Here is a 248,864-nt window from a genome sequence, read left to right as displayed (position 1 = left end):
CCGTCAGCCTATCCTTGTGTCACCACTGCCGTCAGCCTACCCTTGTGTCACCACTGCCATCAGCCTATCCTTGTCACCCCTGCCATCAGCCTATCCTTGTCACCCCTGCCATCAGCCTACCCTTGTGTCACCCCTGCCGTCAGCCTACCCTTGTGTCACCCCTGCCGTCAGCCTACCCTTGTGTCACGTAGAAGAAAGAAAAATCCAGCTTCCGGAAGCTGGATTTTTCATTTTTCTTTCTTCTACTGGACCCTTGCACTGCCAGAGTGTTATCCCTGCATGCCGGACTTTGCCCCAGTTGAGCTGGATCACTTGTTTTCCTACCCTTGTGTCACCCCTGCCGTCAGCCTACCCTTGTGTCACCCCTGCCGTCAGCCTACCCTTGTGTCACCCCTGCCGTCAGCCTATCCTTGTGTCACCCCTGCCGTCAGCCTACCCTTGTGTCACCCCTGCCGTCAGCCTATCCTTGTCACCCCTGCCACCAGCCTATCCTTGTCACCCCTGCCACCAGCCTATCCTTGTCACCCCTGCCACCACTCCGTCTCAAAACTGATGTCAGCCCACCCTTGTTACTTAGGTTGAAAAGAGACCTAGGTCCATGCAGTTCAACCTTCTTCCACCAATTCTACATTTTGTCACTAGGTCATTTATAAAAGACAATGTTATGAGTACTGAGGAAATCATCCAGCCCTTTTTTAAAATCTGTTATAGTATCTGCCATTACTACTGTAGCGGGCGGAGGAGGGGATGCTGCGCTCTCCCACTGCTCGGGTCCGGCTGCCGCTGCGGCCTCTGCTGCTCTGTGGCTCGAGCGATGGGCCGGATCCCGGGGACTCGAGCGGCGCTCCTCGCCCGTGAGTGAAAAGGGATTGGTTTTTAGGATTGTTTATTGTCCGTGACGGCACCCACGGTTGTGGTGATTGTGTGGACACCACCGCTGCTCTGTATGGGGATCCCGGGAGCGGTGACAGGGAGCAGCAAAGTTGTTGGTTCTCCCCTCTGTGGGTAGGGGGTGGTTGTCCCGGGGCCCAGTGATGAGTTGGGGGATGAGGGATGGCGGGCCGGTGCAGGGCTTGGTGGGGTGCAGGGACGTGGGGGCAGCGCTGTGCCTCACGGCACTGTGGTACTCACTCAGCCTGAGACGGGGACACAGTTCTCGGTAAAACACACGGCTGGAAAGGACGGCTGCTGTTGCTTTTCCCCAGTAGTTGACGGTGACGTTCCCTTGTCCTGCACCTAAGTCTATGTTGGTAGCGATGGGTTCCCACAGGTAACCCGCTCCGCGGCTTGGATATGGGCCGGAGGAGCCCCTCTTTGCCCGCAGGCGCTGGCCCTGAGAAACTGGTGCCTTGGCGGTGGCGGTGTCTCTCTCTAACGGTTGGACTGTTGCCTTCAATCGGGACTTGGTTGTTGGGAGACCCAGAGGTCCCCTTCACTGACGGATTTGGCAAATTCACGGCGACTCCTAGCCTTGCCGGGATCCGAAAGGCCCCTGCCAATGGTGCTGGCTTCACTTTGTGTACCGCTCCGGTACCGCCGGGCCACCACCCGTCCACGGTCCTTTCGGCAACCTCCGATCAGCCGCTCCTGCAGACGGTCACCGCCGTCTGCTAACCTTGCTGTTCTCATTCCGGGGCACACACCCGGACCAACTTCAGGCTTTCTCAACTGTCACTTTCTCTTCCACTTTTACTCCTTTCTCTTGCTCCTCTACCACTTCCTTCTTACTTCAAACTCTCCCTAGACTGAACTCCTAAACTGAACTGCCTGGTTTTCCCGCCTCCAGGGCTGTGTACTCCTCGGTGGGCGGAGCCAACCGCCTGGCCCACCCCCTGGTGTGAACACCAGCCCCTGGAGGAAGGCAACAAGGATTTTTGGTTTAGCTTTGGTGTACCTATCTGGGGTGTAGGGTGTGGTGGTGTCATGACCTGTGACCCCTGGCTTGCCCAGGGTGTCACATTCCCCCTTAGCAAAATGCAGACCGTCCGCGGGCTGCCCGTCCAACACCGGTTTTATTTTTCTGAAAAGATAAAAAGACACAAGACAAGTATAATAACTTCATCCCACAATGGGAGGCACTTTGCTTAAACGTTACGGTAACATTTTAAACGGTTGCGGCTGCCGCTCTCTCCCACCCAAGTAACCTGGCCCTGATGCTGCCTCTAAGAAACAGGCAGCACCCCTTGACCCCAGTCCTGAACCAAGTTACCCGAGCGGGATCTGTCCTTCCCCTCCAGAGGGTAGCCACCGGTTCCGGTGGTGGCTGGGCCCCAGCCTGCTCCACTGCGGGCCCTCCCTCCAACCTGCCTCTCCGGAGGCGGTAACGGTAGCTGCAACAAATATACTTTATTTACATGCCACTAATGTTTGTGGTTGCCCTGCAAGTTCTCGGGCCTGTTCATAGAGAGTTCCCTATGCAACTTTTTGAGCGGTCCCCACGGGGACAATGGTGCCGGCAACGGCCGGTTTCAAATCACGGTTGCAGACAATCAGGTTACTGTTCGGTAATCATTTACTTTCATTCTTTAAGAACTTTCAAACACACATACTTCGGTCCCAACGGGGACGGTGCAACGGTGCTCCGCTGCCATCACTCAGAGTCCTCGACATCACCCGAGGGAGGGGGCGCGGCGCTCACACGGGACTCTTGGCTGCCCCTTAACTTGGCATCCAGCGCGAACCACCCCCTCTCCCCACAGTGCCGGGTGTATTGAACTATGTCGCCCGGCATCAGGTTACGACCGGGGTGCTCCTCTGGCAGGTGAGCATTCACATCCCGCCGGGCTATAAACACTTCGGCCTCCAGGCCCGGTTCATAAATAAATCCATAGCCCCGGCGGACATCAAACCGCCTCACCTGCCCTTCATACAGCGGGCCCCGGACCCGGAAGGTAGCTTGTCTCAGGCTCTCCTTCTCCCGGATCGTACGGGCCACCATCTCCGCCTTCTTTCTTTCTCTTTCACCGATTTCCAGACCCAGCGGTACCGGCTCTCTGTCCCAGTACGGCGCTGCTGCGAGCTCCGGCGCACGGGTCGGGCCCCGCGAGACCTGTTGGACATTGCCCACTGCTGGTAATCTGGGCGACAGGTCCCGCGGTGACTTGGCCTTGGACGCCGCCTTGCAGCGGCAACCCGGCGCAACCTCAGCCGAGGTGTGGGGGATGGGCACAGGGGCTTTCCTCTGCTGGGCCTTCGGCACGGAGCGGGCTGTCGGCTCCGGCTCGGGGACTTTCTCGGGGGACGCCTCCGGTTCGGTTTTCGGGGCTCTCCATGGCAGCACCTCCGGTCGGCTCCGGGCTCCGGCTACAGGTCGGCCCGCCGGGGCGGGCATGCTGGGTATCGCTACCAGTTGCGGTGGTAGCGGGCCTAGTGGCGGGGTCACGGCTTCCGAGACGGGTGGCGAGGGAGGCAGCAGGGCGAGAGGGTTTAGACCGGGTCCCGCAGCCGCGATGACCGGCCCTTCAAGGGCATCGGGGCGTGGGTCACTCACCCTCCCTTCCTCAGCTTCCTCCTCGCGTCTCCGCACGGCCGCTATAACCTCCGCCATGTCGGTCTCCCACTCCTCCATGAGGAGTTGCATTTTGACCTGCAGCCTCTGGTAGAGCTGCGCGGTCCGGATTTCCACCCACGCCGCGGTTCCAGGCGCGGGGGCTACGGTGCTTCGGGTCGGCATCCACATGTTGCTGGCGGCTTCTCCCAGGAACAAGATGGCTGCAGAATCCTGGCGTCCCCGCTTTTATAGCCGCGGCTACATGCGACCAGTCGCCATTTCGTCCCCCTTAGCCTCTTTCCGGCCCCTCCTCTATCGGGGCGGGGTTTTGGCCTTCGCGCCTCCACTACTCGAGAAGATGCTCGAGTGGGAACTTTTCGCGCCAAAGATGGCGACTTCCGAAATTTTTCGGCCGGACACCTCCGGCGGTCACAAGGCGCACCTCTACCCAACGGCAGAGCGGTAAGATCCTGTTCGTGACGCCAAGTTGTCGCGGGCGGAGGAGGGGACGCCGCGCTCTCCCATTGCTTGGGTCCGGCTGCCGCTGCGGCCTCTGCTGCTCGGTGGCTCGAGCGATGGGCCGGATCCCGGGGACTCGAGCGGCGCTCCTCGCCCGTGAGTGAAAAGGGATTGGTTTTTAGGATTGTTTATTGTCCGTGACGCCACCCACGGTTGTGGTGATTGTGTGGACACCACCGCTGCTCTGTATGGGGATCCCGGGAGCGGTGACAGGGAGCAGCAAAGTTGTTGGTTCTCCCCTCCGTGGGTAGGGGGTGGTTGTCCCGGGGCCCAGTGATGAGTTGGGGGATGAGGGATGGCGGGCCGGTGCAGGGCTTGGTGGGGTGCAGGGACGTGGGGGCAGCGCTGTGCCTCACGGCACTGTGGTACTCACTCAGCCTGAGACGGGGACACAGTTCTCGGTAAAACACACGGCTGGAAAGACGGTTCCCACGGACGGCTGCTGTTGCTCTTCCCCGGTAGTTAACGGTGACTGTCTCTTTCCCTGCCCCTTGTGTGATGTTGGTAGCGATGGGTTCCCACCGGTTACCCGCTCCCCGACTTGGATATGGGCCGGAGGAGCCCCTTTTTGCCCGCAGGCGCTGGCCCTGAGAAACTGGTGCCTTGGCGGTGGCGGTGTCTCTCTCTAACGGTTGGACTGTTGCCTTCAATTGGGACTTAGTTGTTGGGAGACCCAGAGGTCCCCTTCACTGACGGATTTGGCAAATTCACGGCGACTCCTAGCCTTGCCGGGATCCGAAAGGCCCCTGCCAATGGTGCTGGCTTCACTTTGTATACCACTCCGGTACCGCCGGGCCACCACCCGTCCACAGTCCTTTCGGCAACCTCCGATCAGCCGCTCCTGCAGACGGTCACCGCCGTCTGCTAACCTTGCTGTCCTCAGTCCGGGGCACACACCCGGACCAACTTCAGGCTTTCTCAACTGTCACTTTCTCTTCCACTTTTACTCCTTTCTCTTGCTCCTCTACCACTTCCTTCTTACTTCAAACTCTCCCTAGACTGAACTCCTAAACTGAACTGCCTGGTTTTCCCGCCTCCAGGGCTGTGTACTCCTCGGTGGGCGGAGCCAACCACCTGGCCCACCCCCTGGTGTGAACACCAGCCCCTGGAGGAAGGCAACAAGGATTTTTGGTTTAGCTTTGGTGTACCTATCTGGGGTGTAGGGTGTGGTGGTGTCATGACCTGTGACCCCTGGCTTGCCCAGGGCGTCACACTACCTCTTGTGGTCGGCATTCCACAGTGTGACTGCTCTAACTGTAAAGAACCCTTTCCTATTTAGCTGCTGAAATCGCTTTTCTTCCACTCGCAGTGTATGCCCCCTGGTCCTTAGTATTGTCTTTGGGAGGAATAAGTCATGAGCCAGTCCTTTATATTGACCACACATGTATTTATACATATAAATGAGATCTCCTCTGAGACGTCTTTTTTCTAAGATAAACATATCTAACTTTTTCCAACCTCTTATCATATGGGAGGCCTCCATTCTATTGTGTGACTCAACCCTGCTGCCCCCCATCTCTCCCCTGCCTTCACACCAAATTAACTTTTGACATATTAACAGCTTATGAAAAATAAACATATACCGTATTTTTCGGATTATAAGACACACTATTCCTCCCAAAAATTTGGGAGGAAAATGGGGGGTGCGTCTAAAAATCCGACTATAGCTTTACCTGGGGGTCCTGTCTGTGCGGCGATCGGGCGGCCAGGTGCCTTTGGCTGCATACAGGCGGCCGCTTGCGGGTGGAAGCCGGGTACCTGTGGCTGCGTGCGGGCGGCAGTCGGGTTCCTATGCCTGCGTGCAGGAGGCAGCAGGCTGCCTGTGTGCGGGAGGCAGCCGGCACCGACAGGCACCTGGGTGCTGCCTTCACACAGGCACCCGGCTGCCTCCTGCAAGCACAGGTACCCGGCCACTTGCACGCAGGGTGGGCGGGCAGCCTACTGGCTGCCACTCTGTGCGTGTGGGGCGGGCGGCTGCGCAGCACGTCACCCAGTTTGTCCGCGGTCCAGGTTTCAAATGATGGCGCTGGGAGCGGGCGTGTGCGCAGATGGAGCTCTTGGATGAGAGCTCCATCTGCGCACGCGCCGCTCCGGGAGTCAGCGCGTGCGCAGATGGAGCCCTTGGATGAGAGTTCCATCTGCGCATTCGTCGCTCCAGGCGCCATCATTGGAACCGGGACCGCGGGCACTGGGAAACTCACTGCACCGGCCTACTGCACGACTCACCCGCTGCCGCCACCACGGACGCCACCACGCCTGCCACCACGGACGCCACCGCATCTGCCCCCACCGCACCTGCCACCACGGACACCACCGCACCTGCCACCACGGACGCCACCGCATCTGCCACTACGGACCCCGCTGCCACTGAGCCGCCGCGCCTGCCAGCACAACCACTGCCTCCTGTGACCCCGCTTCACCCCACTGCTGCCCCCCTCCGGTAAGAGAACACTGGAGTATAAAACGTAACCCATTTTTCTTTATTTAACCTTTTTTATGTCTAAATTTGGGGTGTGTCTTATAATCCGGTGCGTCTTAAAAGCGAAAAATACGGTATATATACAACCCCTGGCAAAAATGATGGACTCACCTGGCTCTGAGGATGTTCATTCAGTTGTTTACTTTTGTTTAAAAAAAGCAGCTCATAGACATGGCCCAAAACTAAGGTAATTTCAAATGGCAACTTTCTGGCTTTAAAAAAACACTAAGAAAAATCATGAAAACATAATGTGCAGCCAGTAACGGTTACTTTTCAAAACCAAACAGAGAAAAGTTATGGAATCACTCAATTCTGAGGAAAAAATTATGGAATCACTCAATTCTGAGGAAAAAATTATGGAATCATGAAAAACAAACAAAAGAACACTCCAATACATCACTGGTATTTTGCTGCACCACCTCTGGATATTCTCCTATACTGAGTTCCTGATATTCCCAAGTGTTCAAAAAGTTGTGCCCCAGGCATCCGCTGATTAGCATCCATGCATGGGAATAGTCCTGTACACAATGAATTCCATACCCTCCGGCTAGTGTGAATGGAGGTGTATACTGTCCAGCCAGTGGACCCCATACAGTGCTGGCCAGTTGTGAGCTGTAGGGAAGCACCCCCTGATTTAGGTGAGCCCTCCTGGGGTTGTGCTCTCACCTTGGTGTCTGCACTGTCGTTCTTTGTTGCAAACTCAAGTGTAGGAAGGTGCAGATGTCGAGCAATGGGGGCTCCGCACTCCTTCGCCCTAGAGAATCAGTGTTTGTAGACTGCTCCAGGCGGAGTGTGCAACACTTACTGTACTCTTCAGGGCAGCGTCCACCACCGTCGTAGATGTAGCAGAGAGAACACAGGACAATGGGGTTCTCTCGAGAGAAAACAACGTAGAACAGTTTAATTTTTCTGCCACCATCATGACAGACAGGGCCACACTTCCACGGTTCTGTTGCCACTTTCTACTGGGGTGCTTCGTCTCAGCCTATCCCACTATCTGGGACCTAGTCCATCAGCTGCCGGCCTATGCCTGCTCTTTCCCCCTTTTCTCTCTTCAACTATCCAGGTCATCTCCTTTGACTCTGATGGCTTCTAGTCACTTGATTTCCTTTGGCCTTCTGAGGTTCTCTGCCCCAACGGCCATCTAGTCCCTGGACTCTTCTAAGCCCGTACTGAGGTGAGCCATAGGCTCCAGACCCTTGGAGGATACCTCCGGGTTCCCTGACTATCCCAAGTTACAAGGCCATGTCCTCACTCCAGGAACCCTTCTTCAGAACTACTCTCTCCAGGCCTGTCTATCTAACCACCCATTGCCATCTGCCATTCATCCCAACTTTGCTCTCAGCTCCCCTATAACCAGGAAGTGTCCAAAGCCCGTTTTACACGCTGCAATATATCTTACAATGTGTCGGCGGGGTCACGTCGTAAGTGACGCACATCTGGCATTGTAAGGTACATTGCAGTGTGTGACAGGTACGTGCGATTGCGATTGAACGGTAAAACATTCATCGCATACACATCGTACCTTTCTCTAGAATTGCACGTCAGATTGTTCATCGTACCCAGGGTAGCACACATCGCAGTGTGTGACACCCCGGGAACGATGAACAGATCTTACCTGCGTCCTGCGGCTCACGGCCAGCAATGCGGAAGGAAGGAGGTGGGCGGTGATGTTTACGTCCTACTCAGCTCCGCCCCTCCGCATCTATTGGCCGGCTGCCGCGTGACGTCGATGTGACGCCGAACGTCCCTCCCACTCCAGGAAGTGGACGTTCGCCGCCCACATCGAGGTCGTATGGATGGGTAAGTATGTGTGACGGGGGTTAATCGTTTGTGCGGCACGTTCAACAAATTGCACATACGATGGAGGCGTTGCAAATCGCATACGCTATCGTATGTGTGGCGCCCCTGAGGCTTCTGTCGCCACAGATACATTGCACCTCAGCCAGAGGTGTGATGTCCCGTCCTGGGTAAGGAAAGGAGTAAACGCTGGTCCACAGGCAAATTTGCACTACACCCATTGTTAGGCACACACAGGGACCAGGGACAGTGGCAGCAACCCCCCCAGGCTGCATGCTGGGGGGCCGTAAGACCCATCCGTGCTCCCATAGGGTAGGGCTTAGCAACTGGGTAGGTGGGAGGAGCCAGCAGAGTGTAGAGCAGATGCAGGAAGGTCAAGTTTCAGTCTGCAGATTAGTGATGGGCAGTCCGGCTCTTTTTAGTGATCCGGTTCCTATGGCTCTGTGGCGCCCTGGACAAGCCAGGACGTCACAGGTACTGCAATAACACACCCCACACCCCGGTTAGGCACATCAGTCACACACAAATCCTTGTTGCCTCCCTCCAGGGGCTGATGTCCACACCAGGTGGGGTGGAGCCAGGCGGTTGGCCCCACCCACTGAGGAGTTCACAGTCCTGGAGGCAGGAAAAGGGAAGTCAGAACGGTGAGGGAAAGTGAAAATAGAGGAGTGAAGTGGTAGTGGAGCAGACTGACCGTGTCCGGGTACGTGGCCCGGGCACCAAAGAGCAAGGTTGGCAGACAGTGGTGACCATCTGCAGGCGAGGCCGATTGACGCACAACCGTAAGGACCGGGGACGGGCGGTGGCCCGCCGGTACCAGACCGGGGAGCGAAGAGAAGCCAGCACCATTCGGCAGGGCCTACGGACCCCGACCAGGCTTGGAGTCGCCGTTAAACAGGTCAAATCCGTCAGCGACGGGAACCTCCGGGGTTTCCCAGCAGCAAAGACCCGACTGAAGGCAACCGCTCAACCGTGAAGGGAAATACGGCTACCGCCACAGCTAGAGTTCCCAGGGCCAGAGCCTGTGGGCAAAAAGGGGCTCCTCTGGCAAATACACCGCTGGGGAGCGGGTTACCGGTGGGAAGCCATCGGAGCCGAAGACACATGCCAGGTGCAGGGAGAGACAGTCACCGCCAACCTACCGGGAGTGACCATCGCAGCCGGCTGCGGGACCCGTGCATCCAGCCGTTTGTTTTATCAGAGACTCCGTCTGCGTCATTGGCTGAGTGAGTACTACCGTGCCGCCTGGCACTGCACTGCCCTCCCGCGACCCTGCACCTCACCAAACCCCGCCATCCATCTTACAGTCACCATTACCGGGCCCCGGGACCCCCAAAACCCCCCTACCCACGGAGGGGAGAGAAACATCTCGGCTGCTCCCTACCATCGCTCCCGGAATCCCCGTCCAGAGCAGCGGTGGTGTCCCAACTTCACCACAACCGTGGATGGCGTCACGGACAAAATCCCCAAACCAAACCATCCCCTTTTCACTCACGGGCGAGGAGCGCCGCTCGAGTCCCCGGATCCGGCCCACCGCTCGAGCCACCGAGCAGCAGGAGCAGCACCGGACCCGAGCGTTAGCGAGCGCAGCGCCCTGCCGCCCGCGACAACTTGGCATCACGAACAGGATCGGACCCCTCTACTTACCAGTAGAAGTGCGCCTTGTGTCCTGCCGGAGGTGTCCGGCCAAAAATTTTCAGAATCCGCCATCTTGGGTGCGAAAAGTTCCCCGCTCGAGCGTCTTCCCAAGCAGTGGAGGCGCGAAAGCCGAGGCTCCACCCCTGAAGAGGAGGTGCCGGAAAGAAACCAAGGGGGGACGGATGGCGTCTGGCCACATGTAAGACACGGCTATAAAAGCAGGGACGCCAGGACTCTGTGGCCATCTTTGGTTCCTGGAAGAGGCCGCTGCAACGATGCACCGTCCGACCGGCAGCACCGTAGCCCCCGCGCCCGGCACCGCGGCGTGGGTGGAGGTCCGCCCAACTAAGTAGCCGTCTGCAGATCCGAGTGCAGCTCCTCTTGGAGGAGTGGGAGGCCGACATGGCGGATGTGGTGGCGGCCATACGGAGACGCGAGGTGGGAGGAAGTTTTGGAAGAGCGGGGTAAGCGACCCACGCCCCTGTATCCCTACCGGGTCGGTCGTCGCGGCTAAGGGGCCCGGTCTACACCCGCTCGCCCCTGCTGCCCTCCCCCGCTGCCCGTGTTGGCTGCTGCTGCCCCGCCACTAGGCCCGCTACCACCGCAACCGGTAGCGGCACCCTGCCTATCTGCCCAAGCGGACCGATCTGCAGCCGAAGCCTGTGGCCGCTTTGAACCGCTTCCATGGAAGTTGCCGAAGACCGAGCCCGTCAGCGGAGGTATATCGGAGGCACATGTGGTGACCGTGCCTGGTCCCGTACTGACCTCGGTAGCTCGTCCCGTGCAGGAGGAGGCGGAGGTCCAGCGGGAGAGGAACCCTGTACCCATCCCCCACGCCTCGGCTGAGGCTGCGCCGGGTCGCCACTGTGAGGCAGCACCCCAGGCCATGACACCGCGGGACCTTCCGCCCAGAATGCTGGTGGTGGACAGCGTGAAGGAGGTCTCGCGGGGCCCGACCCGCGCGCAGGGGCCCGCAGCAGCCCCATACTGGGACAGGGAACCGACCCCGCTGGGCCGAGAGATTGCGGAGGGAGAAGAGGAAAGTGGAGCTGGTAGCCCGCGCCATCCAGGAGAAAGAGAGCCTCCGCAGAGCCACCTTCCGAGTACGGGGGCCCGAGATATGAGGGGCAAGTGAGGAGATTTGATGTCCGTAGGGGATACGGAATTATCTTTGAGCCGGGCCTGGAGGCCGAAATTTTTGGAGCCCGTAGGGGACGTGAATGACCACCTGCCGGAGGACCACCCGGGCCGCAACCTGCTCCCCGGTGACCTCGTCACCTATACCCGACACTGCGGGGAGAGGGGTTGGTTTGCCCTGGACGCTAGGCTGAGAGGAGGACAGGGGCCTCAAGCGCCAGCCCAGCCCCCTCCCCCGTTCTGTGGGGTGGACCTGAAGTGAGGCAGCGGTTCCCCCCCCGCTGCAAGTTGTCCCGTTGGGACCACCAGTACCGTTAAGTAACCGAATGATAACATCTTCGGCCGATTTAATCTTATCTGATTTGCAACTGTGATTGAACCGGCCGTTGCCGGCAAGTTGTCCCTGAAGGGGACCCTTTGCACCGTTAGCATAAGGAACTACTTACGGACATGCCCGAGAACTTGCAGGGCAACCACAAACTTGTGGCATGTAAATAATTGTTGGCATACATCCGTTACCGCCTCCGGAGAGGCAGATTGGAGGAAGGGCCCGCAGTAGAGTAGGCTGGGGCCCGGCCACCACCTGGACTGGTGGCCATCCTCCGGGGGTCAGGGGCCCCCCATGGACGTGGGTCCCCTGAAAGGGACCGTACCCGCTCAGGCAGCTTGGTAATGGACTGGGGCAAGGGGTGCTGCCCACTTCCTAGGGGCAGCATCAGGGCCAGGTTGTTTGGGCGGGAGAGAGCGGAAGCCGTTGTACCGTTAATACAAATTTATTTTAGTAACGTTAAAGGAAGTGCCCTCCGTTAAGGGAAGAGTTATAACATGCTTATGTTGAATGTTTTATGTTTTCCCCTTTTTTACAGTTACAAAATAAAACCGGTGATGGACGGGCAGCCCGCGGACGGTCTGCGTTTAACCAAGGGGGAATGTGGTGCCCTGGACAAGCCAGGACGTCACAGGTACTGCAACAACACACCCCACACCCCGGTTAGGCACATCAGTCACACACAAATCCTTGTTGCCTCCCTCCAGGGGCTGCTGTCCACACCAGGTGGGGTGGAGCCAGGCGGTTGGCCCCACCCCACTGAGGAGTTCACAGTCCTGGAGGCAGGAAAAGGGGAAGTCAGAACGGTGAGGGAAAGTGAAAAGAGAGGAGTGAAGTGGTAGTGGAGCAGACTGACCGTGTCCGGGTACGTGGCCCGGGCACCAAAGAGCAAGGTTGGCAGACGGTGGTGACCGTTCTGCAGGCGAGGCGATTGACGCACAACCGTAAGAACCGGGGACGGGCGGTGGCCCGCCGGTACCAGACCGGGGAGCGAAGAGAAGCCAGCACCATTCGGCAGGGCCTACGGACCCCGACCAGGCTTGGAGTCGCCGTTAAACGGGTCAAATCCGTCAGCGGCGGGAACCTCCGGGGTTTCCCAGCAGCAAAGACCCGACTGAAGGCAACCGCTCAACCGTGAAGGGAAATACAGCTACCGCCACAGCTAGAGTTCCCAGGGCCAGAGCCTGCGGGCAAAAAGGGGCTCCTCTGGCAAATACACCGCTGGGGAGCGGGTTACCGGTGGGAAGCCATCGGAGCCGAAGATACATTACAGGTGCAGGGAGAGACAGTCACCGCCAACCTACCGGGAGTGACCATCGCAGCCGGCTGCGGGACACTTCCATCCAGCCGTTTGTTTTATCAGAGACTCCGTCTGCGTCATTGGCTGAGTGAGTACTACCGTGCCGCCTGGCACTGCACTGCCCTCCCGCGACCCTGCACCTCACCAAACCCCGCCATCCATCTTACAGTCACCCTCACCGGGCCCCGGGACCCCCAAAACCCCCCTACCCATGGAGGGGAGAGAAACATCTCGGCTGCTCCCTGTCATCGCTCCCGGGATCCCCGTCCAGAGCAGCGGTGGTGTCCCAACTTCACCACAACTGTGGGTGGCGTCACGGACAAAATCCCCAAACCAAACCATCCCCTTTTCACTCACGGGCAAGGAGTGCCACTCGAGTCCCCGGATCCGGCCCACCGCTCGAGCCACCGAGCAGCAGCAGCAGCCCCGGACCCGAGCATTAGCGAGCGCAGCGCCCTGCCGCCCGCGACAGCTCCGTTCACCAAAAAGAGCCGGATCTTTCAGCTCGTTCTCGGTTCCTTATTAAATATGTGTTCACCCCAGGTGAACACATTTAAGATTATAGAAACGCTGCCAAAGCCCCGCCCACCCGCGGCTAAGCCCCACCCACTTACAAGCGACCAATTAAATTGCTGAGTAGGCGGAGTTTGGCCACGGGTGGGCGGGGTTTTGACTGCGAAAAGAGCCGTTTAGTGATTTCAGTGGCTCACACTGGTGATCCGGCTCCTGTCGTTCACAGCAGGGAGCCGGATCTTTGTGTCAGATCGTTCGCGACCGACACATCACTACTGCAGACAGAGTTTGGAGTGGAAGAGAGTGAGAGGTCTGCGGGAGGCAGAGGAGGCAGATAGTCTGAAGGAGGAGAGGAGTGAAACAGCAGGAGAAATTGACGCTTCCTGGTGGAGATCCTGGGGCCCGGCTAGGTCCAGGTGACACCACAGCAGAAAACCACAGAATGGATTCCAGGGCCACTGCAGAGTTTTCAAGCTTGTGGCCTGGTCCACCAAGTCATCGGGTGGAGGGATCAAGCTGCACACGGGGAACGGTCCCTAAAAACTGGAGGAAAAGAAGTCATTTCCAAAGGTGAACACCGAGGCCCCAGGATGGTTGCAAGTGCCCAGGGCCACATCCCACTGCAGAACCCCTGGGAAGAGGGTACAGTTCCAGCTAGGCAAGCCCTCTTGTCCAGAACCTGTAGTGGAGGCCAAGCCAGGTTCATCCAGCAAAGGCAAGGTTCTGAAGACAGCTGAAGAGAGGGACACAATAGAAGGGTGCACCGGCTTTTATTTCCAGATCTACCCAGGATCGGCGGAGGTCCCTGACAGTGGGTTCCAGCAGTCTAAAGTCACCAGTGTGCTACTGTCGCGGGCGGCGGGGCGCTGTGCTCACCACGCTCGGGTCTGGCGCTGCTGCTGCTGCTGCTCGGTGGCTCGAGCGGTGGGCCGGATCCGGGGACTCGAGCGGCGCTCCTCGCCCGTGAGTGAAAGGGGTGTTTTGTTGGTGTTTGGGGTGTCGGTTTGTGACGCCACCCACGGTGTGTGGTGAGGTTGGGTCACCACCGCTGCTCTGTATGGGGATCCCGGGAGCGATGACAGGGAGCAGCTGGGATGTTTTCCTCCCCTCCGAGGGTAGGGGGTTTGTGGTAGTCCCGGGGCCCGGAGTGGTTGTCTGTTTGATGGATTGCGGGGCTTGACCAGTTGCAGGGTCGCGGGGCAGCGCAGTGCCAGATGGCACGGTAGTACTCACTCAGCCAGTAACGCACACGGAGTCTCTGGTAAAACAAACGGCTGGATGGACGAGTCCCACAGACGGCTGCGACGGTCACTCCCGGTAGGTTGGCGGTAACTGTCTCTCCCTGCACCGGTGTTATGTTCTCGGCCCCGATGGCTTCGCACCGGTAACCCGCTCCCCAGCGGTATGTTTGCTGGAGGAGCCCCTTTTGCCCGCTGGCCCTGGGAACTCTAGCTGTGGCGGTAGCTGTATTTCCCTTCACGGTTAAGCGGTTGCCTTCAGTAGGGTCTTTATTGCTGGGAAACCCCAGAGGTTCCCGCCGCTGACGGATTTGACCCGTTTAACGGCGACTCCAAGCCTGGTCGGGGTCCGTAGGCCCTGCCGAATGGTGCTGGCTTCTCTTCGCTCCCCGGTCTGGTACCGGCGGGCCACCGCCCGTCCCCGGTCCTTACGGTTGTGCATCAATTGGCCTCGCCTGCAGACGGTCACCACCGTCTGCCAACCTTGCTCTTTGGTGCCCGGGCCACATACCCGGACACGGTCAGTCTGCTCCACTACCACTTCACTCCTCTCTTTTCACTTTCCCTCACCGTTCTGACTTCCCTTTTCCTGCCTCCAGGACTGTGAACTCCTCAGTGGGTGGGGCCAACCGCCTGGCTCCACCCCACCTGGTGTGGACATCAGCCTCTAGAGCAGACCTGGGCAAGGGGCGGCCCGCGAGCCACATGCGGCCCGCGGGCTACTCTCTGTGACCGGCCCGCCCGTCTTCAGCTGGTGCAGTGGAGCCGGGCTGCAGCGTGCCGAGCAGGGAGAGATCCTGTGCTGGTCCGCACAGTCAGTGCAGGCAGCGGAACGCAGGAGTCTTTCCTCTGTTCCCTGCCGGCACTAATTGTCAGTGACACACGCGCGCGCTCTGACGTTGTCAGTACTGCGCTGCGTGTGTCATTTCAAAAGTTCCCACCTGGCAGAAGAAGCAGCAGCACAGCAGACGGAATAATTCATCTTGCAGGACCTGCGATGATGTCACGCCCATGTGACTGTGTGGGAGGAGACACAGGATGCCGGGCAGAAAGCAAAGATACTGAATCCTGAAGGAGATGTGGACATATGATGACTGGTAATGAGAAAAGAGGGGACATGAGCATGAGGGGGAGGGGGGCTGCAGGGTGAGTGCATATGAGGGAAGATGGAGTTGCAGGGTGAGTGGCATATGTGGGAAGATGGAGTTGCAGGGTGAGTGGCATATGAGGGAAGATGGAGTTGCAGGGTGAGTGGCATATGTGGGAAGATGGAGTTGCAGGGTGAGTGCATATGAGGGAAGATGGAGTTGCAGGGTGAGTGGCATATGTGGGAAGATGGAGTTGCAGGGTGAGTGGCATATGAGGGAAGATGGAGTTGCAGGGTGAGTGGCATATGAGGGAAGATGGAGTTGCAGGGTGAGTGCATATGAGGGAAGATGGAGTTGCAGGGTGAGTGGCATATGTGGGAAGATGGAGTTGCAGGGTGAGTGGCATATGTGGGAAGATGGAGTTGCAGGGTGAGTGGCATATGTGGGAAGATGGAGTTGCAGGGTGAGTGGCATATGAGGGAAGATGGAGTTGCAGGGTGAGTGGCATATGAGGGAAGATGGAGTTGCAGGGTGAATGGCATATGTGGGAAGATGGAGTTGCAGGGTGAGTGGCATATGAGGGAAGATGGAGTTGCAGGGTGAGTGGCATATGAGGGAAGATGGAGTTGCAGGGTGAGTGGCAAATGTGGGAAGATGGAGTTGCAGGGTGAGTTGCATATGAGGGAAGATGGAGTTGCAGGGTGAGTGGCATATGTGGGAAGATGGAGTTGCAGGGTGAGTGGCATATGTGGGAAGATGGAGTTGCAGGGTGAGTGGCATATGAGGGAAGATGGAGTTGCAGGGTGAATGGCATATGTGGAAAGATGGAGTTGCAGGGTGAGTGGCATATGAGGGAAGATGGAGTTGCAGGGTGAGTGGCATATGTGGGAAGATGAAGTTGCAGGGTGAGTGGCATATGTGGGAAGATGGAGTTGCAGGGTGAGTGGCATATGAGGGAAGATGGAGTTGCAGGGTGAGTGGCATATGAGGGAAGATGGAGTTGCAGGGTGAGTGGCATATGTGGGAAGATGGAGTTGCAGGGTGAGTGACATATGTGGGAAGATGGAGTTGCAGGGTGAGTGGCATATGAGGGAAGATGGAGTTGCAGGGTGAGTGGCATATGAGGGAAGATGGAGTTGCAGGGTGAGTGGCATATGTGGGAAGATGGAGTTGCAGGGTTAGTGGCATATGAGGGCTGCAGACTGACAGAAGGATGTGAAGGGGTGCAGAGTGTTTGAGAGGGGTAAGTTGGGGTACAGGCAGGGTGAGATATGTGGGCAGGGTGTGTGACATATGGGGGTGTAGTGTGTGTGATCTGGGGGGTGCAGGCTGTATGGGGAGCAGGGTGTGTGAGATATGGGGGTGCAGGTTGTATGGGGAGCAGGGTGTGTGAGATATGGGGGTGCAGGTTGTATGGGGAGCAGGGTGTGTGACATATGGGGGTGTAGTGTGTGTGATATGGGGGTGCAGGCTGTATGGGGAGCAGGGTGTGTGACATATGGGGGTGTAGTGTGTGTGTGTGTGATATGGGGGTGCAGGCTGTATGGGGTGTTGTGTGTGTGATATGGGGGTGCAGGTGATATGGGGGTGCAGGCTGTATGGGGAGCAGGGTGTGTGACATATGGGGGTGTAGTATATTACAGGTGTGCTATATGGAGGTGTATATAGTGGTGTAGTATATGGGGGTATAGTGATGTAGTATATTACAGGTGTACTATATGGAGGTGTAGTATTTTACAGGTGTACTATATGGAGGCGTAGTATATTACAGGTGTACTATATGGAGGTGTAGTATATTACAGGTGTGCTATATGGAGGTGTATATTACAGGTGTGCTCTATGGAGGTGTAGTATATTACAGGTGTGCTATATAGGGGTGTTGTGATGTAGTATATTACAGGTGTGCTATATGGAGGTGTAGTATATTACAGGTGTGCTATATGGAGGTGTAGTATATTACAGGTGTGCTATATAGGAGTGTAGTGATGTAGTATATTACAGGTGTACTATATGGAGGTGTAGTATATTACAGGTGTACTATATGGAGGTGTAGTATATTACAGGTGTACTATATGGGGGTGTACTATATTACAGGTGTAGTATATGGGGTGTAGTGATGTAGTATATTACAGGTGTGCTATATGGAGGTGTAGTATATTACAGGTGTGCTATATGGAGGTGTATATAGTGGTGTAGTATATGGGGGTATAGTGATGTAGTATATTACAGGTGTGCTATATGGAGGTGTAGTATATTACAGGTGTACTGTCAAGGGAGGAATTTTGGGTCAAGACTGCTAATGGAGTCTTCGTTTAGGATCCAGAGACGGTGCCCCATTAATGCTGTATACCAATGCCAATATATATCAATGTATATAAGACAAAGAACACAGACATGCTCTCTTTTCAGCCAGCATCACCAACTGACTTGGTTTTAATGAGATAGATCCAATTATACAGTAAGTAAGCATAAATAACCTTGAAACTAACGAAGGAGTGCATTCACTCCCCAATTTCTCACATCACTCCTGCCCTCCCGTACATTCCTTTTGTGTGAACATTACTGATAAGACTTTGTAGCTTCACATCCTGGCTTCATCATCTTTAGTTAACTCCTTCATGATTATACAACTTTGAATTATACTATAGGTCTGTGCAATTGCTACACAGACAGACAGATAATTTTGCATCTACATCTACATTTTGATTTAGTTATATACACAGATATTCTTATTACGTTTGAACAAACAAGCTATAGCTCAGTGCCACCTCCACAGTCCCCCCTTTTATAAAATATCTGTGAATATTATTCACCTTAAATTTAAAAATTTTCCCCATTTAGATATATTTTATTATTTGGGACTTATTTGTGACCTACTGCCCTTGGGACTTTAATTATATCTATATATGCGGGCTTTCTATGGGATTGTTGTTTAATTTAACACTACAGGCTTTAGCTCCCCCCTTAAATACTTATTTTTATTTATTAAACATAACTGTATGATTTATAGGGGCTATTAGAATTGGCGTTATTACTCTCATTAGGGCACATTATCCTGATTAGGAAAAATTGAATCTAAACCTTATTTAAAAATTAGCACATAATTAAAAAAACAAAAGGACATTTGGAAATTGTCCATGGTTCTTCTTTCTGGATATTAAACAAAAAGGAGGATGCTTAGTCAGTGCTAGTCCACTTAGGGCCACTTTGTGAACCTGGATAATCTACTCTTGATAAAAAAACAACAAAACATGATGAGGCTTCATGTGAACAGTTTGTGGCCCAGACTTGGAAAAACCTTCTGGAATAATGGGTTGAATAGCAGCCGCTTTCTGCTTCGGTTGTGTTGGGTCCATTGGTTTTTGAGATGTGACGTCAACTCGCGTGTCACTGCCAGTGCTCAGCAGACTAGGCTGGAGAGACATCAGCCTGATGGGATAGGCTCTTCCAAAACTTTTCCTGAAATGAGATTTTCCATATCTAGCATTTTGTATTAAGGAAAATTACTGAAATTAGTAGGAAACAAAAACATTTGTAATGGTTAGATTACATTAACCAAACCACATTTTTGGGTCTATGAAATGGCTGAATTAAGTATTTTCGACTACTCAATTCGTACCTTCAACAGTCCTCCCCTTGACTTATTTCTGCCATTTCCAAATACTAAGGGTACTGTGTTCCCTTAGGAAAAGAGGAAGAAAGATCTGTTGGGAAATCCTGCCTGACTGAACGTTGAGGCATGGGTGGAGAGGGGAATGGGATTTCTTCACCGGTTTGAGACCAAGGACCCCTAGGCGAGTCCTCACCCTTTGTAGTTGGACTTTCCCATGTCTCAAGGTTCTCTAAGTCCTCTCTTCTAACTGTTTCGGCAATGATGGTTTGGGACTGTACAGGTTTTTTGTAAAGGATAAATATAAGCAGGACGGTCAGTGCAGCTTCTGTGGATCGACCCTTCTGCAATGCGGGGCGTGAATTTATGTTGTCCTGCCGTTGAGCTTTATCGAAATTTCTGTGTCCTTTTAGGATTAATCAGTCTCCGGACCGAAAACCATATACTACTAACTCTGATTTAGGATCTGGAATTAGAAAATACACTTGTTTATTTCTCTAATTAGTCAATCAAATGAAAATTATACATGGTTTGCACTAAACCAAAGAAAAACATTTTACATTGGAACCTGTTTATTACTAAAGAGAAACACAACACACACTAAAGAGAAATATAACACGCATTGATTTACAACTTATCAGTTTGTTTGTTTGTTTACATACCACTTGCATTATGTGGATTTTCAGCAATGACGTCGTTTTCTGCACTGGAAAGCCTCTGACCAGACCTGGAAAGAAATCTACACAACACGCACAGACTTGCATACAACGTGCTCATGATAAACATCTATAATCAGTTTGCAGTCTCTAAGAATGGGTAGAGCAGGTGCAGGGTGTTTCTACGGACTCTTTACAGTTTTTCCTCATTGTTTTAAGAACGCGTTTCACAAGACCGGGTGAGTTTGCCTACCTTGGTACTGAACCCTGGCGTCACCAAAGCGCACACTGATATCCAACTTTCACAGATGTTAGTCCATGTTACTTGGGCCATCATTAAGAAGAGATCTCATGGCAGAGAAAGCTTACCGCCCTTCATCCACAGACCTTCCTCAGTCAGCCGGCTCCCTGCGTCTCGCACTCCACTCCTTATTGGTTCACTTTTTCCTGTAGGGATTTAAGAACACAAGGAGCGACAGAAGTCACTGACGTGACCGGTGTCACCGAGACATGGCCTTTATGCATGGTAAAGGACTCCTCAACTCTAGGCCCGTTCACTGCTTCTTGGTCAGCTTCACCTGTGCGGGAATCTCCTTCCGATTCCATCAGCTCAGATCTAGACTTTCTTTTCGGCGTACCTAGCTTATTTGACAACAGGAAAGATCTACATCCTACATACATTTTGACTATCTTACCTACCTCTGCTCCACCCATCTAGAGAGGCACTTACGTCACTTCCTCCTGTACCGATAGGAGGGGAGGGAGTGGCCTAAATTTAGACTACCTCATGTTGTATAAACTGTAGCATATCCAGTGCAGAATCGACCAACATCTGGTTTCATCTATAAAAACAAAAACTAAAAGAAATATAGATTAGATCATTCCTATAACAGACATATATTCTTATATTCATAATAATCCAATAAACATGACATAACTGTTGCAAAAGAAAGGCCAGCTTTAAAGCCTACTTTAAAGCCTATCCAATATATCTGCTGCTGGAAAAATGCAATAGATATCTACTTCCTCCCTTTTTATATACTACTGTGGCAAAATATATAGGTCTATAACAGTAAACAATATGATTAACTAATAAATAAATATAACTTATACTCTACTGGGAAATTTTGAAACCTTACAACAGGGTTCATAGATATTCTGTATCTACAAAAGAAAAGGAAAGTAATCAATATTGGCAGTCTGTATGCAAAAATAATAGAAAACAAAAACATAACCATAAAAACAAAAAAACCTAATTTGTATATTTTAAAAAATATACTTTTCCCTGCAAAATTAATTCAATTATTTAAATAGCAGCAGAATACTATTGATAATCTCCTATGAAATTTTGAACTTTAAGGATTAAACAAAATCCACTCCACCAGCCGGAAAAAGCACTTGTTAGTACATAAGACAGAAACTGCTTTGTAAAGCTGCTGAAACTACTTTTTTTTTTTTTTTTTACAACTTTTTTCTACTTCCTTTTTTTTTTTTTCCTCTGCTCTCTACAACTTGTGACTAGCAGCAGCTTACTGATAATACTCCCACACATCCCTGCGCTGACTTATGCCCCCCCTGTCTCCTTCAGGATGCGCGATGTTAGAACAGCTGGTGGGAAAAACAGATACAAGAAAAAAACCATGGGCAGAACTTTCACTATAGAAATATATAAAATATATTTCTGTACCGTGTCAGCCAGCAGAAACAAAAGTACTACAGCAACATATATTATAGAAACCTTAAGATTGATGGAGTGGAATGGAGAGCATCATTAGAGCGGGTAGCTTGGGACTGGAAATCACTGCAACAAAAACAAGCAGTCCGGGGCTCCCCCCTGTGTCATTAGGGAAGGTTGGGGCAGACTCGTGGGTGCAGCCGGACTGTGGGCAGTATCTTGGGAAATCTCCTGGGACTGATTTAAAGGGATACTGTGATACTCTGGAGAAAAAGCACACCAGGCTTCAGGTAGATCATTACTGGATCTACAGGGAACACCTTTATTGTAAATTTATGTGTTGCAGGTTTTGGTTACGGTTTTGAGGGTACCTGGCCAAACACTGAGATTTGGAGGTGTGACACTTTCTTTGATAGTGACTAAACTGACCACAACGCCAACAATTCTGTTGCTGGCTCTGCTGGTTTTGTTGATTGGGAGCTACGTATACGGGGTTTGGACTTTGTTGGGGCATGGGCTATGGCGGGGGCTGCACCGGCACATTTGTATATACCAATTGATCTTGAGCCCATCTTTTTAAAGCAACACAATACTGTTGTCCACTTTGGAAAATGGTGTCATCAGTGCCTGGGGGCATTGTGAGATGGGGCTCCATTAAGAGCCAAAAACTGTCTCCTGCTTTTACTTTGGTGAGATTAACAAGGTCCTTCCGGGCAGCTGAGTATAACTGATGGACCTGTAGCATCTTCCTATAAAATCGCATAGGGTTAATGCTGGGATCTGGCAGGCAGGGGATTAATGCCGCTGACTGGGTGGGGTTGAAAGGGACATATTTAAATGAGGGCTGTTCCTCGTCAGGTTCGGGGTAAGGCTCACTATGTGTCCTAAGGAAAAAAGGGGGATCCAAGGGGAGGGAATTGATAATTGGGGAGTGTGACGGCAGACTGGCCGGTATGGGGAGAGACGGCATTGCAGGTATGGGAGGGAAAAGGGGTATGGGTGTGGAAAGGGTTAAGGGATGCTGTCTAGTGACTGCAGCATCTGTGAATATCTCCGGGACGGGGGAATAGAATGGGGATCAGGTTGTGGGGCAGCAACAAAACAACCTATCGGAGGACCCTCAGATCTGTCCTCAGACTCGGGTAACATATAGAAAAACACAACATCTCCTCGCTCATCTTCATCTTCAATCTCAATATATCTTTCTGATAGCAATGCCTGCGATATTCTGCCAAACAATTCTGCATCATTCAACAATCTCCTGTCTTTTAACTTGCCCTTTTTTGCTTTCAATGCTGTTGCCCATAGTGACGGTTGTAACCGACCTCCTTTTGGTAATTCTAACATTTTAAAAATCTCCAAGGCACGACATACAGCTTTCTTCCCTTCTCTCTGCAACTAGCGCTAACACATTCTGTGAACCTTCAGGCCTCTCAGCTTTCGGTCTCCTCTGTCTGAACATTTTTGCTATGTTGGTGGTGTCTGAATTACACTAATATAACTATGCGGTGAACGTTAGAGTCCGGCCGGCACCTAAGGCTACACCTCTATACTAGCTGGCAACTCCTCAGCTATATAGTAATAAGGGTATCCCGTGATATGGAGGAGGGGTACAAAATGTATTCCCTCCGGACTTGATCAGCTGCACCAAAATTAATGTCCTAATCCCTATCTTCAGCCACGGGAACCCCCTAATAAGGGTATCTCGTGATATGGAGGAGGGGTACAAAAGGTATTCCCTCCGGACTTGGTCAACTGTATCAAAATTAATATCCTAATCCCTATCTTCAGCCACGGGAACCCCCCCGCGTCTTTAATTACAGACCGGGTCAGTCTAACTAGCTATATCCAGCCACCACCGTCTTTCCTGCCCTAACAACCGTCCTCTGGATCCCATGTGACACTCGATCCACACCTCAGGGCTGGGATCGTGCTCTGAGCTCCAGCGGGCACTACCCCTGAGTCACAATCAGGTACCTTTTAACACCGATATGGACACACAGCCCGTCACTCCCTCCTCTCCAAAACCAACCACAACGGTAGTGAATACACAGTATGTAACACTTACCCGTGGGGTCGGAGGTGATCAGCCTGTTTGGAGGAGAGGGAGATCTCAGTCCGCGACGTCCAAACCATCGGTATCTCCAGGTCGGTAATGCGTCCTTGAAGGAGCTCCACGTTGGGTGCGCCAAACTGTCAAGGGAGGAATTTTGGGTCAAGACTGCTAATGGAGTCTTCGTTTAGGATCCAGAGACGGTGCCCCATTAATGCTGTATACCAATGCCAATATATATCAATGTAGATAAGACAAAGAACACAGACATGCTCTCTTTTCAGCCAGCATCACCAACTGACTTGGTTTTAATGAGATAGATCCAATTATACAGTAAGTAAGCATAAATAACCTTGAAACTAACGAAGGAGTGCATTCACTCCCCAATTTCTCACATCACTCCTGCCCTCCCGTACATTCCTTTTGTGTGAACATTACTGATAAGACTTTGTAGCTTCACATCCTGGCTTCATCATCTTTAGTTAACTCCTTCATGATTATACAACTTTGAATTATACTATAGGTCTGTGCAATTGCTACACAGACAGACAGATAATTTTGCATCTACATCTACATTTTGATTTAGTTATATACACAGATATTCTTATTACGTTTGAACAAACAAGCTATAGCTCAGTGCCACCTCCACAGTACTATATGGAGGTGTAGTATATTACAGGTGTACTATATGGGGGTGTACTATATTACAGGTGTAGTATATGGGGTGTAGTGATGTACAGTTAGGTCCAGAAATATTTGGACAGTGACACAAGTTTTGTTATTTTAGCTGTTTACAAAAACATGTTCAGAAATACAATTATATATATAATATGGGCTGAAAGTGCACACTCCCAGCTGAAATATGAGAGTTTTCACATCCAAATCGGAGAAAGGGTTTAGGAATCATAGCTCTGTAATGCATAGCCTCCTCTTTTTCAAGGGACCAAAAGTAATTGGACAAGGGACTCTAAGGGCTGAAATTAACTCTGAAGGCGTCTCCCTCGTTAACCTGTAATCAATGAAGTAGTTAAAAGGTCTGGGGTTGATTACAGGTGTGTGGTTTTGCATTTGGAAGCTGTTGCTGTGACCAGACAACATGCGGTCTAAGGAACTCTCAATTGAGGTGAAGCAGAACATCCTGAGGCTGAAAAAAAAGAAAAAATCCATCAGAGAGATAGCAGACATGCTTGGAGTAGCAAAATCAACAGTCAGGTACATTCTGAGAAAAAAGGAATTGACTGGTGAGCTTGGGAACTCAAAAAGGCCTGGGCGTCCACGGATGACAACAGTGGTGGATGATCGCCGCATACTTTCTTTGGTGAAGAAGAACCCCTTCACAACATCAACTGAAGTCCAGAACACTCTCAGTGAAGTAGGTGTATCTGTCTCTAAGTCAACAGTAAAGAGAAGACTCCATGAAAGTAAATACAAAGGGTTCACATCTAGATGCAAACCATTCATCAATTCCAAAAATAGACAGGCCAGAGTTAAATTTGCTGAAAAACACCTCATGAAGCCAGCTCAGTTCTGGAAAAGTATTCTATGGACAGATGAGACAAAGATCAACCTGTACCAGAATGATGGGAAGAAAAAAGTTTGGAGAAGAAAGGGAACGGCACATGATCCAAGGCACACCACATCGTCTGTAAAACATGGTGGAGACAACGTGATGGCATGGGCATGCATGGCTTTCAATGGCACTGGGTCACTTGTGTTTATTGATGACATAACAGCAGAGAAGAGTAGCCGGATGAATTCTGAAGTGTACCAGGATATACTTTCAGCCCAGATTCAGCCAAATGCCGCAAAGTTGATCGGACGGCGCTTCATAGTACAGATGGACAATGACCTCAAGCATATAACCAAAGCTACCCAGGAGTTCATGAGTGCAAAAAAGTGGAACATTCTGCAATGGCCAAGTCAATCACCAGATCTTAACCCAATTGAGCATGCATTTCACTTGCTCAAATCCAGACTTAAGACGGAAAGACCCACAAACAAGCAAGACCTGAAGGCTGCGGCTGTAAAGGCCTGGCAAAGCATTAAGAAGGAGGAAACCCAGCGTTTGGTGATATCCATGGGTTCCAGACTTAAGGCAGTGATTGCCTCCAAAGGATTCGCAACAAAATATTGAAAATAAAAATATTTTGTTTGGGTTTGGTTTATTTGTCCAATTACTTTTGACCTCCTAAAATGTGGAGTGTTTGTAAAGAAATGTGTACAATTCCTACAATTTCTATCAGATATTTTTGTTCAAACCTTCAAATTAAACGTTACAATCTGCACTTGAGTTCTGTTGTAGAGATTTCATTTCAAATCCAATGTGGTGGCATGCAGAGCCCAAGTCGCGAAAATTGTGTCACTGTCCAAATATTTCTGGACCTAACTGTAGTATATTACAGGTGTGCTATATGGAGGTGTAGTATATTACAGGTGTGCTATATGGAGGTGTATATAGTGGTGTAGTATATGGGGGTATAGTGATGTAGTATATTACAGGTGTGCTATATGGAGGTGTATATTACAGGTGTGCTCTATGGAGGTGTATATAGTGGTGTAGTATATGGGGGTATAGTGATGTATATTACAGGTGTGCTATATGGAGGTGTATATTACAGGTGTGCTCTATGGAGGTGTAGTATATTACAGGTGTACTATATGGGGGTGTACTATATTACAGGTGTAGTATATGGGGTGTAGTTTATTACAGGTGTAGTATATAGGGGTGCAGTGACGTAGTTTATTACAGGTGTAGTATATGGAGGGGGTGTAGTAATGTAGTATATTGGGTAGAACTGAGGTAATTATATTAGTCCGGCCCTCTAAACCAATCCCAATTTCTCATGCGGCCCCATGGGAAAATTAATTGCCCACCCCTGCTCTAGAGGGAGGCAACAAGGATTTCGTGTGTGCGGCTGATGTGCCTAACCGGGGTGTGGGGTGTGTTGTTGCAGTACCTGTGACATTCTGGCTTGTCCAGGGCGCCACACTACAACCCAGGAACTGTGAGTAAACATCTTGAAATTGCACCCTTGGTGTTGCTTCTGTTATTTCGCTTGCATTGGACCATCTACAATGCCCTCATGGACTCTTACAAGCACCAACTGTTGCCCCGGGGCACCGCTCCACCTGTGGGGAGCAGGACCATCCAAGCTGCCATTCCACCAGCCCCGGAGGCCCCATACAGCAGCGGCGGCTCAATAGCCGCAAACCACAGGTGGCGTCACGAATACAAACTTTAATAATCACCACCCCCACTGGAGCCATATTAATTGACTCCCGCCAGGGTCACGGAGTCGGGCCCCGCCACCACTGACTACCCCCGGACTAGTCCGGCCCGACACAGGGTGTCCCATAGCTCTGGGGTGGGCGAGTCATATGCTAATTGCAACGTGTAAAGCAGGCTTAACACTACTTGCTATACCACATCAATACATTTGCAATACATTATATATCCAAACACTTTGCATTGGATTCTCGATCACTAGGTGCCGCCAGCCGCTACATGGTCCCGACTCTGCTACATCCAGAAACGTAATTTTCCAACAGCAGCACTTCTCATCACATTCCCTATGGGAGTCAACACATGTATAATACAGTCAGGAAAAAACGCTGTAGGAGTGGGGAGTAACACGACAGGACGTCTTTTTCAGGGGGGGCGAGCCCACTAAGATTTTCAAGAGGAAGACTCCTTTCTTTGGCGTTTTGTAATCCTGAAGCATCTCTTTAGCTTCCTTTGGGCCGTTTTCTGAGTGCTATTTCTTTTGACCACCAGCAGGTCTTTTGAGTATTTTTCCAGCGTTTCTTTTTACATTTTGTTACTGATGTTTTCTGGGGGGTCTTTAACACTTTTCAACAATGAAGAACTGTTAGCGTATTCTGAAGCACAAACACTGACAAAACACTCAAAAAAATTCCCAGGCGTCTTTTGTGCGTCTTCAGAGCAGAAGCCTGAAGAATGGACAGCTCACTGCTTTTAACCACTTGGCATCTTTGAAAACCTGGAACGGTTAAAAGACGTTCAGAAATCTGAGACTGTATGAACAGTCAGTTGTTTTTTGTAGAAATGCTCATGTTCATTCTTTTATAGCATTTAGTTATTGCTTTTTTAGGCAGGGATTGGAGTGGAACCGCCTGGAAAAAGTGTGTCGTACCCTTAGGCCCCGTACAGATGTCTGTGCTTGATGTAATTGGTTTATCCGTGCTGCTGTCAAGAAGCTGTTTGTTTCATACTATAAAGAATAAAGAAATGTAACATTTGTAAAGCCGGATTCCAAGATTTGTTGCAATGGAACAATTCACTTGTGCTGCAATGGGGCAGCGACACCTAGCAAACTTTGGTAGTGCAAAAGCTGTCACAGCCAAAATCATTAACAAATAAGGAATAACGTTTGGAACACCATTCTAAGTCTGAACTGGGTGCAAAAACCTAAAAAACATCACTATGGGGAGATAAGGTATGCACACCAGTGACTATGTAAGGGGAATACATGAAATAGCAGAAACTGCTGTGTGAATACTGACTTGAAAAATCCAATAGCTATATGTAAGAGTGAAAATGTGAAAAATGGAATCTGCATTACTGCCATGAACATATGAATCAAGAGAAATTTAGCTACTGAATTGATCAATGCAATAGAGCCCCAACACTACGCCAAAGTATTTCTCTACGTTGGGGTCCCTAGCTAGTGTGTGTCCTCTCATGCAGTTAAAAAACTTACCGTGTATGGGAAGCTGAGACCCAGGCTATTTATGCGTATGATATGGATTGGCAATAGGTGTGGTTGGGGAGGGTTCACAAACGAAAAACTACTAACAAATAAGGAATAACGTTTGGAACACCATTCTAAGTCTGAACTGGGTGCAAAAACCTAAAAAACATCACTATGGGGAGATAAGGTATGCACACCAGTGACTTTGTAAGGGGAATACATGAAATAGCAGAAACTGCTGTGTGAATACTGACTTGAAAAATCCAATAGCTATATGTAAGAGTGAAAATGTGAAAAATGGAATCTGCATTACTGCCATGAACATATGAATCAAGAGAAATTTAGCTACTGAATTGATCAATGCAATAGAGCCCCAACACTACGCCAAAGTATTTCTCTACGTTGGGGTCCCTAGCTTGTGTGTGTGTCCTCTCATGCAGTTAAAAAACTTACCGTGTATGGGAAGCTGAGACCCAGGCTATTTATGCGTATGATATGGATTGGCAATAGGTGTGGTTGGGGAGGGTTCACAAACGAAAAACTACTAACAAATAAGGAATAACATTTGGAACACCATTCTAAGTCTGAACTGGGTGCAAAAACCTAAAAAACATCACTATGGAGGGATAAGGTATGCACACCAGTTATTTAACTGCATGAGAGGACACACACAAGCTAGGGACCCCAACGTAGAGAAATACTTTGGCGTAGTGTTGGGGCTCTATTGCATTGATCAATTCAGTAGCTAAATTTCTCTTGATTCATATGTTCATGGCAGTAATGCAGATTCCATTTTTCACATTTTCACTCTTACATATAGCTATTGGATTTTTCAAGTCAGTATTCACACAGCAGTTTCTGCTATTTCATGTATTCCCCTTACATAGTCACTGGTGTGCATACCTTATCTCCCCACAGCCAAAATCATTGTCCAGGCCCAGCCTATCTGCTGTGTCAGTGAGTAAGGCAGGGGTCACCTCATGCTTCTGATGTTTGCTTAGGCTAAGTTCAAACTTCCGTTGTTTTGCTTCCGTCAGGTCCGTCGTTGCGACGCAACGATGGATCCATCGTTTTTGAGATGTCAACTGAGGCAACGGATGTGTTATTTCACAGGATTCCGTTCACAGGCATCCTTTGACAAAACTGATCCGTTGCGTCCGTTACATCCATTGTGCGTCCGTTTTTCGATGGATCCATCATGATCCATTTGTGTTTGGGACAGCCCAAAGGGAGTGCCAGACATGCTGGGCATTCTCAGTAGAGCATGACGGTATCCAGCACCATAGACATACATTATAGGTTGTGACAGATGGCGACAGACATCTGCAGGGGTCTTTTTTTTGCCGCTCCAAAATAACATTACATGCAGTGATGCTTCCGCCTGACGGTCAGTCAGTAAACGACTGATCCGTCATGCCGCGGATACAACGCAAGGCCATCAGTCACAATCCATCGCTAATAGAAGTCTATGGGGAAAAAAACGGATTCCTGCAAAATATTTTACAGGATACCGTAATTCCTCAAGGCGACAGATTGCGACGGAAGCAAAACAGAAATGTGAACATAGCAAGTACATTGGGAAAGCTAATATTCCAGCTACAGATACATTCAAGCTGAGTGTGTTCCTAGAGCTCCATTTGGCCAAACGTGTATACTAATGATAAGCAGTTCTTTTGAAATTTGAATTCTCTGAATTTTCTCCCAAAATATGTTTTGTGGCAAATAAATTCCTCAATGCTGGTCTTAGGGTGCTCCCTAGATGAGGCAGATACTCTAAGCCCAATGTCCGGGTGGGCACACGAGCGTCGGTGCAGCACATGCATGAAGCACTCAAGGCATATACAACAGAGAGACTGGACACTGCAGGCAGACAGTTGAGATACTGGAAACCTTAGGTTGGCAGGAGATAGCCTTGAGACCACAGACAGGTAGTTGTGATACTGGAAACCGCAGGCAGGTAGGTAGCTGTGGAACTAGAAGCTGCCGACAGCCAGGAGATGTCCTGCAGATCGCTGGCAGGTAGGTAGCTGAAGAACTGGAAGCTTCAGGCAAACAGGAGACATCTTGAAAACTGCAGACAGATAGCAGACAATACTCTACAGCAGGGGTCTCAAACTCGGCTAAGTGTATGTGCCGCACATAGAAAAAAAATATTTGGGGGGCCACATTCTTTGCATGGTCAAGTGACATTTTATTGATTCCATGTATTTTCTTCTATACACCTTTACTTTTTGTGAACAGTTTTTGCTTGTTTATTAAAACAAACCTGCACTTTTTTGTTACGTTTATGTGTAAAAAAGCATTTTTTTAATGGTAGAAACATTTTTTTTATCTTTTTCTTATGCCCAGTAGTAATGTACCCATCCTTGTGCCCAGTAGTAATGTACCCATCCTTGTGCCCAGTAGTAATGTACCCATCCTTGTGCCCATCCTTATACCTTGTAGTAATGTGCCCATCTTTGTGCCCAATAGTAATGTGCCCAGTAGCATTGTGCGCATCCTTGTAGCATTGTGCCCATTCTTGACCCCTGTAGTAATGTCCACCGTCCTTGTGCCCAGTAACATTGTGCCCATCCTTGTAGCATTGTGCCCATCCTTGTAGTATTGTGCCCATCCTTGTAGCATTGTATCCATCCTGCAGCATTGTGCCCATCCTTGTAGTATCATGCCCATCCTGCAGTGTTGTGCCCATCCTGCAGCGTTGTGCCCATCGTTGTAGCATTGTGCCCATCATGCAGCATTATGCCCATCCTTGTAGCATTGTGTACCATTCACAGGCAAGCAGGTGACTTCATACAGCGATGTTACCTGTTTGACATTGGTATCACTGGCATAACTAGAGTTCGATGGGCCCCAGTGCAAAATTAGGACCAGGGCCCCCCCTTCGGGTACAGGATGAATACGCTGACACTTGGCTCTTTCCCTCAGCACCCAGCTTTCCAATGCTCCGATATTCCTTGTTCCCTCAGTACCCAGCTTTCCATGTTCTGATATTCATCTTGTCCTCAGCACCCAGGTTTTCAATGCTCTGCTATACAACTTTCCCTCAGCAACCAGCTTGCCCTTGATATCACGGCATGGGAAAGCTGGGTGGTGAGGGAAAAATGTATAGCAAAACATGGGAAAGTTGAGAGCTAAGAGAAAGATGTATAGCAGAGCATGGGTGGGCGACCCAGTACTCAGCAAAAGCTGGGCGCTGAGGACCAGATAGATATCAGAATATATGAAATCTGGGTTTTGAGGGATATCAGAGCATGGGAAAGCTGGGTGCTGAGGGAAAAATGTATAGCAAAGCATTGGAAAGCTGGGTGCTGAGGGAAAGAGCCTCTTTCCCTCAACACCCAGCTTTCCCATCCCATGCTTATATCTTTGTCCCCCATCCTGGTATATAGCCTTATCCACATTATATTTGTGCTATAAATAACATTATAGATTTATTCATGTTGATTCTAAAAATGGTAGTTTTTTATTGGTACACAAGTTTTAGTATTTTTAAGAGGGTTTTTTTTCGCCCTTTTAGTATTAATTCTGCTTTTTTAGTATTTGAATTTTAAAAATGCCACACGTGTACACATTCACACTAATGCAGCCCATATACACTAGATTTCTCTTTATATACTGTATATGTGAGCATTTTGTACACACTGTATATACAAAGAAATAAGAAAGTTTGGATTTCTGACAGCAAACCATGAAGATGAAGAGACCCAGCCACCATCACAGCACAGCGGTGAGGCATATCATCAGTTACAGGGCAGTGGGGGAGGGGTCAGGAGTGTGCAGCTGTGGGGGAGGGGACAGGATAGTGCCGCTGTGGGGAAGGGGGACAGGAGAGTGCAGCTGTGGGGGAGGGGGGCAGGAGAGTGCAGCTGTGGGGGAGGTGGGCAGGAGAGTGCAGCTGTGGGGGAGGTGGGCAGGAGAGTGCAGCTGTGGAGGAGGTGGGCAGGAGAGGGCAGCTGTGGAGGAGGTGGGCAGGAGATTGCAGCTGTGGAGGAGGTGGGCAGAAGAGTGCAGCTCTGTGGGAGGGGGCAGGACAGTGTAGCTGTACGGGACGGGGCAGGACAGTGTAGCTGTACGGGACGGGGCAGGACAGTGTAGCTGTACGGGAGGGGGCAGGACAGTGTAGCTGTACGGGAGGGGGCAGGACAGTGTAGCTGTACGGGAGGGGGCAGGACAGTGTAGCTGTACGGGAGGGGGCAGGACAGTGTAGCTGTACGGGAGGGGGCAGAACAGTGTAGCTGTACGGGAGGGGGGCAGGAGAGGCTATTGGCCCGATTCACTCTCGGAATACGTGCGCTGTCTTACTCCTGATTTCTACTGTTCTACTTATTCCGGCTCTTTCTGTTGCTGCTCGTTTAGTGAACGTGTACACTACATCTCCTCCCTGGTCCCTCACGTTCTGCTCTGTCTTGATCTTTTCAGCCAGGAACATGCAGCACACATGAATCTACATCCCATATTTAGGACACACGGACTTGCCTCACAGCACGTCACTCTACAGCATAATATGTGGATCTTTCCACAAGCCGACTGACACATGAACAGGTATTTAATCATGGTTTTAGGGTCACTCCTTGTTATTAATTATCCACCATGCTTTTCACATTTTCTATGCTTCTCCCTTAGGCTTCTTTCACACATTCGTGCAAAAAAACCAAACAAACGTTTTGCACACTCAGTGGTGTAGGTGCGTATATGTGTGACGCCCCTGAACTATTCAGGTCATCACAGGGTACTGCACAAACTGCCCTCCCCGTGCAGTATCCAACCCCCCATGGTTCTGGGTCTCTATCCTAAAATACTGCCTCCACCAGCATTCACAAATCCTAGATACACTTTGCACCACACCTGTCAGGCACACCAGTGGGCTGCTTAAGCAGGAATAGGGCCGCGCACCTTGGGGTCAGACAGAAAGGTGGGAGGTGTCGAGTTGAGTCTAGTGGTAGCCCTCGAGCTAAGAGGATCTCTGAGGAAGCTGGGAGTTGTATCTCCCAGGGGAGAAGTAAACTAGGTCGCAGACGGTGGTCTGGACCTAGAGGAGTCAGACCCCCGGTCGCAGGGGATTGAGGCTAGATGCCTGGAACCCGTCAAGGAGGACGGTCAGCAACCTGGTCCTATCACCGGTCCAGGACCGAAGGCACGTTGGGGTACACGGACCCTAGGTCGGGGAGAAGCTTCAGGCGACCCGGCAATTAACCTGCGGAGGACAGGGCCTTTATGGACTGTTCCCACCCAGCTCAGAGATCGGGGGCACTAGCACAACGAGGGGGATAGGGCTTTCCTAGCAAGCGGCACACTGAAATCCCAATCGTGAGCTCCTGAGAGCAGGCTCCTTCACTTAGCCATAGTGGGGAGCAGAGCCCGGAAAGCTCCAAGCTACCGGGCCACAACGGACAATCTAAACTTTTGTTCCAGGAGGCAGGTTACGGACCACTGGCAGTGCTGCAGGTGACGGGACCCGGACAAGCTCCCCCCGAGAGGCAAAGGCAGTCAGAGACTTGGTTTACCCTGTTGTCAGCGTCTGCTTCATTGCTGAGTGAGTACCCGACTGACTCCTGCACTGCTCCCCCGCATCCCATACAGAGTCCCGGGGCCTACCCCTACCTGTGGAGGGTAAAGTCATCTAGCTGCCCCACTCCATCACCCCGGCTACTCCCAACGTCAGCTGCGGTACTCCCAATTACCGTACACCACGGGTGGCATCACGAACTATACCAAATCCCCTGTAAATACTCCCTTTTCCAATTGAGTGTGGCCCCTAGCCCCCGGGTCCGGAGACCCTTGAGCCACTAGTGATCAGTGATCCAAGCGGTTCGATCCGCTGCAGGGGCGGCACATATGTATCTGTGTATGTTACGTGTGCTGTTCATGTTTTATCTGTGTGTTATCCGTGTGACATCCGGACAGTACATGGACAGCATGAACTTGTATACTTAGTTATCACCGACACTGCCGTCACACTTGCTTCTGTGTCCTGTCAGTGCAGTGAATATTCATGAGCATAATGAGTGGCCCAGAAGCAAGTGTTACAGCAGCGCTGGAGACAGCAGCAGGTAAGTATAAAAATTATTATTTTTTTTTAAAAGTGACATGTTTTCTCCGGTCCTTGTTACACGGATTACATCAGTGTGCGGTCCGTGGGACACCCGTATTGCCGGCAAAATACAAACATGTCGCCGTGTGGAGCACACGGACACGCGTGTACTCCACACAGTCCAAATGAAAACACGGACATGTGAGCAAAGCCATTGAATTTAATGGGTCTACATGTGTCAGTGTCTCCAGTACGTTTGGAAACGGACTTTACACATACCGGAGACACTGATGTGTGATGGTGGCCTTATGTGCAGTTTTCATTCTACAGTCACCATCTAGCTTGTACTTTTTATCCATCTTTTATCTTTCATTTCAAGCTCCTTTTTTCTACTTACATTAATAGTCATCTTATAACGTATCCTTTTCTAAACTGTATATTTCTTTTCCCTAGGGACTCTCCTGCACTGGAATTAGTCATCAGCTAATGATAACTTCTATATTTTCCAAAATTCATATATAACACACCTGTGTATATTATGCCTTTACCCCCCTCATGGTGTTGTATACGACTCCTAAGGAAATTTATTCCAACAAGATTCAAGTACACTGTACAGGAGAGAGAGAAATAGAGGGAAAGAGAGAGAGAGAACACCACTGACCATAAGAGCTTACACTGTACAGGAGAGAGAAAGGATCCTGCTGACCATAAGAGCTTACACTGTACAGGTGAGAGAGAGGATCCCGCTGACCATAAGAGCTTACACTGTACAGGAGAGAGAAAGGATCCCGCTGACCATAAGAGCTTACACTGTACAGGTGAGAGAGAGGATCCCGCTGACCATAAGACCTTACACTGTACAGGAGAGAGAGAGGATCCTGTTGACCACCTGACCATAAGAGCTTACACTCTGCAGAAGAGAGAGAAAGAGAGGACCCCGCTGACCATAAGAGCTTACACTCTACAGGAGAGAGAGAGGATCCTGCTGACCATAAGAGCTTACACTCTACAGGAGAGAGAGAGAGAGGATCCTGCTGACCATAAGAGCTTACAATGTAGAGGAGAGAGAGAGGACCCCGCAGACCATAAGAGCTTACACTGTACAGGAGGGAGAGAGAGAGGACGCCATTCAGCATAAGAGTTTACACTGTACAGGAGAGAGGACCATGCTTACCATAACATCTTACACTGTAAAGGAGAGAGAAAGTGGACCATGCTGACCATAAAATCCTACTCTGTACATGAGAGAGAGAGAGAGAGAGAGAGAGAGAGGACTCCACTGATCATAAAAGCTTACACTGTACAGGAGAGAGAGAGAGAGAGGACTCCACTGATCATAAAAGCTTACACTGTACAGGAGAGAGAGAGAGGACTCCACTGATCATAAAAGCTTACACTGTACAGGAGAGAGAGAGAGAGAGGACTCCACTGATCATAAAAGCTTACACTGTACAGGAGAGAGAGAGAGGACTCCACTGATCATAAAAGCTTACACTGTACAGGAGAGAGAGAGAGAGAGGACTCCACTGATCATAAAAGCTTACACTGTACAGGAGAGAGAGAGAGGACTCCACTGATCATAAAAGCTTACACTGTACAGGAGAGAGAGAGAGAGAGAGGACTCCACTGATCATAAAAGCTTACACTGTACAGGAGAGAGAGAGAGGACTCCACTGATCATAAAAGCTTACACTGTACAGGAGAGAGAGAGAGAGAGGACTCCACTGATCATAAAAGCTTACACTGTACAGGAGAGAGAGAGAGGACTCCACTGATCATAAAAGCTTACACTGTACAGGAGAGAGAGAGAGAGAGGACTCCACTGATCATAAAAGCTTACACTGTACAGGAGAGAGAGAGAGGACTCCACTGATCATAAAAGCTTACACTATGAAGAAAAAAAGACATGGATCGCACATCCCAAAAATACAATGATCTAAAGCCGTTAGGCAAAAAATTAAATAATAGAACATGAGGTTCTTTGTTACCATTCTGATCAGATTGTATTAAGCCCACTGCCACGTCACGGCGAACCTCTGAGTGGGTCCCTATTCTAAACCTTATAGTGTGGCCCTGTGCACTAACCACTGCTGCAGCGACAAAGCAACAGCAGGGCAGGTGACCAGGTGACCTGGTGCCTCACAGCGCCCATGCTGCAAGGTGAAGCCCCCATGGCTCCAGGCCACAGCACCCTGTGAGAGGAGCTGCGCACTCACCTCCCACTGGCTCCCATACGTGAACTAGGAGCAACAAAGGCTGACCCCTCTTGCAGTCTCCTGCTGATTAAACTCACCTGTGCCGAATGGGGGAGTGCAGATCCAAGCAAAAAAACAGAGAGGTATAGACTGTTAAATAACACACTGAAGAAAAAAAAGACATGGATCGCACATCCCAAAAATACAATGATCTAAAGCCGCTAGGCAAAAAATTAAATAATAGCAGAGAGAAGCCCATTTACCATAAGAGCTTACACTTTACAGGAGAGAGAGAGGACTCCACTGACCATAAGAGCTTACACTGTACAGCAGAGACAGAGAGGACCTCACTGACCATAAGAGCTTACACTGTACAGCAGAGACAGAGAGAGAGGACTCCACTGACCATAAGAGCTTACACCAGGGGTCTCAAACTCGGCTGGGTGTATGGACCGCACATAGGAAAAAAAATTATTTGGGGGGCCGCATTCTTTGCAGGACAAAGTGACATTTTTATTGGTACCATATATATATATATATATATATATATATATACAGTTAGGTCCAGAAATATTTGGACAGTGACACAATTTTCGCGAGTTGGGCTCTGCATGCCACCACATTGGATTTGAAATGAAACCTCTACAACAGAATTCAAGTGCAGATTGTAACGTTTAATTTGAAGGTTTGAACAAAAATATCTGATAGAAATTGTAGGAATTGTACACATTTCTTTACAAACACTCCACATTTTAGGAGGTCAAAAGTAATTGGACAAATAAACCAAACCCAAACAAAATATTTTTATTTTCAATATTTTGTTGCGAATCCTTTGGAGGCAATCACTGCCTTAAGTCTGGAACCCATGGATATTACCAAATGCTGGGTTTCCTCCTTCTTAATGCTTTGCCAGGCCTTTACAGCCGCAGCCTTCAGGTCTTGCTTGTTTGTGGGTCTTTCCGTCTTAAGTCTGGATTTGAGCAAGTGAAATGCATGCTCAATTGGGTTAAGATCTGGTGATTGACTTGGCCATTGCAGAATGTTCCACTTTTTTGCACTCATGAACTCCTGGGTAGCTTTGGCTGTATGCTTGGGGTCATTGTCCATCTGTACTATGAAGCGCTGTCCGATCAACTTTGCGGCATTTGGCTGAATCTGGGCTGAAAGTATATCCCGGTACACTTCAGAATTCATCCGGCTACTCTTGTCTGCTGTTATGTCATCAATAAACACAAGTGACCCAGTGCCATTGAAAGCCATGCATGCCCATGCCATCACGTTGCCTCCACCATGTTTTACAGAGGATGTGGTATGCCTTGGATCATGTGCCGTTCCCTTTCTTCTCCAAACTTTTTTCTTCCCATCATTCTGGTACAGGTTGATCTTTGTCTCATCTGTCCATAGAATACTTTTCCAGAACTGAGCTGGCTTCATGAGGTGTTTTTCAGCAAATTTAACTCTGGTCTGTCTATTTTTGGAATTGATGAATGGTTTGCATCTAGACGTTAACCCTTTGTATTTACTTTCATGGAGTCTTCTCTTTACTGTTGACTTAGAGACAGATACACCTACTTCACTGAGAGTGTTCTGGACTTCAGTTGATGTTGTGAACGGGTTCTTCTTCACCAAAGAAAGTATGCGGCGATCATCCACCACTGTTGTCATCCGTGGACGCCCAGGCCTTTTTGAGTTCCCAAGCTCACCAGTCAATTCCTTTTTTCTCAGAATGTACCCGACTGTTGATTTTGCTACTCCAAGCATGTCTGCTATCTCTCTGATGGATTTTTTCTTTTTTTTTCAACCTCAGGATGTTCTGCTTCACCTCAATTGAGAGTTCCTTGGACCGCATGTTGTCTGGTCACAGCAACAGCTTCCAAATGCAAAACCACACACCTGTAATCAACCCCAGACCTTTTAACTACTTCATTGATTACAGGTTAACGAGGGAGATGCCTTCAGAGTTAATTGCAGCCCTTAGAGTCCCTTGTCCAATTACTTTTGGTCCCTTGAAAAAGAGGAGGCTATGCATTACAGAGCTATGATTCCTAAACCCTTTCTCCGATTTGGATGTGAAAACTCTCATATTGCAGCTGGGAGTGTACACTTTCAGCCCATATTATATATATAATTGTATTTCTGAACATGTTTTTGTAAACAGCTAAAATAACAAAACTTGTGTCACTGTCCAAATATTTCTGGCCCTGACTGTATATATATGTTAGGTCCGGGTGATGGTGGATCCTCTGGGCCGTGCACCAGACTCCCCCAGTGAGGCAACCTGGAGCTAACCCCTATACAGGGACTGTCCGGTCACCCCACCAGAGGGCCTAGGTACACGGTAGCCGGAGTACTAGCGGGACCGGGATAGCGTCCCTCAGGGAACGGGTAGAACGGAGTCTTTAGAGCCACAGAGTTCTTGGAGACAATTACGGGAGTCCGGTATGGGTGCTGGTTAGGAAGCTCAGACGGGATCCGGGTTAGCTGGATGTGACGGGGAGGCAGCCGGGTGAAGCCGGGGATCACAGACAGGCAGACGTAACGGTGGTGGGATTCCCCGCTGACGGACACCGGAGGACCTCTTGGCAAACCCGGATTCAGGAGCCGGTTACGGAGGCAGAGCAGACTCTACGAAAGAGACAGAGTTAGCACAGGCAAGGCACATGGGGGCCTGGACTCCTATCTTGCAGAACTTGACGAACAGGCAACGCCCTCCAGGCAGGGAGCTCCTAATATACCTGACCCTGACTGATGCAATATCCTGTTAGGGAGTGCAGGGCCTTTAAGAGGAAGTCAGTGACCGCGCGCGCGCCCTAATGCACATGCGTAACGCCCGGGTGCCGGAGGCCAGAGCAGGGAGCGGTGCCGAGGAGGACGTGTGGCTGGAGGCAGGGGACCCGGGGACAGGAGCGGTGAGTGAGAAACGACGTCGGGACCCGGGGAGCGTGACAATATATATATATATATATATATATATATATATATATTTTATTTTTTTTTTACACACCTTGGGATCACTGATTTTGAACATTTTCACTTGTTCATTATAGCAAACGTGCACATTCTTTGTTTAAATATAAACTTTTTTTTTTTTTTACATTTTATCCCTTTCTTGTAACTAATAGTCTTACAATTAGCACTATATAGAAATTTTGACCAACATCTTTTAGTAATGTTCCCCATATTGTTGTAACGTGCCCATCCTTGTCCCCTTGTAGTATTGGTCCCCATCCTACAGTAATGTGCTCATCCTTGTCCCCATCCTAAAGTAATGTTCACCATCCTTGTCCCCATTTTGTAGTAATGTGTTCATCCTTGTCCCCATCCTATAGTAATGTCCCCAATCTATAGTAATGTGTCCATCCTTGTCCCCCATCTTATAGTAATGTTCCCCATCCTTATCCTCTTGTAGCAATGTCCCCATCCTATAGTACTGTCCCCATTCTATAGTAATGTGCCCATCCTTTAGTAATATGCCAACCTTGTCCCCACCCTATAGTAATGTCCCCAGCATTATCGCTATTCTATAGTAATGTTTCCCATCCTTGTCCCCTTGTAGTAATGTCCCTATCCTACAGTAATGTGCCCACCTTGTCCCCATCCTATAGTAATGTCCCCAGCCTTGTCCCCATTCTATAGTCATGTGCCCATCCTAGTCCCTATCCTATAGTACTGTGACCATCCTAGTACCCATCCTATAGTAATGTCCCCATACTATAGTAATAATGTCCCCATCCAATAGTACTGTCCCCAGCCTTGTCCCCATTCTATAGTCATGTGCCCATCCTAGTCCCTATCCTATAGTACTGTGACCATCCTAGTACCCATCCTATAGTAATGTCCCCATACTATAGTAATAATGTCCCCATCCAATAGTACTGTGCCCACCTTGTCCCCATTCTATAGTCATGCGCCCATCCTAGTCCCCATCCTATAGTACTGTGCCCATCCTAGTACCCATCCTATAGTAATGTCCCCATACTATAGTAATAATGTCCCCATCCAATAGTACTGTGCCCAGCCTTGTCCCTATCCTATAGTAATGTGCCCATCCTAGTCCCTATCCTATAGTAATGTGCCCATCCTAGTCCCTATCCTATAGTAATGTCCCCATACTATAGTAATAATGTCCCCATCCAATAGTATTGTGCCCATCCTTGTAATGTCCCCATCCTATAGTAATGTCCCCAGCCTTATCCCCAGTGGCGTAACTACCGCGGTCGCGATCGCGACCGGGCCCGGGAGGTTAGGGGCCCGGCAGCCGCCAGGCAGATCAGCAGCCAGCTTCTGTCAGTGTGAGAGGAGCTGCGCTGATCTGTCACAGACCTCGCGGCCGCTATTTGACCCGCTGCCGCCGCCGACACCGGGCCCCCCTGCCTGATGTCAGTGGCGGCACCGGGGCCCCCTACCTGGTGTCAGCGGCTGCGGCGTCTCCCCCGTCACCGCGCACAGTAATGATGAAGCATAGCGTGGCCGCTGCCGCGCTATGCATCACCATTCTCCCCCTGTGCGATAACGTCACTCCCGAGCGACTGCTGTGCTGAGTGCACAGAGTGCAGGACAGGAGGACGCCGACCGCAGCACCGGGAGAACGAGCAGCGGGGAGGACAGCAGCGGTGGAAGGAAGAGAGAAGGTGAGTGCTTGGGGTTTTTTTTAATATAAGTGAGTAAACGGTGGCCAGAGGCTTGGGAAGGCAGTTCTGGGGAAGCTGCAATATTGTATATGGAAGCCTGGAGAGGCTGCTTTATACATGGAGGTCTGAGGAGGCTGCATTATATGTGGAGGTCTGGGGTAGCTGCATTATTATACATGGAGGCCTGGAGAGGCTGCTTTATACATGGAGGTCTGAGGAGGCTGCATTATATATGGAGGCCTGGAGAGGCTGCTTTATACATGGAGGTCTGAGGAGGCTACATTATATATGGAGGCCTGGAGAGGCTGCTTTATACATGGAGGTCTGGGGAGGCTGCATTATATATGGAGGTCTGGGGTGGCTGCATTATTATACATGGAGGCCTGGAGAGGCTGCATTATACATGGAGGCCTGGAGATACTGCATTATACATGGAGGCCTGAGGAGGCTGGGTGCATTGTTATACATGGAGGCCTGGAGAAGCTGGCTGCTTCATTATACATGGAGGCCTGAGGAGGCTGGCTGCATTATTATACATGGAGGCCTGGAGAGGCTGGCTGCATTATTATATATGGAGGTCTGGGAGGGCTGCATAATACAAAATGAAGGACACCTTATACATGGAATATAGGGGTGCCTTATGCATGGAGGAGTATGGGGCTGCATAATGCAATATGAAGTTTTATGGGGTTGCGTTATAATACATATAGGACTATGGGGGCTACATTATAATATGTGGAGGACTATGGAGGCTACCTTATACATGGACTATGGGGGTGCATTATAAAACATTGGGGACTATGTGGTGCAGTGTAATATATGGAGAACTATGGGGTGAATTATAATATATGGAGAACTATGAGAAATTCATTATAATAATTGGAGGGCTACTTTATACAAGGAGGACTATAGGGCTGCATTATAATATATGGAGGCCTATGTGGTGCAGTATAATACATGGAGAACTATGGGGTGAAATATAATACATAGAGAACTATGAGAAATTCAAGATAATAATTGAAGGGCTACTTTATACATGGAGGATTATGGGGGTGCATTATAATATATGGAGGACTATGTGGTGCAGTATTATATATTGAGTACTATGGGGTGAATTATAATGCATGGAGAACTATGGGAAATGCATTATAATACATGGAGGACTATGGAAGTGTATTCTAATATATGAAGGGTTATGTGGGACCCTTTATACTATTTGGAAGGCTATGTGGGAGCCATTACAGTATTTGGAGAACTATATACAAGGGGGGACAAAGATACAAGCGGAGGATGGGAACGTTTTGTGCTGAGGGAAAAAGCCTCTTTTCCCTCAGCACCCAGCTTTCCCATGCTCTGCTATACATCTTCTCTCAGCACCCAGCATTCCCATGCTCTGCTATACATCATGTCTCAGCACCCAGCTTTCCCATGCTCTGATATGGGAAAGCTGGGTGCTGAGGGAAAGATGTATAGTAGAGCATGGGGAAGCAGTGTGCCTAGGACAAGATGGATATCAGAAAATAGGAAAGCTGGGTGCTGATAGAGGGATTTCAGATCATGGGAAATCTGGGTGCTGTGGGTAAGAGCCAAGTGTCAGCATCATTATCCTGTACCCCGAGTGTCAGTGTCATTATCCTGTACCCTAAATGTCGATGCACGTGGAGGGGGGGCCCAGGTCTGAACTTTGCACCGGGGCCCATCAAACTCTAGTTACGCCCTTGCTTATCCCCATCTCATAGTAATGTGCGCACTTTGTCCCCATCCTGTAGTAATGGGTCAGCAGCTCCACTCACCTTCCACAGATGCTGGAGTGAAGCTGAGGGGGCGGTCTCCGGCCCCAGATCCACAGTGATTGGAGAGATCAGTCACAAGGCCGGTCTCTCCAATCAGAGGTGGGGGCGGGTGAAACACAGGTCACCCAGCTCCAGCCAATGATCAGGGCTACAGCTGCCCTGATTTTGGCTGGATTTCAATGTTTCAGCGATTTTCAATGGCTGAAACATTAGTGGCTGTGATTGGCTGATGAACGCCGCTCAGCCAATCACAGCCTCCGTAGGTCAGGAGAGTAGACACCACCCCTCCTGAGGTCCCCTCCTCCCCGAATCTAAGGTATTTGCACAGCGATCGCATCCACCGGGGCTGCGATTTCGCCATGACGTACTGGGTACGTCATGGGTCCTTAAGTACCAGGGAGCCATAACGTACCCCGTACGTCATAGGTCGCTAAGGGGTTTACGACACACACACACACACACACACACACACACACACTGTCACTATCAGTGATTTATGTGAGATGATTGTATTGGCGGCGCGAGAGTGCAGCGCCTGCAACACATTCATCTGACATGAAGTGCAGACAGTGGCTGCGGCCCCTGCACCTGCCACGATAGTGACTGGGGGCCGCACAAACTACCCTGAGGGGCCGCATGCGGCAAACGGGCCGCGTGTTTGAGACCCTTGGCTTACACTGTACAGGAGAGAGAGGACTCCACTGACCATAAGACCTTACACTGTACAGGAGAGAGAGAGAGAGAGAGAGGACCTCACTGACCATAAGAGCTTACACTGTACAGGAGAGAGAGGACCTCACTGACCATAAGAGCTTACACTGTACAGCAGAGACAGAGAGAGAGAGGACTCCACTGACCATAAGAGCTTACACTGTACAGGAGAGAGAGGACTCTATTGACCACAAGAAAGTACACTGTACAGGAGAGAGAGGACTCTACTGACTATAAGAGCTTACACTGTACAGGAGAGAGAGGACCTCACTGACCGTAAGATCTTACACTGTACAGGAGAGAGAGGACTCCATTGAGCATAAGGGTTTAAAGGGAACCTGTCACCTATAATATGCGTTCTGACCTATCAGCAGATGCATGTGTGCCCTAATTACACCTCCCTACCCATCCCTGTGCTGTAAAATTGTATAATATGAAAGTAATAAAAAACGTTTTATTACCTTCATATTTCCTATGTAAATAGCAGGGTATTTGGTCCCATGGGCGGCGCCTTGCCCTATGGACGTCTGCATACTTTCCGTGGTATCACGCCCCTGTGGGCGTGATACCATGGAGTTACAGGAGTGATGTACCCATTGCTCATTCTATCCTGCGCGCATTGCGGCAGGCTTCTCTTCCGGGTTCTCCTTGTCAGTTTCAGATGCACACTGCACATTCGCAGTGCGTGTCTGAAGCCAGCGAGTGAACACCCGGAAAAGAAGCCTGCCGCAATGCGCGCAGGATAGAATGAGCGACGGGGACATCACTCCTGTGACTCCATGGTATCACGCCCACAGGGGCGTGATACCACGGAAAGTATGCAGACGAAATCCTTTATTTGCAATAAAAAACACTAACACATACCCTCATTCACTACTTTATTCAGCCTAAAAAAGCTCTCCATGTCCGGCGTAATCCACGGACCTCCAGCGTCGCTTCAAGATCTGCTACATGGAGGTGACAGGAGCAGCAGAATACACCGCCACTCCTGTCAGCTCCATGCAGCAAATGAGGTGAGTAGCGCGACACGGGTATGACCCCGGCGGTGAGGAAACACACTTGGGGCAGGACCTGCAGGACTTCCGCGTTGATGAGTACGTCGGCGTCTATTCCGGGTGGAGGGTGTGTACCACCCCGCGGCCTCGGCTGCGACCACCGAGCCGCTCGGGTCCGGGCTCGTGTGTGTCGGTGGCTCGAGCGCCTCTAGACCCGGGGGTCACGTCGCTCTGGAAGGGTGTTTGGCGCTACGCGCGGGGGAATGCGGGTGTTTGGTTTTGGGATGATTGTTCGTGACACCACCCACGGGTTGTGGTGATGGTGGACACCACCGCTGCGGTGAAGGTGCGGGGACTCCCGGGAGCGGTGTAATGGCGCAGCTAGGTGTTGACCCTTCCGTGGGTAGGGGATGTTGGTCCCGGGGCCCGGTTGTGCGAGGGCCGGGGTGCAGGGCGCAGGGTTGTGGTGCGGCACGGTGCGGTGCCGGATGGCACTGGTGTACTCTCGATTAAACCACACAGAGTCACTGGTAAACCAAACGGAGGAATGGATGGGGCCCGCAGCCGGCTGCAGCTTCCTAGTCGGGTTGGCAATGTCCGCCTTTCTCCTGCACTTGTGTTTGTAGTGTGACCACTGTGCCTGGGCACTGGTAGTCCGCTCCCCTGCGTGTATGTGTCGTAGGAGCCCCTTTTGCCCGCAGGTGCTGGCCCTTGGATCTCTGGCCTCTGGCGGATGCTACCATCCGGACGGGTTGGGCTGTTGCCTTCAAACGGGACTTTGGAGGGAATGAACCCCTGAGGTCCAGACCGCAATCAGTTAATGCGACTATGGTGGTGGCATATAACCTAGTTCGGGGTCTGAGTACCCTGCCTGGTACTCCGGTATCCTGTTGGCTCCCCGGTTCGGTTCCGACGGGCCACTACTCTGTCCCGGTCCGTCACGGTTCCACCGGTAGTATTCCCGGTCTCCTGCAGGCGGCCACTGCCGTCTGCCTGCCTGACTGATCTGGGGTCCTAGGCTCCAGCCCAGGCCCCAAGCAGAACTGTACTCCACTACTCTCCACTCCACTGTACTGAACTGGACTGTTTACTGTTTTCCTGCCTCAGGCCAGCAGACTCCTCGGTGGGCGTGTCTTTCCACCTGACTCCGCCCACCTGGTGTGCCTGTCTGACTCTGAGCGAGGCAATCAGGGCTTTGTGGTTGACTGGTGGTACCTTTCTAGTGTGGGGGTGTATGTGGTGAGTGTAGTGACCTGTGACCCCTGGGGTCCAAGGCGTCACAGGAGCAGGACAAGAGAGAGACGTTGGCATTACAGGTACCATTTATGGCAGTAGTGGACGTAGACAGAACACGGCCCCCGTGCAGTCCAATACGGAGTCATAATGCACAATGCCAGCTGTTTGGAGGTAGATGTGGGCACCAATGTTATGTCTGACCCTGATTTACTGTAGTATGCAGATTGGGTCATAGGAACCATGAGAGTAAACTGAAACCTGTTATTGTCGCGGGCGGGGAGGACGCCGCCGCTGCTGCGCTCTCGCTAACGCTCGGGTCCGGCGATGCTGCGGCTGCTGCTCGGTGGCTCGAGCAGTGGGCCGGATCCGGGGACTCGAGCGGCGCTTCTCGCCTGTGAGTGAAAAGGGTGGTTGGTTTGGGGGATTTAGTCTGTGACACCACCCACGGGTCGTGGTGAAGATGGGCACCACCGCTGCTGGTGACGGGGATTCCGGGAGCAATGGTAGGGAGCAGCTGGGATGTTGTTTTCCCCCTCCGTGGGTAGGGGTCGGTGGTCCCGGGGCCAGGTGATGTGACGGGGAGGCAGGGTTGGTGAGGTGCAGAGTTGCAGGGACAGCGCGGCGCGGTGCCGGATGGCACGGGAGTACTCACTCAGTAAGAAACGTACAAAGTCCTCGGTAAATCAAACGGCTGGATGGACGGGGCCCACAGCCGGCTGCTGTGTCTCTCCCCGGACAGGTGATGGCGGCTGTCTTTCCCTGCACCTTGATGTTCTCGTTTGACTACTATGGATCCCCAACGGTAGTCCGCTCCCCGGTGTATGGGAATCGGAGGAGCCCGTTTGCCCGGAGGCGCTGGCCCTTGGGTCTCTAGCCTTAGGCGGTAGCTGTATACCCTCACGGTGTGGGCGGTTGCCTTCAATCGGGACTTTTGCTGTTAGGAAACCCCTGGGGTTCCGGTCACATTCGGATTTGACTATTGTCGGCGGCTCCAAGCCTGGTCGGGGTCCGATGGCCCTGCCTGTGTGTGCTGGCTTCACTTCGCTCCCCGGTCGGTACCGGCGGGCCAACGCCCGACCCCGGTCCTACGGTTCCGCGTTGCTCCACCACTCCTGCAGATGGCCACCACCGTCTGCCAACCTTGCTGTCAGTGCCTGGGCCACAAACCCAGACACCTAAGTGCTTGCTCCTCTCACTTCAAACTCCAACACTGAACTGTCACTTTTCCCGCCTCCAGGCCTGTGAACTTCTCGGTGGGTGGGGCCAACCGCTTGGCCCCGCTCCGCCTGGTGTGGACATCAGACACTGGAGGGAGGCAACAAGGGTTTTGTGTTTGGCTGGTGTCCCTGTCTAATGGGGGTGGGGTGTTGGTGTGTTATCTGTGACGACCTGGCTAGTCCAGGGCGCCACATTATTGTCAGAGACACAGCAGTAAGGTATTCTCATAGTACTGTACCTGTAGGAATATGAGAAGTTACAGTCCTATGCAACAAAAGACACGTTAAAATGTAGCATGGCGGTGTAGCATGGCAAGGTCTGGGTAGATTCACATGACAGTATTAAGAATTAATCCGATTTTCATCCTGAAAAGTTGTACGATTTTTTTTCTCACTTGTCATCCATGTTCAGTCTGTGTGCAATCCGATAAAAAATTGGATAGCACACGTCTGATTTATACAGTCGTCTGAATGAGCCCTAAATGTAACAGATAACACAAGAGATGGGTGTTCAGTTGCCGCGCCAAAAGATCACTTCTTGCAGATGTTCAGATTAATGTCACTTTATTATCGTACAGGTCAACGCGTTTCTGGAGCATCTGCCCCCTTCATCAGGACCACCAAGCACAAGAATAACATTAAATGTTATTCTTGTGCTTGGTGGTCCTGATGAAGGGGGCAGATGCTCCAGAAACGCGTTGACCTGTACGATAATAAAGTGACATTAATCTGAACATCTGCAAGAAGTGATCTTTTGGCGCGGCAACTGAACACCCATCTCTTGTGTTATCTGTTATCTGCTACTACGGGTGGCTGCAGCCTGGGATCCATTTTACATGCGTGTATAGTGGTTGTGACTATCACAACTACATTTGGTGAGTATTCTTACTCCCCCCTCCCTACCCCTTACATATTGGGGTAAAACCCTATGTGCGCTTGTTTCTCCACAGCTCTTTCTCTACGTGAGCCCTAAATGTGGCAGAATTGTTGCTCAATTTGCACCAAAAAACCCTTTATAAATGACTATCATTTTTTTTATGTGGTTTTAGACACTTTCTATGCTTTTTCTGACAAGACGTGTGGACATGGTGTAACATGCAACACTATCTACTATGTCAATGTTGGAACAAATTTCTGGCTCAACATAAAACAACTAATATGTGGTGTAAACATAGACTGTGTAAAAACATGACAGCTTTATAATGCAGCATAAACCACTGGCAAAACCAGGTAGTCACACAAGAGGCCCCCGCAGAACACCTTCCCTCACCTAGGTTACACACAGCCAACGAGTAAATCCTAGCCACCCCCCTCAGGGCAAGACAGGCACACCAGTGGGCGGGACCAGGCAGTTGGGAAACGCCCACCTAGGGGTCTAGACAGCCCGGGGTGGGAAAACAGTGTAGTCCAGTTCAGTTCAGATCAGAGCAGAGGTGAAGCTCAAGTTGACAGGCGCCAGGGTCGGAGCCCTGGTGCCTTGGCTAGGTGGCAGACGGTGGTCTCTGTCAGCAGGCGACGGGAGGACGGCAGCCGGAGATCCGAGGTGGACCGGGACAGGGTTGGAGCCCGCCAGTACCGACACCGGAGAACCGACCCGGAGACCGTGCACAGAGGGGGTACTTGGAGCCTGAAGCCAGCACCGGAACCAACGGCCTAGCTAATTAACCAATTGAGGGCAGGATTTTAGGTCCTGTCTCAACCAAAGTCCCAAAAGCAGACAACCACCCACAGAGAGGGATAGGGCAACCGCCAGGGCCCGATAGATCCCACGGGTCAACGTCAGTGGGCACGGCTTCTCAGGTACACAGCAAGCTGGGAGCGGACTCCCGTGTTCCGTACCGGGAAGTCCAACACAAGCAAACACAGTGCAGAGGGAAAAGACGGCAACCACCAGCTCGGGTGGGGGACCAGAGTACAAGTGGCCGCGGTGGCCGGCCACCAGCACCTTGGTTTACCAAAAGACTCGTGTGATTTATTCAACTGTGAGTAACCAAACATCCCCTGGTACGTCCAGGCGCGCAGGCCCCTGCCATCGCCATTTCCTGCACAGAGCCACTGGGCCCCGGGGCCCACGGAGGGGTTAACATCCACCTGCCATTACATCTCCCCCGGAGTGTCCCACAACAGCAGCGGTGGTGCCACCTTTCACCACACACCGTGGTGTCACGAACTGAATACGACCAAGCCCATACAACTACGTCCCCCTTTTCATTTGGCGTGTCCGCGTGACCCCTGGGTCCGGAGGATCCCTCGAGCCACACAGCGGGTCCGGATCCAAGCAGCACTGCTGCTACAGGCATGGGTGGAGCACACCCCAAAAACTGGCGTCACGAACAGGATTGTAACCCATCCACCTACCTGATGGAAGTGCGCCTTGCTTTGGACAGTCAGCAGTGATCCGTTGCAAAATTTTTAGAAGTTGCCATTTTGCTGCCATTTTTAGGTGCGAAAAACAACAGCCCAGGGTCTTCTTCCCCGAGAAAGGGCGTGAAGCTGAATCCCCGCCCCCTGGTAACGAGGCCGGAAGGAAACAACACCCTGAGGCCGAAAGCAAAACTAACCAGCCGTATGAGGGAGTGCTTGCAAAAGACCAAGGGGGACAAGCGAGAAGATGTCTGCGCCTGATCCCGATGGTGGAACCGCACCGACCGCTGGAGTGGCGGCGCCCCGAGGCGGAGTGGTGATTCCCGCGGGAGAACACGAATCAGATCGCTTACCAATGGGAACCGCTGCCTGGCTGGAGTGGGAGCTAGCGAGATTCTGTGTCCGGGTGCGATCGCAGTCACTGCAGCAGGTGCTGGAATGGAAAGCGGAGGTCCGGAGAATGGTGGCCGTGGTGTGGGCCCGTGAGAGCCGCCCATACAGCGCCGCGTCGGGAGAGAGGTACACAGACCATCCCGACCTCGTTGACCTGCCCGGAGCCAGAGCCTGTTCCCTATGTGGTGGAGAGTGCCGGCCAGCACAGCTCCCCGGGGCGACAGCATCACCTGCTATACCACCTCCATTCCCGATAGAGGTTCAGAGGTCCGGGATGTATTGCAGCTGGTCCAGGGGTGCTGAACCCAGGGTGCCGAGTGAGCCATACGGCCCCATGCAGCAGTGGTAGCGGAACCCCGGCTACCCCAGTTGTGCAAGTCCCTGTTGGGACCATTCACCGTTTGAAAAATGTCTGATATTTGAAAAGTTTTAAGAATGGACCACGGCCGTGAACTGGCAGGCCAACCCAAAAACTATTGGCCTTGTAAATTATCCCTGACCACCCTTCTCATCCCGCAGCAGTCTCTGGAGAGGCTGATTGGAGGAAGGGCCTGCAGTAGAGTAGGCCGAGGCCCAGTCACTATAGAGACCGGTGACTACCATCCAGGTCAGGGGTCTCCACTCCTCAGATACACAACAAGCCGGGAGCGGATGTGTGATTTATTCAACTGTGAGTAACCAAACATCCCCTGGTACGTCCAAGTGTGCAAGCCCCTGCCATCGCCATTTCCTGCACAGAGCCACTGGGCCCCAGGGCAACCATCCCTACTCACGGAGGGGTTAACATCCAGCTGCCATTACATCTCCCCCGGGGTGTCCCACAACAGGTAGACAGCACCAGTGAGAACTAATTCTAAAACTTAACCTTTAATCTTAATCATTAAAATTGTGTAATATATTAAAATACATTCAAATTTGGATCACCCTGCGGGTAGCCAAGGCCCGTATTCTTACACTAAGTCGGGATACCAATGGACAAACACCATTAGGGGATAACAATAAAGTGTGTTTACGGTGATGGTAAGACTATTAGGCTATGTGCGCACGTTGCGTACAAGCCCTGCAGAAATTTCTGCAGCGATCTGAAGAGCACATGTGCGCTTTAGATCGCTGCAGAAATGTCCGTAGTGAGCGCCGATTCCATGCGCTCTGCCTGCAGCTCCTGCCATAGACAGAGCAGGAGCTGCCGGCAAAGCGCAGGAAAGAAGTGACATGTCACTTCTTTTTGCGCAGCGCTTCGGCAGTAGCCGAAGCGCTGCGCTCTTAAACGCCACGTGCGCACGGCCCCTGCACAATCTCCATAGACTGTGCAGGGGAGGCAGGACGCATGCAGTTACGCTGCGCTACAAAGCGCAGCGTAACTGCATGTTTTTACGCGACGTGCGCACATAGCCTTATACTGCACAGTAATACAGGGGTGATGGACAGTGGTCCTGCTATTAGCATACAGTATAAATATATATAGCATCAAATCCCACAGTTACTGGCAACAGAATATAGCCTTATAACTCTTTTAGGTTATTAAACACACAGAAAGAAGCAAAATTGGAAGGGTCTCACCCATTTAGATGATCTTCCTAAGTTTTGCACAGCATTTCCACATTGGAGGGGTCACAGCGGGGCTTGAAAATCCGGGCTCGATGTAACTTGCCCTATGCCCCCTTGACTCCCGTCCTTACAAGGACGGTCCACATCTGAACCTAAGTCCTTGTGCACAACTGCCCCACATGCCTCCCTACGCGTTTCGTCACAATGAAGTAACTCATCAGGGGACCGGGCATGAAAGAAAAAGTATGGAGGGCCAAAGAGTGGTGTGACACCTGCAAGGTCCATACACCAAATGCTGCAAACCGTTAGCCCCATAGGTGATGATTTATAAACCTATAGTCAGGACCCACATCGCCAATCCAAATGGCCTCTGATCAAGTGCATTCAATAATCACAGGTGGTCATATAATTAGATGGACACTTACCACCCTTCTGTGAGAATCATTCCCACTGGGTAACACGTGTCCTAGCGTTTCTCCATTATGCAGACTCCATATTCCCGGTGCGTGCATCGCATTTCCGGGTTGTATATGCGAAAGTGAGGCTTGTACCTCATCACGTGGTGCAAAAAGCACCACGTGATCGGACATGTGATTTCCCGCGTCACCGCTGAAAACCAGGAAGCGATACAGTGTAAGAACGCTGTGCGAGAACGAGGCTTGGACCGCGTCACGTGGTGCAAACGGCATCACGTGACCAAACATATGATCCGCCGCGTCATCGCTAAATCAGAAAATGCATTCTAACTTAGAAACACGCCCCCAAGACATTCATTCATACTGGAAGAGGAATCAAAACGCCCATTGCATGACATAATCGGCCATGAACCATAACAGGGCTCACATAAACATACATGGCTCACAATTATTTGAACCCTCTAGGTGGTCTAAAGGCACGATCAGGTCACATCATATGACATTATTCTGTGATAGGGCACAAGATGACACACATCACTAATTCCTTCCCAAGGAGATAGAACGCCCCCAAATCATATGTAGGGGCGGTAATCAATAGCATGACATGATATTCCACTTAAACAAAAACAATTCTGATGGAACATGTATGTATAAGTCCATACACCCCATCATTGTACAGGGTGGTCATATCACATACATATCAGTTTACATCATCATTATTTTATGACAAACTAAGTCAAAGGGGAAGAATAGTCATTATTTATGGCTCCCCATAGTATGACCTCCTAGTGAGTGTGTCAGAGGTTGATGCATTTTCAATATACATTTAGAATGCGGCGGAAAAACCTTTCCACCGCAATGGTATCAGGGGCCAATTCATGACCCTAAACTGTCCATTGATAATATTTTTGGCAAGCCAAAACGTTACAAAAAAGTATGCTGGTTGAGGATTCAGGAGTAGATACAAAGGGCATACACTATATCCCCGAATAGATTAAATATAGCAGCCATATTGTAGCTGCTCATTAAGGCCCCGAGGTGTCACAGTGTCAAGCCTAAAGATCCATCTGGCTTCACGTTGCAAAATTAGACGATCCCAATTTCCCCCCCTAGTGGGTGGATCAATCTTGTCAATACCAATAAATGAGATCACACTCTTTTTCCCACCATGTATGTTGTTAACATGGCGGGCCAAGGGGGTCTCTCTCTTATGTTCCATGTCACCCAAATGATCTCCAATACGTCTTCTAAGTTCTCTGATGGTTTTCCCGACATATTCTACCCCGCATTCGCAGGTAGCTTTATAGATAATTCCTCGGGAGCGGCAATTTATATAGTGACGTATCTCAAATTGCTCATGGGTGACATTGGATTCAAAGTTTTTTGAGGGCTTAATGAATGGACAAGCCACGCACTTCCCGCACCTGTAACAGCCTTTGATATTAGATTTCAGCCATGTTTGTTGCTGAGGTGCTTGGAAGTGACTGTGGACGAGTCTATCCTGTAAGGATCTTCCTCTTTTCTAGGTGACACGTGGATATGCACCGACCTTCTCTTCAAGGTCCTTGTCCATTCGTAGAACGGACCAGTGTCTTTCCAAAATATTTTTGACCTGGTGTGAGCCATTGGAAAAAGTCGTGATGAACCTGATAAGTTCATCACCACTCTTTGCAGGGGCCGGGATCAAGAGATCTGCTCTGTTCATTTTCTTGGTATCATTGTAGGCTTTCTTTAGAACCCTTTCAGGGTAACCCCTTGTCAAGAATCTTTTTCTGAGATCATTGGCCTGGTGTTTAAACGAGCCCTCATCTGAGCAATTTCTACGCATTCTAAGATATTGCCCCTTGGGTATTCCTTTTTTTAGGGGAATTGGGTGATTACTTTCCCATCTTAGAATGGAGTTGGTGGAGGTGGGTTTTCTATACGTGCTCGTTTTGAGGGTACCTCCTTCCGTTTTCGTGACCAGGATGTCCAAAAAAGGTAGAGTAGTCTGGTTTGCCTCATAGGTAAAATGCAGTCCAATGGGGTTGTCATTCAAAGAACCCACAAAACCCTCGAGAGCACTCTCTGAGCCACGCCAGACTATAAATACGTCATCAATGTAACGTGCCCAGAGTTCAACCCTGTGAATGTCATCTACCTCGTCCTCGCCGGCAAAGACCATCGTCTCCTCCCACCAGCCCAGGAGCAAGTTGGCATACGTGGGGGCACAAGGGCTCCCCATCGCGGTGCCCCTGCGCTGGTGGAAGAACTTACCGTCGAAGACGAAGTAGTTTCTGGTTAGACAAAATTTGAGTGCTCTCAATATGAAGGTATTGTGCTGAGTGAATTGGCAACCCCTAGTGGACAGAAAATACTCCACCGCCCGCAGCCCCTTGTCGTGTGGAATAGAGGAGTACAAAGCCTCCACATCAATACTTGCAAGTATACAGTCATCATCAACACTTATCCCCTCAATCTTCCTCAGAAAATCAGTGGAGTCTCTGGTATATGACTGTAGAGATGTGACAAAGGGTCGCAGGACGATGTCCAAGTATTGGCCTAGATTTTGGCATATGCTGTTGATTCCCGAGACTATTGGTCTACCCTTTAATGGATCTATTCCCTTGTGCACTTTCGGTAATCCATAAAAGGTAGCAATCACAGGATTCTGTGGTAGCAGAAATTCATATTCCCTCTTGTCGATGGATTTAGAGGCCAATGCTTCGTCCAACAGAGTTTTCAACTCAGACATAAAGGTCTTCGTTGGGTTCTCCTTCAAGACATCATACCCCTCTCTGTCCTCCAGGAGATCAAGACACATTCTGCGATATCTATCGGAGTCCAGGACCACCACATTGCCACCCTTGTCAGAGGGCTTAATGACAATGTGGCGATCCTGCTCCAAGATACGCAGAGCCCTAACCTCCTCCCTGGTACAGTTAAATGATGTAAAGGGGTTCTGATGTTTCAACTTCCTTAGGTCCTCAGTCACTAGATTAACAAAAACGTCCACAGCAGATACATCACCCTGTGGAGGCGGCATCTTCGTGCTCTTGCTTTTGAGACTAGTGAAGGGGCCTTCACCCCTGAGATTCAGATTCTCTGCAGCCAATGAATCAAGTAACCTAACATCCGGCAACATGTCGGGTGAAATGCCCAAATCCTCACAGGTCTTATCGTCCTGTCTACAATAGTGCTTTCTCCATTTTAGTTTCCGTGCAAACAGATTCAAGTCTTTGACACTTTCAAACAAATCAAAATCAGAAGTAGGGACAAATGAGAGACCCCGCTCAAGGATAGATTGTTCCAACTCACTGAGGGGTCGGGAAGATAGGTTAAGGACCTGCATACCTATTTCGGAAACTGGCCCCTCCCCTCTGTTCGGCTCCTCAGTGAGTATTCGCGATCTAAAAAATTAGGCCCTTGTGTAAATTGGTTTCCTCTGCCTCTATTGGAGAAAGAGCCCTTTCCTTTTCGTCCCTGTCCCCCTCTACCTCCCCTGGTGTCACTTTCAGAAGCCTCTATATCAGAGGATGAGGGGTCTATGGGAGTTTCGGTATGTAGAGTCTTATTATTAAGAAAAATGTATGCTCTATTTTCTCTGAAATCTTGTAGATCGCGAACAAATTGTTTATGTTTCCTTTCTTTAACGTTATGCTGGAATCTCTCTATGTCATTTTGCAGTGTCAGTTCTTTCTTAGAAAAATCTGCTTCGCTAGAAAACTTTTTTGCCGAGTCTATCAGTTCCCTGAGATTCTCGTTGAGATGCGAGAGGGTATTCTTCTCCTCCTCTAGGAGGAGTCTCATAAATCTATGTGCACTCTCAGTGGGTTCTCTCTCCCACTTTTTTATAAACTCTGGACTTTTTGACCTATTACCAGGATTAAGGGTAATTCTAAGACCTCTTGGTACTATGTTTTCTTTAAGGTAGTTTTCTAAAGTCTGCACCTCCCACCAGGAGATGACTTGATCTTTATATAGTCTAGTCAGATCTTTAAATATTAGACTATAGGTGGGGGTGTACCTTTTTGTTATAGTGACCCGATCAGAAAAAACCTCTCTTGCCTCCTCTAGCCAGCTATCAGTTTTCAGACCATCAGCCAAAAAACCTGCCATATTATATCAAGTAAATTTTTTTAAAGCAACTAGATTCACCAGTTGGTGACTCTGCAGGGACAATACTCACTATCAATTTAGGTAGACAGCACCAGTGAGAACTAATTCTAAAACTTAACCTTTAATCTTAATCATTAAAATTGTGTAATATATTAAAATACATTCAAATTTGGATCACCCTGCGGGTAGCCAAGGCCTGTATTCTTACACTGAGTCGGGATACCAATGGACAAACACCATTAGGGGATAACAATAAAGTGTGTTTACGGTGATGGTAAGACTATTATACTGCACAGTAATACAGGGGTGATGGACAGTGGTCCTGCTATTAGCATACAGTATAAATATATATAGCATCAAATCCCACAGTTACTGGCAACAGAATATAGCCTTATACCTCTTTTAGGTTATTAAACACACAGAAAGAAGCAAAATTGGAAGGGTCTCACCCATTTAGATGATCTTCGTAAGTTAACTCTGGGCACGTTACATTGATGACGTATTTATAGTCTGGCGTGGCTCAGAGAGTGCTCTCGAGGGTTTTGTGGGTTCTTTGAATGACAACCCCATTGGACTGCATTTTACCTATGAGGCAAACCAGACTACTCTACCTTTTTTGGACATCCTGGTCACGAAAACGGAAGGAGGTACCCTCAAAACGAGCACGTATAGAAAACCCACCTCCACCAACTCCATTCTAAGATGGGAAAGTAATCACCCAATTCCCCTAACAAAAGGAATACCCAAGGGGCAATATCTTAGAATGCGTAGAAATTGCTCAGATGAGGGCTCGTTTAAACACCAGGCCAATGATCTCAGAAAAAGATTCTTGACAAGGGGTTACCCTGAAAGGGTTCTAAAGAAAGCCTACAATGATACCAAGAAAATGAACAGAGCAGATCTCTTGATCCCGGCCCCTGCAAAGAGTGGTGATGAACTTATCAGGTTCATCACGACTTTTTCCAATGGCTTACACCAGGTCAAAAATATTTTGGAAAGACACTGGTCCGTTCTACGAATGGACAAGGACCTTGAAGAGAAGGTCGGTGCATATCCACGTGTCACCTAGAAAAGAGGAAGATCCTTACAGGATAGACTCGTCCACAGTCACTTCCAAGCACCTCAGCAACAAACATGGCTGAAATCTAATATCAAAGGCTGTTACAGGTGCGGGAAGTGCGTGGCTTGTCCATTCATTAAGCCCTCAAAAAACTTTGAATCCAATGTCACCCATGAGCAATTTGAGATACGTCACTATATAAATTGCCGCTCCCGAGGAATTATCTATAAAGCTACCTGCGAATGCGGGGTAGAATATGTCGGGAAAACCATCAGAGAATTTAGAAGACGTATTGGAGATCATTTGGGTGACATGGAACATAAGAGAGAGACCCCCTTGGCCCGCCATGTTAACAACATACATGGTGGGAAAAAGAGTGTGATCTCATTTATTGGTATTGACAAGATTGATCCACCCACTAGGGGGGGAAATTGGGATCGTCTAATTTTGCAACGTGAAGCCAGATGGATCTTTAGGCTTGACACTGTGACACCTCGGGGCCTTAATGAGCAGCTACAATATGGCTGCTATATTTAATCTATTCGGGGATATAGTGTATGCCCTTTGTATCCACTCCTGAATCCTCAACCAGCATACTTTTTTGTAACGTTTTGGCTTGCCAAAAATATTATCAATGGACAGTTTAGGGTCATGAATTGGCCCCTGATACCATTGCGGTGGAAAGGTTTTTCCGCCGCATTCTAAATGTATATTGAAAATGCATCAACCTCTGACACACTCACTAGGAGGTCATACTATGGGGAGCCATAAATAATGACTATTCTTCCCCTTTGACTTAGTTTGTCTTAAAATAATGATGATGTAAACTGATATGTATGTGATATGACCACCCTGTACAATGATGGGGTGTATGGACTTATACATACATGTTCCATCAGAATTGTTTTTGTTTAAGTGGAATATCATGTCATGCTATTGATTACCGCCCCTACATACGATTTGGGGGCGTTCTATCTCCTTGGGAAGGAATTAGTGATGTGTGTCATCTTGTGCCCTATCACAGAATAATGTCATATGATGTGACCTGATCGTGCCTTTAGACCACCTAGAGGGTTCAAATAATTGTGAGCCATGTATGTTTATGTGAGCCCTGTTATGAATACGGGCCTTGGCTACCCGCAGGGTGATCCAAATTTGAATGTATTTTAATATATTACACAATTTTAATGATTAAGATTAAAGGTTAAGTTTTAGAATTAGTTCTCACTGGTGCTGTCTACCTAAATTGATAGTGAGTATTGTCCCTGCAGAGTCACCAACTGGTGAATCTAGTTGCTTTAAAAAAAAAAAAAGGTGTCCCACAACAGCAGCGGTGGTGCCACCTTTCACCACACACTGTGGGTGGCGTCACAAACTGAATACGGCCAAGCCCGTACAACTATGTCCCCCTTTTCATTTGGCATGTTCGCGTGACCCCCGGGTTCGGAGGATCCCTCGAGCCACACTGCAGGTCCGGATCTGAGCAGCTCGGCTGCTACAGGCGTGGGGGCGGCACACTTCTCATTTGCCACTTTGTATTTATATTTTGTTTCATGTCTTCTGTCTCCACACGCCTTTCCTATTCTGGAATTAATGCTCTGTATCTCCCTCTGGTTCCTTAGGAGGTACATGGAATACACAATGGCCTTTTTCGGCAGCCAGGTTTGAGTTCTTATCTCCTAGTTTTGCGATCAGGGTTATTCCAGCTCGCTCAGGTACCGCTAGGGTCTAGGACTTCAGCCTGTAGTCTGTTCAGGAACCAGTTGGGCCAGATGCAGTATTTTAGAGATAGGCCCTGCCTCCCCTTGTGAGAAACCATGTAGTTGTAGCACCCACAGGACAAGGGGTTAACTGTTTACTCGTTGCCGGGCCAGTGATGTCGGGTCTGGGGATGTCATGGGTGGCCCTGCCCGACTTCGTGGCCCCGAGGCGTACAATAAAAAGGGGATTGAATGGAGGATGGGAATGATAGTTTGTCTCGGTATGCCACCTGCGGTACGCGGCCAGGGATTAGCCGCCGCTGCTTTCGCTTCGCTGTCCTTCGGGGCAGATGGTTGTACCAGCAAAGATGGTTCTGCTCCCCACAGGTGGAGTGGGCCCCAGGAAGGATGATCAGGGGATTTAATGACCATTGGCGCCGGCAAGGACAGGCGGACACAGTCTCTGTGGTTTCAAGGTTTCTTTACTCACAGTCTAGTTGCCACTCCTGGAGTACCTGGTTGGAGTCCCTGCAATCCCGGTGTGTGGAATGTGGAACGGGCTGCGGGTGTTTCCTGCACTCTCCGCAGACCCTGGAATCCCGTATAGCTGTAGAGAACCCGGGCTGAGATACCTGCTACAAGCCGCGGGTCCTATGGTGCATACAGAAGTGTGAGGTAAAAGACGTTTGGACTGAGGTCCCAACTATGTCCCTCACCCCAAGCTGTGCCCGGGGTAGACTGGCCAAGTGTGAAGATGCTCCTTCCCTTTTCCTCAAGTGGTGCCCGTCCCCCAGGTGGTTGTCCTGCTGACCAGGAAAGTCCCATGCTTCGTGATGGCCACCCCCCCGCCTACCCTAGTCCAGTCCCCAGTGAGAAAGCACCTAACTGTGTTTGGTGTGTGAATGTGAGAAACACCAGCGATTAACCTCTAATTACAAGGGATGAGTACTACATGTTAAGTGAGATGCAGTACCCTGTGGTGACTGAAGCCTCAGGGGCGCCACACATTCATAACAAAAGTAAGGCCAAACTTTTTTACAAAAATGAAATACAAGCATTTCAATGTCAGAACATTAGTTCATTAAAGGATCATCAAGCGTGCAAGTTCAATCTAAAACAATTTAATGTCATGGACTTTATGTTCAGCATTGAAAGTATTAGTAGGTAGGGTATAAGGCTGGATTCACACTATCATATGGCATCCGATGAGAGTGGATCAGATGCAATATGCTAATCACCCTCGGCGAACTGATCCTGTGATCAGATCACAGCTGCAAAGGAAAAGGAGGAATTAATCTTTCCCCCTCTCCCCTTCTTTTTGAGCTTTGGAGAGGAAAAAAAAAAAAAAAAAAGAAAAAAAGGACCATAAATTATATGGTGTGAACATTCCCCCAGTGACTTTCATTTAATGAATGTTCATACCATATCATTTCTGGTCCTTTTTTTTTTTTTTCCTCTCCAAAGCTCAAAAAGAAGGGGAGAGGGGGAGAAGGGGAGAGGAAAGAGGAAAAAAAAAAGAAAGAAAAATTAAATAACACCACCACTTTTTCTCTACACTACCAGATTTTTCACACCTCATTATTCAATCATTCATATCAATAATATTTGTAATATTTTTTTTTGCATAAAACAAGGGGATAATAGTTTGCTATGACCATAGAGCTATCCCGAGATAAATGCATAAATATTAACTGTCGCTGCTGTTGTATCTTGCAGCACAATGGTATATCTAAATATACTTCATGATATTTTTTCACGCTGATTTGGGTTTCTAATCTGATTACACACTTAATTTCGAAATATATGTAGTTCACCTAATTTTTCTGTAATATTAGCATTTTTTTATTTTTACCACAGCAGGGCTATATCTGATTGCAGTGATATCTATAAGTTTTCTATAGACTGCAGTGCAATTTTTTTTTTTGCATTACAAATGGGAGTGTGTACTATTACACTCCTTTAGTTTTTTAGTATTTTTCATCTCATTTCTATATATTCTTAAGAAAAAGCGATTTGGTCAATGGTTTGGTATTTTTTTATATTTTTTTTTTAAATTTTTATCAATAAATTGTTGTCGTTTTTGCAATGTGCAGGTTCGTTCCTCTGCAATGCCTCATAGGTAACACATGTGATCCCTTGAACTTTGACCTTATCATGTGCTTGTTGGGCGGGTTATGTTTATCGGTGGATTTTCCTGATGAAGAAGAGGGGATATCCCTTTGAAATGCGTAGAATAAACCATCACCATTGCTTTTATTATTTGGAGTGATTCTTTGTACAGCAGCGCGGCGTATACCACAATTATCCTGGTTTTTGTTCTCCATCATTGATTAGCATTGGTCCGAATGCAATGCAAAATTTTCATGTGAGCGTACTCTTAGGTTGAGCTTCTATTTCGACTCATGGTAGTCCATTTGTTGCAGTGAGTTGATATCATTACTTGACTTGCATGAAGCATCTAAAAATCTCTGAGGGAGAAATAACAGCACAGAAATTCCAAACATTTACAAAATACTTGTCAAGTACTTCATCATGACTTCTGTGACTCTGCCACATTGCGTGGTCACATTGCGTGGTCTAGTTAAAGGGACCCTTCCATCCATATTTTTTTTTATTAAATATGGGTGTATATGCATGTATTGTAGTATTAGTGTATTAATATCTTCACCTTCCGCTGCTTTTTCTCCAAGGTCCAGCATCGTTATCTTCCGCTTCTCAGTGACATCATTGCAATTGCGACTAGCCATTCACTGTATATGTGGCGCCCTGGACAAGCCAGGGGCCACAGAGCACAACACCAACACACCCCACACTCCCGGCAGGCACACCAAAGCCAGAACACAAAACCCTTGTTGCCTTCCTCCAGGGGCTGATGATCACACCAGGGGGTGGGCCAGGCCGTTGGTCCCGCCCACCGAGGAGTTCACGGTCCTGGAGGCGGGAAAACCAGGCAGATCAGTTTTGGAGAGGAGTGAGGACAGTTGAGAAGTGAAAGTGAGCAGAAGGTAGTAGTCGAGCAGCCTGAAGTTGGTCCGGGTGTGTGGCCCGGACAGATCAGCAAGGTTGGCAGACGGTGGTGACCGTCTGCAGGAGTGGCCGATTGGAGTCTACCGTAAGGACCGTGGACGGGCGGTGGCCCGGCGGTACCGGACCGGTACACAAAGAGGAGCCAGCACCATCTGGCAGGGGCTTTTCGGACCCCGGCAAGGCTAGGAGTCGCCGTGAATTTGCCAAATCCGTTAGTGAAGGGGACCTCCTGGGTTTCCAAACAGTCAAGTCCCGACAGAAGGCAACCGTCCAACCGAGTGAGAGAGACACCGCCACCGCCAAGGCAACCGTTTCTCAGGGCCAGCGCCTGCGGGCAAAAGGGGCTCCTCCGGCCCATATCCAAGCCGGGGAGCGGGTTACCGGTGGGAACCCATTGGAACCGTACAGACATCTTAGGTGCAGGGAAAGGTAGTCACCACCAACCTGCCGGGAGCAACAACACCGCAGCCGTCTGTGGGACCCGTCCATCCAGCCGTGTGTTTTACCGAGACTGTGTCTTCATCATTGGGCTGAGTGAGTACCACCGTGCCATGTGGCACAGCGCTGCCCCTGCGACCCTGCACCTCCCCAGGCCCCATAACCTGCCTGCCATCCATCCCTACCCCATCACCGGGCCCCGGGACAACCAACCCCCTACCCACTGAGGGGAGAACTAACAACCAAGCTGCTCCCAGTCACCGCTCCCGGGATCCCCGTCTAGAGCAGCGGTGGTGTCACCAAAATCACCACAACCGTGGGTGGCGTCACAGACAATATCCATAATCAAAACCCCCACAACCAATCACCCCCTTTTCACTCACGGGCGAGGAGCGCCGCTCGAGTCCCCGGGATCAGGCCCACCGCTCGAGCCACCACCGAGCAGCCGCAGCAGCAGCGGCAGCCGGACCCGAGCAGTGGGAGAGCGCAGCGTCCCCTCCTCCGCCCGCGACATATACTCTATGCGCAAGCCAGAAGTCTCTCTTACAATGTAGGTCTATGGATCCTTGTTCTGACGCTGCATAGAATCACATTGTAAAAGCCACGTCCTTGTCACACAAAGCACAGTATGACCGTGAGGAGTCTGGCAAATGGGGACATTACTGAGAAGAGGAGAAGACTGATACTGGACACTGGAGAGAGCAGCGGTGGGTATATTAATACACTTATACACTACATTACATGCATATAGTCACAGATTTAAAACTTTTTTTAGATGGGAGTGCTTGTTTAAATGGGTTGTCTCAAGTTCTTAAATGATTGAAATTGCAAAGTGGTTGTAAAATATATAACTTTGCCCCCTATCTATTATGAAAAATCCTGTTTATTCTCAAGAATGGAAATATATTTATGTTTATTGTTTACAGCTTGTTGCCTAAGTTACCAATCACACAGAAGATTCAGAGTGGCCAGTTACCTAGGTAACACCACTTACATCCTGCATGCCTCATTCACACATCAGTAATGAGCAAAGGTAGGCACACAACACAATGGGTGTGTTATGTGGTAAATATCAATTGAATATACAGAGAATACACAGGCCCTCCAATCCACAATGCCATATAAACATTTATTTCATGAATCATCAGCAGAAGTCTGTGTGCAATGGGCCAACATTTTGGTCATCAGCTCTATGGAATGGAAATCGGGGTAATGAATGTTTAGTAGCCCGAGGGTGACTACTGGTGTACATTAACAGGCTGTTGCGATCAGTCGTTTTTTGTACAGATCAGTGAATAAATTACCAGAGGCATCCTTATGTATCATAACATCAAGAAAATTAGTTTGCAATGTATCCAAATGTATCCAAATGCAGGTAAAAGTGAATGTGAGGATCAGAAAAGTAAATGGACTGAAAAACGGTGGGAAGTGTCTGCTTTGTCTCCATTCCAAATACAAAAAAATATCATTGATATATCTAAACCATGAGAGGTGAAAAAAGGAGATGATTATAAATGGTTATAAACACAATCATCCTCAAATACAGACATAAAAAATTTAGTTTAGGGGGGTGGGGCTACATTAGACCCCATCGCAGTTCCTTTTTTCTGGAAATAGAACCTGTCTCCAAAAAGAAAATGGTTATTTTAAAGTAATAGATGGAGTAAATCAATGCAAAGTGATATCTGTGTCTCTGATAAATGAGAAGATTGGACATGTTTGACTGCAACCAATCCTTTTTCATGCTGAAAGAAGTATAAATGCTGTTAATATCAAGTGGAATTAGTAGACTATCACTGGGTATAACGCCCAAGGACCTAATACGGGTAAAAATGCAAAGTGTCAAGAAGGAATGACTTAGTTGGCTAAACCAAATGAGTTAAAATGTATCATATACTATCATATTCTCTGTGACAGTAGTCATCATGGATTTGTTGTATTTTTTCATTTATACATTGAGTCATTATATCATGAATCATGTCTGCCGTATACTTTTACTTGATTTGATTGTGTTTTACTTTAGCATGGTTTGTTGTAATTTAATCTATTCTTTTACATATATGCATATTTTTGTAGACCGTGTACAAGATGATGTGACTGAAACAGTGGTCCATTGCACACAGACTTCTACTGATGATTCATGAAATAAACATCTAAATGCCATTTTGAATTGGAGGGTCTGATCGTTCAGACATCAGTGATTCTATGTAAAAAAAATAATTTATTTTCATCAGTGTTTTGGATCCAAGCTCCATCAGTTTGGTCAATGTCAGTTTTCACCATCAGTGTTCATTGCAATGATAAATAAATTGCAAAGCTTTTCCTACCTAAAAATAATAGCATCAATGTGTCGCGGGCGGAGGGGACGCTGCGCTCGCTAACGCTCGGGTCCGGCGCTGCTGCGGCTCGGTGGCTCGAGCGGTGGGCCGGATCCGGGAACTCGAGCGGCGCTCCTCGCCCGTGAGTGAAAAGGGTGGTTGGTTTGGGGGATTTAGTCCGTGACGCCACCCACGGGTCGTGGTGAAGATGGGCACCACCGCTGCTGGTGACGGGGATCCCGGGAGCGACGGTAGGGAGCAGCTGGGATGTTGTTTTCCCCCTCCGTGGGTAGGGGTCGATGGTCCCGGGGCCCGGTGGTGAGACGGGGAGGCAGGGTAGGTGAGGTGCAGGGTCGCAGGGACAGCGCGGCGCGGTGCCGGATGGCACGGGTGTACTCACTCAGCAAGAGATGCACAACGTCTCCGGTAAACCAAATGGCATGATGGACAGGTCCCGCAGCCGGCTGCAGTGTCTCTCCCCGGACAGGTGATGGCGGCTGTGTTTCCCTGCACCTTTGTGTACTGTTTTGACTACGATGGGTCCCCAAAGGTAGTCCGCTCCCCGGTGTATGGATGCCGGAGGAGCCCGTTTGCCCGCAGGCGCTGGCCCTTGGGTCTCTAGCCTTAGGCGGTAGCTGTATACCCTCACGGTGCGGACGGTTGCCTTCTAACGGGTCTTTGGCTGTTAGGAAACCCCTGGGGTTCCTGTCACACTCGGATTTGACTGTTGAGGGCGACTCCAAGCCTAGTCGGGGTCCAATGGCCCTGCCTCTGTGTGCTGGCTTCACTTCGCTCCCCGGTTGGTTCCGGCGGGCCACCGCCCGACCCCGGTCCTACGGTTCCGCGTTGATTCACCACTCCTGAAGACGGCCACCACCGTCTGCCAACCTTGTTGTCAGTGCCTGGGCCACAAACCTAGACACTCTCCCTTTTACTCCTCTCACTTCAACCTCCAGGACAAATCTGTCTCTTTTCCCGCCTCCAGGCCTGTGAACTCCTTGGTGGGTGGGGCCAACCGCTTGGCTCCGCCCCACCTGGTGTGGACATCAGACCCTGGAGGGAGGCAACAAGGATTTTGTGTTTGGCTAATGTAACTGTCTAGTGGGGGTGGGGGTGTGCGTGTGTTACCTGTGACGACCTGGCTAGTCCAGGGCGCCACAAATGTACTGTCTGTGATTTTTCATGGACCCATAGAATTGTAGGTGTAATTTTAATCTTTAAATCAGATGAAAAATGGATATATCTATGTGACCCTTTTTTGTGGACTGATTCATCAAAGCTTTTATAAGCTTTTAAAAATCACAGGATTTTGGTGCAACTTGACACTTCATTTGCTTGAGACTTTTGACTGCCATGTTCACTCAGCTCTGACAAAGTAGTGTGACAACCATATCAGATTTATTATTTATTGATTATGCTTTAGCGCCATCATATTCTCAAGAGTTTTACAGGTATTATCATCACTGTCTCCATTGGGGTTCACAATCTAATTCTCTATCTATGTGTTTGGAGGAAACCCACGCACACATGGGGAGAACATTTAAACTCCTTGTAGATGTTGTCTTTGGAGGTATTTGAACCCAGGAACCCAGCGCTGTAAAGTAGCAGTGCTAACCACTGAGTTACTGTGCTGCCAAAATTCATGACAAGTTCACTACGCCACAAATCTTACTCCAGCAGGGACTGGAGTAGGCTTTGTGGTAAGGCACACTTGTCTCAGTGCATGCCACTTGTATGACGCTGCTGATTCATGAAGAGGGTGTGCATCTCTTCATGAATTAGGCTATGTGCGCACTTACCGGATTTTGCCGCGGATTTTTTGCGGTTTTGCTGCATGTTTCGCTGCAGAAAATGTTCATAACATCTCTGCAGTGAATCACCAGCAAATCCTATGGAGAAAAAAAATCCTGTGCGCACTGGGCGGAATTTGACAGCTGCATGTTTTGCTGCGGGAATCCCGCAGCAAAAACAAGTGCATGTCACTTCTTTTCCGCACATCGCTGCGGGATTTCACTCCATTGACTCAATGTTAATCATGAAATCCCGCAGGGAATAACGCAGGCAGCAAATTCTGTGCGGTTCACTGCGTTTTCCTGCGTTATTCCCTGCGGTATTTTGCGGTTTACCTCCGGTAATGTGCATCGCTTGTCTGCGGTTTTGCAGGGAAGTGATGTCATTACAGGAAGAGGAAGCCGTGCAGAGAGTAAACACACACACATCACAGACACAGATAGACATCACAGACATAGACACATAGACACAGACACATAGAACACACATAGAAAGAAAACGGAAATATAGAAAACAAAGAACGTGGGCTCCGCTGTATATTTACCTTCCAGCCGAGGTAAGCACACAGCGGCGGCCCGGTATTCTCAGGCTGGGGAGGGAGAGGGGCAGGGTTAATGTCCCCCGCCTCACTCCCCCTCCCGCAGCCGAGAATATCAGCCGCAGCTGCCCCTGCACTGTCGCATCCATTATGCGGCAGCACCGGCGTGTCCCCGGCTCTTCTTGCCACCGTGTAGCAGTGGTAGCAAGGTAATACAAGGGGTTAATGATGGTGGGGGACCACTGCCAGTAACTCCAGGCTTGATCATGGCAGCGTCTATGTGACAGCTGACATGATCAACTCGTAAGTAAAGTGAAAAAAACACAGACACCGAAAAATCCTTTATTTTAAATAAAACAAACAAGCCTCATTCACCATTTTATTAACCCCTCCCGCACCAAAGCTCCGGCATAATCCACAGCTCCGACGTCCTGCGCTGCTTCCATCCAGCCGCGACTGTCACAGACACAGCGCTGAATGAAAGCAGCAGACTGCAGAGGTAATTACCGGTCATTTCCCACGGCCGGTAATGTGAACTCACTGCCGACCGTGGGAAATGCAGCGATCTGTCCTCTATCTTATCTATCTATCTATCCCTCTGTCTATCTATCTATCCCTCTTTCTATTCTTCTGTCTATCTACTATCTCAGAATTAAATGACTTTTTTTTTTTTTTTTCAATGTGCTTTATTGCATTGAATGCAATAAAGCACATCCCAACCCGCACGCGGCAATACCGCGAATAATACCGCGGTAAAACCGCGGCAAACCGCATGCGGTTTTCGGGTGCGGTTTCCCGCGGTTTTTTACCGCGGGTGCGGTAATCTTTGAGAGCATGCGGAATTTTCACAAGAAAATTCCATTTCCCAGAGCGCACATAGCCTTAGGAGTGTTTGACTCCAGCATGCCCCTTCATGACTGGTGTGAACAGCACTACACTATTACAAGCAACAGAAGGTCTCCCATATGATGAGAGGTTGAAAAAGTTGGATTTGATTATTTAAAAAAAAAGATGTCTCAGAGGAGATCTCATTTATATGTGTAAATACATGTGTGGTCAATATAAAGGACTGGCACATGACTTATTCCTTCCAAAGACAATACTAAGGACCAGGGGGCACTCACTGCGAGTGGAAGAAAGGCGATTCCGACAGCTAAATAGGAAAGGGTTCTTTACAGTTGGAGCAGTCAGACTGTGGAATGCCGACCACAAGAGGTAGTAATGGCAGATACTATAACAGCTTTTAAAGGGAACCTGTCATCAGAAATTTAGCTATAAACCTAAAAGTTCCCCCCTCTGCAGCTCCTGGGCTGCATTCTAGCAAGGTTCCTCTAGTTTTTCTGGCCCCTTTTATACCAAAATAAACAGCCCAGGAGCTGCAGAGGGGGGAACTTTTAGGTTTATAGCTAAATTTCTGATGACAGGTTCCCTTTAAAAAAGGGTTGGATGATTTCCTCAGTACACACAACATTGTTGGTTATAAATGACTTAATAACAAAATGTAGAATTGGTGGAGGAAGGGTGAACCAGATGGACCTAGGGCCTTTTTCAACCTATGTAACTACAGTATGTAACTATGTAACACCGGTCTTGATGATTCAGGCCCATTGTCTGCATAAAATCCCACATATGTGAACAGAGCACAGTTTGGCCCAGCATCAAGACCATGCTACGAAAGCAACAAGTCGTAAGACAGATGAGCGGTGCGCCCAAACATAAGAAGATGATCACATCCCATTATTATTATTATTATGAGAAGAGAATAAGTAAAGTTGTTTTCTTACAATTTCCAAGAAAATATTTTACAATTTTAATCTTCATATCTAATAATAGTCCAGCTCATTTCTAGGATTATCTAATGATGGTTACATGGTGTTGTCAAAAACACTATAATGTGCTGCAGGGCTGAAATCTTCTGCACAGGTTGTGAGTTTTCTGCCCCTTGTTCCATTCCTGCTGATTCTAGGATTTCTCTGGGCTGGTTGCTGTGTTACAGCGTCCTGGCAATATGTAGGATAACAAAGTAGAAAGAGAATGCTAAATGACAGGGTGTATGGTTACGACCAGCGAGGCTCCAACAAGCCACATGAGATGGAGAGTGCAGCCTGGTATACAATACACGTAACCTGACGCAGACATTGTCCTAGGACGAGTGTGTGCTCCATGAGATGTCTCCTCTTATTAATGAGAAGGTGAAAGAAACAGTCGTGTTTCCCTGGTAAGTGATCACTAATAAGCTTTACATTGAGTTTTTCCAATGTGATCATTTTATTTTCATTATAATAATTCTTGCCTTTTAGCATGGGGACCCAAGGACTGTCACGTATGTGTGATCTTGTATAGGATAATTCCATGGAACTTACGTTACATTCACAAGCCAAAAACTGGCTACAGACTGTTCTCTGAAGGCAGGCACAAAAATGAGTGAATGTATGTTGTACATTGAACTATTCTCAATAGATTTCAACACAGTTTGATTTTTCAATAATACAAATTAAATACAAAATACAATGTTATTACTTGGTAACTTATGTTACACAAAAAGAAACATAAGTACCAAGTAATAACATTGTATTTTGTATTTAATTTGTATTGTTGAAAAATCAAACTGTGTTGAAATCTATTGAGAATAGTACAATATACAATATACATTCACTCATTTTTGTGCCTGCCTTCAGAGAACAGTCTGTAGCCATTATTAACTCAGTTTTTGGCTTGTGAACGTAATGTAAGTTACCATGGAATGACCCTATAGTTGATATGGTGGCCAGTTCTTAGCTCAATGTTCTGTGTGTACCACATCTATACAAATGGGCTGAATAAAGCTGCCCGACTATCCTACGGATAGGCCTTCAATGTAAAAGTAGAGGACAACCCCTTTAATTGTTGCAGAGCTCAATAAAACTTTATTTTTTTTTATTTAACCAACGGGATGTTAGAAGTGATTTTTGCCGGGAGTCTGTTCCTTTTCCACTTGCATGATGTTGATCAATCATAAGCAGGAGGCAAGAAACGTCCCCAGACAATGTCACACCCAGTTATCTCTGTGTGAGACATGAAAGGAGACATAGCCATGAACTCCTCACTGTGTTCACTAACATCATTTACTGTGATTAAAAGAGGGAAAAAGGAGTAGAGCAGGGTTACGTGTCATTACAAATACTTCTGCATCTGCAGCTCTCATCCAACAGCACTGTCAGCTCTGCTCTACTCCCCCTCAGTGACTGCCATGACTGCCATGAGATTAGAGCTACATATGCAGAGGTGTCTAAAGGAACACTACCTCTGCTCTACTCCCCTTCCACCCACACAATGCTGTAATCTCTGCTCTTTTTGCAGATCTCACTGCTGACATCTACTGTGATTACAATTGAGAAAGGGGAATAGAGAAGGGCTATGTGTCATTACAAACACCTCTGCATCTGCAGCTTTCATCCAACAGCACTGTCACCTCTGCTCTAATCCCCCTCAGTGACTGACACCAGATGAGAGCTGCACATGCAGAGGTGTTTTATAATGACACACAGCTCTGCTCTGCTCTCCTCCAATACAAATACAATATAGACACTGCACTCTCTACTCAAAATGAGGTATATATAAAGACCAACAAATTTGTTTTTTCAAAAAATTTTTTTGTATTTTTATTTTTCAGTGATTTTTCAATGCTATAGGTAGATGAAAAAATAGTAACAATAATACATATGGTGGGACGTTTCGGCCTTAACATCGGCCTTCTTCACGCCGTATTACACTGTAGAGAGGGCAAAATAAGGTAGAATCAACATACATGAATAAAAAGAATTATTTACATATATTTACATTTATACATCATTAGAAAAAAGGAAAAACTTTCTATCTCGGGGAAGGAATTTTTTCCATGTCAACATTGAATCCTTGGACATATGAGATGCAACGTTATATAGTAAGTTACCGTAGATCAAAAGCGACAGTAGTGAGGATAAAGAATGTAACACCTACCTCCATAGAAGTGAGGGAACTAGTTTCCAAAAGGTGCAAGGAGTGAATGCAAAAAGGAATAGAGAAGAGGGAACACTCTGGGTATTGTTTTTTCTCTATTGATCACAGAAAGCAATTCCTGTAAATAAAGGTAAAGAGTTGAATAGGTGGTAGACCAACATATAAAGTAAAGGAACCTATGGCGAAAGTGTATACATCTGGATTGGATTACCTGGTGGGAAAGGTATCTCAGGGTGCGTCTGCTCTGGAGAGGTCTAATGGGTGTGTCCATAGAACATTTGGGATTGAGGTCCCTATAGTATAGAATAAAGAGTCGTGATGGATTTAACCAGAAAAGGTTTATAATAGGTATCTAAAGGATATGTAGTGGATAAACCAGCTACCTGGTAGTACCGTATATCTTTATTCCAATAACAATAAGCGTAATGCAGAAACCTGTTCTGGATGTGATATTCTTGGTTACAATGTCACGCTGTTTGTCCTATAGAACAAGGGACGTGTATGGTCAGCCAATCATTGGAGCTATAGTGAGAGTTATGTAGCAGCAGAAATACCTTTTTGGATTCCACATATAGGTTATAGTTATTTGGATGTCCTGTGGTAATCCTTACAAAATGTGGTTCCTTAAAAGAAACATGAGTAGAGCATATTTAGGATTATCGTACATATGTGTGGTCATAAATGTACAGTATAGAACAACGGTACCTTGGAGCAGTCTAGATTATTAACCACCACTTGTTGCAGGGAGTAGTTGGCCAACAGAAGCTTGCTATAATCTAAGAGAGGTAGTATGAGTCAGGGTTGGAAACAAGTACCGGGTCATATAGTAGAGCTACTCAGCATAGTGTGCGTTACCTGTATTATCCTTATGTGAGAGGTATATATAGGAGAGTGTTTGGTGTCCCTCTATGGGATAAATGGATAAAATTAGTAGATTGTACAGAAGATGTTCCCAGGTTGAGGGGTGTAAGATCGCATCATACCTTTTGGACGCCGTCTTCCCAGACTGTGGCTGCTGCAATGAAGAACTGCGTTCACCGGCTATTTACCTCCGAAAACCGGAAGTCACGTCAGACGCCGGCGCATGCGCAGTAGCGCTATGCGTTCGTATTAGTGTGAATAAGGTACCGTTAGGTATGTAATAGAGGCACCGGCGCCTGCGCAGTTAGTGAATTTCCATACTTAGTAGAATAACCGTACTGGGAAGACGCTTTCCTAGTATGTAGATGTTTGTATCAGTAAAAGAGGAGGATAGATGATAAAGGCTGAGAATAGGGAATCAGTAATTACGCAAAATAGTATGTGAGTATCACACTGTAGATGGCATATATACAGTATATAGTAGGGAGACATGAATATATATATATATAAACATTATGAACAGGGACATAATTTAACCCTATTATAGCATGAGTAGTGTATCACAATGTTTTAATGCCACATATACGTAATTCGTATGACCTGAAGAGGAAAAGTTATTAATGCATATAATATAAGGGTCCCAATATACTACAAGGTGCGTAAACAGTATAATGTGCATAATACTATGTGGTGGTGCCAATATATACTTTACCATCTAACAGTGGGTGCGTAGTGGAAGCAGAAATGGTGGTAGAGGTTTTTCTTAATTTTTCTGTAAAGAATTACAAGAAGATTAGTACTTAGATATCCTACAATTTAAAGGAATAGATAAACACTTGAAAAGCTATTTTTATAATATTTAAGTAGGCCAATCAATTTCTCTGTTAAGTCCTTTAGGTGTTAGGGTTTGGAGTTTATATATCCAAAAGCTTTCCCGTTTTTTCAAGAGTTCTATGTGGTTACCACCACGTCGAGGTCTGTGTACTCTGTCTATCACTTGAAACCGCAATTGTGCCACACTATGTCTGGCTTCATGGAAATGGTGAGGAATAGGAAGCCATAGTTTCCCACATCTAATGGTCGATTTGTGACTAGCAATTCTGTCACCCACATGTTGGATCGTTTCCCCTACATACAGTAAACCGCAAGGACACTTAATTATATAAACTACGAAATTGCTTTCGCAGGTAAAATGTTCCTTAATATGAAAACTTTTTCCAGATCTGGGGTGCACAAAATGGTCACCCTTTATCACATTCGAGCAGGAGGCGCAACTGAGGCATGGAAAGGTGCCAGTTCGTTTAGGCGCTAGAAATGTTTGAGTACTGGATTTATCACTTCCCACATCGGCGGTGGTGGGGTGGTGTGTATGCACAAACGGAATTCTGTCATATTTGATAGTCTCATTTTCAGTAGGGGTAGAAAGAAGTGCCCTTTCCTTTTCTGCTCTTAATAAAGTCTCAGGGTAGTTCCGTACGAGGAACCTCTCAGTCATCTCCTCCAGTCTCTGTTTCCTGATGGTGTCATCTGAAACTATACGAGTAATCCTTTTAAACTGTGACCTTGGTAGGCTGTTCTTAGTGGATTTTGGGTGACAGCTGTTGTATAAAAGCATGCAATTGCGGTCGGTAGGTTTGCGGTAGAGATCAGATGATAAAAGGCCAGTTACATCCTTTTTAATACACGTATCAAGGAAATTGATTTCCCTTGGGTGATGGTTGAGTGTAAATTTTAACTCTGACCATATACTATTAATGTGGTTATCGAAGGTAAAAAGACTTGTAGTATCACCCTGCCATATGCAAAAAATATCATCGATGTAACGGACCCATACCAGGGCCAGTTCATCAAATGATGGGTAGGAGTAGATATACCGATTCTCAAAAAAATCCATAAAAAGGTTTGCATACGCGGGGGCTACATTTGATCCCATTGCGGTCCCGTGGCACTGGATATAAAAGTCATCTTTAAATAGGAAGTAGTTCTCATTGAGGACTATTTCTAGAAGAGCCATGATGAAATCAATTGAGTCTTGTTCTAGATTAGTGTCGTCTAGTGCTAATTTAGTAGCTTTGATACCTTTTGTATGTGAAATAGAGGTATATAAGCTGGATACGTCCCATGTACAGAGGAGATTGTTGGGGGATACTGAACCTATACTTTTAATTTTTTGGAGAAAACTATTGGTGTCTAATATATAGGACCTGGTCTTTTTGGTAAGGGGGGTAAGGATCTTCTCGAGGTAGATGGATAGGGGTGAGAGAATGGACTCGGTGGAAGCTACAATAGGCCGACCGGGGGGGTTTGTGAGTGATTTATGTATTTTGGGTAGTATATAGAAAACGGGAGTTATAGGGTGTGTTTTCGTTAGGAAGGAGCGGGTAGAGGAATCAATAGTACCTTTGTCCTGATAAATGGTCAATAGATTCTGGATTTTTTGTTGGATTCTGAATACTGGATCAAATGATATTTTTTGGTAAGTGGTAGTATCGTCGAGTTGGCGTCTTATTTCTTTTATGTAGTCATGTGTGTTCAGAATCACGATTGCCCCTCCTTTATCTGCCGGCTTTAGAGTTATCGTTTTATTGTTCCTTAATGCGGTTATAGCTAGTTTTTCAGATCTGCTAATATTACTATGTGTCGGGTAGAACCCCAATTTATGTTCGTGGATATTATCCTTGATGTCACGGTCAACCAGTGATATGAAAGTTTCCACTGCATGGTAGGTTTTGGGCGGCATAAAAGAACTAGGGTTGTATAAACCGAGTGTCTTAATATTAGTTTCATTGGGGGGTGTCTGTGGGTCCCTAACCTGTGGGGGATTAGTGCCAAAGTGAGTTTTTAGCCTAACGGATCTATAGAACCTCTGGATATCACTTTCCAAAGTAAAAGAATCCCACTTAGGTGTAGGGCAAAAGGTGAGCCCTTTGTTCAATACCGCTAATTCGTCTGGTGCCAGGGTGTAATCGGATATATTAATAACTAAATTGGGACCCTTACCTGTGATCTCAAGGTCATCGCCCAATCTCCTCCTCCCCCTCCTCGACCTCCTCGTTGGTTTGGTTTTCTTTTTCCAAGTCCTAAAAAAGGTGCTGCACTTGTGTGGCTGCCACTGGATTCGCTTCCAGATGAGGCTGAGTGATAGTTCGAATTCAAATTTTGAATAAATGTTCCTTAGATATAATTGTTCTAACTGTAGAACATCTTCAAATTGCTATTAAAGAATCCAAGGATAAAATAGCATCCATAGAAACCCAACTAGCAGACAGCCTGACCCCTGGAGATCTTGCTACCTTCAAAAAGAAGGCTGACGATACCCTCAGAGAATTTAAGAAAAATTTGGAGGATAAGAAAAGACAGAAATTTCAGAGAGATACTGACGATTATCTACAAAATAGAGTCTACAGATGGAAAGATTGGCAAACAAACAACACACGCCAATGGAGAAGACCACCGAACTATCACTCAGCCTCATCTGGAAGCGAATCCAGTGGCAGCCACACAAGTGCAGCACCTTTTTTAGGACTTGGAAAAAGAAAACCAAACCAACGAGGAGGTCGAGGAGGGGGAGGAGGAGATTGGGCGATGACCTTGAGATCACAGGTAAGGGTCCCAATTTAGTTATTAATATATCCGATTACACCCTGGCACCAGACGAATTAGCGGTATTGAACAAAGGGCTCACCTTTTGCCCTACACCTAAGTGGGATTCTTTTACTTTGGAAAGTGATATCCAGAGGTTCTATAGATCCGTTAGGCTAAAAACTCACTTTGGCACTAATCCCCCACAGGTTAGGGACCCACAGAAACCCCCCAATGAAACTAATATTAAGACACTCGGTTTATACAACCCTAGTTCTTTTATGCCGCCCAAAACCTACCATGCAGTGGAAACTTTCATATCACTGGTTGACCGTGACATCAAGGATAATATCCACGAACATAAATTGGGGTTCTACCCGACACATAGTAATATTAGCAGATCTGAAAAACTAGCTATAACCGCATTAAGGAACAATAAAACGATAACTCTCAAGCCGGCAGATAAAGGAGGGGCAATCGTGATTCTGAACACACATGACTACATAAAAGAAATAAGACGCCAACTCGACGATACTACCACTTACCAAAAAATATCATTTGATCCAGTATTCAGAATCCAACAAAAAATCCAGAATCTATTGACCATTTATCAGGACAAAGGTACTATTGATTCCTCTACCCGCTCCTTCCTAACGAAAACACACCCTATAACTCCCATTTTCTATATACTACCCAAAATACATAAATCACTCACAAACCCCCCCGGTCGGCCTATTGTAGCTTCCACCGAGTCCATTCTCTCACCCATATCCATCTACCTCGAGAAGATCCTTACCCCCCTTACCAAAAAGACCAGGTTCTATATATTAGACACCAATAGTTTTCTCCAAAAAATTAAAAGTATAGGTTCAGTATCCCCCAACAATCTCCTCTGTACATGGGACATATCCAGCTTATATACCTCTATTTCACATACAAAAGGTATCAAAGCTACTAAATTAGCACTAGACGACACTAATCTAGAACAAGACTCAATTGATTTCATCATGGCTCTTCTAGAAATAGTCCTCAATGAGAACTACTTCCTATTTAAAGATGACTTTTATATCCAGTGCCACGGGACCGCAATGGGATCAAATGTAGCCCCCGCGTATGCAAACCTTTTTATGGATTTTTTTGAGAATCGGTATATCTACTCCTACCCATCATTTGATGAACTGGCCCTGGTATGGGTCCGTTACATCGATGATAATTTTTGCATATGGCAGGGTGATACTACAAGTCTTTTTACCTTCGATAACCACATTAATAGTATATGGCCAGAGTTAAAATTTACACTCAACCATCACCCAAGGGAAATCAATTTCCTTGATACGTGTATTAAAAAGGATGTAACTGGCCTTTTATCATCTGATCTCTACCGCAAACCTACCGACCGCAATTGCATGCTTTTATACAACAGCTGTCACCCAAAATCCACTAAGAACAGCCTACCAAGGTCACAGTTTAAAAGGATTACTCGTATAGTTTCAGATGACACCATCAGGAAACAGAGACTGGAGGAGATGACTGAGAGGTTCCTCGTACGGAACTACCCTGAGACTTTATTAAGAGCAGAAAAGGAAAGGGCACTTCTTTCTACCCCTACTGAAAATGAGACTATCAAATATGACAGAATTCCGTTTGTGCATACACACCACCCCTCTATGCCCAAAATATACAATATTATTCATCGCCACTGGCCACTTCTCCAAAAAGCTTACCCAAATGTAGGATCATTTACTCTTCCCCCAATAATGTGTAAAAGGAGACCACAAAATATAAAAGATTCCCTGGTCAAGGCCGATGTGGGAAGTGATAAATCCAGTACTCAAACATTTCTAGCGCCTAAACGAACTGGCACCTTTCCATGCCTCAGTTGCGCCTCCTGCTCGAATGTGATAAAGGGTGACCATTTTGTGCACCCCAGATCTGGAAAAAGTTTTCATATTAAGGAACATTTTACCTGCGAAAGCAATTTCGTAGTTTATATAATTAAGTGTCCTTGCGGTTTACTGTATGTAGGGGAAACGATCCAACATGTGGGTGACAGAATTGCTAGTCACAAATCGACCATTAGATGTGGGAAACTATGGCTTCCTATTCCTCACCATTTCCATGAAGCCAGACATAGTGTGGCACAATTGCGGTTTCAAGTGATAGACAGAGTACACAGACCTCGACGTGGTGGTAACCACATAGAACTCTTGAAAAAACGGGAAAGCTTTTGGATATATAAACTCCAAACCCTAACACCTAAAGGACTTAACAGAGAAATTGATTGGCCTACTTAAATATTATAAAAATAGCTTTTCAAGTGTTTATCTATTCCTTTAAATTGTAGGATATCTAAGTACTAATCTTCTTGTAATTCTTTACAGAAAAATTAAGAAAAACCTCTACCACCATTTCTGCTTCCACTACGCACCCACTGTTAGATGGTAAAGTATATATTGGCACCACCACATAGTATTATGCACATTATACTGTTTACGCACCTTGTAGTATATTGGGACCCTTATATTATATGCATTAATAACTTTTCCTCTTCAGGTCATACGAATTACGTATATGTGGCATTAAAACATTGTGATACACTACTCATGCTATAATAGGGTTAAATTATGTCCCTGTTCATAATGTTTATATATATATATTCATGTCTCCCTACTATATACTGTATATATGCCATCTACAGTGTGATACTCACATACTATTTTGCGTAATTACTGATTCCCTATTCTCAGCCTTTATCATCTATCCTCCTCTTTTACTGATACAAACATCTACATACTAGGAAAGCGTCTTCCCAGTACGATTATTCTACTAAGTATGGAAATTCACTAACTGCGCAGGCGCCGGTGCCTCTATTACATACCTAACGGTACCTTATTCACACTAATACGAACGCATAGCGCTACTGCGCATGCGCCGGCGTCTGACGTGACTTCCGGTTTTCGGAGGTAAATAGCCGGTGAACGCAGTTCTTCATTGCAGCAGCCACAGTCTGGGAAGACGGCGTCCAAAAGGTATGATGCGATCTTACACCCCTCCACCTGGGAACATCTTCTGTACAATCTACTAATTTTATCCATTTATCCCATAGAGAGACACCAAACACTCTCCTATATATACCTCTCACATAAGGATAATACAGGTAACGCACACTATGCTGAGTAGCTCTACTATATGACCCGGTACTTGTTTCCAACCCTGACTCATACTACCTCTCTTAGATTATAGCAAGCTTCTGTTGGCCAACTACTCCCTGCAACAAGTGGTGGTTAATAATCTAGACTGCTCCAAGGTACCGTTGTTCTATACTGTACATTTATGACCACACATATGTACGATAATCCTAAATATGCTCTACTCATGTTTCTTTTAAGGAACCACATTTTGTAAGGATTACCACAGGACATCCAAATAACTATAACCTATATGTGGAATCCAAAAAGGTATTTCTGCTGCTACATAACTCTCACTATAGCTCCAATGATTGGCTGACCATACACGTCCCTTGTTCTATAGGACAAACAGCGTGACATTGTAACCAAGAATATCACATCCAGAACAGGTTTCTGCATTACGCTTATTGTTATTGGAATAAAGATATACGGTACTACCAGGTAGCTGGTTTATCCACTACATATCCTTTAGATACCTATTATAAACCTTTTCTGGTTAAATCCATCACGACTCTTTATTCTATACTATAGGGACCTCAATCCCAAATGTTCTATGGACACACCCATTAGACCTCTCCAGAGCAGACGCACCCTGAGATACCTTTCCCACCAGGTAATCCAATCCAGATGTATACACTTTCGCCATAGGTTCCTTTACTTTATATGTTGGTCTACCACCTATTCAACTCTTTACCTTTATTTACAGGAATTGCTTTCTGTGATCAATAGAGAAAAAACAATACCCAGAGTGTTCCCTCTTCTCTATTCCTTTTTGCATTCACTCCTTGCACCTTTTGGAAACTAGTTCCCTCACTTCTATGGAGGTAGGTGTTACATTCTTTATCCTCACTACTGTCGCTTTTGATCTACGGTAACTTACTATATAACGTTGCATCTCATATGTCCAAGGATTCAATGTTGACATGGAAAAAATTCCTTCCCCGAGATAGAAAGTTTTTCCTTTTTTCTAATGATGTATAAATGTAAATATATGTAAATAATTCTTTTTATTCATGTATGTTGATTCTACCTTATTTTGCCCTCTCTACAGTGTAATACGGCGTGAAGAAGGCCGATGTTAAGGCCGAAACGTCCCACCATATGTATTATTGTTACTATTTTTTCATCTACCTATAGCATTGAAAAATCACTGAAAAATAAAAATACAAAAAAATTTTTTGAAAAAACAAATTTGTTGGTCTTTATATATACCTCATTTTGAGTAGAGAGTGCAGTGTCTATATTGTATATGATAGTCTGGACCTTGGTCCACTCACTAGCACCTCCAAATCCATTTATAGCTGAGTGCACACCATATAATTCTATACTCCTCCAATACAATACACCCACTTGTAATCACAGTAAATGTCGATCAATGAAGAAAGCAGGACTGTGTTTCATTACATTTGTAAGGGGTGGGCAGACCCCTTACAAGGAGGTGCAGTTTCCCCCTGAAGATACCTCACTCTGGGGTAGTTACTGTTGATGTTATTAATAAACATGTTTTTACTGTGCAGTGGGGTTTCCCCTAGAGGTGGGACGGCTGTCCCCATAGAAACAGGGCAGGAGAGAGGAGGAGCCGGCAGCTTAGAGAGAGAAGTGTGTGTGTGTTGAAGTCAGTTGATTCCGGGACGGGGGAGAAGGAACAGCCAGGGGCAGAGTGTGGAGCTGAGTGGGCAGAAAGAAAGAAAGAAGGGAAGAAGAGAAGAAGTGTCCTCAAGGGTGAAGCAGAATTGGTGTGGGTCCAGTCTGTGTTAGCCGGAGTGGGAGCCTAGGTGAAGTGGAGTAGCCGGGCACATCCCCACTAGAGGAGACAACAAGGAAAGATTTCCCCGGACAGGAATTGTGACCGTTCGCTACAAAATCCGTGCATTGAGCTGTCTGTGAAACGCTGTGCAATAAAGATGTCGTCTGGTTTATCTGATCCCTGCCTGAAGAGTCTTCCTGTGGCTGAAAGTATGCTCTTTTCCACCACACTCTGCCCCACAGAACAATCCCCTGTCCCAGTAGTGACGGCGGAGCCGGGGTTTGGCCTGAGAGAAAAGGGGGCCACGACTACAAGCCCCGAGGCATCCCTGGCACCCCGTTACATGTGGCGTAGTCGGCAGGATCCGGATTATATGCAAGGGGTCCCGATCCAAGAAGATGGAGACCAAATGGTGCCTAGGGCACAGGATCCGGATTATTGGCGAAGGGTCCCGATCCCATGGTGGGAAGAAGAAGTGGTGCCCAAGGCGTTGGACCGGGCACAAGATGGCGGCAAGATGGCCGCCATCTTCATGGACACAGTGAGCGCGCGAAGAATTGGCGCCAAAAGAAGAGCCTGGGGCTGGCCGGTGAAGAAAAAGAAGTGCGGAGTGCGCCGCTCAAAGAGGGGAGGTGCTGGCCCCAGGATGCTGATGAAGATATGTGAAGTGGGCGGCAGTACAGAGAAAAAGAAAAGTCGCCTATGCTGGGTCGATTTAATGTGTGAGACTGGGAGTGGAGCGTATACAAGAGCGGGAAAAGAAGGCCCGCCTCCACCTTCCCCAGCATCTCCACCATCCCCGGCGCCATTACAGGAAGGTCTGCAAGAGATCGGATGGGAAGAGTGTCAGTACCGGAGACGTACACAGCAGAGACCGGTGCTGGCTGAGATTTCCCGGCCGAGAAACACGCTGGCGGTGTCGCCAGAAGTCATGACAGGACTGAGTGCTGACCCAGACAAGGGGACACCGGCGGTGTTAGCGATCCACCAGAGTATGGTCACACACCCGGTGATCGTCGTGGGTAGTCCCCGTCCGTCCCGTTCAGCGACCCCGTCACCCCCGTCGGGGGTTGAAGAGGCAAAACCGGAGACAGAGGTGCCAGAACCACCAGTCAACTACGAACGATTCCGGAGGCTGCGCCGCTTGCCAGGTCAGTCCCTTTGCGATTATGTGAGGGCTCAGCGGGCCGAATGGCAGCGCGCTTACCACCCCGAGTGAACCGTGATGACCGGAGGTAAAGGACATGTTTATGTTAAATACCGGCATTGTTCAGAGCCGGAAAAGTTCTACTGTTTGCAACCTGTTCAAGCTACTGAGCCCGGAAGGAGCCTGACGCTGGACTGAGCCAGGGGTTCCCTCCGCGTTGTTAAAGAAGACTTTGCTGTTTTGTGTTCCTGCCTTCTAAGACCGGGAGTGCTGCAAAAGCCTCCGGGCAGAAGACCTGCAAAGACCGGGAGTGCTATGAAAGCCTCCGGGCACACTGCCTACAAAGACCGGAAGCTCCCAGGAGGGACTCCGGGCGCAGAACTTGGGCGCTCAGTGGTTGACTTTGTTTATGAAGGTTTTAAAGTTTTATCCAAAGTTTGCCTTGCTGCTAAATTGTGTTTTACAGGTTCAAGCCTTGCCGGGAGGCTTAGGCTTAAAGAGGGGAGGAATGTAAGGGGTGGGCAGACCCCTTACAAGGAGGTGCAGTTTCCCCCTGAAGATACCTCACTCTGGGGTAGTTACTGTTGATGTTATTAATAAACATGTTTTTACTGTGCAGTGGGGTTTCCCCTACAGCCCGGGTGGGACGGCTGTCCCCATAGAAACAGGGCAGGAGAGAGGAGGAGCCGGGAGCTTAGAGAGAGAAGTGTGTGTGTGTTGAAGTCAGTTGATTCCGGGACAGGGGAGAAGGAACAGCCAGGGGCAGAGTGTGGAGCTGAGTGGGCAGAAAGAAAGAAAGAAAGAAGGGAAGAAGAGAAGAAGTGTCCTCAAGGGTGAAGCAGAATTGGTGTGGGTCCAGTCTGTGTTAGCCGGAGTGGGAGCCTAGGTGAAGTGGAGTAGCCGGGCACATCCCCACTAGAGGAGACAACAAGGAAAGATTTCCCCGGACAGGAATTGTGACCGTGCGCTACAAAATCCGTGCATTGAGCTGTCTGTGAAACGCTGTGCAATAAAGATGTCGTCTGGTTTATCTGATCCCTGCCTGAAGAGTCTTCCTGTGGCTGAAAGTATGCTCTTTTCCACCACACTCTGCCCCACAGAACAATCCCCTGTCCCAGTAGTGACGGCGGAGCCGGGGGTTGGCCTGAGAGAAAAGGGGGCCACGACTACAAGCCCCGAGGCACCCCCGGCACCCCGTTACACATTTCTCACAGAAAAAAAGACAGGTCTGATGACTTCTTTTTTTCCATCCTGTTTATGATTGTTCAACATGCAGGGATGAAATACCCCCCCAAATAAGAATCTCTCCTTGGTTGAAATGAAAATTTGAGTCTAAACTCTACAAGCTAATATTTCTGCACTAATACTTAAAAAGAACCCAAAACCCTAGGTTTTACTCAGCTGAGCAGCAACTATTCCATGATGCGGTCAGTTTAACATGTAAAAACTGGTGGAAGGTCTTCGTTAAGTAGCAGCTAAATTTTGAGCAGGGTTTTCAGAATTGCAGAAAGCTAATTTCAATGTTCTGTAAAGCCTATAGTAAAAGAAGTAGAACTTTTATTTGCCTTGATGTGTAAGTAGTATTGTGTTTTTCAGAGTACAACCAATAACAAGTGAACCCTAGTCAAAACCACTACATGGAGTATTCTGCAGATAATGTTTTAGAAAAGCGATCAGTTGAGCCCAGACATTCGCGGGATCACTCTGCCAACGACACCACTGATGACGAACAGGAAGACTTGCCTTATGATGGAATCCTTGAGTGCTACCTAGTTCCAAATGTACAGCATGATAACATAGCCTCGACCAGCACGCCTACTAATGCACATCAGGCCCCGCTCAGTGGAGAGGAAAGTCCAATACAGACTGAAACTACTAATGATGAAGCACTTTATTCCTTGGATAGTAGCGACTTGTTTAGTCTCTCTGAGACTATTTCCAATCTGCAAGCCAATGATGACATAGTAGAGGAAACCGATAAATTATTGAGCATATCAACAATAATCCCAGATGTTCTTCTGCGGCACATTACTGAAAACAATCTAGTCAGTCCTTCTGAATTTATTGGTTATGAGACTATGCCAGAAATATCCATTATTGAAAGCAGCGATGAAACAGCATTCAGCAGAACAAGTGATACAAAGCGTACAGAGTCTCCTTATGATGGAGAACAAGAGGGTTTTAAAGAGGAATACTTGGAAATGTATGGAAAGGAAAATAATAGTATCCAAGAAAACATGACAAACGAAGCAAAATCTGATATAAATGGGAATTCAACAAAAGAGAACAATGAAGAAAATGAGTGTGAGTCTATTCAGGAAAATGTGGAAGAGGATGACTTTCCTCCTGATGATGTGGAGAAAGAAAGCAAGCAGCCGATGTATGAACCACACAGACGACCTTCATATGAAATGAAGTATGGACAAGGACAAGTCCATTATAAACTTCCGGATTTTTCAAAAGTGCCCCCAAAAGTCAAGATTCCCAAATGTGACAATGGTAGTACTAAGCCAAGTCATACAATGAAGAAAGCCACAACTTCTACAAATTTAATAGGACAATCATTTCTCATTCAAGACATCCTTGATTCCATGCAACCTGTTGTGCAGCCGGGATTAATGAAGAAAGACCAACAGCATGAACAGGTGAGGGTGCAGTCACCACAATGTCACGACCAAGCTGTGTGTTTAGTTCTTGAGAATTATGGAAGATTATGATGATGTGTTGTAATGCGAAAAAAGAATGATACTATTAAAATGATTTCATAATTAAAGGAGATCTGTCATTAGAATAGAAAGAACTCATTAAAGGGTTATTCCCATGTTTCTTTATCAGGAAACATTGCAAAGTGATTACAAAAATAAGCAACTTTGCAAGTTACTTATTATTAAAAATCCTCATTGTTCTCAAGAATGGAGTGGTTTTAATTTTATCATTTATGGCATGTTTATGTAGGTTGCCAGCCACTGCTGCAGTCATTCCATAATATACAGTGGCATGCAAAAGTTTGAGCACCCCTGGTTAAAATTATTTTTATTGTGAACAGTTAAGCAAGTTGAATATGAAATGATCTCTAAAAGGCATAAAGTTAAAGTTGACACGTCCTTTTTATTTTAGGCAAAAAAAAGTTAGTATATTTTTTCATCATTTATATTTTCAAAATTACAAAAAGGAAAATGAGCCATTACAAAAGTTTGGGCACTTGTAGCACCCAGTCCTGGTTTCAGCGCAGCACCCCCTCATGCTCCCGCTCCCCGACCTTGGCGGGGTCGCTGCTCTCCTCACCTGCATGGCGCTTCCACACTTTCCTCTTCTGTCCCAGGATCTGCTGCAATGTCTCCACGCTTCCAGTGCCTTCAGTGAGTGCCCGTAAGGTGCGCACATAGCCATGCCCCTTTTCTTTAAGGCCAGCATCCCATTAGTTGGAAGTAATCCCTGAGGTTACCTATTATCTTAAGGTATTTAAGACTGCCTCCCCTTACAGGAGGCGCCTGAGCAATGTTGCCTACTAGTTAGTGCATTACTAGTTTTTAGGTCCCATTACGTTACTTTGTCTAGTCCTAGTACCAGTCTTGTGTTCCTAATCTGTGTCTTGTCCTAGAGTCTGCTCTCTACCACACCTCCGTGCTGCCACATCTTAGCCACCACCTCCATGCTGCCACATCTGAGTCATCACCTCCGTACTGCCACGTCTGAGCTACCACCTCCATGCCGCCACGTCTGAGCCACTACCTCCGTACTGCCACGTCTGAGCTACCACCTCCGTACTGCCACATCTGAGCCACCGTCTCCGTGCTGCTATGTCTGAGCCACCACCTCCATGCTGCCAAGTCTAAGTTACCATCTCCGTGCGGCCACATCCGAGCGCTCCAGCATCAGATAGTAAGAGACTTTATCAGTCTGTAAGAGCCGATTGCCACTGATTCCTGGCAGTCGTGCATTTAGGCCCCCTGTTGCTGTGCCAGACAATTCCCATATAGGGGTTTGCTACTGGTTAGCTCCTTCAGGAGCGTCTGGTGTACAGCCCAGTGGGTCCACTCCCAGACGCTCACCGCCCGTCAGTGACTGTAACAGCTCTCTTGGATATTTGTGTGCTCAGATAACTTTGACCAAGATTTCAGACCTTAATTAGCCTGTTATGTTATGGCTTGTTCATTATCATTGTTAGGAAAGGCTAGGAGATGCAAATTTCACAGCTTTATAAAAACCCATTCTCCTCTAACCTTGTGCCAAAACCCAGCATCCATGGGTTCTTCTAAGCAGACACCTAGCACACTGAAAAGAAAAATGGTGGAGGCAGAAGAAGGTCATAAGAAGATAGCAAAGTGTTTTCAAATTTCCAGGGCAGATCAAAGTGCGCATGCGCAGGACCTAACTGTTGGTCAGTGTAGATGGCGTAGAACGCATCATCCACACTTCAGGAGGAAAAAGATGGCCGAAAGAGGAGGCGCGGAACCCGGAGAAGGGAGACACCCATTTGACTCATCTACTCCGCGCCGACCGTTAGGTAAGTATTAATAACATCCGGTGACAGGTTCCCTTTAAGAAATGTCAGTTACCAGGAACATTGGAGGTCAAGATAATCTCTGGAAGACCAAGCAAAATTTCTTTGAGGGCTGCTCTTAGGATTGCTAGAGAGGCAAATTAGAACTCTGTAGTTAGGGTACATTGTTCTACTGTTTAGAGACACCTGCACAAATATGGCCTTCATGGAATAGTCATCAGAAGAAAACCTCTCCTGCGTCCTCACCATAAAATTCAGTGTCAGAAGTAGACAAAAGAACATCTACATAAGCCTGATGCATTTTGGAGACAAGTCCTGGGGACCAATGAGGTTAAAATAGAACTATTTGGCCACAATGTTGAAAGGTATGTGTGGAGAAAAAAGGGCGCAGAATTTCAAGAAAATAACATCTCACCAACCTTTAAGCATGGGGGTGGATCAATCATGCTTTGTATTGCAGCCTATGGGTTGTATTGCAGCCTATGGCACGGGGAACATTTCACGGGTAGAGGGAAGAATGGATTCAATGAAATTTCCCCACATTCTTGATGCAAGCATAACACCATCTGTAAAAAAAAGCTGAAGTTGAAAAGAGGATGGCTTCTACAAATGGATAATGATCCTAAACATACGTCAAAATCCACAACAGACAATCTCAAAAGGTGCAAGCTGAAGGTTTTACAATGGTCTTTGCAGTCCCCTGATCTGAATATCATTGAAAACCTGTTGCTAGACCTGAAAAGAGCAGTGAATCTCACAGAATTGGCAGACTTTTCCAAGGAAGAATTTTTGTGTGTGACTAAAATACAAAGGAAATATGACATCTTTGACTTTATGCCTTTTAGAGATCGTTTTATCCTCAACTTGCTTACCTGTTCACAATAATGGTAAGTTTGACCAGGGGTGCCCAAACTTTTTACATGCCACTGTAGCTCTTAAACTGATCAGGATTGCTGGAGCATGATGTTAGCTCTCAATCCCGGCCAGCTACAAGTCCTACTGCAGAGGCAAAGTTGTCTCACATAGCAGCACTGATAGCTCACAGCTCATGTCATCCGTGTATTGATGCTGCTGGCCTGAACTGTCAATCAAGCAGCAGTCGACCTCCCCACAGCAAGCAATAAACCGGAGATTGGGGAGCCATACACTACTGCCGAAGATCTCTTTTTAAAATAAGGTGTCTAGATGATGTTCTAATAAAGTTACATTCTTGTTTCTCCCTGTGATCTTAATAAAGAGTGTCAATGACCTACAAGTCAGCGATCCTCTGATTGAATGCTCAATCCCAATCGTCGCCCAGTCTTAACCAGTCCAATTATCAAAACAGCAAACTACGTAGAGCTCATGGGTTGTTTGTGATTTTTATTAAGGCAAAAACTATATTGTCGGTTGGCAGCATATTAACCCCTTATACACAGAATGTGCAGTTGGCAATGATGTAAAGTGTATGACAGAAGGGGAACCGGTGATCACACAATCTTTTGTATTAACTTCCCTCTCAGTCATCGTTAAATGTGGAAATAAAGGAGCATCAATCAACTTATATTGTGGGCAAGTCATCTAACTGTACAAAGGTCGTTTAGTGACCCACCTTGGCCTTAGATATAAGGAAAAGCTCAAATATCACATCTTCACTAAGCTTTAAACCAATGATGTCCTGTTAGCCATCATTTATGACACACTAATGCGGGCTTTACACACTGCGATCTCGCTAGCGAGATCACAAGTGATCGTACCCACCTCCGTCGGTTGTGTGACACGGGCAAATCGCTGCCCGTCGCGCACAACCTCGCTTACCCCCGTCACACGGACTTACCTGTCCTGCGACGTCGCTCTGGCCGGCGATCCGCCTCCTTTCTAAGGGGGCGGGTTGTGCGGCGTCACACGGCAGGCGTCCAATAGAAGCAGAGGGGCGGAGATGAGCGGGATGTAAACATCCCGCCCACCTCCTTCCTTCCTCATTGGCGGTGGAGGCAGGTAAGGAGATGTTCCTCGCTCCTGCGGTGTCACACACAGTGATGTATGCTGCCGCAGGAACGACGAACAACATCGCTAATTAGAAGAGAACGATTTTTTTGTTCTAGGACGACCTCTCCGCGGCAAACAATTTTGTCCGCTTTTGCGATCGTTTTAGGTCGCACATAAGTGTCGCACACTGCGATATCGTTAATGACGCCGGATGTGCGTCACAAACAACGTGACCCCGACAATAATTCATTAACGATATCGTAGAGTGTAAAGCCCGTTTACGATTCACTAGAAGCTGCCCATAGACATTCTGTAATTGGGAGACAGGAGATCTTTTGATCCCCAAACATTGGGGTATCTAATCAAAGTCATTTTCCTGTGTATATAATTCATACATTGCTGTTATCTATCATGTTTTATTTCTCTTATCTTTAAGGTTTTAGTCAATTCTGATTTCAATTGCGACATCAGCCCTGTTTCTCCTCCAGCTTTGGAATGTTTTCCTTCTAGTCTTCTACGTGAACAGAAACAAAGTGATGTTTTTTACTTTGGACTTCGAGGTATAATTGTTTCTTCATTTTAGGCCGATAGATGTAGATAGTTATAAATAGTAAGGATGAAAACAGTAAAATAGTCATAATAATAGTCTATATGTACTAGTAATACAATAGACCATCTAATTCTACAGTATATGTATCAATTTATTTAGGTGGAGAATACAAAAAAAGTATTTAATACTTTTTGTAAACTTAAAGTGTGCTTTGCACGGTACGACCGATTGTGCAATTTCACAATCGATCGTACCCGCCCCCGTCCTTTTTGCGTCACGGACAAATCGCTGCCCGTGTCGCACAAAGTCAGTAACCCCCGTCACACATAATTACCTCTCGTGCGACCTCGCTGTGGGCGGCGAACGTCCACTTCCTGGAGTGGGAGGGACGTTCGGCGTCACAGCGATGTCACACGGCCGCCGGCCAATGGAAGCGGAGGGGCGGAGATGAGCGGGACGTAAATATCCCGCCTTCCTTCACATAGCCGGCTGCGGCCGCGTGACGCAGGTGAGCTGCTGTTCATTGTTCCCGGGGTGTCACACGGAGTGGCGTGTGCTACCCCGGAAACGATGAACTACTAAATTAAACGATATTATGGAACCTAGCGAGCAGTACACGACTCACGATTTGTGAGCGATACTGCGTCGCTAGGAGGTGTCACACAGGCCGGCATCGCCAGCGATGCCGGATGTGCGTCACAAAAACCGTGACCTCGACGATCTATCGCACGATAGATTGTCTGGTGTAAAGCAGCCTTAAATGTTAGGTTTCTTCACATTCCTTTCTTAAAAGGAATCTGTCACCAAGTTTTTGCCACCTAATCTGAGAGCAGCATAATGTAGAGACAGAGACCCTGATTCCATAGATGTGTCACTTACTGTACTGCTGTCCCAACGGTCTCCTATCCTGGGGAGACGTTTGACAGATTTGGGATCTAAGTTTCACATTGTTTTGGGAGACTCTGAATATTAAACATATTTGCTTTCTTTTAGTGCAGCAAGGGTTAAGGACTCTTTCCTTGCTGGTAATTTTCTGTTAGTTCATCTAAGGTGCAACCGGTTTGTGACTAATCCCATTCCCTTTAAATAGTCATATGTCACATAAACTGATGCCAGTTATAGAAAGAAAAATCATACTGAACTGACCATGGTAGAAGGAGGAAGCCTGTTGAAGCTATTAGAGTCATTTCACTTGCAGCCCTAGTGTCAGTAGCATAACAAGAGTTTGATGGGCCTCGGTGCAAAAATTGGACCTGCCCCTCACCCACCCCTCAACCATACACCGACACTCAGGATATGGGGTAATTACGCTGAGACTCGGAGCACAGGATAGTGTCACTGACACTTGGCTCCTTCCGTCAGCACTCATGTTTCCCATGATCTGAAATCCCTCTTTTATGAATCAACAGTATCCAGCACCACTGCTGAGGGAAAGACGTATAGCAGAGCATGGGAAAGCTGGGTGCTGAGGGAAAGAGCCTCTTTTCCTCAACAAATTTTTTTTCCCATCCCATGTTTTTTTATCTCTGTCTCCCCTCATATACAGCTCTCCAAATACTATAATGGCCCCCACATAGCCATTCATATAGTATAATGGGTCCCACATAACCCTTCATATATTAGAATGCACCCCCATAGTCCTCCAATTATTATAATGAACCTCCCATAGTTCTCCATGTATTATAATTCACCCCATAGCCCTCCATATATTATACTGCAGTAACATAGTCCTCCGTATATTATAATGCAGCATAGTCCTTCATATTATATTATGCAGCCCCCATACCATTTAATGCAGCCCATAGTCCTCCATGTTTCATAATGCAGCCCCATAGTCCTCCATGCTTTATAATGTAGTGCCATAGTCCTCTGTTACGAGGGGGACCCGGGGAAGCGTGCCAAGATGGGAAATGGACAGCTTCCGCCGGTCAAGGTCCACTGTGCGGTGTAAGGGACCGCCGCTATGGTGGGTGAAGAGTGAGCGGGTTGCTGCTAGCGATCGTCTGGAATGTCACAGACGATCTATGTACACCGATCTGCCCTAACCCGTGAAGGTTGTATGGCACGGATCTCACGGCTCGGTGTACCTGTTGCACGGGGAAGCACAGAGGTGCCCACGCACGTGTGCCAGTGGAAGTCCCGAGAATATGGCACGAGGGTAGCACAGAGGTGCCCACGCACGTATGCTTTCAATAACCAGGTGAGTCCGGTGGAGACTTGAGGAGCTCACCTGGGACAGGAACACGGCCTGTTGAAGGGGATACTGCCGGAGCAGCAAGGCAGGAACACGGCCTGCAAACCAGGTGCTGCCTAAGCAGCAAGGGCCAAACCCACAAAAGACAGTAATGCCTGAGCAGTGGCATGGCAGCACACTGCCAGACATCCAAACATAGAAGGACGGTCGCACGCCGCCATGATGGCAGGAGGAGCTTTTAAGGAGGTGTCGTTCCACCCAAGGGCGGGCGCGAGGCGGAGATGACGGACTTGACCCAATCAGGGTCCACGACGTCCCAGCCTGGCCAGTCAGGATTCACCACGTCACCAGCCTTGTCATCAAGCCGTGTGACGTCAGTGGGCGAATCAGAACCCACCACGCATTGCACATGCTCACCCTCCTGCCTCTGGGAAATAGAGGCGGGATCCTCGGTCTCACAATGTGCAGAGATAACGGGAGTCTCACTGCTTCCCTGAGCAGTAAACCTCTGCCCATTGCGCAGCCTCGCAGACCTTTGGGGCCGCTGAGCAGGAGGGTCTGCGGCAGGCCAGGAATGGGCGACCGCTTCACTCCTTGTAACAGGAGAACCACTAGGTGTCACCCTTCTGCTGCCTCTCTGAGAAGGTATCTCCTGCACACTGCGCAGTCTGGCAGATCTTCGGTACTGCTAAGCAGGAGCGCTCGTGGCAGGCAAGGAATGGGAGACTGCCTCAGTCCTTGCCTCAGGAGAGCCACGAGATGTAACATTACCCCCCCGTCTAGGCCCCCCCCTGTCCGTGCTCGAAGGCCGCTATCAAACCCGGGGCGCGGATATGATCCTCCAACTCCCAGGATCTATGCTCCGGACCACGGCCGGCCCAATCCACGAGGTAGTACCTCTTGCCCTGTATGACTTTTGTCTCCACAAGTTTTGCCACCTCAGGGTCGTCGGACGGAGAGTCGGTTTGAGCCGGCAGGGACCCCGAGAATTTATTAAGTCGTACGGGTTTCAGGAGGGACACGTGAAAGGTGTTGGCTATAGCCCAGCGTGGAGGGAGCTGGAGTCGATATGCCACCGGGTTTACCTGCTGTAGTACTTTAAACGAACCCAGATACCTAGGGGCGAATTTGGCTGCCTGTACCCGTAGGTTAACATTCTTAGAGGACAGCCATACTAGGTCACCAGGGGCGAAGGATGGTGCAGGGCGGCGGCGAACATCAGCCGTTGTCACCATCCGGTCTTTAGCCCTTTTAAGAGCCTCTTGGGTGTCATCCCAGATCTCCCGGGCCTTGGTCGCCCAATCCTCCACTCTAGTATCGGGTGACGTAATGGGCATCGGAACCGGTATTCTGGGATGTTGTGCGTTATTGAGTAGGAACGGAGTCTGGCCAGAGGATTCATGGACCGAATTGTTAATGGCAAATTCGGCCCAAGGAAGGAGGTTAGCCCAGTTGTCGTGGTGCGCGGAGATAAAATGGCGGAGGTAAGTTACCAAGGTCTGATTAGTCCTCTCCACTAGTCCATTGGTCTCGGGATGGTATGCGGAGGAGATGTTCAGCTCTATCTGCAGGAGCTTACAGAGCTCTCTCCAGAAGCGAGATGCGAACTGGGGACCCCGGTCGCTCACCACCTTGTCAGGCATGCCATGCAACCTAAATACATGCCGAATGAACAAGGTGGCGAGAGCACGTGACGTCGGGAGTCGTGAGAGAGGCACCAAGTGGACCATTTTAGAGAAGGGGTCCGTGATGACCCATACGACCCTGTGTCCTGCTGACTTGGGCAGATCTCCCAGGAAGTCCATCCCTACCACTTCCCAGGGACGATCCGGCACTGGCAGTAGGTGAAGAAGACCTGCCGGTCTCTGCCGGGACGGCTTATTCCGAGCACACGACATACAGGCTCCCACATACTCCTGTATGTCCTGGGGTAGTCTCGCCACCAATAATGCCTGGTCACCAGGTCTCTGGTCCTTTTGACCCCAAAGTGACCCCCGACCTTGGAGGCATGGGCCCACAATAGCACCTCGTTCCGTAGTTCAGGGGGAACGAGGGTCTTGCCAGGTGGCACCTGGTCCAAAGAAGTGGGAGTGACCATCCTCAAGCTGTCCGGGGGTAGTATAAGACGAGGCTCCTCCTCGTCCTCCTCCAACACAACCATACAACGTGACAAGGCATCGGCCCGTACGTTCTTCTCACCGGCCAGGTGGCGGATAATAAAGCGGAACCGTGAGAAGAATAAAGACCAACGAGCCTGCCTTGGGTTCAGGCGTTGTGCTGTCTGGAGGTATGTGAGGTTTTTGTGGTCAGAAAATACCTCAAATGGATGCTTCGCACCCTCCAGGAGATGCCGCCATTCCTGGAATGCTAGTTTCATCGCCAGTAACTCCCTATCCCCTATGGAGTAGTTCCTCTCGGCCGGAGAAAAGGTCTTGGAGAAAAAGAAACACGGATGCTTCCTTCCTCGTTCGTTTTTCTGGTACAGGACTGCTCCTGCTGCACATAACGCAGCAACTGCTGCTGCTCTTCAGCCATAGCCAGACCTTTGGTGCGACCGTAATGTTACGAGGGGGACCCGGGGAAGCGTGCCAAGATGGGAAATGGACAGCTTCCGCCGGTCAAGGTCCACTGTGCGGTGTAAGGGACCGCCACTATGGTGGGTGAAGAGTGAGCGGGTTGCTGCTAACGATCGTCTGGAATGTCACAGACGATCTATGTACACCGATCTGCCCTAACTCGTGAGGGTTGTATGGCACGGATCTCACGGCTCGGTGTACCTGTTGCACAGGGAAGCACAGAGGTGCCCACGCACGTGTGCCAGTGGAAGTCCCGAGAATATGGCACGAGGGTAGCACAGAGGTGCCCACGCACGTATGCTTTCAATAACCAGGTGAGTCCGGTGGAGACTTGAGGAGCTCACCTGGGACAGGAACACGGCCTGTTGAAGAGGATACTGCCGGAGCAGCAAGGCAGGAACACGGCCTGCAAACCAGGTGCTGCCTAAGCAGCAAGGGCCAAACCCACAAAAGACAGTAATGCCTGAGCAGTGGCATGGCAGCACACTGCCAGACATCCAAACATAGAAGGACGGTCGCACGCCGCCATGATGGCAGGAGGAGCTTTTAAGGAGGTGTCGTTCCACCCAAGGGCGGGCGCGAGGCGGAGATGACGGACTTGACCCAATCAGGGTCCACGACGTCCCAGCCTGGCCAGTCAGGATTCACCATGTCACCAGCCTTGTCATCAAGCCGTGTGACGTCAGTGGGCGAATCAGAACCCACCACGCAATGCACATACTCACCCTCCTGCCTCTGGGAAATAGAGGCGGGATCCTCGGTCTCACAATGTGCAGAGATAACGGGAGTCTCACTGCTTCCCTGAGCAGTAAACCTCTGCACATTGCGCAGCCTCGCAGACCTCGGGGCCGCTGAGCAGGAGGGTCTGCGGCAGGCCAGGAATGGGAGACCGCTTCACTCCTTGTAACAGGAGAACCACTAGGTGTCACCCTTCTGCTGCCTCTCTGAGAAGGTATCTCCTGCACACTGCGCAGTCTGGCAGACCTTCGGCGCTGCTGAGCAGGAGCGCTCGTGGCAGGCAAGGAATGGGAGATTGCCTCAGGAGAGCCACGAGATGTAACAGTCCTCCATATTTTAGAATGCAGCCCCATAGTTCTTCATATTATATTATACAGCCCCCATACCATTTAATGCAGTCCCATAGTCCTCCATATTATATTATGCAGCTCCCATACCATTTAATGCAGCCCCATAGGCCTCCATATTCTATTATGCAGCACCCATACCATTTAATGCAGCCCCTTAGTCCTCCATATTTTATAATGCAGCCCCATAGTCCTTCATATTATGCAGCCACCATACCATTTAATGCACCTCATAAGCCTTCATGTATTATAATGCACCACCATAGTCCATGTAAAAGGTGTCCTTCATGTTGTATTATGCAGCCCCATACCGTTTAAAGCACCCCCGTAGGCCTCTGGCCACTGTGTAGTCACTGATTAATAAAAAAAACAAGTCCTCACCTCTCTTCATTCCCCAGCTGCTCCGGTCAGAGCCGACCTCCCGTCCAGCGCTCTGCATAGTCTCAGCACAGCAGTCGCGCAGTAGTGATGTCACCGTGCTCTGCTGCACTGAGACGTCAAGCGCAGGTGTTGTGCCCCTGCGGCTCCAATTGCCATAGAGTATTGCACCTTATTTAAGGTGCGGTATTCGCCTTGGGAAAGGAGGGGGTTAATCACCGGTGTTCCACGTTCACACTTTACATACAGTCATGAGCCTTCCTACTGGAGGGATGGCCCAGAATAGATACGGGAGTGGCCATCAGATGCATGGGACTTTCCTGGTCACTGAAGCCAGCCACTTAGGGGGCGGGTTCCACTTGGGGTAGAAGTAGAAGCAACTCACACAATCTTCAGTCAGTCTACCCAGGACTTCAGTTCTGGCGACACGACATCACCACCTTCTTCCTTTTTCTTCTTTCACGGGGCCTGCGGCTTGGAGCGGACCGCTTAGCCCGGGTTCCTCACTACTGGAGGGGCAACTCTTAGAAAGGACATTTTCCAAACACCGGTGGCTTCTCTCAACTTATCCGAGGTCAACGGTGCCCATCACAGCGGATGACCGGTACTACCCAGGCACGCGGCATAAGGCTATGTGCGCACGTTGCGTAATTGCTTGCAGTTACGCTGCGCTTTGTAGCGCAACGTAACTGCATGCGTCCTGCATCCCCTGCATAATCTATGGAGATTGTACAGGGACCGTGCGCACGTGGTGTCTTAGAGCGCAGCGCTTCTGCTGCTGCCCGAAGCGCGCGTTCTAAGAAGTGACATGTCACTTCTTCCGTGCGCTTTGCCGGCAGCCCCTGCTCTGTCTATGGCAGGAGCTGCATGCAGTGCACACGTTCTCTGCCGGCACCATGCGCTTTAGAACGGAGCTTTTCAGCTGCGCTCTGAAGCGCACCTTTTAGGTGCGGTGCAGAGCGCACACGTGCGCACATAGCCTAAAAGTGAGTAAAACAACATGGAACCGCAGCAACTGACTCGGACTCTTATTACCAGCCCCACGCCCCAGCGCCAATGGCCCCAGCCACCACTACTACAAACTCTCATCATCCTCCCCGGGGCCCGCTCCACCTGTGGGGAGCGAAACCATCAATTGCTGCTACTACCATCTACCCCGGAGGACAGCGACAGCAGCGGGCGCTAATTCCCTGGCCGCATACCGCAGGTTGCGTCACGATAACAACCTCCACAATCACCCTTATCCACCCATCTCCCTCCGTGTACACCTCGGGGTCATGAAACCAGGCAGGGCAACCCGTGACATCCCCTGACCCTCACCGGCCCGGTGACGAGTATCTTTCCCCGACTACGCTCTGCATTATCTCAGCACAGCAGTTGCGCAGTAGTGATGTCACCGTGCTCTGCTGCACTGAGACGTCAAGTGCAGCCACAGGGGGAGAATGATGGAGGATGGAGTGGAGCACTCCATTACTCGTCACCGGGTCGGTGAGGATCAGGGGATGTCACGGGTGGCCCTGCCCTCCTACCAAGGAGTTACATTGTTTTGACAACATTTTTATCGCTGATATATTTGATATTGTGTTTATCAGCATGGTGGTTTTAATATTTATGAACTAATGAAGGATTATTTTTTTTTCCAGTAAAGAATTTTATTAAGTTTAAGGCAAAGTGAACAAAGTATCGTTCATACCACATATAAGATGTAAATGTACATCGGTTAAAGTTAATTCAAACATGTGGATCAGGCAAATAACACTGTATTGTGAATACTTTTACCAAGATAGGAATGGTAAGAAAAGAAAACAGAAAAAACAGAGAAAGCAAATCAATTCAGATTATACTGTGTCATGGTAAGACTTCTCAAAACAGTATTATGGAAACTATTTTAACTATAAAGACTGAGTGAAGATCAGAAAGAGAGAAGAAGGAAGAAAGAGATAGGTATAGGAAAGAGAAGAGGGTATGAGGGGGGGGGGGGGATAGATAGATAGATAGGAGTAAGTCGGGCGTCCAGAGAGCTCATACGCACAAATATACGAATCTTCGTAAAGATTACAAATATCAGTTAAAGGAACCTGGGGGAGAAACGACCACAGTATAGCCCCTTATCTGTGCCAAGACGTATATTCCAGAGTCTCTCGGAAAAGGAGCCAGGAAGTCCACGTGCCAGCATGTGCATCCCATTTGTCACTATCATCTGCCATCAGGGATTCCATACGCTCCAATCTATTTATCTCCTCCAAAAATTCCCTCATAGAGGGGGTGGTAGTTGTATTCCAATGTCTTGGAATAATCATACGAGCAGCGATGAGAAAAAAGCGCAGGATACCTCTTTTGGTCACAGAGAGAGATCCAGGAATTAGGGACAGTAAGGCTATTTGAGGAGTGGGGATTACTCGAATACCCGATAGTTGAAAGTACACTTCAAAGATTGAATCCCAGAATGACCTTATCAAGGAGCAATCCCACCATATATGTTTCATAGTACCAATTTCGACTCCGCATCTCCAGCAGGTATCTGGTACTGTGGGGAAGATCTTATGCAGTACGTCAGGGCATCTGTACCAGCGTGTAAGAATTTTAAAATTTTTCTCCTGTGCACTACAGGAAATGGACATTTTATGAGAGAGTGTAAAGATTTTGAGATGATCTTGTTCCGACAGCGTAATCTGGAGCTCTCTTTGCCAGGCCTCCAGATACGTTGGGGTCCCTTTATACTGGGCTGTACATAAGAGGTTGTAGATCAATGCGATGGCATGCTGCGGCTCGGCTTTTAATGAAATTAGGGTCTCAAAGTGTGTAGGTTTGGATAATAGAGCGTTTCCCGGGAATTTCTTTTTTAGAAATGTGGTCAATTGAGTATATTCCAGCCAGGATAATCTCCTCTCCGGGCATGACTCCTGCAAAGCCCCAAAAGACGCCATTCCAGATAATTTCTTAGCCACCTGTCCCAGTGTAGCTCCGTCTGCGAAGTCCCAACATAAGAAGGTAGATCTCTTCAACGCAGGGGGAAAGTCTAAATTATTAAAAAGTGGGCTCATACTCCCCGGTCTGTGGGATAAGTTTAATGTCTCCAGATGTCTGTCCCAGAAAAGCATGAGCGCCTGAGTCAGAGGTTGAAACCCCGAGACCGCCGGTCTCTGTTGAAGGGGGACCCATAGAAGCTGTGCCAAAGGGAACGGGGAGAGATGTGACTCAACGCCCACCCATTGTTTATTGAGATTGTTAAATCTCCAATCTAAGACCCTCGTGAGGAGGACACTCTGGTAATATTTTTCGAAGTCAGGTAAACCAGCGCCTCCCCTGGATTTGGGTCTCACCATTGTGGCGTATCGAATCCGCGGTCTCCCTGTCCCCCAGACAAATCTGCTACACGCCCTCTGGAGCTGTCTAAAATACTGTTTAGCAACTTTTACCGGGACTGTTTGGAATAAATAAAGGAACCTCGGGAGTATGTCCATCTTGAGGGCATTGATCCGGCCAAACCAGGAAAGTCGGCCCCGGTTATATCTATTAAGATCTGCAAGAGTTCTAGTAAGCAGTGGGGAGTAATGTGATACCAATGTGATATGACTGAAGTTTGAATGTAATTAGATAGGAATCATAATCAAAAGATAGGAGTGATCCCAGATATTATTTGACCTATCAATAATTCAGTATCAAAGAGATGTCCTTTGGAAGGCCACTAATGATGACCAAGGAATAAGATAATGAGGAAGTCACATTGACAGTTCCACTTACCGGAAACTTGTGGGTAGCTTAAAGACAGGTTTAAGGAAGCTTGCATATGAAATTTACGGCTCATTGCAATATTTCACTAACACTATGGTTAAACTGTGGTCGGTCAGTTGTCAACTGGCAGGATGTGCAGGAAATGTGCAGGAAGCTGCCGGTGCCCACAGCAGCTTGTGGTCAAGTTACATGAACATGACTCAGCTGTCACATGCTGGTGACCATTTTAACACAACCTACAATGTTTTCCTATAAAAATACACCAGACTCGCTTAATGTTAGGGGAAACCTTCCAGGACATTGAAGTGTACGTACGCACTGTTCCTGTGATGCAAGATGCCATGTTGATTCCTTATCATTAACTCGAGTTCCCTCTGATGTGAAAGGATTGCTACAACATAACGGTACTGTTGATGCATATTTCTGTTATTGTATAAGTTTCTATGACTATAGTTCTAAATGCCTATGTACCATTGATTATATTCATGTGCTATTAAAATAAATAGTATCTTGCTATAAAGAATATTAGTATTCGTGCCTGATTAGGATATCAGTGAGCGCTTCGTAAGTACGGGCTTTCAGCCCCCTTTTTTAGTAGAATTTAGCAAGACATAAATTGGCGTAGTCGGCAGGATTACTTCTATAAGGAGTAATTAACGAATTTTTGTAATTTGGAAATTAAAAACATATATTTGGCAAAATTCAAGATATTTTTTTTAAATCTTTTTGCATAGTGTCAAAATGTTCAGAAAACGTAAGGATAATGTTAAGGAGGTTGTTGTGGAGATCCCGAGCTGGATTGAGGCTCCCTACAATCTTATAGCACATGAATTGGTCAATTGTGGATTGGCAGAACAATGGCAGAATAAGCTTAAGGGTTGTGTACCTACTGATGTTGTGAATGTACTCAGTGGTGCCCCTGTGAAAGCAGGTGATGTAGTGTCTTGTGGATTGGCAGAACAATGGCAGGACAAGCTTATGGGTAGTGAAGCTACTGATGTTGTGACTGTACTCAGTGGTGCCCCTGTGAAAACAGGTGATGTAGTGTCTTGTGGATTGGCAGAACAATGGCAGGACAAGCTTATGGGTAGTGAAGCTACTGATGTTGTGACTGTACTCAGTGGTGCCCCTGTGAAAACAGGTGATGTAGCGTCTTTAGCACGGCGCAAACAATGGCAGGATAAGCTTAAGGGTAGTGAAGCTACTGATGTTGTGAATGTACTCAGTGGTGTCCCTGTGAAAACAGGTGATGTAGTGTCTTTAGCACGGCACAAACAATGGCAGGATAAGCTTAAGGGTAGTGAAGCTACTGATGTTTTGAATGTACTCAGTGGTGTCCCTGTGAAAACAGGTGATGTAGTGTCTTTAGCACGGCACAAACAATGGCAGGATAAGCTTAAGGGTAGTGAAGCTACTGATGTTGTGAATGTACTCAGTGGTGTCCCTGTGAAAACAGGTGATGTAGTGTCTTTAGCACGGCACAAACAATGGCAGGATAAGCTTAAGGGTAGTGAAGCTACTGATGTTGTGAATGTACTCAGTGGTGTCCCTGTGAAAACAGGTGATGTAGTGTCTTTAGCACGGCACAAACAATGGCAGGATAAGCTCAAGGGTAGTGAAGCTACTGATGTTGTGAATGTACTCAGTGGTGTCCCTGTGAAAGCAGGTGATGTAGTGTCTTTAGGACGGTGCATGTGGATTTTGGCAAGTGCATATAGTGTAATGCATGAGCGTAATCTAAAGATGCAGAAGAAAAGTTCCCAGGTGGAACAAAAGATGATAGAATTAGGTTGCCTGAAAACAGTTCTGGAATGTAATACCAGACTGTTGAAGGATAAATTGGAACATTATCAGAATGTGGCAGAAAAAGCTGCCATAAAAATTGCTCAAAATAAGTACAAGAAAAGAAGAGGAAAGGTAAATAAAATCAAAATTGCTCAAAATAAGTACAAAAAAAGAAGAGGAAAAGTAAATAAAACCAAAGTACATAAAAGTATCGTCTCAGCTTCTATAAACTGGGATCCTGATACTTGGGATGGGGATGTGTGGGATTCATCTTCATCATCTGATGAGGAGGATTACCATAAAGGGAAGATTCAGGCTAATCCCATAAGGAGGCGCCTAGAGAGGACAGAAAATGAGATCATCCGGGAACATGTCCGGGATGGTCAGGGGAATCTGCAATATGACGAAGATGGTAATGCCATCATAAATGAGAGAACGATTCCTCATGTAAAAAATCGAGTAACCATTGAAGATTACTCTCAAGGAGAAGTTGATAGCATTTTAACACAGTTTAGACAAAAACCAGGAGAAGGAGAAATTCCCTGGCTGGTCAGGGTGCACGATCTCGGAGGAGGTGGAGTGCACTTTGACGCCGGAGACGTGGCAAAATTTGTCACCATGTCTCAGGACCCAGAAATTCAGAGATCAATAAAAAATTATTTTGTTGATCATAATGAGCATGGTACTCAAAACTTAATCATGATCTTAGCCCATGCATTTCTGGACAAATATCCATCAGAAGCAGACTTTCCTATCAATGATAAACCTTGGTATACCTTAAAAGATGGTATGGAAAGGCTGAAGGAAGAAGCAATGAGGAATGCTCTTCCTCTTTTGGGAATGGATGATGATTATCTCCAGTACCCATTGAAAGCCAGCATAAGAAATAGGCTGGTTAAACATGCTCCTCCAGCATACAAAACAGTTATTTTAACCTTAACTGTAGCGCTGACTGGAGAATCAATCGGTGTAGTTCTAGGGAGGATGAGGGAGTTACAGGATATGGGACAGTGGGATAAACCGTCCCCTGGAGGCCATGTTGGTAACAGTAAGCTAAACAATCCTGATTGTAAAGAGAAATCAGTAGGGGAGGCCCCACAAGTGTCTCGCAAAGACATGTTCCAGGCTTTGCTTAAAGCCGGGATCAATAAGGAAAGGATTGATGGAAAGGAGACAGGAGAATTATGGAAGTTGTACAAACAGAAAGTTCTATCCACAAAGAAAGTGACCACTACAAATGTGGAAGGGGGTTCAAAAACCCCCAAGGTAAAGAAATCAGAAGGAAAAGGGGAAAAACCCCCAAAGAAAGTGTCTTGGGAAGATTTTCAGTCAGTTTATCCATGGGAAGAACTGGCAGCAGCCGTGGCCACAAAGGTCACGGAAGGAAGGGCTAATACACAGACTGAAGTCTGTGTAAATGAAAGTTCAGAAGGAAGTGATTTACCATAGGTAGCCAGCCAAGCCCCCCTATTGATAAAAAGGGACGAACGTCCCTACGTCAATCTTAGCATACATTGGAAAGGGGGAAATGTTCAAAGAGTCCCAGCTTTGATTGACACGGGGGCGGAGGCTACTTTAATTCATGGAAACCCAGAAAAAATAAAAGGACCTCGAGTAAAAATTGCTGGACTAGGTGGTCAAGTGATCACTGGGGTTCAGACACAGGTAGCTTTGAAGATAGGTAATTTACCTATCAAGGAGTATACGGTACTGGTAGTACCTATACCAGAATATATTTTGGGAATTGATATCCTAAAATGGATGACTCTTAATCTAACCGAAGGAAAATTCTCCTTTGGGGTTATGTCTTGTCATAAGGAAATGCAGATCTCACATTATATCAATGATATAATGATACAAGGACAAGATGAGCGAAGTGTGAAAGATCAATTGACAAAACTGGTTGCTCATATGTGGAGTAAAGGAGGGGAAATCAGTGATGCCAAGGTTCAAGGACCGTCTCAGGTGGTAACATTTCTAGGGATTCAGTGGAACAAGGGGCACAGAGAGATCTTGCCCAATGCCAGACAGAAAATTATTAATTTTCCGGTTCCTAAATCCAAACAGGAGACTCAGTCTTATATTGGATTGTTTGATTTTTGGAGACAACATATCCCTCATTTGGGACAAATGTTGGCTCATTTGTACAAAGTAACGAGGAAAAAATATGAGTTCCACTGGGGAGAGGAACAGCAAAATGTGTTTGAGATGGTCAGGGAAGTGTGGCAAGACATTGAAGGGATTATTCAATCTACCAAGACCACTGTATTTCATGTCGATGCTCATGTCCCTACTAACTCACTTGAACGTTTGTTTAATTCAGAAGCAGATAAAGCAGCAGCCATCAGACAAGTCAGTCCAACAGTTGACAAGGCAAGGTACAGCTGTTTGGGCACACCAGAAAGAGCGACGCCTTATTCAGCAGGTTTAGACCTCAGTACATTGGAAACTGTCGTGGTACCCCCAGGTAAGGTAAAACCAATTTCAACAGGATTGGGTTGCCAGATACCAAAGGATCATTGTGGTCAAATAGCCACTCGTTCTAGTTTAGTGTTAAAAGGAGCCATAGTGGTGGGAGGGGTAATAGAGGCAGATCATCAGGGAGAAATCAAGGTACTGATGCTAAATTTGGGAAATGAACCTTTGATATTGATGAAACACCAGAAGGTGGCTCAGATGTTAATAATTCCAATAAACTTGTCTGAAATAAGAGAAGGAACTGCCCCAGCAGAATTAACAATACGGGGTACTAAAGGTTTTGGATCCTCTAATATTAAAAATGTAGGAGCAAAAATATGGATTCAAAACCTCCAAGGACCGCCCTCAGAGACAGCGGTAATAGCGGTCGGAAAAGATCGTACTCTCCTGATAATGAGACCAGGAGTGGAGAAGTGGGAATATGTCCCACAAGAAAAATGTTATTTACGAGAATAATAGTGTATCTTTATTTGCAGAAGGTGTTGTAAATAAGCGGAATCCATGGTATCGGTTACTGGGAAGAGCTCGATAGTGATGAGATGGAGAAATTCCTGTGTTTGATGTTTGCCTCTCTGGTCGTTGGATGGACAAGTCTACATCAGGAGGAACCTGTGGCGAATGAATTTCTGATGCACCATCACATTTTCAACACACAGATTGCTGGATCTGTACACATTCTTCGGTTACAGCCACCAGTATCCCTTATCTGGATGTCCCGGTATCGATGGAGGAAATCTTAAAGTAGAAAAGTTGTTCTGATCATCTTGCTGATAAAGACACTCGAAGTGTTCGTCTATAGAATACTACAGTACCCATTTCCATAGTGGGATGGATCAATCTTCCATGGTGGCAAGGCAATTTGAATGCAACAGTCACCAATTTGCAATATCTGGCTTTTAAGGGAGGAATTTGGGTACCAAGAAATAAGACTGGACTGACTAACCTGGGATTCATCCCTATAAAGAATATAAAAATAAGTTTTGGGACAGCTATAAATACTGTAGATGCTTTTAAACCCAGCTTAGTGGAAAAGACAATTCATGATATGTTATGGCCTTATGCCAATATGTTCATAAATGGGTCTAGTGAAACATGTAGTAACATATCGGGAAATGTAATGTGTAATGATTCCTTTGAATATCGAGCAAATGCCAAAACACATGATATTCAAGGGAGCTTTTCAGATAATATTGCTTTTAGTTTTAATATACTGTACATAGTAGTGAAACTGATTATATTTGTGATTCAACGTTTATCTAAACAAACCAAGAAAACAAAATTTGTGGCAAACAATATTTCTTGGTCATGGTATGGTATATTCCGAGTGATCTTCTTCTAGTGGAATACTAATGATGGAAAATAATCCCTGGGATCAAGGACCGATTGTGATACCAATGTGATATGACTGAAGTTTGAATGTAATTAGATAGGAATCATAATCAAAAGATAGGAGTGATCCCAGATATTATTTGACCTATCAATAATTCAGTATCAAAGAGATGTCCTTTGGAAGGCCACTAATGATGACCAAGGAATAAGATAATGAGGAAGTCACATTGACAGTTCCACTTACCGGAAACTTGTGGGTAGCTTAAAGACAGGTTTAAGGAAGCTTGCATATGAAATTTACGGCTCATTGCAATATTTCACTAACACTATGGTTAAACTGTGGTCGGTCAGTTGTCAACTGGCAGGATGTGCAGGAAATGTGCAGGAAGCTGCCGGTGCCCACAGCAGCTTGTGGTCAAGTTACATGAACATGACTCAGCTGTCACATGCTGGTGACCATTTTAACACAACCTACAATGTTTTCCTATAAAAATACACCAGACTCGCTTAATGTTAGGGGAAACCTTCCAGGACATTGAAGTGTACGTACACACTGTTCCTGTGATGCAAGATGCCATGTTGATTCCTTATCATTAACTCGAGTTCCCTCCGATGTGAAAGGATTGCTACAACATAACGGTAATGTTGATGCATATTTCTGTTATTGTATAAGTTTCTATGACTATAGTTCTAAATGCCTATGTACCATTGATTATATTCATGTACTATTAAAATAAATAGTATCTTGCTATAAAGAATATTAGTATTTGTGCCTGATTAGGATATCAGTGAGCGCTTCGTAAGTACGGGCTTTCAGCCCCCTTTTTTAGTAGAATTTAGCAAGACAAGTAATTAGCCTTAAAAAACTCATCCGGATTGGCCGAAACAAATATCCCAAGATACTTGATAGATTGGGTCTCCCACTTAAATGGAAAGGCGGATTTTAGTCTATTGACTTGTGTGGTAGGAAGAGTAATATTAAGGGCCTCTGTCTTTGAGTAGTTTACTTTGAAGTTAGAAACCATGCCAAAGCGTTGAAATTCCTGGATGAGAACTGGAAAGGCGATTTCCGGGTTTTTTAGATATGGAAGGAGGTCATCAGCGTATAAGGCAAGTTTATAATATTTCTGACCTATATCAAAGCCCTTTATATCGGGGGAGTTTCAAAGGGATATAGCCAAATGCTCCATGGCTATCACATATAGAAGGGGTGAAAGAGGGCACCCCTGTCTAGTGCCATTAGATATTTGCAGGGGAGAAGATAGAGTATTATTGGCTCGAACTCGTGCCGAGGGCTTATGATACAGGGCAAAGATTCTCTCCAACATAGTTTGACCGATTCCCAGCTGTCTGAGGGATGAGTGTAGGAAGGTCCAGTTAAGACGATCGAATGCCTTCTCGGCATCGATCGATAGCAGGCAGGCTGGAGTACCTTGTCTGTACATGTGGGAGGTCAAAAGTAGAGTTTTAATAGTGTTATCGCGCGCCTCTCTACCCCGGACAAACCCTGTTTGGTCAGTATGGATTGAGGCAGGCAACAGCGGGGACAACCGGTTAGCTATTAGTTTGGCGAAGATCTTGACATCTACCCCTATACGAGAGATAGGGCGGTAGTTGGAGCATAGCGATGGGTCCTTCCCAGGCTTGGGAATCACCGTTATGGTAGCCGCAAGAGTTTGCGCGGCAAAGGGGCAAGCTGAGGATATAGCGTTAAAGGTCCTGGTCAGGAAGGGCGTCAGTTCTAAGGCGAATTGCTTATAGAAATTGGCCAGGAAGCCATCTGGACCAGGACTCCTACCATAGGCTAGACCCCTAATAACCTCAGTGACCTCCTGTTCGCTGAAAGGGTCATCTAGCATGAGAGAGTCCACATGGTTCAGTGGGGGGAGAGGGGTACCATCGACATACTCGTCCACTTTCGCTTGGAAATTTGTTGGGGACATGTCCGCCACTGGGCCGCCTAGGTTGTACAACCCGTCATAATAGTCTCGGAGTACATCTGCAATTTCATGAGGTTTATATGCTGAATGGCCAGATGGTGATTTAATGGTGGGGATAAATGTAGAGGGCAGGCGAGGATTAAGAAACCTAGCCAGAGCTCTGCCTGGCTTGTTAGAGAATTCGTACATAAATCTCCTACCTCTGTCTCGGTGACGGGCAGACGCTGCATCCAAGAGGGACCCCAGATCTAGTCTAGCCTTGAGCAAGTCTGTTAAAATCTGAGGGTCATGGGTCCGTTTATGGGCCTGTTCTAGGTGATGGATGGAAGTCAGTAAGCTATCTATTTTGCAAGCTCTATCCCTCTTAAGTCTGGTTCCCTGTTGAATAAAAGTCCCCCGGATCATCCCCTTCAGGGCCTCCCATTGTAGCGGTAAGGGTGTTGGGTCATTGGCGTGAAATTCGAAGAAGTCCGTGATGGTCTTCCTGATGGCTGACTGACATGTCTGATCTTTTAATAAGTGCGGGTTCAATGACCATACCCACTCCCCAGGGCGCAAGTCAGTCAAGAGGAAAGAAAGTGACACCGAAGCATGATCGGACCACACCATAGGGTCTATAGTACTGGCCGGGTCATGTGTGAGTAGGTGGTGGCTAATGAAAAAAAGGTCTATTCTACTGTACATATCATGGACAGGAGAATAGAAAGTGTAGTCCCGTGTTTTAGGGTGTAGGGTACGCCAGACGTCGATGAGCCTCAAGTCTAGTAATTTACTTCTGAGACCTCGCAGTTTCACTGCAGGAACAGAGGACCTACCCGAGGAGGAGTCAACAGCTCGATCAAGGATAAGATTGAAATCTCCTCCAAGAATCAAGGAGCCTTCAGCAAAGTCAGAGAGTGTGTTCAGGTACTTTTGGCAAGTCCTGGCCGGGTCCTGGTTGGGGAGATAGAAATTGGCAATGGTAAATAATTTGGTACAGATCTTAAGTTTGATAAAAATAAATCGCCCCTCTGGGTTGGACTTAACTGCTAAGACCTGAGCTGGGAGAGGTTTATGTAGAGCGATGCTAACTCCCTTGGATTTTGCAACTGAATTGGTACTATGAAACCAGGAAGTATAATACCTATGCTTAAATGTGGGAGTGTGGTCCGTTTTAAAATGAGTCTCCTGAAGCAATAGAATATGGATTCTTTTTTTATGCATGTTATAGAGGATCTTGGATCTCTTCTCTGGTACATTAAATCCTCTAACATTTAACGAGCATAGGTTGAGGTTCGCCATCTTAGAAGCCCTATCTTCTGGGCACCCGAGAGAAGAGTAGGGAGAAGGGGAGGGAGAAGAAAGAAACTGAGATTAAAGGAAAGGGAGGAGAGAAAGTAGTAGAATGGAGAGATAAACCAGAATAATAAAGACAAGTATCAAAACCTGTCTTTACTTAGCCTCCTGAGTCCTAGATCAGAAGGCAATTAAACTGAGAAAATACTCGTAACTAGTGTTCTAGGAACACACCCTAATGTGGGAGGTGACTGAAAACTATGTGGCCTGAAGGACGGCTGCTACACCACCTATCTAGTTAATACCGAAAAGGGGTAGAAGAAAAGGAAACCACAGATGGTCAGTCACCCGACCAAAATGAAAGTAACATACTGTATATAACAGCTAACAGCTCAAGTTCAATATAATTAATCACAGCAACAAGGTGAGGAATGCAGCAAGAGAGATAAACTCTCGTCTCCTGGCTCACAACTTGTGAGGCTTTTAGGAGAAGCATAGATACCCATGGGGGTTCAGGCATCCCAACTCAGCATTGGAGCATGCTGGGAGGGGAGGCAGAGAATCCCAACATTATTAGAATTAGTGATGCCCAGGGGAGGGGGGAGAGGAAAGGAGAGGAGGGGGAGAAAAAAAAAAAAACAGACGGACAAAGGGCAATATTGGTAAGGCATCAGAGTAGGCCATAACAGCCCTCATTCCTCCTTCAAACTACATGTATAACCAAGTAGTCCCGAGAGTTCAGGTCTCCGCCGATGAGGATCTCGGCGACTTCTGGGATCTTGGTCGCTGAGTACGGTGTTGATCAGGTGGGAAGGGACCTCCACGACGGACTATTCTCTGGGGTGGAGGTGTAGTATACGGCCAGTCCAGTAATTTTATCCCAGGGAGATCCAGAGCCAAAAGAAAATCTGGCAGGTCAGCCGGAGACCTCAAGATGATCAGGTTGGGACCTTTCCTGACTTGTAGTTGAAAAGGATAGCCCCAGGAATAAGCAATATTGTTGTTACGTAGAACCTCCAGTAGGGGTCTCAGGGCTCTCCTTTTTGCAAGTGTTGATCGGGAAACATCCGCTAGAAGTTGTATGGGAGTTCCTTTAAAATCCAGGGTACCTTTATCTCTTGCTTTTCTCATAATATTCTCCTTGACCTGGAAGAAGTGTACCCTGCAAATAATGTCCCTTGGCCTCTCTGGGTCCGGGTTTCTAGGCCCCAGTGCACGGTGTGCTCTGTCCATCTCAATGCGTGTTTCAAGGGGACGTTCCAACAAGGAGTTAAACATCCTCTGCAGTGTAGAGGTCAGATCCTGAGGCCCGACTGACTCCGGCAAACCACGAATGCGCACATTATTTCGCCTGTTGCGGTTTTCAGCATCTTCAATCATGTCAAACAAGAGGTGGATCTGTTGAGCCTGCTGATCTATAAGGTGTTGTTGTGAGCTTTGCTGAGAGTATAAATCCTGGGTGGACGATTCAAGGGCCCGCACGGAGTTAGTCAGTGATGACATATCCTCCTTCAAGGAGCGAATTTCAGTTTTACACACAGCCTCCAGGCAGGCAATGTATCCCCCCATATCCATTTTGGTTGGCATAGCATTGATTTGAAGCCTTAAAGCTGACATTTCTGAGCCTTGGTCTTCCCCATAGTGTTGCAAGGGAGTAGCTGTGTTCTCCCCTCCATGGCAGGGGAGGGCGAGCAAGCTCTGCTCCATAGCCTCTCCTGAGCCAGCTGCTGGGGTATTTGAGTGCTGTGGGGCAGGGGACGACCGCAGGGTACCTGGTGAGTTGGAGCAGCCAGGAAGAGAGGCAGGAGATCCTCTGCTCTGGGAAGCCCCAGGGGGAGAAGCGCACCCTGCAGCCACATTCCCACCGCTCACCCCTCCCCCATCCATCCAGGAGCCTGCGATGCCGGGTCAGTCTGCAGCCCCTCTCCGGGTTGCTGTGCAGAGCGGGCGGGGGAAGCAGGAGAACGCTCAGGCTGTGACAGCCGGGTCGCAGCAGCACGTGTCCCGGTCGCCATTACAGGCCTGGGAGGACGCTGGGTCTCAGTCAGGTATGGCACAATACCTTGCCCCCCACGGCTGGGAGTCCCTCTGGCAGGCGTCTGTGACCGGAGACCTGCTTTCCCTCTCATCTGAGCTCGGTGTTTGCTCTTGATAGCTGGTGGGTGGTGGTGTTTGCAGCCGTTACTGAGGATCTCCTACAGTGTGTGTCTTGCCGGCTCCATGTCCAGGCCACGCCCCCTGAAGGATTATTTTTAATGAAATTACTTAGAGGGTATATTCTGTTAGCTAGTGTCAGGTGGTAACCCGTCTCCCCAATCCCTACCATAAGGGACTTCCTACCCTTTTCGAACCCTTGCAGTAGTTTTGGTAAAATCATCATTTTATGACCAGGAGCTTATCACTAGAGGACTAATTGACCTGCTGTCAGGAAGTCCAACCACACCCTCACCACTGATTGGCAGCTTTCTCGTTATGCAAAGTATAAATAGAAAGCTGCCATTCAGTAGTGTGGGAGGGGGTATACAGAGCTCAGTATTAAGAGAAATACTAGATCCTCAGCAGATGAATCAGTAATTTTATCAAAACTACAGCATGTAGCCCAGTAAGTGACACATTTCCTGAATCAGGGTCTCTGCCTCTACATCATGCTGCTCTCACATGGAGTAGCAAAAATCTGATGAAAAATTCCCTCTAATAAAGTGTATTGTTGGTATGCTGATGTTCACTATATCTGTTTTTGTTGCCTTGATAGTAGTCTAAATTTACATCTATTTGGAGGAATTCATAGCAAAAACCTAAATGTAAGGACCTACGCAGGATGACATTATCGAAAACACAGGCTATCCTTAATTACTATGCTGATAATTTTATTATTGTGTATTCTCTGCAGAAAGTAGCCTTGGACCACCTGGCTTGGAAGAAGTAGTCATTGAAGGGTCCCAGAACATGGAGTGGGCACGGGTTCCGACAGAGGGATCAAAGATGACCGGACTGTTGATGGAACAAGCCCAAACACTGAAAAAGAAAGTAATTATGAAATATTTTATACGTTTTTACATATGAATGTCGATGTATGGCAGGTCAGAACATGTCGTTACCCTGGACCTCGGCCTTTTTAGTTTCCTTTTAATCTGACCCATCTACAGACAGAAATCAATACTGTATAAATAATAGAAAGATTTTTCCTTTGTGAAGGATACTACTTTTTTCCTTCTTTCATCCCAACTTACTGAGAGCCATAACGTTTTTGATCTCTCATTGATATTGCTTTATCAAGGCTTGTTTTTTGTAGGCTGATTCTTTAATGGCACCATTGTGTGATATGACCAAACACCTCAGGTTAGAAACGTGTAGGCCATGAGTTTTAGGGCTCTCCATCTACTACGTTTGGATTGAATATTTTTAGGAGTCATCTAATAAAATTAATGTTTAAATATTTTTCTACTGCGAATGCTGCAACTTCCTTTCTGGTTATTAGGTTTTTTTGTACTACTATGTGGTACAGGGCCGGCTCCAGGTTTTTGTGGGCCCCGGGCGGAAGAGTCCCAGTGGGCCCCATCCACACACAGACACCGATACGAACATATACATATTTAAAGACAAACTCACAAAAATACATATAAACAGACAAATATATACAGTCATATACACTTACAGACACACACACACACACACACAAGTCTGCTGCATACAGACAGACACACACAACTCTGTTACATACAAACACATACAGCTCTGCTACATACAGACAAACACACACACAAACTCTGCTACATACAGACAAACACATACAACTCTGCTACATACAGACAAACACATACAACTCTGCTACATACAGACAAACACATACAAGTCTGCTACATACAGACAAACACATACAACTCTGCTACATACAGACAAACACATACAACTCTGCTACATACAGACAAACACATACAACTCTGCTACATACAGACAAACACATACAACTCTGCTACATGAAGACAAACACATACAACTCTGCTACATACAGACAAACACATACAACTCTGCTACATACAGACAAACACATACAACTCTGCTACATACAGACAAACACATACAACTCTGCTACATACAGACAAACACATACAACTCTGCTACATACAAACACATACAACTCTGCTACATTCAGACAAATGCACACAACTCTGCTACATTCAGACAAACACAACTCTGCTACATACAGACAAACACATACAACTCTTCTACATAGAAACACATACAACTCTGCTACATACAGACAAACACATACAACTCTGCTACATACAGACAAACACACACAACTCTGCTACATACAGACAAACACATACAACTCTGCTACATACAAACACATACAACTCTGCTACATACAGACAAACACATACAACTCTGCTACATACAGACACATACAACTCTGCTACATACAGACAAACACATACAACTCTGCTACATACAGACAAACACATACAACTCTGCTACATACAAACACATACAACTCTGCTACATACAGACAAACACATACAACTCTGCTACATACAGACAAACACACACAACTCTGCTACATACAGACAAACACATACAACTCTGCTACATACAGACAAACACATACAACTCTGCTACATACAGACAAACACATACAACTCTGCTACATACAGACAAACACATACAACTCTGCTACATACAGACAAACACATACAACTCTGCTACATACAGACAAACACATACAACTCTGCTACATACAGACAAACACATACAACTCTGCTACATTCAGACAAACACATACAACTCTGCTACATTCAGACAAATGCACACAACTCTGCTGCTCTGTGGGGCCCACACCCGCGGCTTGGCGGGGACAGCACCAGCGGCACTGGCAGCACCCGCGGCTCGGCAGGGCCCACACCCGCGGCTCGGCGGGTACAGCACCCGCGGCACTGGCAGCACCCGCGGCTCGGCAGGGCCCACACCCGCGGCTCGGCGGGTACAGCACCCGCGGCACTGGCAGCACCCGCGGCTCGGCAGGGCCCACACCCGCGGCTCGGCGGGGCCCACACCCGCGGCTCGGCGGGGCCCACACCCGCGGAATCGGCGGGTGGGGGCATTGGCAGGGGCCAGGGCATACATCCAGGGGGTAGAAGCAGCTCACCGGGGCCTATAATGGGGAGGCGGGGAGGGCACTTACCCGATTAGGTCACGGTGGAGAGGGGGCCCACACAGCGCCGGACAGAAGCTCGCCTCCTTCATCTGTGGGACTGAGAAGGCGGTAGCTCCGCCCACAGATGAAATTCAAACGAGGATGTCTGCGCGCCTTAAAGTGACGGCGCCGCAGATTGCTGCCGAGGACTGCGGTCCCCGGAACTCGGCCGGGGACCGCAGAACTGTAAAGGCGAGTGGGCCCCGGCCAAGGGACAGGAGAACTGACGAGGCCGAGTGGGCCCCCCCGGCTCTCCAGGGCCCCGGCATTTGCCCGGGTTTGCCGGGTGCTGACGCCGGCCCTGATGTGGTACTCCAACAAAGATAACCCATTCTTGGTCACAGGATTGCTGAGGACATATTCAGATGTATATTACATGACACTCCATTCTTTGGTCGACCGTACACTGACACCTATAATTGGCTGCAGCTGCCAGGTGACTGACGTATCTGCATCAGTCTCAGTTTAAACCACTCAGGTAGATCAGAGCTGTGAATATTCATTTATTTATTGTTTTTTTTTACATTATATGATTCTATAGACAATTTTTAGATCACATCCGAACCTTTACATGTTAAAACCCCCTATACAAATTAGATCACTTATATAATGTCTATGGCAAGTATTAGGAAGTTAACATTGATATTAAATATTCCGATTCATGTGGAGGGTCGGCACAAAACCCTTCTTACTTATAGCCTGTAATGTGGATTGCTAATGTGACGCCCCTGGACTATCAGGTCGTCACAGGGTATTACACAATCTGCCCTCCCGTGCAGTATCCACCTCCCTCTTGGTTATGGGTCCCTAACCAAATGATGTTGCTACATCAGCTAATCAAAACCCTAGATACACCCTGCACCACACCCACTAGACACACCAGTGGAAGGCTTGAGTGGAATAGAGTCGCCCACCTGGGGGGTCTGGGAGGGGAGGTGAGGAGTGTAGTCAGTGACTCGGTTAGAGGGAGAAGAGAGAGAAGCCCTCGAGCTGTGAGGAGCTCTGAGGAGACCAGGAGCGGTGACTCCCATAAGGAAACTGTCTAGGTTGCAGACGGTGGTCTGGGCCTAGAGGAGTCGGACCCCCGGTCGCAAGGGGCTTGGATCTGTCGAGTAGGACAGTCGGCGGACTTGCACCATCACCGGGCTGGGACCGAGGCACGACGGGGTACATGGACCCTAGGTCGGGGAGTAGCTGCATGCAACCCGATAATTCACCAGCGGAGAATGGAGCCTTCAAGATTCGTTCCCAACCGCTCCAAAATCGGGGTACTAGCGCAACGAGGGGGATAGGACTCTCCACCCAAAACGGTCTACAAAATCCCAAGCGTGAACCCGGAGAGCAAGCTCCCGCTCGTAGCCATAGTGGGGAGTTGATCCCGGCAAGTTTCACACTACCAAGACCACCAGAGAACTAAACTTAGTGCCAGGAGGAAGGTCACGGGTCACCAGGCAGCACCATTGGGGACGGGACCCGAACTAGCTCCCTTCAGCGGCAGCGGTGTCCAGAGATTTGTTTTACCCGGTTGTCGGTGTCTGATTCATGGACTGAGTGAGTACAAGAGTGATCCCTTCATCCCACGGCCTAATCCTCCCACCGAGTCCCCGGCGCACCCCCTACCCGTGGAGGGTCACTACACCTGGCTGCCCCCCGTCATGACCTCGGGTACTCCCCAACAGCAGTGGTGGTATTCACCCCAGTTACCGCGCACCACGGGTGGCGTCACAAACTCTATGACCCCTTGTGAATACCCCCTTCATTTGTGTGGCTGCACGACCCCCGGGTTTGGAGACCCTCGAGCCACTGAGAACTCGGATCCGAGCAGCTCGGCTGCTTCCACGTGGGCGGCACACTAAGAAGCCAGAGGAAATGGTATATTTTACACATCTTTTCCTGGACGATAGCCTAAGTACAGTAGAAACATTTGATACATTCACTTTAAAATAAACCTGTCAGAATAAATACTGGTATTTACCTGCTATAATAGTGGTGATCTGCAAATAAATATGTAGCACCTTTGGACTTCAGGCGCCACAGGGTATTACACCACTTTTCAGGGGTAATATCTATCCCGGGTCAGGAGGGGGTTAACCTGCCGGTGCCGTCACAGAACACACACAAACAACCGCAGGTGCTTACTCATGGGGGATATACTAGGGCAGACAGGGTAGCCAGCCATCATGAAGCGTGGGACTTACCAGTTGCTAGGGCAACCACTGGGGGTGGGCACCACATGGGGCAGAAGTAGGAGCAACCATCACACTGTATACAGAACCTTCCTGGGCATAGCTTGGGAGAACAGCTAGCACTGAAAACTGGGGTTAGTATTTCCTCTGTCCTCGTGGACCCGGGGTTGGAGGAGGAGGCTCGGCTCGGGTTCCAGATAGCAATCGAGGGACACTTTACTAACAGACTTTCACTGGCACCGGCGGTGATCACTGACTATCCGGGATTGGCTGGAGCCCATCATAGCAGAGAACGTCACCTCGGGCAGCGCTTAAAAGGACTTGTTAGTAAAAACATTTGGAACCGCAGCTCCTGCATCTGCCTCTGCTTTAACCGGCGCCGACGCCTAGCGCTGTCGCGCCAGCGGGGACTACCACCACTACTACCCTCGTCCTCCGCCATCCTCCCAGGGTAATCCTGCTCCACCTGTGGGGAGCACTACCATCCCGGCTGCACCCGACATCTGCCCCGGTGAGAGACCCTGCAGCGGTGGCCCCCATCCTTGGCTGCACCACAGGTGGTGTCACGATCCTAATAGACTTTCCTAAAACCCCCGACTACTACCTCCATCCTCCCTACCACTCCCCAATCCTCCTTCCTGTACGCCTTGGGGTAACGTAACCGGGCCAGGCCCCCCCGTGACGACACAGAAGAATCTGCACCCCGACCCCGCAACGAGTAGGTTAAAACACCTGCCCCGTGGGGAGCTACAAATACAATTTTAACCATGTGCAGCTGACGAATTGGAAGCGTGGCTGCAGTGAGAAAATGAAGTTATATTCTCCCTGCAGCCGGTCGCATCCAGTCACTAGGTTAGTGCCGGGGCAATGATCAGTCACTGGTCAGTATACTGTGATCAGTCAGCACTCAGTTTACAGTGATCAGTCTGCGCTTAGCATACAGTGATCAGACAGTGCTCAGTATACAGTGATCAGTCAGCGCTCAGTACACAGTGATCACAGAGTGCTCAGTTTACAGTAATCAGAGAGTGCTCAGTATACATCGATCAGCTAGTGCTCAGTATACAGTGATCAGACAGTGCTCAATATACAGTGATCAGTCAGCGCTCAGTATACAGTGATCAGTCAGCGCTCAGTATACAGTGATCAGTCAGCGCTCAATACACAATGATCAGAGAGTGCTCAGTTTATAGTAATCAGAGAGTGCTCATTACAGTGGTCAGCTAGTGCTCAGTATACAGTGATCAGACAGTGCTCAATATACAGTGATCAGTCAGCACTCAGTATACAGTGATCAGTCAGCGCTCAGTATACAATGATCAGAGAGTGCTCAGTTTACAGTAATCAGAGAGTGCTCAGTATACATCGATCAGCTAGTGCTCAGTATACAGTGATCAGACAGTGCTCAATATACAGTGATCAGTCAGCGCTCAGTATACAGTGATCAGTCAGCGCTCAGTATACAATGATCAGAGAGTGCTCAGTTTACAGTAATCAGAGAGTGCTCATTATACAGTGATCAGCTAGTGCTCAGTATACAGTGATCAGAGAGTGCTCAGTAGACAGTGATCAGAGAGTGATCAGTATACAATGATCAGATAGTGCTCAGTATACAGTGATCAAACAGTGCTCAGTATACAGTGATCAGAGAGTGATCAGTATAGAGTGATCAGACAGTGCTCAGTATACAGTGATCAGAGAGTGATCAGTATACAGTGATCAGACAGTGCTCAGTATACAGTGATCAGAGAGTGATCAGTATACAGTGATCAGACAGTGCTCAGTATATGTGACACCCTGTACTAGCCAGGTAGTCACAGATAGCGCCCCCACAAAACACCAGTCCCACACAAAGTAACACCAGCCAAACCACATAAACCATAGTCACCTCCCTCAGTGCTTAATGGACACACCAGGGGGCGGAGCCAGGCGGTTGGCCACGCCCACCGAGGAGTTCAGAGGGCCTGAGGTAGGAAAACACAGTTGAGTTGTAGTCAGATGAGTGACTGGAGTGAAGAAGAGTGGAAGCAGGCCTGTGTAGCAGGTCTGCAGCAGTCTGACAGGTGCCAGGGTCGGAGCTCTGGTACCTTGGCTAGGAGGCATACGGTGGCCTAGCCTGCAGGAGCCGGGAAGACGGCTCGGTGGAACCGTGGTGGACCGGGACAGGGTAGTGGCCCGCCGGTACCGACCTGGGGAACCGACTGGAAACCGGAGCACACAGGGGGGTACTCAGACCCTGAAACGAGGTCCAGAATCCACTGGACTGAGTTAATTCACTGATTGCGGTCTGGACTATAGGTCCCTTTTCACCCAAGTCCCGACTGAATACAACAGCCCACCGAGGGGGATAGAAAGCCACCGCACAGGCAGAGAGATCCCACGGGCCAGCGTCTGCGGGCAAACGAGCTTTCCCTATATACATACATCCGGGGAGCGGACTCCCGTTGCTGAAGCGCAGGCAGTCTACACATACACTAAACGGTGCAGGAGAAAGGCACAGACCACCAAACCGGGTGGGGGGCCAGACGCAGCCGGCTGTGGGCACCGACCACCATCAACTTTGTTTACCAGAGACTTGTGTGTGTCAATAACAGTGAGTACAACAGTGCCATCCGGCCGCGCACCGCCCTGCACCACCCAGCTTTCCGCAACGGGTCCCAGGGCCATCATCCCTGCCCACGGAGGGGTTAACATCTTGCTGCATAACCATCTCCCCCGGGTGCCCCGTAACTGCAGCGGTGGTGTCTACACCTTCACTACATCCCGTGGGTGGCGTCACGAACTCAAACATGGCTCCGGCCGTACACTTACCTACCACTCCCCCCTACATAGCGCCAGCATCCTTTCAGAGTGAAGTGACCCCGGGTCCGGAGGCGCTCGAGCCACCCACCAACGAGCCCGGATCCGAGCGGCTCGGCTGGATCCGAGCGGCTCGGCTGCAGCCGAGCGCGGGGCGGTACATATACAGTGATCAGCTAGTGCTCAGTATACAGTGATCAAACAGTGCTCAGTATACAGTGATCAGACAGGGCTCAGTATATAGTGATCAGTTAGCGCTCAATATACAGTGATCAGTTAGCGCTCAGTATGCAGTGATCAGTTAGCGCTCAGTATACAGTGGGGGCCCATTTCCTATTCAAATAATTTTTATTAGGTTTTGTAGTTAACAAATCTTGAAATCATGCGTTACAAAATTTAAGGACATATAGATAGTAATAACAAGGTTAAGAAAATTCACATATTTTGACCCCCCCAGTTTGTTAGTGTTGATACATGAAGCAGTATATTTTGTTGGTCAAATCAATTGCTTATGAATTAACTTTTTGCAAAACATAACTAAACAACAAATAAAATTAACAACTTCCTGACATGGATTCTGTAGAAAGTCCAGCAAATTTGCGAGATCAGAAACATAGTGGAGGCCCATTTCAACCTCCAAAACAGGTGGAATTATGCATTTTGATGAGTTTTAGCGATGCAAAGGGCCCATACTTTGTTCTTGCACAGGGGTCCTTTTCTGTCTGTGTCCACAAGTGTGCAGGTAAAACATGTTTTGTTTTGTGAATGGTTCTCTTAAATGTACTATGCAATCTGTAATCTTCTGATGTGATCACAAAAATGATATCTTAGACTGTCACTGAGCATACAAACACAAAATGATTGTTCTTTTACAGGTGGAAAGCTTTTCTGATAATCTTTGCAAGAAATCATTGTCTAGAAAGGAACAGCTCCTGGTAAATGTTGGGGTGCTTTGGTTTGCAGTGATTATGCTTTGTGTTGTGTTCCTGAGTTTGTCTACACTTATCTGTCATTGAGAGACTCTACTTCCCTTCCACATTTTATCTAACAGCACTTAAGTGGTTTTTAACCATTTACTTCCATCAAGGATGGTCTGCATGTAATAATACAGAATAATCTAGTCTGAACTACGGGCAGCATGACTTACAACTCAGCTGTGCTTACATTCTGGTTTGTTTTTGCTGAAACACTCCAACGTTTCAGTGAAAACATGGCTTCAAAAAGCCGGCAGAGAACTAAAGGAAAAGTTGTGACTCCCATGTTTTTCCAAAAAAGAGCCCTCCTCCAAAAATAAGTCCTAACAGGAATTTTCGGTCTTTTTGGAGTAAGGCTTAAATATAAGCCCTACCCCCAAAATAAGGCCTAGTCGCGGTTCAATAATGAAGTGTCTATGCAGCTAAAAACGTTAAAGAATACTGGAGGACACTTCATTATAGAAAGCAGACACCCCCAAAAGAGAGAAGACAGAAGAGAGAAGACCCCGCGATCATACTCACCAGCCGCCGGATGGAAGGACCGGCAGTGGATTGAATGCCCACATCAGATCACATACCCACATACATGAGATCTCGCACACAATCAGATCGCGCACATAAAGACACACATCAGATTACACACAGAATCACACATCAGATCGAACACACAATCACACCACACACACACACACACACACACATCAGATCGCACTCCCACATACATCAGGTCGCACACACAAACAGATCACTCACACACACATCAGATCACACACACAATCACACAACAGATCGCACACACAATCACACAACAGATCGCACACACAATCACACAACAGATCGCACACACAATCACACATCAGATTGCACACACAATCACACATCAGATTGCACACACAATCACACATCAGATTGCACACATAATCACACATCAGATCGCACACACATTCACTCACCACATCCAGCAATACTGATTGCTCCAGCAGAAACTCCTGGGATGCAGTGTGGTGGAACGCATCGAGGACCTGCAGTGGAATGCATCGATGTGTTCCACTGCCGAGTCCTCCATGCGTTCCACTACACTGCGTCCGATCTTCCCCTGCTAGCCAGAAGCAATCCATTTTGCCAGATGTGGTGAGTGAATGTGTGCAATCTGATGTGTGTGTGTGGATGTGCGCGCGCGATCAAATGTGTGATTGTGCGAGCAATCTGATGTGTGATTTTGTGTGTGATCTGGTGTGTGTGTGATCTGGTGTGTGTGTGTGTGTATGCGAGTGCGATCTGATATATATGAGTGTGTCGGCCAGAAGTAGGAGAGCACCATATGGAGCATACCCGCCGAAGATCACAAGGACCTGAGAGCCATGCAGAAGTCATGGGTCTGGTAAGTATGAGTCTGTTTCTCCAAAAATAAGACCTACCCGAAAATAAGCCCTAGCGTTTTTTTCGTGGCAAAAAAAGTATACGACAGTGTCTTATTTTTTGGAAAAATCCAGCTTTTATCCACCGCACACCAGTTGCTTGATAGGTCTCTCTCTATAATGCATGTGTGACACCCTGGACTAGTCAGGTCGTCCCAGGTAGTCCCATGCACACACACCCCCTCCCTAGAAAGGTGACAGCAGCTAACCAAGAAACCCTTGTCACCACCCTCCAGGTTTGATGTCCACACCAGGGGGGCGGAGTCAGGCAGTTGGCTCTGCCCACCGAGGAGTTCACAGGCCTGGAGGCGGAAAAAACACACAAGTTCTAGTGCAGAGTGGAGAGTAGTCTTGACAGTGAAGGAGTGAGGTTGAGTTCAAGGGCAGACCTGTGACCAGGCCTGCCAATAGTCTACTCAGGTGGCTGGGTAGGACCCAGTCACTTCTGGCAAGGAGGCAGACGGTGGTGGCCGCCTGCATGAGCTGGGATAACAGCTGGTGGAACCGTAGGGACCGGGGTTGGGGCGGTGGCCCGCCGGTACCGAACCGGGGAACCGATTGGAAACTGGAGCACCAGGAGGGGTACTCAGACCCAGTACGAAGCCCCGAACCAACAGGGCCGAGTCAAATCAACTGATTGAGGACTGGACTTAAGGACCTATCCCACACAAGACCCGTTAGAAGACAACAGCCCAACGATACATGGTAAAGCCACTGCCATGGCATAGAGACCCAAAGGGCCAGCTTCTGCGGGCAAATAGGGCTCTTCTGACAACCAGCAAGCCGGGGAGCGGGCTACCGTTGCTTAGGCATAGGAGTCAAACATTCATACAAAAAGGTGCAGGAGAAAGGCGGAAACCACCTCCCTCGGGCCCCCGGGACCATCACTCCCCTACCCACGGAGGGGTCAACAACAAGCTATGCAACACCGTCCCCAGGAGGCCTAGTTAACGGCAGCGGTGGTGTCCATCTATTCACCACAACCCGTGGGTGGCGTCACGAACTTACATCCCTTCCAAACCACCATGGCCCCGGCCGTGGAACTCCCCGCTGAAGTCCCTGCGTGTAGCGCCAATCCCCTTGCAGAGCGACGTGACCCCCGGGTCCGTGAGGAGCTCGAGCCACCCACCGTACGAGCACGGATCCGAGCGGCTCGGCGGTCGCAGCCGAGCCCGCGGGGTGGTACACATGCATGTAAACACACCATAACCTTTCAGAGTAAAACATATCTGTCTACAATTGTAAAGCCAGGCTCTGCTTCATGCTGTTTGAGGTTCACCTTTTCATGATGTTGACCATATGGTTTCCACTTTGAGACCAGAGGTTGGAGTGGAGCAATGTCAGCTAGCATTGAGATCTATCTTGTACATCATTGGTCCCCAATCGTTTTCATTTTGAATGCCAAATCCAGCTCACCCCACAGTAGTGTCACTGAGAGCCCCTATTACCAGTATAATAAGAGTCAAAGCTTTTCCACAGAAGTCACACTGAGGCACTATACCAAGATCTTGGAGTTCCCATGTAGCGACCACGGTGCCTTAGGATACTCAGTGGTTCCTAGGGGTAGCTGTGACTGGCCTGACCCGGCTCCGTAACCCCTTCGGCTACATGAAAAAGAAAAAACAGCAAACGGACAAGTGTCCAATACAGATGGGGATGGAAGGAGGGTGACGGGCCCCTGGGAAGCGTGTCACCGGTTAAATTTTGTTTAAATGCGGATTGCACATTTTCTGTTAGTACAATAAACCTCATTTCAATCCAGAAATATTACTGAGTCCATCAGTTATTAGATATATGAAACTGAAATAGCTGTTGCACAAACCCAATTTGTTATAAAGAAAAAAGGTTAACATTAATAGGGGTGCCCAACTTGGCTGAAGACCAGATGGGTAACATCATGAAGAGGCATTCACAAGGGATCTGTTCTACTCCTGGGATTATGGCGTGGGGTGGCATAATATACAGTAGCCATACTCCTCTTTTCCCATAAACAGCACAGATCACTTATGTATATGATCGATAATAAATGTATGATCCCTGTGAGGTAAATCCTGGGATATGAAGAGGAATTATGACTAGAAGTCATAATTGCTCTCATCACTCCCTGGCAGTGCCCCCCTCCCTTCTTGTGCTCAAATGTCCAGCATCTGTGAAGGTGTCACATCCCACTTACACCTCCAACAGCCATCTCCTCTGATATGGAGATGAGATGATGTGCGGACAATGGACACAGGATGGCTCCCTGCCGTCACCCTGTAACAAGAGTTGTATCTCATTAGCAAGGCTTGGAAGTAGCCAGACAGAACGACTCCAGTAAAAAATGGTTCATATCTCGCAAGCCATATCTCCGATAAATATGGCAACCATAAAAATGGTGTTTGCGCAGGCGGACGATGCTGGCACACCTTTTTTATGGAAGGGGGAGCTTGGGAAATACCCCAGGCGTGATATCAGCCATATGGGAACTCGTAGACAGGTCATGAGTCCCCTCGTTCTGTAGCTAAATTCATAACTGTCACAATGAGAGCATTGGCGTCTGCCTACGACGCTCCCAGGCAAAGTTATGGCCAATATCCCCTTTGCTGGATAATTCTGATCCATGCAGGGGGAGTGGCAGTGCTTCCCTGTGAGGTCACTAAGGTAGGAGGGGACCTGGATCTGCCCAGGTTGATAACCCTACTTCGGCCATTTTCCAGGGTTCTTCTCGCTGGGGGCACGTGTAGGAAACATCTGTGGGAGTTCCTGGAAACCTGGTCTACAGCGCCCCCCTGTGGCCAGACGCAACAAGGTAACTGATTGAACTGTGTATGCCTGTTTGTAACCCATGCTTTATCTGTAACTGTACTCTGACATATGTATATTCTGTAGATTCCCTATTGTATATATTGTAGTTTCTAGTGTGCTTTAGGCTGATTAAATTATATAATTAATCTTGGGCTGTTCTGTTATCTCGATCTAGAATCCCACGTCTGTGTGTTCGGCTAATAGTTACCGTGAAGCGGTTGGTGGCAGCGAGTTTGTGCCAAGGATTATTGTGGGGAGGCCAGTGAGATTCGGGGAGATTTTATATATTCCGCCCGCGGAGGTCGGGGGAATATATACCCTACTCTCACCGGGGACCCTTCAATAATCGGCATAAGTAGTATAGCGGCCTCCTTGCTTATTGTCGGGCAATTCCATAATTGGCCTGACTATAAGAGGGGCGCTAGAGAGCGCATCACGTGCTCTGTCGGTCGGGAGGTATAAAGGAGGGGTGACCCCCCACTTGTTACCCCCCGATTGTGACGTACTGGTAGCCAGCGCGGGGGATTTCTGAGTGACCCCCCCCGGTGGTTGTGACATATTGGTGTCAAGCGGTGGGATCGAGATAATAGTGTGTGTGAGTGTGAGACCCATACTCCCAGACACTAAAGACTGCCTGCAGCAGCTGTGGCTGCTGGGGTCTTCAGACCAGCTCAACACTAGAGTGTCAGAGTGCAGATACTGTAAGGTGTGTGGAGGCATCAGGTGTCAGTTCTGTGTCAGTGACCAAAGTCTGCAACAATGGCTGATAGCACCAGGAGCAAAGCCAAAGGAATGGCCGATGCTCAGGCCAGAGACGATGAGGAGGTTGTCCACGAGCCCTCCAGGAGCTCGACGCCAGAAAACAGCTCTGCAGAGGACATTGCACAACCGGGCACTGCTGGACAAGATGAGGAGCAGCTCGCCCAAGGGTCCTCAACGAGCCAGATGCCAGCCCTCCGCTCTGCCATGGACAGTGAATCACCAGGCTCCGCAGCGGGCCGCAGATCACCACGTGCCATCCCACCGAGCCTGGGAGGCTCGGATAGCCTTCTTCAAATGGCTATGGCCCTACGCCAGGCTGGAGACCGGGAGGGCTACAAGGAACTCATGGCCGAGCGTGAGCGGCAGGCAGCGCGTGAAGAGCGCCAGGCAGAGCGTGACTACCAGCTGCAGCTAGCTCAGCTCCGGCCCTCATCAGCCACACGTGACCTTCAAGACACCAAACTTCCAAAGGTCCGTGTTGAGGACTTCCCAGTGCTGGAGAAGGATGGAGACTTGGACTCTTTCTTGACTGCTTTTGAACGGACTTGCTTGCAGCACCATCTGAACAAGGACCAGTGGGCCAAATACCTGACCCCCCGTTTAAGGGGTAAGGCCCTGGATATCCTTGGGGACTTGCCTGCTGAGGCAGATCAGGGCTACGACACCATCAAGCGGGCCCTGATCCAACAGTACAACCTCACCCCGGAGTCCTACCGCAAGAACTTCCGGAGCCTACAGAAGGGACCAAAGGACTCCTGGGCTGACCACAGGCGGGCACTTGCCCGAGCTGCCGACCACTGGACCCAAGGCCTGCAGCTTTCCACCGGACCGGAGATCCTGGACTTGTTCATCACGGAGCAACTCTTGTGGAACTGCCCTGAGGATCTCCGCCAGTTCATCCGAGACCAGAAGCCCAAGGGGTCCACGGCTACAGCTGCCCTGGCCGATGACTACACCAACAATCGTGCTCCTGAAGCCAGGAGAGCGGCCACCAGCAGCACCTGGAGAGGGGGTAAGATGAATTCTGCGACTGCCCCACCTGCCCCTAGACTGCAGGGGGTGTCCCCCTCAACTCCCCTCTCCAGGCCCGTGGCAGAACCAAGACGGTGCCACCAGTGCAACCTACCTGGACACTTCAAGGCCATGTGCCCTCAGCGTCCCAAGGCCCCGGCTCCGTCCCCGTCCCAAGGGCCGCCCAAGGTGTATTGTGTGGGTGGGGGTGGTGGTAGGTCCCTGGACAGCTTCCAACCTGTCACCGTCGGCCAGTCTGTGACCATAGGACTGCGAGACAGCGCCTCGGAGGTGACTCTGGTGCGGCCTGAGATGGTGTCCCCCCAAGACTTGATCCCTGGAAAAACCCTCGCTGTCTCCGGGATTGGAGGCACTGACCCGGCGCTGCCTGTTGCTGACATTTATGTGGACTGGGGCGCAGGGCGAGGGGTGAGGGAGGTGGGGGTAACTGATCGGATCCCTGCAAACGTGCTACTTGGGACAGATTTGGGGCAAATAACCTCCCAGTTTGGCCCCGCCCCAAAGGCTGAACCTTCAGCCAGTGCTGACGTGCCTCCGGACAATGTTAATGTGTTATCTATGAATGATGTAAGGGAGGAGGGAGTGAACTCTGATATTTCTGCTTGCACAGACACCATAGACACACACGCAGCTGCAGCTGTGACAGGGGAGGGGGTCAGAGAAAGGTGTGACAATGCCTCTACAAGTAACCAGCCTGTGAGCTGGGATCTGCTGCCCTCTGCAGGGATAAGCAGAGAGCAGGGTGCTGCAGGGGGAGGACCAGTGTGTGGGGTGGGGGCTACCACAGCAAATGTGGGGTCCCCAGAGATTTCACAGCGGGGTTCTGTTGCTGCAGGAGGGGAACAGGCAGGTGAGATTGGGGCCGGTCCAGGAGCGGAAGTGCTCCCAGGTAAGATCTCGGTGCATGGTTCCCCCACAACCGGGGTGTCAGGAAGCCAGGTAGGTCTGCCTGAACCGGCGACTTGGTCAGGAACGGAGGAGGAGCAGGCACGACCCACGGTCGCAGCGGCTGTGGCCGCTGTCACCCGCAGTGGGAGTGCTGGAAGCCAAGGGGCCTCCCGGAGGTCCGATAGCTCTTCCCCTTCTGACCAAGTGGCAGCCGAGTCAGGTGGAGGCCAGGACACAGGTCCCGGGGTACTGACCGAAGATGTGACAGTCTCGTCGATTCTGGCCACATCTAGTCAGGGGTTTCAGGCAGCGTTAGAAGCTGACGACAGCCTGAAAGCTCTAAAGGAGCAGGCGGCACAGCCTCCCTCGGACTCGGACCCGGAGCGAGTGGTCTGGGACCAAGGACGGCTGTACCGGGCCACGGTCCAGCAGGGTTCACCGGAGGCGTGGCCCAGGGACCGACAGTTGGTGGTACCCTATCCGTTCCGGACGGAGTTGTTGCGGATCGCACATGAGATTCCGATGGCCGGACACCTAGGGATCGCTAAGACCAAGGCCAGGTTAAACCAGCATTTCTACTGGCCAAAAATGGGGGCCGATGTGGCTGCCTACTGCCGTTCGTGTGAAACCTGTCAGAGAGTGGGGAAGGCGGGGCCACGCCCCAAAGCCCCACTAGTATCTCTGCCAATCATCGATGAGCCTTTCAGGAGGGTGGCTGTGGATCTGGTCGGCCCGCTGGCCATCCCCAGCAGCTCCGGGAAACGCTTCATACTGACGGTAGTGGACTATGCCACCCGGTACCCAGAAGCAGTGGCCTTGTCGTCCATTCGGGCTGACAAGGTGGCCACCGCATTGCTGGAGATTTTCTCCCGAGTGGGTTTTCCCCAGGAAATGCTCACTGACCGGGGGACCCAATTCATGTCCCAGCTGATGGAGACCCTCTGTAAGCAAGTCCAGGTGCGACATCTGGTGGCCAGCCCGTACCATCCACAGACTAATGGCCTGTGCGAGCGGTTCAATGGCACCTTAAAGCAGATGCTTAAGATGTTGGTCGACTCCCATGGGCGTGACTGGGAGCGGTATCTCCCACACCTGTTATTTGCTTACCGGGAGGTTCCACAGGCCTCAACAGGATTCTCACCGTTTGAGCTCCTGTACGGGCGACGTGTGCGGGGCCCCCTGGCTCTGGTGAAAGAGGCTTGGGAAGGGGATTTGGCCACCCCTGGAGTGTCGGTCATCGAGTATGTCATGCGCTTCCGGGACAAAATGCAGGCCTTGACGCAACTGGTACACGACAATATGGCTCAAGCCCAGGCCGATCAGAAGCGTTGGTACGACCAGAACGCTTGTGAGAGGACCTACCAAGTGGGTCAAAAGGTGTGGGTACTGGTCCCCGTACCACAGGACAAGCTTCAGGCAGCCTGGGAAGGCCCATACCTCGTGTACCAGCAGCTCAACCCTGTGACGTACCTGGTCACCCTGGACCCTGCCCGTGGAAGGCGGAAGCCCTTCCATGTGAACATGATGAAGGCACATCATGAGCGGGAGGCATGTGCACTCCCTGTGTGCAACCTGCCCGAGGAGGGAGAAGCGGAAACCCTCTTGGATATGCTAGCCCAGGTTAGGGCAGGCGGATCCATTGAGGATGTGGGGGTTGGCCACCAGCTCTTGGAGGACCAACGGTCCCAGCTGTGGGCCACCCTACACCCCTTCCGGGGGTTGTTTACCAACCAGCCCGGAAGGACTGACTTGGCTGTCCATCACGTGGACACTGGGGATCATCCCCCGATCCGGCGTTCAGCATATCGGGTCTCCCTGGAGGTGCAGCAACACATGCGCCAGGAGATTGACGAGATGCTGAACCTGGGGGTGATCCAGGCATCCAACAGCGCTTGGGCCTCGCCTGTAGTCCTCGTCCCTAAGAAGGACCGAACCACTCGGTTCTGCGTGGACTACAGGGGGCTCAATGCGGTCACGGTCGCCGATGCGTACCCAATGCCACGCATCGATGACCTGCTCGATCAGTTGGCCGGGGCTCAGTACCTGACCATCATGGATCTGAGCCGGGGATATTGGCAGATCCCCCTGACTCGCAAGGCCAGGGAACGCTCTGCCTTTATTACCCCATTTGGACTGTACGAGTCCACGGTGATGCCATTCGGGATGAGGAATGCCCCTGCCACTTTCCAGCGGATGGTCAACACCCTGCTCAAGGGACTTGAAGGGTACGCGGCCGCGTACCTGGATGACATTGCCGTCTTCAGTCCCACCTGGGAGGACCACCTAGAGCATCTAGCACAGGTGCTCAGGCGGATCCACCGGGCAGGTTTGACCATCAAACCGGGAAAGTGTCAGCTGGCCATGAGCGAGGTCCAGTACCTCGGTCACCGGGTAGGTGGGGGAACGCTGAAGCCCGAGCCTGAGAAAGTGGAGGCCATCGCATCCTGGCCCATCCCCAGGACCAAGAAGCAGGTGATGTCCTTCTTGGGGACCGCTGGGTACTATAGGAGGTTTGTTCCATGCTATAGTAGCCTGGCAAAGCCCTTGACGGACCTCACCAAGAAGAAGCTGCCCTCTGCAGTCGATTGGACAGTGGACTGCGAGACAGCCTTCCGGGCCCTAAAGGACGCCCTGTCCAGCCCGCCCGTGCTACAGGCAGCCGACTTCACGCGGCCGTTTGTAGTACAGACCGACGCCAGTGACTTCGGCCTCGGTGCGGTGCTCAGCCAGGTGGACTCTGCGAGCCAAGAGCACCCAGTCTTGTACCTGAGCAGGAAGCTGTTACCAAGGGAAGTGGCCTATTCTACAATGGAGAAGGAGTGCCTGGCCATAGTGTGGGCCCTGCAGCGTCTGCAACCCTATCTATACGGGCGCCACTTCATCGTGGAGACGGACCACAATCCCCTCAGCTGGTTGCACACCGTCTCTGGGACGAATGGGCGATTGTTGCGATGGAGCCTTGCGCTCCAGCAATACGACTTCACCATTCGCCACAAAAGGGGCCGTGACCACGGTAACGCAGACGGGCTGTCCCGACAAGGAGAGGTCGCGGACGGGCGCACGGGGGAACACCGGAGTGTGCTGCCCCCTAGCGCCCTCAAAAGGGGGGAGGTGTGAGGTAAATCCTGGGATATGAAGAGGAATTATGACTAGAAGTCATAATTGCTCTCATCACTCCCTGGCAGTGCCCCCCTCCCTTCTTGTGCTCAAATGTCCAGCATCTGTGAAGGTGTCACATCCCACTTACACCTCCAACAGCCATCTCCTCTGATATGGAGATGAGATGATGTGCGGACAATGGACACAGGATGGCTCCCTGCCGTCACCCTGTAACAAGAGTTGTATCTCATTAGCAAGGCTTGGAAGTAGCCAGACAGAACGACTCCAGTAAAAAATGGTTCATATCTCGCAAGCCATATCTCCGATAAATATGGCAACCATAAAAATGGTGTTTGCGCAGGCGGACGATGCTGGCACACCTTTTTTATGGAAGGGGGAGCTTGGGAAATACCCCAGGCGTGATATCAGCCATATGGGAACTCGTAGACAGGTCATGAGTCCCCTCGTTCTGTAGCTAAATTCATAACTGTCACAATGAGAGCATTGGCGTCTGCCTACGACGCTCCCAGGCAAAGTTATGGCCAATATCCCCTTTGCTGGATAATTCTGATCCATGCAGGGGGAGTGGCAGTGCTTCCCTGTGAGGTCACTAAGGTAGGAGGGGACCTGGATCTGCCCAGGTTGATAACCCTACTTCGGCCATTTTCCAGGGTTCTTCTCGCTGGGGGCACGTGTAGGAAACATCTGTGGGAGTTCCTGGAAACCTGGTCTACAGCGCCCCCCTGTGGCCAGACGCAACAAGGTAACTGATTGAACTGTGTATGCCTGTTTGTAACCCATGCTTTATCTGTAACTGTACTCTGACATATGTATATTCTGTAGATTCCCTATTGTATATATTGTAGTTTCTAGTGTGCTTTAGGCTGATTAAATTATATAATTAATCTTGGGCTGTTCTGTTATCTCGATCTAGAATCCCACGTCTGTGTGTTCGGCTAATAGTTACCGTGAAGCGGTTGGTGGCAGCGAGTTTGTGCCAAGGATTATTGTGGGGAGGCCAGTGAGATTCGGGGAGATTTTATATATTCCGCCCGCGGAGGTCGGGGGAATATATACCCTACTCTCACCGGGGACCCTTCAATAATCGGCATAAGTAGTATAGCGGCCTCCTTGCTTATTGTCGGGCAATTCCATAATTGGCCTGACTATAAGAGGGGCGCTAGAGAGCGCATCACGTGCTCTGTCGGTCGGGAGGTATAAAGGAGGGGTGACCCCCCACTTGTTACCCCCCGATTGTGACGTACTGGTAGCCAGCGCGGGGGATTTCTGAGTGACCCCCCCCGGTGGTTGTGACAATCCCCATGGTCAGAATGCTGGGATTCCCATTGCTCACAAGGACAGATGGCCCAGCATTTCATGTATGAATCGAGCGGTAATGAGCATGTACTATCACTTCTCCTTTCACCCTCTATAACAGTGGTGGTCACACATGCTCACTACAACTCTATGGGATTAGTGGGGTTTTAGCAGCTGGATGCCAATGATTATACACTTATTATCTATCCTGTGTATAGGTAATACATGTTATATAAGTGACTCGCCCACCCCAGGGCTATGGGACACCCGGTGCCGGGCCGGACTAGTCCGGTGGTAGTCAGTGGTGGCTGGGCCCGGCTCCGTGGCCCTGGTGGGTGTCAGTAAAATATGTGGCTTGATGAATAAAGTTTGTGTTCGTGACGCCACCTGTGGTATGTGGCTATTAAGCCGCCGCTGCTGTGTAAGGCCTCCGAGGTGATGAAGTGGCAGCAATGATGATACTGCTCCCCACAGGTGGAGCAATGCCCCGGGGCACTGTTGGTGCTCGTGAGAGTCTATGGTGTAGTGGAAGTCTAAGCAGCTAGAATAACAGAGACCACTCCAAGGGTGCAGTTCAAGTTCTTTTACTCACAATTCTTGTCTGGGCCCGCAGGGGCCCTTGGACTGCTGGGACCACTGTCAGGGACCTCCGTCATTTCTGGGTGATTCTTGAAGCAAAACCCGGTGCCCTTCTCCTAAGTGTCTCTATCTTCTGCTGTCTTCCTAAGCCTTGCCTTTTATAGGGTAAACCTGGCTTGGCCTCCACAACAGCCTCCGGGCTGGGGGGTCACCTGTCGGCTTATTACCCCTTTTCTGGAGGTGCTGCTGTGGGCTGTGGCCCGGGGAGTTTACAACTTTCCCTGGGCCTCGGTTTTTACTGTTTGGAGATGATTTTGCACTCCTCCGGTTTCTAGGGACCGTTCCCTGTTGCAGCTTGATCCCTCCACCGATGTTCCTGTGGAACAGGCCACCGCAGCTCTACCGCTACCCGTGGCCCTGGGACCCCTTCTGTTCTCTGCTTGGTGGCACCTGGACCCTCTGAGTCCCAGGATCTTCACCAGGAAGCGTCTCTTTCTTCTTTTCAGCTCCTGACTGACTTGGAGCTCTCCTTCCTTTCACTTCTCCTCCTTGCCTGCCTCCTGCAGGCCTCCTTCTCCTTCCCCTCCCTCTCTTCGACTAACTAAACTTGACCTTCCTTTCTTTGTCTGCACTCTTGTGGCTCCTCCCACCTCCCCAGTTGCTCTGATCTACCCTATAGGATCAGGGATGGGTCTTACGGCTCCTCCCAGCATGCAGCATGGGAGGGTAACTGCCACTATCCCTGGTCCCAGTGTGTTCCTAGCAATGGGTGTAGTGTGGATTTACCAGGGGACCGGTGTTCACTCCCTTCCTCACCCAGAATGGGCATCACACCGCTGGATGGGGTGCAATGACCTGTGGCGACGGAAGCCTCAGGGGCGCCACACTCCCCCACAGTGAATCCCAGCACGTCCTCGGGCTGAAAAGACAACAAAAACATGTGGAAGAACTGCAAAACATTTTTGTTATGAATAACAGTAAAACAACAAACTTTTCTTCCCTTTATGGGAGGCACAAGTACTTTAACGTTGCAAACTTTCTTATGAAGAAACTCTATATGTGCACTTTCAGTCTATTGCACAGTTTGGGCACATCCCCCATAATTCTGGTAGGGGGCACAACGGGTGCAACTAATTACATTTTTGGCTACAACAAGTCCAGTAGCCCGACAGTTCGTTCAGCTTCCTCAAGCTACAAAAACAACATACCAGCCACTAAGTCCAGTGGCCTGGTAACACAGGACACATACATTGACATTCACCGGGGACCACATTCCAGTTCCGTGGCCCGGTACATATAAACATGGGGGGTGACTTCTTCAAAAAACACAAGGGGCAGTAAGGCAGGGCCGGGTGTCATCTTCAAAAAGAACATTAGGGCAGCACAAAAGGGACATCTTCACAAAGAATGAGGGGCAGACAGGGGCTATGTACAGTTCAGCATCTTCTTTTCTTTACTTCAATGGCTTGGATCCTGCTTCGGCAGGGCCCTGGGTAGCAGGTAGGCCATGGAGATCTGGGTCTGCGTCTCCTGCGTGGCTGTTGCAGGCCCGCTGCACAGTTCTGCGGCTTGGGCCTGCTTTGAGGGAGTGCTGCGGTTGCTGCTGACAGGGGAGACGCTGCACGCTGGCATAGTGCGGCGCCACTCCGGTTCTTCCGGGGCCGCCTCCTCCCGCAGGATGTGTACATGCAGAGCGTACCAGCCCCGGCTCCCCATCAGCCGGGTGTACTCCACGGTGTCACCAGACTTGGCATCCCGCCCTGGGTGGCCTTTGGGCAAATGCTCCTCGATATCCCGGCGGGCCACAAAAACATCTTTGCCCAGGCCGGGCTCTCTAATGAAGCCCCAGCCTCCTTTCTGCCGAAAGTCTATCACTAGGCCCCGTCTTACTGGGCCCTGTGACCCCTTGAGGGCCTTTCGAATTTGTTCCTTGGAGGCCAGGTTGGACGCCTCCTCGGCTCTCCGCTTCTCCTCCCGGGCCTCCCGCTCCCGCTGGTACTCCTTCACCAATCTCTGGCAGGTCAGCTCATTTGCCAGGGGAGTCTCCTTGGGCCGCAGTGGCTGCTGCAGTCTCCCACTCTCTATGGGCGCTGCGTCCCAGTTCACTCCCGGGGATGTTGTTCCCAGGAGGCTCACAGGGGGACTCGGTAGGGGGCCCACTAGCTGCTCGGGGTCCACCCCTTCCCAGGCTCCATCTTCGGGGGTTTCAGGCAGGCCTCCGGTGTCCCACCGGGCATCAGCGGGGCTGGCGGGGAAGGCTTGCGGGACGGTGGAGGGACTGGGCGGTGGCGCTTGGTGGGGCAGTGGGTCCGGACGGGTCAGGGTTTCAAATCGCTCACCCGGTCGCTGCTCAGCGGCCTCCATCCTGTGGCCCACGCTCTCCGGCACCATCGGATTTTCTCTCCGCCGGTTGACCTCCGTCTGCATACTGCTCAGCCTCCGGGCCAAGATCTTCATCTCCTCCCTGAGCAGGTCCAGCTCCAGATCCATCTTCCCGGTCCCTGGTGCACACTTCTGCAGCCTCTCTGCCATGCTGCCGACCTGGGGAACGCTTGCTGGATCACTGCTCGGGTGCTCGACCACGCCACTTGGCTGAACCCTTTCCCTTCTCGGAGGCGGGGCCGGAGGCTGCACTAGTATCTGTCGCCACACTGGCGACCAGCCCATCACGGCCGGCACCGCTCCACTTGCGATGAGGTACATTTTGGTTCTTGTCTGGTCTGGCATCTAGGCTTGTTCTGCCAGCCGGCCAGCTTTTCTAGTCGCCATTTCTTCTTCTTCCGCCTTCCATGGCGGGCACTGCTTCGCGCTCTTTTCTTGGACAAGGGGGCGGGGCTTCTCTTTGCGCCCTTTCTTCTTGCACGCCCCCCTTCTTCCCGCGCTCAGTGGCTTCAATGGCGGCAGTTTCTCACAGTAAAACACAGGCTATTTCACGATTCTTCAGGCGCACAGTACCCGGTGTAACCGGGCACGAAATCCTGTTCGTGACGCCAAAATTTGACTCGCCCACCCCAGGGCTATGGGACACCCGGTGCCGGGCCGGACTAGTCCGGTGGTAGTCAGTGGTGGCTGGGCCCGGCTCCGTGGCCCTGGTGGGTGTCAGTAAAATATGTGGCTTGATGAATAAAGTTTGTGTTCGTGACGCCACCTGTGGTATGCGGCTATTAAGCCGCCGCTGCTGTGTAAGGCCTCCGAGGTGATGAAGTGGCAGCAATGATGATACTGCTCCCCACAGGTGGAGCAATGCCCCGGGGCACTGTTGGTGCTCGTGAGAGTCTATGGTGTAGTGGAAGTCTAAGCAGCTAGAATAACAGAGACCACTCCAAGGGTGCAGTTCAAGTTCTTTTACTCACAATTCTTGTCTGGGCCCGTAGGGGCCCTTGGACTGCTGGGACCACTGTTAGGGACCTCCGTCGTTTCTGGGTGATTCTTGAAGCAAAACCCGGTGCCCTTCTCCTAAGTGTCTCTATCTTCTGCTGTCTTCCTAAGCCTTGCCTTTTATAGGGTAAACCTGGCTTGGCCTCCACAACAGCCTCCGGGCTGGGGGGTCACCTGTCGGCTGATTACCCCTTTTCTGGAGGTGCTGCTGTGGGCTGTGGCCCGGGGAGTTTACAACTTTCCCTGGGCCTCGGTTTTTACTGTTTGGAGATGATTTTGCACTCCTCCGGTTTCTAGGGACCGTCCCCTGTTGCAGCTTGATCCCTCCACCGATGTTCCTGTGGAACAGGCCACCGCAGCTCTACCGCTACCCGTGGCCCTGGGACCCCTTCTGTTCTCTGCTTGGTGGCACCTGGACCCTCTGAGTCCCAGGATCTTCACCAGGAAGCGTCTCTTTCTTCTTTTCAGCTCCTGACTGACTTGGAGCTCTCCTTCCTTTCACTTCTCCTCCTTGCCTGCCTCCTGCAGGCCTCCTTCTCCTTCCCCTCCCTCTCTTCGACTAACTAAACTTGACCTTCCTTTCTTTGTCTGCACTCTTGTGGCTCCTCCCACCTCCCCAGTTGCTCTGATCTACCCTATAGGAGCAGGGATGGGTCTTACGGCCCCTCCCAGCATGCAGCATGGGAGGGTAACTGCCACTATCCCTGGTCCCAGTGTGTTCCTAGCAATGGGTGTAGTGTGGATTTACCAGGGGACCGGTGTTCACTCCCTTCCTCACCCAGAATGGGCATCACACCGCTGGATGGGGTGCAATGACCTGTGGCGACGGAAGCCTCAGGGGCGCCACATAAGCTCCTTTCTTAGCTGCAGGATTTCAGGGAACTACTATTTATTTCCACTAGTAAACTGTGTGATGTTGGAGCACCTTTACCATCCAAGTAGGGTTATACCTCCTGGTCATTAAATCAGTTGTAGAATGAAGATAATTATAATCACAGTGCTCTTTTGCATTTATTTTGGATGTGTATCTATCTTTCTTCACCTTTCAGCACATCCTTATTGATGTCTGACTGTCAGAACCCAAAACCAGCCTGAAGTCTATTGCTGCTGGAGCTTCACAGATGTCCCCACACAGTTGTGCTCTCTCCACTTTTTTTCTGTTGCTGCTGCCTGCATGATGGGATGCCATAGACACGTCCATGGAAAAGAAACCACAAGACCCATACTGATCCCAAAACCCATACTAATCTCAAGACCCATACTAATACTAATCTCAAGACCCATACTAATACTAATCTCAAGACCCATACTAATCCCAAAACCCATACTAATCCTAATCTCAAGGCCCATACTAATCCCAAAACCCATACTAATACTAATCCTAAAACTCACACTAATCCCAAGAGCCATACTAATATTAATCCCAAGACCCATACTAATACTAATCCCAAGACCCATACTAATCCCAACACCCATACTAATATTAATTTCAAAACCCATATTAATATTAATCCCAAGACCCATACTAATATTAATCCCAATACCCATACTAATATTAATCCCAAAACCCATACTAATATTAATCCAAACACCCATACTAATATTAATCCCAACACCCATACTAATATTAATTTCAAGACCCATTCTTCTCCCATGGCTCACAGTGGATGAGGCCAATCTAAATGTATTGGCATGCCCTATGTGAATTGCATTCTGAATAACCCTTTAATAAGATGCAGTATATGTGTGCAAGACAATGGTAGTGTAGCATTCGGTGCACATTGATCCTCCACCTTAGCAATGCAGAAAACATGTAGCCATTACCATGGAGCAAGGAAACAAGTAAAATAAAGTCTCTTTATCTATTGAAAAACTTCTCTTAGATACCAGTAAACAATATTTATGTAGCCTGAACAGATAGAGAATAAAGAAATCATGGAGATTAAGGAAGTTGTCCGGTCACTCCATACAGATGACTTGTCAGGTCATTAATATCAGATTCATGGGGGTCCGACACTCTGACCAATCAGCTGTTATTACTGGAAGAATTTAGCTGCAGTACTCCGCTCCGTTCTATGTGTAGCGGTTTCTGCTGGTTACTCCAGAAGAGTTCACATTCAAGAAATAAGAGCTGTTCTGCAGTACCAGCAGCGGCCACTATACTTTGAAATGAGCTGTGCTTTGTGGGGCCATTTCATGAGTTGCTATGCAGCCAATGTGAAACATGTGAAACCTGTTGTGGTGTATCGAACCCCCAACGATCTAATATTATGGTGTGATGACTGGACAACCCTTTAAGAACAAAATGTGCATTGATACATTGTTTATAATTAGGATTGCTGAACTTTACATTTTCTTCATGTTAACTGTAATGAAAAAACAGAATGACGGTAAAGTGAGATGTGTGTGGCCTTCACCCGCCTGTCCTAGCCGGTCTATGTCCACTGCCATGTAGAGTAATGGCCTAAGGCGTCCAGAAGTTTTGAGATATTGTTTTTACTTCTGGTCTCACTTTTATCTCTCGGCTCTTCAGTGTATGCTTTACGACAGAGCGCAAAAGAGGCAGCGCTTCTAGTTGTAGGAAGATACTGAAACTGGGTATTGTAACTGCTCCCAATAATTCTACAAGAATGTGATGACATATCTGCAGTTTGCTTCTATATTTGCTCTGTAATTCACTTTCTCTTATATCTTATTTTAATTGATGCAATGTCGTCTTCAGGATCTCTATCATTATGGGGACACTTTTGGCTATGAAGTAGTGTATATACTGTAATTAGTGGCCTGAATATCAGGCAGTGTTTTCTTGTGTCTTTCCACAACATCCGTTATGGAAAAAGTTACATTTATTCTTCAAAACTGTTTCCTGTTGGCTTCCATGTGCCGTCAGTTGTTTGCAGTTTCAGGTCAAATATAGATATGGTTAATTTGTATAAATAGATGAAAAGCTCCTGTTTCCGCAGTCAGATATCCGCCAATGTCCTGCTCTAATTTTTGTCTTGTTTTTTTTTTGAATGTAAGAATCACCCATCCTGTTTATTACATTAATGCTTGAAATTGAAAATATATCAAAGCACCGTAATGACTCATTTATACAGGCCAATACAGGGCGATAAACCACTGAAAATTGCCTAAAAATAAGTTTTTAAATCCTTTAAAGAGGTGGTCCACTATAATGTAACATGGCCACATCAATTTAAAGCTGAGAAAGTAGGCTTTTTCCAAATACCTTCTGTTGACTATTCTGCCTGTGAGTGGCGCTATTGCTGTTCGCTCAGTTCACATCACGTGACCCGGGCTGCAGTGGCCTTTGATATCCAGTGATGTCACGTCACTTTCCGAAAATGGAAATTGACCCGACATCACTGAGTCCGGCCCCATTCTCCCTGAGTAACTGAGCTGTGGGCAGAGTTTCATCCCATGACACAGCCCAGCATTATGCGTGCTTGCGGCGCTCTGTTAATGAAAGCAGTGAAGGAGAGAACGCGCACAATGCTGGGCTGTGACATGCAGTGAAACTCTGCCCACAGCCCAGTCACTTAGGGAGACTTGGTCCCGCTTCGGTGATGTCAAGTCAATTTCCAATTCTTTCTTGAACTTGACGTGACATCACTGGACATCAGAGGCCACTGCAGCCTGGGTCACGTGATGGGGACAGCGATAGTGCCGCTCACAGGCAGAATTGGCAACAGAAGGTATTTGGAAAAAGTCTTCTTTCTCAGCTTTAAATCGATGTGGCCACTAGGCATTGTAGTGGACCACTTATTTAAGGACATATCAGTTGCCCCCCTCCCTCATTATGTAGCAATGTCCCCCATCCTGTACTAATTTCCCCAATCCTGGTATATATGTCCCCCATTCTGGGCCCATCTTGATATATATCTCCCCATCCATGTATATATTTGGCCCATCCTGCTATATATGATCCCTATTATTGGACTATCTTGGTATCTATGTTCCCCATCCTGGTATATATGTTCCCCATCCTGAGCCCATCCTGGTATATATGTTCTCCATCCTGAGCCCATCCTGGTATATATGTTCCCCATCTTGGTATGGGAACGTGCTCCAACCCCTCCACCTACAGTCTCTTCCCCATTATCCTATAGAATGGAAGCCTGCAAGGGCAGGACACTCCCCCCTCTGTACCAGTCTGTCTACTGTAACTTATATCTGTATTTTGTATGTAACCCCTTCTCATGTACAGCACCATAGAATCAATGATGCTCTATAAATAATAATTATAATGTTATTAATAAAAATGTTCCTCATCCTGGGCCCATGCTAATAAATATGTCCCCCTTCCTGGTATATATGTCCCCCATTCTGGTATATATGTTTCACACTCTGGTATACATGTTCTCCATCTTAGCACATATGTTTTTTTATTCTGGCATATATATAACCCATCCCGGGCCCATAATGGTATATTTGTTCCCCATTCTGGTACATATATATATATATATATATATATATATATATATATATATATATCTCCTATTCTGGTATATATGTGCCCCATCTTAGTATATCTCTTGGTATATATATTCCCCATCCCAGTATATATATGGCCCATCCTTGTATATATGTTTTCTATACTGGTATATATGTCCCCATCCGGGGCCCATCCTGGAATATATGTCCCTATCCTTGTATATCTATCCTCATCCTGGTATATATGTCCCCCATCCTGGTATATATGATATCCTTCCTGGTATATATGATCCCCATCCTGGGTCAATACTGGTATATATGTCCCCATCCTGGTACATACCTAACCTATCCTGGTATTTATGTTCCCCATACTTGTATATATGATCCTAGCCTGTACCCATCCTGATATATATATATATATATATATATATATATATATATATATATATATGCTGCCAGCTTGTATTGCTGTGCAGGGACCCGACAGGTCTCTGCGTAGCCACTGCATTTCAGTTGAATGTGCTTCCAAGTATGCACATCCAGCTGAAATATGCGGTAGTGCTGGAAGGCCTCCTCCACCCCCAAGTCCAGTCACTGTGGTGACCTCTGCAATTGCAATCGTTACGCCCCTGTTCTGTCCCTATACAGTATCATGTCATAACAATGATTGTTATTGATGTCTAAAAGTAATTGTACTTGATTGATGAGCATTTTGCTTGCTTGTTGGGTGAATATTAGCCTGTTTATGGACTGGTAATCGTGAACAAGCGTTTTGCCTCTTTTTTTTTATGAAATTTTGACGTGTCATTTGTCTACAGAACGTGTTTAAATAAAGTTAGTTTCATTCACCAAAAGAAGCAGGAAAAACTACTTCTGCGTTTTTTTTTCACTCTCATTGCTTTCAATGGTGAAAAAAGCAGCAGTAAAGGGCACTTTACACACAGCGACATCGCTAGCGATGTCGCTGGTGAAAGCACCCGCCCCCGTCGGTTGTGCGTGATGGGCAAATCTCTGCCCGTGGCGCACAACATCGCTAACAGCCGTTACACGTACATACCTTCCTAGCGACGTCGCTGTTTCCGGCGAACCGCTTCCTTTCTAAGGGGACAGTCCGTGCGGCGTCACAGCGGCGTCACTAAGCGGCCGCCCAATTGAAGTGGAGGGGCGGAGATGAGCGTCCGTAATATCCCGCCCACCTCCTTCCTTCCTCATTGGCGGAGGATGCAGGTCCGGTGATGTTCCTCGTTCCTATGGTGTCACACATAGCGATGTATGCTGCCGCAGGAACGACGAACAACATCATACCTGCAGCAGCAACGATATTTGTGATTATAACGACGTGTCAACGATCAACGATATGGTGAGTATTTTTGATCGTTAACGGTCGTTCCTGCGTTTCACAAGCAACGACATCGCTAACGAGGCCGGATGTGCGTCACGAATTACGTGACCCCAACGACACCTCGTTAGCGATGTTGTTGCGTGTAAAGGGGCCTTAAAAGTGCTCAAAGAATTGACATACTGCTTCTTGCAAAAATGCAGCATAAAGGCAGTATTTTCCCATTTCAGTCAGGGAAAAAAAGCAGGTGAGTGTCTGTGTACATGGGATTTCAGGAATCTCATAGACTTTGCTGGTCCTGTAAAAAGCAGCGTTTTATTACCATGGATTTGCATAAAACCCATGTAAAAACCATGCAAATAAATGCAACAAAAACGCCTTGTGTGAACATAGCCTAAAGGGGGCTTTACACGCTACGATATCGTTAATGTTTTATCGTCGGGGTCACGTTGTTAGTGACGCACATCCGACGTCATTCACGATATCGCAGCGTGTGACACTTACCAGCGACCTTAAGTGACCTCAAAAATGGTGAAAATCGTTCGCCATGGAGAGGTCATCCCAAAACCAAAAATCGCTAATGGTTGATTATCGATGTTGTTCGTCGCTCCTGCAGCAGCACACATCGCTGTGTGTGACAACGCAGGAGCGAGGAATGTCTCCTTACCTGCCGCCGGCCGCAATGAAGAAGGAAGAAGGTGGGCGGGATGTTACGTCCCGCTCATCTCCGCCCCTCCGCTTTGATTGGCTGGCCGCTTAGTGACGTCGCGGTGACGTCGCTGTGATGCTGAACGTCCCTCCCCCTTGAGGGAGGGATTGTTCGGCAGTCACAGTGACGCCGCCGACCAGGTAAGTGCGTGTGACGCTGCCGTAGCGATAATGTTCGCTGCGGCAGCGATCACACGATATCGCATGCACGACGGGGGCGGGTGCTTTTGCGTACGATATCGCTAGCAATTGCTAGCAATATCGTAGCGTGTAAAGCCCGCTTAAGGGTACAGCTTGTGGAGGTCCTGCAGTTTGGCTGAACAAATACTTCCATCATAATAGGGATTGATGGAGCCATTGAAGCTGTAGTTCAATTCTAAAATAGTCTGACCACTTTCAAAGAAATCTGCACAAAACCTTATTCACAAAATCCAAACATATTGAACATCTTAGAATCATGTTGTAATTAGACTGTTTTATCTTTCTGCTTTGGTGTAGGTTTTCCAAAGCTTCAAATCAAGCTTAGAGACATTGGAAATAGATTACCTGTCTACAAAAGAGAAGCATCGTGATTTGCAGCTTCAGATATACAGGACAGGAAACCACACAGTAGGAGAGTTCGATATAGAGAGGTATGGTCTGTATAGAATCTGTCATAAACATTAGAAACCCCCCTCCCCAACATAATCTATGGCTATGTATGTGTTTAAAATACAAGTTAAGGTCCTAAAGCGCAGTACCACTACAGAGAATTAGGTGAGAATTTACCGTATTTTGGGGGTTTATAAGATGCACCAGATTATAAGACTTACCCCAAATTTAGAAAAAAAAAGGTGAAAAAATGGGGTCCATCTGGTAATCTGGTGGTGTGTTACCGAAGGGGTGGCAGTGGTGGTGGAGAGGGGTCACAGGAGGCAGGGTGATGCGGCCGGCAGCTGTCCCAGATGCTGTGAGGTAGGCAACTTCCAGAAACTGTGAGGCACTGTGCTGGGGCCGGCGGGGCGCTGTGCTGCAGTGCTTTGGGCTGCTGTGCTGCGAGCGGTAAGCAGGGGGATCCTGAAGATGTTGGGGGAGCAGGCTTCAAAGAAATGGTGCCCGGAGTCGGCACGTGCGCAGTTGAGATCTTGAGCCGAGAGTTCCATCTGCGCATGTGTCGACTCCGGGCGCCATTATTTGAAGCCTACACTGCCGACTTCAGGATGCCCCTGCCTCACAACTCGCAGCACAGCGCACCACAGTGCCTCACAGGCCCCAGCACAGCGCCCCACAGGCCCCAGCACAATGCCCCACAGGCCCCAGCACAGCACGCCGCAGGCCCCATCACAGCGACCCACAGGCCCCAGCACAGCGCCCCGCACGCTCCAGCACAGTGCCCCACAGGCCCCAGCACAGCACCCCGCAGGCCCCAGCACAGCACCCGCAGCCACCAGCTACCCCTCTCCACCACCTCCCAGTAAGGTGCATTCCGATTATAAGATGCACCCCTCATTTTCCTCCAACATTTTTGGGACGAAAAGTGCGTGTTATAACCTGAAAAATACAGTAATCTATATATATAATTGCCTTATTCTGTCTGTCTGTCTGTCTTGCTCCAAAATGACGTCATTACAGTGACAACCGCCACATTGGCTGCTCGGCCACACCCCCCGCACACATCGGCAGCTCGGCCACGCCCCCCACACTGACCGCTCACCCCGGCCATGCCCCCCGCACACTGGCCGCCCGGCCATGCCCCCCCGCACACATTGCCCGCTTGGCCACGCCCCCGCACACATTGTCCACTCAGCCACACCCCCCGCACACTGGCCGCTTGGCTCGGCCACGCCCCCGCACACATTGCCCGCTCGGCCACGCCCCCTGCACACATTGCCCCCTCGGCCACACCCCCGCACACTGGCCGCTTGGCTCGGCCACGCCCCCCGCACACATTGGGCACCTATACACCTCCCCCCAGGACTACTCCACCTATTAGACACCTCCCCCCCAGGACTACTCCACCTATTATCATCCTCTCACCCCAGGACTACTCCTCCTTTATCCTCCTCTCCCCCCAGGACTTCTCCCCCTATTATCCTCCTCTCCCCCCAGGACTACTCCTCCTATTATACTCCTCACTTCCAGGACTACTCCCCCTATTATCCTCCTTTCCCCCCAGGACTACTCCACCTATAATACACCTCCCCCCAGGACTACTCCTCCTATTATACGCCTCTCCACCCCAGGACTATTCCACCTATTATCCTCCTCTCCCCCCAGGACTACTCCTCCTATTATACTCCTCTCTCCCCAGGACTCCTTCTCCTATTATACTCCTCACCTCCAGGACTACTCCCCCTATTATCCTCCTCTCCCCCCAGGACTACTCCACCTATTAGACACCTCCCCCCAAGGACTACTCCTCCTATTATACTCCTCTCCCGAAGGACTACTCCTCCTATTATACGCCTCTACCCCCAGGACTACTGCTCCTATTATCCTCCTCTCCCCCCAGGGCAACTCCCCCTATTATCCTCCTCTCCCCCCAGGACTACTCCTCCTATTATACTCCTCAACCCCCAGGACTACTCCGCCTATTATCCTCCTCTCCCCCCAGGACTACTCCTCCTATTATACTCCTCAACCCCCAGGACTACTCCGCCTATTATCCTCCTCTCCCCCCAGGACTACTCCTCCTATTATACTCCTCACCCCCCAGGACTATTCCCCCTATTATCCTCCTCTCCTGCTAGGACTACTCCTCCTATTATACTCCTCTCTCCCCAGGACTATTCCTCCTATTATACTCCTGACCCCCAGGACTACTCCTCCTATTAGACTCCTCTCCCCCCAGGACTACTCCTCCTATTATACTCCTCACCCCCAGGACTACTCCTCCTATTATACTCCTCTCTCCCCAGGACTACTCCCCCTATTATACTCTTCACCCCCCAGGACTTCTCTTCCTATTATACTCCTCTCCCCCCAGGACTACTCCTCCTATTATACTCCTCACCCCCCATGACTACTCCTCCTATTATACTCCTCTATCCCCAGGACTACTCCTCCTATTATACTCCTCACCCCCAGGACTACTCCTCCTATTATACTCCTCACCCCCAGGACTACTCCTCCTATTATACTCCTCACCTCCAGGACTACTCCTCCTATTATACTCCTCTCCCCCCAGGACTACTCCTCCTATTTTTCTCCTCCTATTATACTCCTCTCTGAGGGGAGCATAGGGGGGGATGAAGCACGATGGGGGGTGTGCAGCATGGGGGGGATGAAGCATGATGGGGGTGCGCAGCATGGGGGATTGAGCACGATGGGGGTTCGCAGCATGGGGGATTGAGCACGATGGGGGGGTGTACAGCATGGGGGGATGAAACACGATGGGGGGGTGCGCAGCATGGGGGGATGAAGCATGATGGGGGTGCGCAGCATGGGTGATTGAGCAAGATGGGGGTTCGCAGCATGGGGGATTGAGCACGATGGGGGGGTGTAAAGCATGGGGGATGGAGCACGATGGGGGGTGCGCAGCATGGGGGGATGAAGCATGATGGGGGTGCGCAGCATGGGTGATTGAGCAAGATGGGGGTTTGCAGCATGGGGGATTGAGCACGATGGGGGGGTGTACAGCATGGGGGATGGAGCACGATGGGGGGTGCGCAGCATGGGGGATGGAGCACGATGGGGGTGCACACCTTCCCCCAAAACACACACACACCGCCACACACGCACCGCACAACACACCATACACACACTGGGAACCACAAACACCGCCCTACACAGACACCCACACACACAGACAACGCCGCACACACAACACCCAACACACAAACACCGCGGCAAACACAAATATACGCACACACCGTGCAACACACACACACACTGCACAAAACATACCTCCCCCAAAACACACATACGCACACGACACACACACACTCACACACGCACACTCACACAAACCGCGCAACACACACAGCACCACACGCACACAACGCTGCAGACACACAGCGCTCCACAAACAACGCAACACACACAACGCAACACACAAACAACATCGCTCTCACACACCCAGACAATACCCAGAACATTTGCAGCGCCCTACACAAACACTTGGCAACTACACACAACAACATCTATATATATATATAACAAAAATCATACATTAACTACACAATAAATTCTAGAATACCCGATGTGTTAGAATCAGGCCACCTGCTAGTCTATGCATAACAAGTGCTCCAGACTTCTTACTCCCCGTCCGGTATAACCCTCCATTGCTTGCTTGCCACTTCCGCTGTCTGCCAGATTATCACATCATAAGGTGGAGATGTCATTTAAAAAAAATACACTTGTCATTTAAATAACATTGAAAATATTGATAAGACAGCAAAGAAAGAAAAAAATATATCGCAAATAGTTTTGTATTTTGATGCATGTGTATGATATTTATTTGGTATTAAGCCTAACTTGATTGAATAAATCTGTCATAGCTATCACAATGGCATAATCCTGTTATACAAAGATGTGTTTTTAGAAAGCAGAGAAGACTTTACTCGATTCAGGACAGTTGAGGTTGTGGTTGACTAATTAAATAATTAGGTGCCAGCATAAATGTCTATTAGAAAGTCTGCATGTTAAGCGGGCTTTACACGCAACAATATATCTTACGATGTGTCAGCGGGGTCACGTAAGTGACGCACATCCGGCATTGGTACATTGCAGTGTGTGACAGCTACGTGAGATTGCGAATGAACGTTAAAACGTTCATCGCATGCACGTCATTCAATTGCTAAAAATTGAACATGAGGTTGTTCAATGTTCCCGGGGTACCACACATCGCAGTGTGTGACACCCCGGGAACGATGAACAGATCTTACCTGCGTTCCGCGGCTCCCACCGGCAATGCGTAAGGAAGGAGGTGGGCGGGATGTTTACGTAACACTCATCTCCACCGCTCCGCTTCTATTGGCCGGCTGCTGCGTGACGTCGATGTGACGCCGAATGTCCCTCCCACTCCAGGAAGTGGACGTTCGCCGCCCACATCTAGGTCGTATGGACGGGTAAGTACGTGTGACAGCAAATAATCGTGTGTGCAACATGTTCAACAAATTGAACGTGTCGCACATACGATGGGGGTGGTTACGATCGCATACGATATCGTATGCTTAATCGTAACGTGTAAAGCAGGCTTTAGTCTGACTGTGCTTTCATTCAGAAGTCATTAATGTCATTTACAGAGAAGCCACTTAATATTTTCACCTCTACAATACCGATTTCATGGCTCCCTTTGAGTATACTGTGTCCCCAAAATGCCCCTCCACCATACACATATATTATGATTCTTTCACAGTGAAATCCCCCACATTTGACTTTAGCACAGAAATATATACAGCGATTGAAATAAGTATTGATCACGTCACCAAGTTTCTAAGTAAATATATTTCTAAAGGTGCTATTGAAATTAACTTCTTACCAGATGTTGGTAATAACCCATCCAATTGTGACAATGACTTTGGGTTAGTGGGGAACCTGGGCTCCTAAGTTCCTAAGCTGTCCCTCCAACTAGGGGACCCTGTTATCCTTTGTTATCCCTATTCTTATGGATACTCCTAATGGTGGAGAGTCTTTACTGCCCCTGCTCCTGACCAGTCCTGATCCAATTCCCCTTTCCCCAAGGAGGGGCAGAACAGGAGTGTGTTGAAACCACAGAAAAAGACAGTCAAGGCAAAAACAAAAATGCTATCACATAGCACACACACACACACACACACACACACACACACACACACACACACACACCTACATACATATACACACACACATACACACACACATACACACACATACACACACACACACACACACACACACACACAAACACACAGTATAATACAATCAGAGACTCAGGAGACAAACAAGAGCAAGAAGAAAGTACAAAACAAAACACATAATACACAAAATACTTTCACCAGTAAGAGTCTGGGTCACCACACTTTAGACACCAACACAGAATAAACTATAGCTGGCATGGGTAGGAAGATTCCAATGTATTAATAGGAGGGGAGCAGATGTGATAGGTCTCCCCACAACATATGATTAAAGGAGCAAGCAGACTAGCAGAGGTTAACTCTTGCTAGCCTGCCCATGAATTAGCACACAGCAGGTCAATGCCCGAGACTGCCTGTGTTGATCCCAGACACTAGAGAAACCATCAGGCGGTGTGTCCAAATGTACAATCTGAACAGAGCCCAATGCCGCCATGGTAGTCGGCGAAATTTGTGCAAATCTCCATGTGACACCAATCCACACAGGCAAAGAAATCAAACCATATGTGTCCATAAATTTAGTGATGTGTAATAATGAGAAATGACATAGAGAAAGGGTATTGAACACGTTTACTGAAATTAATTTAATACATAGAAATGTGTTTGTTGGTGATAACAGCTTCATGATGCTTCCTGTATGGAGAAACTAGTCGCATGCATAGCTCAGTTGTGATTTTGGCTCATCTTCCACACAAACACTCTTCAAATCCTCAAGGTTCCATGGCCTCCTTCTATGCATTCTGAGCTTTAGTTCCTTCTATAAATTTTCTACTGGATTCAGGTCAGGTGACTTGCTGGGCCATTCTAGCAGCTTTATTTTCTTTCTCTAAAACCAGTCGAGCCTTTCCTTGCACAAAAAAGATGCATAAAAACATAACTTTATTTTAATAGTAAAGCAATATAATAAAAGAAGAGAGGTCACTCATAACAGACCAAACAAGGTTGTGTAATATACAGTGGGTACAGAAAGTATTCAGACCCCTTTAAATTTTTCACTCTTTGTTTCGTTGCAGACATTTGGTAAATTCAAAAAAGTTCATTTTTTTTCTCATTAATGTACACTCTGCACCCCATCCCCCATCTTGACAGAAAAAAACAGAAAGGTAGAAATTTTTGCAAATTTTTTAAACAAGAAAAAATGAAATATCACATGATCATAAGTATTCAGACTCTTTGCTCAGACACTCATATTTAAGTCAGATGCTGTCCATTTCCTTGTGATCCTCCTTGAGATGGTTCTACTCCTTCATTGGAGTCGAGCTGTGTTTAATTAAACTGATAGGGCTTGATTTGGAAAGGCACACACCTGTCTATATAAGACATCACAGCTCACAGTGCATGTCAGACCAAATGACAATCATGAGGTCAAAGGAACTGCCCAAGGAGCTCAGAGACAGAATTCTGGCAAAACACAGATCTGGCCAAGGTTACAAAAGAATTTCTGCAGTACTCGAGGTTCCTAAGAGCACAGTGGCCTCCATAACCCTGAAATGGAACAAGTTTGGGACCACCAGAACTCTTCCTTGACCTTCCTTGATTTCAACATTTCTGTTTTTTTGTGTCAAGATGGGGTGTGTAGTGTACATTAATGAAAAAAAAAGAACTTTTTTGAATTTACCAAATGGCTGCAATGAAACAGAGTGAAAAATTAAAGGGGTCTCAATACTTTCCGTACCCACTGTACATACAGTCCTGCTCATCATTATTGGCACCAATGAAGTTTAAGTACATAAGGTGGAAAATCTCCTGATAAAAAATGAATCGAGTGAAACAGCTTTTTTTTGTATAGAGCATTCTTGTTAAATACAAAGAACAAATGATAAACAACAATTTTAACAAAAAACAATGGGAGGGAAAAATAGAAAAACAAAAAGCTGCTGTGCACTGGTATTGGCCTTTTACATTAAATAAGTATGGAAACACATTGTGACTCGCCTGTGGTAAATCACAAATGAGAATCACCGGTGATAAATTGTCGGTGCCCATGTAACATGAATTACCCAATGAATGATGACTTCAGTGTTTTAAAAACCCACATGTTAGGCCCTGTTCCTTTATCACAATGGTGAAGACAAAGGAGCTGTCTGAGGACATCACAACTGCTATTATTAGAAAACACAAGGCTTCCAAAGGGTATAAGGCCATCTCCAAAGATCTTGGTATCCCAGTTTCAACAGTGCGCAATGTTATTAAGAAGTTTGCTCAGCATGTAACTGTCGAGAACCTCCCTGGATGTGGGGGAAAGAGGAAAATTGACAAGAGATGTCTTCGAAGATTGGTGCAAATGGTGGAAAAAACACCACATCCAACATCCATAGACCTGAAGGCCAATCTGGAACAGTCTGGGGTCATGGTTTTAACAAGTACCATATACCACACACTAAACCAAGCAAAGGTTTTTGGGCAAAGGCCAAGGAAGAAACCATTGCTGAAGAAAAGACATAATAAGGAACAACTAACCTTTGCCAAAGAGTACATTGAAAAGCCACAATCCTTCTGGGAAAATGTTCTGTGGACAGATGAAACAAAACCAGACCTTTTTGGCAATGCAAAGCAACAGTTTGTTTACAGACGGCGTAATGAAGCGTTTAAGGAACAGAACACCCTACCAATAGTTAAGCATGGTGGAGGAGCCAAAAAGCTGTGGGGTTGTTTTGCTGCATCTGTTACTGGAGGACTTGCCTGTATCACAGGAATCATGAAATCAGGCAATTATCAAAAGATTTTAGAGCAAAATGTCCTACCCAATGTAAGAAAATTTGTTTTGAGTTGAAGATCATGGGTCTTCAAGCAAGACAATGACCCAAAGCACACATCCAAACCTACACAGGAATGGTTGAAAAAGAAAATATGAACTACTTTAAAATGGCCAGCAATGAGTCCTGACCTCAATCCCATTGAAAATCTTTGGGTTGAGATGAAATCTTCCATTGTAAAAAGAATTCTGCTTCAGAGCTTCAAGAAACTGCACAGGAAGAGTGGGAGAAAATACCAGCTAAGGTCAACAATGCCAAAGGGTGTGCAGCCAAATAGTAATTAAGGGTTCCTTTATTGCTGCACATGCTGTTTATTTGGTATCTTCTTTGAAATTGACACATATAAGTTGACAAACATTGTTTGTTGTATTACTTTGGACCACTAATTAAAAAGTCCTGAGGATATAACTTTGGTACATTTCCATTTATTTCTGAAGATATTGTACAATCTATGAAAAAAATGATGGGGTGCCAATAATGGTGAGCAGCACTGTACATTTATCAGAACACTGATGACAATGAAAAACAGGCTCCCCAAAATAATGGCATAATGCAGTTCCACAAAATATCCACAAGGTGGCACTGGAGCATAACAATAAGGAAAATTCTTGAAGGGAATCTGTCAGCAGGTTTTTGCTACCTCATCTGAGAGCAGCATGATGTAGACAAAGAAACCATGAATGGAGATGAACGGGCCCGTGGAAGTTCAGTTCAGCGGGTTAAGCCGAACTTAAAGTAAGATTGGTTTGGGACCCGAACTTGACCTAAACCCCAATGGAAGTCACTATTTGGACAGTTCAAGTCACTGCCCACATGCAGCCAGCCATAAATAGATCACTTCCGGGGGAGGTGGGGTGAGTTTTTCCATATTCTTTGGCTTGTGCACGTTACATACTCTTTATTGCAAAGCGCTGCAGAATATGTTGGCGCTATAGAAATAAAGATTTATATTATTATTATTATTATAAAGCAAGGAAGCTAAAACTAACATTGCAAGTAAACACAAACTTCCTTTGAGATAAGAGATAGGGTTATAAATTGAATGTTAACTCTTAAGCCTGCTTTACACGGTACGATCTATCGTGCAATTTCACAATCGATCGTACCCGCCCCCGTCGTTTGTGCGCCACGGGCAATTAGTTGCCCGTGGCGCACAAAGTCGTTAACCCCCATCACACGCACTTACCTACTGTGCAACGTCGCTGTGGGCGGCGAACATCCTCTTCCTGAAGGGGGAGGGACGTCACAGCGACGTCACACAGCGGCCGGCCAATAGAAGCGGAGGAGCGGAGATGAGCGGGACATAAACAGCCTCCTTCCTTCCGCATAGCCGGCGGGTGCCGCGGGACGGAGGTAAGCTGCTGTTCATCGTTCCCGGGGTGTCACACGAAGCGGCGTGTACTACCCCGGGAACGATGAGCAATGAGCGCCATTTTAATTAAACGAGATTATGGAACCGAGCGACGAGTACACGACTCACGATTTGTACAAAGAAAGCCACAGCCACTCCATGATTTACCAGGAATTAATATAACACAGTAAGAAGACCATGATAGTCATAATACCTGGATGGGGACTAGGACAAGTCGTGAAATTAGGATACAAACAAGAAAAATTGCGACCAAAGTCCAGGGTACAAAGTGAAAAAACTTTTATTGGTAAACAGGTGCAGGGCGGCACAAACAAGTGTGGACACAGACAATGGTCTTAAATCGGACTATAAACACACCAGGATACTGATTACTAGTGGTTATATGTTATCCGTTATATATATATGTGTAATCAGATAGTAGATAGTCCACCCAGGGAACTGCAACAAATATATATACAAGCTGAAATATAGACCCCAAACCAATTCATCAAAGAATCATTATGGCAACCATATAAGTAGTATGTTGGAATGAAATAGATGACAAACAGGGTTGCACAAGGTTAGTGAAGGGTTATAAGATAAATCCCAGCCTCCAATGATAAGGGAACAGTAATAATTGCGGATTTACCTGGGATATGTGAAGACCAAAAAAGCCTGCGTCCAGCCCGAACCCCTGTTTGTCATGGACTTTGGTCGCAATTTTTCTTGTTTGACTCACGATTTGTGAGCGCTACTGCGTCGCTCGGAGGTGTCACACAGCCCGACGTCGCAAGCGATGCCGGATGTGCGTCACAAAAACCGTGACCCCGACGATCTATCGCACGATAGATCATCTCATGTAAAGCACCCTTTACATCATGCTATCTTCAGATTACATAGCACAAACCTGCTGACAGATTCCCTGAAGAAGCAAAAGGTATATGCAATAGAAGAAAAGTACATACTGCATAGCATATGCCAGTTGTAAGGGTCCCGTTACACGTAGCAACGTTCCAGCGATCCCGACAATGATACGACCTGGTCAGGATCGCTGGTACGTCGCTACATGGTCGCTAGTGAGCTGTAAAACAGGCAGATCTAATTAGTGACATAGCAACGATACGGCAATGATACGGCAATCCGTATAACGACCTCAGCGGTCGTTGGGACCCTGTCACACAGCAGCTACTGTGCCTGTTATTTGTAGACTCGTATATTCTATGCTTCTCTAGCTTGTGTAGGTGCAGTACCACCTCTAACCCTGTATGTATGGAGCTTGCTGGATTTAGCCCTTTTTGTTATAAGGTCGCACTAATTTGTCCATTTTCCATGCCTTCCAGCATTGGATGTATAAATCTCTAAATACTTGTGCTACAGTGCTTTTTATATACTTGTTACTTTTCGGGGTATATGCCCTGGTGTTTATCGCTGTTATTGTGGTACTGTACTAACAACCAATTATTCCAGTCCAGGTACTCACCTGCATACCGTTTATATCTGCATAGGTAATCTCCTTGCTTCCATACATCTTGTTCTTTCATGCTCTATATTGGGGGCTGCCCCCCTCACCTCGGCAGTTTTTCTACACCACGTTACCACCAGAGGGTCCTATGATATTAGGTACTTGATACTGCACATTTGTCGGGTCTTTTTGTTATATTACTATTTATATTGTCTCTTTTCATATATTAGCTCATTGTTGTAACATTTTGGGCTTGGCTCCACCTAGTGGGTGCTGTTGTCTCCATGTTTGTTTTAAATGTTTTTAACATGTCCCATTTGTGCACTTAATAAAGGTGTTCTTTTTGATATTACTACCTTACTGGTGTGCCCCTGACTCTTTGTGCAGAATCTTTCCCTCCTCTCCTTTGCATGGTTCTCCTTCTCTGCACCAGGGTGCACCCTCACTGACTCATTTGCTGCTATAAGTGGTGCGCTCCGTTTTTTGCCTCTCCACGTAGCGAGATCGTTAGTGAGGTCGCTATTGCGTCAGAAAACCTGTGATGTTTCAGCGATCTCGCTAACGACATCGCTATGTGTGACGGGGGCTTAAGAATAAGAAGGAATCTGTAGAGATAATTAGTGAATGGTGCAAGTGTTCAACATTTCCACAAAAGGTACAAACCTGTGGAAGAAAAGAAACATCCAAAGACCACCCTGTAGTATACAACCTGTAGGTCCCCAAATTCAATAATTTATAAAAAAAAAAAAAAAAAGATGTGGAATCCCCCTTATTTTTGGTAGCCAGCTAAGGTAAAGCAGACAGCTGCAGCCTGCAGACCCCAGCTGGCAGTTCTACCTTGGCTGGTAATACAAAACAGAGGTCACTCCATGCTGTTGTTTTTAAATTGTTTATTTACAATTAAATAACTTATTTAAAAAAAAAAAGAAAACAGTGGGATCTCCCTCAAATTGGATCACCAGCCAATGTGAAGCTGACAGCTGGGGTCAGGCTGAGGAGGCACATTGTTATTGTTATTAAGAAGTCTTCTTAATCGTAAGAAGCCTTATTAAGTCCACATCAGGGGGCATATTTGATTTTATTTTGTATGTGATTTCTCAATATAGAAGACAGAATTTTTTATGGAAAATTTTGGTGCAGGACCTTCCTTTTTTCAACATTTTTATTGGGCCCTCCCCAGCCTAAAAATAGCAGGCAGCAGACGCCCCAAAACTGGTGCATCCATTAGATGCGCCAATCCTGTCGCTTCACCTCGGCTCATCCTGGTGCGGTGGCAAATGAGGTAATATACTGATGGGGTTAATGCTAACTGCGGGCATTGATGTGCACTGATGTCATGATTTCTTTGCAGGTCAATATTTGCAGCAGTTCTCACACAAAGTAGCATGAGAGCCACGGGTTGTGACATGCGGTGATGTCATGAGTTCACCACTAGTCAGTCCCAGTGGCTCTCGTGCTACTTTGTTCAGTGCTAACCACTGAGCCACCGTGCTGCTCATTGTACAGTCTTAACCACTGGTTTATTAAAATTTGATTGGAAGTTGCATAAATATGATGTCTGGAGGTCATTCCCGGCCAGATTGATGGATACAATTGTTGGGAACTTTGCAAGAAACTATTGTTTATGTAATCTGTTTGGTTTGTTCTAGAGAAGTGGAAGGACAGATATTCAGACTAGGAATGTTATTGGAAGATATACAAGAACAAATGAGTAAAAGTGATGGACATGAAACTGAGTCTGCATCGCTGACTACTTCAAACAGGTCACATGTATTGTCACCCACTCAGGTAAATAAATTGATTTTATTGGTATAATGAATGTATAATGCTGCTTTAATATAAATGACATACACTGTATAGCAGGGATGTGAGTGATGATATTCTCTGTACAGCACCGTGAAATATGTTGGCACCATATAAGCACCAAGGAATAAATCCATAAACCAATAAAAAAAATTCCATTTGAAATAAAATATTTTTTGGTTTTAGGAGTGTAAGCATAATGAAAAAACAAAATGAATGAATATTGGTCACGTCTGCTCCTTAACCCTTTGTATTATTCTCTTGGCAAGAATTAGTAAAATATTTTATAAACTTTGTGGCGAAGTGAACTGATAAGAAAGGATCACTGCTGGTTACTTCTCCATAACTCTCCTAAGGATTGGACTGGTAAAAAAATCCAATTCTTAGGATAGTCCAAAAAACATTATTTTTTAATTCACATTGTCTCAATTGTTAGGGAAAAATTTATATTTTCCTGCAATAAAAAGGAAATGTATTTAGAATACAAGTTACAAGTAAAAAGGGATAGATAATAATTATAGATAAGAATTTTTAATGCACCATTTATTTCAGGGTTTACTTATAAAATACATACAGTATATAAACTACCAGTGACAGACTGGTACAGAGGGGAAAGGAAAGGACTCTTTCCTCATGGGTTTACAATTATATTATTATTATTATTATTATTATTATTATTATGGATTATAATAGCTGTATTTGTTATTTTCTTTATCCCTACATCCGTTTCCCTTGAGAAAGATGGCGAAACGTGGGATGGGAGCATCCCTGGAGTCCCTGGCAAGTGCCATATGATTATATGATGTTACACTACTATAGTGTTTATAACTTGTCAGGCATGTCTACATAGATTGAATGATTATACAACTACAGGCAGTATACATTAATTGTCATGCGATATATTAGGCTAGTAATCAGTCTTTGAACATACAGTATATACCTCTGTATTCAACATAAGCACTAAAGCACTTTATTTTGACATACTGATTTATTGAATATTGACCTTTCTATAGAGGTTTCTATATATTGTTCCATAACAAATACAGCTAGACTTTTTATTATTATTATTATTATTATTATTATTATTATTATTATTATTATACCATATATACCCTATGACAATTTTTTCACATGTAAAAACTCTCCTCATCCTTTTAAAATAACCCCTTAATGACCGGGGGCCGTACTGGTATGTCCTAAGCCACCATAGTGTGATCACCTGCGGCTGCTGCAGGCAGCTAGTGGTGATCTGCGCACATGTCTGCTGATTTGTACAGCAGACATGTGTGCCTCGCAGCTATGGGTGCATCCGCGATCCACCTGAGCCTGTTAACCCCTTCAATCGCAATGTCAAAATGTGACAGCGCAATTTCAATGCTCGATGTGGTAAATGTTTACTCACCCGGCTTCATCGGCAGTGCATGATCACTGTGAGCCGATGGTTGCCATGGTAGCACAGGGTCATGTGATGATTCATGTAGCTCACATGATTAACTTCCTGTTTCACCCAGCCGAGTGCTGCTTGTTACAAGACATGAGCATTTCTGGTAATCTCAGCTGTGTAGCTGTGATCAACAGAAATGAACGAGCGATCAGACTGCTAGGGGGACTAGTAAAATAAAAAAAAAGGAAAAAAAAAATAAAAAACCTAATAGCTCAAATCAGCCCTCATTTGCCCCATTGAAAATTAAAGGGTTAAAAAAAAAATAATATACAAACATTTGGTTTTGCCATGTTCAAAAATGCCCAATCTATCAAAATATAAAATCATTTAATCTGATAGGTAAACGGTGTAGAGGCAAAAAAATCCGAACGCCAAAATTACGGTTTTTGGTTGCCGCAAATTTTGCTACGGGTTGGGGAAAATGGTGCAAAAAGTACGCTTTTTTTGGACAAATTTCTGATTTTTTTTTTAACCCCTTAGATAAAAGTAAACCTATACATGTTTAGTGTGTCTCCAAACTCATACTGACCTGAGGCATCACACCCACACACATCAGTTTTAGCATACAGTGAACATTGTGAATAAAATTTGCCAAAACCCATCATGAATTGCACTTTTTTTGCAATTTTCCCCAATTTTCCCCAGCTGGAATTTTTTTGCCATTTTCCAGTACACTATATGTTAAAACTTATGGTTTCATTTAAAAGTACAACTCATCCTGCAACAAGCAAGCCCTCATATGGCAAGATTGACAGAAAAATAAAAAAGTTACGGGTCTCGGAAGAAGGGGAGAAAAAAAACAACCAAAAACGAAAAATTGTCCGGAGGGGATAATGTATATATAAAAATTAATTTTATTCAATAAAAACTTGTATAGTTCTTCAAATATATTTCTTGTGTAGGTGTAACTCTACAATATTGTAAAACCGCACATTTTTGAGTGTCCTTTTATTGTGGCCAGCCAAAGGCACACCTGTGCATTAATCATGCTGTCTAATCAGCATCTTGATATGCCACACCTGTGAGGTGGATAGGTTATCTCGGCAAAGGAGAAGAGCTCACTAACACAGATTTATACAAATTTATGAACAATATTTGAGCGAAAAAGGCCTGTTGTGTATATAGAGAAAATCTTAGCTCTTTGAGTTCAGCTCATGAGAAATGGGAGCAAAAACCACTGTTGCATTTATATTTTTGAGCTTTGTAAAAAATAACAGTACAGATTTCTTAATAAATTTATCCGAAATTATAACTTCAGTCCATTTAAACTGTGTATTTAAGCTTCATGTAGTAACAAAGCTATGCTGAGAATCCTAATCAAGGGTTGTCTTATCTTCTTATGTGAAGGAGACAGAAGATGTTGGTGACCCAATGACAGTCAACAGCACTGACAAAGCAGTCACACGGTGAGTGCGGATCTAAATTCCTCTATACAAACTATATACAATTGGCTTCTATGCTATCTGAGAACCTGGGATATGTGAACTTTGTGACCATTTTTGCTGTAATTTACAAAAAACAACTGTAGAATTTGACTTGATAACAATATGACCCTTTGTCCCTTTCCTTACGGGACAGACAGAGACGTAATAAAGGTCCCAAGGGCTGATATATGAGAATTTTACATGTGTGAAGCCCCACAGGTGTTGTGTCGGTGCATTACCTTCAGGGACTCCACTCAGCTGGATCTGGTCACAGGTAGGAGATCTTCTTCTTGTCGTGACGCCACTCTCAGTATTGCGGCCAATAGGGACCGCCACTGCAGGTTGAGGGGCGCCTGGGGCTGATGGTGAGTGCAGTTAGTTGGAATAGCCTCCTGAGAGTGAGGCAAGCCCCAGGGCCCTGTGTAGGTGCGTAGAACCACAAGGCGCAGAATGACTCAACACAGGCAGAGTGTCTTTCAGGGTTTTTACTCACAGTTGATAGGGTGAGTAACCCGGGCGTAGCTGGGATTAACCAGACTGGAACCAGGTATCCTTCAGGCTGACTTCTGATGGTGACTACCAACTCGCCTTCCTTAGCCCTTTTTGGTTTGGGGTGACCCCGACTTTTAGTCCCTATGGGGGTCACCCAGGGAAGATGCTGCAGCCTCTCTCCCCTTCGTTTGCCGTTTGCTTGTCGCCTGGACCAGGCCACTCCAGCTACTTGCCTCCTGTGACCTATGGGCCCTAACTGTGGCTACGTGGCTGCGGCTTTTGTGGTGTTGTGGCGTGGGCTTTGAGAGCCCCACACCGGCAGGTTTAGCAAAAGAAAGCTGGATCTATCTCCGCTTCGGGATCTGCCGCCCGTTTGGGCCTGGTACTCCCTAGCAGTCTCCTTACTTCCCACTCCGTGCTCTCTCTCTAGCTGAGATGGGTTTCGGGTAGCACTCCTAGTTGACCGTTCTCCCCCGTCGGTAGCCACTGCGCGGACGCTGTCAGACTACAGCAGCCCAGGGGAAGGGGTCAGCTCTCCTCGGAGCTCCCTGGACTCTGCTCTGAACCGGCTCACATCTGGGACCTTCACTGCTGCTCCTGTCTGAGCTCCACTTTCCTGCTCCTCACTCCTCCACACTCTGCTGCAGACTGTTTACTCCTCCTTCTCTTTTCCCTTTGTGCCTGCCTACGCCACCTAGCAACCAGATTCTCTTACCACACCCCTTGAGAGGAGATGGAGGCTTTTGGCCCCCTCCACTATTCCAGTGGAGGTGAAGGCTTTGCCCCCTCCTGGGATCCCCAGGGGTCCTCTCAAAGGTACATGTGTGAGACCTGATCACTATGCGCCTGTGTAGTCACACCTCGGTCAGCCTTCTGGATTACCTGTATTGTACTGTCCCCAGCATGGGTGCAGTACTCAGTGGTGCCTGACCAGGTCAGGGGCGCCACATTCCCCCTTAGTTATCACCAGCACGTCCTCGGGCTGCAAGACAACATTTTAAAATGCATAAAACATTAAAACATGGTAAAACATTTTAAGATCACCAGGTACCATGCATCACCACCCTCCACCCACAAGTCCGTTAACCCACCCAAAACCCTTTCACGTTGGCCGCGCCTTCAGCCACTTCTGGCAGGATGTAGAGGCGGCTTTCATGGGCTGGTGGTTTCAGGGTATACCTGGCCTGGTGGATCCGCGCCTTCAGCCTCTTCTGGCAGGATGTAGAGGCGGCCTCCACAGTTGGTGCTGACCAGGTACCCTCTTTGTGGTGGAGAGCCAGGCCCCATAAACAGGCATGCTCTCTGGTTGCAGGTGAGCCAAGGCCCTATATACGGACGTGCTCCCTGGTTGCAGACGAGCCAAGCCCCTAAACAGGCTGGCTCTGGTGGTGGTGGTGCCCTCTGGTGTAACTATTTACACTGCGAGAGTTTGTGGCTATAGCCAGTTCATAGCCTTAAGGTTTATTTCTCACATTAGTTTATGTGGGCACATTGCTTAAACTTGTAAAACGTTGCAAAACAAACTTTCCAAACGGGTAACTTGCTGTACTTTACTTGAACTTATGCAGACTCCTCTTCACCAGGGCTTGGGCCTGTAGGGCTGCGGCACCTGTTGCTTTCTTGACCTTTTTCCTCATCTGTGGTTGTCTCGTCAGTAGGTCCTTTGTCTTTTCTTTCTTTATCTTTCCTTTCTTCTTCTTTAGGACATGGTGCTACATCTAGCGCGTACCAGCCTCTTTCTCCTTGATGCATGGTAAACTGCACTGTGTCTCCCATCCTTAAGTTTCTTCCAGGATGTCCTCTGGGCAAATGAGCTCTCACATCTCTTCTATTGACGAAGATACCTTCCTTTATACCAGGTGCAACAATGAATCCGTACCCTGACTTCAGGCTAAAGTCTTCTACTACACCTCTACAAAGGGGTCCTCTGACCTGTGCTTTGGCTCTTCTCAGGAACCGTTTTTCTTCTAGGTCTCTGGCCGTGACTTCTTTCTGCTCTGGGGATGGCGGTGCAGGAGACAACTGGGTTCTGCTACGGCGCCGTGTCTTGCGGGCTTGATTCTGCTGGGCTGTTACTTCAATGCCTGCAGGCCCCCAGGTGAGGTTTCTGGTCAGATCTTCGTCAGCAGACGGTGTCAGGTCTTCTTCATCCCAGCGGGAATATGGCAGCATCTCTGGCTCTGGGCATAGATCCACCGCTGGTGGCTCCTGAGTCAACTCCTCAACTTCCTGGCCTCCTCTCCCCCTTAGTTCTTCTTGGCACTCCTTTGGTGGCGGTGCTGGGGATGGACTTCCTTCAGCAGGCCCAGGCGGGGGACTCTTTGGCGTGATTGCTGCAGGGGTTGCCGGAATCCTCTTGGGGGTGTGCGGAGGGAGTATGTACTGGTCCACCAACCATTGTGGAAACTTGGCCTCCATGTCAGCCTTCAGCTGCCAGTATGCGGGGTCCTCCCCCAATGTGGGCTTTCCAGCAGGGACCTCTTTGGACTGGGGAGCGGTATCTGCTCTGGCCTTGCAGGCCGGGGAAAATGGTGATGCAATCTCTTGGCGGGCCGCACCTGGCATGGCGGCGGCCTGGTCTTGGCGGGCCGCGCCCTGTATGGCGGCGGCCTGGTCTTGGCGGGCCGCGCCCTGTATGGCGGCGGCCTGGTCTTGGCGGGCCGCGCCCTGTATGGCGGCGGCCTGGTCTTGGCGGGCCGCGCCCTGTATGGCGGCGGCCTGGTCTTGGCGGGCCGCGCCCTGTATGGCGGCGGCCTGGTCTTGGCGGGCCGCGCCCTGTTTGGCGGCGGCCTGGGTCAGCGTTACGCCTGCGGCGCGGATGAGGGTCGCGGTGGCAGCCGGTTCTTTGCGGGCCGGGCAGGGCATCGCTGCAGGGACCGGGTCTTGGTGGGCCGGGCAGGGCATCGCTGCAGGGACCGGGTCTTGGTGGGCCGAGCAGGGCATCGCTGCAGGGACCGGGTCTTGGTGGGCCGAGCAGGGCATCGCTGCAGGGACCGGGTCTTGGTGGGCCGAGCAGGGCATCGCTGCGGCGGCCTGGGCTTGGCGGGCCGCACCTGGCGTGGCTGCGGCCTGGGTCAGCGTCGCCGCGCCGGGCGCCTCTTCAGGGACCGCGGGCGTGACAGCAGGGGTCGGGGCATCCGGGCCGGCAGGGGTAATACTGGACTCACCCATCGTTGGCAGCATCGGGGTCTGAGTCGTCACCGTCCGGTCTGGCACTCGGCGCGCGGCTCTCCCTTCATAGGCCTGAACCGCGGCAGCCATCTCCAGAAGTTCCATGCGTTCTTCTCTGATCTGCTCCACGACCCGGGTCTCCAGTCGGTCGCAGAACTGGGCCAGCTCCCGATACCACCAGGCAGCGGAGCCCGGTTCTGGGTTTCTGCGGTCAGACGCCATTTCTTCTGCGCCCTCTTCTGCACGATTTCCCAGCAGTGGACTCGTCGTTGCCTCTAGTAGCAAGCTGTTCAGTTTCCGCTCTGCCTCTTTCAGCAGCTCCTCTCCCAGCAGCAGGCTTCTGGCTCCCTTTCTGTCCCGACGTCTCTGGACGCTTCCGCTCTCTTCACAAGCGAGGTCAGAACTCTGCAGGGGATCTCTGGGTAGCCACACCTCTTCGTGGGCGGTAACTTCTTCCAGCGCGGGCTGCTGTTGTTTTTCAGCGCGCTTTTCATGGTGGCAATATGGCGGCGCTTCCAATTTTTCGAGCGGACCGCCCAGGCACATGGTCACCTGTCTGGACAGGTCTAGTCCTTATCCTGTTCGTGACGCCAGATGTGAAGCCCCACAGGTGTTGTGTCGGTGCATTACCTTCAGGGACTCCACTCAGCTGGATCTGGTCACAGGTAGGAGATCTTCTTCTTGTCGTGACGCCACTCTCAGTATTGCGGCCAATAGGGACCGCCACTGCAGGTTGAGGGGCGCCTGGGGCTGATGGTGAGTGCAGTTAGTTGGAATAGCCTCCTGAGAGTGAGGCAAGCCCCAGGGCCCTGTGTAGGTGCGTAGAACCACAAGGCGCAGAATGACTCAACACAGGCAGAGTGTCTTTCAGGGTTTTTACTCACAGTTGATAGGGTGAGTAACCCGGGCGTAGCTGGGATTAACCAGACTGGAACCAGGTATACTTCAGGCTGACTTCTGATGGTGACTACCAACTCGCCTTCCTTAGCCCTTTTTGGTTTGGGGTGACCCCGACTTTTAGTCCCTATGGGGGTCACCCAGGGAAGATGCTGCAGCCTCTCTCCCCTTCGTTTGCCGTTTGCTTGTCGCCTGGACCAGGCCACTCCAGCTACTTGCCTCCTGTGACCTATGGGCCCTAACTGTGGCTACGTGGCTGCGGCTTTTGTGGTGTTGTGGCGTGGGCTTTGAGAGCCCCACACCGGCAGGTTTAGCAAAAGAAAGCTGGATCTATCTCCGCTTCGGGATCTGCCGCCCGTTTGGGCCTGGTACTCCCTAGCAGTCTCCTTACTTCCCACTCCGTGCTCTCTCTCTAGCTGAGATGGGTTTCGGGTAGCACTCCTAGTTGACCGTTCTCCCCCGTCGGTAGCCACTGCGCGGACGCTGTCAGACTACAGCAGCCCAGGGGAAGGGGTCAGCTCTCCTCGGAGCTCCCTGGACTCTGCTCTGAACCGGCTCACATCTGGGACCTTCACTGCTGCTCCTGTCTGAGCTCCACTTTCCTGCTCCTCACTCCTCCACACTCTGCTGCAGACTGTTTACTCCTCCTTCTCTTTTCCCTTTGTGCCTGCCTACGCCACCTAGCAACCAGATTCTCTTACCACACCCCTTGAGAGGAGATGGAGGCTTTTGGCCCCCTCCACTATTCCAGTGGAGGTGAAGGCTTTGCCCCCTCCTGGGATCCCCAGGGGTCCTCTCAAAGGTACATGTGTGAGACCTGATCACTATGCGCCTGTGTAGTCACACCTCGGTCAGCCTTCTGGATTACCTGTATTGTACTGTCCCCAGCATGGGTGCAGTACTCAGTGGTGCCTGACCAGGTCAGGGGCGCCACACATGCACAGAGACCTATGAGCTCTACTGAAAGGGAATTGTCGCCAGGATTTGCTACCTCACCTGAGAGCAGCATGATGTCAGGACAAATATCCCAAATCCATGTTTCACTTACTGGGCTACTTGCTGTAGTTGTGATAAAATTAGTTTTGTCTTTTGCAGATCTACTGTCATGATTCTGCTCTGCGGGCTCCGCTTTCATGCAGAGCTTTTGTTGGTCCCTATGTTTTTACCAGGGTTCCGGTTATGTCCTTGTGGTGGGGGAAGGGTCTTTCATTCCCTCATACCCTGACCTCAGCTTGCTCTCCAACCCTGTCTCTGCCTGTCCCCTTGTACTTATGTGACCTCTCGGTGTATTGACTCCAGCTTGCCCTCTGACCTCGTCTCTGCCTGTCCCCTTGTACTTACGTGACCTCTCTGTGTACCGACTCCTGGCTTGTTTGACTATTCCTCACTAGGTTCTGCTTCACCTAGTGTATTAAAGGGAACCTGTCACCAGAATTTTCGCTATTAAACTAACAGAATCCCCCTCTGCAGCTCCTGGGCTGCATTCTATAAAGGTTATTCTTGCTACTGGCCCCCCTTTCAGACCTAAATAACAACTTTATAAAACACTAGAAGGTGGCCCGATTCTAACGCATCGGGTATTCTAGAATTTATTGTGTAGTTAATGTATGATTTTTGTTATATATATATAGATGTTGTTGTGTGTAGTTGCCAAGTGTTTGTGTAGGGCGCTGTAAATGTTCTGGGTGTTGTCTGGGTGGGGGTGTGTGAGAGTAGTGTTGTTTGTGTGTTGCGTTGTGTTTGTTGCGTTGTTTGTGGAGCGCTGTGTGTCTGCAGTATTGTCTGTGTGTGGTGCTGTGTGTATTGCGCAGTTTATGTGCGAGTGGGTGTGGAGTGCGTGTGTGTGTTTTGGGGGGAGGTATGTTTTGTGCAATGTGTGTGTGTGTTGCGCGGTATGTTCGTATATTTGTGTGTGGCGTGGTATTTGTGTGTTGTGTGTGTGCGGCGTTGTCTGTGTGTGTGGGTGTCTGTGTAGGGGGGTGTTTGTGATTCCCAGTGTGTGTGTGGTGTGTTGTGCGGTGCGTGAGTGTGTTTTGGGGGGAGGTGTGCACCCCCCATCGTGCTCCATCCCCCATGCTGCACACCCCCATCGTGCTCCATCCCCCATGCTGCACCCCCCATCGTGCTCCATCCCCCATGCTGTGCACCCCCCATCATGTTTCATCCCCCCATTCTGGGCACCCCCCATCGTGCTCCATCCCCCATGCTGCACCCCCCATCGTGCTCCATCCCCCATGCTGCGAACCCCCCATCGTGCTCCATCCCCCATGCTGCACCCCCCATCGTGCTCCATCCCCCATGCTGCGCACCCCCCATCATGTTTCATCCCCCCATTCTGGGCACCCCCCATCGTGCTCCATCCCCCATGCTGCACCCCCCATCGTGCTCCATCCCCCATGCTGCGAACCCCCATCGTGCTCAATCCGCCATGCTGTGCACCCCCCATCGTTCTCCATCCCCTATGCTGCACACCCCCATTCTGCTCCATCCCCAATGCTGCGCACCCCCCATCGTGTTTCATCCCCCATGCTGCGAACCCCCATCGTGCTCCATCCCCCATGCTGCGAACACCTCAGAGAGGAGTATAATAGGAGGATTATAATAGGAGGAGTATAATGGGAGGAGTTGTCCTGGGGAAAGAGGAGTCTAATGGGAGGAGTTGTCCTGGGGGGAGGTGTACAGGTGCCCAACGTGTGCGGGGGGCGTGACCGAGTGGGCATAGTGTGAGGGGGGCGTGGCCTAGTGGGCATAGTGTGCGGGGGTCGTGGCCGAGCAAGCATAGTGTGAGGGGGCGTGGCCTAGCAGGCATAGTGTGCGGGGGCGTGGCCGAGCGGGCATCATGTGAGGGGGCGTGGCCGAGCGGTCATAGTGTGAGGGGGCGTGGCCTAGTGGGCATCTGAGGGGGCGTGGCCTAGCGGGCATAATGTGAGGGGGCGTGGCCTAGCGGGCATAGTGTGAGTGGGCGTGGCCTAGTGGGCATAGTGTGAGGGGTGTGGCCTAGCGTGCATAGTGTGAGGGGGCGTGGCCTAGCGGGCATCACGTGCGGGGCGTGGCCTAGTGGGCACCGCATGCGGGGCGTGGCCTAGCGTGCATCGCGTGCGGGGCGTGGCCTAGGGGCATCACATACGGGGCGTGGCCTAGCAGACACAGTGTGTGGGGGCGTGGCCTAGCGGGCATAGTGTGCGGGTGCGGGGCCTGGCCAAACGGCCAATCCATGCGGGGGGCGGGGCCAGGTCGAGCCGAGCGGCCAATCCGTGGGGGGGGCGGGGCCAGGCCGAGCCCAGCGGCCAATCCGACGGTTGTCACTGTAAGGACACAATGTCACTGTAACGACACAATTTTGGAGCAAGACAGACAGACAGACAGACAGAATAAGGCAATTATATATATATAGATTACCTTTTGCTATGTAATGAGGTTTGCTGGCCATGGGGGTGGGCTGAATTTCGTCCGTTATTCCCCCTCCTGCCGCTGCATGATTTTCCTGGGGCACTGCAGAAGATGTGGGTGGCGGCCTCATCTATGTAAATGAACACTGGGGGACGGCGAACAGCGGCAGGAGGGGGAATAACGAACAAAATACAGCCCGCCCCCGGGGCCAACAAAGCTCATTACCATAGCAAAAGGTAATCTATATATATAATTGCCTTATTCTGTCTGTCTGTCTGTCATGCTCCAAAATTGTGTCCTTCCGGTGACATTGTGTCCTTACGGTGACACAAAGCTGATTGGCCGCTGGGCTCGCCATGGCCCCGCCCCCCCACACGGATTGGCCGCTCGCCCAGGCTGCGCCCCCACACGGATTGGCCAGCCGCTCGCCCAGGCTCCGCCCCCCCCACAGATTGGCCTCTCGCCCCGGTACCCTGCAGGCATTGGCAACTCGGCCACGCCACGCCCCGCCCCCCTCACGCAATGCACGCTAGCTCTGGCCCCCCCCTTCCCCCCCCCCCGTGCATTCCCCGAACTGACACGGTCACGGAGCAATGACTCCCAGGTGAGTACTGTACTCCATCCCCCCAACGGGAGCCCACATCAGCGTACGCCGCCAACCCAGCCGACACTTACCCTCGCATTGCTGGCCTTGCCGCCGTATGCTGGCGTGGGCTCCCGTGCGAGCGGGGGACGGGATACGTTGGTAACCATGCTAGCATAGTTACCAGCTGGTAACCATGCTAGCATAGTTACCAGCACATCAAGGTCCTGCAGCGGCGGAAGATCCAAACGCACACACATAACAGCTCACACACACACATACACACACATCAGATCACACTCACTCTCACAAACACCTCACACACACCTCACACACACATCGCATCCACACACTCACAGCATCCGGCGATATCGCTTGCTTCTTGGCCTCGATACTGTGCTGTTGTGACCTTCCAGGACCTGCCGGAGGATCACATGGCCAGAAGCATGTGGTATCTCCGGATGTTGTGAGTGTGAGCGCGTATGTGCGATATCGTCAGTGTGTGTGTGAGTGTATGCGATCGGATGTGTGTGAGTGTGTTCTGATGTGTGTGTGTGTGTGAGTGTATGCGATCGGATGTGTGTGAGTGTATTCTGATGTGTGTGTGTGTGAGAGTATGCGATCGGATCTGTGAGTGTCGGCAGAGGAGCACGGCATGCTGGGGGAGGCTGGGAGGAGAGAGGCTGATCCTGGGGAAGGCTGGGAGGGGGAGGCTGATGCTGGGGTAGGCTGATGCTGGGGTAGACTGATGCTGGGGTAGGCTGATGCTGGGGGAGGCTGGGAGGGTGTAGGCTGATGCTGGGGGAGGCTGGGAGGGTGTAGGCTGATGCTGGGGGAGGCTGAGAGGTTAGAGGCTGAGGCTGGGATGAGAGAGGCTGATCCTGGGGAAGGCTGGGAGGGGGAGGCTGATGCTGGGGGAGGCTGGGAGGAGAGAGGCTGATGCTGGAGGAGGCTGGGAGGAGAGAGGCTGATGCTGGGGGAGGCTGGGAGGAAAGAGGCTGATGCTGGGGGAGGCTGGGAGGAGAGAGGCTGATGCTGGGGGAGGCTGATGCTGGGGGAGGCTGGGAGGAGGGAGGCTGGGAGGGGGGAGGCTGAGAGAAGAGAGGCTGATGCTGGGGGAGGCTGAGGCTGGGAGGAGAGAGGCTGATGCTGGGGACAGAGAGGCTGATGCTGGGGACAGAGAGGCTGATGCTGGGATGAGAGAGGCTGATCCTGGGGAAGGCTGGGATGGAGAGGCTGATGCTGGGGACAGAGAGGCTGATGCTGGGATGAGAGAGGCTGATGCTGGGGACAGAGAGGCTGATGCTGGGGACAGAGGCTGATGCTGGGGACAGAGAGGCTGATGCTGGGGACAGAGAGGCTGATGCTGGGGACAGAGAAGCTGATGCTGGGGACAGAGAAGCTGATGCTGGGGACAGAGAGGCTGATGCTGGGGACAGAGAGGCTGATGCTGGGGACAGAGAGGCTGATGCTGGGGACAGAGAGGCTGATGCTGAGGACAGAGAGGCTGATGCTGGGGACAGAGAGGCTAATGCTGGGAGGAGAGAGGCTGATGCTGCGGGCAGAGAGGCTGATGCTGCGGGTAGAGAGGCTGATGCTGGCACAGCATGGCGGATGGAGCACGTTTGGGAGTGCGCAGCATGGCGGATGGAGCACGTTTGGGAGTGCGCAGCATGGCGGATGGAGCACGTTTGGGAGTGCGCAGCATGGCGGATGGAGCACGTTTGGGAGTGCGCAGCATGGGGGATGCAGCACGATGGGGAGTGCGGAGTATGGCGGATGGAGCACGTTTGGGAGTGCGCAGCATGGCGGATGGACCACGTTTGGGAGTGCGCAGCATGGCGGATGCAGCACGTTTGGGAGTGCGCAGCATGGGAGATGGAGCACGATGGGGGGTGCGCAGCATAGGGGATGGAGCACGATGGGGGGTGCGCAGCATAGGGGATGGAGCACGATGGGGAGTGCGCTGCATAGGGGATGGAGCACGATGGGGAGTGCGGAGTATGGCGGATGGAACACGTTTGGGAGTGCGCAGCATGGCGGATGGAGCACATTTGGGAGTGCGCAGCATGGCGGATGGAGCACGATGGGGAGTGCGCTGCATGGCGGATGGAGCACGATCGGGAGTGCGGAGTATGGCGCATGGAGCACGTTTGGGAGTGCGCAGCATGGCGGATGGAGCACGTTTGGGAGTGCGCAGCATGGCGGATGGAGCACGTTTGGGAGTGCGCAGCATGGGGGATGGAGCACGATGGGGAGTGCGCAGCATGGCGGATGGAGCACGTTTGGGAGTGCGCAGCATGGGGGATGGAGCACGATGGGGAGTGCGCTGCATGGCGGATGGAGCACGTTTGGGAGTGCGCTGCATGGGGGATGGAGCACGATGGGAAGTGCACACCTCCCCCCAACACACACACGCGCGCGCACTGCACAACACACCACACACACACACTGGGAACCACAAACAACTGCCCTACACAGACACCCACACACAGACAACGCTGCACACACAAATATACGCACATACCGCACAACACACACATTGCACAAAACATACCTCCCCCCAAAACACACCACACACACACAAACCGCGCAACACACACACAACGCTACAGACACACAGCGCTCCACAAACAACGCAACACACAAACAACACCGCTCTCACCCCCCATCACACCCAGACAACACCCAGAACATGTACAGCGCCCTACACAAACACTTGGTAACTACACACAACATATATATATATATATATATATATATATATATATATAACAAAAATCATACATGAACTACACAATACGTAAGTTCTAGAATACCCGATGCGTAGAATCGGGCCACCTTCTAGTATTTTATAAAGTTGTTAGGCTAGTTTCACACTTGCTTTGAACGGCATCCGTTGCATTGCGTTGTGTGACGGATGCAACGGATGTGTTGCATATAGTGGCACAACGGATGCAATGGATGCTGCAAAACAACGCAATTTGTTTTGTTTTTTTGTTTGTTTTTTTACAGTTTTACCGTCGGCAGACTATTGTGAACGATCAGCTGATCGCTAACAGTAGTCCGCCGCCGGGTGATCAGCTGATCACTAACAGTAGCCGGCCGCCGGGTGATCAGCCGATCACTCACACTAGCCGGCCGCCGGGTGATCAGCCGATCACTCACAGTAGCCGGCCGCCGGGTGATCAGCCGATCACTCACAGTAGCCGACTGCCGGGTGATCAGCCGATCACTCACAGTAGCCGGCCACTTGGTGATCAGCCGATCACTCACAGTAGCCGGCCGCCGGGTGATCAGCCGATCAGTCACAGTAGCCGGCCGCCGGGTGATCAGCTGATCACTCACAGTAGCCGGCCGCCGGGTGATCAGCCGATCACTCACAGTAGCTGGCCACTGGGTGATCAGCCGATCACTCACAGTAGCCGGCTGCCGGGTGATCAGCCGATCAGTCACAGTAGCCAGCTGCCGGGTGATCAGCCGATCACTAACAGTAGCCGGCCGCCGGGTGATCAGCCGATCACTCACACTAGCCGGCCGCCGGGTGATCAGCCGATCACTCACAGTAGCCGGCTGCCGGGTGATCAGCCGATCACTCACAGTAGCCGGCCGCCGGGTGATCAGCCGATCACTCACAGTAGCCGGCCGCCGGGTGATCAGCCGATCACTCACAATAGCCGGCCACTTGGTGATCAGCCGATCACTCACAGTAGCCGGCCGCCGGGTGATCAGCCGATCAGTCACAGTAGCCGGCCGCCGGGTGATCAGCTGATCACTCACAGTAGCCGGCCGCCGGGTGATCAGCCGATCACTCACAGTAGCTGGCCACTGGGTGATCAGCCGATCACTCACAGTAGCCGGCTGCCGGGTGATCAGCCGATCAGTCACAGTAGCCGGCTGCCGGGTGATCAGCCGATCACTAACAGTAGCCGGCTGCCGGGTGATCAGCCGATCACTCACACTAGCCGGCCGCCGGGTGATCAGCCGATCACTCACAGTAGCCGGCCGCCGGGTGATCAGCCGATCACTCACAGTAGCTGGCCACTGGGTGATCAGCCGATCACTCACAGTAGCCGGCTGCCGGGTGATCAGCCGATCAGTCACAGTAGCCAGCTGCCGGGTGATCAGCCGATCACTAACAGTAGCCGGCCGCCGGGTGATCAGCCGATCACTCACACTAGCCGGCCGCCGGGTGATCAGCCGATCACTCACAGTAGCCGGCTGCCGGGTGATCAGCCGATCACTCACAGTAGCCGGCCGCCGGGTGATCAGCCGATCACTCACAGTAGCCGGCCGCCGGGTGATCAGCCGATCACTCACAGTAGCCGGCCACTTGGTGATCAGCCGATCACTCACAGTAGCCGGCCGCCGGGTGATCAGCCGATCAGTCACAGTAGCCGGCTGCCGGGTGATCAGCTGATCACTCACAGTAGCCGGCCGCCGGGTGATCAGCCGATCACTCACAGTAGCTGGCCACTGGGTGATCAGCCGATCACTCACAGTAGCCGGCTGCCGGGTGATCAGCCGATCAGTCACAGTAGCCGGCCGCCGGGTGATCAGCTGATCACTCACAGTACCCGGCTGCCGGGTGATCAGCTGATCGTTCGGTCGCTGACAATGTGTGCGGGGGCGGGAGCGGGGGGCGGAGTGCGGTGGGTGGAGCCGAGCAGGGCCATGGCTGAGGACGTCAGTGCCGCGGGGACTGCATCGCTGGGGGACAGGTGAGTGAGTGTGTGTGTGTGTGTGTGCGTGCGATTGTGTGTGTGTATACATACGGAGTGCGGGGAGGGGGCGGAGCCGAGCAGGGAAGTGTCGGGCTCCCGGCACACGTAACCAGGGTTCCTTGGTTACCCAATGTGTAGCCTGGTTACGGGTGGAGGGAGCCAGAGAGAGCATGTGCAGTGAAATCCAAAGGATTCCGCTGCTCAAAAAAACGTTACATGCTGCGTTCCTTCCGCCTGACGCAGCGTCAAAATAACGACGCTACGTCGTCCGGCGGATGCAACTCTGACACTTGCGTTACAGTGCGTCATCCATACAAGTCTATGGAGAATAGCGCAGTGCGTTAACGGACTGCGCTATTCTCCATAGTGACGGACTCCGCTGAACGCAAGTGTGAAAGTAGCCTTATTTAGGTCTGAAAGGGGGGCCAGTAGCAAGATGAACCTTTCTAGAATGCAGCCCAGGAGCTGCAGAAGGGGATTCTTTTAGTTTAATAGCGAAAATTCTGGTGACAGGTTCCCTTTAAGGCTGCTTTCACACCTCCGGTTTCTGCAATGCGGCACACTCCGGCACTTTGCAGGAAAATCGCAACCGGTTTTTTTTGCTGCCGGTTGCGATTTTCCTGCATAGATTTAATTAGTGCCGCATTGTGACGCATGGCCTTGCGTTCCATCCGTTTTTTTGCCGCATGCGGCAGATTTAGCCGATGCGGCGGCCGGATGGAACGTTGCCTGGCACGTTTTTTCGTGCGGCAAAAAAAAACGCATCTCGCCGCATTCGGCCGATGCGGCGCATTTTTCAATGCATGCCTATGGCGGCCGGATGCGGCGCGATGCGGCAATAACCGCATCCGGCCGCCGCATGTGGTTTTTGCCACTGCGCATGCTCAGTAGCATGCCGCAAGCGGCAAAAACCGGACGGGCCGCAAAGGAAAAACTTATGCAAAGGATGCGGTGTTTTCACCGCATCCGTTGCATAGCTTGCACAGCCGGATTGAGCCGCAGAGCTCAAGCCGGATGTGTGAAAGCAGCCTTACCCAGCAGCTCCTGTTTATTTGTGTTCTGGCGACATCTAGTGGTTTGGTGGCTAACTGCACCCGGGTTAACATCGTAACATCTACCAGTTTTCTGAATGCTGAGTTCTCTATAACCTATAACACCACGCCAAAAGCTGACAATCAGTGGTGGGGCAGGGTTATATAGAGCTCATGAATATGGAGGATTATATAGCAGCAGGTTTACTAGTCCTATAGTGATATTCTCCTGCTGATAAAACTGTTATTTTATCAAAACAACAGCAAGCAGCCCAGTAAGGGACACATTGATGGAATCAGGGTCTCTTTCTCTACATTATGGTTCTTTCCACTCAACAGTTTTAGTTTCAACCTAGTGGAAGTAGCAGTAGCACCACTGTAAATTAATGTCTGAGTCTTTAAGCAGCTTTGCCACATCCTGCTGCTGTAATGCTGCCTTTCTCTAACTGTGGCCCTCACCCAAGTTGTCTCCACAGAGCAGGGGGATAGGGACGGTTGGCGGGGGTCTTTTTTGGATGGGTGGAATTTGTGTGTGCAAGCCATACCTTTTTGAAGATCCTCGAACAATCTAGAAAACTCCCGCTGGAGATTGATAGACACAGATTCAGTTTTTCTATTCAAGAGTCTTCCTAACAGTTCCGCACAGTACTTCAGTCACATCATTACTGTGCACACATCACTTGAACATTGTAGGGATGGAACACTTTATTTCAAAAGACACTTCTCCGGCAGACTGCTCCTTGGCTCTTGGTACTACTGCTTCTGTCCTTTCCTTCACTTGCTGACACCACAGTTCTACCTAGTAAAGTCATAACTTCCTGTGCGGTCATGGTCGAGCCCAGCCCTGAAGGCCCCATTCCTGTTAACGGTTCTTGCCGAAGGACCACATTTGTTCTCTTATCTTCTCCATGACGACCTGTATGCCCAAGTCTATATCAGCGCTCCGCTATAGGACTAGTAACGCTGGATACAGTTGCGATCCAGCATGCCCTGGTTGAGGGTCTGGTTCTCACTACGGTGGGATCGAGAATCTGCTGTTTCATCCTACATTACAGTTTCTGTTCCTGGTTTTGGGCCTCGACACGTACAACCGGTGTTGAACCTAGGTATTTGTTGGCTTGCACACTACCAATTCCCTCTGAACTCTTCTTTACACTATTCTCTACCCAACCAAACCTTGTCTCTGCTTCTATATACAGTATATTCTCCCTAACCCCTCCCAGTGTTCTTAACTATTCTCTGTCCTCATCTTGTCAAGGAGCAGTACCTGAAACCAGCCACTGAGTGGCCACATGTACAACATTAGTATAAACATCACAACATGTACATTGTTCTCTACATCAACTGAGGTCTTCAGGGGCGGGGTGCACAGGTCCAGCACCCCCTTACACAGTACTCCGGAGCGTATGTTATACGGTCAGTGTGGTTTGTCTACCTTTGTATTTTTCAGGCGGTGCTGTACTTCCTGCTAGGTTAAGCAGGTGACATTTAATGAACAATATGTGACATCTCTGAACATGTCGTCTGCCATGAGAGTTTCTTGTGTAAATACTGTAGAGAAATAGGCATTTAGCAGATTGGCCTTTCCCTCATTTTCTTCTACTATTTCACATAGATTTTATTGTTGTTTTATTGTTTTTTAATTATTTTTGCAGTTGAAGAATATTTTTGGATTATTTTTAGTTTTGTTACAAATGGAGCTGTTCTCTCTCTTAATCTTTGTTGCCCTGAATTTTTTTTACACACTTTTCTTCTATATTTATTTAATGCCTCATCACTACCCTCCTACTTTATTTCCCTAAACGCTTTATTTTTATTTATTGCACCCCTTACAGCTCTTTATAGCCATAGTGGTTTCCTCCTATTTCTAACTTGTTTATTCCCATAGGGTATATATTGTGCACAGGTTGTATTCAGGATGCTTATATAGTGCCCCATTTGCTTTGTGTACTTTTATTTCTCATTACACTGTCCCAGTTTATGACACTAAAGGCCGCTTTACACGCTACAACATTGCTCAAGCGATCTCGTTGGGGTCACGGAATTTGTGATGCACATCCGGCCGCTTTAGCGATGTTGTTGCGTGTGACACTTATGAGCGATTTTGCATTGTTGCAAAAACGTGCAAAATCGCTAATCGGTGACATCCCCCCTATTCCCAATTATCGTTGCTGCTGCGTGTATGATGTAGTCCATCGTTCTTGCGGCAGCACACATCTCTATGTGTGACACTGCAGGAGCGAGGAACATCACCTTACCTGCGGCCGCCGGCAATGCGGAAGGAAGGAGGTGGGCGGGATGTTACGTCCCGCTCATCTCCGCCCCTCCGCTTCTATTGGGCGCCCGCATAGTGACGTCGCTGTGACACCGAACGAACCACCCCCTTAGAAAGGAGGCGTTTCGCCGGTCACAGCGACGTCGCTAGCCAGGTAAGTATGTGTGACGGGTCTGAGCGATGTTGTGCGTCACGGGCAGAGATTTGCCCATGTCGCACAACCGATGGGGGCGGGCATGCATGCTAGCAATATCGGTAACGATATCGCAGCGTGTAAAGCGGCCTTTAGTTTATCTCTTAGACGTTGTTAATTCACCTTCCTCAAGTTTTCGGTCCTTGTAGTCCCTCTACAGTACATCTTATTAAAGGATACATAAAAACTTATTTCGTAATCACTATTACCCGATTGACCCCCAATATTTGATATGTAGAAATGGGTGAACTCACAGATGTTCAGGTTCAGTGGATCCGGCTGGACTTAAGAAAAAGTCCAGTTTTGGACCAGACTTGACCCGAACTTGACCCCGGATGCCAAACCCCATAAGTCTAAGGTATACGAACATAAGTGTTATAAAATCGTGCTAGTAAGGGCTAGTTGGCTGCAAAATGGGGATTAAAGGATGACAATTATACTAACCGAATTTCCGCACAGCTGTCACTGCTTCTGTGTCTGCTCATTAAATCTCATCTTCACTGCTTCTCCTGCCCACCCTCTATGACAGCGTTTGTAATTTTTTGCAGTTAGACTGTTGTTGTGTCGTCGTCTGTGATTGGTTGCCCTCACTCGAGCTGTCTGGGTCCCCAAAGTGGAATGTAAAGATAAATACATAATTGGAAAAAAATGCTGTGGGTCCCCCTGTGTTTTGATACCCAGCACGAATAAAGCAGACAGCTGGAGGCTGCAGCCCCCAGCTGTGTGCGTTATTTTGGCTGTGTATCAAAATATGAGGGATTTAAGTTAATAATTAAAAAAAACACTATGCAGTTCCCCCCAATTTTGATACTCAGCCAAGATAAAGCAGACAGCTGGGGCTGGTATTCTCATGCTAGTGAGGTCCATGGTTATTGGGGCCTCACCAGCCTAAAAATACCAACCCGCAGCCGCCTCAGAATTGGTGCATCCATTAGATGTGGCAATCCTGGCGCTTACCCGGCTCATTCCAATTGCCCTGTAGCAGTGGAAATCGGGCTAAGGGGTAATATAAAGGGTTAATGACAGCTGGGATTGTAAAAAAATGCGTGCTCCTTATGGTAATCCGACATTGAGTTTAATGCTGCCAGATCAATGGATTATTGACTTTAATGGTGCTGGTTAATCAGGTAATATGACACCATTGAAGTCAATAACACGGTAATCCAGGACCATTGAACTCAATGCTGGATTTGAGTTCAATAAATTCCCTAAGGTCACAGCTGGAGAATGTCGGAACTGACTGTCTCGGGTGTGTTAGCACAAACTGTTCCTTGATTTCCATTCTTTCTTCTTTAGTATGAATGGAATTCTATGTATCTTCTCTGTTAGGGTTAACACTTTCTCTTTAGGACCCTGCAGACATCTTGACATTTTCAGCCACAAATCCTTATGCCCACTCCCTGTGTCTTTATATAGCTGCATTTCCCCTTGGTTTGTTGCTGGCAATCTGAACATTTTACTCCTAAACTGTCCAGATTGCAGTCGGCTTGTAATCTCCTGGAAATACATTGATGTATGTTGCTGTCACTCTCCCAAAGTCATCTTGGAGATAAGTTGTCCGTTTGCATTCTTGTTTGTTTTCCCTGTGTGTTTTTTAGGACTTAGTGGGCTTCACTAGTGCTCATCCCATCCGATCATTACCAAAAGGGTACTATACACGCTGCGATATCGGTACCGATATCGCTAGCGAGCGTACCCGCCCCTGGGCAAATCGCTGCCCGTGGCACACAACATAGCTTACACCCGTCACACAGACTTACCTTCCCTGCGACGTCGCTCTGGCTGGCGATCCGCCTCCTTTCTAAGGGGGCGGTTCGTGTGGCGTCACAGCGACGTCACACGGCAGTCGTCCAATAGCAGAGGAGGAGCGGAGATGAGCGGCCGGAACATGCCGCCCACCTCCTTCCTTCCTCATTGCCGGTGAACGCAGGTAAGGAGATGTTTGTCGTTCCTGCGGTGTCACACGTAGCGATGTGTGGTGCCGCAGGAATGACGAACAACATCGTACCTGCAGCAGCAATGATATTTTGAAAAGGAGCAACGTGTCACGTTTTTACGCTCATTGATCGTCGCTCCTTGGTGTCACATGCTGGGATGTTGCTAACGGCGCCGGATGTGCGTCACTAACAACGTGACCCCGATGATATATCGTTAGCGATGTCGCAACGTGTAAAGCACCCTTAAGACCCAGTTCAGGGTCAGCCAAAACCTAGGCATCTTGCTCGGCACATAGGTGCGGAATCTGTTCAGGGATGTCAGGGAAGCCAGGAGCCAGTGGAAGGTTTTACCAGGGGTCTCCATCTTCCCTTTCCCTAGAGGCAGGCGTTCCCCTTCCCCTCCTTTTGCCGTGTGTCAGGTATTCCCCCATACCAAACATGTCAACGACAGCTGTGACCTCAGGTGAACTCATTGACATCACCGCTATCACAGATGAAGCTCCGTCAGTGTGTCCTGCAACCCCAGTGATTGGTCATATTTTCTAATGTGACCTCGCACTGGATCCTCAGGATGTAGTAGAGCCGAGATTGACGTGGGACGTCATGGTATGGATTACCTCTAACCTGCAGGGGTGTTTTAGTGGTTAATAAATTGGAGGAAAAGGGTGTTTTTTCTGTTTTGTTTTTTTTTTGTTAAAATACAGAGAAAAATCCTTTATTTAATGTGTAATTCTTTTTATTTAAATGATTACTAATAGGGGGTCTCATAGTCGACTCCCCATTACTAACCCCAGGCTTGATGACAGCTGTAATTTTTTTGACAAATCACAGCTGTTCAGTCACCAGTTTAATCAAGATGAGTCATGTAAAGGCCGCTTTACACGCTGCGATATCGGTACCGATACCGCTAGTGTGGGTACCCGCCCCCATCTGTTGTACGACACGGGCAAATCGCTGCCCGTGCCGCACAACATCGCCCAGACCTGTCACCTATACTTACCTGCCCGGCGACGTCGCTGTGACCGGCGAACCGCCTCCTTTCTAAGGGGGCGGTTCATTCAGCGTCACAGCAACGTCACAGCAGCGTCACTGAACCACCGCCCAATAGAAGCGGAGGGGCGGAGATGAGCGGGATGTAACATCCCGCCCACCTCCTTCCTTCCGCATTGTGGCCGGGAGGCAGGTAAGGAGATGTTCCTCGGTCCTGCGGTGTCACACGGAGCGATGTGTGCTGCCGCAGGAACGAGGAACAACTTCATTACTGCTGCAGTAACGATTTTTGAGAATGGACCCCCATGTCACCGATGAGCGATTTCGCACGTTTTTGCGACGATGCAAAATCGCTCATAGGTGTCACATGCAACGGCATTGCTAATGCGGCCGGATGTGCGTCACCAATACCGTGACCCCAACGACTTCGCATTAGCGATATCGTAGTGTGTAAAGCCCCCTTAAGTGTCAGGATTTCCTGAAGAAGTTTGGTTTCACTTCAAAATATGTAGAAATAAACCACCTCTGATATATCATCCAGTGTATTGGATGTACATTTGTCCACAGCAGCGCAGATTTTCTTCCATGGTTTTATTCTGGTTCTGATGGCTTTGTGCTAACAGACTTCCTTTAAGAGCAATGTCTAACATGGTTTCTCTAGTGCACTCATTTCCTGTAGCTCTCACATGTCTCAAATACTAGTGAAGTTACAAAATTGTATTTTTAGGTCTCCAAATAGAACAACAGTGTCGGAGACTCAGATACAGCAAGATTTACCCATGGTAAAAGAAGCCATTGACAGTCTACATCCACTGGTAATAAAACTCCATGAAACTGGCATTTTCTTTCTTTACATTGATGTATTTCAATATGCAGATTTATTTCTCTATTCAGTCTTCTTGGTATAAATTAATATTAAATAATACTAAATAATTTTGTACCATTCCTGAATAAGTAAAACAGTAAATTTGTCTGGACTTATATTTTCTGTACAATAGGATTGTTACATGTAAACGATCAAATCTAGTGACATCATGGTGCTTATACTAAAGGAATCCTCCTTACAGTAGGTTCATATTAGCAGATTTGTACGAGAAAAACATTATACCAAACTATATTAAGTAAATGTTTGAAGAAAATATAAACTATATATCTCTCATATGTGCCCAACATACAAGGATATATCTTAAAGATGACCTGCACTTGTCATGAATATGTACTTCTTTTTTCACCCTGGTTTGTAAATATGTAGCACCCACGAGGCAAGGGGTTACACGCTACAATATATCTTACGATGTGTCAGCGGGGTCACGTCGGAAGTGACGCACATCCGGCATCGGTACATTGCAGTGTGTGACAGCTACGTGCGATTGCGATTGAACAGTAAAACGTTCATCGCATGCACGTCGTTCAATTCCTAAAAATTGAACGTCAGGTTGTTCATCATACCCGGGGTAGCACACATCGCAGTGTGTGACACCCCGGGAACAATGAACAGATCTTGGCTATGTCCTGCGGCTCCCGCCGGCAATGCAGAAGGAAGGAGGTGGGCGGGATGTTTACGTCCCGCTCATCTCCGCCCCTCCGCTTCTATTGACCGGCTGCCGCGTGACGTCGATGTGACGCCTAACGTCTCTCCCACTCCAGGAAGTGGACGTTCGCCGCCCACATCGAGGTCGTATGAACGGGTAAGTACGTGTGACGGGGGGTTATTCGTTTGTGTGACACGTTCAACAAATTGAACGTGCCGCACATACGATGGGGGCGGGTACGATCGCATACGATATCGTATGCTGGATCGTAAGGTGTAAAGCAGACTTTACTCGTCTCCGGGCCGGTGATGTAGGGTCTGGGGATGTCACGGGTGGCCCCGCCCGGCTTCGTGGCCCCAAGGCGTACAATAAAAGGGAAAATATGATGGGGATAGTTTGTCTAGTGATGCCACCTGTGGTACGCGGCAAGGGATTAGCCGCCGCTGCGGGTGCTGTCCTTCGGGGCTGATGATGTCGCAGCTAAGATGGTTCTGCTCCCCACAGGTTGGAGTGGGCACTGGGGAAGATGATGAGGGTAGTAGTGATGGCTGACGCCGAAGCACGGGGCAACAGCCTTGGCAAAAAGAGGCAGAGTCAACGGTTGCGGTTCCAGGTCTTTTTACTCACTGTTCCAGTGATGGGCCCCAACCGATCCCGGATCCTTGGGAAGTCAGTACCAGTTTGATAGTCTGTGGGCCCTTCCTTCTTGTGCAGTTAAAGATGGATCCCCGTGGCCTGAAGCTACTTGGGGACCACCTTTCTTGTAGTTTTTTTTAGTCTCTGTCCCGTATGCAGGTGACAGGGGTCCACAGTGGGGTTTGACTTTGGAGCACGACCCCAGACCCTATGTGCCACTGTGCTCCGAGAACAGAGGGACATACAATCCCCCTGTCCTGCAGATTCTGGTGATCCAACGTGATGTTTGTTTCACCCTAGGGCTCTGCACCCTGCACTGCTCCGGTCCCGAGGGAACAATGAAGATCACCCGTCAGCAACTGTGGTAATTCCTACATCTCACAGGAGCTACCAAAAAACCTGTCTCCTCCTTTCCTCTCCTGCCGGAGAACTCTCTAACTGATATATTGCTCCTTACTTCCCCTGGTGGCCGCTCCTCCCCCAGTTCCCTGTCACTAGTGGGTGGCAGCCCCCCATATTTGGTGACTACCTTAAGACCCGACCCTAGCCCGGTCCCCAATGGGGAGGGCAACCTGACTGTGTGTATGAGTTGTGTGTTGTGAAACCGGTACCGACCTCCTGTGGATCCAGGATGAGTATCGCACCTTAAGTGAGGTGCAGTACCCTGTAGCGACTGAATCCTCAGGGGCACCACATATATATATATGGCATGTCATTTTTTTGTTACTTTGCTTCTCCTTGAGATATGGCTTGCTCTTACCTATATATAAATTTATTATTTTTTCCCAACTGTGTGTGGCACCTACAGAGAGAGATGAAGACCACACCTAGTTGAATTAAAGGCTAGATTACTAAATTCAAAAAGTCACAAAGGAAATATTCTTTTTGCTAAATACTTTTATTTAATCCATATTATAAGAACAAACATCATATAGACCAACAAATGAAGAGAAGCAAAAACATAGCCATCATCACTTGACCTCATAAACCAATCAATAATGGACCTTATTAATAGTAATATTTGTTTCAATAAACATACAGCACATGAGTACAAATAGATATAGATACAAATAATGTCAATGTATACTTACTAGTGAATCTCCCTCTCTATATACACTAATCACAAAATGTTAGGGATATTTGGCTTTCGTGTGAAATTTATGAAAAACTTAAGAACTTCACGCTCCAGTGATATTTTATCATGAAAGTAGGGCATTTAGGTAGAAGCAGCAATGGTCATCTCAAACTATTTATTGAAACAAAAGCCAACAACAGTGGTGGGTATACCCCCCAAAAAATGTCAGTGTCTAGATAACTTGTCATGTGGCCTTGACCATCAATTAAAGCTGACAGTGACATCTCCTGCCATTCACAAGTGGAGTTATTGTCTGCTGAGGCATAGCACCCCACTTTTCTTGAGGGGCGCCCTCAGGTCATAGAGGTTCTAGGGTACAGAGTTACAAGCCTCTACATGATGACTCAGTTGATCCCATAGGTTTTCTACGGGAGTCAGGTCTGGAGAAAGTGTAGGCCACTCCATCTGAGGTATCTCAGTCTCCAGCAGCCGTTCCCTAATGATGCTGTAGCACCCCAGGGTTGCCACAGTAACAACACAAAGGGTTAACTCCCCACACATCACTAGTACCTCCAGGCCAGAAGGGGGAGACCAAGCTGCTTCCCTATATATTCTGGTGTGGAGAGGAAGTAGTCAGTGCAGTTCAGTTCCTGAGAGGACTGAGCAAGAAGGATTTGTAGGTTGGAGCTGGCTCAACCTCACCACAGGGTCCGCTGACCAATTCCAGGCCTAAGCCGAGGGTCTGAGGAAAGGAGGCAGATTAAACAGAGGAACATACCTGGGAGACAGAGTATTGCTGCACTCACCCCAGTGGAGCACACAGAACGGATGCCGGATCCGAGGCTGTGCAGATTACACACCGCACAGTTAACACCAGAGAAATGAAGATTCCAGATTCTTCACCTGTACCACAGACACAGCAGCACAGCAGAGTTCAGGAACATACAAGTAAGGACTCGAGTTGCCTGTCAGGTTGGTACCCAGGAGGAGAACAGGGCCATCTGCCTAGTTTACACAGCAGCAGGGCCACACAAGCACAGTGCAGAAAAGGGAGCCAAAACGGCCCGGCTGGGTGAGAGAAACTCTGAACCCTTCACAGATTCCATGCACAGTTCTCTGCTGAATACTATCATCAGTAAAGGCCAAAGATACTGCAATACCGTGAGTCTTCTTGTTTATTGTGCTCATGTCTTCCACTCCCCCATAGACTATCACACTGCCCCAGGGAGAAGGCTCTACCCGTGGGGAGCCGTCCCATCTCAAGCTGCCATCCATCACCCCCAGAGGTTCTGCAGCAGCGGTGGTCATCTCTGATCACATTCCATGGGTGGCGTCACGTACATAACCCCCCTTTTTATTGTGGAACCAGGGATCACAGACTGGGTCATGACACAGTGATCCCCTTTCCAGAAGCGACCCCTTGGCCCGGTTCTGGGTATCCCCTTAACCCCTGGCGACACAATGCCACCTCGATGAGCTGGAGCATTGTCGTCTATGAAGATGAAATAAGGCCTGTGTTGTTCATACAGAGTCAAAATGACTGGATTAATTATGCTATTCAAGTTATAGGAGCTTGTCCTTGTACCATTCATAAAGTGCAGGGCAGTTTTGTATGACTAGACACAACTGCGCACACTATTAAATCACCAACAGAAGCTCGTCTGGTGACAACAGTGGCTGATGCATAGTGCTATCCTTGACATCTCCAACATTGTTGGTGGCGATCATTTCTGTGCAGTGTAAATCAACTTTCATCAGTGAACAGTACTGAGGCCCACTGGTCCCTCACACAGCAAGATGATGACACCTGTGCGTGGTAGCGTGGTCAAGAACCCTAGCAAGTGTCTAGCATGCAGACAACGCTAAAGTAAACGGTTTTGAATGGTCTGACATGACACTTGGATGCCTCTCACATCCCTTAAATGTGCCTCAAGTTGTGTGGGATTCATCATCCGGTTCTGAAGGGCGTTGTTCACAAAGGACATCCACTTCTATGCCTTTCTTTGACTCTTCCAGTCTCTCTGTATCTCTGTTGTAACCTGCTGATGACACACTGTGACGCTCTAAGCTTATTGGCCACTTCTGTCTTAGAACATCCTGCTTGAAGCTTACTCGCAATGGCAAGGTACTGTCAATTAATTGTTAGGTGTCATCTTGGTCTCATGATGTCAAAATGTGAACAGCATGATGAGGATGACTGTTTAAATACCCATTCTAATTGAACCTGAAAATTTATGAATCAAACACCTGTTGTGAATTTTGCCATTAAGCTCCTTGTTAGAGAACAGCAAATTGTGCAAAAAGTACTGAAACATGGAACAATCAGACATGTGGACTCAAAAGCTCAGGGAAGGTCACATTAAGTTCACATGAAAATGTTAGTGCATTTTAGGATCATCCTTAAATTTCACCTGGAAGCCAAATATCCCAACCTTTTTGTGAGTAGTGTATATACACTTTTTTAATTCTTCAATTTCATACCCAGAATCTATATAAGGGTGGAGTTACACTTGCATGTGACTCACAGTAGGAGTGAATGCAAGGATTGTTGGTCTGCTCACGGTGTAGTATATGTATTGTTAAAAGTATATTTTTACATACAGTAAAGAGGGGGCTACATCTCAGGAATAAAAGGGGTGCAGGAACAAAACTGAAACTCCAGTTTGAGGAGAACAGCAGCTTCTACATCAATCATACTGTATATTTATGGCACATGAAGGTTGCCTTCAACCGTTTCTTATAGTATTAAGGCTGGTCTGATACATTCCGACAGCCCCCTTCTTCTCATCAAAATAAATGAAACCATTTTCCACAATAATCATCTCCTGTTTTAATTCGCATTGAAGAATGTCATATACCATATATTTTTTACCTAAAAATTAAACTTTTTTTTAATGCTTATACTTGTTACTTTCTAATTTTAGTGCTTGTGTCCTGATATTTCCACAATATTAATAGACACGGGGCTAGGCCAAGTACTCAGTGATCATAGCACTGTAAACAGGTAAGCTACCTTAAATCTACTTTGAAGTCTATCAGTAAGATTAGCTCCCAAACTACACATACTGTATGAGCATGTAGGTCTTTGAAATGTAAATCCACTAACAATGATATCTTCAATATGGTAGTTTATATGCAAATAATGTGTTATGTGCTCTGGCTGTAAAGCTGGTGTCACACACAGCGACAACGACGTCGCTGCTACGTCACCATTTTCTGTGACGTTGCAGCGACGTCCCGTCGCTGTCGCTGTGTGTGACATCCAGCAACGACCTGGCCCCTGCTGTGAGGTCGCCGGTCGTTGCTGAATGTCCAGCTTCATTTTTTGGTCGTCACTCTCCCGCTGTGACACACACATTGCTGTGTGTGACAGCGAGAGAGTGACGAAATGAAGCGAGCAGGAGCCGGCACTGGCAGCTGCGGTAAGCTGTAACCAGCGTAAACATCGGGTAACCAAGGGAAGACCTTTCCCTGGTTACCCGATGTTTACGCTGGTTACCAGCCTCCGCCGCTCTTGCTGCCAGTGCCGGCTCCTGCACTGTGACATGTGGCTGCAGTATGCATCGGGTAATTAACCCGATGTATACTGTAGCAAGGAGAGCAAGGAGCCAGCGCTAAGCAGTGCGCGCGGCTCCCTGCTCTCTGAACTGTGACATGTAGCTGCAGCACACATCGGGTTAATTAACCCGATGTGTGCTGCAGGAGAGCAAGGAGCCAGCGCTAAGCGCGGCTCCCTGCTCTCTGCACATGTAGCACAGCGACGTTATGATCGCTGCTGCGTCGCTGTGTTTGACAGCTAAGCAGCGATCATAACAGCGACTTACAAGGTCGCTGTTACGTCACCGAAAATGGTGACGTAACAGCGACGTCGTTGTCGCTGTCGTTTAGTGTGAACCCAGCTTAACTGAGCACCTAACATACCTCTGCTTCCTGAGCTTATTTCTCCTCCTAGCACCAGCCTGTTTAGCTTAAAGGGGTTATCCAGCTTATTTTGCTTTTTTTTATTATTTCCCCATTGGGCTACATTGGGGCAGGTAAATAGATAGTGACTACTTACCTGCCCTGCTGTCAGCCCCTCTCCCCCGGCTCAGAGTGGTCATGTGATCGCTCCTGCTGCGATTTTGCTGCTTCCGGTCATTTCATGTCAACAGGGGCAGGACCATGTTGACATGCAAATCAGTGAACAGCATGTTGCCGCCCTGCTGCTTAGTTAGTGGGCAGGTATAGTGCAATGTGTACCCGCCCCCTCCCACACACTCCGTAGTCTCCCTCCCCCGCCTCCTGTGCCCAGCTACGTGTGCCCTGAATTCCAGCCGATTCAGTGTCCAGTTCAATAAGGCAAGAAACAAGAAAGTTGCCCACTTGCTTTCAGAGACACTGTCAGCGTTGTGTCCCCAGCGCCTTATCATGTTTAGTGCCCGACACCCTGGGAATTGTCTTCCCCCCTCCCCCGTGCGCGCCGTATCTCATCAGTATGGAGCTGTCTCCCTCGTGCACGCTGTCTTCTCAGTATGGAATGGACTCCCACCCTCCCCCGTGCGCGCTGTATCTCATTAGTATGAAAAGCCGGCTTTTCAGAGCGATCAGCTGATCGTTCTCTCTCTCTATCAGCTGATCGGACCTGCGCTTGGATGGAGAAAGGAAGAGAGCGCACGGAGTGTGGGAGAGAGAGCACAGGGGAGAAAGCGCACATGGAGGGAAGAGGGATCACGAGAGGGGAACGAGAAAGCACAGAGGGGAGAGAACACGGGGGGGAGAGCACTGGGGGGGAGCACGGGGAAGAGAGCTGAACAGGAGTGTGGGAGACAGCACAAGGGGGAAGAGAGAGTACGGGAAGGTGGGAGAGAGAGCACAGGAGAGAAGACAGAGCACGGAATTGTGGGAGACAGAGCACAGGAATGTGGGAGAGTACGGGGGGAAGAGAGAGCACGGGAAAGAAAGAGCACAAGAGGAGGGAAAAGAGAGAATGGGAGGAGGGAAGAGAGAGAATGGGAGGGGGGAAGAGAGCGCACGAGAGGAGGAGGGAAGAGAGAGCATGCACTGCACTGCTCTCCCAGCCAATGGGGAACGTTCTGTTCTTCATTGACTGGGACAGTAAGTATGGATCATCGTGTGACCCCCTTATTGGATTACACCGGACCAGATTTGATTGTTCTTTCTAATAAATTGGTGAAAGAGGGAATGTGTTGGGGAGTGTTTTTTTCAAATAAAAATTTTTTTGTTAGTCTTTTTTTTTTATTACTCACTGGGTTAGTAATGTCGGGTATGTGATAGATGCCATGACATCACTTATGCCAGGGTTTGATGCCAGGTGACATTACACAGCTGATATCAACCCTATATATTACCCCGTTTGTCACCGCACAAGGGCAACGGGATGAGCCAAGGTGAAGCGCCAGGATTGGCGCATCTAATGCATGCGCCACTTATGGGGCGGCTGCGGCCTGCTATTTTTAGGCTGGGTAGTGTCCAATAATGGTGGACCTCCCTAGTCTGAGAATATCAGACCACAGGTGTCCAATTTGTGGAGATCCCACTTTTTTTTTTTTTAATCATTTATTTAATTTAAAATAACAGCGTGGGGTGCCCTCTGTTTTGGATTACCAGCCAAGGTGAAGCTGCCAGCTGTGGTCTGCAGGCTGCCGCTGTCTGCTTTACTTGAGCTGGCTTCAAAAGATAGGGGGGGGGGGCACACGTCGTTTTTTTAAAATTATTTATTTTTTGGCTAAATACAAGACTAAGCACCCTTTAGTGCCACATGAAAGGTACTAAAGGGTGCAAGATTTCAAAATGTAGGGGAGTGGGACATTATATATGTCTTTTTCATCTATTATCTATCTATCCCTCTATCTATCCCTTCATTCATTCATTCATTCATTCATCCATCCCTCTATTTATCCCTCTAGCTATCCCTCTAGTCATTCATTCATTCATTCATTCATTCATCTCTCTATTTATCCCTCTAGCTATCTCTCTAGTCATTCATTCATTCATTCATCCATCCCTCTATTTATCCCTCTAGCTATCCCTCTAGTCATTCATTCATTCATTCATTCATTCATTCATTCATCTCTCTATTTATCCCTCTAGCTATCTCTCTAGTCATTCATTCATCCATCCCTCTATTTATCCCTCTAGCTATCCCTCTAGTCATTCATTCATTCATTCATCTCTCTATTTATCCCTCTAGCTATCTCTCTGTCGCTCTATCTATCCCTCTATCTATATCTAGCCATCTATTTGTCTATCTAGCTGCTTCCGTTTTTTTGCAGTATGCAATGAAATGGAATGAAATTGAAATGAAAGCGACCTCACGGACCTGCATCATCCTAGTGATATGGACATGCTGCGGTATTTGACAGCATGACCAAAATGTCATGTAACCCAAGGAAAAAATAGTAGTCAAGGTTTTTCACGAAACTCTGCAGTAACTATATTTTATTGCAGATTATTATTATTTATTATTATCGCACTATTTATTGCATGGCGCTTCACAGTGCAGATAAGTGAATCCTCACATCACATGCAGCAGGCACTGAGTTGTCAACAGTCAGAATGAATGGTCATGTGACCACTCGTATGCAATCTGCACATTCCACATTCTGAGCCCAATGTATCAATTCATATAGTGACACATAGAGGGATAAGCCTGGACAAGCTATGTGCAAATATATATACAGTAAAGACCAAAAATTTGGACACACCTTCTCATCTCTAGAACAACTTTTAGGGCTCTTCTCCACTTGCGTTTACAAATTCACAGTGACACTCAGCTACAAATGTGAGTCGAGTGTCCTGCGTGTGGTCTGCATACGGTGTGTGTTTTTTTCCTCACATAGCATCTGTATGACATGCGAGCGTCATGCGAGTGCTATGTGAGTGTTTATGCATACCGCGACAGACTGGCTACTGGAGGAATCTCCAGTAATACCAGGCCTGGCCGCGGTTACCTGCACTGAACCCCAGATCTGTCACCTGAGCTCCAGAAATCAGCCCGGTCTGTCTGCAGCTGTGCTGAACTGAACAGCAATCTCCAGGGAATCAATCACTCGGCGCTCGCTGTTCAGGCTGCACTCTGGAGCTCAGGTGACAGCTCCGGAGTTCAGTGCATGTAACCGCGGCCAGGCCTGGTATTACTGGAGATTCCTCTGGTAGCCAGTCTGACGCGGTATGCAAGTGTCAAGGTTCCGTGTGACATGCGTATGCCATCTGTATGACATGCGCATGCCACCCGGATTCTGATTTTTTTCTCGCTCCCATAGAATTGCATGGGGGTGCGAGAGCTGAGACTCAGTGAAATCGCAGCATGCTGCAATTTCACCGAGAGCACGAGACGTGCCGTAAAACATTTAGCAAGAGGACACGGCCTCATTGATTAACACTGGTGCGAGTGAGATCCGATTTTCTATCTGATCGCACTCGCACATAGAAATCGCAAGTGGAGAAGAGCCCTTAAGAGGAGACTTTGTGCAGCAGGCCTTCATGGTAAAATAGCTACTAGGAAACCACTGCTAAGGACAGGCAACAAGCAGAAGAGACTTGTTTGGGCTAAAGAACACAAGGAATGGACATTAGACCAGTGGAAATCTGTGCTTTGGTCTGATGAGTCCAAATTTGAGATGTTTGGATCCAACCACTGTGTCTTTGTAGAAAAGGTGAACAGATGGACTCTACATGGCTGGTTCCAAACATGAAGCATGGAGAAGGAGGTGTGATGGTGTGGGGGTGCTTTGCTGGTGACACTGTTGGGGATTTATTCAAAATTGAAGGCATACTGAACCAGCATGGCTACCACAGCATCTTGCAGCGGCATGCTATTCCATCCGGATTGCGTTTAGTTGGACCATCATTTATTTTTCAACAGGACAATGACCCCAAACATACCTCCAGGCTGTGTAAGGGCTATTTGACTAAGAAGGAGAGTGATGGGGTGCTATGCCAAATGACCTGGTCTCCACAGTCACCAGACCTGAACCCAATCGAGATGGTTTGGTGTGAGCTGGACCGCAGAGTGAAGGCAAAAGGGCCAACAAGTGCTAAGCATCTCTGGGAACTCCTTCAAGACTGTTGGAAGACCATTTCCGGTGACTACCTCTTGAAGCTCATCAAGAGAATGCCAAGATTGTGCATAGCAGTAATCAAAGCAAAAGGTGGCTACTTTGAAGAACCTAGAACATAAGACATATTTTCAGTTGTTTCACACTTTTTTGTTAAGTATTTCATTCCACATGTTTTAATTCATAGTTTTGATGCCTTCAATGTGAATCTACAATTTTCAGAGTCCTGAAAATAACGAAAACTCTTTGAATGAGGTGTGTCCAAACGTTTGGTCTGTACTGTGTGTGTGTATATATATATATATATATATACACAAATATATATATATATATATATACTAGAGGGTGGCCCAATTCTACGCATCGGGTATTCTAGAATTTACGTATTGTGTAGTTCATGTATGATTTTTGTTATATATATATATATATATATATATATAGATGTTGTTGTGTGTAGTTACCAAGTGTTTGTGTAGGGCGCTGTACATGTTCTGGGTGTTGTCTGGGTGTGACGGGGGGTGAGAGCGGTGTTGTATGTGTGTTGCGTGTGTTGCGTTGTTTGTGGAGCGCTGTGTGTCTGTAGCGTTGTGTGTGTGTGTTGCGCGGTTTGTGTGTGTGTGTGGTGTGTTTTGGGGGGAGGTATGTTTTGTGCAATGTGTGTGTTGTGCGGTATGTGCGTATATTTGTGTGTGCCGCGGTGTTTGTGTGTTGGGTGTTGTGTGTGTGCAGCGTTGTCTGTATGTATGGGTGTCTGTGTAGGGCAGTTGTTTATGGTTCCCAGTGTGTGTGTGTGGTGTGTTGTGCAGTGCGCGCGCGTGTGTGTGTTGGGGGGAGGTGTGCACTTCCTATCGTGCTCCATCCCCCATGCAGCGCACTCCCCATCGTGCTCCATCCCCCATGCAACGCACTCCCCATCGTGCTCCATCCCCTATGCTGCGCACTTCCCATCGTGCTCCATCTCCCATGCTGCGCACTCCCAAACGTGCTCCATCCGCCATACTGCGCACTCCCAAACGTGCTCCATCCACCATGCTGCACACTCCCAAACATGCTCCATCCGCCATGCTGCGCACTCCCAAACGTGCTCCATCCGCCATACTCCGCACTCCCCATCGTGCTCCATCCCCCATGCAGCGCACTCCCCATCGTGCTCCATCCCCTATGCTGCGCACCCCCCATCGTGCTCCATCCGCCATGCTGCGCACTCCCAAACGTGCTCCATCCGCCATGCTGCGCACTCCCAAACGTGGTCCATCCGCCATGCTGCGCACTCCCAAACGTGCTCCATCCGCCATACTCCGCACTCCCCATCGTGCTGCATCCCCCATGCTGCGCACTCCCAAACGTGCTCCATCCGCCATGCTGCGCACTCCCAAACATGCTCCATCCGCCATGCTGTGCACTCCCAAACGTGCTCCATCCGCCATGCTGCGCACTCCCAAACGTGGTCCATCCGCCATGCTGCACACTCCCAAACGTGCTCCATCCGCCATGCTGCGCACTCCCAAACGTGCTCCATCCGCCATGCTGCGCACTCCCAAACGTGGTCCATCCGCCATGCTGCGCACTCCCAAACGTGCTCCATCCGGCATGCTGCGCACTCCCAAACGTGCTCCATCCGCCATGCTGCGCACTCCCAAACGTGCTCCATCCGCCATGCTGCGCACTCCCAAACGTTATCCATCCCCCATGCTGCGCACCCCCCATCGTGCTCCATCCCCCATGCTGCACCAGCATCAGCCTCTCTACCTGCAGCATCAGCCTCTTTGCCCGCAGCATCAGCCTCTTTGCCCGCAGCATCAGCCTCTCTCCTCCCAGCATCAGCCTCTCTCCTCCCAGCATCAGCCTCTCTGTCCCCAGCATCAGCCTCTCTGTCCCCAGCATCAGCCTCTCTCATCCCAGCATCAGCCTCTCTCCTCCCAGCATCAGCCTTTTCTGTCCCCAGGATCAGCCTCTCTCCTCCCAGCATCAGCCTTTTCTGTCCCTAGCATCAGCCTCTCTCCTCCCAGCATCAGCCTCTCTCCTCCCAGCATCAGCCTCTCTCCTCCCAGCCTACCCCAGCCTCAGCCTCCCCCAGTATCAGCCTCTCTCCTCCCAGCATCAGCCTCTCTCCTCCCAGCATCAGCCTTTTCTGTCCCCAGCATCAGCCTCTCTCCTCCCAGCCTACCCCAGCCTCAGCCTCCCCCAGCATCAGCCTCCCCCAGCATCAGCCTCTCTCCTCCCAGCATCAGCCTCTCACTTCCCAGCATCAGCCTCTCTCCTCCCAGCCTACACCAGCCTCAGCCTCCCCCAGCATCAGCCTCTCTCCTCCCAGCATCAGCCTCTCTCCTCCCAGCATCAGCCTCTCTCCTCCCAGCCTACCCCAGCCTCAGCCTCTCTCCTCCCAGCATCAGCCTTTTCGGTCCCCAGCATCAGCCTCTCTCCTCCCAGCCTACCCCAGCCTCAGCCTTCCCCAGCATCAGCCTCTCTTCTCTCAGCCTCCCCATCCCAGCCTTCCCCAGGATCAGCCTTTCTCCTCCCAGCCTCCTCCAGCACGCCGTGCTCCTCTGCCGACACTCACAGATCCGATCGCATACACTCACACACACACACACACACACACACACACACACACGATCGCATACACTCACACACACCCGATCGCATGCACTCACACACACCCGATTGCATACACTCACGCACACACACATTGACGATATTGCACATATGCGCTCACACTCACAACATCCGGAGATACCACATGCTTCTGGCCATGTGATCGTCCGGCAGGTCCTGGAAGCTCACAGCACAGTATCGCCGCTGAGAAGCAAGCGATATCCCAGGATGTTGTGAGTGTGTGGATGCGATGTGATGTGTGTGTGAGGTGTGTGTGAGGGTGAGTGTGATCAGATGTGTGTGTGTATGTGTGTGTGTGTGCTGTTATGTGCGTGCGTGTGTGTATGTTCCGCCGCTGCAGGACCTTGATGCGCTGGTAACTATGCTAGCATGGTTACCAGCGTATCTCGTCCCCCGCTCGCACGGGAGCCCACACCAGCATACGCCGGCCAGCCCCAGCAATGCGAGGGTATGTGTCGGCTGGTTTGGCGGCGTACGCTGATGTGGGCTCCCGGGGGTACAGTACTCACCTGGGACTCGTGGATCCGTGACCGTGTCCGTTCGGGAAATGCGTGGGGGGGTGGGGCCAGAGCTAGCGTGCATTGCGTGAGGGCGCGGGGTGTGGCCGAGTTGCCAATGCCTGCAGGGTGCCGGGGCGAGAGGCCAATCTGTGGGGGGGGCAGAGCCTGGGCGAGCGGCCGGCCAATCCGTGTGGGGGCGCAGCCTGGGCGAGCGGCCAATCCATGCAGGGGGCGGGGCCATGGCGAGCCCAGCGGCCAACCAGCTTTGTGTAACCGTAAGGACACAATTTTGGAGCAAGACAGACAGACAGACAGACAGAATAAGGCAATTTTATATATATATATATATATATATATATATACATATATATATATACATATATATACATATATATATATATATACAGTACGGACTAAAAGTTTGGACACACCTTCTCATTCAAAGAGTTATCTTATATATATGTCTTCTGAGGAAGCAAGGCAGCGAAACGTACGTCAAGGGGGGTCCCAGCGGTAAATATAAACCTTTATACCCTTTATCACATTTGGTGGTGACCTTTTGCACCTACTTCTCCATTGTCTATAGATTCTATTCTCGTTATTCCTGACCATGGCTCCCAGTCTTAGACTCCTTGTGGAGTGAGATTAAACTATTGTGGACCCTGGTTAGTGTATTGATTTATACAGACTAATTCTTTAGACACATAGCGTTTTTGGGTATATACTGCCACTTTGTGGCATTAGGATTTAATGCATTATATGTAGAACTTTGTATGCAACTAGATACTGACTGCCACCTTGTGGCAATAGAAATTATTGCATCACATTGTATTGTTTTTGACATTTGCATGTTCTGAGTATATTCTGCCACCATGTGGCTATAGGAATTCATGCATTGTATGTCTAATTTTGCATATAATTTTGTGCTGTCTGCCACCTTGTGGTATTATTAATTATTGCATCATTTTGCATTATTTATGTGAATTATTCTGGGTGTTAAATTTTAGAACATTCCTGCTATACAATTTCCGCTCGGACCATGGTATTTCTGTGTTTATTTCTCCTTTGAATTTTAATCTGATTTTATTGAAGTTTGTTAGTAAAGATAAATATTTTTTATTCTTAGTCAAATAGCCCTTACACAGCCTGGAGGTGTGTTTGGGGTCATTGTCCTGTTGATAAATAAATGATGGTCCAACTAAATGCAAACCGGATGGAATAGCACGCCGCTGCAAGCACGCTGCTGTGGTAGGCATGCTGGTTCAGTATGCCTTCAATTTTTAATAAAACCCCCACACCATCACAACTCCTCCTCCTCCATGCTTCACGGTGGGAACCAGGCATGTAGAGTCCATCCGTTCACCTTTTCTACAAAGACACGGTGGTTGGATCCAAAGATCTCAAATTTGGACTCATCACACCAAAGCACAGATTTCCACTGGTCTAATGTACATTCCTTGTGTTCTTTAGCCCTAACAAGTCTCTTCTGCTTGTTGCCTGTCCTTAGCAGTGGTTTCCTAGCAGCTATTTTACCATGAAGGCCTGCTGCAAAAAGTCTCCTCTTAACATTTGTTCTAGAGATGTGTCTGCTGCTAGAACTCTGTGTGGCATTGACCTGGTCTCTAATCTGAGCTGCTGTTAACCTGCGATTTCTGAGGCTGGTGACTCGGATAAACTTATCCTCGCAGCAGAGGTGACTCTTGGTCTTCCTTTCCTGTGGTGGTCCTCATGTGAGCTAGTTTCTTTGTAGTGTTTGATGGGTTTTGCCACTGCACTTGGGGACACTTTCAAAGTTTTCCCAATTTTTCGTACTGACTGACCTTTATTTTTTAAAGTAATGATGGCCACTTGTTTTTCTTTACTTAGCTGCTTTTTTCTTGCCATAATACAAATTCTTAAAGTGTATTCAGTAGGACTATCAGCTGTGTATCCACCAGACTTCTGCACAACACAACTGATGGTCCCAACCCCATTTATAAGGCAAGAAATCCCACTTATTAAACCTGACAGGGCACACCTGGGAAGTGAAAACCATTTCCGATGACTACCTCTTGAAGCTCATCAAGAGATTGCCAAGAATGTGCGAAGCAGTAATCAAAGCAAAAGGTGGCTACTTTGAAGAACCTAGAATATAAGACACATTTTCAGGTGTTTCACACTTTTTTGTTAAGTGTTTCATTCCACATGTGTTAATTAATAGTTTTGATGCCTTCAATGTGAATCTACAATTTTCAGAGACATGAAAATAAAGAAAACTCTTTGAATGAGAAGGTGTGTTCAAACTTTTGGTCTGTACTCTATATATACACACATAACTATATGACACAAAACATGCGCGCACACACACACACACACACACACACAAACATACCATACATACATGGCGTATATATCTACTATAGACTCACATTAGATGCTATATATAGTCTTCCTTACACAGTATTCATTTATCTATAAGGGCTGAGGATCATGTAACATCTCTATGTGTCACCATTGTGGATGTGAGGTGATTGCTGTGTCACAGATAAGAGAAGCAAGATCTCTGCTCTGTTATTTCCAATGCTGAGAGGTCAGTGCTGGGCAGAATACTGACAGCCAATGAATGTGCAGAAGGCGGGCAGGGGGCGGGGCATGACAGTGAGGCCGGGTGGTGCCAGCTCTGACTGAAGTTTGGCAACCAAGAATACAGGAAGTTATCATGTTTGCTGGAGCTGAAGGTAAACAAAGAGCTGCAGAGAATAAAGGGATAATTCCAGAGGAACAAAAGTCAGAAAACAAAAGCAAAAATGTAGGGGTGATTTATATGACAATACAACAGATTTGCTTAAATTTTATTTTTTGAGTGTGTATCGGACAACTCCTTTAAGTGATCACTGCCTGTGAGATGTCAGGTAGTGGGCAAGGAAATCAGACAGTGAGCTATCAATCAAACTAAAGAAAATGCTATTGGGCACGAAACCAACCTCAGGAGAAGGGGTATGTTATTTTGTCTGTCAGGTCCAGAGCACTTAATGTCTTAAAGAGAATCTATCACCAGGTTTTTACCACCTAATTTGAGAGCAGCATTAGGCTAGGTTCACACACTGCGTTTTTTGTACGCTGCGTTTTGTGCGTTTTTTTGCGGCAAAACCCGCACAAAAACGCACCCGCGTCAAAAAACGTGGCAAAAACGCACACGTTTTTCCCGCGATTTGGTGCGTTTTTTGCTGCGTTTTGCTGCGTTTTTGCTCACTGCATCTTTATGCGTTTTTTTTTTTTTTCCAATAAAGCATTTTTATTGAGGGCAGGAGTACACAGCGCTACATGGCATAGAACAGATGCGGCAGGCTTGTTAACTTATGTCCTGTAAAACTCAGCGGGTACATAACTGGTCCTCGAGAGAATAAGTTAAAAAAATAAGTTTGCGGTAAGCTAGTGAAGTTCACTAGCGTCTCCTAAAGCCACCTCTACGACCGTTTCCTCCTCTTTGGAATGAATTCCTGCTGTGGCTCGCCACCACCACGTCGTCTGTCAAATGATCGTCCTCCTCTTCCTCTGCCTCCAAAACCTCTGCCACGTGGGCCCTCCGAGTCTCTCCTTGATTCCTGAAGTTCGGGTAATTCTGTAGCGACTGAAAGCTTCCAGCGTCTTGAATTGCTCCAGGCGTCTTGCATTTCCTTAAGAGTTTCTGGCTGAATATCAAAACACACGCCCATCAAGTTCTTCAGAGGACACATTCTGTGTATTTTTGAATCAATATCTTCTCCCATTTGTTCTTTAATTGAACGCCAGACATAGGAAAGGTTGTGGATGGCGACAGAACTCTCCAATACCACGGTAACAAAGCCCGGTTCTAAGTTAAGAAGTGACCGCTGCTTCAGAGATGAGGCCCCAGAAATATGAGCCAATGCTGCAGCCAACGCCTCCAGGGCTCCCTTCTTCTCAATCAGCTCTTCACCATAAGGTTTAAAATGTTCAATGACATCGGCTGGAACAGAGTCCAGTGACTTTATGGCATCAGCACTGGACGACTTGGCGACATTCAATACGGATGGGGGTGCAACTCTCTTGAAGGTGATTCCCGTACTTCTCTCAACATTTTGTAAGTAATATCTGTCTCTGGGTTCATAAAGGGAAATGCAGATTCCTGTGCGTCCCGCTCGGCCAGTACGTCCTGATCGATGGACATAAGCATCAGCTTCTTTTGGTGCAGAGTATAACACAACGAGATCAACTTCTGGAATGTCCAGACCACGGGCAGCGACATTGGTTGCAATTAAAATGTTAAAAGATCCATTTCTAAAGCCTTTCATGATGACTTCTCGCTCTTTTTGTTGAAGATCCCCGTGTAATGCTTTAGCAGACTGTTTTAATGAGCCACAATTTGTTGACAACTCATGAGCTTCCAACTTGGAGTCACAGAAGACAATGGCTTTTCCATGGCTTCCACTGTAAACCTGAATGATCTCACCGAGGACAACTTCTTTCTGGTATCTACCACATTCAATGGCCAAATTCTCCACAGTAATAGCAGCCCTCTGACTACGGTGTCCTACAAGGTCCATTTTCTCATATGCTCGTATCATGTACTTCTTGGCAACATCATACATCCAGTTGGGGCAGGTTGCAGAGAAAAGAAGAGTCTGTGGATTCTCATCTGGATTGGATTTATAGCGGACAGTTAGGATTTCTTCGACTTGTTCAGAGAAGCCCATGTCAAACATCATGTCGACCTCATCTAACACCACGTGTTTCAAAGCGGTGAGATCCAGCTTGAAGTTCTAGATAAGATCTCTTACACGACCAGGGGTCCCAACCAAAATATCAATCCCAGTTTTTATGGCAAATGCTTGCGGCTGGTATGGCGTTCCTCCATAGAAACAACAAGTCTTCAGCTTTTTAGAGATGCTGCGAATTTCATTTGTGATCTGAATAGCAAGTTCTCTTGTGGGTGTAAGGATAACCACCCGGGGTGGCCGTCCTTGCGCCAATGGGTTTTTATCTTGGATTAATCTTTCGATCACAGGGATTGCAAATGACAAGGTTTTGCCTGTACCAGTGCGAGCCTGGACCACGACATCCTTACCACTGTAAGCTGTATGGAAGGTTTTGGCTTGGATGGGAAACAGGTAAGAGACCCCTTTAGCTTTTAGATTTGTAATGGTTTCTGGACTAATAGGAAATTTAGAAAAGTCGCCAGCTATTTTCTCCAAGGCAGTCTACTCATCATCTGATTTGGGTTCTTCTTTCTCTTCTGCCTCAGGGTCCATTTTCCTTTTCTTTGCTTGCGGTCCATTGTTATTTGCAGTTTCCCTTTCCACATTCTCAGGATTTTCAGTTTTCTTCGCTTTGGCTGGTTTACCACTCTTTTCACCGTTAAGCTGTGGCTCAGATTCTGCTGTGTTTTGCTCCTCTAAAGCCCGCTACACACGCTTCAATATATCTCACAATCCGTCGTTGGGGTCAAGTTGTAAGTGACGCACATCCGGCATCGTTTGTGAGGTATCTGCGTGTGACAGCTACATGCGATCAGGATTGAACGCAAAACCGTTGATCGCAAACACATCGTATCATTCTCTAGAATTGAGCGTTTTGTTGCACGAACCTAGTCAATTGTAACGTGTGACATCCCTCATACGATTTTGATGTCTGAGGCTATGTGCGCAGGTGTGCGCTCTGCACCGCAGCTTAAAAAAGGTCTGCTTCAGAGCGCAGCTGAAAAGCTGCGTTCTGAAGCGCCTCACAATGTCTGTCATGCACTAATCTCTGTCAGTCCGTCACTATCTCTGTCCCTCACTCTCTGTCCATGTCAGTCTATCCCCCTCTCTCATATACTCACCAATCCCCGATCCCCGGCGCTGCACAGCATTCACACTGCTCCGGCGGCTTTTCCTGTTTTGAAAAAGCCGGCCGCCCATTAAACAATTTCGTATTCCCTGCTTTCCCCGCCCACCAGCGCCTATGATTGGTTACAGTGAGACACGTCCCCACTCTGAGTGACAGGTGTCACACTGCACCCAATCACAGCAGCCGGTGGGCGTGTCTATACTGTGTAGTGAAATAAATAATTAAATAATTAAAAAAAACGGCGTGCGGTTCCCCCCATTTTTAAAACCAGCCAGATAAAGCCATACGGCTGAAGGCTGGTATTCTCAGGATGGGGAGCTCCACGTTATGGGGAGCCCCCCACCCTAACAATATCAGCCAACAGCCGCCCAGAATTGCCGCATACATTATATGCGACAGTTCTGGGACTGTACCCGGCTCTTCCCGATTTGCCCTGGTGCGTTGGCAAATCGGGGTAATAAGGAGTTATTGGCAGCCCATAGCTGCCAATAAGTCCTAGATTAATCATGTCAGGCGTCTATGAGACACCCTCCATGATTAATCTGTAAGTTACAGTAAATAAACACACACACCTGAAAAAATCCTTTATTAGAAATAAAAACACACACATATACCCTGGTTCACCACTTTAATCAGCCCCAAAAAGCCCTCCTTGTCCGGCGTCATCCAGGATGATCCAGCGTCGCATCCAGCGCTGCTGCATGGAGGTGACCGGAGCCGCAGCAGACACAGCCGCTCCGGTCACCTCCACACAGCAAATGAACACAGCCGCGTGATCAGCTGAGCTGTCACTGAGGTTACCCGCGGCCACCGCTGCATCCACCGGTGGCCGCGGGTAACCTCAGTGACAGCTCAGCTGATCGCGCGGCTGTCTTCATTTGCTGTGTGGAGGTGACCGGAGCGGCTGTGTCTGCTGCGGCTCCGGTCACCTCCATGCAGCAGCGCTGGATGCGACGCTGGATCATCCTGGATTACGCCGGACAAGGAGGGCTTTTTGGGGCTGATTAAAGTGGTGAACCAGGGTATATGTGTGTGTTTTTATTTCTAATAAAGGATTTTTTCAGGTGTGTGTGTTTATTTACTGTAACTTACAGATTAATCATGGAGGGTGTCTCATAGACGCCTGACATGATTAATCTAGGACTTATTGGCAGCTATGGGCTGCCAATAACTCCTTATTACCCCGATTTGCCAACGCACCAGGGCAAATCGGGAAGAGCCGGGTACAGTCCCAGAACTGTCGCATATAATGTATGCGGCAATTCTGGGCGGCTGTTGGCTGATATTGTTAGGGTGGGGGGCTCCCCATAACGTGGAGCTCCCCATCCTGAGAATACCAGCCTTCAGCCGTATGGCTTTATCTGGCTGGTTTTAAAAATGGGGGGAACCGCACGCCGTTTTTTTTAATTATTTAATTATTTATTTCACTACACAGTATAGACACGCCCACCGGCTGCTGTGATTGGGTGCAGTGTGACACCTGTCACTCAGAGTGGGGGCGTGTCTCACTGTAACCAATCATAGGCGCTGGTGGGCGGGGAAAGCAGGGAATACGAAATTGTTTAATTGGCGGCCGGCTTTTTCAAAACAGTAAAAGCCGCCGGAGCAGTGAGAAAGCCGTGCAGCGCCGGGGATCGGGGATTGGTGAGTATGAGAGAGGGCTGCTAACTTCAGTTACTCAGGAGATTAGCGGTCACCGGTGAGTCTTCACTGGTGACCGCTAATCAGGGCGCGACACAGACAGAGCCGCAGCATGACCATGAAGTCGGGTGAAGTTCACCCGAGTTCATTCTGACAGTGCGGCTCTGTCTGTGTCTGCTGTCATCTACCATTCACCGCTGCTACATGGCTGTCTGTGTCTGCTGTTAGCGGCCATGTAGCAGAGCTGAATGGCAGATGACATAGTAAAAACGCATCCCTACACATTACACATGCTTGTCAAGTCAATAAATAAATTAAAAAAAAAGGTGCCCAATGCATACGTCACAGAGCACATGATCTAAAGGATCGCACATAACATTGATCAATTTAACATAGACTACTAACGCTCGTGTGACAGCAAATGAACGACCAACGTGAAATCTCATAGATCCCGTATGCAACCTGGGCATGTCACATCGCAAATGCGATTGTACAACTAATTGCAACGTGTAAAGTGGGCTTAAGTCTTCATGCTCTTTTTTTTGCTTTTTCTTCTTTGATTTCTTTACTTTAGGAGCTTCGATTTCTTCTTGCTCTTCATCAATTTGCTCAGCTGCTTCAGGAGAACTCTCTTTTTCGTCACGTTTTTTCTTTTTCTTCAGTTTCGGTGTCTGTTTACTGTGATCTAACTCTTCAGTCACCTGTCCGTTGATACTAGACACTTGCTCAAAATCAGGTTCTTCTGCGTCCCCATTCTGGATTTTTCTTTTTATCTTCTTGGGTGTGGGAGTTTCAGATATTTTCTTCTTCTTGCCGACTCTACTCTCCATTTCTTCAGTCTGAATTAATCCAAGCATTAAATATCGTCTCTAAAAGTCCCGCACCCAAGAGAGGGGGGAATGAGCAGCGGCCACGCTACAGGAGGAAGCGTGAAAAGGTCTTTATGCGTTTTTTATCAGTGAACAATGCCATTAAAGATTGTTGAAAAAAAAAAAATAAGAGGTCTGATGTCATTTCCTTCTTCAATATGTTCTTCATTCTCCACTAGTCTATGCAGGAGAGCAGACAGCTGCAGAACTACAAGGCTCAGCATACTCCATCCAATAGTGTATGTAGGAGAGCAGACAGCAGCTGCAGAACTACAAGGCTTAGCATCCTCCATCCAGGACTGTATGCAGGAGGGAGAGGCAGGGGGAGCAGAACTAGAAGGCTCAGCATACTACATCCAATAGTGTATGCAGGAGAGCAGACAGCAGCTGCAGAACTACAAGGCTCAGCATCCTCCATCCAGGACTGTATGCAGGAGTTTTTTGCCCCCCAAAAAATGACATGGGCTTCGCCATATTTTTGTATGCTAGCCAGGTACAGCAGGCAGGTATGGGCTGCCCCCAACTCCCAGCTGCCTATTTGTACCCGGCTGGGAACCAAAAATATAGGGAAGCACTTTTTTTTTTTATTTCATGAATTTCATTAAATAATTTAAAAAAAATGACGTGGGCTTCGCCCAATTTTTGAGTCCAGCCAGGTACAACTAGGCAGCTGGGGATTGGAATCCACAGTGCAGGGTGCCCATGCTTTCTGGGCACCCCCGGTGCGAATTGCAGTCCGCAGCCACCCCAGAAAATGGCACTTTCATAGAAGCGCCATCTTCTGGCGCTGTATCCAACTCTTCCAGCTGCCCTGGTGACTGGTGGCTCGCTGGGTAATAATGGGGTTAGGGCTAGCTGTATATTATCAGCTGGCCCTAAGCCCGAAATTCATGGTGTCACGCCAATATTAGGCATGGCCACCATGAATTTCTAGTAAAGATAAAAAAAAACAACACACAGAAAAATATTTTTATTAAAATATTTTTAATAAAACACAACACAATTAGTGACTCCATCTTTATTGAAATAAAGAACCCCCCTCCGCAGTAATCCTGGGTCAAGGGTCCCGCGCCGTCCAATCCGGATCCAATATCATCTGATCGGTTTGCTGGAAGGCAAAGCAATCAGATGATGTGTCAGGTTCCAGGATGTGAATCACTTCACGCATCAGCTGATTGTATGAAAGCCGTTTATACAATCAGATGATGCATCAGTGCAAAAAAAAATAAAAAATACTCACTTATGTGCTGATTACCGGCAGCTCCTGGAGCGGAGTCTGATCCCGTCCGATCGCTGCAGGAGCTGCTAGTAATCAGGGATGAAGTTTCCTGACGGCATCCGCTGACAGGTTAAGCCGGCCGGGCGCTGGCGTCACCGCGAGACTTACGATCAGGTGACCGCATCAGGTGATCAGCGCCAGGTCCTGCAGCTATCGGAGGTGCCCGGCCGTCTGCACACAGCCGTGGCGGCGGTACCGGGAGAGGAGCTGGGAGCAGGCATGGCACCGGGAGTCTGCAGACAGGTGAGTATGACATTTTTTTTTCTACTGTTCACTTTTGTTTTCGCAGCTGCCTTCACCTCCCGCCCAGACCTGTAGTCGCACGGCAGCAGTCATGCACAGGACTAGAGGTGGAAGCGGCGGTGACGGTACCAGGAGGATTCACGCTTCTGTATTTACTGACAGAAGGAATCCTCTTCCTGTGCATGTCACTTTACTACCCATCCCTTGCATTTATAGCTGCGTTTTTAGTCATAGAAATGCACTAAAACGCAGCTTGCAATTTGCGTTTTTCATTGCGTTTTTGAACATCTCATTGAACTCAATGGGTGCAAAACGCAGTGAAAAACGCAAAAATAATTGACATGCTGCGTTGTGGGCACCACAAAAACGCAGCTAAAAAAAACCGCTGTGTGCAGACAGCAAAAATGAAAACTCATAGACTTTGCTGGGGAAGCAAAGTCATGCAGTTTTCTGAGCAAAAACGCACCCGAAAAACGTCGCGAAAAACGCACTGTGTGAACTTACACTTACTGGATTGCTTAGTGCAGTTTTGATAAAATCACTTTTTAACCCCTTCACTACCAATGACGTACGTATATATGTCATTGGTCGTGTATGGCCTTTAACGCGGGCTCGCTGGGTGAGCCCACATAATTCCTCTCATATGTCTGCTGATACATATAAGGCCTGTCAATCAATTGGAGCCGTGTAGGGAGTAGCTGAAAAGAAGAACAACCTTATGAAAAAAGGTAACAGTCTAGTGCTGAGGAGCAGCTGTCAGTGAAACTTAACCAATACCTGATCTGTGGCTTATTTCAATAATCTCATAGACTAGATGATCTAGATAGGGGACTGTGGAGCTGAGACACCAGATAACCAAAAATATATGAACAACTGACATTACACCTTCTTGAACTTGTTGGACATGCCCTTTTAAAACCAAGCACATAAATATAGATTTGGTTCCCTTTTTCTGTTACTGTATTATAGACCTCATTCTTCTGGGAAAGCTTTATAGAAGATTTGAAGTGTGTCTGGAAATTTGTGCCCATTCAGCCACAAAATTAGAATATCTGACTTCCAATCAGCAATCTTCTTCATTCCAAATATGTTGGAATGAGTGGAGGTCAGAGCGCTGTGCAGACCACCAGGTTCCTTCAGATAAGTTTCAACCAATTCTATATTGCTATATGCCCAGGTCACAGTCATGCCTTGACTCATCCCATACCGTTCCACTTCCACTTACCATTGTTCGCTATATTATTAACATAGCCCTTCTGGTTGACCATTTCCTAAATTTTCTGACTTAGGTTTTGTGCAAAGATCACATCTTAAAGTAGTTTGGAATTATTTAGTGCAGACATGTGCAACCTCCAGCCTAGTGGCCACATCTGCCCTGCACTTGGCTATGTCAGTAACACTTATAAGAAAGAAACGAGGTAGCCATGCTTATAACTATTTCTCTGCAGTGCTAACTGGGGGAGCTGGGACCTACCATTCTCCAGATAATTTACACACAAAAAAGGGGGGAGTTTTACAGGATAAATATAAAAGGCTTTATTGATATGAAAAAGTTAAAACCAATTCATTTACATAAATACAATAATGGTATTACAATAAGACCTGAAAATGTGAAAGACAATATTAAGAGGTGGGTGGGCGGGCTTTAGCCAGCGCTGATGGTAAACCCTGCTGCAACACTGCTAGAGTCAAACCTCCCAGCAATCGGACCAGCCAAATGGCTTAAGTATGAATCCCAGCGGGAGAAGAAGAGAGCAGAGAGGCATATTACCATTCAAAGTGACAGCATGGGAACAAGCAGGCGGTTGGAGGGGGCCCCCGAAGACACCCGACGTACGTTTCGAAATGTTATGCTGGCTTAATCATGGGTGATTGATTGGTGTGCCGAGAGGACCCTTTTATGGGCGTATATGCGGTCACATGACCGCCGTTTCGATCAATGCATTGTGTTTAGTGCGGCGCATGCGCGGCAGCGTCGCCCATCACACACAACCACCGCTGGCGTCAGTGCCCACGTGAACGTCCGATAACCAAAGTAACCAAGACTCTGCTCAGAGGGCACGAAAGACGCCGTGGTGGGGGAGGGAGGGCGTGACACAGTCGGGCATGCGCACATCCAATGCAAAGTGATCACAAAGTCACAGAAAAAAGAAGGTAAAGAGGTAAGTACAACTAGTGCAATGATGAGGCCGAAATTTAGTCAATATACAGACACATGATCTGACATAATATTAAAATCACAACTGCACAGGAGAAATTCATAATATTCACAAGACGTCCATATGGATGATCCGCTTTGATAGATGTCAGTAGGTCGAAACGGGGAGAGAGTAGTAAATTCCCAAGTCCATATACATAAAGGGCACTGCCAGGTAGAAATAAATAATTAAACATACAGAAAAAATACACAAATTAAAAAAACTGTTAAAAAGCAAGGGGATACCTCCCAGATGTATGCACATATGTGAACATGGACAAGCACATCTACACGATTGTGCCCACCCATGTGCACCCGCCAAAGTGGTAATGGTGGCATGAAAGATTAGAAAAAAGAGGAAAAACTCACATTTTCATCCAAGCCCTTGGGTCTCAGGGTATCAAGCGTCACTATCCACCTGGCTTCCTTCTGGGCTAACACTTTCTTTGTGTTGCCCCCTTTGATGCCCCCATGTACCAGATCAATACCGCTTACTCTCAGACCTAGCATCACAATTATGGTATTGTCTAAAATGTCTAGGTAGGGTCTTCAAGGAGGCAATATCCACTGCCACCCTTGCCGCAGCAATGTCTCTCACATGCTCCCTAACCCTCACCCGAAGTTCACGTGAGGTGAGTCCGACATATATTTTGGAACATCCACATGTCACATAATATATTACATAGGAGCTTCCACATGAGATGTAATGGTTGATGTTAAATTCACGGGTCCCATCGCTCGATGTGAATGTGGAGCAGCAAGAGACATTGCTGCAGGCGGGGCAGTGGCCGCATGGAGACGAACCCTTGATCGTATGGGTATGTCCGAATAACCCTTTAGATTTAGGTGCATAATGACTATGGACAAGTAGGTTTCTGAGATTTTTGGCGTGTCTGGGGGTCATCAGAGGTCTCTCGGGAAGACTGGGGGACAGCCCTAATTCTGTCTGCAGAACTGGCCAATATTTTGTCAGAATGTCACGTATTGTGTTCCATTCTGAATTGAAGGTGGTGGAAATGAACCAAATAGGCTGACTCCCTTGGCCAACTGACCTTGTATTGGAGCACTGCAGGAGTTGGCCACAGGGAGTACATTTGGCCCAATTGTAACCCCTCTTTACTGACCTGTGGCTATAACCTCGCTGAAGAAATCTGGTCCGTAGGTCACTGGCCTGTCCCTCAAATCTCTCCTCCGTGGAGCAGATCCACCTTGCCCTGAGGAATTGGCCAACCGGGATAGCTTGTATTGTGGACATATTGTGTGCTGAGGAAGCATGAAGCAAAGAATTTACCGCTGTTTCTTTCCTATGGACATCAGTCTGGAGCAGTCCGGTATGGTCTACCTCAAAACTGATGTCCAGAAAGTCAATTTTGTGAGTGCTGGTCTTATACGTCAGCTTAATATTTTTGGTGTTATTATTTAATAAATCTATAAATGATCTGAGCTCCTCCACTGTGCCCTGCCAAATAAAAAACAAGTCATCAATATAGCGGAGCCACATTTATACATGGTTTGAAGCCTGTACGCCCCCGCATGCAAAAATGTCCCTCTCCCAGTATTCCAGGAACAGATTTGCGTACGAAGGTGCACAGGCCGCGCCCATGGCTGTGCCCCGCCTCTGAAGGTAAAATTGATCTTTAAACGTAAAAAAATTGTGGGTCAGGACATAATGGAGGAGCTCCAAGATCAACTCACACAAAAGGCTATCCCGGTTGTCATTCCTCAGGTAAAAGCGGATCGCCTCTATACCAGCATCATGGCTGATGCAGGTATAGAGGGACTCCACGTCGGCAGTAACTATAATCATGTCTGATTCAACAAAGACCCCGTCCACCCTGTTGAGGACGTCCGTCGTGTCACGGACAAAAGATGGTAGTGTCTCCACTATAGGCTTAAGATAAAAATCGATGAATTTACAGACAGGTTCGCATAAACCATCAATGCCGGACACGATCGGGCACGATCTTTGGTAAGAGATAAAATGTAGGAATCTTTGGGGACAGGGCAGTGAGACCCTCAAATACCTTTTTGGTGATAATTCCCTCATCAAAGGCTTTGGAAAGAATCTTTTGTAATTGTAAGTAGGGGGCTGTGGTCAAGTTTGGAGTAACTGTCTTTATTTCTTAATTGTTTAAATGCCTCTTTTTCATATTTTACATTGGGCCAAAACACCACATTTCCCCTCTTGTCAGCCGCCTTAATCACCACGTCATCAAATGATTGCAATTGCTGCAAAGCAATGCGCTGTTGTTTCGTTAAGTTATCTTTTTTACGCTGGAGATTTTTTTTAAAATCTTCCACAACCAGGCGGGTAAACATGTCAATGGCAGGGCAGATGGACAAGGGGGGAAACTTAGTTGACCTTGGCATAATGGTACTTGGAAAAATACCTTGTTTAGTGGTTTCTTGCTCATTCAAGAGGTCCTCCAAAATGGCCACAGCCTCCCTCACTGCTGCCGTCTCCAACCCAGGTATAGTTGTTCTCTTATTGTGCAATTTGCTGAGCAGTAACTTGCGCGAGAAGAGGTTCAGATCCTTCATTACTAAAAAGAAATTGAAACCGTTAGTTGGTGCGAAGGTAAGACCACGCGATAGTACCTCAACTTGGGTGTCAGTGAGGGAATGATCCGAGAGATTGATCACCTGTAACTCGTTCTTTTTCTGACCCGATCTCGTATTGGTCAAGCCCCCTTTGGGGTTCATATTCTGAGGTCCTTTTGCTCTCCTTGGTAAGATTCTCAGATCATAGCCCCCACTGGTAGCCGGGTGGTCAGCATCGTCCTGGTTACTTTCTTCTGATGTATATGATTTAATGGATGTGGATCTGGACCTAGATCTTCAGTTGGATCTGAACACTCCTCTAGGTCTCTGAATTAGACCTTTCCATTTGTATACCTGGTTGGTAGCTAAATTGTTTAGGTCCCTACGGAATTTTTTATATTTGAGATTACGAATATCTCGTTCCCATTTGGAAAGATCTTTCTCTATATCGTCCTCAAATATCTTCAGAGAGTCACCTGTCAGCCCACTATCAATCACTTCCAGATAAGTAGAAGTTTCAGAAATAGAACCCACACATAGTAGATATTTACGACATATACTGTTGATATATCCCTTTTAAATAAACCTGTTAGGTCCTTTTTGGAGATTTGTGGATCTGGCAGGTTCCCATTTAAGTTGTATTGCAGCTCCTGGGAATGGTAGTCTACCTATATAGTCTTCAGACCAATAAATGTTATGCATACCTGCATAACACCAGGGCTTAAGACACTTCCACTTCACGATAATAACGCTATCATCTAACCAACCAGATCGAAAAGGTCTTCCAATTAAACATCAACAAAAGATCAAAAACTTTTCAACAAATGTGACGTCTTACAACAGTGGCAAGTAGTACAGATGACTTTCAGAAAATGCTGATTGTCATAATGAAAGAAAAATGCAACAGCTACCAAAATGCAATTGTATGAATGAAAAAAATCAGCTGCATGTGATATTGATAATATATATATACGCACATATACACACACACACAAGTTATACTTTTATTGTTTTTCAGTGCCAATCAGGAGGCTACTATGATCTCCAGTGACATTGTTCCTCTTATCCTGAGTGGTCAGCCTTGTAAACTGAAAGGTCAAAGTAAGTCAATACAATGTTTCTCTATAAAAAAAATTTGAAGCAAGTGCACATGTGGCAGCATTGTTGCAGAAATGCTTACCACCTTTCTATTCCTGTAAAGGTGAATTTCAAAACACAAAAAAAATAGATGGAACTCATTTTGAGTGACAGCAATAACAAATTAGCTAAGCATGAACATAAACTTAGATCGCTTTGATATCAGTGATATGTTCTAGAGCTGTGCATTGACTGTACAACATATACATAGCTGCCAACTGTCCCAGATTTCCTGCACTCCAGGCCTGAAATAAGGTTAGTTTATGTAAATCCCAACAAAACATGATAGTTTTGGGGTGGATCAGGCCGTGCCTCACAGCAGCAGGACAGGGCTTTGGAAAAAGTCTTAAACATCTGCAGAAATGTTGGCACCTATGCACATATGACATGATGTCATAATGCCTTTTCTAAACAAGAAAGAGAGAGCAGCTTAGAGCTTAGCAAAATTTGGCAAAGAAGTTTGACAAATTATGGATTTTACATTTTTGGTCAATTTAGGGGTTTACCGAGTTAGCAAAATGCAGGAAAGTTACAACATAATAACAGAGCATATGCTCATCTGTTCTAACCCCACTGACTTCAGAGCAAGGAATTATGACACGGAGGTCTGTTTTCAGCTGCAGTAGTCAGGTTACTTAAATGGGACGTCACCCAAAACTTTTCTTATGACATCCTAATCCAGTCACCAGACCCCAGTAGCCCGTAACAGAATTTAGCTGTCAGGTAACAGAGCAGCTTCCTATTCAGGCAGACACCTATGGAGCGGCAGGCACTGGAGTAACTGCAGGTGATCATAGCTTCTTTATGTGCATTTCAAAACTTTTGTTAAATTAGACTACCATTTAGATACGCCCTTGCAAATAAACTCTTGTTTTATATATGTTTGGGGTTTTTTGTTTTTTTTTTTAGTAAAAAGGGTTTATAGGTTACTGAAATACAATAGTCTACTATTGTGTAGAAGACATTTTAAGCTTATACAATCTTTAGGAGAACTAAAATACAAAATAACATGCTTTTTGTATCCTGCTATTAATGATGACACATATTTTTAGATTATTTTTACCAGGAGAGTTCTGAAAACTGGATAATTGCAAAGCAGTCAGGGTTTGAAGAAAACAGACAAATTACAACAAAACTAAAGAAAGATATTGAAGAGAGTCGTCCACATCTCAGGTACTACTGAATAATTTCTAGAACAGGAGGAAGCCACACTAGGTGGTAATTCATAGGTGAGATGACGGATAAGTCAAAGGTGAGGTGACAGGTAAGTCATAGGTGAGAGGACAGGTAAGCCATAGATGAGATGACAGGTAAGTCATAGATGAGATGACAGGAAAGTCATAGATGAGATGACAGGAAAGTCAAAGATGAGATGACAGGTAAGTCACAGGTGACGTGACAGGTAACTTTCATCTCACTAATGAGTAACACCTCAGCTATGACTTACCTGTCACCTCATCTATGACATACCTGTAACCTCATCTATGACTTACCTGTAACCTCATCTATGACTTACCTGTCACCTCACTTATGAATTATCTGTCACTTCACTTATGAATTATCTGACCTGATGACAAGTATTTGTTAAATGCCCAGTATGTAATACTAGATTAATCGATCTAGATTACTAGATCCATTAATAACTATAGCCAGGTTTGTAGAAGCCATTCCCAGTGCTGACGATGCACTATTGAGTTTCAATCTGTGTGTATAATGTCACATGATATTTTTCTGTCTGCCCCTTTATACATTTATCTCAATGGCAGTACTACTAATTGCAATGTGAAAAAGTTGGGTACTTTTCAGCTTCCACATGGAGCCTTTCTGAAATGTTCATTCATAAGTTAAAGAGGTTGTCTGCAGAGTACTGAGCTCAGCAGCTCCGCCGATGTGACAGCACGACGACAGCCTGTAGACAACAGCCACGAGACTCATCGCTGGACCCAGGCAAGGTAAGTAAAGAACAGCTTAGTTTTTACTACTATGGAAACATATAAAAAAAACATTTTTCTCAAAGAAGAAAACCCCTTTAAGTACAGTTTTACAGCTTACATATAAATATAATATACTTGTTGACCAAATGGACAGTCAGAGCTGCATTCACAATTCTGTTGGTTGTTGTTTGAACTTGACCATTGAGGAAGGATTCTCCAGTTGTGATCCTCTGGTTACCTTCACCATTAACCACTTACAAATGAAAACACAGACTGCTTGCGACTTGGTTCAAAATTGGCCACAGCAGCCTTTATTACCTATTGTTTACATACTAACATAAAAGTGGGCGCCGTCCAACGGGTGACCCCAACAAATAACAGTAGGTAACACAACCAATACCGTATAGGTAACCCTGGGTAGGCCCAGTCCAGAAAACCACTTCTTAACCCCCAATATCCCTGGCCGCAAGACACCGACCCAGAGATGAGGTAATAATCACCCCACGGATTAATACCTCCTAACTTTTGCAGAACCCCGTGCCTGCAATTTCCTGGCGCCCGGAGCCATCATACCAAGACAGTGTCTCTCAGTCCAGTTGCCATTCCCTTCCCACCGCCTCTGGACCAGGCCTACCCCCGCCACAGGACAGGGCACGTGACTCCTTACGTGGCCTGGACCCGCCACACACCCAAAGCTCGCTCAACACCGTCACGCAAGCCCAACGCCCACAAATCCAAACCAATCTCGTTAAGGTGCACCCCATCACCCCTCCGAAACTGCCAACTCGGTGACTCCAAATCCATATGCCTCACTGCAATGCCACCATTTCTCCTCACAAAACGAGCCTCCACCCTGTTTACCTTCGCCCTGGCTCGATTGATCCTTTCAACAGATCTGGTCCCTCTCCACACCAAGCTGGCCACAATATCCGACCACACCACAATTAACCCCGGGTATCTTGCCCACAAACGCAACAAATCAATCTTAACATCTCTAATCAACTAACAAAATGCCCGAACTCCCAAATCGTTGCCTCCCACGTGCAGTACTAACACATCTGGAGGTCTGTCCAATCTGCAATAGTACGCAAACTCCGGTACGACCCTGCTCCACTCCATTCCGCGCACATTGATCCACCTAACCGATGCCAGCGACCTGTCCAATCCCAACTGTCGACCATTCGGACGAGCCTCGGCCTAACGGGCCCCCAAAAAACGAACGAGTGCCCTAATATCCAAATTAGGCACACCCCTACAATAAAACAAAATAGATGATAAGTACAATACAATACCAATCAATTGCCCCAACTATAACATACCGTGTTTTTCCAAAAATAAGACACTGTCTTATATTTTTTTTGCCCCCCAAAAAAAGCACTAGGGCTTATTTTTGGAGGAGGTCTTATTCTTGGAGAAACACGGTTGGGGGTAAGTTTACCCCCCAAAAAAGCAGACACCCCCACTTCCCAGGACTCTCATACTCACCAGACCAGGACGTCTGCGTGGTTCCAAGGTCCTCCTGTGATCTCCGGTCGGTGCTGCACGCCGTCCTACCCTGCTGCTAGCTGACATACTGACACACACAGAAGATCCCAGACACACACAGCAGATCACACACACACAGCAGATCTCTCACACACACACACACACACACACACACAGCAAATCACAGATATACACAGCAGATCACACACAGCAGATCACAGGCACACACAGCAGATCGCAGGCACACACAGCCGATCACAGATACACACATCCTATCACAGATACACACAGCCGATCACAGATACACACATCAGATCACAGGCACACACAGCCGATCACAGATACACACATCCGATCACAGACACACACAGCCGATCACAGATACACACATCCGATCACAGACACACACAGCCGATCACAGACACACACATCCTATCACAGATACACACAGCCGATCACAAATACACACATCCGAACGCAGACACACAGCCGATCGCAGAAAAACACAGCCGATCGCAGACACACACACAGCCGATTGCAGACACACACAGCAAATGACACACACACACACACACATCACATCACATCCAGCACTTACGGCAGCAGGGAATGAGAGCAAGTCACGTGTCCGGCCGCAGTTCCTGTTCGTCGCGCTGCACCGCACTGCCTCTCAGGATTCTCCTGGCGAGAAGAGATCGGTGTCGCTGGATGAGGTGAGTGTGTATGCGATCCGATGTATGTGCGATCCGATGTTTGTGTGTGTGTATGTGATTTGATGTTTGCGTGTGATCTGATGTTTGTGTGTGCGATCTGATTATGTGTGCGATCTGACTGTGTGTACGATCCGATGCTTGTGTGTGAGATCTGGTGTGTGTGAGATCTGATTGTGTGTGTGTGTGTGAGAGCTGCTGTTTGCGGGTGTGTGATCACTGCAGGTCCTGCCGCTCAGTGTCGGGTGAGTGTAATTGCCGGGTGCCGCTGTGTATAATGAAGTGTCCTGCAGTATCTGTATCTTTTTTAGCTGCACGGACACTTCATTATTGAACCGCGACTAGGGCTTATTTTCGGGGGAGGGCTTATATTTAAGCCTTTCTCCGAAAATGCTGAAAATCCCTGCTAGGGCTTATTTTTGGGGGAGGTCTTATTTTTGGAAAAACACGGTAGAACTATCCGCAAACTCTATACCCTAAAGTCCTCATTGCGACAACAGCTGAGGACGAACATAACTACGAAAACGAGAGGACTCCCACCTTCCTATCCGCCTCACCACTTCGTTCCCGAGGGCCCACCGAGAGGCCTCCTTAGCTGCCCTAATCCTGAAGGAGTGCGGCCCATAATCCTCCAGGCGCTCCCCTGCCCACCGCAAACAGTTCCTCAGTACCGCTATAAATTGATAGCGTGACAAGAAAGAAAAATCCTTATGACATAACAACGGGCCCGGAAAGCCCCCCGAACACTGAAAAACTTCCCCACCACCTGTACCGGGCATAACCCATAACCCGGAACCACATACAGCACCACCAATCTACCTCAACCAATCTGGTCCGTCTTGGATCAGCGAAGCCGACACTCAACCCTCTGCCTCAATACCGACACATCCTCTGACAACAAACCACCACCTCTAACCTTGGACGGACTCACCAACTCCCCAATCCGGAAAGCCCCAAAAAAGGCTAGCACAAAAGCTGCTTCAAAAAGAACCTGTTCAAAAACCGATACACATAACAACCGCAGCCCACTCTCTAGCTGCTTTAGCAATTCAAAAGATATAGGCCGCCTGGAGTCCCACTTCTTTGCGAAACCCCTTCAAAGCCTGCCGCACACGGAAATCCTGCGAAACGTCCCGTTTGCCCCAAACCTTCAAACAAAAGGCCACGGCCGCCACCCTAAGTGCCACTGCCGATGCCGACCGGCCACCTATGAAGTCATTACTCACAAAGACCAGCAGCGCCACCAAATGATCCTCCTTCCCTTTTTCAAATATAGCACCCATCAACGCCTGCCAATCAGCCCATACTTTAGCATAACGGCACCAAGTCACCTTGGTCACCGAATTCCTAATCAGTCCCGAAATCACAGCCTCACCAGACTCCACAAGCTCTCTGGACACACCACTCCGATCTCGTCCGCCCACGGCATCAAAGCCCGGAACCTGCAGAACTGAAAACGAGACAAAGCGTCAGCCACCCCATTGTCAACCCCCGATACATGCTTCGCCACCACATGAATATTCAACTGCAGACATCTGAGCACCAAATGCCGCAAATATGCCACTACAGGCCCAGATTTAGCCGACATACCATTGATCGCATGCACTACCGCCTGATTGTCGCAATGAAAGCAAACCTTTCGCCCCGAAAACCGCGGACCCCACAATTCAACTGCCACAACAATCGGAAACAACTCCAGCAAAGCCAACTTTTTGACCAAAGCACACTGTTGCCAACCCTCTGGCCAGCTCCCTGCACACCAATGGCCCTGAAAAATTGCGCCAATGCCCGCCGACCCAGCTGCATCTGTATACAGCTGCAACGCTACATTAGGCACAACCTTATCCAACCACAACACCTGACCATTAAACCGACGCAAGAAAACATCCCACACCTCCTTGATCTCCCTTGTGACACGCACAAAATGAGCTGCCGACTTTACACCTGCTGTAGCCATCGCCAACCGCCTAGCAAACACGCACCCCATCGGTATGATTCTGCATGCAAAATTCAGCTTCCCCAGTAAAGACTGCACCACCTTAAGCCGCACATTCTTCACCGACATCAATGCCTCTACCGTGGCTCGTAAGTCCAAAACTTTATCCTCTGGAAGCCTACATTCCATTGCCATGGAATCGATTTCTATTCCTAAGAACCGCATCACTGATGCTGGCCCCTCCGTTTTCTCCCGTGCGAAAGGGATACCAAAGCAATCCGCCACTTTCTGCAGCGAAAACAACAACCGTGCGCAAATCATCAAACCCGCCGCACCAACACAGAAAAAATCATCCAAATAATGAACGATCGATGACAAACCGGACACATCCCGCATCACCCACTCAACAAATGAACTAAAAACTTCGAAGTATGAACAAGAAATCGAACAACCCATCGGTAAACAACGATCAACATAATATTTCCCATCCCACCAGCAACCCAAGAGATGCTGGCTATCCGGGTGCACTGGCAATAACCGAAATGCCGACTCAACATCCGCCTTTGACATCAACGCCCCACGACCAGCCGCCCTAACCAAATCCAGAGCTCTATCAAACGATACATAATACACCGCCAACAATTCCGGTGCAATGCCATCATTCACCGATGACCCCTCCGGGTAAGATAAATGATGAATAAGCCGAAATTTATTCGGCTCCTTTTTAGGCACAACCCCTAATGAAGAAACCACCAAATTATGACATGGCGGGACCTCGAACGGCCTGCCCATCCTGCCTAATTCAACCTCCTTACTCAACTTCTCCCCCACAACCTGAGGATGCTCCCTTGCAGAGCGCAAATTCCGACAAGACGAAAACGACAAATCAACAACCGACGAAATACGAAAACCGTGAGAAAAACTAAAACGCTAAAGGGACGCCGCTTCACCATCTGGGTACCTATTTAAAAATGGCCCCATCGCCTTTACTTTCACCGGCATCCTCCCTCTTACCAGCCCCGTCCCCGGCCTTACCTCTCCCCTTCTTGAAGCACTTGGCCAGACTATGTCCCCCCCGCAGCCTGAGCACTCGTGTTTAAAATGACAGGCCGCTCCAAATTAACACTGTCCTTTATTAAACTGCCAGCAGAACCCCTTCTCCTAATCCCCCGAGGCCCCGACTCCTGATTCCCCGACACTCCCACGAAAGGGCTGACTAGGAGACGCCATCAACCGCATCCATAAGGAAATATCCTTATGATCCCACCGCATGCCCGCCCGCAAGGCCTTCCTCTGTCTAAATTGTTCGTCGTACCGCAACCACGCCAAACCACCGTAATTCCGATACGCCTCCCCAATCGCATACATATATCCAAACAAAGCCGAGCAGTGCTCCGCTTCCTTCTCCCCAGATATATCCTTATGATCCCACCGCATGCCCGCCCGCAAGGTCTTCCTCTGTCTAAATTGTTCGTCGTACCGCAACCACGCCAAACCACCGTAATTCCGATACGCCTCCCCAATCGCATCCATATATACAATCAAAGCCAAGCAGTGCTCCGGTTCCTTCTCCCCAATAACACTTGCTAAAATCGCAAACGCCTGAAGCCAATTGCAAACGTCCGAGGAATGAGCCTATAACGGCGTTTTTCTTTCTCCTCCTTTTCCTTTTTGGAATCACTCGGCATTACCTTGTCTAAATTACATTTTTCCAGGGGGAGCAAGGAAAAAAACTCTACATACTCCCCTGTTACGGGTCATGGATCTGCTGGCCCGCATCCTCCTTCTCCCTCTGGTGCTCTGCCACGGCGTTCTACCCGCCTGAGAAATCGTTAGTGGCTGAGGCTAAGTCCTGAAATGGGGCTTTTGCGCATGCGTGAGTAGACAAGCTGCTTTCTGCATAAGTAAGCTTTGGCTCGTTCTGAGCATGCTCACCACGTGGCAGCCGTTGATTGGCCGCGGGTGACGTCATCGATGATGCGGGATCACATGACTTTGATGCACTGCTTGCTGATTGGCCGCGGGTGACATCATCGATGATGCGGAATCACATGACTGTAATGCACTGCTTGCTGATTGGCCACGGGTGACATCATCGATGATGCTCTCGATTCCTATTGGCCGAGAGCCAATTGGCTGCTGGGCGCCTCCATCTTGTGGGAGGTGCTTTATCTATAAAGAACCCTGCAGCACACTGCTCGGCGCTCAGTCATTCTTGGTGCATGCATGGGGTAGACGCCTCATGTGTGACCTCTCATACTAGCTAGCCTACACTATTGTCACAAGCCAGTGTACACCCGCTGGTCAAGCGCTACCTACCTACTAGTGCCTGCTTCCTCGCACCTTAGTGGAACTAGGCTTAGGCAGGGAACTCTGTCACTGTGCTCTCAGGTGATACTCTGTGGCTAGAAGAGAGATCCCTCACTCCCTATAGTGCAGCTAGCACAAGGGATTAGGCAGGGAGTTATACATTGAGCCTAAACAGTATGGCTAGTACTGTTTGCACCTACACCTTAGGTACATACCCTCTATGAGCTAATAGAGGTTAGCGTTAGGGATCTCTGTGACCTGTAACAGATTTCCTATCTTCACACTATATCTAATACTTACCTCGGTGAGGCAACAGAGGAGTTAGTTAGTGGACTACGGTTGGGGTTACCATACGCTCGATTTTGTAGTTCCTGTGATTAGACAGGAACTACAGGTCCACCTCTATTATTATTTAGGCACTCGCCATAAGTTTATTAGCATTCCCTTATCTACGTTTATGAGGGTTTATAAGGGTAGTCACTGTGAGCTAAACAGTGAGTGCCGCAGTTGGCCCTAGTGCCGCTGTGAGGTAACAGCGACAAGTACCGCTTTTGTGGTACGGGTTTCCCCAACCTTCTGCTATCACCAGCAGCAGGTTTCTCTGCACGGTGGACCCTGACTGCCTGATAACCTAATTCCACCTTTTATCAGGCAGTTCCGTAACACTCCCCCTCCCAGATCTTATCCCTCACCTCCTTCTTAACGTGAGCCCCTAGCGGGCCCTCAAAGCACACATATACCTCACTCTTAGCCCTGTCATCTAGCCGCACCACCTTGTCCTCCTTTTCTTTTCCCTTTTCCGTAACCTTCTCACACCCCACTGCTTCTACCACGTCATTCGTCACTGCAGCCTCCAGCACCTTCTCACCGCTTGCCGACGCTGCGCCATCAGTCGCCGCTCCCGTCCACACTACCAACGGCGCCCACCCCCCCCCGCGACCGCATTAGGTGCCACTAAGCCCTGCAATAGCCCCAGTAACTGACTCGTAATAACTGACCCCTCAGGTGCTGCCGTGTCTGCAGCCGCCCCCCCGACATCACTACCCCACGCCGCCGACGGTGCCAATAACGCCGAATCCACGGCTAGCTCACCCGACCGTGACTCAGTATAAGTTGGAAAAGGTGCCTCGACATCCTCCGCCATTCGTTCTTCCGATTCTTCTCCTGATGTTAGAGCTCCCTCCTCTTCATCACTGGGACCGTCCTCCCCTGCTTCGGATTCAGAGAACGCAGCTGATGCATCCCTTCCACCATGGCCACTCTCCTGAGCTACTGCGTGGGCACTGGTATCCAGGACTCGCTGCTTCCTGTGCTGCGACAACCCGCGAGACCGTCCTGTCCTGCAAGTTGCCGCCACGGACCTTGTTCTCTTCTGGCGAGCTCTTCGCCATTGCCAGCCACCAGGGGTCTCAGGTGCCCCTCCTCTAGCCAGACGGCTCCGACCACCAGCTGCCACCATCTCCTGCCCTCCAGGGCTGCCAACAGCCTCCATACGATGGATCCTCCCCCGGCCGGGGGAGACTGCCGCCGCTGGGCGCTGCGCTGAGGGTCTGAGCGACCTGGCAGATGCCGCAGGAGTCCTGCTGTCACTCCTGCTCACCGCCGCCTCCCGGGTCTCCATCTCACCTCTACTTGAACCGGACGTCTCACAGGATGCCACTGCCCGACCCCCCCCCGCGGGAGGTAACGCTGGCCTCCAACACCCGCTGGGCGCACTCCCGGCTGGAAGCCGCCGCTGTCCTCAGCACTACAGCTCGAGGCCCAAAACTGGAAGTAGGCCTCGGGTCGGACACGCCCCCTCTGCAACCGCCGCTGGCCTCCGACATTTGGTGAGCGCTCTCCCGGCTGGGAGCCGCCACCGCTCCGCTGGCCTCCATCCTGTGCTGGGCGCTCTCCCGGCTGGGATCCGCCGCCACCACCACCACTGGGCTCTGCACACCAGCCCGAGGTCCAACACCGGAAGATCAGACTCCGTCCGGAAATGATAAGGAAGGTAAGACACCTCCCCGACCCCTAATATATCTCTCTTCCATCCCCCCATAGGCCAATCTGCATCCTACAAATTCCACCAATCCCCTTTTTCCCATCTATTAACCCCATCACTCCTTCCCTTCCCTCTGGTCATGTCGCCCCTCCACCCCATGGGTTCCATGGCTTTCTAATTTATAGGAGTGTTTTCTGATACATCTTCACCAGGTTCACTGAACTCCAGTAAATTATTGGGATACTTACTTTTATCATATCAGATGCCTAAAGAAAAGACTGCAATATCTAGAATGCAAATTATTAATGTAAGGAAAAAAAGCTGGGAGATGTACTGTATAACACATGCAGTAACTCATGATACAATGTATGAAGAAAGTCACTTAACTTTCTATGATAACAAATTCTATAAAGTATGGAAACTGTTAAAATGAATCAGTCACCTCATAAAACGCTGTTTACCTGCAGTGTAGGCCTAATCTGCAGGTGAATATCATTGCAGGGCTGCCTCGTCTTCTTATTGAAAGTGCAGCTACTGGGAGAAAGTTAACTTATTTCCTCCCCGGAGCCACCAAGTTTCAGTAATGGGGTAAACACGGAGAGGCTACAGTCGCTGCTCACAGCACCGCTAAATATACTGTGAGACCATATTGTAATCACATCTCTGCACTTTGATTGACAGCTAGCTCTACAAAGATGCCAGCAGAGCCAGCTGTCAGTCAAAGTGCCTAGGTGTGCATAAAACCGAGGTGCTGTGAGCAGTGACTGTCACTCTCCATGTACACCTCTCCATGGTTTTCGTGGAACGAAATAAGGTAATTTTTTCCCTGTATCAGAACTTTCAGTAAAATGACTGGTCACATTGTTACTCTGTTTATTATAGATTAAACTTTATATGCAGATTAATAGATTTGCTTTAAATTACCATCAATCATAGACATTCCCTTTAAAAATTAGATACAGTGGAATCTTGGATTATGAGCATAATTCGTTCCGGGAGAGTGTCTTAAACCAAGTTACTCTTATATCAAAGCAAATTTTCCCATAGGAAATAATTGAAACGCAGACAATTCATTCCATAACCCAAAAATATTTACTGTATTTATACAAACTCTGTACCGCCCCGCGGGCTCGGCTGCGACCGCCGAGCCGCTCAGATCCGTGCTCGTATTGCGGGTGGTGGCTCGAGCCTCTCACGGACCCGGGGGTCACGTAGCTCTGCAAGGGAGTTGGCGCTACACGCAGGGACTTGGGTAAGGAGGTCCACGGCCGGGGCCGTGGTGGTTTGGTTGGGGATGTAAGTTCGTGACGCCACCCACGGGTTGTGGTGATTGTAGACACCACCGCTGCGGTGAAGGTATGGGAGGGGGCTCCTGGGAGCGGTGTAATGGTGCAGCTAGGTGTTGACCCCTCCATGCGTAGGGGGTGTTGGTCCCGGGGCCCAGTTGGCGATGGCCGGGGTGCAGGGTGAGGTGTTGCGGTGCGGTGCCTGATGGCACTGTTGTACTCACTCTGACACAACACACTGGAGTCTCTGGTAAACCAAACGGAGTGATGAACTGGGCCCGTAGCCGGATGCAGCTTCCCCCGGTAAAGGTTGGTGGTTTCCACCTTTCTTCTGCACCTCTGTGTGTAAATGTTTGACTCCTATGCCTAGACACCGGTAGTCCGCTCCCCAACTTGTATATGCCGTAGGAGCCCGTTTGCCCGAAGACGCTGGCCCTTTGGGTCTCTATGCCTTGGCGGTGGCTTTACCCTGTATGGTTGGGCTGTTGTCTTCTAACGGGGCTTGTGTGGGATAGGTCCTTAAGTCCAGTCCGTAATCAGTTGATTTGACTCAGCCCTCTCGGTTCAGGGCTTTGTACTGGGTCTGAGTACCCCTCCTGGTGCTCCAGTTTCCAATCGGTTCCCCAGTTCGGTACCGGCGGGCCACCGCCAGACTCCGGTCTCTACGGTTCCACTGGCTGTACTCCCAGCTCCTGCAGGCGGACACCACCGTCTGCCTCCTTGCCAATGGTGACTGGGCTCCGACCCAGCCACCCGGTAGTCTCTTGGCAGGCCTGAACACAGGACTGCCTGTGAACTTGACTGCTCTCTCCCTCCTCCAGACTACTCTTCACTTGTACTTGAACTGTTGTGCGTGTGCTTTCCCGCCTCCAGGCCTGTGTACTCCTCGGTGGGCAGAGCCAACCGCCTGGCTCCGTCCCCCCTGGTGTGGACATCAAACCTGGAGGGCGGTGACGAGGTTTTTAGTTTGACTGATGTTACCTAATCTGGAGGGGGTGTGGTGTTGTGTGTGACTATCTAGGACGACCTGACTAGTCCAGGGCGTCACAACTCATTACAGTAATATGAAATAATATACTGTGTTCATATAAAATTATTATAGTACACTCATACAATATATTGTACATTACAGTAAAAAGCATATAAAACAAATTAAACTGCATGTTAGCTTATAGAATTGTTGGTCTGCGGGAGGTACAGTATGACTGTGTTCACTCGTTGCGTTTTTTCCCGCGTTAACGCTGCGTTTTGAACTGCAGCATTTCAGGGCCAAATTGCATGCGTTCTGCTTCCCCAGCAAAGTCTATGAGAAGTCTGAACATTCAATTTGCATGCTGGGTTTTTAAACGCAGCGTTTTGGATGCCAAAAATCGCAGCGGAAAAAAAAGCAGCATGTCACTTCTTTTGTGCGTTGTAGCTGCGTTCTCCACCCATTGAAATCAATGATGTGGGTCAAAACGCAACCAAAACGCACTTATACTGCATTTTTTGTCGCGTTCCGCATGCTTTTTTGACAAACAAAATGCAGGTCTTTCAGTCTCTCTCCGTCGGTCAATCTCTCTTTGTCTATCGATGTTGGTCAATCTCTCTCTGTCTGTCGATCGGTCTCTTTCTCTGTCAGTGGGTCGCTCTGTCTGTTTCTCTCTCTGCCCATCGGTCGGTCTCTCCCTCTCTCTTTCATACTCACTGATTACTGACGGATCACCGGCACGGTGCTACACGGCTGTCACAAAGCTCCGGCGGCTTTTCGTGTTTTCAAAAATGCCGGCCGCTCATTATAACATCTTGTATTCACTGCTTCCCCACCCACTGGTGCCTATGATTGGTTGCAGTCAAACACGCCCCCACACTGAGTGACAGCTGCCTCACTGCAACCAATCACAGCCACCTGTGGACGGGTCTATATCGTGCAGTAAAATAAATAAATAAATAATTAACAAAAAAATGACGTGCAGTGACCCACAATTTTGATACTAGCCAAGGTAAAGCCACATGGCTAAAGGCTGGTATTCTCAGGATGGGAAGCTCCACGTTATGGGGAGCCCCCCAGCCTAAAAATATCAGCCAGCAGCCGCCCGGAATTGCCGCATCCATTAGATGCAACAGTCCCGGGACTCTATCCGGTTCTTCCCGAATTGCCCTGGTGCGGTGGCAATCGGGGTAATAAGGAGTAAATGGCAGCCCATAGCTGTCACTAAGTCCTAGGTTAATCATGGCAGGCGATTCCCCGAGATACCTTCCATGATTAACCTGTAAGTTAAAGAAAATAAACACACACATCCAAAAAATCCTTTATTTGGAATAAAAGACAAAAAAACCTTACCCTCTTTCACCACTTTATTAATTCCCAAACACCCATCCAGGTCTGACGTAATCCACATGAGGTCCCACGACGCTTCCAGCTCTGCTACATGAAGCTGACAGGAGTGACTGCAGACCACGACCGCTCTCTGTCAGCTCCACGCAGAAACTGAAGTGAGCAACGTGATCAGCGAAGACGTCACTCAGGTTACCCGCGGCCACCGCTGGATCCTCCAACTGTGACAGCAAGTCGCCCGAGTGACTGAAGTGAGCTACGCGATCAGCGATGACATCACTCATGTTACCCGCGGCCACAGTTGTAGTCCTCCACCTGAGAGCGGTGGCCGCGGGTAACCTGAGTGACAGCACAGCTGATCGCGCTGCTCACTTCAGTCACTCAGGGGATTTGCGGTCACCGTTGAGTCCTTCACGGGTGACCGCTAGTCAGGACACGACACACAGACAGAGCCGCAGGATGACAATGAAGTCGGGGGAAGTTCATCCGAGTTCATTCTCATCACGTGACTCTGTCTGTGTGTGCTGTCAGCGGGCATGTAGCAGAGCTGAATTGCCGCACTGTCAAAAATGCATGCAAAATGCATACAAAATGCATCCAAACTGCATTCGTTTTGGATGCATTTTTTTTTGACAAACCCAGTGCCCAGTCTTCCAGAGGGTGCGTTTTTTTTCTGCACTTGACAGAACGCAGTGTGCGCTCATACCCTATAAGCAATGTGCTATACTAGTTATCAATAAGAAAGTACAATACTGGATCCACAAATTCGAATTGATAGACATGCTATATAGTATATATATATATATATATATATATATATATATATATATATATATACTGTACTGTATAATGGTATGCTGCATACAGAATTTAGTACATATGTACAGAAAGTTACCTCCAGAGCGGGTCAGAACGCGGTGAAAGGACGGAACCGGAAGTGTTCACGGTGGGAATTTGCTCTAATTACAAAGCATTGCTCTTAAACCAAGTTACAAATTTTTAAAAAGCTTTGCTTGTCTTGCAAAACTCTCTCAAACCAAGTTACTCTTAGGGGTACTTTGCACGTTGCGACATCGCTACTGCGATATCGTCGGGGTCAAATCGAAAGTGACGTACATCCGGCGCCGGTAACGACGTTGCATCGTATAAAGCCTAGATGCGCCGATAAACGATCGCAAAAGCGTCGTAAATTGGTGATCTGTGTAGCGTCGGTCATTTTCGTAATGTCGCACCAATAGGAGATACGATGTTGTTCCTCATTCCTGCGGTAGCACACATCGCTGTGTGTGAAGCCGCAGGAGCGAGGAACAGCTCCTTACCTGTTTCCACCGGCTCTTCGGAAGGAAGGAGGTGGGCGGGATGTTTACGTCCCGCTCATCTCTACTCCTCCGATTCTATTGGCCGCCTGCCGTGTGACGTCACTGTGACGCTGCACGACCCGCCCCCTTAGGAAGGAGGCGGGTCGCCAGCCAGAGTGACGTCGCAGGGCAGGTAAGTGCGTGTGAAGCTGCATAATGTTCGCTACGGCAGCTATCACAAGATATCGCATGTGCGACGGGGGTGGGTACTATCGCGCTCCGCATCGCTAGCATCGGCTAGTGATGGCGCAACATGCAAAGTACCCCTAAATCCAAGGTTCCACTGTATATCTTAATCAGTTCATAGTCACCTTGACAAGCCAAATGACTGACTCCTACCACCTGTCTCATGATGGCATCCAGATATTGATGCAGCAGCATAGACGCACCTATAAATATGGGGTAATATTTTATATTACATTGTGTGTTTTACTGTGTTTCATGTACTGTAGATATCAGGATGATAAAATAAGAAAAACTGAAAGGAAGTTCAAGAAGCCAAGTAATCTGTCCATTTTTGTTCAGGAAAAGGCTGTGAACCTGGATTTAACAAATTGTAAGTTGTGATATACAATCATATGTCTAATATAGTTAGGGCATAATTTATTATTGCATTTGCGCCTTTTTTGCCTAGTTTTTGGTTTTAAGATATTTTCGAATGATTCATCAATTTCAAATTTTTAAGTCAGAATATTTTTTGTGTGCATGCAGTACTGTGCCCGAACCTCTCCCCCAGAGTGAAATAATAATTTTGTGCAAATTTTGAGACTCTTGAATCTTCTTGCTTAAAAAAAAAATTCAAAAAAGGTTAAAGACAGAAATAAAGAGTATTTTTGCAAAATTCATGAACCGCATTCGTCAAGTTGATAAATTTGGTGGAGACCATAATACAATAAAATAAAAGTGACTTCAAAAAGATAAAAAAAATATGATTTGGGTGTTTATATCCCTGTTTTTGTTCTGAAGGTTAAAAGTCGCACTGAAATGGGTCCATGTCGAATGTTTGTTTATTTTTGGAGCTTATTTTTTTCCTGTTTCTCATATGTTAATCATACATATGGATAAACAGGAAAAAATTATAAAATGCCCTAAATTGGTGCCACTGTATGGAAGCACATACAAACAAGTTAAGTGTACAATTCATAAAATATTCCAGAAAGAGAGCATGTACTATAGAAATAAAACACATTTCATTGTGTGCTACTGTGCTTGTGTCTTCTTCCATGTACAGTAGGGAAAATAAGTATTTGATACGCTGCCGATTTTACAAGTTTTCCCACCTATCAAGAATGGAGAGGTCTGTAATTTTTATTGTAGGCACATTTCAAGTGTGACAGACAGAATCCCCCCCCAAAAAAATCCAGAAAATCACATTGTAAGATTTTTATATTTTTTTTGTATGAAGTAAGTATTTGAACACCTACCAACCAGCAAGAATTCTGGCTTTCACAGACCTGTTATTTTTTCTTTGAGAAGCTCCTACTCTTCACTCATTACCTGTATTAATTGCACCGGTTTTATCTTATTACCTGTATAAAAGACACCTGTCCAGACACTCAATCACACTCCAACCTCTCCACCATGGCCAAGACCAAAGAGCTGTCTAAGGACTCTAGGATCAAAATTGTAGATCTGCACAAGACTGGGATGGGCTACAGGACAATAGGAAAGCAGCTTGGTGAGAAGTCAACAACTGTTGGCGCAATTAATAGAAAATGGAAGAAACACAAGATGTATGTCAATCATACTGGGTCTGGGGCTCCATGCAAGCTCGCCTTGTGAGCTAGGGATGATTCTGAGAAAGGTCAGGAATCAGCCCAGAACTACACGGGAGGACCAGGTCAATAACCTGAAAAGAGCCAAGACCATAGTCTCAAAAACTACCATTAGTAACACTACGCCGTCATGGATTAAAATCCTGCAGGGCATGCAAGGTTCCTTTATTCATACCAGCACATGTACAGGCCCGTTTGAAGTTCTCTAATGACCATCTGGATGATCCAGAGGAAGCATGAAAGAAGACTATGTGGTTAGATGAAACCAAAATAGAACGTTTTGGTATCAACTCCCCTCACCGTGTTTGGAGATAGGAGAAGGATGAGTACAGCCTCCAGAACACCATCCCAACCGTGAAGCATAAAGGTGGAAATATTATTCTTGGGGGGTGATATTCTACAAAGGGGATAGGATGACTGCACATATTGAAGGGAGGATGGATAAGGTCATGCATTGCGAGATTTTTGCCAACAACCTCCTTCCCTCAGTAAGAGCATTGAAGATGGGTCAGGGCTGGGTCTTCCAGCATAACAATGACCCCAAACACACAAACAGGGCAACTAAGGTGTGGCTCCGTAAGAAGGATTTCGAGATCCTGGAGTGGCCTAGGCAGTCTCCAGACCTGAGCCCAAACTTTGGAGGCAGCTGAAAGTCAATGTTGCCCAGCGACAGCCACAAAACCTGATGTAGCACCCGGTCCCGGCCCCAGTGCGGTATCCCTACACATCCCCACTCCCAGGCCCTGGCGGAGGGACCCTCTCTCTCACCTGCCAGGTCCCAGCGCGATATTCCCATATGCTCCCGCTCCCATGCTCCGTTGGGGGCTTCCGCCCTCTCTCTTGCCCAGCGGATCCATTCACTTCTCTCCCGCTCCGGGTCCGCCGCGGCCTCCTCCTGCTCTGCCGCGGCCTCCTCCTGCTCCCAGGCTGCGCACAATGCTTCTGTGAATGCCCATAGGGTGTTGACGTGGCCACGACCCCTTTATTAAAGGGCCGGCGTCCCATTACCCAGAAGCTATTCCTGAGGTCATCTGTTACCTTAAAGGTATTTAAGTCCACCTCCTCTGACTGGAGGCACCTAAGCAACATTGCCTATAGTGCGTTGCTAGTTCTCAGGTCCCAGTGTGTTACTGAGTCTAGTCCTACTATTGTATCCTAGAACCAGTCTCGTGTTCCTAACGTCTGTCTTGTCCTAGAGCCTCCTCTCTATCACTACTGCTGTACCGCCACCTGAGCCATCACTGCTGTGACGCCACATCTGATCCATCTCCTCTGTGCCGATACATCTGGACTATCCCTGCTGTGCCGCCACATCTGATCCATCACTGCTGTGCAGCAACATTTGAGCCATCACGTCTGTGCTGTCATCTCCGTGCTGCCGCATCTGACGACACCAGCTTTGGACTTTAAAGACTTTACCAGTCCATAAGAGACTATCTCCACAGGTCTCTGGCAGTCGCGCATTTAGGCCCTCTGTTGGAGCACCACACAATCTAGGGGTTCATTGCTGATTGCTTCTTCGGGGGAGTACGGTGCATGGTCCAGTGGGTTCAGCCTTGGACGCTCGCCGTCACTTGGCAGCCGTAACGCCTGAAAAATCTGGAGAAGATATGTATGGATCAGTCGCTAATATCCCTGCTGCAGTGTATGCAAATGTGGTCAAGAACTACCAGAAACGTCTGACTTCTGTAATTGCAAAGGATTCTGTACCAAATATTACTGTTAGTTCTGATTTTCTATTGTACCAAATACTAATTTTATGCAAACAATCATACAATGTGATTTTTCTGGATTTTTGGGCGGATTCTGTCTGTCACAGCTGAAATGTGCGTACAATAAAAATTACAGAACTCTCTATTCCTTGTAACTGGGGAAACTTGCAAAATTAGCAGTGCATCAAATACTTATTTACCCCACTGTATATAGTTTAGCTTTTTTTTGCAGTAGTATATATATATATATATCTATATATATATACGTGTATATATACAGTTAGGTCCAGAAATATTTGGACAGTGACACAAGTTTTGTTATTTTAGCTGTTTACAAAAACATGTTCAGAAATACAATTATATATATAATATGGGCTGAAAGTGCACACTCCCAGCTGCAATATGAGAGTTTTCACATCCAAATCGGAGAAAGGGTTTAGGAATCATAGCTCTGTAATGCATAGCCTCCTCTTTTTCAAGGGACCAAAAGTAATTGGACAAGGGACTCTAAGGGCTGCAATTAACTCTGAAGGCGTCTCCCTCGTTAACCTGTAATCAATGAAGTAGTTAAAAGGTCTGGGGTTGATTACAGGTGTGTGGTTTTGCATTTGGAAGCTGTTGCTGTGACCAGACAACATGCGGTCTAAGGAACTCTCAATTGAGGTGAAGCAGAACATCCTGAGGCTGAAAAAAAAGAAAAAATCCATCAGAGAGATAGCAGACATGCTTGGAGTAGCAAAATCAACAGTCGGGTACATTCTGAGAAAAAAGGAATTGACTGGTGAGCTTGGGAACTCAAAAAGGCCTGGGCGTCCACGGATGACAACAGTGGTGGATGATCGCCGCATACTTTGTTTGGTGAAGAAGAACCCGTTCACAACATCAACTGAAGTCCACAACACTCTCAGTGAAGTAGGTGTATCTGTCTCTAAGTCAACAGTAAAGAGAAGACTCCATGAAAGTAAATACAAAGGGTTCACATCTAGATGCAAACCATTCATCAATTCCAAAAATAGACAGGCCAGAGTTAAATTTGCTGAAAAACACCTCATGAAGCCAGCTCAGTTCTGGAAAAGTATTCTATGGACAGATGAGACAAAGATCAACCTGTACCAGAATGATGGGAAGAAAAAAGTTTGGAGAAGAAAGGGAACGGCACATGATCCAAGGCACACCACATCCTCTGTAAAACATGGTGGAGGCAACGTGATGGCATGGGCATGCATGGCTTTCAATGGCACTCGGTCACTTGTGTTTATTGATGACATAACAGCAGACAAGAGTAGCCGGATGAATTCTGAAGTGTACCGGGATATACTTTCAGCCCAGATTCAGCCAAATGCCGCAAAGTTGATCGGACGGCGCTTCATAGTACAGATGGACAATGACCCCAAACATACAGCCAAAGCTACCCAGGAGTTCATGAGTGCAAAAAAGTGGAACATTCTGCAATGGCCAAGTCAATCCCCAGATCTTAACCCAATTGAGCATGCATTTCACTTGCTCAAATCCAGACTTAAGACGGAAAGACCCACAAACAAGCAAGACCTGAAGGCTGCGGCTGTAAAGGCCTGGCAAAGCATTAAGAAGGAGGAAACCCAGCGTTTGGTGATGTCCATGGGTTCCAGACTTAAGGCAGTGATTGCCTCCAAAGGATTCGCAACAAAATATTGAAAATAAAAATATTTTGTTTGGGTTTGGTTTATTTGTCCAATTACTTTTGACCTCCTAAAATGTGGAGTGTTTGTAAAGAAATGTGTACAATTCCTACAATTTCTATCAGATATTTTTGTTCAAACCTTCAAATTAAACGTTACAATCTGCACTTGAATTCTGTTGTAGAGATTTAATTTCAAATCCAATGTGGTGGCATGCAGAGCCCAACTCGCGAAAATTGTGTCACTGTCCAAATATTTCTGGACCTAACTGTATATATATATATATATATATATATATATATATATATATATATATATATGCAGTTTGCATGTATGTATGCACATTAGCATATGTTTACACTGTATACCAAATACAGTAGCAGATTGCATACAGTATTTAGTATATCACACTACATCCTTTATTCTCTTTAGACTTTTATTCTCATAATTTCAACAATTACCACATATACAATATTTCAAAATTTGTAAACTGCTTCAGGAAATTAAATATTCCCCTAGAAAGTTTCAGAAGAAGGAGCGCTTTCTAAAGCAATTTCCACTAGAAAAACTCATTGGGGCCTATTCAAGGTGCCCTCAACAGTATTTTTGGTATAAAACTCTTTTAAAGGTCACAAAATTTTTGCGCAACTCAAAGTGTTTGAGTTGCACAAAAATTTTGTGACTTTTGCACCAGTCATGGCCATTATTCCCAAAGAGGGCAAAGTTGGGACATGACATTGGCAAAGTCTTCCCATCTAATTAATCAAACTAGTGGCGTACATTTCACCATAAATATACTCTAGGTAACCTTTCTGGAAGAGGTGTTCTCCAGTTGTAAGGTGTAAATTCATTAAATGGCACATTACTCTAGCGGTGCTCTTCGTTAAGACTGGCCTGTAAAATACCAGTCTTAAAAAATCAATCCCTTTGTTTTCCATGTCCTCAAAAAATTCCGTCAGTATATAGCATAAAGGTTGGGATGATAATTGGGCCAAACAAGCAATTATTGCTCTGTGGAAACATGGGAGCGACAATCATTTATACCAGCTAATTGCATTTTTCATGTGGCCTAAAAAGAATCATTTTTGGCTGTGTATCTGTCAGTGTATACACTATGAAAAGTGAATGGGGACTAAAACATCGTAATAATGATGGATCAGTCCCCATAAAGCATGCATCGGCCTATGGAAAAGTGTCAGTTGGTCCTCATCATGAGCGCAAATTGGCTAAGACTTTACATTGCATTGTACAGTATATTGTATTTGTATTATAGAAATTCCTATAAATATGATTAGAGTAAAGGAAATGTCCTCATGAATCCTGTGATATGTCAGTCCCAGTTGTGTCAGTAATATAACCATGTTTCTTAGATATTTGGCCGTTACAACCCGTCCTGTATTATGTCACCTGTTTGCATTCAGAAGACATTGTGCAGGAAATGTATAGTGCAAGGGTCGTCTTACATAGTAAAGGTCACTGTACTCTAATTGCCATTAATGTTCTTGATAAAGGGCTGTTTGTTGATAAAGGGCCATGGTCACACATCTGATCAGTAAATGACATTGATTGTAGAGCAGAACCTTACAGATCATGGAAGTTATTTAAATATTGTTACCTGAGCCCATTGCTGAGTTTTTGCAGCAGGAATTTTAGAATTCTCCGATCAATACTTGTGGTTTTTGGAGAGTTTCCACTATAAAAAAAAACACAGTAGAAAAAAAAATTGGTGTTACGTCTAGGCGGCACTCATCTTACCCATTAGTCTTGCTAATTTAAAAGAAAAAAAAACCCCAGGAACACAGTTGTGACCATTAAAGCTCAGCGTAAAGGGGTTTTCCTTTTTCAGAAAACCTCTTCCCTTCTTCCCCCGCTGAAGCTTGTCTGTGCTTTGCTCACCTTCCCCTGCTTCAGTGATTAGTCTTAGCTGCTGCTCCTGTTGTTCTGTGATTGTCCGCAGTGCTGGCGTTACATCGACAGCACTGCAGCCAATAACCAAGCTGAGCGGCTCTGCCTGAGTAGACATCACGAGGGGCTGAGCTCACTGATTGCCTATGCTCCCAGTTTCTGGTATTGTCTGCATTATGTCGGCAGCCAATCAGGGAGCTTAGCGGCTCGTGACATCTACTCAGGTGGAGCCGCTAAGTTATTAACTACAGCGCTGTCGATGGGACGTCCGTAGACAATAACAAACAGGAGTAGCGGCAGAGATTCAGTGGGTTTTTTTTCGTTTTTTTTTTAAAAGCAAACCACAGTAGAGAACAACAATTTTCTGAAGCCATGAAGCCCCTGTAAAGATGTTGTCCCATCTGAGCAATCTTGGTGCTTACTAATTTACACTTAGGTCCCATTTCATCCTTTAAATTTGTTTTGACTTTTTTTGCACCAAATTCTTTAAAATGTTACTTGGGGGTTGATTAATTTTGTGGAAAATCAAATGGTTTTTTTTGCACCTTTGTAAAGTTGCAAGTCACATGACCCTTTAAAATGTCACACGTTAGTATGACATTGTGCAAAAATAATTAGACAACATTTTGTGCTCCACATGGGCACAACTGGCCAAATATTATAAGACAGTTGATAAAGCTAAAAATAAGGCTAAAACATCTGGATAAAAAAAAAAACAAAAAAAAAACAAAAGCACCACACAAAACCAATTAAAATTAACTTAAAAAGGTGCAAATTAATGAATAAGGCACAAACATAATAGTCCATATTGGAGCTATTTTACTTCAGAAAAAAGGCACAAGACTCTGATTAATCGGGGTGTTTGGGAAGAAGTCTTGATGATGGTGGGATCTCTGGCCATCCATGGTCAGTCACTTAGGTGTTAATACGTTCAGTTATGAAGATATGGACTGCTATACAATATGTCCACCCATATCCTGTCCACGGCCATTAACTTGAGAGCAACGGCAGCTATAGGCATAGAAGTGGTGTCTAGGTATAGTAAAGCACCCATGTACTACGCAATGAAACCACCTATTGCGGCACCTGGTGGAAAACAACGGAGTTAGCATTTTTATCTTGAAAACGGAACGAGATAGAGAAAAAAAGTGAATTGCAAAGTTGTAGGGCATCATCAAAACAATACGAATCGACACCTTGCATACAGAAATGCTATGTTATGAAACCAATGACCCCCCCCCCAAAACATTGAATGCTGGTCACGCATATGGAGCTCATTTAACTTTGATGCTCACCGCCATAGGAGTGTCCCTTATTTAAATGTGAATAGATCTCTGAAACTTGTTCCATGGAGTAAGTGTTCCTACGTCAAGAGGACACTTGATCTCTTTGGATAAGGTTTTGTAACGCCTGCCTGGATCCACAAACTCAGATGGGCTGTAAAGGGGAGGCTAGAGGGAAGCCACTCACCAAGTAGGACCCCCAGAACCCTGAAACCCTTTAACCCCTATACAGGGATTTGGAATTACACAGGACCCTGGAGATCACTACCTGTGGAAGGCTACAGTCTGATGAGAGTAGTAGTCAGGCAGGGTCAAACCAGGAATTGTGGAACAGGGACAGAATCGGCAGGCAGTGACGTAGTCAGCAAACGTAGCAGAGGTCAGATCCGGGTCGGGCAGCAAGGTACAAAAACAGTAGGCAGAAGGGTAGTCAAAAACACGCAGAAGTCAACACAGGAATCACCAACAGAATAGGACGTAACAGGAGCCAGGAAAATCAGAACTATATCTGGCAGTGATCATGTGACAGGAGGGAAAATAAGAAGGGTGTGGTGTCTTCCCATTGGCTGTAGCTGAACGCTGGCAACTTCAGCTGGAAGACACATGCCACCCACAGTCAGCCAACGGTACTGCAGATCCCAAGCTAACCCAGCCCAGCGGATGATCGGAGCCTGCGCCCACTGGTGCCGCTGGCATCGACTTCTCTCCCATCACCAGCACCATCCACGGCAGGAACATGGCGTCGCCTGGCGATCGGAGCAGAAGTCGCTGGAGCAGACTCCGGCGGTGACGTAACAGGTTTATGCCATAATGGGGACTAGATTTTAGGGATTTTCTTACAAAGACACATCCGCCATAAGTCCTAATAGGTGATATGGCCATCATAGAGAGAGATCCTTTGTTCAGCCAGAATAAAGTCCATTTAGCCATCTATGTATTACATGTTGACCATTTATTTGAACTATCGCTTTATAATGTAATTTTTATATATATATATATATATATGTATATATATATACATATATATATATATATATATATATATACATATATATATGTAATTGTAGTTTGCCTCTTTTGTTCTGGTCTAGGTAATGGAACACAAGCACAAGACTTTCTGACTTCTGAGTGGTTGGTGTCTTCACATTCTGGTTTGTTTCAGTACAGATCAAAGAGCTCCTTAAGCAATGGGACTGATTTGTATGAAGGTACAGCAAAACTGCACATTGTAGTTGAGATATAGAGAAACCTAATATTTACTTAAAATAGTTTTGAAGTTTTATTTTATGGAAGAACTTCCATTCTTTCAGCATCTTCATCTTCATTATCATCATCATCCGCAAGCTTGATTTTTAAGAAATGTAGGAATAGAAGAGTGCCTCCTGCGGAGAGACATAGTACATTTCAGCATTGTGAGACAGCTGTGAAGGGTAACTTTTTGTACATTTAGTGTTGTGATGCAATAAATGTCTAACTTTTGGTAATTTTATTTAATTTTTTTCTTTAATTTGTATAAAATCGGAACATTTGTGTATTTGTACCCAGCTTATCCTACACAGAAGTCATTGTGGTCTTCTACATTTCCATTAGGCGTACAGAATCAAAGTAGATTGTCCAATAGACCACACCACATCCACAGCCACGTCAGCCACTACATGCCATCCAGCAGGTGAGTTTTCTCCATACATGTTTAGATTCATGAAAACTGTCATATTTACACAGATATCACTATCTCAACCCTTCTTCTGTTACTGCTATCAATGGGCTCATCTTCTTTCTTTAGGAACACCCAAGATAAAAATAATATGGACATATACCCTGCTGTAACTAAATAAAAACAATAGTGCATATAAATAAACATAGGGTACTCAGTAAATACTGTTTTGATCAAAAAAGCGTGAAGCCATCCCCCTGCGACAAGGTGTACCCAATCGGGACAGTACCAGGACAGTTGGCTACACCTTGTCACGGTGGGATGGCTTTACGCTTTTTTAATCAAAACAGTGTTTACTAAGTACCCTATGTTTATATGCACTATGCTTTTATTGAGCTACAGCAGGGTATATGTTCATATTATTTTTAGCTTGGTTTTGCGTTGTCCTATGGCCAGTGTGAACACGAGCTTACAAGCTGCATGCACACCAACTCATACTCCGGCTCACTTTTTGTTGTTTATTTTCTTCAGGAGCGCACTGCTCCTCTGCCTTCTGGTGGTGTGCTCCTGGAGATTGACAATTACGACCAAGAGTCATGCTGCTGTTCCGAACTGTGCACTCTCCAGCGCTTTTAGAAAATGCTGCTTTTCCTGTGAACGAAGAGGAGGGTAGGGACACTGAGGCTGGTCAGATCCAGCAATCCAGCCAGCTTTAGGGCAGTGCTTACAAGCAGTGTATCAAACAGCTAGCCACTGCTTGCCTAGGAAACCAGCCACTCCAGAGTGGTCGGTAAACTAGACAATAAGCAATAGACTATAGAATTATAACTTATTTGGTTCTTGCAAATGGAAAGGATGTTGAATAAGAAGTAGATTCCAAAGTTGCTTGATTTTACAAGTACCTTGGAACCTTTAACCATTAATAAACACAAGACAACCCCTTTAATAACTAATCTATCATGTATCATTTTTGTAATGCTAAAGATAGAGATGCATGCAACGTTTATCACACGAACGTTAGTTAGAACTTCTACGACAGTAAGATCCCTCCATAATTTTACATTCCATGCTTTTCAGATCCAGTGGCCATTCTTCTGGTTATCACCACTCCCAGTCGGCAAACTCTACTCTATCCACTTTGCAAAGAAAAAGACGGAAGAATGTAACACCAAATAATCTAGATGACATAGACTGCAAGGTAATAGTTTCTTTTCTGGTCATATAAGTGGACATCTAACATTGAAAATGGGTTGCCTTTAAAGGGAACCTGGCACCAGGTTTTTCCTTTATGAGCTGTGGCTACCACCAGTGAGCTCTTACAGTTAGGTCCAGAAATATTTGGACACTGACACAATTTTCGCGAGTTGGGCTCTGCATGCCACCACATTGGATTTGAAATGAAACCTCTACAACAGAATTCAAGTGCAGATTGTAACGTTTAATTTGAAGGTTTGAACAACAATATCTGATAGAAATTGTAGGAATTGTACACATTTCTTTACAAACACTCTACATTTTAGGAGGTCAAAAGTAATTGGACAAATAAACCAAACCCAAACAAAATATTTTTATTTTCAATATTTTGTTGCGAATCCTTTGGAGGCAATCACTGCCTTAAGTCTGGAACCCATGGACATCACCAAACGCTGGGTTTCCTCCTTCTTAATGCTTTTCCAGGCCTTTACAGCCGCAGCCTTCAGGTCTTGCTTGTTTGTGGGTCTTTCCGTCTTAAGTCTGGATTTGAGCAAGTGAAATGCATGCTCAATTGGGTTAAGATCTGGTGATTGACTTGGCCATTGCAGAATGTTCCACTTTTTTGCACTCATGAACTCCTGGGTAGCTTTGGCTGTATGCTTGGGGTCATTGTCCATCTGTACTATGAAGCGCCGTTCAATCAACTTTGCGGCATTTGGCTAAATCTGGGCTGAAAGTATATCCCGGTACACTTCAGAATTCATCCGGCTACTCTTGTCTGCTGTTATGTCATCAATAAACACAAGTGACCCAGTGCCATTGAAAGCCATGCATGCCCATGCCATCACGTTGCCTCCACCATGTTTTACAGAGGATGTGGTGTGCTGTGGATCATGTGCCGTTCCCTTTCTTCTCCAAACTTTTTTCTTCCCATCATTTTGGTACAGGTTGATCATTGTCTCATCTGTCCATAGAATACTTTTCCAGAACTGAGCTGGCTTCATGAGGTGTTTTTCAGCAAATTTAACTCTGGCCTGTCTATTTTTGGAATTGATGAATGGTTTGCATCTAGATGTGAACCCTTTGTATTTACTTTCATGGAGTCTTCTCTTTACAGTTGACTTAGAGACAGATACACCTACTTCACTGAGAGTGTTCTGGACTTCAGTTGATGTTGTGAACGGGTTCTTCTTCACCAAAGAAAGTATGCGGCGATCATCCACCACTGTTGTCATCCGTGGACGCCCAGGCCTTTTTGAGTTCCCAAGCTCACCAGTCAATTCCTTTTTTGTCAGAATGTACCCGACTGTTGATTTTGCTACTCCAAGCATGTCTGCTATCTCTCTGATGGATTTTTTCTTTTTTTTCAGCCTCAGGATGTTCTGCTTCACCTCAATTGAGAGTTCCTTAGACCGCATGTTGTCTGGTCACAGCAACAGCTTCCAAATGCAAAACCACACACCTGTAATCAACCCCAGACCTTTTAACTACTTCATTGATTACAGGTTAACGAGGGAGACGCCTTCAGAGTTAATTGCAGCCCTTAGAGTCCCTTGTCCAATTACTTTTGGTCCCTTGAAAAAGAGGAGGCTATGCATTACAGAGCTATGATTCCTAAACCCTTTCTCCGATTTGGATGTGAAAACTCTCATATTGCAGCTGGGAGTGTGCACTTTCAGCCCATATTATATATATAATTGTATTTCTGGACATGTTTTTGTAAACAGCTAAAGAAGGGAATTTTGTTACTTACCGTAAATTCCTTTTCTTCTAGCTCCTATTGGGAGACCCAGACGATTGGGTGTATAGTACTGCCTCCGGAGGCCACACAAAGCATTACACTAAAAAGTGTAAGGCCCCTCCCCTTCTGGCTATACACCCCCAGTGGGATCACTGGCTCACCAGTTTTAGTGCAAAAGCAAGAAGGAGGAAAGCCAATAACTGGTTTAAACAAATTCACTCTGAAGTAACATCGGAGAACTGAAAACCATTCAACATGAACAACATGTGTACCCGAAAAACAACCAAAAATCCCGAAGGACAACAGGGCGGGTGCTGGGTCTCCCAATAGGAGCTAGAAGAAAAGGAATTTACGGTAAGTAACAAAATTCCCTTCTTCTTCGGCGCTCCATTGGGAGACCCAGACGATTGGGACGTCCAAAAGCTGTCCCTGGGTGGGTAAAGAAATACCTCATGTTAGAGCTGCAAAGACAGCCCTCCCCTACGGGGAGGCAACTGCCGCCTGCAGGACTCTTCTACCTAGGCTGGCGTCCACCGAAGCATAGGTATGCACCTGATAATGTTTGGTGAAAGTGTGCAGACTCGACCAGGTAGCTGCCTGGCACACCTGTTGAGCCGTAGCCTGGTGTCGTAATGCCCAGGACGCACCCACGGCTCTGGTAGAATGGGCCTTCAGCCCTGATGGAACCGGAAGCCCAGCAGAACGGTAGGCTTCAAGAATTGGTTCTTTGATCCATCGAGCCAGGGTGGCTTTGGAAGCCTGCGACCCTTTGCGCTTACCAGCGACAAGGACAAAGAGTGCATCCGAGCGGCGCAGGGGCGCCGTGCGGGAAATGTAGATTCTGAGTGCTCTCACCAGATCCAACAAATGTAAATCCTTTTCATACCGATGAACTGCATGCGGATAAAAGGAAGGCAAGGAGATATCCTGATTAAGATGAAAAGAGGATACCACCTTAGGGAGAAACTCCTGAATGGGGCGCAGCACTACCTTGTCCTGGTGGAACACCAGGAAAGGAGCTTTGGATGACAGCGCTGCTAGTTCAGACACTCTCCGAAGAGACGTGACCGCTACCAGAAAGGCCACTTTCTGTGAGAGTCGAGAAAGTGACACATCCCTCAGAGGCTCGAAGGGCGGCTTCTGGAGAGCAACAAGGACCTTGTTTAGATCCCACGGATCTAACGGCCGCCTGTACGGAGGTACGATATGACAAACCCCCTGCAGGAACGTGCGCACCTGAGAAAGTCGTGCTAGACGCTTCTGAAAAACACGGATAGTGCCGAGACTTGCCCCTTAAGGGAGCCGAGCGACAAGCCCTTTTCCAACCCAGATTGCAGGAAGGAAAGAACGACAGGTAACGCGAATGGCCAGGGGGATACTCCTTGTGCAGAGCACCAGGATAAGAAAATCTTCCACGTTCTGTGGTAGATCTTAGCAGAAGTGGACTTCCTAGCCTGTCTCATGGTGGCCACGACCCCTTGGGGTAATCCTGAAGACGCTAGGATCCAGGACTCAATGGCCACACAGTCAGGTTCAGGGCCGCAGAATTCCGATGGAAAAACGGCCCTTGGGACAGTAAGTCTGGACGGTCTGGCAGTGCCCACGGTTGGCCGACCGTGAGATGCCACAGATCCGGATACCACGACCTCCTCGGCCAGTCTGGGGCGACGAGTATGACGCGGCCGCAATCGGATCTGATCTTGCGTAACACTCTGGGCAAGAGTGCCAGAGGTGGAAACACATAAGGGAGCCGGAACTGCGACCAATCTTGCACTAAGGCGTCTGCCGCCAGAGCTCTTTGATCGCGAGACCGCGCTATGAAGGTCGGAACCTTGTTGTTGTGCCGAGACGCCATTAGGTCGACGTCCGGCACCCCCCAGCGGCGGCAGATTTCCTGAAAAACGTCCGGGTGAAGGGACCATTCCCCTGCGTCCATGCCCTGGCGACTGAGGAAGTCTGCTTCCCAGTTTTCTACGCCCGGGATGTGAACTGCTGATATGGTGGATGCTCTTTCCTCCACCCACATCAGAATCCGCCTGACTTCCTGGAAGGCTTGCCGACTGCATGTCCCTCCTTGGTGGTTGATGTATGCCACCGCTGTGGAGTTGTCCGACTGAATTCGGATCTGCTTTCCTTCCAGCCACTGCTGGAAGGCTAATAGGGCAAGATACACTGCCCTGATTTCCAGAACATTGATCTGAAGGGTGGACTCCTGCTGAGTCCACGTCCCTTGAGCCCTGTGGTGGAGAAAAACTGCTCCCCACCCTGACAGACTCGCGTCTGTCGTGACCACTGCCCAGGATGGGGGCAGGAATGATCTTCCCTGCGATAATGAGGTGGGAAGAAGCCACCATTGCAGAGAGTCCTTGGCCGTCTGAGAAAGGGAGACTTTCCTGTCTAGGGAAGTTGTCTTCCCGTCCCATTGGCGGAGAATGTCCCATTGAAGTGGGCGCAGATGAAACTGCGCAAACGGGACTGCCTCCATTGCTGCCACCATCTTCCCTAGGAAGTGCATGAGGCGCCTTAAGGGGTGCGACTGACCCTGAAGGAGAGACTGCACCCCTGTCTGTAGTGACCGCTGCTTGTTCAGCGGAAGCTTCACTATCGCTGAGAGAGTATGAAACTCCATGCCAAGATACGTTAGTGATCGAGTCGGTGCCAGGTTTGACTTTGAAAAGTTGATGATCCACCCGAAAGTCTGGAGAGTCTCCAGCGCAACATTCAGGCTGTGTTGGCATGCCTCTTGAGCGGGTGCTTTGACAAGTAGATCGTCTAAATAAGGGATCACGGAATGTCCCTGAGAATGCAAGACTGCTACCACTGCCGCCATGACCTTGGTGAAAACCCGTGGGGCTGTCGCCAGACCAAATGGCAGAGCTACGAACTGGAGATGGTCGTCTCCTATCACGAAACGTAGAAAACGTTGGTGCTCTGTAGCAATCGGCACGTGGAGATAAGCATCTTTGATGTCTATTGATGCAAGGAAATCTCCTTGAGACATTGAGGCAATGACGGAGCGGAGGGATTCCATCCGGAACCGCCTGGCGTTCACATGCTTGTTGAGCAGCTTTAGGTCCAGAACAGGACGAAACGAGCCGTCCTTTTTTGGAACCACAAAGAGATTGGAGTAAAAACCTTGCCCTTGTTCCTGCTGAGGAACAGGGATCACCACTCCTTCTGCTTTTAGTGAGCACACCGCCTGCAGAAGGGCATCTGCTCGGTCGGGATGTGGGGAGGTTCTGAAGAACCGAGGCGGAGGACGAGAACTGAACTCTATCCTGTACCCGTGAGACAAAATGTCTGTTACCCACCGGTCTTTGACCTGTGGCAGCCAAATGTCGCAAAAGCGGGAGAGTCTGCCACCGACCGAGGATGCGGAGGGATGAGGCCGAAAGTCATGAGGCAGCCGCCTTGGAAGCGGTTCCTCCGGTTGCTTTCTTGGGGCGTGAGTGAGCCCGCCAGGAATCTGAGCTCCTTTGCTCCTTCTGAGTCCCTTTGGACGAGGAGAATTGGGTCTTGCCGGAGCCTCGAAAGGACCGAAACCTCGACTGCCACTTCCTCTGTTGAGGTTTGCTTGATCTGGGCTGGGGTAAGGAGGAGTCTTTACCCTTGGATTGTTTAATGATTTCAGCCAATTGTTCACCAAACAGTCTATCTACAGATAGTGGCAAGCTGGTTAAACATTTTTTGGAAGCAGAATCCGCTTTCCATTCCTTTAACCACAAGGCTCTGCGCAAAACCACAGAGTTGGCAGACGCCATTGAGGTACGGCTTGTAGAGTCCAGGACAGCGTTGATAGCGTAAGTCGCAAACGCAGACATTTGCGAGGTTAGGGACGCTACTCGCGGCACTGCTGGACGTACGATAGAGTCCACCTGTGCCAGACCAGCTGAAATAGCTTGGAGTGCCCACACGGCCGCGAATGCTGGAGCAAACGACGCGCCGATAGCTTCATAGACAGACTTTAACCAAAGGTCCATCTGTCTGTCATTGGCATCTTTAAGTGAAGCCCCATCCTCCACTGCAACTATGGATCTAGCCGCAAGCCTGGAGATTGGGGGGTCCACCTTTGGACACTGGGTCCAGCGTTTGACCACGTCAGGGGGAAAGGGATAACGTGTATCCTTAAGACGTTTGGAGAAACGCTTGTCTGGGTAAGCATGGTGTTTCTGGACTGATTCTCTGAAGTCAGCGTGGTCCAGAAAAGTACTCAGTTTACGCTTGGGATACCTGAAATGGAACTTCTCCTGCTGTGCAGCTGCCTCCTTGCAGAAGGGGCAGGGGGAGAAATTTCCAATAGACTATTGATGGCCGCTATAAGGTCATTTACCATGGCGTCACCATCAGGAGTATCCAGATTGAGAGCGGTTTCAGGATTAGACTCCTGATCACCCTCCTCTGTCTCATCATGTAGAGACTCTTCTCGCTGAGACCCTGATCCGCGTGATGACGTGGAGGGTCTCTCCCAGCGAGCACGCTTAGGCTGCCTGGGACTGTCATCTGAATCAGAGCCGTCAGGCTGAGATGCCTGGGACCCCCTTGAATCACGGATTAACTCCAACTGAGGGGGACCGGGGAACGTTGCCGCAGCAGTGTCCATGGTCTGAGTAACTGGCCTGGCCTGCAAGGTCTCTAGTATCTTTGTCATAGTGACAGACATCTTGTCAGCAAAAACTGCAAACTCTGTCCCCGTCACCGGGACAGGGTTCACCGGCGACTCTGCCTCGGCCACTACCACCATAGACTCCGGCTGACGAAGTGGCACAGGGACCGAACATTGCACACAATGGGGGTCATTGTAACCTGCCGGTAGATCAGCCCCACAAGCAGCACAAGTAGCGTATTGCTGTGCAGCTGCAGCCTGTGTCTTGGCACCCTTGCGTTTTGCGGATGACATGTTGTCGTCTCCTCAGAGCAAGATAGGGTATACAGCCAAGAAGCGACCTTACAGTGCAATATATATATACATATATATATGGTATAGAGAAAAAAAAAAAAAAAAAAAAAAAAGGTACACCAATATAACACTGTGGCACTAGTGGGGCCAGCACTAAAAGTGCTGCTTACCGCCCGCTTAACGCGGGTGTGTGGTCGCCAGAAATCCCTTGTCTGGGTCTCCCAGAGCCTGTGTCCGTTCTCCAGCCAGACTGCATGTAGGAATGGCTGCCGGCGTCCTATGGAGAGGGGCGGGCCCTGGGCGTGTGCAGACAAAGAGCGGGAAACCAGCGTCCCCCTGTGCTCAGTGAGAGGGCTGGAGCATGTAAATAAGACTCCAGCCCTCGGCGCTGATTAATCGTACAGCGTCTCTCCCTTGCCCTGATTGACAGGGTGGGGGTGGGAACGAAGCGGAGCTAGGCCGCAGAAGCCGGGGACTAAATTTATAAGCGACGCCGTCGTAAAAGCACGGTCGGCGCTAAGTCCCCGGCGCACTACAAGTCGCAGCCGCGCCGCCGCTCCAGGGGCGGTCGGCGCGGCAGTCCCCAACACATAAAGTCACTCAGAAAAACTGTAGTGACTGTAACCCCAGCGCGCAGCGCTACTGTCCCCGGCGCACTAGCACACCCAGCAAGTCTGGAATGTGCGCGGCCTGTTTGGGACACAGAGTACCTGAATGTCGCAGGGCCTTGTCCCTGAACGGTACCCAGCTCCGTATCCAGCAGGTTCTATGGGTCTGTGGAAGGAGCCCGGCCTCAGGGCTTGGGGGCCGGTAAGATCCCACTTCCTCAGAGCCCCTCAGGGGGATGGGGAAGGAAAACAGCATGTGGGCTCCAGCCTCCGTACCCACAGTGGGTACCTCAACCTTAACAAACACCGCCGACATAAAGTGGGGTGAGAAGGGAGCATGCTGGGGGCCCTAGTATGGGCCCTCTTTTCTTCCATCCGACATAGTCAGCAGCTGCTGCTGACTAAACAGTGGAGCTATGCGTGGATGTCTGACCTCCTTCGCACAAAGCAGAAAACTGGTGAGCCAGTGATCCCACTGGGGGTGTATAGCCAGAAGGGGAGGGGCCTTACACTTTTTAGTGTAATGCTTTGTGTGGCCTCCGGAGGCAGTACTATACACCCAATCGTCTGGGTCTCCCAATGGAGCGCCGAAGAAATAACAAAACTTGTGTCACTGTCCAAATATTTCTGGACCTAACTGTATATACAGCATTCTAGAATACTGTATATAAGAGCCCAGGCCGCTCTGTCGAATGTAAAAATCAACTTTATAAAACTCACCTAGGAGGCGGTCTTTGACCTTTTCTACTGCTAGCTCATTACAGTACTTTGCTCTGCCCTCAGCAGGGCAGATTAAAGTGCGTGTGTGCAGGAGCGCAATGGAGGTCTCTCTGTGAATGACGCAGAACACGTCAAGCACACGGAGCTGGGCAGGAGGAAGGTGATTGAATAAGATGGAGGAGGTGCCGGAGAGAGAGTAGTGGCACCCATCGGACCGGACCTCCCCCTAGGTGAGTATTATAAAGGTGTTTTTACGCTATACAGCGTGGCCTGGGCTGTTATATATAGTATTCTGGAATGCTGTATATAAGGGCTCACTGGTGCTGGCCGCAGCTCATAAGGGAAAAACCTGGTGGCAGATTCCCTTTAAATACAATGGATATAAAAAGTCTACACACTCCTGTTAATGTACAGGGTTTTTGTCACACAGAAGAATCATTTCAGAACATTTTCCACCTTCAGTGTCACTTATAATTTGGACAAATCCATTGAAAAATAAAATCAATTTTTTTCTGGTCGATAAAGAAAAATAAAGAACAAAAATAATGTGGTTGCATCAATAAGCACACCCTTAAACGAATACTTTAAGTTCCTTTTGCATTTCTGACAGCATTCAGTCTTTTTAAGTAGTAGGGAGAGGAAGATAATCCAGTATCCAGTTCCAGAAATTTAAAACATCAATTTTATTCAGAAAAAAGTTAAAACTCCATGTTCCATAGTTGCATTAAAAGCGCATCATTGCAGGTGTAAAAATGGATACGCGTTTCGGACGTATGTGTCCTTAGTCTAGATAACACTATGCAAAATGACATGTTACTATAAGGGTAAGAACAGGAAGTGGTTCCAATTCCTGTTCTTACCCTTATAGTAACATGTCATTTTGCATAGTGTTATCTAGACTAAGGACACATACGTCCGAAACGCGTATCAATTTTTACACCTGCTATGATGCGCTTTTAATGCAACTATGGAACATGGAGTTTTAACTTTTTTTCTGAATAAAATTGATGTTTTAAATTTCTGGAACTGGATATTGGATTATCTTCCTCTCCCTGAACCTCGTGGCCAAAGGTCTGTGCACCGTTCTGGCTGATGCTCTAATCTCCTGAAAGGGTGAGCTATTTTTTTCTTCTTCTTGTCTTTTTAAGTAGTAGTCTATCAGGGTGCTACTTCTAAAATTGGCAACTTTGCCCACTCTTCCTTTCAGTAGCTCCAAATCTGTCAGATTGTGAGGGAATCTCCTATGTACAGCGCACTCTTCAGGTGTCCCACAGATTTTCAATTTGATTCAAGTCTAGGCTTTGGCTGGGACATTGCAATACTTTCTCTGACAAAGCCATTATTTTGTCCATTTGGAGGTATACTTAGGTTCGTTGTGCTGAAAGGTGAAATTTGTTTTCATCTTCAGCTTTTGTAGCAGAGGCCTGAAGGTTTTGATGCAAAATGAACTGATATTTGGAACTGTTTGTAACTTCTTCTTCATTGACTAAAGCTCCAGTTCCGACTGCCAAAAAATAGCTGCAAAACTTAATGCTGGCTCCAATATGCTTTACTATGGGTATGGTAATCTTTCGATGACGTGCAGTGTTGGCTTTGCACCAAACATACCGTACCTTGTGGAATTATAATCAAAACATTCAACCTTGGTCTCATCAGATGATAACATGTTTTCCCACAAGCTTTTGGAAGACTTGATGTAGATTTTGGCAAAACATAGTTGGGCTTTGATCTTTTTCTTTGTAAGAAAAGGCTTACACCTTGCCACCCTACCCTACAGGCAAGACATATGAAGCAAATGGGAAATTGTTGTCAAAATCAGTACCCAACCAATACTTACCAGAAATTCCTGCAGCTCCTTTAATGTTGCTGAAGGCCTTTTGGAAACTTTTTGGACCAATGTATTTCTTGTCTTTTAATCAATTTTTGAGGAACATCCACTTCCAGGGAATTTCACTGGTGTCCAAATTTAAGCCTCATCTTGATGACTGTAATCAATGCCTTGGAAAAAATGTGCACCCTTTTCCTGACTGATAACGTTCAACAATCAGATCCCTTTTCTGTCTTGTAATCTTTTTATTGACCATGGTTTTGCAATAAAATGCAACTAAGAAAATGTCAAGAAAATCCCATTAGAACAAGTTAACTTTATATGGAGTATATCAGAATCACTGTAAATGATGGCTGCTGTGCACTGACTACTATTTAACATGAGTTTACATGTGATTGGCAAATTCTGAACACAACCACATCCCCAATTTTAAGAGGCTGTTCACACTTCTTCCACCACCTCATTTTAATTTTATTTTTATTTTTATTTTTTCCTCAAAATGATTTCACTTTGTTTCTCAATAGATCTGTGTATATTATGGGTTGAAAAAGTTCTGAATTATTCTTCTTCTTGGTATGATTTTTTTTTACATAACAGAAACTTGGCATATTAACAGAGGCTGGTGTGCTTACTCTGAGACTCAATTTCAGATTGGCTGTATTATCCTATTTGTATTTGTAAAGGAAATCACCGCTCACTCAGCCCAAAGGGGGCTTTACACGCTGCGAGATCGATAATGCGGAGTCGTTGGGGTCACGGAATTTGTGACGCACATCCGGCCGCATTAGCAATGTTGCTGCGTGTGACACCGATGAGCGATTTTGCATCGTTGCAAAAATGTGCAAAATTGCTCATCGGTGACATGGGGGTCCATTTTCGATTATCGTTACTGCAGCAGTAACGATGTAGTTTGTCGCTCCTGTGGCAGCACACATCGCTATGTGTGACGCCGCAGGAACGAGGAACCTCCCCTTACCTGCCTCCCGGCCGCAATGCGGAAGGAAGGAGGTGGGCGGGATGTTACGTCCCGCTCAGCTCCGCCCCTCCGCTGCTCTTGGGCGGCCGCTCAGTGACGTCGCTGTGACGTCGCACGGACCGCCCCCTTAGAAAGGAGGCGGTTCGCCGGTCACAGCGACGTCGCCGGGCAGGTAAGTATGTGTGACAGGTCTGGGCGATGTTGTGTGGCACGGGCAGCGATTTGCCCGTGTCGCGCAACAGATGGGGGCGGGTACCCACACTAGCGATATCGGGACCGATATCGCAGTGTGTAAAGCCCGTTTAAGGCCGGTTTCAGATGTCCATGTTTCAGGTATGTGTGACATCCACTTTTAATACGGATGCCACACGTACCCATGTTATTCTAGGCTTTTACTCACATGGCCGTGTGTTCACACGGACCGTGTGGCCCCATACGCACTCACGGAGATATGTCCGTTTTTTCTCCGGCATCCACGGTGCCACACGGATCGCACACTGTTGTAATCTGTGTGACATCAGTGTGACACGTGCTGTAGAAAACACAGTTTTTGAAATAAAAGGATTTTCTATATTTACCTGTATCCAGCGCTGTTTTCTTCAGCTCTGCTGCCTCCTGCTTCTGACCCCCGCTCAATATATTCATTGATTATTCACTGCACTGAGGAGCTGGAAGCTGGAGCATTACAGAGACAGAGCCGGGCACAGCACCGCTGAGGACAGCACCGCTGAGGACAGCACCGCTGATGATAGGTGAGTATCCAGCAAGCAAGCAGTGTGTGCGCAGTGACATCCAGGAGGTCATCGTAGTTCCCAATGAACTCTGATGAATCTGTGAAGTCGTGTAGTGCGGGTGTCACAGCGGTGTCATCAGAATGTCATCAGAGTTCATTGGGAAATCCGAAGACCTCCTGGACGTCACTGCACACACACGGCTTGCTTGCTGGATACTCACCTGTCCCCGCGATGCTGCCCTTGCGATGCTCCGGCTTCCAGGTCCTCAGTGCAGTGAATAATCAATTAATATAAGGAGCGGGGGTCAGAAGCAGGAGACAGCATAGCCGAAGAAAACAGCGCTGGATACAGGTGAATATAGAAAATCTTTATATTTCAAAAACCCGTGTTTTCTCTGGAACTTGTCACACGTTTGCAAACTCAGATGTCACATGTGTGACACACGTATGACACACGTATGACATAACCATCCATGTGGCTTGTACCTGATTAAACACAGACGCCTGAAACCGGCCTAATTGACTGCTCCTAAGTGCCCCTATTTACCTGTAGCTCTCAATCCGGCTCGTAGGATGGGTGGAGACTGAATACAATTGGACTCATGAGCTATTTCATATAAAATGCTAATTTTAATATTGGGGTTACATAGACATTCTGTCATCGATTTTTAAAGTAAGCACATCAGCCTCATCAGGTCTTAGTAATCCATTCAATATGTATCTATTTGTACCAGCAGTTCTGGAAACATCTTCTGAGTTATCTAACAAACCATGTGGATGGACTTAAACTTGGTGTATGAAGATAACTCTTTTTTTAACATTAATCCTGTTATTTTAGCAATCAGCTGTTGCCCTTGAAGAAGCTATACTTAGCTATACACTTTCCTGCAGTTGCTTGTTGCAATGGAAAAACGGCTTAGTACGTTAGCTGCTGAAATAATTAGATGGCCATGGTCCATTGAGCTTCTCTTATGGTGTATATCTCCATTCCAGTGGAGCCCCAAGTTACAAGTACAGCATATAAACAAGGATTTACATGAGATTATAAATGAAATATATTTTGTTTAGTACTATATCTACAGGGCGAGTAAATACATAAAAACTTAATTACACCCTCTTCTAATTCTGTTTATCTGCAGATCTTGAATTGTGTATTGGACAATGCTTTGAGAACAGCCAAGAACATGCAGAAAACCACGGAGAGGATGGTGCAAAGATTGGCTTTAGCTATCCCTCCTTCTTATCGCAGCTCCTGTGCCATGTGAAAGAACACTGTGTAAGCAGGAGTAAATAAATGACAGGGGATTAACAGACTCTTTGTGTCCTGAAACACACATCCGTGAAAATGCATGCACGTGTAATACGGGCTGTTTTTCAGGTCCGTGATACATTTTTATGTCCGTTTTTATGGACCGTGTGTGTGGCATTTGTGTGAACGGCGTATGCTACTCGCGTGTGCGTGTGTAATGCCCGTGTGTGCGTGAGATTTGTAACTGACGTGTGAGTGTGTTTTCCGTGTGTAATGTTCCGTGTGTGATGTAAAATGTGGTTGATACATACCCGCAGACAGAGTCGCGTGTTGAGAATGAACTCGGGTAAACTTCACCGGACTTCATTGTCATACCGCGGCTCTGTCTGTGTCGCGTCCTGATTAGCGGTCACCCGTGAAGGACTCACCGGTGACCGCTAATCCCCTGAGTGACTGCAGTGAGCAGCATGATAAGCGCTGCCGTCACTCAGGTTACCTGTGGCTAGCTTGAGTCCACCCCCCGTGACCGCAACTCACCTGTGACTTCATCGCTGTCACTCGGGCGACTTGCAGTCACAGTTGGAGGATCCAGCGGTGGCCGCGAGTAACCTCAGTGACAGCACAGCTGATTGCGCGGCTCACCTCAGTTGCTGTGTGGATCTGGCAGGAGCAGCGGGGTTCTTCTGCCGCTCCTGTCACCTTCATGTAGCAGAGCTGGAAGCGACGCGGGACCTCCATGGATTACGCCGGACATGGATGGGTATTTGGGGCTTAATAAATTGGTGAACGAGGGTATTTGTTATTGTTTTTTATTGAAAATAAAGGCTTTTTCGTTGTGTGTGTTTATTTACTGTAACTTACAGATCAATCATGGAAGGTATCTCGGGGAGACTCCTGCCATGATTAATCTTGGACTTAGTGGCAGCTATGGGCTGCTGCCATTAACTCCTTATTACCCTGATTGCCAACACACCAGGGCAATTCGGGAAGAGCCGGGTAGAGTTCCAGAACTGTCGCATCTAATGGATGCGGCATTTCTGAGCGGCTGCTGGCTGATATTGTTAGGCTGGGGGGCTCCCCATAACGTGGAGCTCCCCATCCTAAGAATACCAGCCTTCAGCCATGTGACTTTACCCTTGCTGGTATCAAAATGGGGGGGACCGCACGTGTTTTTTTTTTAAATAATTATTTATTTTTTTTACTGCACATTATAGACCCGCCCACCGGCAGCTGTGATTGGTTGCAGTGAGACAGCTGTCACTCGGCGTGGGGGTGTGTCTCACTGCAACCAATCATAGGCACCGGTTGGCAGGGAAAGCAGGGAATACGAGATTGATTAATGAGCGGCCGGCTTTTTCAAAATAGTAAAAGCCGCCGGAGTTTATTTAACAGCCGTGCAGCGCTGCGCCGTTGATCGGGGATTGGTAAGTATGAGAGAGGGGGGAGACTGACCGACAGACAGAGAGAGGGACAGACAAGACAGAGAGAAGGACAGACAAGACAGAGAGAGAGACAGACAGACAGAGACCGACCGACAGACTGAGAGAGATTGACCGACGTACACGGAGCATACGGAGATGCATCCGTGTCACGTACTTGTGCGCACAGACCCATTGATTTTCATGGTATCCGTGTGTGCGTGTTCCGTGCAGGAAACAGACATGCTGCCGTGAAAAACGGAAACACATATGGATCACGGAGAAGGACACATGGACATGATGAAAAACGCAAGTTTGACCACAAACATAGATTAACATTGGTGCACGTTTGTCCGTGTCTCCGGTATATACGGAAACGGACAAAACACGCACGTTTTTAACAGATGTGTGTCGGAGGCCTGTGTTAGCGTCTGTTGTTTACCATGCTGCCTAGAAATATAGTACAAATTGAGAATCCTCAGTGGTTGATACCTTTTAATTGCTAACAGTTCACCATTTAAAGGTATTAACCACTAAGGACTCTCAATTTTTTATATCTATCTATTGGCTAAAATGGTACTAAGAAATATTTTTCCTGTATCCTGATTCTTTGACTCTTAAGTAGTCTGAACTATGACTGACAAGAAAGCAAAACAATGGTCCTGATTTATCAAAGTTTTCGCTAGTTGCGCAAAAGTTTTGCATTTTTTGGCGTTTTTACACCATTCCTGGACAGTCTTGCTAACCTTTTTTTATTTTTTATTTTTTTTAGCAAGAAGGGGGTATGGCCAAATACTAAACACAAATTCATCATAATTATGCCATAAAGTGGCCTAAATTACATCAGAAATGGATACCAGCCCCTGATTGGAGTATATTTTTTGCGGTGGCACACGGCATTTGAGAGACGTGCTAAATTTATTAAGAAGCCCCAATTCTCTTCCTAAATATGGTGCATCTTACTCCACTACACCCTTCATTCACCCTGACCTACAAAATTCCAGTCTTGAGGAATTGAGGCTGATGTGTTGTCATAGTCATAGAATAACAGTGGCTTTAGGCCTTGTGCGCACTTGCCGGTTTTTGCAGCGGATTTCCTGCATGTTTCGCTGCAGAAAATGTTCATAACATCTCTGCAGTGATTCACCAGCAAATCCTATGGGTAAAAAAAATGCTGTGTGCACTAGGCAGATTTTGACAGCTGCATGTTTTGCATCCCCTGTAAATACTCCCTTTACATTTGAGTGGCCGCAAGACCCCAGGTCCGGAGACCCTCAAGCCACAGCAACCCCAGATCCGAGCCGTTCGACTGCTCCAGGGGCGGCACAGTATATATGTCCTGCTCCTGGTATACATGACCCCCTTGTCCCCATCCTGGGCTTCTCCTGGTGTATATGGCTCTATCCTGGTATATATGTCCCATCCTGGGCCCCTCCTGGTATGTATATCCCTCTTCTGGGCACATTCTGGTATGTATGTCCCCATCCTGGTTTATGTCCCCTTCCTGTTATATACAGTATGTCCTCCTCCTGGTATATATGTCCCCTTACGGGGCTCCTCCTGGTATATTTGACTAACACAAAATGGAAAAAAAATAATTTTACTCACCCTGTCCGGCTCCCACTTAGCGTGGCGTCCTCTCTGAGCTGCGATGCATTTCTACTGGATGTGTACCCTCCGACTCATATCCAGCTGAAGCAAGGCAGGGACTGGGGTCAGCCCCACCAACCTCGGGGACCGTCTAGCTCATGTCTTCAGCTTAAGGAGCGCTTACCAGCTTTTCCCGCAGGCTGCTGCGTCCTCACTACCTCCGCGGCTCTGCCTTGCTTGCCTGCAGCACTGTGATGAGGTGTTGCACACTGGGCCTTGGGATGACGCGCCGGTGCCCTGCCTTGCCCCACTGACCCTGCCTCCAGACCAGCACGTGGCAAATTTGCATGCGATGCCCATGAAGCACTTTGCCTGCAATTTAGCAATGTGTTGCAGTTGAAGCGACACCACCGGCCCGGGGCTTAATAAAGCTAAGTAACTACCTTTGGCCTCGCCCAGGCCCCCCTCTTCACTGGGCCCCATACACCAGTCATGGTTGTCATGCCTTGATGGCAGCCCTGTGCAGCGTCCTTTCTATACAAATAAGTATCTGTGTTTTACAAAACCAGCAAAAGCGATGAGATTACAGAAATCTCAGGCACACACTTGTTTTTGTTCTCTGACTGAATTTGAGAACTGCAGCGTCTTTAAATCTGCAGCATATCAGTTCTTCTGCCATTTTTGCAGCGTTTTTTTACCTTGGTTAAGTGGACCTTGCCAGTAATTGCGTTGGTGAGGGCATGGGTGATGTTATGGGACACATGCTTGTGTAAGGTTGGACGGCACAC

General features: G+C 48.1%; 1 protein-coding gene and 1 pseudogene across 1 annotated transcript; one reads left to right on the top strand and one right to left on the bottom strand.

Annotated features, from left to right (window-relative positions):
* The first annotated feature begins 82,879 nt into the window (after positions 1-82,879).
* AKNAD1 (AKNA domain containing 1) lies at positions 82,880-245,118 on the top strand. The gene is made up of 17 exons (XM_075322119.1): positions 82,880-83,887; positions 88,151-88,274; positions 109,930-110,066; positions 118,094-118,153; positions 140,429-140,562; positions 152,962-153,100; positions 155,907-155,965; positions 176,394-176,481; positions 181,834-181,913; positions 205,697-205,779; positions 206,868-206,988; positions 221,588-221,691; positions 230,560-230,676; positions 230,779-230,898; positions 231,014-231,137; positions 232,200-232,320; positions 244,959-245,118. Exons 1-17 carry the CDS (start codon positions 82,880-82,882, stop codon positions 245,082-245,084), a joined length of 2,745 nt encoding a protein of 914 aa, XP_075178234.1. The 3' UTR covers positions 245,085-245,118.
* Positions 193,329-198,481, bottom strand: LOC142249986 (nucleolar RNA helicase 2-B-like; annotated as a pseudogene).
* Positions 245,119-248,864: the final 3,746 nt, after the last annotated feature.

The sequence above is a fragment of the Anomaloglossus baeobatrachus genome, chromosome 8, assembly GCF_048569485.1.
Source record: "Anomaloglossus baeobatrachus isolate aAnoBae1 chromosome 8, aAnoBae1.hap1, whole genome shotgun sequence".
Taxonomy (NCBI): Eukaryota; Metazoa; Chordata; class Amphibia; order Anura; family Aromobatidae; genus Anomaloglossus; species Anomaloglossus baeobatrachus.
The sequence above is the reverse complement of the archived record's forward strand: the minus strand, read 5'-3'. Positions and strand labels throughout refer to the sequence as shown.

Excerpts from the sequence above, each read along its gene's own strand:
- AKNAD1 (XM_075322119.1), top strand. The coding sequence starts at position 82,880 with ATGGAGTATTCTGCAGATAATGTTTTAGAAAAGCGATCAGTTGAGCCC. Across the intron at positions 221,692-230,559 it reads GAACCTGGATTTAACAAATT|GTAATGGAACACAAGCACAA; the intron begins GTAAGTTGTGAT and ends GTTCTGGTCTAG. Across the intron at positions 231,138-232,199 it reads CACTACATGCCATCCAGCAG|ATCCAGTGGCCATTCTTCTG; the intron begins GTGAGTTTTCTC and ends CATGCTTTTCAG.